The 288,358-nt window shown below is 39.7% G+C and overlaps 6 protein-coding genes and 1 long non-coding RNA gene across 22 annotated transcripts in view; 2 read left to right on the top strand and 5 right to left on the bottom strand.

Moving 5' to 3' along the window:
• Positions 1-719: 719 nt before the first annotated feature.
• On the bottom strand, positions 720-5,117 carry LOC136559035 (uncharacterized). Its single transcript, XR_010783954.1, has 2 exons — positions 4,691-5,117; positions 720-3,204 (listed from the first exon to the last, which is right to left on the bottom strand). It is a non-coding gene; the product is annotated as an uncharacterized lncRNA (long non-coding RNA).
• Positions 5,118-7,233: 2,116 nt separating this feature from the next.
• Positions 7,234-31,989, bottom strand: MARCHF7 (membrane associated ring-CH-type finger 7). Of its 4 annotated transcripts, none has more exons than XM_066553252.1 (10): positions 31,879-31,989; positions 26,042-26,192; positions 21,839-21,997; positions 19,627-19,795; positions 17,844-18,011; positions 15,124-16,237; positions 14,706-14,875; positions 13,363-13,472; positions 11,860-11,973; positions 7,234-8,138 (listed from the first exon to the last, which is right to left on the bottom strand). In XM_066553252.1, the coding sequence occupies exons 2-10, from the start codon at positions 26,180-26,182 to the stop codon at positions 7,887-7,889; spliced, it is 2,397 nt and encodes a 798-aa protein (XP_066409349.1). In that variant the 5' UTR covers positions 26,183-26,192; positions 31,879-31,989; the 3' UTR covers positions 7,234-7,886. The 4 variants fall into 4 exon arrangements, with proteins under 4 accessions (XP_066409349.1, XP_066409350.1, XP_066409348.1 ...); XM_066553253.1 differs by lacking the exon at positions 31,879-31,989 and adding an exon at positions 30,661-30,866; XM_066553254.1 differs by lacking the exon at positions 31,879-31,989 and adding an exon at positions 9,969-10,017 and having other exon boundaries at positions 7,992-8,138.
• A 30,577-nt stretch (positions 31,990-62,566) lies between these two features.
• Positions 62,567-174,104, top strand: BAZ2B (bromodomain adjacent to zinc finger domain 2B). Its single transcript, XM_066554002.1, has 36 exons — positions 62,567-62,674; positions 114,530-114,685; positions 120,302-120,463; positions 120,822-121,015; positions 123,660-123,875; positions 124,547-124,945; positions 127,168-127,774; positions 128,945-129,226; positions 131,543-131,603; positions 132,142-132,250; positions 132,516-132,617; positions 137,379-137,589; positions 138,527-138,619; positions 138,735-138,796; positions 143,675-143,740; positions 144,475-144,540; positions 145,176-145,220; positions 145,470-145,502; positions 146,691-146,756; positions 149,178-149,318; positions 150,068-150,322; positions 151,075-151,289; positions 152,703-152,777; positions 157,788-158,031; positions 159,658-159,720; positions 160,930-161,074; positions 163,651-164,315; positions 164,820-165,096; positions 165,251-165,406; positions 165,879-166,039; positions 166,948-167,258; positions 167,644-167,779; positions 169,559-169,705; positions 170,414-170,676; positions 171,331-171,474; positions 172,645-174,104. Exons 2-36 carry the CDS (start codon positions 114,532-114,534, stop codon positions 172,796-172,798), a joined length of 6,480 nt encoding a protein of 2,159 aa, XP_066410099.1. The 5' UTR covers positions 62,567-62,674; positions 114,530-114,531; the 3' UTR covers positions 172,799-174,104.
• A 2,331-nt stretch (positions 174,105-176,435) lies between these two features.
• On the top strand, positions 176,436-192,928 carry WDSUB1 (WD repeat, sterile alpha motif and U-box domain containing 1). 4 transcript variants are annotated; one of them, XM_066554008.1, is made up of 11 exons: positions 176,436-176,871; positions 178,242-178,656; positions 181,867-182,051; positions 184,938-185,030; positions 185,736-185,829; positions 186,099-186,132; positions 187,832-187,872; positions 187,938-188,062; positions 188,989-189,168; positions 191,089-191,223; positions 192,519-192,928. In XM_066554008.1, exons 2-11 carry the CDS (start codon positions 178,259-178,261, stop codon positions 192,671-192,673), a joined length of 1,440 nt encoding a protein of 479 aa, XP_066410105.1. In that variant the 5' UTR covers positions 176,436-176,871; positions 178,242-178,258; the 3' UTR covers positions 192,674-192,928. The 4 variants fall into 4 exon arrangements, with proteins under 4 accessions (XP_066410105.1, XP_066410108.1, XP_066410107.1 ...); XM_066554011.1 differs by having other exon boundaries at positions 176,436-178,656; positions 187,989-188,062; XM_066554010.1 differs by having other exon boundaries at positions 176,436-178,656; positions 187,956-188,062.
• Positions 192,929-193,130: 202 nt separating this feature from the next.
• Positions 193,131-253,037, bottom strand: TANC1 (tetratricopeptide repeat, ankyrin repeat and coiled-coil containing 1). 4 transcript variants are annotated; one of them, XM_066554004.1, is made up of 26 exons: positions 252,956-253,037; positions 238,982-239,056; positions 226,646-226,849; positions 222,712-222,813; positions 219,797-219,918; positions 218,645-218,834; positions 215,064-215,321; positions 214,376-214,495; positions 213,052-213,333; positions 212,476-212,630; positions 211,023-211,254; positions 209,863-210,029; positions 208,018-208,625; positions 206,522-206,630; positions 206,186-206,308; positions 205,130-205,366; positions 204,329-204,514; positions 202,378-202,456; positions 200,888-201,021; positions 200,019-200,142; positions 199,733-199,908; positions 198,609-198,741; positions 197,708-197,799; positions 197,124-197,270; positions 196,541-196,641; positions 193,131-195,677 (listed from the first exon to the last, which is right to left on the bottom strand). In XM_066554004.1, exons 2-26 carry the CDS (start codon positions 239,040-239,042, stop codon positions 194,315-194,317), a joined length of 5,505 nt encoding a protein of 1,834 aa, XP_066410101.1. In that variant the 5' UTR covers positions 239,043-239,056; positions 252,956-253,037; the 3' UTR covers positions 193,131-194,314. The 4 variants fall into 4 exon arrangements, with proteins under 4 accessions (XP_066410101.1, XP_066410102.1, XP_066410103.1 ...); XM_066554005.1 differs by having other exon boundaries at positions 212,476-212,627; XM_066554006.1 differs by having other exon boundaries at positions 226,646-226,846.
• Positions 253,038-264,397: 11,360 nt separating this feature from the next.
• DAPL1 (death associated protein like 1) lies at positions 264,398-271,546 on the bottom strand. Its single transcript, XM_066553784.1, has 4 exons — positions 271,402-271,546; positions 267,832-267,919; positions 266,151-266,214; positions 264,398-264,661 (listed from the first exon to the last, which is right to left on the bottom strand). The coding sequence occupies exons 1-4, from the start codon at positions 271,445-271,447 to the stop codon at positions 264,542-264,544; spliced, it is 318 nt and encodes a 105-aa protein (XP_066409881.1). The 5' UTR covers positions 271,448-271,546; the 3' UTR covers positions 264,398-264,541.
• A 6,041-nt stretch (positions 271,547-277,587) lies between these two features.
• The window catches only part of PKP4 (plakophilin 4), a 69,976-nt gene continuing 59,205 nt past the window's right edge, over positions 277,588-288,358 (bottom strand). For 4 of the 7 annotated variants that reach the window (XM_066554024.1, XM_066554019.1, XM_066554023.1 and 1 more), the window contains exons 12-22: positions 287,471-287,654; positions 287,052-287,169; positions 286,389-286,580; positions 286,074-286,247; positions 285,103-285,253; positions 283,007-283,202; positions 282,148-282,232; positions 281,921-282,038; positions 279,232-279,363; positions 278,459-278,532; positions 277,588-277,988 (exon numbers count right to left, since the gene is read on the bottom strand). In XM_066554024.1, coding sequence (XP_066410121.1) covers positions 277,737-277,988; positions 278,459-278,532; positions 279,232-279,363; positions 281,921-282,038; positions 282,148-282,232; positions 283,007-283,202; positions 285,103-285,253; positions 286,074-286,247; positions 286,389-286,580; positions 287,052-287,169; positions 287,471-287,654 — 1,676 coding nt within the window. In that variant the 3' untranslated portion in view covers positions 277,588-277,736. The remainder of the gene's footprint in view (positions 277,989-278,458; positions 278,533-279,231; positions 279,364-281,920; positions 282,039-282,147; positions 282,233-283,006; positions 283,203-285,102; positions 285,254-286,073; positions 286,248-286,388; positions 286,581-287,051; positions 287,170-287,470; positions 287,655-288,358) is intronic. The other 3 variants (XM_066554020.1, XM_066554022.1, XM_066554025.1) reach the window with 2 other exon arrangements.

The raw sequence follows: 288,358 nt of genomic DNA, 5'->3' as shown, positions 1-288,358 counted from the left end.
AAAGACCCCCGCAGAGCCCCTACCGGAGCGCCCCATCGGCACTCGGGGCAGGGGCGGGGAGGGGGGCGGTGGGGGTGGTGCAGCCCGGGAGTGGTTCCGGGTCGCAAAGGCGGACTCTGCGACAGCAGCGCGGACTAGGGAGCGGCGGCGACTTGGTGAAGAGGGGTTTTGGTAGCGGCGGCGACATGGTGAGGAAAGGGTTTGGCAGCGGGGAGTGGGGAGGGCGTGCAGAGCCCGCTCCGGGCTCTGGGCGCCTCTTCCCCTGCAGTGCTTCCGCTTCTGCGGGGACTTGGCCTGCCCCGACTAGCCGAGATCAGCGCCCTGGCCAAAGTTACGTGCCCGCGTCCCCCCGCCCGCTGCGGGCCCGCTGCTCACCCTCCTTCTCCCCCACAGTGGTCGGATGTTATAGATGATAAAACAATATTGGCTTTCCCATTCATAGATTAGCTTTTTGCATCACAAGTATTTTGATATGGTACAACTTGTACTTACTTTTAACTGCTTTGTATTGTGTAATATGCCAGTTTATGTATGCACTGTGTATTTCATATGAATAGTAGTGTGATAAATACATCGTAGGCTTTAACAGAAAGTTAAAATAGAAACTAAAATACTTCTATGTAACTAACTCAGAGAATGGTGTAAAGCAATTACTGTGTTTCTTGTATCTGCGGAGTGGCCCGGCCAAGTGATAAGATAACAGTGACAAAAACAAAGCATAAGCATCCAGGAAGATTTATCAGCTCTGTCGGCGCTATCAGGGAGTGTGAAGCAACAGGATAAAACTACAGAAAGAAATAAAATATTTAGACCTAATTTACAGAATGTTCTGCAGACAACTCAGAGATTAAAACCAAACAAGAGAGTTCCTGGAACACCAAAAACTCAAAGGAATGTTTGAATAATGTATAAGCTAATGAATATGGCGTGTAACCCCAGCAATGTAACCATATATATTGAACATGATTTTAAGCTACCTCTGTGCTCTGTGGCCGTGTGCCAAAAGCACCCCAGTGCTAGATTATTTTGTCCTTTTATCCTTTATTAAACTTTTAAAACTTTTAAAGAGTGAACTCTGTTTATCACATCAGTGATGCTTAAGCTGATCTGCATCCCAGTGCTTCGGGACCTGCTGGGGGAGGCCATCGAGGTAAGTGTGGGGCTACCACAGTGGAGGCCAAGTATTTCAACACCACAATAGCATAATCAGCAACATTAATTAATTTTGTGTTCTTCATGCAAGCCTCAGCGTTAGGAACGCTACCAGCCTCTACTAGCATTAATAATATGCATAGTAAGTGTTATTAGTATTAATATTTGGGTAAGAATTGTTAGTGTTAACACTGGTAGTAAGTGCGTTAGCTGGTGTTTACTGTGAAGCTCTGCTCTCCCACAGTATGACAAGATCCTGAAGCTGTCCTCAGGTGCAAAGTTAGGTGAGCACTGCTGTCCTTACCACGATCCCCCGATAGAGCCATGTTCCAAAGATGGGCAGCAATGAATCTGCAGATGCCTTCCCAAGGTGACAGAGCTCGCCCTCCCTCCCGTCTGCAGTCAGGGGATGTGAAGGCAACCATTGCTGTCCTCAGCTTCATCCTCTCCAGTGTAGCCAAGCACAGTATAGACAGTGAGTCTCTGTCAAGTGAGCTGCAGTAGCTAGTACTGCCCGAAGACAGGGGAAACCCTCAGGGTGGCACCATAAGCCAGACCTGATGGGAGGACAGGCTGCCTGCTGTGCTGTCCTCCATCAGCTCCCTCTGTGCCATCAATCCCTGGGGGCTCCTCAGGTGCTTTGGTGAGGTTTGGCAGCTGCAAGTCTGGTGTGAACAGAGGGATTCTTCTCTTGTCTCCCCTCATGAGCAAAGCATGCCAGCCAGTTGTGCTGTTCTACACATGACTGACCCACAAAACTGCAGGAGACTGAAGACTTGTAACAGGTGCACAACAGGTTCAAAAGGAACTTGGGAAAAAACCTCTGTCTTTCTCAGTCCAAAGGGACAGCAGAGCTCACATCTGCTCACAATAATCCTCTGGAGAGTGGAGCAATGTTTGTATGGAAAGATGACTGAGGGTAAAATCAGAGAAAACTAAGTTACATTTGTATCCTAACAGGAGTTATAACGGGACAGAAATTTTAGGGTAAAATACAGATGGTGTTCCCAGGATGGAACTGGGTTGGCATGCTGCACAATGATTCCCCATACAACCATAAGCACCTGCTAAGGGAAGGGTGCAGTGGAATGGAGATACCTCGACCAGGCTCTGCCAAAATCCTTGGCAGCAACTTGATGGTACTTTGAAGCTGATTAACTGCATAGCAGCTGTGAGAGAGATGTCTTGCTGCCAAGCTAGCAAAATTGCTTTCCTCAGATGAACGTGGTTCATTATAGCCTAATTGTAATATAAATGCACACCTCCATCCCAAAGTTAACTGCCTCCAAATTATGACAACCTCTCAATGGAAATGAGCCCTATACATTTTTTTGATTGTATCTTTGAAAGTGAAGTGAGAGGATTTCACACCAATCAGTAGCAAATATATGCATGAGTAGAGTCACTCAAGCTTCACCTAAATATAAAGAAATACTATAAAAGTAAGCCAAGAATGGAGAAAAAGTTAGTGAAGGCTCCATCATAACTGCTGGGATCAGTCAATGGGCTGAACCTGTCTTCTGCCCCATAGGAACCCCTGCTGGGTTAGAAATGCACTCTGCCTGCTGAATATTTTTATTGGGGACTACAACTTGTCTGTATATTGCTTTGAGTAAGTTTTTGCAGTTAAATACTATCACTGACAGATACCATCACCAACAATTCCTGAACCTTAACCTGTCACAATTTCATAAAGAGCATAGTTCCATAAACTGTTCCATAAAATTCCAAAGCGTGACTCCTTCATGGATGCTAGCAATTGCCAGCAGCAGGTAAATATTCAAATAAGAAGTCCTACTGAGGGGTCATAAAGTGGAAAGACCTGCTGAGAGGTCTCCATTACGTTCTTGGCCTATTTCCGTGAATGTCAGTCAGACTTCCCTCCAATCCAGCAGGACTGCTCAACGAAGGGTCCCTGTAAGAGGATGCTGACAGACTGGTCAGGCACAAGGTCTCAGCTTTTCTGGCGCACTGATAGCTGGGAAGCTTGTTTTTCCTGGAATTTCTTGAGCAGCAAAAGTGCTCCATAAGCGCTTCTCAAGTAATATCCTCCTGTGAAGGACAGCAAGGAAAGAACTTCTCAGAATGGTCCCAGTCACAAGTACAGGCAGTTTTCTTTGAGATACCTAAATATCCACAGAGAGGCACCCAGCCACACACATAGATATGAGAGTCCCTGTATTTTATTGCCAAAATATTTATACACAAAAGTAAAACAGCTCTCTTGCTTGCAAAACACTGGAAGGTATGTTCTCAGCCACTCGGAGAGATGCAGTGGTTGCATGTGCTCCATATTACACAGCAGTGCCCATGGCTGGTTCCTCTCATGCTGAGGAAAGCTGATTCCTTCAATGACTCCTGAGTGCTTACTCCTCCACTCTTGGAACACCAGCTTTATTCTAAACAATTTCCAAACACTGTTTTGGTTTCTTCCCAAGCTTTGGAGGTGGATGAAATAACCATGGCTGTTCAAACAAAGTAAGACAGTCTACCAGTGTTCATCAACTTAAAAGCAAGCACCCTCAATGGCAATAAAGCAACAACCGAGTGTGAGATTTGTACTCTGGAATCATCCCAAAGAATTGCCTTTGTTTTTAAAACAACAACTGATCTGTCACCTTCTTAGCATTCCCCATAACATCCAACTAGTTCAGGAGATGGTGTATACAGTCGTGCATAGTCCACCTTTATTATAGGGGTAGAGAACAAATTAAAGCCACAACAGAGTTGCGAACGTACAAAAGAAGCTGCAGGGTCTCAAGAGTCTCAACAGGTGGTAACAGTCCTCAGCAACCAGAAGAAACAAAAGACACGCTGTCTGCTTTTCTTTTTAAAGTCAACTATTTGGGTGGGAGCGTCTAGCTAAGGGGTAGCACAGTCTCTTCAGAGGTATTCAGATGCATTCTATGCCCACAGTAGTATTTTCTGTATTACTGACAGCATTCCCTCTCAGCCTTTAGCTTTGCAACGACATTAACACATAAAATTCATGCAAGACCCATTAGACAAATTTGACAATACATTACAGTTGAAATGCACAACCCCAAAGCACTAAACATTTTTTTTTCTGTACAGTAGAGCTGAGCTAGCGCAAATGACAGGCCCAGCCAGTAGACGGCCTTCCTTTGCTGCATTCAAAACAACATGACAATAGTGCAGTAAACCTTTCTGCTTTTCAAACACGTGCATGATCTCCAGCTTCACATCTCAAGTATCTTCCATGCTAAGATTCCTAACAATGCACTCAAGGATGCTCTGTGCCCCAAGCAAGGTACAGACTAGTGCCAAATTGGAGGAATCATGGCATGAATTCTCTCAGGCATACGGCATGCAAGAGGATATAGCAATTCCAGAAAGCCAAGATATAGCAGGAACAGGAGACCTCCCTTTTGATTGCTCACTACAGGGGTTTCTGGTATAGAAACCACTGAACTGGACTTCACTGAGCTGCAACACAAAGCTGCTCACAGCAGGCAAAGGCAAGAGGTGCACACAGCAGCAAGAAGCAGCACCTGAACTTCGCTGAACACAACCTTACCGAGATCCAGAGGGGATGACGTTTGGGAACAATTCTTGCTGACTGGAAGCAATTCAGGCCACAGAAGCAACAGGAGACTACGAATGCCTGGCGGCAGCACCGCCACAGCTGTGCGATTTGCACTCTGGGCACTGTGGCCCCACAAGGGCAGGACAAGCACGAGGCGGAGGCACCCAGGGAAGGCGTGAGGTCCCGGCTGCGGTACGGCACGTTTGTTACAGCACGAGGCGGAGGCGCCCAGGGAAGGCGCGAGGTCCCGGCTGCGGTACGGCACGTTTGTTACAGCATGAGGCGGCGGCACCCAGGGAAGGCGTGAGGTCCCGGCTGCGGTACGGCACGTTTGTTACAGCATGAGGCGGCGGCACCGAGCGTAAGAAGCCGCGCCGTGTGGGCGGCGGTCCCGGGGCACTGCGCGTGCGTGCGCAGCTGCGGCCGCTCCCTGCACACCGCGGCTCTCCCGAGTCAGCATCACCTCCTGTCAGCCAGCAGGTGGAGACAGCGAGCTGTCCCAGACGCAGCTTCCCTCCCCGCCTCCCCGGACCCGCCGCTGCGCATGCGCCGTAACTCACTGTGCTGCGCATGCGCCGCTCTCCGAGTCGTCCCTCGTCCCTTTGCTTTTTTGAGTCCTGCCGCTATGTGCACGCATTTTTGCTGGGTGTTTTTATGTTTGAGTAGCTTTATTACTGCTTTTTAATTGTGCATGCACGGCGCTGCAGAGTTCGTGTTCACGGGTGGGATCCTCTGTGCTGCACACGTACAGCCTTCTTATTTGCAGCGTTAACGAGCAGAAGAGCCCAGCCCGTGCTTAGATTTGGGAGGAGCGCAGCAATGCTCAAGATGGATGTTTCAAACAAGGCAGGTGATTGCAGTGCAAACAACCTGGCAGGTGAGGGTGGCACAGAACAAAAGACTACTGCACACACAGTAGCCAAAGTCAAAATTCCAGTAACGTGGAAAAGTATACTCCTTCTCACCCCCAACTCAGGAGGCCAGGATAGACACTTGGAGCACATCCAGCGTAACACCAAGGAGCTCTGCAGGAGCCAAAGCCCTAAATACTCACGGTGGCACTGAACATCTTTGCATCCTGTCAACCTCACAGCTCTAAACTGGCCCCAGGATGGGATGAGGCACTCAATTCTGCAGCTTGTTCCCATTCACACATGGAACTGTCATCACTGGCACCATTAGGGATATCTAGGCCCATCACTGAGGATCAGGTATGCCTATGAATTGCTGGAACCAGCAACAAGCCACAGTTATTCCTTATGTCTTAAAACCCTGGGAACTAGCAGGGAGCATGTATGTGCGGACAAGACAAAATGCATGTTTGCACAGACACCTGCATGGACACTCGTGCGGTGTGCTAACAAAAATCCGCTTGCATGGACCCGCAAGAGCTTGCACAGATAGGTGCGCTCATGGACAGAGATCTCACAGCACAGGTACATAGATGACAACTAACCTGGCTCCTGCCAGGCTCTACCCATCTAAAACTGTGCGGCATCAGGGCTGCAAGCCAGATCTCCTCGCAGAAGGCAGCTGGGTCTGGTGGCACCACTCTTCCCAGCTGATGCATTCAGACCCTCTACTCTTCAGCAACTCCACTGGGCATTCACACATGTCACTCTTTCATTTGCAATGAAGCTCGACAAGGCTGTAGAACATCGAACACACGTATCACTTCAACTGCATTTGTGCGTGGAGCTCCTTACATTGCTCACCTTCGTGCAATGGCGTTTTGTTACAAAGAGTGAGGGAAAATTTTTTTAAATATCCTTCAAGTCATCAATTTATTAGGGTATCAGAACCCATGCTTGTAACCCTAAATGTATTGAGTGCATATAAAATACTGACTGCTTCACTGTCTGACATTTTATTAAGCGGTACCATCTACCTCAGCAAGGATTGAACATTTATTATAAGCTTCAATTCACCTTCTTCATAAATGAGTTAGAAACATCTTCACATATGCCTGGACCTTCACTTTTCAGATTAATGTCCCGGAGCTGTATTTCAACTAATTACTGAATAATACTTTTAAGTGTTGGCACTGAATGCCTAAAGTTACCAGAATGGGCATAGAAATATGCCATTTCCTTAGCATTCCATTTTCTTTCAAGTCTTACAGATGACAGGCCAACTCGTGTAATGCTAGCAAAGTTAACTCTGCAAATCACGAGTTCATTTCAGCTGGTAAGGCACATCCTTTCCTCTGCACAAGTTAGTTTTACATACTGCAACAATAAACTAAACTCATGGCATTTCAACATACTGCACTCTTTGCCAACACATTGTTTACTGAGGTAATTACAAAACTAACACATATCTGTAGGACATACAATTCCAATACATGTATAAGAATTTATTGTACCACCATTTATAGAAAGCATTTCAATCCAAAATGGTCAGAACAATCTTAAATATCTGGGTAAGAATTCAGAAACAGTGAAGATATCCCACAGATTCCAGCTTTCTATGTTTTCAAGTGTAAGTTCTGGTAGGTATCCACATTTAAATGAAATGGACAATACCAGTAGAGATGCATACCTCTTTCGTCTTTATTTATAAAGAAGTGACAACACTAGAAAACACATTGATAACTGGTGCTTTGAACAGTGAAGGTGGGATCTAAAAAAGTCTGATTAAACTAAACAACCTTAGGTCTTTATCAAGTTGCATATCTGCCAGGAATGCTGAAATGCAAGAGTTCACACCTGCAATATTCCATAATGGAACAGCCACATGATATCAAATATAATCTCAAATTTCCAAAGTGGTACATAAAAAAGCCATCACCAAGTATTAAAAGACCACTGCAAGTTCTTATTGCTTTTTCAGTTAAATAATAGTCTTCAAATAAGCCTAAATCCAAACAATCTCTACGGTATCTTGCTTATCCTCCTGTTCATTCATTAACAATGGAAGCAATCAGTTATATGATGCAGCAAAAGAGGCATTTAAGAACACCTTAACAAAACCTATTTAAGTACACAGGCATCCCCACCCTCCCCCTGAAACCCCCTATAACCACTTAGTGCCAGTACAGGAGCAAAACCCGGTAAGACAAAGCCAGAAGTCTGACTACAGTAAGAAGAAAACACAAAGGGAGATAGAGCTTCCTTAAATATTCAGAATCCGATGTCTTCCAAAACAAAGTACAACATCCTCATAATTTAAAAAGGGAAGTTGTTTTCTATGTATCTAATCCGCACACATGCTGAGTAGTTCTCAAGTCTACTGAGCTCCACTGTGCAGCGGTTGATTTTGAATTCAACAATGCTTCAAAAACTACAGTAATATTCAATGCGCATTTTACTAAGGAGAGGTATAAAACAAATGCATGTTGATGTTGTTCTTGCCAGTTCAGCATTTCTGCAGCAATTCTGTTTGTTTCTTGCAGTATGAAAGTTCTACCAGCATCAGTCTTCAGAGTCATCTTCAGAAGCTGTTGGAACAACACAGTGTAATCAGAAGCCTTGACAAAAATGTGTGAAAATTAAAGCACTTTAGGATGAATAGAGGAAATAAAAGTGATTTCATAATATTAAATAGCAGACTGCAATACCCACCCAAACCTTGAGTAATCACATAACTTAATTCTTAAATGCATCTCATGTCCTAAAAATGCAGCATTTTCAAATCAAAACTCAACAGAACATACAATATGCTGTGTCCTCCTACTCTCCTTCCTCAAAATAAGAGGGAGAAAACTTAATTAAGCCAGAGATTCAACTTTTATGTAGTGCTTAATGTGGCTAATTCCAGCAGTAGTCAGAGGAGGATATACTCAATCCATGACAGCAGCACCCAACATAAGTTAACACCAAGTTAACAATTTGGATACTAAAATACCTAGAATGATCCAGCAGTCTAAACAGACTCTTACATTATATATATATATATATATTTTGCTTAATGCAACCTGGGCCTACTTGGAAGAAGCTCCTCTCTCCACTCCTGTCCTTTCAGCATATGCAAGATGAACCCAATGCCCGCATATGCACAGGATTTTGTCGTTGCAAGGTGAGTCAAAAGACAAATACACACTTGTCAACTATGGTAGAAAAGTCCGTACACACATCTACATTAGGTTTGTAAAATGTTCCTCTCTATAACAGGAATTTAATGTGTCCTCTTAAGCCAGGTCTGCAGACAAGAAACTATACTGGAGTAACATGTTCCATCCCTGAACACAGAAAGAAGAAAAGTCTGACTCCTTGCTTCTTCAGTTCTTAGAAATGTAACTGAAGCGCATCAATAATAAATCTAGAACTCCGTATTCCTCACCTGCAAGTTAAAGGCTAAATCAAATATAGATTGAACTAAGGAGTTAAATGACACTCATTAATTTTTCCTCATGTAAGGACGCACATAACTTAGGAATGAATTCATAACTCAAGTCCACTTTTGACCACTCTGAATGCAGAAATAATCACCTTGAACCAGAACTCCCTCTTTCACACACACACACACACACACACACACACTCCCTTTCTTTATAGTATTCCAAATGCATCCTGAGTACTAAAAACCCATATGAAGTTGACAGACACATGCACACTAGGAAAAAAAGGGTAGACCAACTACCCTTCTACTGCCTATTCAACATGCTCAGAAATAGATCCAGGGTATATTTACCAGAAATTTAGATGTATCAGCATATAGTTTTGAATTTAAACACATTAAAAAAAAAGCCATTAGATGAAAGGCAGGCTAATCCTTTGGTTTGCCAAAATTGGCAACCTTCAGACTTCATTCAAGAGGTCTGATAGATCTGATCAAGGAACCCACACAACCAAAAAGTGTGTACGAATGGAAAAAACAAGGGGGAGAAGAGGGCAAGAAAAAGAAAGGGAAGAAAATTGGCAATACAAGTGTCTAATCTAAATACAGTAAAATTCAATTCTAAATGCTTCTTTCATACTACTTTCTTTCCTACTTTCTCTTGTAAAAGGCAGCAACCTGAAGGTCACCATTTATCCTGTAATTATGAATTACCAGAACTACAATAACCAAAGTGTAACTACTAAGGAATTCTGTTACTGATTGCAGATAACACTACTGTGGTCTAAACAACTCTGTGCTGTTGGGAAGTTAATAATGGAGAATTAAAATTGGTTCCCCCTCAGAATAATTCTACTGATGATGGAAAAAGCACTGCTGAGTAAGGTTTTCAGTAATTATATTCAGTATCATGAATCTTGGCAAGGAGGATTGTACTCATTAGCTTTGAGTTGATCTAATGGGAGGGGAGGAAAAGAGGGGAAGCACCTACTTTCAATATCTTCCATATGTGCCTGAAGAGTTCTTGCAAGGTTAATAAACTAGAAACAAGGCAGAGAGAAAGTAGTTTAAAAGTTGCAAAGTTATCTGCAGAAATTTGCAAAGAGTTAGCAAATTTTTCTTCACTTTTTACATCCCAAAGCTTCATGACAGATCTTGGTTACCTAAACCATTTGCCCAACTTCCAAAAAACAATGCAAAATTTAACATAAATCCCCACACACTAGACTTCAAATTGCTATTACACAGTTATTTCAGCTGCAAAATGTTTGTGGTAGCGACTTGTGACATCATCTTCATGTTCTACAGTCTGTAGAACACATCGATTTTGAAAGCAGCAAACATAAACAAGTGTCAGGTTCAATGAAAACCTTTCCTAGAAACTCTGATGCAGAAAAACAATCACAGTAAGGACTTGCATTAGTTAAATCCATTTAATTTAATTCACGACTAATAGGAAAAAACAGAACCCTCTAAATGAATGTGGTTCAGGAAAAATTCATAAATACACTTAAGTTATTGTTTATAATTAAAATCTTAAGAGCATGATTACTATTGGGCAGCGGTGGTGGTTTGAAGTAAGAAACATATGGTATCAAAACCCAAAGCCAAAATTCCTATGATTAAAAAGTCTCAGCCAAGTGGTTTTCGTCACTGCCAATCTGCATCACTGCTTCAGTTAAAAGCCCAGATACTGAGACACAGCAGATAACAAGAGTTTCCACAGCTTGCTCATATGCTTGATATAAAATACTAGCATTGATGCTCTCACTAGTTTAAAATGCAGTGTCACACACAGAAGTATGTAATGCCTCCTCTGATGGGAAACCAGTAAAAACATATTCTGCAATACACTCAAGCTAACAATCTGTGCTGGATGCTGACTGCAATTTTATCATGTGTCTTTTATATCTCTACACTTGTAGCACAGAAACTGGAGCATGGAATAGAAGCTCTACGTTGGATCTGTACAGAAAAGAGGAGCACTGCTCTAATACATTAAAAGATTAGGTAGAGCACAGTCCTGCCTCTTCCAAAGATCTACTACCTGCTAGCTGTCAATCATTCCCATATGCACTGGAAAAGGTATAATACTGTCACTCATTTGTATGTAAGAAAAAAAAACCTAAAAATAACCGGCTTTTCAGGTTATTTTAGCTCAGTTGACTAAGAGCACTGATTAATTATCTAGTATCAAATAAACATGTAGCAAACTGGATTTATGAGTGAATCACTGTGCAGAAAGAACTCTCTATGCTGATCTCTTACTGGTTAAAGGTGTACTTAACATGTCCCTAAGCTGGACCTTTAGAGCAACAAGAATGCAGTCAAACGCAATAAAGAGTTTGGACTAATGCCAGAGAACTCACACTACAGCTATAGGCTGTTGCAGAATGTTAATATTCAAGTACACATTTAGGTGTACTCTGGCAGACAAGCACTAGTCTAGTGCACTAGACAAGCACAAGTTCTAGTCCTTTGCAATATAGAATTGCATAATGAGAAAAATTAAACAAATCAGGTAGTCCAGCATTCTTAACTGCATGTTTGGCACAGAGAGAGGTTAACCTTCCAGTTTTGCATAAATTCACAATAATGACGACAACATGTATGCTAACTGTATGCTGTGTGCTAATGTGTGCTAACTAATGAATTACCAACAACTTTGACAGAAAGTATTCTGTAGCAGAGTACCTGCAATTATGTAGTACCTTCAGCTTCGAATCAAACACAGCACACTGACAAGCACAGCCCATTTTAAACCTAAATTTGTTTTAAAAGTGTGTTTCTTGGGTATCTAGCTCCTAGGTCACCCAACGTAACAATCTGCTTCCAAGTTCTCTGTATGAGTAATTCCTGCCAGAAAATCACTGCATACTTACTCTGACACGTGTGCTGGCCTCATTTGCAGTTCCTAACATATCAGAAAAGCGCTGCTCGCATAAGTGTAACAACACTACAAGGTAGAGACCAGAGCTGATAAATTCATAGTCTGCCTTAAAGGAGATCAAAAGAAACATTCAGAATGTCAGCAATACATCTGCATATATGATTCAAGTAGAACAACAATTAGATTTTTAATGAAATCATTACAAAGTTATCTGTAGCTGTTCGAAAGAATTAGGAAAATGTAATACTAAAAAATTTAGGTTGCTGAAAAGCTATTTATACCTCTGGTCCTTCCCATCCACCCCAAATCTAACCTGTTATCCTTGAAGATAAATAGAGTTCTACAAATTAAATCTGTCAGCCTGATTAGTTCAGAGGAAAGAATGTGCGAATCGGAGTATTATATCACTTGGGTAAATCAAACCAGTATTGCTGGTTTCTTCTCTGTGGTCTCAAGGATTTACAGAAAGCCAAAATAAAGGAATATATTTTAAGAATGTTATGATGTTATAAATATTTGAGAAATTCCTTTACCTGCTAAGATAAGAGAAAAATTTTAAAAATGCTACTGCTGAACAGATAATTTAGTCAATTCTTTAGGGAAAAAAAAAATCAAAATTCTTATTTCTAATAAAGTGCAGTGGCAGTAACCAATAAGCACTAGCACTAAAACAAGATGTCTTGAGAAAGACTTTTCAGAGACTTCCCCGACTGATAGGAATTCAAGTACTAGGGTAAGAACTTACTTTAAATAATAAAAAAATTAGAGCCTGATGTTTTGCCCCAAAATTGATGTCACTTGGCATGGATTCTTACAACTTGGTATTTTCTTTAAATATTCGAGATAGGATAATAGCATTAGTCGTCATATATCGTCAGATTACAACCCAGAGAATAGGGAAAACCCCTCTGAATAAAGTTCATTAAAAACACCAGCTCTGAGTTATTTACTCTTTTTTAAATACTACACAGTCCAGTAGGTCTAAGATATTCTATTTTAAATAACAAAAGTTATACCAATGGGCCTTTATTTTTAAGTTAGGAAATTATTAAAAGGAGCAGTTAAAAACTGCTAGAACAGAGGTTAGTTTCTACCACTCTAATGAAATAAAAGAAATTTGTAATTGTATGTTTAAAACAACTGCTAAACTGTGTTCAAAAACAGCTAAAAGTGACAACAACGCCTGACTATGAAATTCAATATAATCATGCTAGAATTCACACTGCACCTATGTGGCACAGACACTGGATTACAAAGCTAGATGACAGATATGCAACTAAGGAAAGAGATATGTTACACTTACTGAAAGCTCAGCTGTAGGAAGCATAGCAGGAAGGTAGTGGTAGTTGGAATATTGAGGAGAAAAATCTGTTCCACATTAACATTACTTTATATGCATAACAGCCCTTCTGAAATGGAGATGCATTTGGCTTCTCTAAAGACTGCCCTCCCAGCACTAAAGCAACACTTACCAAATAAGGTAAAATATACTAACTTGTTCATTTGCATGTGCCCTATAAAGTTCATGAATGTCAAAGTCTTCCAGATTGAGATGCAACTTCTCTTTGCACAATTCACAAGTTGTCACTGCTTCCAAAGAAGAACCTGGTGGGGTGGCGGGCAAGGGGAAAACTCAGTGTCAAGTTTCAACAGTCTGTAACAAACAACACACTCATATACACATTAAAAACTCTACGTAATTTTTGACTTTATTTTGCAGAGCAAGGTTAGAAGAAAAGCAAGCCTCCAATAGGAATGTAGTGACATCTGCTACTGTCAGAATTTAAACCCTGTAGAATGTTTATTCTCTATCCAGCTGCATCTATTTTGCCTCACATTCACTCTGGGCATTAATATGCTTCTTCCTGCAAGTATGGCATAAAATCGCTTCTTGGGCTTTCTGAATTTTACCGTGTAATTCAAATACACACTAAAGTAAGAATAAATACACCACAACAAAGTTATTATTAAGTAACATTTTGTCTTAAGTACCAGTTTTAAAACAGACTCCTCCATAAGCAACAAGATGAACAAAGCAAGTTGATAGTGGACTTCTGTCTTCATATATAGCTAAATAATTCTAATTCTTTTTCTTCTACAGGCTGAGGCTTCTAAAACATCCCTTCGCTGATGTGTATCCTCTGGTGCTGAGCAAAAACTTCAGATACTAGCACCTTCCTTTGGTATAAAGTATTTCATGTATTCTATCAAGCCACCTACTTTTAAGAATACTGCTAATAATAACTTTGTAACAGTTACAAACCAGTCAATCAATCTGTTACAAAAATATTTCTATGGCATGCAATATCTGAAATGTTTCTTAAAGAATTATATACGCACTTTTAAGTAATTTTTGAACAAGCATTTTTAAAGTGCCTTGAATAGGCGTTAATATCTTTAAGAAAAAATTAACATACTTTAGTTACAATTCAAAATAAATTCTGGATTTTCAAATTCCTATCACTGCTAACAGTTAGCTCAGCTATAGAAGTCTTGGAAAAAACCACAACCATTTCCATAAGGAAGGGTGGGGAACAAATGCCACCCAAAGTGGTACAACTGAAATGGCAGAGTAATTCTAAAGCTACACTTCTGCAACATTATTTTTCATCCAAGATCTTAGTAGATAACCCCAAAAAATGCAGTTCTCTAAACAAAAAATACAGTTCTTGGAACTACTCACATGAGAAGCTGCACAGAACACAAAAAGCCTGGAAGTGCCATACTGCTGTTTGTCCCCACTGCTCGCTTTTCAACTAAATACCCCAGTAGGTGCAATCCTTCCAATAAGCCTCCCTGTATAACTGGAAGTCTACCTTGGTCTAGAGTTTGCTTTACCTGAATTTATCTTCGACTGCAGCCATTTTTTCATGCACTCCTGGTGAACATACTGCAGACTTCCAGTGCATTTGCATGGCTCTATTAAAAGGTTGTCAGAACTTGCAGAGGACATCTGACAGATTCTGCATATGTCACCCTCTTCATCTTCAGAATCTTCTAAAAGTAGGCTGAATAGGATGGAATACCAACAAACGCTGTGACATTTCACACGGGGCTTTTTATAATGAGAATTCCACTTATCAAACTGTTCTCAAACCCATGAGAATTAAAAGTTTCTTTAAAGACAAAAGTGAGAATACAACTGAGTTGCCACCTCCTCTAAAAGAAAGTTGTTTATTTTAAATCATGATTGCAGAAAGCCCTCTCAGGTTAGAACAGGTACATTTTACTGTTCCAAAAGAACATACTAACTTACCTTTCCTTTATTTTCTGGAGTCTTTCCGGATCTCTTGAAGGTGGTATTTTAGACTTGCCACTTTCTTGTCCATCAGACTGATTCCAGCCAGAGGGAATAATATCTACGGTTATCATAAGATTGTCAGACAGACTGCTTCCTAACGTTGGAGGCACTGCAAAGCGAAAGAGAGAAGCAGGCAGAATTCCTGAACCTCTTCCACTGGAGGCTGAATCCGGTGGGGAGGCAGTAGCTGTAGAAATAACAGATACTGCAGGCGTTGGTCTGCTAACAGAAGCCCGAGGAGGGCTATCTGATGCTTCAAGAGAGGTCTCCTCACCTGACCCTCTCCTTCTAAAGACATGTTGTGATCTAGCAGTTGTATCAGGGGTAGAGATCCTTGCAGATTCATCTCTTCCTTCTCTTCTTCTTCTGGAAAAGAGAGGTGTACATCTGTTCCTCAAAGAGGACGACAACCAGGATCCTGTGCTCCTACTTTCAGTGTCTGGTCTGTAACTTTCCCCATCAGAATCAGAGCTGCGATTCTGTGAAACTCCTGATAAACCCCATCTTCGTCCAAGAAAACTGAACCCCTGAGAAGCTTCGGATGACTGAAGTCCTGGAACCTCCGGAGTTGCAGCTCCATTACTACTTGACAGAGCAGTAGCTTGAACTCTTGGGACCGCTGTTGACTCTTCAGGGCCTAACGATCTTGTATGCAATGGGTCTTGGCTAGACCTTCGAGAGAAAAATGTGGATGACATACTAGATGCTAAACGAGACAGCAGCTGTCTGGTTGTGCGCCTCCCTTCGCTGTCAGCTGCAGACTCATTCAGTGACCTCTGAGAAGATAAAATCCTTTCGGAACCACTTGAGGAAGGGGTTTCATCTCTAATGGCAGTAAGAGAAAATGCTGGCTGCACACTCCTGTGGGGAGATTCCAATTCATTTCTCCTTTGTCTTGAAGAATGGCTGGATCGTGAAGAGCTCACGTTAGAGTCTCTGTTGAAAAAAGATGGCTGATGATCAGAAGGCAACTGGCGGTTCATGGGTGCATTCAGCCTCAAAGTGCTTAATGAGTTGTCTTTTGGTCTTGCTCCCTCTGCATATGAAGAGGCAGGCCTGTCTTGAAGATCTGTTGCAGAAAAGCAAAGGAAAATACTGTGATGATGTGCACATACACATCAGGAAACATTCAAGGTTAGGTTCAACAGGGCTCTAGGCAACCTGTCCTAAATGAAGATGTCCCTGCTCACTGCAGGGGGATTGGACATGGGGATTTTAAAGGTCCCTTCCAACCCATACCATTCTATCATTCTAACAAGCACATCTTCTGTAAATGCTGTCTGAGTATCTCAACACACTGAGAAGAACTCCACTGCAGATGAACCATAGTTCACATGAAGCAGCTGAGGTGGCTAGTGTCCTTCCTCAAACAGCTGCACTGGGTGGTTGTGGGTGGGAAAAGGGGGAAGAAGAAACAAGCATGAATAGATGAAGGTAGGAAACAGAAGCTCTCTATGTAGTCTCAATTTTAAAACTTTCATCTTTGCAGTTTTGGTGACTTTCTTTTAATGGGTGCTGCATTGCAATCACAATTTACTGCTCAAGATGAGCTTTATTTATCTGGCAGATTCCAGCTAACTAAACATCTGCACAGATGCCAATCATCTACCATATGCTTTTGATTACACATCAGGGAACACAGCTGGGAGTTTTTTAATAGCACTTAATAGCAGCACTACTGCTAGAAATGCAGCATAGACAGTACAAAGGCTGCTCCCCAGTCCACTTCTCCCATAAGGCTCTACCAGGTAGAGTAGCTGAACTGTCCACTTACTAAAAAGTGCTATGAGTATGATGACATTAAAATATACTCTTCTGTCAAGGCAAGACTCCAGGACAAATTCTGAAAGTAGTTTTTAGCTTTTCTGCTTATCTTCTATACTTAAAAATGTGGCATTTTCTTTAACTTCTGCATTACAAAATACAACCAATGCACCTGCAAAAAGTTGCAGATCAAGACTAATGGTGAGCTTCCCCTGAGACAGCTCTAGAACATCACAGCACTCTGAACAGAAAGTGAAAATTACAGTGCTGAAGTCCTTACTAGTCCTAGCAGTTGCCACGAGACAAACCTCTCAGCTCATGTCAAGTGTGTGTTTATTCATTTTTATTCTCAGTGTTCTAACAGTTTTCCCTAATAACCATTTGAGAACCCAAATAAAAAGAGATAATATGCACCTTTAAGAAAAAACTTCCCCGGGTCAAATCAACATTATTTCTCTTCCCATACCTAAATACAAAGAGTTTTTAAGACAAATAAGAAATGAGCTTTACTGAGTAATTGCAGAGTTACCATGGCGATCATCAACACCACAATGCATCTACAAGCTAGACCATTCATATATCCTTCAATGGTTTGGTCAACACATGGAAAGTGGCCAACCAATTTCATTTAAAAGGATACTTTAAAATCTATTTTGTGTTCATGTTTTGAATAAAATATTAAAAAAACATGCCCAGCGAAGTTTTGGATGCTCCATCCGTGGAAGTGTTCAAGACCACACTGGATGAGGCTTTAAACAATCTGGGATAGTGGAAAGTGTCCCTGCCCATGGCAGGAGGTGGAACAAAAGGTGCCTTCCAAACCAAATCATTCTGTGATCCTATGAACATGTTAAGAAACTAAAAGCCATACAAACTGTAGGTTTATGAGCTTTCAGTTACACGAAACATACACGTTGAAGGTGGAAAGTCACTGTTTCCGTAGCTGGGATCCAGCAGGTTATTAACAGACAGATCTGTTCTTCTTTCTAACTGTGTTCGCTCTCTCACCAGATCAGTTCCAAGGGAGCCAAGCATTACTGATGAAGATCTAGGAATCCTACTGCATCTCCAGGAGGAATCTAGGAAGAAAAAGTAAATAAATCCCCTCTTTTTGTAATCACCTAAAACTCCATTAAAACTGACACTTACACAGACATTTTCGCTATTCATATCAAGGGCAAGTTTAACATTACCACTAGGCTGACCAAGGACCCAGCTGCCAACATAAAGCTAAGTGCACTCTGCTGATGCAGGCACTTACTTCATCTTGCAGAAAGTTGGCTCTGAAAGCTACATCAAACAAAAAGTAGAAATACTTTTGTGAAGAGTCAGACCCATTAACACTCTTACAGGATACAAGAGGAAGAGAAGTAGCATCTTGCTTCCTAATGGTTGTTAGTTTTTAAAGATTTCACATTATAGCAAAACAGCAGCTTGAGACTTAGCAAATACTGCCATTCTACTTGACATTACTTAAATGAAATTTTGTTTCTCATAAAAACAGCTGATGAAGCTTAAATGCAGTTTAGACACAACTTCAAGAACAATGACTAGCACTGTCCTTGTTCATATTACAGAGTAAAACACTTCAGCGTAAAAATGGATCTTGGTTTTTGTTAACAGCTCCAACAACTGCATAGCAAGCTGTTATATACATCAGCTGGGGACAAAACTCTAGTTTCAAAAGAGTCTTCAATGGCTCTGAAAAATTCACCTTGATATCACTTCATTGCTAACTTAGAAAAAGAAATTTAAGCACTCATTGGTCGGCAGTGTGACAACCAACCAACATAGAAACGGAAAGATAAACAGTCCTACACCACGAGAAATGTTAATGGTTGTCGTTTCATTAACAGAGTAAGAAAGTATCAATAATACTGAGGTTTGAGCACGAATTTATTAATTTTTATTTGGATATCTATGCAATTCCATAAGGGTTTTTTAATAACCCATTAATCCATACTCACAAGGGTAATCTGAATTAATTTAATGATCTGTATCAAAATGGTTTAGAAATATTTTCAGCATAAGGTTTTGACTGTTACTTCCTGAGCTTTAGATTTCTGCTGGCATATTGCATAAATTCTGTCTATCCAAGTTTCACGAACTTACCCACAGCTTCAATGAAAGTCTCAGGTTTTCCTGAAAGAGCTCTTAGTGTAGAATGTTTCTTTAGCCAGGACCTAGAGAATGAGTTCAGGCCCTGCTAAAAAAGGAACACTTTCTTCCCCGACCCCTAACAACAGTGCTCTAACCAGCCATGACGCTGTGCTTGAACATATTGCTAAGTATGGTAAAGATTTCCTTTCTGCTGTCCCAGGCACACATTGATGTATCAACACCATCTGACTCATGAAATAAGAGCAGCTGTGCTTATTCTTTTCTTGACATCCTAATCAATGAAGGTATGTTTGAGCCATGAAGTTCAGTTTGACCACAAATGGAATAGGTACAGGTAATAATTCTGAAATGGTATGAGTACAACTGGACTTTCAAAAGACCATGTAAACAGCATACTCGGAACTTTGGAAGCTGTTATCATTGTGAACATACTCTTCAGACAGGCATAAATTTTCATTAATTAAGAAAGATAAAGGCATAATATTTGAAGCAAGTCTTTTAAAACTTGGTAAAACCTCATCTTACTACTCAGACAATTTTGATGTAACTCAGCTCAAGCAATCAACCACTCACCTGAAAAGGCAGCCAAGCCATTACTTCTCACAGAAGAGGTAGATGTACAAGATAGTTTAGGTCTCTTTGAATCACTATCTTGCTGCTGGCTATGCAATCTTGGATATGCTCCCTGAGTTCTCTCAGATTCACCATAACACCCAGACGTGAAATGAGAAGAAGATGTAGACTGAAATAACATTAAAAAATAAATTACATAGTACATCAGATGCACTTATACTCCACAAAAGTGTGCATAACGTAAAACTCACAAACATTGTGAAGAATAACTTTAGATACAAAACCTTTTCTTCAAAAATAAAGTAGGAATTATGCTTGTGCTCTTGATTAGTATTTCTAGGTTTACTCAATAAAGTCCTACCAACAAAAGTGAGTTTCTGTAACATTCAACATTTTATTTCCTTTCCAGATAGATGTGGCTTACAACAAAAAATTGTTGCAAAAAGGGGGAAAAATTATATTCCTGGCCTGTAAGATGCTATAAACACAATCAAATATAGCTTTACAGATCCCCAAGGGAACATATCTTGCTGTCCAGAAATGGCCAAAACTTATTTTTTATCAACCTAAAATATAATTAGCTAAGGAGTGGGCCTCAGGAAAATTGTTTGAAGCAAGTATACTTTGATTACAACAAGCTTAAGCGCAACTGAAGGATTTCAGAGAAAAGAACAGGTACAAAGCAACTTTTGCAGTGTACAGCACCGAAATAAAACAGTTCTCAAAAACTAGCACTATAGGACCTAGAAAAAAAAGTTTGGAATAGCCTACAAAGCTGTTTATCTGGTTACTTACAGTTAAGGCATTCATCTTCTATTTTAAATACTTCAGGTTTATTTTTTTCATATAAAAAAGAAAAAGTTAAGCTCAATCAAAAAGCTGAATTGAGCTGTTTGTCTTCCCAGAAACTATCCACAACCAAGATCATTTAAAGATCAACCAAATTAGAGGACATTATATCTGTGGTTTATTTCTACTTAGTTATGGTTTTTACTAAGTTTAAACCACAACTTCTTACTCTTTCACACTAAGAAGTCTTTTAAGTATTTCCCTCATCTCATCATAAAAAAACAGGGAAACAAACCAACATTCAGAAACCAAGTACAAAGCCAGAACACTTTCCCTTATTAGTCTTCTATTTAACATATCACTTATTTTTTAATCATTTACTACTTGATATGTGGAATTTTCAGAGTGTCTTCTGCAAGGTTCACTTGCATTAGAATTTACTTCAAGAGAATAATTAACCTTAATGGGGGAAAAAAAGGGTTTTTACCTTGAAAACCATAGCACTAATTTAACTAGATATGTTGACCACTTAGAAGCACAGATTCCATTTGCATTTAAACTATAGGTAGACATCTACCATGACCTCCCCTGAAGGCCAACACATGCACACTAGTTCCTCCCTCCTCACCCTCCAATATCTCAGTGTCTTCACCTTTGACTCACCTAAGAAAACCAACACCTCTTTAATGATGCGAGCCCAAACATCTTTCCCTTTGAAAGTGAGTAGAATTTTTATTTCACTATCGTCCCGCCAAACTTGTTCAGAGTTTTCTGCTTTTCTTAATATTTCTACCACGCTTTAAAGTGTTTCTCTGTCACTCTACAATGCATAAGCATGCCACAAGCAAACTACTTTATTCTTGGAGTTACCAAGGCACATTCTAGAACCCATTTAAGACAAACTCTCATGGCCTGAGTCTTGAATCTCAAGTAACCATTCTTTTGCTTGTAAGTAAGAACAATCAGACTATGAACTACACCTCACAAGTAAATTTCCTAAAGTAGGTCTCCAAACCCATGAACATTGTGTTAACTCACAAAGCTAGCACCCAAGAAACACCCCCCCCCCCCCCCCGGGACGGAGTATAAGTAATATGAACTTTGCCATCCACAGGACTATAACATGTCTGAGATTCTAATGACCCCCTCCTTTTTTCTTTTTAAATGGACTTTTACAAAGCTACTGACTTTAAATGTATTTCTTAACTCTTAGTAAAACTAATATACACCACTATTTTCATCCTCTGAATGTTTTTAAGCACTGCTATCTTCTAGTTTTTGCTCCATCTTGAATTAGTAAGATCTACTTATCTGAAAATGTTACAGAGAGCCCCTGCTGGCAGCTTTTCAGATTGGGAAGACTAAAGTAAAACCCTGGGGTTTCAATATTTTTTCCCAATTATCACACATTAACAGTTCTCACCAATCTGCTTCTGCTTCCCAAAAATCTTCCAGAATGAGGGTGATCAAGTGTCCCTGAGTAGCGCGTTGGAGACGACGCTGTAAGCTTCCAAGGAGTTTCACGGGTGTCCCTTTCTCCAATTCTCCAGTCTCTACTGGAACTATTCAATACACTGGATTCCTGAAGAACAACGTGATTATCATATGCATCTTGTAACTTAAAAATAATTCAGTATCTGGTATGAGTATTGAAAATACAGGGAAGTGGGTGCAGTAACAAATCTGGGAACATTTATTAAGAAACCTTGAGGGATAGCCAAGAAATGAAACAGGCTTAGAGAGAACCACTGGCAAAAGGAAAGTTTTGTTATTCGCTTTATTTTATTTAAGTACTTTATAGCAGCTCCTTCATCTGTCCTCTGTCTTGAACTAGGACAATAAAAAGTCAAAATGTAAGGTTTTTGAGGCATTGGCCTGACTTAGGTACTGCAGCAACAGGGCAGAATTAAGGGCCTGATTTCGAGTGTTATGCAAAAACCCCCACAGGTGTAGAAAGGGTCTCTATGACAACAAAAGCACCTCTTTTGCCACTAAAACAAGCTGAATTTCAATGAATAGGTCATAACTGAGGAAAGACACTGCAATTTAATTTGCTCCATAGAATAATAATGGAGATTAGCAAAATTAATAGAAATAACAGAAATGCAACCATTTTATTAATACTAAGCAGCATTTTTGAGTGATTATTTGTCCATTCTCTTTCTATGAACTATGAGTACTACAAACACAGTAGTTGCTGTCACCATCTCTTAAAAGCAACAACAAAGCATTCAAAGCCAAACCAAAATAATACAAAAATCTCAGCCTGTTTTCTTCCTTCATTTCAGCTTCAGATTATTTAAAATCCCTTGTCAGAATTTAACAATTAAAGCCCTACATAAGGTATTCTGGTTATGGCGTTTGTTTCAGCAGCTGAAAAATGTTATCAGGAGAACATTCAAAACAATTTTATAAACTGCTCTTGACCCTATGCTTCCACTGAAAAAAAACAAACTTATAATTCATTTGTCATAAAATGTTTACTATGTTGTATCGTAAAGGATAGGATTTTTTTTCTCATACTATGACACTAGTTCGATTTTTTAATTTTAACCCTATATCCCATACATCTGATTAGTTTACAATTAACCTCTTCATTATGCCTCCTCAGATAAGCAGGGGCTAGTACCCAGATTGATCTCTAAAGTGCATGACGTACAAGAATTCGATATGTGCATGGAAAAAAAACCCAACAAAACAACAAACCCATCCAATGGAAACCTTTCGTATTTGTTAGCCCTAATCAAAACCAAATATAAATTTGACTGATCTGTCCCAGAAGTTTTTGAGTTAACTTATAATCAAGTGTTCTCTCTATAGAAATTCTGTATTAAAAATCCAAGTCCTCCTTATACCTAAAGAATTACTGATAGTCCAAGTTTTTCTTCCAAATGACAAATTTTTAATTATTTGTAACTGAACTAGATCTTAAATACTTTATGGTAGGTTTCTTAATGGATTAACAAAGTGAAAATGCCTGTCCTTTGTATTCCTATCTGACTGGACTTAAACTTTCTTGCTCTGTAATCTTAACCTGCCCAGCAATAAGGCAATTTGTTCCTTCCAGCTCTGTAAATACCAAAGGTTAGTCAAGAGAGGGAGCTTCCTACAGTTTTATCACTAAGCACCAGTGTTGTGTAATGAGTTCTCAGACTACCTACTACAAACTGGGAGTGGAAAAAAGGGATACAACATAATCTTCTATACAAATATTTTCCCTGCTGTTTTAACTGGCAAGTGTTATGAGATCATTCCTCAGCTGAGAATCACTTTGCTCAACAGGAAATAGTCAAAAGAATACACAGTGCAGTGAACACATTGCAATTCATGTAATAAATAAAATAATGACAGATATGTTGTGTCAAAATCTTTTAACAGCACCAGTTCAGCTGAAGACTTCTGATCAATGGCTTTCAGTATACATACACTGTGTGGACTGTGTCCACATATCTCTACAAAAGAGTAAGAGTGTTCAATTTGCTTTTGCTGAGCAGCCAGACAGCAAAAAACATGCAGGACTCCAAAATGCAAAAATTACTGACAACTGCTTCCCCTTGTACATTCAGCCTATATATTGTAGCCTATATAATAGCAAGCACATGCATGCTGAAGATAACAAAAATGTAACACACGCAATTAATTGTGCTAAAAATAATGTTCTACTAGTTGTAAAACTGTTTCTCAAAAAGGCTTTATATAATACAATGTCCCAGACAGCTTGACAGCAGGGAACAAACTCCTAACCATTTTTTTTTTAAATATGAACATTTAATCACAGAGTTAAGTTTCTGCAATTTCAAAGACCAAAATGGGCTTACATTTCTGAGCCCAAAACTGAGGTGAGAACTGCTGACAGGAGCAGAAAAAAAAGTACTAAGATAATTGAGCAAAACTGCTATTTCTACGGTAGTTTTATCTCTGCTTCCCATAATACCCTCCCAAACTGCAAGTACCTGCAGAGTGTGAATACTTCCTCTTGAGAACAGCTTCCCTTCCCCACAAAAGTAGTTTGGTTAGTGTAAAATGCTGCTGGTGAAATGGCAAAAGGCCTTTTTTCAGTCCCATGTAGTGCACAGTAAGCCCAGCTGTACTAACATACTAACATGACAGGCTAATGTGGGTCTCTGTTGGTTTTGCACAGTGTGATTTTTGGTAGCTGCCAAAAACCTTGGCGGCCAAAGAGGTGGCTTCTGTAATTAGCAGCTGGAAGCTTCCACTATGTTTGGCAGAGCAAATCCCTGATGGCTCTGAAGATGGACAGGCTGCTGGTTAAGGCTAGGCCAATTAGAGATGGTGGTAACACCTCTTGTGATGACAGATTTCAGAAATCAAAACAAAAGGAGGGATGCAGTTTTAATTTCAGCCACAACAGATTAGAAGGTGAGAACATGTGAGGGAAAACAACACAGTGACACCAAGGTCAGTGGAGAAGGAGTGGGAGGAGATGCACCAGAACCAAGATTCCTCCGCAGGCTGTGGTGAAGACCATGGTGAAGCAGGTTGTCCTCCTGCAGCCCATGGGCCCACCAGGAATGCAGAGATCCACCCGCAGCGCAGGGGGGAGGTGCTCACACTGGAGCAGGTGAATTCCTGGAGAAGGCTGTGATTCAGTGGCAGACACGATGGAGAGAGAGGGCCCCTGCTCCCAGGCTCCAGTGGCCTGTCCTTGGAGGACTTCATCCTGTGGAAGAGTGACCCACACCACAGCAGTTTTGGGTGGACTGCTGCTCATGAGAATGGACCCATGATGGAGAAGTTCAGAGAGAACTGTCTCCCATGGGAGGGACCCCTCGGCCTCACAGGGGAAGGACTACGGACCCTGAGCCAAGCGGAAGAAAACCTCGGGTGAGGAACTGACCAAAATCCCCATGCCCTGTCTTCATGCACTGTCAGTGGGAAGGAGGGAGGGGCTGGGAGAAGCAAAGGTGTTTTTCAGGGATTATTTTACTTCTTATTATCCTCCTCTGATTTTGTTAGTAATAAATTAACTTTATACCTTAAAGTTAAGGCTGTTTTGCCCTTGGAGTGTTTTCTCACAGTCCTTATCTCAACTCATGAACCCTTCATTAAGTTTTTCCCTCCTCTGCCCAGCTGCAGCAGGGGAGGATGAGTGAGCAACTGCTGTGGGTGCCTGGCATTTGGCCGGTGTCAAACCACAATAGAGTCTAAAGCTCCTCTTCGTACCTTTTCAAAATATAAACACAGGAGGTGCTGCAGAACGGTATAGCCTTGTTACTGACAACATACTGTACTTTTTGCATCACCAACACATTAGGTGTAATGCCCTACACACATCAAAGTTCAAACAAAACCCTCACCTCTCCCTCAACAAAAAACTCCATTTATCCAGATTTAGGATGGCAGTGGTTCATAAGAAAATAGATCCATATTATCAGAATGCCCTCTCATTCATTAAACAGCTGATTTCTAAAGGTGCAGCTACAAACAAGAGCAGGTAAAACCAGAAAATCTAGAACTACCAGTTCAATGATTACTGTCATTGGCCTGGTTAGTAAATTCTTGCATTTTAGAAATTTTTTTGGCTAAGTTTTAGGGCTTTTCTTGGTTAAAAAAGACACTTTTAAAATTATTTATACTTTATAAAAAGGAAAAAAAAATACATTACCTGGTATCCAGATTCTAATCTCCATGAAGATTCTCTTGTACTATATGCACCAGATAAACTGTTTCCAGTTCTAGATCCTACAGGAGAGCTGGAAGCCTGAACAGATATCCTGCGAGGAATTCTTGAGGGTTTTGACTCCATCCTTTGTATCCTGTACAAGGACATACTGATCATTTTTTTCTCATGGAAGCAGGGAACTCATGCAAAATAGACACAGGTCATTCTGGGTATAACATAAATATGACTCACACATACAAATATTTACACAGTGCTTTGGTCTGACTGCATCAGCAAAATGGGGAAACAAGTTCTTATCCTAGTTTTTGTAACCCCTTCTTTACATCTCCTCCCATCCCTCATCAGAAAACTACAGTCCCTTTTTATTATTTTGTTACGATATATTCTTGCAATTATAAGTGTAAGAGGTACTCCCTTAAGAACCACACAGTACTCATATTAATGCAAAATGAGTCAGGAACAGATTACTCAGATTTCTCAAATTAATATATTACATTTTTGCTAATGAATTGCATCTCAACACTTGCAGAAATTATATTCAGATTTATTCCTCAGGGTTGAAATTGTGAAACTTCACCCTCCTGTGAAAAAACACACCTGCAGTCTATCTGCCTTCAACTTCTCCAAAGACAGCTCCCATGGAAGCTGACATAGGCAAAGGAGCACAGGTTATCTCACAAGTGTATTCATAAATTGACTTCTCACTTGCTGACTCTTTATCTGCCTTTTGCTCTTTCTAGGCATTTCAAAAGAAATACCGTTGCCTTTTCCACATGAGATGTGCTCCTATACTCATCCCTGCCCTTGAAATGGGATCTGACTTAATGTTTACCTAAAACCCAAGACAGCTAGTTTCTTCCTCCTCAGGATAGTAGAGACAGAAGCAGACCACAAACGTTAGCTCCTAAAAAAATTTAAGGAAACTGCAGTATCCTCAGTGGTGTGGTACATAAACAATAGCATGACACATAACAAACAGATGGCAGAGAATCCCAGTGGTACAGGGTGATTTGCCAAAGTGGTACAGTCTATTTAACCACTTCTAATTCTGGCCTACCCTTTTGAGAACAGGAGTAAACTATATTGATTAAAAAAAAACCCTATCCATCAACAAAGCACTCCTTTTTTCCACAATTCAGTCATGCCCATCAGTATCACATTCTGCAAAAAGCTGTTACATCAATCCTGACACACTTCATGTCTGGCTGCAGTTTCAAGGTGAGTCCACATACTCAGGACTTTTAATCTTTGCTCAAGTCACGCTGAATTAAATATTCTACCTGGTAAAAGCCAATGAGTTTGTACAGAACTCCACCAACCTAACAGTATGGACAGCTGAGGTTAGTTTCCTTAACCACTGTTCTCATGCATGTTTAGTTGTTACCTAGCTTTACAAGAGCAGCCAAAATGCTTAATATTGCAAGTAGGACTCTAAAGTATACCAGGTTTAAGTGACTGTTTACCTTTGTGTACAAAAGAGCTACTGGCCCGTATTACAGAGGACATCTGCTTCTAGATCACACTTCCAACACCAATAACCCGTTCATGTTTGCCAAAGTCATCACCAGGTAAACAAGATCTGGTTAAGAATCTAAAATGCTCACTTGCCCAACTTCGCATCAATATACTGGAATAATTAATTAATTTAATTTCCCAGATTATATTTAAAACCTTTGGTAAATATTCAGCAATTTATGCAATTCTCAAGTTGTAAGCACATTTGTATCAATATAAGAATGTTCTAAGCAGCAGTCCAGAGTTCAAAAAAAAACCAGTTGATTGTGGTAGTTTAAAAGAAATTGATTACAAGACTAATTATCTAAACTACAGCACTCAAGTGGATCATTAGTTCAGTAAAACGTAACAATCATATTCATTCTCAAACTGTAATGATAATTTATCCTTCAGAGTAATCTGCCATGATGTGCTCTACGAGTTTAGTACTTGTATGAAGCTGCAATGAGTGTAAAAAAAGTAACTATCAAAGCTGCAAACTATAAAACTAAAATAATATCACAATAATATAGGCTAGTGTAGGCTGGACAGGACAGCCGTATGTCTTGATGAGATCTGATAGTCAAAGCACTGTTTGTCTGTGTTTTACCCTGATATAAAATACAAGGAACAAACACACAAAATAATGATCCAAGTATGTACTATTAAGTACTCAACAAAGAGTGCTGGCATTATCTCCTCTATTATTGATCATTCTGTTTCTGAATCACTTCGTTTCAGATAGGTGTGGAACCAGATGAATTAAATAGCATAGATAAAAGACAGACATGGACACACAAGGAAAATGCAAAGGTTCTAGAAGGAATGGAAGTTTCTATTAGTAGGAATTAATGTCCAGATGAGTCAGCGGAGTAGACAGAAGCATAAGACAACTTCAAAGACTAAATTATACATCGTCTAATACTAATAAAATTGCTTATGCACCATCCACAGAACAGAGTAAGAGCATTCATACAGAACAGGATGGTGTGGAAGACTGGACACCAGAGCCAACTACCTGCAAAAGATGAAATCGAGTCCAAAATTAGCAAATTCCTTCTACAGACATACAGAAGTAGGCACAAGACTAATTTTCTCCTTCAATGGTAGCCCCAAGAGGACAGACAATGTTACTCATCAGCCTCATCTTGTAAATTAGCACAGGTTGTGATTTCAATCCAAATATGTCAGGATAATACTACCTATAGAGTATTTTCTTTCTACAAGTAAAGAAATCTTGCAGAAACTATACCCAAAAAACAGTGTTTAAACCAACTTAAGGTAGCACAATAGGAAAGGCAAAATTTAATGTGCCAGTTTATGTATACAAACTGTGATTCATTTCCTGCATACAACCTTAATTTTTTTCTGCAGTCTTTGCTTCAGCCAGCAAATGAGAAGGATTTGCTATAAAGATCAATCAGAGTAACATAAGAATAGGCATTTGACATCTGCCATGTCTGATGCAGAAGTGAAAAGATGCTGAATAAAAGGCCTTATGATCTAGGCAAAGAACTTCAGGTCAAGGAAATCAGACTTTACCTTTCCCTTTCAATAAAGATTTGGTGACATAAAGCATGTTGTTAAGATGAATCATTTTTAAAAATCTGCTGCCCGAGAGCTCTTCAATTTCTGGGCATCCGTTATAAAATTTATTTGCAATCCAACTAGGAGAAATCATAGAATAGTTTGAACTGGAAAGGATATCTCAAGGCCGTCTAGTCCAACCACCCTGCAATAAGCAGGGACATCTTCAAGGAGATTACATGGCTCAGAGTCCCATCCCACCTGACCTTCCATGTTTCCAGGAACAGACCATCCACCACCTCTCTGGGCAATCTCTGCCCATGGTTCACTATGCTCATCATAAAAAATGCCTTCCTTAAATTCACTCCTTGTCCTATTACAACAGGCCTTACTAAATGTCTGTCCCCATCTTTCTTACAGACCCTTTTTAAGTGCTGAAAGGCTGCAATGAGGTTTCCCCAGAGGCTTCTCTTCTCCTGGCGAAACAACCCAAATTATTTCAGCCTTACCTCATAGTCTTACCCAGATGGACAGAGATGCAGCTGAAGTCAACGGAGCCATGACATCCATTTACTAGATAGACAAAACTAGATCTAGGCATTTCACCTCTAGTGATCAACACTATTAAGATGTCTTTTGGGTTTCGGAAATTTTTCCCCAGAGTTCTCTGAATACCATTTTAGGCACTGTACCTTAAAGGCCTGAGATGCAACTGTCTTTACAGGTGGCTTGAATACAAACAAAACACATACAAGGCTTATGCTGATCATGGCAACACAATGAGGTGGTTATAAATAAGGTGAGCATGCTAACATGCTAAGCTATCACAGAGCACAGGACAGAGCAATACAATGCTCTCATGCAAAAAAAAAAAACAACCACACTATTAAAGCCACAACAATACTTGTCTGCAAGGGGAATATTGAGCTTGTATACAATATTTCAGAATGAGAATGGTTCCCTTTTACAATATCATTATCTTAAGGGTTTTCCTGAAGAAAAACACTCAAAACCTTAAACATTTTGTTTACACACATAGGAATTCAACAAACCCCAAGTGGTAATTAACATGCTGTAGCAAGTTCTGTAATGACAAAGTAGATACCTCAATTTATGCAGAAGGTAGTGAGACCAAAAAATACTTACATTTCTTCTCTGAGGAAATAATAACAATTATCATGGAACCAGAAATTGGGTTGTAGTCTGAACTGATTAAAAAGCCTGTTGTTGCCAAAAAGCAAAGAAACACCTTACTCAAATATCACACCTGATGTGCCTTCATTGAGAACCCTCAACGCATCAACCAGTCAAAATGCACTTCTGGCGTCTCCATTATTTTAACACTACACACACTCATGCCCAACACCAGAAAAATGAGAACATGTACAGCAGGATGAGCAGCACTCTTCTTATCAAAGCAACATATTTCACCAGCTTATGCCATGTTACACTACTTAGCAATCAAAACCTCATGAAAACAATTGAAACAATTCCAGAACCTCCTGAAATAAGGGACATATGCAATACCTCTCAAAACTTGGTCAGAAATCAAGTTCTGAAATAAAACTTTTTAGTCATACCTGAGAAACAGATGGTCAAGTTGATAAAGGAGGTGGAGCTGCACAGCCTATTTTGAGCACACAGATCAAATGTCCTGCCTTCCTTGATCTGTCATCCCTCCAACAGCATTGTAAAAGACGAACTAGACCTAACACAGCCACGGATAGACATAACGAAGTGATAAAAGATCCAAGCGGTCTTTGAGGGAAAGCAATGCAATCTCAAAAGACAAAACCAGTTACTATCCTTAACTGTCCATTTTTATACCCCTTCACAAAAAGGGATTCACAAAACACAGCAAAGATTTCTCTTCTGCCTTGACCCTCTCTATCAATAAAAGAGGAGCAATTTCAGGTAACCACGCCTAAGAGTGAGTAAAGTGTTTGCCAGCTTCCATGATTACTACCAGTTTTAAGCAATCTTGTACCCTCCATCAGAGAGAAGCATAAGCTTCACTGCCTGCTCCTAAATTCATTCTTCTAGCTTGGAACTATGCACTGACACTTCTACCTAAGACTCGAGCTCTCATATCTACATGTTTTTGTGTAGTTTAAAATACAACTATTCATAAGATTTTTCTCCCGAGCAACCTCGGGAGAAAACATGCTCACGTGTCTTCCTCGGAGCTTACTCACAATCACGTTTTTATGACAAACAAGACAGAGCTCACGAGTCTTTCTCTCAGACTCTGCAATTCTTCGTTACGGCTATTTTCTCAACCTTCAATGTAGTGAAATTGACAAATAACTCGGGAGCCTCTCGGGGACCTCTCAGGAGCAAGAATATTTACAAATGTCGACGGTTGCCCACGCTGCCGCGGCTGGTGCCCTAAGGCTGGGCTGTTCTCGCAGCCAGCAGGTGCTCTGCAGAGCCGCCGAGGGCATCTCACCTCCCCCGCCAGGCCCCGGGAAGCGGCTCGCACGGCTCGGGCCCGGCCGGGGCCCGCGGCCGCACCCGGTCCCGCTACTCAGGCAGCATCCGGCCCCAACGGCTGGGGAGAGGCCGCGAGGAGGGCGGAGAGGAACAGGGGGCACCAGGTGTCACAAAGCCTCGCTACGAGCGGGCGCGGAGCCGAGCGGCCGTTGACGGCGATGGCGGAGAGAAGGGCGGATGGGCCGGTCCCAGCACGGCACAAAATGGTTTCCCCGGCCCTGGCGTGAGGCCGCCAAGGCATGCGGGGCCCCGCAGCAGGCGCGGCCCGAGCCGCAGGCGGGCCCACCGCGGGGGTCTGTACTCACCGTCACGGCCGGGCTGCCGCGTAGGCCAGGCCAGGCCGGGCCGGGCCGGGCCGAGCCGCCCGCTCCCGGCGCTCCCGCAACACAATGGCGGCAGCGCGAGACCGCCCGACTGCCCGGCGCGGCCACTCCCAGCTCCCGCGAGAACTGCTGCCGCGCGGGCCGGTCCCGCGGAAGGGGCGCGGCGGGGGCGGAGCCCTGAGCGGAGCCTGAGGGCTGTGGGCGGGCCGGAGCTGGAAAACCCTCCTGAGAGCGGTAGGATTCCCTTTAGTAGGCCCAGCAGCATCGCCGGAGACATCCGAATCGTCTTCCACGTTCAGCCTGAAAACTGCATCACGCTCTTTGAGTTTTCTGTCTCTGTCACATTCTCTTCCTTGCCTGTACCCTGTAAATTAATTCTCCCGTCTCTCGTCACCGCGTACACCCGGCTGTCCGTGAAGGACGCGGCGGGATGGGGATGTTGGACAGAGCCCCCTCAACGGCAAAGCAACAGAATTCTCGTTCATTTTAATTGCATTGAGGCCTCAGTTATGTCCTCTTGAAAGTAACAGACATTGGCAGCCATTTTTACTTGAGGGGAAGATGTTGCATGATGTTGGAAATCAGGAGATAATCTTCCCAAATTCTTAAAATGCCGAGTCTTCACATAATCACAGCATTTAGATTAGCAATCCTAAACAAATTATGATTTCCAGTGTCCCTGGCCACTACAGAACGTGGGAGAGACTTCACAGTGTGTTTCTGAGCCAGGCCCTGAAGAAGACAGGTTATGTTATTACTAACAGGTCTAGACTTGTATCACAGCTGTCATGAGCCTCAATATTTTACTGATCCAATCTCCATCTGTCATCAGTCTGCAGCAGGGCTTTCCTGAATCCCAGTATCACAATAAGTGCCATAGATCATGCTTTGCTATTAAAATAAAGGAGTGTGCAACAGTAGCAGTCTGGCTATTCTTTAAGGGAGGATAAAAGGAAGAAAAAGAAAAGAAAAAAGAAAATTAAAAAAGGGAAGAAAAACACAAGGTACCCTTACATGGGGCTACAAGACATACAAATTCAGTGTGTCCATGTCTAATAGGTCTGACAGATCTGAGACCTGTGTAAGACCAGCCAGGCTAGACAGGTGGCACCTAAATTGTAGACCATCCAATTGCTATGTTTAGCAACATCCTTGATTCTGTTTCCATTCATGCTTTTAAATATGTTTGGATTGTATTGCATTTTATTCACTTCCTCACACAGAGAAATAATGGACAAAGTACTATTTAATTGGAGACAAAGATGAAGAGCTCGGAAGAGCTGTACAATTGAGCTGGGAAGAGAGGAATAATGGAACAAAAATTGATATGGAGAGAAAGGCTGTTGGGTTTTTTTGCTGATGGGCATGTTGCCTTTCACCATCATGCCAAGAGCAATGCTTATTGGACTTGGGAAAATCTTGTTTATAGCACCCAGAAGCAGGCCTACTGCCCCAGACAATACCATTTATTTGGCATAACTCTCTCCAGGAGAAGAGGACAGCTAGAATGGGTTCATGAATAATTCCAGCAGTAGCAGTTATTCTTTTTCCTGGCTAGCAAACCAGAGCACTTATAGAACAAGCACTTAGATTTATAATAAATTCAATCCTTAAAGATGTCATTCTGTGTTTTAGTAATGCACAAATCAAGTGTTATTCACAGATCTAGTGAAGTGTCTGTGTAAATGTGGAGGATGAAGCGTATGGCCTTCCCTGCAGCCAGGATAGATCACAGCCACCACTAACCAAGGGCATTATGCTTGTCTTTTTAGAAGCTAGTTAGAAGGTAAGTGGGGAAAGTCCCATCCAATACAAAACTTCAGAGGTCTTCGACTCTGTCTCGCTAACATCAGAACCTGATTTACTGGGAATGCTAAGATGTTATAGCATTCATTGCATTAGCCCTGTCCAATGCAATACACAAATTGTATTGCTGGAGGGTTGATGCAATGACCTTTTATGAACAATCTATGAGCTCTATGAGCCATTTGCTAGCTCACAGAAAAAAGAAATTGGACTATCACCTGAGTTCATGAACTTGCTTTTTTTTTGTTTGTTTTAATCAGCATAATGGATCAAAGATCTAGCCTGTAACAACTAGTTTAATTACAAATATACAAAATCAGGAAATGTTAAGACATAGTGTTCAATACTACCACATAGTACAAAGACTTCTCTACATTCTGAATCATTGCTAAAATAGGACCATCTTACAAACATGCATGTAATTTGGGTTTCGTCTCCAGGAAAATATCTAATATTGGGCGTTAGTGGCTGAAGTCACAAATCCTGTGTAACAGTGTGCTCGTAAATGACAAAGCAGTACGTTTAAAGTACCTCTGCTTTATCATGTTCTTTAACCATATCAATGATATGGAAACAGCCAGATTTAAATCACATCCTTATTAACAGTTACTATCCTTAACTGTCTAGTCTTACATCTCTTCACAAAAAGGCAATTACAAAAGCTGTTTTTCCACAAATGGCTAAACTTCTTCTAGTATCTGTCCTTAACTTCAATAGGTCATAGTCTGGAATGTTAGGATTTTCAGAAATCAGTGTTGTCTAGCTGAATAGTTTATACTTATCCCTATTAGTAAGTCATTCTTCAGAAAAATTCACTTTTAATAACCTTTTGGAGATAGACCATTTCCATAGACTTTTTGTTAAATTTCTGACCAAACTGCAAGAATCTTATTAGAGAGCACATTTTTTTTAATGTGATTTAGACTGCATCTTGAATATTCATTTGTTATGAAGGATTTCAGGCAATATCCTAAGAATCTTACCCTTCTTCTTTCAGAGAGAAAAGGAAGCAAAAAGGCCTCAAATCCAGAGAATGGATTTTTATATGGCAAGTTATAACACAGATGATTCTGAATATTACAGTAGCCATTTCTGAAGGTGAGAGGCAGGAAGAAGACCTCCATGGATAGCAGCCATTGTGTCCAAGAAAAAGGAAAATGCATCCTTGAGACAGAAGTCCATTTATTCAACATTCACTATGAAATACAGTTTTTAAAATACATCGCCTGCCATGGCTGTGTGGCTTAGACAGCAGAAAAGGAATAGGTTGAAGAACTTGCAGACAAGACAAAAAACCAAAACAATCTCAAATCATCCTTTTAATGTGTTTTTTTTCTGCGCTAAAGTGTTACTTTAGTTTACACATGGACTTGTTCTTTTTACTGTGTCAGCTAGAACAAGGACTAAGAAGATAGTCCCTATGGTTGATGCTATACCCATTCCTGGGGCTGTCTTTAATGAATTGAACCCTTGCCTTTTCTTCTTTCTGCAGACTCTTGTGTTGGGCACTGGACAGGCTCCTCAGAGCAGTGGCCACAGCTCCAAGGCTGCCAGAGCTCCAGGAGTGTTTGGACAATGCTCCCAGGCAGCGGGTGGGATTGTAGAGGTGTCTGGGTAGGGCCAGGAGTTGGACTCGATGATTCTGATGGGTCTCTCCCAACTCAGGAGGTTCTCTGATTCTGTGTGCACTAGAGCTACTGAGCATGACGCTAAAGGTATTAGAGGTTCCCTGGTTTCTAGCCTGCTGTGCGGGGTTGTGGGGTTGCTCCTGGTTGACTTGCTAAAACAGTAAGTCTGCACCATGTAGGTTTTACAGAGCAAGGAAAACTAGGATGTGAAGAAAAGCAGAGTTCATGTTTAACTGTCTAAGATAAACATTACACAAGAAAGATTTCTGAAAGTGGATGGTAAACCAGAAAGTTGTCCTCAGCAAATAAATCCAAATCACAGTTCATAGCTTAAACAAATATGGTAAATATGGTGTCTGTAAAAGTCTCGTGATCTCTATCCAAACTGTAAGATAAACGGTGATATAAAAAAAAAAAAGAAGAAAAACAAAAAAGAAAAAATAAACATTGCAGGGAATTTAGAACAGACTAAGCCATAAAGAAACTACTGTAATACTGACAGTGAGAAACATGGCATAATTCTTATAGAAATAAATAATTTATCAAAATATGTATATAGACTTTACAATGCAGGCACTTTGAACTTAGTAATTTTTTTGAGGCAAGGTTAAAATAACTGCTTTTAAATGTTTTGATACAGGAAATTAACTTAAAACCTAATTTTGATATGGGAAGCTTTTTGAAACTAAAATACTTTTTAACTTTATCAAAATCAAGCTGAAATAATTTTGGCCTATATGGATCCCAGTTTTATGAGATAAAACACTGTGGTGCACACCCATATTAAAAGGTTTCCTTTCCCTCTTGTTGTTTTATTTTATAAATTTATACTTTTTTAATATCCATCTAAAATCATTGTCCAGTGTTCCTGAGAATTTTTTTCAAGCATAAATAGATTTACTTTACCATGTTACCAATTTATTTTAATCAAGAAGCTTCTTTGTGCCTTCTGAATCACATCAGTGTAAAGTAAAAGGCAATTAAACCACATTTACAGATTAACTTTATGCATGTTGCTATATCTTGGGTAGATGGATCAAGTGTACCTGTATCTTCTTTTGAAATTTTAGGTTTTGGCTAAACTTATATTTTGGAAGCTAAAAGAACGTGTACTTAAAATTACAGAAATCATTAGAATAGTTAAAAATTATTCAGCTCTATTTTAAAAAGGTGATGAGTTCTTTTTTTTCCTCTGTAATTACCATTTCTGGAATTCTAATACTATAGAAAGTGTCAATGTTTTAAAATCTTTCTTTACTTCTTTTCTTCCTCCCATGTTCCAAGTCAGGAAGAAGACTAAAGCTCTGTGAAGCACAAAATTGTACTTCTAGTTCTGTTTTATTCACCAGGGAGCTCTTACTGCTCATTTTAAAGAACACTGATCAGAATGCTTCGGTTGGTTTGTTTTCTCAGAATACCTACATGCCCTTTCATTCATTTCTGTGGAATAACCAGTCTTCTAAATAGAGACATATAAAGTTAAAACAAAAAAACTACTCAGAACTTCAGCAGACATCTGAAACAACTACATTTTCCCTTTCCAATAGCTTTTATGTTTAAAAAGAAAATCTAAATATTTGTATGCCTTGTGTATACCTTCCTAATAAATAGGAAGAATTCTTCACCTTAAATCACATGTGTCAATTGTTTCTCATTTTTGCAATAGAAAAAGCTAATAGTGAAAAGTCACAACACGTTTTAGAGAAAAGAGAGTGTTTAGACATCAGTGTTTTCTTTCATCTTCCTATCCAGGAAGATGTCTTCAACCCAGGCTAGAGCAGTGGAAATTACTCCACTGGAGATGAAAATGTCTTTGTTTTTTGTCCTTTAGCAAGAAATTTTAGCTACTAAAAGCTTGGATAGCCTTAAACTGTCTTTCTATATACCTATTATAAGAATGTAATAGTTGCACAAAACCGACACACATATACATATATATATGTGTAAATATTTATATGGGATTGAAAGTTTTTGAGCAAGAATAATAGCAGTGTAAGATTTTACCAAAATCTGAGCTCTGCTACTGAGGATAGTATGTAAGTAGGGTGAGGAATGCAGGAACACAAAATGTTTTACTTCTGTGTTGATGATCTGGACTGGAATCCAGATTCAACATAATTGTTGTTATTGTCACATGGTGACTAATTCAGTGTTAAAGCAGAGAAGGAAGTGGGAGGAGCAAAACATCAGGAATTATTATTATAGTACATTCAACAAGGAGTTCATTCTGCTTTTCCTGTAATTGGCAGTGGAATTGTCTCAAAAGTTGTCTCAAATTAATTTATTGATTTACCTTAATTTTTATTATGTCAAACACTTTTATGGGTAGAAAAAAATGACTGTGATTAAAACATAATTAAAACCAGAAAGCATTTGCAACTGTTGATGAAACTATACCTCTCTCTTGCTCTTGCTTTATGATTGAAGAGATTAATATCCCTTTCTTAAGGTTCCAGTAGGAAAAAATAAAAATGAACATCTGTGTTTTGCTGGGCACTTAATAGGACCAGAGTAAATCTCTTCTTCTTGTGCCTTAAACAAATGAGAAAATAAATATCAAGTAGATTTGACTTAATGAATCATGTGTAGGATTAGGCATATAGGCCTTGTTCCTACTGTTGTATGTACTACAAGTGTATTTCACCTGTGGAAAGCGGCTCAACTCCCCATCTGGCTGATTTTTTCTTTTGTTTTGGTTTTGGTTTTTTGTTTGTTTTTTTTTTTTTTTTTTAGTTTTGCTTTACAGTGCACATGTGGTAGATACAGTGGTGCATTTAAAAAATAAAAAATAATTCATTTAAAACTAAAGGGTGTGTACATAAATATAACAAAGGCCTAGCTAGAATTTACATGAAAAGTGATTTACATGTAAAAGGCCCTATATGCTCCACTGTGCCCATTTTAAACCAGCTTAAGATAAAGAAATTGAAGGAGAAAATGAAAGGATTTTGTTTTGACCAAGGATAGGGAGCCACCAGTCGGCAGAGATGGGAAGGGAGGAGAAGGTAAATGAGGTGACAGTCCTGCATTTGGATAAGGTATTATTCTTGGAGATTTTTATCAGGGAGGCTCACATGGGGCTGAGACAGCATATCTTCACCTTTGCCTCACACAGAGGGGACTGGAAATAACAAGAACACAACATAGCCAATGCCAGAAACAGTCTGAGAAGTGAAAATTGACTTCATGGGATATTTAACAACAGAGGTATTTTTGTCACCTTAATTTTTTTACTGGTGCTGTGATAGGTGCTGCCCGTGTTACACAGACTGTGAGACTGGACACCCACAGAGTTTGTGGAAAGGAACACCAAATACCAGACTTGCATTTCAGAGCTATAGATCAAAGACAAGTAGTAGCACACATCTTTATGATGACTGGTTATTTTATCCTCACAGACACATCCTGTAGTGGTAGTTCCAGAATTTAGCTTTGTGATGTGTAAAAAAAGGATTCTCATGTTGTTTTCTTAGAGCTCACTATCTGATAATTTAATTTGATACTTCCCAATTTCTGAAATAAGAGAAAGAACAAATAACTGTTTCATTTTCAAGTTCTGACTTTATAGATACCTATCATTTTGACTTTGAGTTTTGCCTCTCCTGAGTTACAGGATTCTAGTCCATTTTTTAGTTTGTGACTTCTTCTGTAACTTTGAACATCCTTTATTTTAGTTTTCTGGTTCTAGTAGATAATTTCTGTCAGAAGTAGCTGTAACTGAACTCATTATTCAGGGTGTAGGCACACCACAGACTAATAGTGGTTTAGTGGCGACTTCACATTTGTACTGTATTCCCTTTCTAAGCACTTGTACTTGGGGTTTTATCACTACAGACCATGAAGAAATGCAGACACCTAAGGATTTAGTCTGGAATGAAATTCATGCTTCTTCCCAGAAGGAGGATTGAACAGAACTCCATATGCTGGATTGTAAAGAGAAGCTGCCTTCATTGTATCTTGTGTTATTCCCATACTCTCACTGGACATCTGCTATTAGCTTGTATTGGGTTTATGTGACAAGGATTTAGTAGTGGGAGGGCTGCATGAGTGGCTTCTGTGAAAAAACACGGGAGTTTCCCCCTTGTCCAACAGAGTCAATTCCAGCTGTCTCGAAAACAGACCCACTGCTGCCTAAAGCTAAGCCCATCAGCAATGTTGGTAGTGCCTCTGTGATAAAATGTAAGAAAGTGTAAAAACACTGTGGAGCAGCTGGGTGAAAGTGGAGTGAAAAAAATGTGTAATAATCCTGCAGACAACCAAGGTCAGTGAAGGAGGAAGAGGAGGTGCTCCACACACCAGAGCCGAAATTCACCTGCAGCCCATGAGGAAGACCATGGTGACGTGTGTTGAGGCCCTGTGCCCTATGGAGGACTCCACACCAGGACAGTCCACCTGCAGAAACTGTGGTCTAGGGAGAGGTGACAGGAGCTGGTTTTCTAGCAGGATCTGTGGCCTAGGTGGGAGAGAAATGGGGTAGGGTGGGGGACCCACACTGTAACAATCTCTTCCTGAAGAACTGTACCCCATGAAAAGAGCCCACACTGGAGGGAGCAGTTCTTAAACAACTGCAGCCCATGGGAAGGACCTATGCTGGAGCAGTTTGTGAAGGACTGTACCCTGTGGGAGGGATCCCATGCTGAAGAAGGAAAGCGCAGGAAGAGGAAGGTGTGGTAGAGAGGCGCATGCTGGTGTGCACTGAGATAATTTTCTTCATAGTAGCTCCTACGGTCATAGTAGCTCATATGGTTTGGATTTGTGATGAAAACAGTTTTGATAACAGGAATGCTTTATTGCAATAGTGCAATCCCCATTCCTCATCCCCACTGTGCTGCTCATGGGAGAGGAGGTAGAAGAGTCAGAACAAAGCAGTAAAGTTGAGCCTGGGAAATAGGGGAAGGGAAGGGAGATTGATTTTCATTTTGGCTTTGTTTCTCACCATCCTGTTCAATTTTAAATTGGCAATAAATTTAATTAATCTTCCCCCAGTCAGTTCTGTTGCCCCTGATGGTAATTAGTAAGTGATCTGTCTGTCTTTATCTCAAGCCACATAATTTTTCATCATATTTTCTCCCCCTGAGCTCTTGAAGAGGTGGAGTGAGAGAGTGGTTTAGTGGGCATCTGGCAGGCAGCCAAGGTTAACCCACCACACAGACACTGTTGGAAAAACATACTGTCTTGGATGCTCATTTTCTGATCTCATATAGGCAGACTTGTTTGTTTATTCTTGAATGTTCCATAAGTAGGAAATGTGTCAAACTAAATCTGTGTCAACTACTGACTTTTTCTTTCTCACAAGTGTGAGTTTGATAGCTCTACTGGGAAGATGGCTCTATTACTGCTATGCACATACCCCTAAATAAATCTGTATCTCCCTGCCGGGAAGGACTGAACCTGAAATCTGAATCTCTGGTTAGTGACATACGGCTTTTTCATTTGAGGCAAGTTCGTGTGAAATTTGGCAAGTCTGAAACAAAGTAATTAGATTATTTCCTTTCTAATAGTGTGCCCAAGCCCATTGGGTGTCTCAAATGCAGCGCCTTACATAAAAAGGGATTAGTTTTTGATCATATGACCTTGATCTGGAAAAGATGTGTTACATTGTGTTCCAGCTAGTGAAGCTATCTTCTCAAAATGCATAAAGGAAGTGACAGCTGTTAATAACCTTCACTTCTTTCTTTTTATCTGCAGTCTCAAGGGTCACTTTTTGTCCTCTCCTGCATGCCAGGATGGATGTGTGATCCAGAAAAGTTCTAAAAGCCTTGACCCACTGCCTGAGAAGTTGTGCAGAGGGGAAAAGGATAGGAGGGTTACCCCGGATGGGACTGCAAGTTGTGAGTGTTGCAAGTGAGGTAGCATGTTCCCACCCTGCAGCTACCATTTGCTTGAGGGTTTTTGGTCAGAGCCTTAGGAGAAATACATAGTCCTTATAGAATACAAGGCCTATTGCTTTTTTGTGTTCCATTTAGAGGTCATACCCCAGTGACTCAGAGGGCTCTGCTCTTCATCGTGGAAATCAGGATGTAAGATTCAGAAATAATTAAATCCTGTTTCACATGAATCTTAACTTTAGAACTTTTGGTGGGTCTGGGTTTTAGGGAAACAAGAATGGCTTTGTCTTCCACAGCTTCAAGTAGTTTATTTCTGTTTGTTTGGGTTTTTTTTCCTCCCTCTCTTAATTTTAAATATCAAATACAATATGAAAGACTTTCATTTAGACGCTTTGTACAATGTTTGACTTCTATAAATAATGAATTGGTTTTATCCAAACTGTACAGCCTAAATAACAAATATATAACATCACATTTAGAATAAGAAAACTTGGATTTTACATTTTAAATCAGATTCTTAATATAGTTAAGTAGCACTTAACCTTTTCATTCTTAGAGCTTGAAACTAATAACAAATCTATTGCTTCTAAAAGTAGCCAAAGGAGATTTGGCTACACGCCGTCAAAACAAGAAATTATCACAGCTAGAAGTATCTGCTTTCTTTGTAGATGTTTGTTGAGTAGATGGCAACTAAAATGTTAGTGAAACAACTGCATCTTTCAAACGACTATTCAAATTAATATTAACATAAAAACCTTTACTGTTTTGACTGATGGTTTAGTCGTGTTCTGCAGAAAGTCATAGAAAGAAAATGCATGGCAGACTATTAGCATATTCACTTCTAATTAAAGATGTAAAGGATAAAAAAATTCTAAAAATACAACCAGTAACATTTTACTTCTAAAACAATGAACTGTGGGGGAAAAGGCTTTTACAATGGGAGCAGCTCTGAATAGAAGCTGGTAGAGCCTATTTAGAAGACTTTTGTGTGAATCCTATGCTGAACAAAATGTGGAATTTAAGCTGTTGTTAAATGCAGATAAAGGTCAGAGATCATGATCTCCAGAGACAATTATTTGGAGTATTTCCAACTTCTTTTATGTACAGGAGGCATATGCAATGCAAAAAAGTAGACAAATCACTGGAAATAAGGTTTTCTTGACAACAGAGAAGAATGTACTGCTCCTAACAAAGACCAGCATACAAATGGGTTCAAAATTCAGACACAGACAACTGTTGGTATAAAGAACTGATGATAAGCATTTGTCTTGCATCTGCTCATCGGTAGGGAAAGGATATAATGTAATTTTTTTTCCTAGGAAATTGCCCCTGTGTCACTGGAGTCCTTTCATATGTGTTCACACTTAGAATCTGTAATTTGAATTTTTAGTTATAAGCATTTACAGAACCTGTAGTTCATAAATATTAACATGGCTTGTCATGTCCTGTGGCACTCTGTGGTATGGAGTATCCCTTTGGCCAGTTCAGAGCCGCTGTCCTCAACATGCTTCTCCCCAGCATCTTGTGCACCTCCTTGCTGACAGAGCACAGGAAGAGTCCTCGACTTAGGATGAGCACTGCTGAGCAACAACCAAAAGCATCAAAACATCAATACTATTCTCATACTGAATCCAAAACACAGCACTCACTGGACCAGCAACTGAGAAGAAAACGAAGTCTGTCCAGGTTAAACCAGGATACCTGTGCAGACACTGACTTCTCTTCAGATTCTAGTAAAACTAATATTGTGTCTAGTATCTGCTAGTGGTGTGATTACTGAAGTGGTTCTGCAGACTTCACTCAAGTAAATAAGTGATATGTAACTGACTAATACTAAACTTATACTTACAAATATTATATCCTCTATAAGACAGCCTGAGACACTCTTTCTTAGCTCTCTAGACTGATTATCAAGCAACAGCTCTGATATGCTGTGGGGCTTATGGATCTTCTCAAAAACCATAATGGTTAGCATACTCATAAATATTTGTAATACAAGGTGTTAAAAGAAGCAAAAAATAAAATTGATATGAAGATACTGTCTGTACCAGCACTGTGTTCCCAAGTTTGCAATAGGAACTTGGGCTTGGATACCACCGACACATACTAAAATGTATATTTTATAATTTATTGAAAACATACAGTTTTCTCTGGAAACAAATTTGGAATATCTGTTTTCACTGGTTTGGAAATGTAACTTTGTTTTTATTCATTGATTACCTTGAGATGTGGCACTCTTCTGGACTAACTACAGTAATTTTTTTATTTCGGAAATAGTGAGAAGCCTACAGTCAGGTTGCTTGTATAATGTATGCTGTATTTCCCAGTTGTGACAGTGTTCACAGGGGTTTTCAGATGAGGGAAGAGACAAGAATGTTGACTCCATGTTCAGAAGGCTTGATTTATTATTTTATGATATATATTACATTAAAACTATATTAAAAAGAATAGAAGGAAAAGTTTCATCTCAGAAGGCTAGCTAAGCTAAGAATAGAAAAGGACAAGAATGATAACAAGGGCAGCTGGCTCAGACTCTCTGTCCAAGCCAGTTCCACTGTGACTGGCCATTAATTACAAACAAGCAGATGAGCCCAATCCCAGCTGCACCTGTTGCATTCCACAGCAGCAGATAACCATTGGTTACATTTTGTTTCTGAGGTCTCTTATCTTCTCAGAAGGAAAAAATCCTAAAAAAGGATTTTCACAAAAAGATGTCTGCGACACCCAGTGAGACCTGTGCAAAACTAGAAAGCAATTTAATTTGCTTTATTTAAATGTACATAGTCCTAATGCTTTTGTATAAATGCACTAAATCTTAGTTCTAATTAATACCCATCTAATTTACTTATGAAAACCAAAAAGAGTGGATGGACATTTTAAAACAAGGACATTGTACTCAGCCAAAAGGTTTCAAATAGAATGGACTATTTCAGTCGGAAGAAACCTACAACAATCATCTAGTACATCTGCCTGACTTCTCAAAGGCTGACCAAAAGTTGAAGTTTGTTTTTAAGGTCACTGCCCAAATGTCTCTTCAATACTTGGGACATACACTCCCTCTCCAGGAGACCTATTTCAGCATATGACCACCCTCCTGGTAAAGAAATGTTCCCTCATGTCTAGTCTGAACCTTTCCTGGCACAGCTTTGAGTCATTCCCACACATCCTGTCCCTGGATCCCAGGGAGAAGAGCACAGCGCCTGCCTCTCCATGTCCATTGCTCAGGAATTGGTAAAAAGCCCAGTGGTTGCCCCTCAGCTGCCTTCTCTCCTAACCAGACAGGCCCAGAGCCCTCAGCTGCTCCTCCCAGGAGGTGCCTTCCAGCCCTTCACCAGCTCGGCTGCCTCCTCCAGCGGCATCTGAGGACCTTCATGTCATTCTCCAACGCTGGGGCCCAGTGCTGCACATGGACCGCGTGGTGAGGCCGCACCGATGGTGAGCTCAGAGGGACCATTTCCTTTTGTCATCATCTGGCTCCAGCTGAGCTGCTGCCACCCAGCACCCACGGGCTGGGAATTGAAAGTGTAACAGCCATTGATGCTCCTATATGAGAAGTAAATGAGGAACACAAATGCAAATACTCAGTTGGAAACTCAGGAAACACATCATTAGGATAAACACAGGACTGCCAGATTATTCTTACATAATTGGATTGGTAAGAGGAATTTGCTGCGTAATACAAGAACTGCATCGCTTCGTGATCAACTGATCCTTGCCTAGGAGAGGTAAAAATCAAGTTCAGTCTCCTTCTAGGAAAACTCTCCCTATCTTTTATGAAATGTCCTTACACTATTGGCTGGGTTGTGTATACGAGAAAATAAGGAGGGTGGGTTCTGTCATTTTAAGCTGTTATGTAGAAAAAGATTGAAAATCATTCAATATTCATGAAACCAGGAAATAGGATTATTTCTTTTAAAACACCATTGCCTTTACTATTAATAATCAGACATATTCACACAGGAAAAGTTAGGTTTTTTTCACAGAAACAAACTGTTCTTCTAGATAAAAAGATAACTTTTACGTATAGATTTTCACATCCAAGACATTATTCAAAAATTAAGGACCTATTTGGAATGTTAATGGGCATAAATGAAGGCCTCATCCAAAATCCAGATAGAAAAATTGTTTGAAATCACACTTTTCTTTTGCTGATCTATTATATTTTCTTCCCTAAGATATACAGTTTTTTGTTGAACATATTTCTCTTGCCTTATTGATGCTTCCTACGTGATCCATCATGTTTTAGCCAATGCCTTCATAATACTTTCTTTCATATTATCTGTAGCATGAAGCATACATAAACTGTAGTGACCCATTGGATATTTTTGAGATAACTGCTGCTCCAATATAGAGGAAGAATCAAAGATAGTCTTAAACCCCAATATCATTCAAAGTTGTGAGTAAACAGCACAGGAGACTATGAAAGCATATTTCTCCATTGGATGGACAGTGGTCTCAGCAAAAGGCCATCATGTTTTTAAAGGCCGAATCTAATCCTTAGGTACAGGAGACCAACATAAAGATTGTTGAGGTGTAAGCGCGTAAGGGGTCTATGATCCTTGCGGGTCGCTTCCAACGGAGAATATTCTGTGACTCTGTGGTGCAGCGCAAGTCTCAGGTCACGCTCGGAGGCAAATTGCGGCTGTACCTCGGCAATCCACCCCGTGGCGCCTGTCCCCCCGCAGGGCCCGGGCCCGCATGTCGTAGTTATAAAATAGATCGACCCTGCAGGAGGAAAATTGCTAAATATCTGTAAAATATCTACTGCTTTATTAGAAATCCTGGAAAATAAAAAATCCTGGTTAAATAAAATGCATTTAGCCTTTACCTGAATTTCCAAGCCTAAAAATAAGAAGAATTTAGCCAGAATCAAATACAGAGCCAACTCCAGAATTCGCTGGAAATGGTGAGTTTCAGACCAGCAGATGGGGCTGGAAACAATCCTGTGGGGGTGGCATTTATCAGTTAACCACTGAAACGATACACTGCCAAGATGTCAGGTACAAAAACTAAAGAAAGCAATAGCATACCAACAAAACAGAAAAAAAGCTTTCACAATATTTTATTTACTTTAAAATACCCATATGTACCTAGAAGTAAGTTTCTAAAGCATACCCCAGGCTCAGTTGCTCTATTGTGTAATCACATAATATTATATGAGGTTTTTTCTCTCTTTCTATTTCTGTACCCATTTCCCTCGCTAATGCAGCACGGTTTCTTTTCCCCTTGTTGTAACCGTTTATTAGCACCACTTGACACAGTAGCACTGACTGGTGAAATCATAATCAGACACCTTGGGCTGCAGTAACAACTGATTTTGATGTATCCCAGGACACTATTTCTCCATTCTCTTGTGAAGACTGCTGTTCACGTGAGTAGATCTTGCTCTGGAAAGCAACACATTGAAGCAATTTTATAACTGAATTATTATTGATTAACTGATTCCCAGTGATGTACAAAGAGGGAAAAGAACACACTGCAAGACAAACTGCATCACCCCAATCCTAGTACTCTCAAATTTTTAAATACCCTTTGAGAAATTGTTTTGTTGCAACCCATTATGCTGCTTTTATTATGTAATTTGTGCATACTTTTTGGCAGTTATATGAGAAGGACAAGGTCACCTATTGCATCACTGAAATAGCTGAGTGTATATGATAAGTTAGCCTCCTTAATCTTTGAAAATACCCACGGCATCTGCATCTTCTAATAAATGTACTACTTTTCTTTGTATCCCTTGCTAATAAGGCTTGCATCCATGTAAATGCATGCAATTTCACCAGACTGGAAAACACCAGATTCACCTTGTTTCTATGTCATTATCAATATTAAAAATTCTTTTCGTAAAATATTAGAGACTTCTATTTCAGTAAGTCATAAAGGCTGATGCCACTTTATGCCGAGTCTCAATCCATTAAGAATTGTCAGGTTTGAAATTGGTCATGGATTTTTAAACCGTCTCCTGCTTCTTCTTCAAGATCATGTGTCTTCTAATCTCAGAGTACAGCAAGAATTAGCATTTTGCTGAACAAGTAATATTGCCTGGAATTTAAGTAATTGCCTGAAATTTAAGATTCAGTAAGAAAAATATTTACATTTGAGGAAAAGTGGATTAAATTATGGATTATTGCTTACCTGTGAAGTCAAAATCCCAGGTTTGACTAACTCTGGAGAGCAAAATAAAGATCTCACAAAAGAAGGCTTATATCTGACATTTTTTAAAACATAACTCAGCCTGCTTCTATTTATTGTGCAGAATTAAAATTTCTTACGCTAATACACTTAGATTCACATGATTACGCTTAGCACAATTAAATTTAGAATGTGGTTTATTTTTGGAAGGTGTTACACATACAGCCTCTGCATTATTGTCCCTTCTTAAAATAAAAAACAAATACAGTAAAAATACTCGTAATTTCTCATCATTTAAGGCACATTCATGGCATTAGTTAAATAACTTAGTATCATAGCTATCAAAACTATAGGTTCTTTTGTTTACTTTAGTAAATAAGCATGACTGCCAGTATCATATGAGGAAATAATGCAGAGAAAAGCAAACACATAACTTTAGTTCCATAACCAAGTTCTATCAGTTGAAAATGAGAGGTGAAAACAAATACAGTGTACTCCTTTAAAATCATCAGTCTGCATTCCTCATTGCCAGTTCTAACATAACCAGTTACAGGTAATGTTTATTTTATGATAAAGAGCCATTCAACAATTATCCAAAACCAATATATGCAATTAACATTGATTATGGCCCTGAATCCAAATAGGGAGGGAGGGAGGGAGGGAGGGAGGAAGGAAGGAAGGAAGGAAGGAAGGAAGGAAGGAAGGAAGGAAGGAAGGAAGGAAGGAAGGAAGGAAGGAAGGAAGGAAGGAAGGAAGGAAGGAAGGAAGGAAGGAAGGAAGGAAGGAAGGAAGGAAGGAAGGAAGGAAGGAAGGAAGGAAGGAAGGAAGGAAGGAAGGAAGGAAGGAAGGAAGGAAGGAAGGAAGGAAGGAAGGAAGGAAGGAAGGAAGGAAGGAAGGAAGGAAGGAAGGAAGGAAGGAAGGAAGGAAGGAAGGAAGGAAGGAAGGAAGGAAGGAAGGAAGGAAGGAAGGAAGGAAGGAAGGAAGGAAGGAAGGAAGGAAATAAAGAAAGGCCACAGACAACCAGATTAGAAATGAGCCTGCATGTTACACCTTCTCAGAATTTCTGTCACAGGTCATTTTGACAACAGTTCTGGACTTATAAAAGCCCAGTGCCATCTGAAGATTCACACAGGATTTTTGAAGTCTGGATAAAATCGATGTTCAAAGCCTTGGGGTCACTGGTGCCTATTTACCTGGCATAATATTAAGTGCTTTATAAGGATCCAGACTGCTGGTTTTGGCCTCAGACTAAAATAAAGGTTAAATTATGCCTCTCCAAGAATTTTTTTACTAATAAGTTTGGTGCTTCTTGCAGTGACTTTTCATCAGATGGGTAGTTATTATCCTGACCTGAGATACTGGTGACATTGGTGGGGCTTTCTGTGCTCACCTTCACTCACGTGCTAAGACCTGGCAGTATTTTTGATACAGCATTTGGAAAAAAGTCATGCACTGTAAGCTAAGACCATTGCCCATAGAAAAAATAACACTATGACAAGGGGAAAAAATAACCACTAATAGCACAATTTACTTAATCACAGTCTGCTTATTCCATCCAACTTCTGTTGCACTTCTCTTTCTACAGTTGGTAAAATTGTTTTCTGTGTTCTTTGCTTCCTCTATGTTGTATATACATATGGATTGATTTGGGAGTCCTCCAAATACGAAGTAGGGTAGCTTGTTTAACACTATACTAGACCAACTATTTATTTTACTTTTTGCCTGCTTTTGCCAAATAAATGCTTCTTTCCACCGGTACTTTATAATGACGAAAAGGAATATCCTGCTAGAGCCAACAAATCAAGACTCAGGAGAAACCATCATAATTGTCAAAGTGAAAAAGAATAAACATGAGAAACTTGTGTCTTTATCATATGGAAACAAAGCTAATGGAAGAAAGCTTAGAACTAATGAAAAAAATTGAAAAAAACAGTCTCATTACTTTGAAGGAATTATCTTAATTTTGTATTAAAAGTATTGCATTAAAAATTGTATCTATCTCACTATCTTATCCAATGATCTGCAATTAAAAAATAGCAATATGTACATGTTCTTGGAGTAGTGTGCAGTTGTCTGTATGCATCCATTAAGGACAGCAAAGCAGCTAGTACCATGCTGCTGGGAAACTTGGAAATGCCAGGAGCCAGCAGCCTTCTTACCAATTACCCACTTAAAATGAAACCTTTCCAAAACTATTTATGGCACGTGGCAATTGTTTCCTTTGTCTAGATGATTGCTAAAAGAGTTTTACACCTGAGTATTGTATAAAGTCAATTTACCTGCTTAGTTTTAAGTAGTAAGCCAGTCTGTTAGTTTGAGTGCTTTGTGTTAAAGTACACCTTGAGAATTCTGCTCCTGCTGAGGAAATTAACTTCAAGTGAAGATTAGAGTAAATATTTTAAAAATTATTTGAAACAAATTCTGTTAAGATATTTCTTTCCATAGTCCTAAGTAATTTTTCCTCCCACAACATGCCTCTGTTTATATTGTGAATGATCTTTTGCAGATATAAGAAACTCACAGCTCTCAAAAATACCTGTGTGGTTTTGCCTGCCTTCTTCCTTTGTCCTTGCACACATCTGCCTCCTGCTGCCTTTCCAGTAAGGTTTACTTTCAACCTCTGCCATTCTTGGTTGTCACCCTTTTTAGACTTGAAAAAGATAGGAATAATTATGTAAGCCATTCACCAATTACTTTTTCTTTCCTACTTACATATCTGATGTTAAGAGTTAGCATACATAAATTTCAGTGTTTTGTTACAGACTTCTTGTGAAATCCTAGCAATGGATGTGCCCAGGTCTGATGGACCAACAGGCTTTGATGGAGGTGTGTTCTGAAAGGGGGCAACTGCTTATCTCTGCTTACCCTGTATCTGGAGCCACTGACCCCTGCAGAGGTGACAGTGCTTGCACCAGCATGGTTGAGACATAATTCAACTGTGCATTCCCAAGGAAATGAGGCTCATACAAATGCCCTGCCAGTCCCATTGTTTACTGTCTTGACCAATTTCAACCCATTTTGAAAGACAGATAAAAATCTGTGTTCCTGCAAGTTTCCTGAAAATCAGTGTCTGTGCAAAAGCGAATGCCAAAATAATAGTAGCTATTTGAGTGATAAACTCAGGGTGTGTAGGAGTGGAGATTACTAGATCTGAGCCTGAACAAAGAGAGAAGTTGCTTGTTGTGACAGAGATGCTAACTGGAGATCCTGAGTGAGCAGTAAAAGCAGATAGCAAGAAAACTTGTTGGAGGTCTCATTTGGTGGTCGTATCTTTCGAGGCATGAAGGAGAGTAATAAGAATTAATACTTTGAGTGAAGAAAAGAATGCAGGATGCATTAGCTGTATATTCTGGTTGGGACAAGCCTCCTGGCCAGCCAACTCTCACGGATTTACATTAGCATAACACATGTTGTCTCCAGTCCTGGAAAGGATACTGAAGGGATCATGGGATAAACAGAACTACTGTGATAAAAGAGGAGTCAAAGGACAAAACCCCTTTCTTGACTGTTCTTTTAACTGAAAACCTGCATTTTGTGCAAGCAAAAATATTCAGATTTCTTTTAATGACATCAGTAAACACAAATTAAAATAGCTCTATGGCGAGTGGAACTACCAAAGCCTAGTTTCTTTTCCCTCTCCAGAAGGCCACATTACAGATTCTGCTGTAAACAGAAGGTTAATAGGAGATAGAGCATAGAATCAATGCAGGGCTTGTTACATAGTTTTTAGACTAAAGTATCTATTTTTAAATTCACTTTCCTTGAACAAGTTGGATTTTTAAATAAGAATTAAGCTTATGAAAGACTAAATATTTAACTTTTAGAGACAAAAATATTCCTGAAATTAGTGACAAAATAAAATAGATTCTACTACCTTTTCACAGAATGAGGACTTAGAGAAAATATTTTTGATTTAATTTGCCACGCTTACAAAGCAACAGTAATGAAAATTACCTTTAGATTGAGATGCAAAAGTAAAATTATTCTGTCAAAAATGCCAGCACTCTGAGAACAGGAATCTTTAATGAAACACCTCTCTAGTTATGGGTCTCAAATTGCTGCTCTGTAATTGTAGCAATGGCAATACAGATCGGATTACAAGGAGGTATTTTAAATAAATCTTAATGTGTTTTTTATTGCATTGACTGTTAATCAAGTGATCTGTTGGAAAGCAACCGAAGTCAAAATACAAAGCCAGATTATCAAAGCTCCTTGTGTGCGCAAAATGAAGGACTTCAAGCTTCTACTTCTTGTACGGTAATAACATACACCCTATTAAGGTACATGAGGAATTTATCAATTCAGAGACAAGAAGTAGGCTCTAAGCAATGATTTTTTTTACAGGTGAAAATTAATCTGGAACAAGAGTAGACATGAATTTAAACCTATTCTTCATAATATGGTCATTAGGCCACATAGGAGACCATGTTTATGTAACAATTGATCCTGGAATAAGTAGTCCTGATTTGGCATGCTAGTTTATATGTATTAGGAATGATTTTATCAGTTTTCATATGTGGCATATTACAATATGTATTTGCCAACTTTGCTTAATTAGTTTGGATGCTCAGGTCAAGCATCTGTGTTTGGTGAAGATCTTTGCTCAGAAAACAGCTCTAAATTTCTGTGAATGGAAGTTGGTAAATACCCGATACTTTCAGAAAACAGGTGGTCAAACTACCTATTTAGGTAATAAAGATTAACTATTGAACCTTCAGTTTAATAAAAAAACATTTCATGTCAGAGGTTGAGACAGAAGGCCTGCTTTCCTGAGTGGTTTTCATTTTCCTTAACTTAAAGAGCAACAACTCAATATTTCATTCATTCTGTGGTCCAACTTCTGCAGCAACTGGCTCAGGAATTGAATAGACAACTGTTGCCTTTGTCTACTGCCCTAATACCCCAACAAACTACACTAGAATAATAAGCTCATGAGAACAAAGAGGCCAAACTGATGTCATGCATGAGTTTTAGTCCTGTTTATTCTTAGCTCAGAGAGCTTGTCTGTGAGGTCTTGAAAATATTTTTTTTTGTTATAATAGTAAAATGTAAGGCCCATCAAGTAGTACAGGATTATTTCTATAATGTTAATTTTCAGTCCTTAGGCTTGCTCAGCTTCATGGATGACTGACATTTAATTAGCTGTCAACTTTGTAGTCCCCTTCAGAAAGATGAATCTTAGATTTTTGTCTATTCAGTTTTTCAAAAAATTTAAACTGATAGAACGCGAATCAGTTGTTGATTTTCCCTGCTCCCCTCCAAAAGTCTGTTCTTTCTTTCTTTTTTATTTTTTAATAACTGCCACCCAGAATTTAGGAAGCCAAATGCCTCTTTCTTGGCCATCCAAATCTCTACTGCCCTGGAGTGTTCTTACACATATACATCAGTATGTAGTTGTCTTTTGTGATGAAGCTCTTGTGCATATAAGCAACCCCAGTACTGTCCTCTGGTGTGCATTTTCGAGCACTGACAAAATATCTGGAATTTTGAGTAGCTGCACTTACTATTCTGCATACATCTTAACATTCACAGGAATGAGATGATCTTTCACTCAAACCATCCTGTGATTCCACACAACTGGAACGACAGAATGTGATGACAGTTCAAACAGATCAGATTGAAGGGGATCTCATAAACACCAATTCATGTCCACTCAAATTAAGAACATATGGGCAGGTGTGGAAGATTTAATTTCCAGGGCTGACTGCATCAAGCCAAACTTTCAAGACCTAAGCTGTTTAGTGCACTAGTTGTGCTGGGATTTCAACTTAGTCCTAGTTGAAATACAACTAATATTTGGACTTGAGAACAAAAAGCCTTATTTCTCAACTTCCTCAAATTGTGTAGGAAGCTTAGGCTGGCTAGGCCAAGGAACCTGCAATCCCCAACCCCCCAACTTATTTTGGTTCCATTACCTTCAGTGCAGATAGAAGACAGCCAAGAAATCTACAGATGCTGGTGACCACAATTGAGGAGATCAAGGTAAGTCTCAGACTACCGTAAGAAGTAACTTAATTAAGAGAGACTGGAAAAATATTAGTAAAAAATAATGCATAGCTCAAGGTCTAACAGCAGAAGCATATACTTTTGTACTGTCTATGACAGAAAATTACTGCTTGGTACGAATGGGCTCACAAGTTCAGTGAACCCTCAGTAAACACCTTTTCTTAATAAATACCCATGAAGGAAAAGACAGACTATCGAGGACTTGCTTAATGATAGGTTTCAAATATAACTATGGGAATTCTTTGCTAGCAGTTTCCTTGACATCATCTAGACCTCTTGACTGAAGAACTATAATGATACTATTTAGTTACCTCTTCAAGTTGTCTGAGACTTACCTTCATCTTCCCTCTTGCGGTCATCAGCATCTACAGATTTCGTCTCTGTCTTCTATGTGCACTGAAGTATACAGAATGAGATCATTTCAGGTTAGTTGGGAGTGGAAAATTGCCTGTTGTTGGCAGTTTGTTCTCACTCTTAAACAATGTTCAATGCTGGAAAATCTTGTTGAACTGCCTCTACCAACATGGATTTTTGAGAGTAGATAGTACATCAAGTAGAGATCAAGCCTTTTTAATAATTCTTTGCTTTTAATAATTACTCCAGCTTCTTCATAGTGCTTTCACAAAACACAGCCTTTTAAGAAGCAAGTACCTATTTGCCTTCTTTGAAGAAGAAGAATCCTTGCCAGTGAAGTAGGTGAGAAAATTTAATTGTGCAATAAACCACTGCAGTTGTGCATGAGGTCACCTTCAGTCAAATTTGTATGGGCAAAAACCAACTGAAAGCAGAGATATAATTTAATAGCCAAGATGGGACTTGGACTCAAGTGCTTCAGTCAGTCTGCAGCTAGTCTGGCAGAGGGAGCACAAACTCTAAAAGGCAGGGTCTGCTCTGTCCAAGCTGCCTTGCTGTGCAACCGGGCTGTGAGGCCACGGCTGCCCTCGTAGCTGTGCCCCAGCGCAGGCCATTTCTGCTCACCTGCAGGCCGGGCCCCAGTGCAGGCCATCACTACAAGCCATCGTCGCTTCTCTCACGGGCCCGGTGCGGGCTATGGCGGCCCGAGGGCGTGCGGAACGGCGCCGGGGAGCCGAGGCGCCGGGCCGTCTCTGGGTCCCCTCACGGCGCCGGGCGGTGACATTCCCGCCGCGCTGCCCCGGCCGGCAGAGGCCGGGCCTCAGAGCCGTGAGGGCCGGCGCACAGTGCGCGGCCGGGCAGCGCTGGGCTCGGCGGGCGTGGAGGCCCGGAGGCGCTCTCTGGCGCGCTGCTTCTCTGAGGTGTAACGCTGCCAACAGACGGGTCGGCTCCCATGTGTGCACTGTCTTCAACAGACGGAAATTACAGCCGCGGCTGAGTGTGGGCCAAGGGCCATTAATATGGTGAAGCCGGAGAAAAGATGGAGGGTCTCGTCATGCAGGAATACCTCTAGAGGTATTCCACTATTTGCCCTTAAAAAAAAAAAAAAAAAAAAAAAAAAGTATTTTTTTAAATAACTGTTTAAAGTTTTTCCTAAACTGCTAAAGTATGACAGAAAATGAGATTGAATTAAGTATATATCAACTGCTAAAAATACTGGGAAAAGCATCGAGGTTATTTTTAACTCTTGCACTTCATGAACATACACAATCTTTTATGAGATGCATAAAATGCAGCTGTATTTATATCTGCTGAGTATGAGTTAATGTAGACATTCAAGACTAGACGCTTGGAATGTTTTTGGCTTTTTTTTTATTTCTCTGTTAATGTTAAAACATAAAGACACAAGAAGCATCAAAGTATATTTATTGATTTCTATGGTCAAAATGTGATCAGAAACCTGAATTTTTAGAAGCTAAAATTTGGAATGACATACTTAATTTGAAAATACTACCTGTTATAGTCATAAAAATTTCAAACACGATATACCTTTTCCACTTATGATAATTCTTATGAGCTTTCACAGAAGCACAAATCAGTCATTTTACCACACCAGGAAGTGATTTAGGTAAGGCTTTGTCATAGAGATCTCTGTAGTGGATAGTAATAAATTTATGCATTTTTAGCTTTCAACAAAGGAAGTTAATATAATCTGGAGGGAGAGAAGTGAAAAGGTACAGGAAAGGCCAAGACTGGAAGTTTTGTATTATCAACACATGAATGCCCGATTTCTACTATTCCAGTTACATTAAGTAGCTTTTTGTTACTTTTTTTTTTTTTTTTTTGGCCTAAGATATCCTCAAATATGTAACAATAAATGTAGGGTGTTTAGAATTTTCAGTAGTATAGAAAAGGTCCTTTTCATGCGTGCTTCCCTGCAAAGAAATGTTAGTTACTTATGTGAAAAAACAGTTTAAAATTTCTATACTACATGGTGCAGTCTTTTCAGAAACACTAAAAATATTCAGGTTAATAATCAGATAGGTGCAATAATAATCTCTGGATCTGTAGTTCAGCTTTCTGTAGTCTGAAAGAACCCTGATCTTTATTTGGGTTATGTTGTGACATGAATGGTGATAATGTTCTGAGAGTTCTAAGATAGTACAAATAGATGTGACATCAAATGGAAGATGCAGAAAATGTGCTCAGATTAAGAAATAACAGATTAGCAAGAGATTCTGAAGACATGGCTATAAGAAAATCACTTTTTATTTTTTTAACGGCAATAGTATTCCACTCAGGAATATGATTTCTGAACTCTCTGGCAAATTGTATTATTATAAATTCCTAGAAAACTAGTTTAGGGAATGTGTATTTCTTTATCAACATATGCAACTAATTATGGTACAAAACTATTTTTAAGAAGCTCTTTTTAATATTTGGAAGGTGGAATTTCACAGGATTTAAAATCACAAGCTTATGATTTCAGCTCTTAGTTCTGTCTACCTCAATCCTTGTCTATAAAAAGGACATAATCATTAGTATTTTTTAAATTTAAGAGTTAGTGTTCATGAGGCAATGTATGAATATAACTTTTAAGAGCCATTGTATATTTTACATTTCAATATAGCTCTCATATAGAATATAATTTATGATGTTGGTGGAGGGAAATTAAATATACTAATGGGTTGATTCTGTTATGCTAAGGACATTCTTGGACATTAGACCTCTGTATTTCCTTCAATTAGTGGCATTGTTGTAAAAGTCATTAACTCAATGGCTGAAGAGAAGTGTCAGTGCATTTATTCTCCAGCTTAGTTTTTCTTGCAGTAATCCTTGTTCCGTTTTACATATTTTCTGGTTATGGATGCATCACCAAGGTCTTAAAATATAGAAATGTGTTTATAATGTCTTTAGGAACATGGCAAACAGGATAAGGATAAACTAAGAGAAGAGCTAGAAACTGAAGAATCTGAACTGTGTAAGTAAAGCCAGGTTCTGCTTTGAAACAATAGGTTTTGCAGGCATATGAGACCTTAATTAAATAAAACTTGAACAGCATGTGTCTCTTAAAAAAAAAGAACAAGCCAGAAACCCAACCACCCAACCAACTAAAAAATCTTTGTTTTGTCACAGTATTGGTGTTCTGCATTATTCTGTTTTAATGTACAAAAATCATCTAGACAATATGCATACATTTGATGTAGCCTTAAAGGTAGTCAAGGCTGGATGGTGTTTTATAGATAAAATTATTAAAAGTACACTAAAGGCAACATCATTAATAGCCTAAGTGCAACTTGAAAATGTATATACTGACAAAATAATTTGCCCCAGGTCTTTTTGGTGCATACAGCACTATATATGCAGTAGTAATGTGCTGTATTGTAAATTAAGTTCAAGGGCAATTAACTAAGGCTGTGCTGAAATTTTTGCAAGAGTTCTTAATCCTTGTGACCTGGCCAGGTTCCAAGTTGGCTAATCACATAAAATTACTTCCTGCTTAAATATAGTTTGATAAGAGATGCCATCACTTCCTGTCCTAAACTATTGTGTAGTCTTGTCTGCTATGTAACAGCTGTTGCGTTCCACCCTGAAAGAGCTTCTTTTCACTTGTGGGTGCAAGTTCTACACTACATCCTTTGATCAAACTAGCTGTAGTTTTGGTCCAGAAGAAGAGACCTTTGTAGGTATAAGAAAATTAACCAAGTTGTTATGTAAGGTATTTTGTAGACTTACATAGGGAAGGGAAAATGCCAAATATACCTAAATAGCAAAAAGCATAAATTTTTTGGAAGAAGATAAAAAAATTAACTGAATTTGCAAGTTAGTATTTCCTTGCCTTAGTTCTTCTAAAGCACCTAGTGAGAAAATTTTACAAAAGTAATCCCTGTTTCTTTTGTTTTTATGTATGTCTTTTAGACACTTTAATTTGCAAAGATTTTGATAGAACAACGTGAGCTGTCATAGTAATCAAAGATTTTCAATACCTTATTTGCTAACATTGCTGTCGGTGAGGTTGGTGCTCTTCCAGTCAAACAGAAAAACCTAAGTCTTTTCTAATGTGGAGGTAATTTATTGCCTGACCGTAACATTTAAAATGACCTTGTTTTTCATTAATTCCAAGGGTAAATATAACATCCTGGATATATGTCCCAAACAACTTGCAGTTGAAAGCACCCTTGTACTTAAAATCCAACATTGGATCTAAGTACAAGTCAGACCCAGTATTTTGACTGTAAAATTTGACAGGAATATCGTACAGAAGGCACCTAGTGAAGTACGTTTTTTTATCTCTCTACTTCCAAAGGGTTAATATTTTAACTGTTTCTATTGAACTGGCATTTCCCACTTTCAGAGATTTAATTGGTTAATAAAAATACTATTTTTGATCATGGACATGAAAGAAATGCTGGAGGAGCTATGGAAGGCAAGGTTGGAGTATGAGACTGCTGAAATGGGATTGGCAGAACAGATCACAGATTTCTCTATCTTTTAAGATGAGCAAAAGTATCTTTTACCAATTTATGAGTGACAGGAAATTACACATAGCTGCTTTCACCTCTCTCCCAGTGAGATGTGTTGTAAGAAGAGTGCACTTTCTATGCAGTGTATTTGGTAAGTTGTCTGTAACACAGGCTGATGCAGAAACTCCTTAAGGAAGATTTCTAGGCTTTTATAGAATGTGTGAAGTCTAGATTCTTGCAGTCTAGATTCTTTTCCATCTTTCAGAAGTTCTTATTTTGGTACTTCAAATCTGTGTTTTCTGCACACCAGTTATGACTGCTCTGTAGATTAATTTAGTTCAGCACCTCTGCACAACTTCAAAACAAAATTTCCCTTCATACTGATTTTCAACAATTACACAGCATTTCTTAATGAAAGCAACTTAGTGGTGAACATATTGGTCCAGTTGCAGAACTATTAAATTAGTTTTATACTTTTTATAAACTTATTTATGTTTTTAAAGATTCCTTGGCCTTTTGTACTTCGACCCTCATTCATTGTAGTGAAGTAGATACTCATTTGACCACTCCAGGACAGCGTAATAAAACCCCGTGTATAAGAGCATAAAGCCAGGGATACTTAGACATGCTAAATTGTTTAAATAGCTGTCAGAGAGTGATAGCATAACCTCTGCAAATGCTTACAGGTATCTGTGATGACAATAAACCTCCTAAACACAGAGCAAATGCAGCAAAAAGGCTTTGCAATATTTTTGAATGTAATGTTTTAAAAACAAATTGCACATCACAATTGAATGATGTACTCAGGGTTTTTTTTAAAATCAACCGTTTAATTTTTTTATTAATAGTATTCATTAAATGCTAACTACTTCAACCCTTCATTGGGGATGGACTAGCCCTACTAGCCTTGAAAAAATGTTGTTATTTTTGATTGATAGTAACTTCCTGCTGGTCCTTACAGTGTGGCCAATCAGTTTTAATATATTTTTATGATAATAAAATGCATGCTTCGCAAACAGTGCACAGGACACCTGTTAACAGAATTTTATAATATAGTTTCTAGTCCTTAGTGAATACTGCATCTCCCTTTAAAATACTTCAAAGACATATTGTTTGTTTAGGTGTATAAGAAGGTCTGTCTAGAACAGATCCTGTTACAAGATCAGAGTTTGGAAATGTTGTGTGAGTTTTACCTTTAGTGTAGCCTCACAAACATCTGGATTGCTACAAATGAAGGGCTGTAAACCTGTGCTGCTAGCCTGTGCATAGTGGTGCAGAAGAGAGAAACCTTTTGAACTGTCTGTGCCTCTGGAGAGATCATTGCAGTGAACTCTACCTCTGTGGTCCCACAGGAATTTTGGATTTGACCTTCCAGACATTTATGCATGGTATGTAAATGGCCCTTGTGACATCAGTGTAATAATTCAAATATGAGATTACATGTCTGTAAATATGGTGCTTATTTTATTATTTTTTCTCCCGATTCAGCAGTTAAGATTAGGAATGCATTGATGTGTGCAGCTAGTTAAAAAAAAAATATCATGATAGGGTCAAAAAACATAGCAGAAAATACTAAGGGAACTACAAAACTCTGGCATGGTGTATTTTTTTTTCATGGTATTTACACTGGAAGCCTGAAAATGCAAAGGCTAACTGTATTTGTAATTAATTCATCCTGAAAAGGAAGCAAAAGAAAAAAAGAACCCTCTTTTTGTAGTATATGTGCTGCAGGTTGAATTTGCATTTTTTAAAATTGAGAATTCCATCTTTCATACTGCCTGAGGGAGAACAGCCAAATTTGAAAGCTAGGGACCTTTCTGATGTAATAGTTAATCACTTTAAAGGCATCAGTAATGTCCACTAGCAACAGCTTCTGTTGAATAAGCATATTAAAACAAAGGAATTCTGACATGGTTTTTTTTGAAACCTTAGTATGTTTTGCAGTAGTAAAACTGATTTGTTTGTGACTAGTGGAAAAACTGTAACTTTTTAAACATATTTTGGTGTAGACTATAAAATATTATATAGCTACCTAAGACTACATTAAATAGTTGACCAAAAACCAAATTAATATTCAGCACAATGAGAAAGATATTTTTCATATTTTGATGACAAATACAACCCAGTGGTGTAAATTTGGATAGTTAACTGAACTTTGTGAAGAGAAATATGTGTTGGGACCTGTCGTTCTGTGCTCACAGATTAAATTCTGTCCTGCTGAGCATTACAGAAAATAAAGATTACATAACATTGTCCAAACATGCACATATTTTTCTCACAAGATACTATAATTCCTCTTAGTAACAACAAAAAAATATATTTACAATGGTTATTTAGAGAGGTTGTAATAATACAATTTCTATTATTACTAGAATTTCTTTTAAATGTTACAAGCAGCAGTATTAAATATGCACCAAACATCCAGTAAATTTGATAGTGAATTATCTAAATCCATTGTTTGTTCCCCGTTACAAAACTCTGTAATCTCATGACTGACAGTGTTGTTGTATTGCACAATGTGTGAGCTTTTGATGGATAACATTCTGAGCAAAGCAGCTGTTTATTGTATCTGTACTAGTTCTTACCCCACACTGTTTTTTAGACCATTATTAGTAAGTTTTGAGGTTAGAGAGGTACTGACCCAATCAAACATGTACAGAGCTCAGCCTCTGAGTTAATTAAATGTGGGTTAATAGTATATTATAAGGAAATCATTGTCCTTATTACAGTTATTAGGTAGTTAGTCAAATTATAGCTTCAAAGGAATGCAGAGCATGGAGAATTTTGGACTAAATTATGCATTTGAACCTTAGGCCAGCTTTTACTGTTGAGACAGTTTGCTGCTAAAAGAAATTGTGTGTCATTGAAATTAAATGCCTTTCTTGGGATGGAAGCTTCCATTTTTTAATGAAATTACTAAGTGCGGTGTAGTGAAATGATTAAAATCTGTATTCCGGGAATGTGGTGGACAAAAAAAAAAAAAAAAAAAAAATCAATAAATGCTAGGAAACCTTTGCTGTTGGATGTGAATCCTTGGAATGAAATAGCCTGGTACAAAAATAATAATTAAAAACATATCAGCACATTAATGTATTTAGCATGAGTCTCACAAGACATCATCTTCACTAATTTTTAGCATAAATTTTACTCTGTAATGAGAAGCTTTTTTTTCCTCATATCCGTGTTCGGCAGTGTTTTTGCCCTTCCCCCAGTGCTCCTGCACTGCAATCATTGTGCTTGCACTTATTATGTTACAAATGACCGAGGTAAGGCTGACATTCTCGTTGCATGCAAAAAGAGCTAGTCTGCCAGGCTTTTTTTTTTCCCCTAATGAAGGAGCTTTGTGAAATCTCCCCATGTGTTAATACTAATGAAGATCCTCCAGCACAATTAAAATCGCAGCCAGTGGCTGAAGAGAAAACAGAAGACAATGGCATCTTTCTACATGTGCATATTTCTTTATGCATAGATCGACTTTATTTAGAAATATTGTTGATTTTTAAAATGGTTATATGTAGTATTTAATAAGGTTAACAAGCTGTACATATTCTTGAATTCTGCAAGTATGTTGTTACCAACTCATACTGAAAACAGTTAGATTTTCTTCATTGCACTGTGCTTTAACTTGATGGTGTTATAGTTATGGTTTGTAGGGAGCAGTCCTTGGGCTCTAGCAGTGTACTTTAACCCTGCTTGAGTTTGAGACTATGCCAAAGAAGGAAGAAAGAAAGAAAAAAAAAAAAGAAAAAAAGGAGGATACCATGTGTGTAGTGTGAAGGGTTGGTGTAGGGAAGCGCAGCTTTTAATTTCCTACAAACAACCTCTATGGATTGTTTCAGGCAAGGCGAGATGATTTGTATTTAAAAGATGTATTTTTAATTTTAATTCTTGTGTCAATAGCTGGTGAGTGTTAATACTTCCCCTTGATTTTAATTTCATTCTGCCACCCTTGTTGCTTTCTTTTTCTATCGAGTACTTCAAGAACTCAAAAGTTGAACGTTGCTTCTTTAAAATGTCTCCTTTTACAAGTGGATCACCTTATTTTTTTGCTTCGTAGACGTCAGTCGTTTACACCACAGATTCTATTGTTGATTTATTATTTTTTTTAACCTGAACTTAATCTGTAGGTTCTTAAGGTGGGCAACTTGGTTTCTCCCCCGACCGATAAAGTCATCATTAAAAAATGACCCAAGGTGGACTGGAACTTTCGGTCGCTGTGTGAAGAACGTGGTTCAGAACTTTTCCCAGCCCGGGGGCGGGCGCAGGTCCCGCAGCGAGATCCGCGATCCCGCCACCCGCTCGCTCCCGGCCCGGCCACGCCGCCAGCCCTGCGGGAGCGCCGGCGGTGACGTCACCGGGGGCGCGGGGTCCGCGACCCCCTCCAGGGTCCCGCCGGCTGGGGGCGGGCGCTGTGCGCGCCGCCGCCCGCGCGCGCCCCCGCCCGGCTCCGGGGAGCGCCGGGAAGGGCCAGCCCGGCGCGCGCCGCCCGCACAGCGCAGGGGAGAGAGCGGGAGAGTGAGAGCCGCGCGCCCCGCGCACCGAGCGGCGGAGCTTCTCCCAGGTGAGCGGCTGCAGTAGGATGGTGTTCTACCGCGCCAGGGCTCCCCAACCCGAGTAGCGCCCGCCTCGCCGGCCGCGTCCCTGCCGGTGCGTATCGCCTCTTTGTTGTGTGGGCCGAGCGCGAGTCCCGCTGCGGGGCCCTGCCCGGGCAGGGCTGCGGGCGGGAGGCGGAGTGGCTGCGTGGAGGTGAGTCCCGGGGAAGGGCCGGGGCCGGGGTGTCTGCAGACGGGACGGCCGTGTTCCGAGCAATTTTAAACTTTGCTCATGGCCGCACGCCCGTGCCTTGGCCGGGCGGTGCCGGTCACGTCTCTGCCGACGGACGCCCGCAGCCTCCGGGGCGGCGCGGCGGCTTCTAGCGGCCACCGGGCGGCTCTTTTGTGTGGCGCTGTGTGGTACGCTCCGCTCCCGGCGGCGCTCCCGGCGGCCCTCCCGCCCCGTTCCCTTCTTGGCGGCGGGCGCTGCCTCGCTCCCCTCGGTCGGGGCTGTCAGGGCGGGCGCGAGGCGGGGCCGCGCGGAGCAGCCGTGGGGCAGCGGCCGGAGCGGGCGATGCCCCTCCGCGGGCGACCCTCGGCCCCGCGCAGCTCCCGCTCCCGCGCGCGGTGAGTAGCCGCTCCCTCCCTCCCTCCCTCCCTCCCTTCCGCGGGGCGCGGCGCGGGCCGGGAGCGGGCGCCGCTCCGCACACCCGGCTCGCTGCGGGCCCCTCTGTCCGCGGCTTTGTGCGTGTCCCGTCCTTGTGAAGAGAAACAAGCAGCTGCAGCGCTGGGCCGAGTTGTTGAAATTTATCCCTTTGTGTATATTACAATATCCTCCATTTTTCTGCCCTCTAAACAACAAGCCTTTCGCCATCTTGGGCAAATTTTTATTTCAAACTCTGACCGTCTCTTTTAGGAGGGAATGAGTAGAAAACCTGAAAGCACTTCTGGATAAACATTAAAGTTTAGGGAATGTTACAAGAACAGATAGTGACGTCATGTAAAGTTTAAGGGGATTTTTGTCCAAGACTCTGTGCTTTCCCCTGGAATCCCTGATCTAACGTGTTGTAAAACCGCACTTTAAAGAGAAAGGTTCCTAGTCGTGCGCGCACGTACAGGGGACACTGAGAATATGCTTCTTTATCTGGTGCCTAGTTTCATATCGGGAAAAGAATCGTGCCGCCCCCCGCCCCCCCCCCCCCCCTTTATTTTTTTTTTCTGCCCTGGCCTTAGCATTTAATGTGCAATGCTTAATTGTTGGGTTATTTAAAAAAACGTTCTGAAGTTACTATGTTAAATAACAAATTATCTGGAGATCTGCATTGGTTTAGTTTATGGAAAGTATGAATCTGATGTGAAGTTTACATGAAACACTTGGTACAGAATCTTCCCTGAGAAATAAACAGAGTCTTCTTGGCATGAGGAACATGGCTAAACAGACCTCCATTTTTAAATTACAGACTTGGAGGTATGATTGGAAGCAACGAACTTATTAAGGTATATTATTAAAAGGTTCCATCTGGAATGTACCTATAAATATTACATGTAGTTTGGGTTATGTTCCAGGTGCTGTATAATGTGTGTGGCTAAACCTAGTAACTATACTTAACTCATTGAAAGAACCAACCCTACAACAACCCCTTACCCAAAACCCAGCAACAAATCTCTTTTCCTCTGACTACAAGTTTTGCATCAACTGTTGTGAAAGGGAGAACAATAAAAGGTATTGTTCAACGTGTTAATTTGGTTCTCAATTGCCCTTTTTTGATCTTATGAAAGTTTTTCTGGTCACATGACTTGGTGAAACATGTAATTGGTAAGGAGTAATTGTTGTAGATAAATTTTTGTTTTTCCATCCTTTTTTCTATGCTTGTTTGACTAGCTCCATATTTAAAGTCACACTATGGAGAACATGAAACTACTTGTATTTAATTCACATTTTCTTAGTCTTCAGGATTGGGGAAAATATTGACAACAGTTAACATACAAAGTAATAGGAGTAGTTGTTTGTACATCAAGACTTTCTATCCAAGTCAGTATTAAATGCTGTACTTAAAGTAGCTTTAAGGTTATGTTAGAACAAGCGTCAGATGCTTACTTTATTTTTCTTTCCTAAATGCATCAGAAAGTGTGGTTGGATTTGCTGTTTCCTGTATGTGTGAATGCTGAGTAAATGAAAAGGTTTAAACACTGGAAAGCATGTGCAGCAGGTGATTCTAAATTATAAGTGCAGTGAAGGTCTAGAAGATTGGATTGGTTATAAATGGTGAGCAACAGAGGATAAGTAGTTTCTGAAAATGGCAGTATAGCTTTGACATCTCATAATAGCCACATACAATTTTTGTCAAAATGCTGCAAAATGCTGCAAAGTAAACTACATAATGTTAAGAAAATGGTAGCCAAGGTAATTTTTGTAAAGTATATGTAGAGAAGGGAATATAGGAATCGTTAAGGAATCTTCAGTATTCAAGAAATTCTATGTTCACTTCAGGCAGGTGATGCTGGCTTAATCATTGGGTCTACCAATTCCTGCAAGCGAGAGGAGTATCCATATCAGGTTGTGATGAAGTTGTTCATAAACAGAACTCTCTGGAAAGTAAAAAAAATTCTTTAGAGGATCAGGTATTGTTTCCTTTTCATTCCTGATCCAAAGTCTGTTCTGAATGGTACAGTATAAGGTTTTGTGACTATTCTGTATTGAAAAGAAATTGGAATTGTGATACCGTGTTCTAGTTGCAGCCAGGACAGGGTTCATTTTTGCAGCAGCCAGGAGGGGCATAGCCAGCACCCAGTAGTTCTGACCACCTTACCTCTGTTCGTTGGGGGTGGGAAGGACAGGCAAGGCACTCTGTTCCTCTTGGGGAGAGAAGGGCTTTCTTCCAAGTGAAACTAGGGTATTGTTGTTTCCGTGTGAATCTTTGGACGCTTTTTTGTAGTCTCTGTCATTGGTATAGTTGCTATTACTCTTTGTTTTCTTGTCTCATTGCTGTTTCCGGTAAATTATTCTTATCTCAATCCGAGACCTTTACCTTTTGTGCCTCCAATTCTCCTCTCCATACTGAAGAAGGGGAGGGAGTGAATGAGCAGCACATGGTTTCAGTGGGAGCAGCGAATTGGAGATTACCGGTCCTAAACCGTGGCATACTGGTATTTCTCGTCCAAATTATTTTCTCAAACTAAATTCCACTGTGCTGGGTTCCCTACAGGTCTGTGTTCCCACAAAAAGGTAATTGTTTTTAAGATTCTTGTAGATTGTCAATGCCATTGTAAAATTTTTTGAGTAGTGTGAGAGGGAAAAAAACTAAATGCATACTTCATACCTTTTGGTGAAAAATTCTTGATTTTCTTGAACATGTAATAAAATGTTCTGCATTTTCAAAAGGTAAACTAACAATATCTTTATATCATGGAGGGAAAGAGCATTGGTTTGACCGCTGTAGTATATTTGTTTAATCTTTATGTTGACCTTATGTTAAGAAGAAAGTTCTACTAGACTTTTTTGGTCTTTTTTGGGAGACACTTAAAATGCAAATAAGAAGGTAATAGAAGCCTTTCCTATAGGTCCTGTTGCCCTTTTTCATGTTTTCTTTGTTTGCACGTTTATTGTAGAACTGCATTATGAGGGAGCAGATGTTTTGCAAAACATCCTGATGTGTTGCTTTTTTCTTCTGGGAGTGCATAACTGTTCCTTCTGATGCATCGATTTGACAGCTGGTTGATTTCATGAAACTGCTAAGAAGCCATTAGTGGTGTCATTGAATTCAAGTAGAACAGTCCCTCCCAGCTTGAACTGCAATTGTTAAGGTCTTTGTTGCTACTTTTTGTTCCTATGCAAGACGTAGAATATCAGAGTTGCAAAGAAAATGAAGCTTGTGCACCCGTTCTCATATCCCAGAATGAGGGGAAGGAATACCTCACTGTTGTTAGTTCTATAATTTTCTTATAATGGTATATTTGGGAAGAGGAGATCTTGACTGTTGGGAGGTATAACCAGCAATGCAGTTTCTTACACCCTTCCTCCCTCCTCCCTCTGGCACATGGAGGGTTTCACTGTGTGAACATTCTGTGTTCAAATCCCTTTACTGTGATCGTCTCCGAGATGCTAATGTATAGTTATCTTTAAATGAAACTTAAAAGTGTAAATAATGGTGGAATGCGGTTTTTTTTGTTTGATTTTTTTTTTTAATTTAATAAACAGACTATTCCGTTAGAGTACTAAGAGTGATGCTTAGTGTTTTCATCACGTAGATAATTTGGCCCCAAGAAGATTCCTATAGTCTACCAGTTTTCTCCCAAATATGGATCAACTTCTGAGTTAATACTGTAGTTTTACTACAGTACATTCAGTGAATTATGTCATACTACATTATAAACTAGTTTGTGATTGTTAATTGTCACCACAAGGAACACTGAAGCAGTTGTCAAGGTTAGCAGTGAGTTTTGTGATAGTTTAGTAGTTTACACCATTCTGAATGTAGACAAAATGTAGCAAGCAAGTATATGTTGGTCAACATATTTTATAGAAATAGGAAGTTTGTATTGAAGAACATTGAAGAACATTATGCACTATTCGGAATCTAGGTACATATGATCTTCCCTGCTGCATCAAAAGAAGGAAATGAAATATCCATTTTTTAAATGGACATCTATGCTTTTAAAGATTTTTTTTTGTTATGCTACTACATTTTTACTTTAAAACCATTTTTATTGTAAATAGCAACAAACAAACCAGAAAGAAATCACCAGAAGATTCGTGTGAGGAAAACAGTAGGTTCTCATTAGTTTTTTAGTTTGTCTTTCTTAGGGCTTTATGAAAGCAAGACAGTATTAGTTTCACTGTTACAGAGATAAGGACTCTTGAAGGGTTTAGTCTTTTACCAACATCACAAGTAGTTGGTGGTAGAGGATGAAGAAAGAGCTGCCTTCACTGACTTTAATCTGTAGTGTGCTGGGTAGTTGTTTCCTTGAAAACGGAAATGTGTGGTTTGTTAGCCCACAGAGTAATTGCTATGGGTAGGTAAGCAGAATGCAGCGTGTAGTCATTAAACAAAACTGGGACCGTGTATTCATTCAGCCTCTGCAGAAGGGCCAGGCAAGATGTAGTATTTTGCCATTATTTTGTTTCTTAATCATACAATTTTAAGTGGTAAAGAGGTATGTAGAACATGTAGTCCAGTTAGCACAGAGTTGCACCTATTCATTGTGTTAAGTTCTTATCCAAGTTCTTTAGTGTTTAAGCTATTTACTGTCCTAAATTTGCTGTTATATAGTGGCCAGGACTCCAGCCATTCCTTAAAAAACAAAAAAAACCCAACAAGTATACTTTGTTAAAGTCCAATATAAAAGTTCCGCTCAGATTTAAATGGAAATAAATAATAAAAGTAGTAATTTTATGGTATAAAATAGATTTTTGTTTCTTTTTGGGAAGGAGAAATTGTGGTTTATTTTGTGGTGTTAGCATTTCATGAGACCAGCTCTTGAGACATCAGAAAGAAACTCTTGGAGTGTGAGGAGGTCGTAATGGTTGTTTCGCTTTTTTAATGTAGCAATAAGGAAGAAAGGATACAAGGGTTTTCCCAGTTTAGTTTAACAGAATTAATTTATGTATTTGACACAATTCCTAATACCAGTTCCTTCTCTTTTTTTAGAATATCTTTCAGATCATTGGAAAAAAGACTAATATCAAAACAAGTATGCATTTTAAAACTTTGCTTAGTGACAGAGGATCTTTCAAACATCGTCTCTGAAACTTAGGAAAAAATGTGCTGGGCTTGTCTGTGTCTGTATGATGCCTGTTGCCTTTAATGTGAATTCTCTCCTTTTACCTTGCTACCCAAGCCCTTCAGGGCCTCCTGAATGTCTTGTTTTCTGTGTGTAAAGGAAATAAGACTCCTTTCACTTGATGTAGGTCAGGCATTGTAAAGAGCTGAATGGGTTAAGCCTTGGTAGTTTGCAAAAAGAGATTGCAGAGATTTTTCTAGCTGCTGAGGGAGGAATCACCCAAAACCTTAAAATTCAAACTACTAAAAATGTAAAGAAAAAACTACCTGAAAAATTGTTCTACCTGATGGACTCTTTACATTAGCAATTAGTGGGGCTGCTAAATTTAAGTATTTGTCACTGGTAATGTTTATAGTGTAAAGCCTTGGGAAAGACGGTAGGCTTAAAAATAATACAGTGACTGTTCTGATAATGCTTTTGTCTTTTTGGAGCCTCACACAGAACTTAGTTCTGCTCTGGAATTGTTGGAAAGGATAATGAAAAATTTTCATTTTTTGAGTAATGATTAACCCTACCCGTATATTTTATTCCTGTAAATTACAGGAAGTATAAGGTAGATTTTCTTTAGAATACTTAATACAGTAATTTAAAGGCACAAAATAATCTGCCTAGCTATTCTTGAACTTGAACCTCAGTCCTGAGTCTTTTGGATTAGAAGATAAAACCTTGAGATCTTCCTGAGAGTATTTTTTTCTTCACTGAGTACATAGATGATGTTTTTGGATTGTGACCCTATTTATAAATCGATTTGTGTTAATGAGTTAATGTTTTTCTAATGCTGAAAGTTTCTTTCATAAACAATGCAGTCCATTTTACCAGTTATCTATTTTAGAAGAGTGGTATGTAGTATCCAAGTATAATCAGCAAAATAATTCCACAACCACCTCCTCAGCCCTCAGTCTTTCTACAACAGGAAGCCAGTTGGACAAAAATGATTTCAGTGGTCCACTGGTGCACAGGGACATAATTGTGTGGATTTTGCCCCATTTTTTGTTCTCGCACTTTTCCACAAGCATGCATTCATTAATCAAAGACACCGTACTGTTGAGGGCAGAGAGGTTCATCAAATTGGCAGCTGGTTTGGTGTAAAGAACAGTGTGCTGAAGCTCTTAACGTGCTACAACATAAATAAATCTTACATCTTTGTATGCAAAGCCTGGAGGTTAATACTGTATAATTCAGTGTCCTGTCTTTGTTTTTATGATGGATGTTTTTAAGTGTTTGAAGCTTGATGCAAGCCTTCAAACAGGTCAGGGTAGGCAGGCTGATGGGCTGAAGCAAAAACTTGGCAAAGGGGCTCATGTGTCTGCTGTGGAGGTTTTTTTTTTGGCTTGGAGATCATTGTTGTACTGCCTGTGCTGTTTTAGGGGAGTTCTAAAGATTGACAACCCTTGCTGTGCTAATGGACTTAGTAATGAAATGCAAGTAGTTTGGTCCTATTTGTTCCAAAGTTACTGCTGTTTGTATGTAGCCTTAACAGAACTAACATGTGGAACAAGCAAAAAACTACTAGGATTTCCCTGTAAAAATGGTGCTGGGATTTGGCTTTAACATGAAAATTGGTTGCATATTCATAATTTAAGAACAGCTGGTTACAGCAAGTGCATAGTCATTTGCAAGCTATTATAAACCATTCTACTCACACATGGCGACTGTGCTTGAGCTTTCTATTTTATTGATTTACCTGCATTTGAAATCTGGTCGCTGAAGCCACAGAGGCCCTTCATTTTAGCTGTGCTTGCATCGTAGAACAACCTCTGTATTAAATATTTATTTTTAACTAAATGCTGAATAAAATGTTAAACTCTGTGCTTTGAAGAAACAAGGTGTAAGGGTGAGCAGTGACATACATCTTAAACATGAAATCTTGTTATGTAAAGACTAAAAATGTGACATCAGCCAAGCTTTGTAGTCGTTTTGTAACGTGTGTTGTTCTGAATAAGAAATCCTTGTTAGAGTTACCCAGTATTACCTTGCTAACACTGTAGTTGCTGATATTTTTTTTTTTCATGCATTGTATACCCAATGGTTTTGGGGGAAAACCAAAAAGTATAACATGTGATTGTATTACACAAAATTAAGGCATAGTAAAATAGAAGTAAGCAGTCCTTTTGAGTATCCCATGGAGAAAATAATGGATGTATTAGGAATGACTGTACTCTTATAAAGGTATGTTTATCTATTATTACAATGTGAAAAGTACATACTTAGAAATATTAGTTATTAATATATATAAGCCGTGATGTAAAGTTGATTTCCCCACATTCAGTTTTGCTTTTCAGTGAGAAATCAAGCTTATGCAGAATAGTTTGATAACTTTTCTGTATTTTTGTTTGGCCTAGTGACTGGAACTTTTATAAGGAGTAATATAATTTTGACAATAAAAGTCAGTTTTCTTAACATCCTTAGTTCTTCTGGGAACAAAAGGGAGCCCAGAATTCCTGCTCTCCATACATCTTTTGATCCAGTACATTGTAAGTTGTTAATTTGTTACTAATTTATAAGCTGGCATGTAAAGAAAGTATTGCTGAGGAAAGTTGTAAATAAATTCTTGTTTCATATGTATGGATCCAGGAAAATGGGAAGTCATTAAGGGAGGTTTCTTACTGTGTTAGTCAGCAAGACAAAAATATCAAACATACGTGCCTGAAAGAGTCTAGTTTTTCAAGCTGTATCAGTTGATTTACTAAAAGATGTTATCACTCCTTACAGCTCTGGTCTTGTCTGAGTAGTTACAGCAATTGAAAAAAGGATAAACTGTGAGAAATGCAAACCAGCATTTTTCCTTTGTATCTCTGATCGTTTTTCTTTCTTGGAGTTACCCGTAGCACCTCACTGCTTCTTTTCAATGTTGAAGAAAGAGCTAGATCAGAGGTAACTGAGACTACAACTGTGTGGTTTAGGAGAGAAGTGGGGTGGAAGGGTGCTCAATAGGTCCCTGGGGGTACCCAACCTCTACAACAGTTGTAATGCCAGAAACAGTTTCTTCATAGCACGATTGTAGGAGCTTTCAAAGCAGCAAGGAGAATTACTGTTTGGGTTTTTGAGTGGTTTTTGTTACTGAGTCTAATATTAGAAACAGTAGACGCTTCCATTTTGGCTCTTTCAGTGAAATTACCTTACACAGGACTCTAAAGAAGTAATTTGTTAAGGGTTTGGAGGGAAAGCCATGTGAAGAATGGCTGAGGTCTCTTGGTTTGTTCTGTCTGGAGAAAAGGAGACTGAGGTCAGACCTCATTGGGGTCTACAGCTTCCTCATGAGGGGAAGTGAAGGGGCAGCTCTGATTTCTGCTCTCTATGGTCGGGGACAGGACCTGAAGGAACAGCTGTAGCTGTGTCAGAGGTGGGTTTAGGTTGGATACCAGGAAAAGGTTCTGTCCTCAGAGGGTTGTTGGGCACTGGATAGGCTCCCCAGGGAATGGTCACAGCCCCAAGGCTTCCAGAGCTCCAGGAGTGTTTGGACAGTGCTCTCAGGGACAGGGTGGGATTGTTGGGGTATCCAGGGCAGGGTCGGGGTTGAATTCAATGATCTTTGTGGATGCCCAATGCAGGATATTCTGATATTAGGTGATTACACACCTACCCTCCTCTTAGTAATCGCTGACACTTAACCAATTGAGTTTTTTTCACTGCGTTGTCAACAGAGACCATGTTAAAAAGCTACTGTCCCAAAGAAAGTGTGAGAAATGGGAAGAAAGTTGAGATCCCAAGTCTTGACTAAAGGGAGTGAAATACTGGATTATTGAAAAAAAATCACAGCAATACATTCCAACAGTTACTATCTTTCTGGCAGCTTAGTTGAGAGTGCACTTGGATTTAGTCATACCTTAAATGTAATGGAGGATTTAGAGGATAGGGTTTTAGAATAGGTGTATATTTGAACAAAAAATGGGTATGCCCCATTTTGATGACATACTGAAGTGCTTCTGTTTGATGTTTTTCATGTCTTTTTTTGTTTGTTTTAACTTGCCAACAATTTGCCAAATAAAAAATATCTGAAGGGTTTTTAGAGTTACATGCTTGCCACTTAATGCATGTAAGAGTGTTTGGAGCAGTAAATTTCAGAAAAGAGAAAAAATGCATATGGAAAGAATCTATTACTAAAATGACAACAGACTTAGTAAGGGTCCTTTATTGTTCAGCCTTTAACTGTGGTATTAACACTATATTTTCTGCAGTTCTCTTTTCTTCTTTTCTAGAAGTGTTTTTCAGGCCTGATTTTCCCCCTTTAAGGCTTAGAGGGTATATAGCAAGTTGTCTTCATGGAACCAAATATATTTTTGAGCAAGAATGGGAAGCACTGGTTCCATGGTAGAGCCTTATACAGAGGGCTAGTTTTGAACTATTTTTTTATGATTTGCAAAATACAGTGTGTTCATTATACAAAGAAACAGTCAAAGGGCATGTGGGGAAGGAAGGAGCTCACTCTCACTTTAGCTTAAAACTAATGTTAAGTGCAGTCAGTTATAAAATGCTCTTTTTTGTCTGGTATTAGGAACTGAAAGGAGCAGATTATGCTATGTCATTTTCCTTTTATTTATACGTGAGAAAGATACAGAGCAGCTTGAAATACTTGCCTGTTTTTTGGGAGATGCTTTTCTATGTCAACCTGTTTCTGGTTATGATTGAGGTAAATCTTTTGACTCTTGCAGATGCCAGTAAATTTTCAGTGTTAGTAGTTAAAATGTTATAGATATACAGCATATTGGAAAGTTTATTGTGTTGATGTAAGTAGTTTATACCAAGCAGTGTTCAAATGTAGCCTGCAGTCTTTTTAGCGGTAATGGAAATGAATTATGTGTTCTGAGAGATCCGTGAATAGTGTAAGGACTTTATGTTAAAACAAGCATGGGGAATCACTTTAAAAGGATTTCTTGGCCTCTAAATGCTTAATTTTTATAATTGTGGTATTTTTTATACCTTGCAATGTGTTTAAAATAAATACATAAGCAATTGTCTTAAGGAATGATCTGTGTTACATGTTCTGGGAGACATTTGAAATGCATGTAAATGGGATCTTTTTGTAAAGCTGAGTTACTTTTTTTGCTCCATGTGTCTTTCCCTTCAAGTACCTGTTGTCAACACGTAAAGTTTTATGACTGGGCTTACCTGTTTGTCCATGTGCCTGTCCATTCCATGCCGTAACTTTTGTTCGTCATTTCTTTTCAGACATAATTGAAAGTAGGCTAGATAATTAACAGTAAAGTTCTACAGTTTTTTGAAAATCAATCACTGTCTTGAAGAAGATGGACAGATTAGACCTGCCAGCTGAGGAAGTGGTAGGGCCAGTATTAATGTTCCTTCACCGATGCCCCAAGCAGTTCTCTGATTCCTCAGTGTGTGCCCACTGTCCAACAAGTATATGTGCTGTCAGCACTGTCCTTGCCAAGTGGGTTGTTGAACTGGACTTGCATTTCCTCATGCGGTCTGGTTTATGGCAGTAGGGAAGTGCAGAGGATCATCATAGGAACACACTGCTCACAGGAGAATTTTTTCAGCCACCTCAAAAGCACATGAGGAGACCTGTAGTAAAAAGCTTTTGCATGATACCTTGTACATGGGTTTTGTGCACAGTAGAATGCAGATAGTGGATACTAAATTTTACTTTCTTTGGATCAAAATTTTGTTCTCAGGATAAATTCAATATTTTCAGTTAGAAAATGTTGGTCACTTTTAAGTAACATGACTAGAATTATGTTGACATCTGTAACTATGAGCAATAAGTACTCCAGTAATTTCTGTTGGTGAAAGTACCTTAGAATCATTCCCATGTGTGCATTATTTCTTATTGAGGGCACACAGATAGTCTAGCACAAGTTGTACTGACTTGTTATCTTTCCAGTGCAGTATTACATGAGAGAACAAGCATTTGCATTAGCTTTCATTGTAGTTGAGGATTTTTCAGAACTGAAGTCTGTGAATGCACTAGTGCCCTGTGAAATGGATTATGTGCATGTGTCCCGTGGATGGCTTACAGACAGCTGATTGCTGTTTCATTAATAAAAGCAGGACCTGCTTTTATTGCTTCCTTTTTTAACGACTACTACTTATGTAGTCAAATGCAAGTGAAAAATACAAACCTTTAAAATATATAGTCATAGTTATATTTTAAGGCAGGTGAGGTGTCTGCCCTCCTCCACCACCTGCCTGCCCCCCACCCTGCCACATATTGTGGACTGGATTTCAGTGATGAAGAAGATTCACTGTCATCCTATAAATTGTAAACTAGACTAACAAGAGTCAGACTTGTTTATCAGATATTAAAAAGCCTGCATAGATAGCTACTCTTGTTGTAGTATAAATCATACTGGTTCATGCATGTGGCAGTAATTAACTTCTGTGGATGCTAGAAAATAAGTTATAGAATTGCTGAAAAACAGGTTTCAGTATGTTTTCACTTGTTGAACAGAAGTCAGGTGCTGTTAGATCCGTATAAATTTAATTTTGAACAGAAGTGTAAGACTACAATTTCTAAGGGATTTGAAGAGAGGCTTAGTTTCTTAAACAAGACATTTAAGTTCCTTTTTTAATGTTTTTTTCTTGTAAATAGATTATTTAATATATAAAAATCAATGGAATAATCAGAAGTTGCATTTTTAAAAGCATATGGCCTCAGGATGATTAATTTTCAACTTGCCTGTTGCGTCTTTTCTGTTCTGGTTTTTTTTTTTTTTTTTTTATGAGCCATAAAGAAAAAGGCAGAGGTCAAATGATCAGTGATCTGTAGATATCAAACCAAAAGTGAGTTTTAGAACAAACTTATAGCTTGACTATCTTTCCTTCTAAATAAATGTAGTTTGTTAAAAACAAAAAACTATTCCATGATGGATTCCTACTAATCTGATTCAATGTTTCTTGTCTGAGATGCTCAGATACTGGTTGATACTTAGGGCAATATTTTAAAAATATGTAGCATTTCTCTTTATGTTCTTCTTAGATGTACTTTGAATTCCATTAGTAGCAGAGTTAAATTAGTGCTAAGCAGGGGTGAAGTTTCAGTTTTGAGCTCAAGCTCCAGCCTTTAGGAGCTGAAAAATCAGGGATATTCTTCTAAGAAACAATTAATTCAGACTTGCTAGCTTGTGGCTTCTTATCATGTCATAACCTGTAGTGGTCCTTTCCACACAGTTTTAAGGCCTTTTTTTTACAGTATTTTGTCTTTTAATCAGTAGACAATCAACTTCCTTTTACAGATTCCTAAGTTATCTTGTCAAAACTGTGGTCTTATCCTGAACTTGAAAGCTCACAGAGCAGAAGAAAATACTTGCAAGCTTATTTTTGCCCAGAAAGAGTAGAGAAGCAGAAGAAAAATAGTTTGGAACACAAGTTCTAGATTTTCAAATAGATACCCATTATAGTATCTTCAGGCTGCTGTTAGCTTTCCAACTTGCAGAAACCTAGTAGAATGTCTGGTACATTACATTTGTTCTAGAATGATGCTAATATAATGAATGTAATACATGTGAATGGTTTGAAGTAAAAAATTATGACTACCAGTAGTTCCTTATTTTTAGACTGTATTTTCTGAGTACAATTCACAGGGTTATTTGGGTTTTCTTTCTCCCTTGTGTATGTGGCCAAGATTCATACAATTGCTTCACCAAGACTGAAGGAATAGGGGCAGTGGAGAATCCTGACAGCAGAGCCCATCGCTCACACCTAATTATCAGTTTTATTTTAAACTAGGTAAGATTGCTACCTTGCATTACACTTTCAACTTCCAGTGATATCTTGTAGTCCATTGTTTTGCTGGCACAACACTATCTCAGTATTTTTTGTTCATTAATACAGTGGAACTGGTATGCAATTTTTGTTTCTTTGAACTAGTTGTTACCATAAATCTTTTTGCCAGAAGAATTACTGTTGCAAGCATACAGTTTGTGGTAATTGGGAGTGGAGTTGTGGCTGAGCCTCATCCCTGATGGGCTATAGTTGTGCTGGACAGGTGACCAGTGTTGAAGGCAGTGAGACATGGAGTGCCGAGGTGTACTGACCAATGACAAAAGGGTACAGGGGACACACAGGTGGCATGCATGTAAGATAAAGAATATAAAAGGTTGGACTGAAGAACAATAAAGGGCAGATGCTTGAAGCCTTTTTTGGTGTTGGTTGTGGCTCTACCATTGTTCCAATAAATTACTACAATTCGTAAGTTGTTACCAAAATTCTTTATGGCATTTCACTGTTCAAAATGCAATTAAATACGTGCTGAAGGACAGAGGTGAGGTTTGTGGAGTTGTGTGTGTAGCTCTGAGTTCCTCAGCATGGGACTACTGAAGTGCATCTGATAAATGGCCCTTAAGGAGTTGAAGGGTGTGGAGCATATTACCTGTAAGGAAATAGAGTTTGAACTCCTCAGCCCAGAGAAAAGGTTCAGGGGAATCTCATCGCTGTTTAGAAATACCTGTCTGCAAGGTGCAAAGAGGACAGAACCAGGCTCTTTTCAGTGGATCAGGACAAAGATGGGCACTGACTGAAACACAGGAGGTTCCATGCCATGTGCTCTGGGATTACCCTGCTTGAGCAGGGAGGCAGGACCACATGACCCTCTGCTGTCCCTTTCAAACTGACCCATTCTGGGAAGTTGCCCTCAAACATCAGGAAGCACTTTTTATTTGTGAGGATGGCTGCGCACTGACATAGGTTGTCCTGAGAGGTTGCAAAGTCTTCACCCTTGGGAATACTCCAAAGTCATCTGGACACAGTCCTGGGCAACTGATTCCAAGTGACTACTTCAGCAAAGGCTTTGACAAGATGGTCTCCCTTTCAATCTCAACCACTCTGTGATCCTGTGTGTCACTTGTTCTATATTTTGGGATGTTTTGGTGAACTATTTAAACTTACTTTGTGTCAGAATGGTACTAGGAGAGCATGCAGAGTCATGAGTTTTGACCAGAAGTATAGAATATTGCTACAGTCTTGAATTAAGACTCTCAAATTCTGGAGTCTTTAGGATTGATTGAAATAGAATGTATTAGGATTAAATTACAGGCTATCCATGTGATCTTTAAAAAGATAGCTGTTTGTCGTTCTGCAATTTCTTAGATTATACTGTTTTGACATTTAATGCACAATGTCCTGAGATAGGAGGACTCCATAAAAGTGTGCCTGAAGAAAATCAACAACTATGTCAAGTACAAAATGGGTTTTTTCCTGCTGCTTCTATATGATGTTAGGAGAGAATGTTGACACAGATGTTTTTAGTAACTTCGTGCTGAACTGTGTGAGCACAGGGAACCCAGAGTATTATAGGTTAAACTTCCATTCTCTTTGCTGCTTTTCCTCAGAATAATAAAAAGGGTTGTTTTTTGAGATTGTTTTATAATAAAACTTAGTAGGAAGTTCTTCAGTTCTGTCTTTGATGGATTACCTCATATATTTACACTGTCAAATTCTGCCTTACCCAAAATCTGAGGGGAAAGGGAGAAGGGTTGATTTTTCCTTAAATAAAATTTTCTCCTTTGTTTTTTCCCTGAAAACCAACAGTTATTTCCATTCAAATTTATCCATGCCTAAACAAAATACTCAATATTTGTGTGTGTAGCTCCATTCTGTCAACTATATTTTGCATGCTAGCAAGGAGCAACATAATTTCTCTGTTCCAGAATTTTTAGTGGTTGTCTCTGTTGCAGGATTTGCTTTGCCTTTTAGTTTCAGGGAAATGAACCTTCTGTAGCAGGACTCTGTATTTAGAAAAATCTGTGGAATAGCCTTTACCACTGGTGTGGATTATTATTTTTTTTTCAGGTAGCATGTTGGTACTTACCATGTGATCTGTTAAATCAACTATATATGCCTGGTAGGTGGCTCATGTCATGCCCTGATGACTTAGGGATAAGCTACAGAAGATGTCCATTAGTAGTGTTGGGTTTTTTTGTGATACAGGCTTTTTTTATTGCCTTTGATATACATGGACCAATTTAAAGCCTTTTGTTGTTCCAGAGGAGCAATATATTAGAATTACTGTATTAATTTGATAAAATGTGTTCACTAGGTTTTTTTCAATGGTTGTAATTCCACCTTTGAATACATAAAGTGCATGCATGTGTGTATGTATGTATATAAACATACTGTGATTTTTGAAATTAAGAAAACCTGTGTTTCCCTTTGGTCTTTGCAATGCTCAAGTTAGCTTATCAGCTGCACTGTCTTGTTTTGTAAGGCAGTAAGCTTAAATATAATACGTGTCAAAAAACAAACAGAAAACCCCCAACAAACCCCTGTTTGTAATGAAGCCCCCTATTTTTTCATTTTTAGTGGTTGTTTTGAAAAGTAATGCTGCCTAGTACTAGATGTGTAACTAGGAAACATACTCTATGATTCATTAGCTTGTAATTTTTGTGATTAATAAGAAGTGTTTTGATCTAAATGTAGTGTTATGTAAACTGATAAAGAGGACTACAAGATTTTTAATGTAAATAAAGTATTTTACTGAACATTGTAAAATGAAGATAAAATTGAATTAGAAAAAGAAAATTTGAATGAGACATGAGGTGTTTTATTATCCCAGCTTCTTTGAATCCTGATCTATTTTCCTTATTGTGCTAGTTATATTACTAGACATTTGTTGTTGGCATCTTTCAATACAAGGCTATCCAAGTCAGATGTGAACATGTGCCTCTTCTGTCAAAGCATGAAGTCAGACTCTCGTTCTCAAGAGCAGAATGGAGGAGTATGCATTAGGAAATGGAGAAGAAGGAATGTGGTATTGCTAAGGACTATGCGATATGTGAAGTAAGTGTTATTCTGGTTGTTTTGTATGACAGCTGCCAGTGCAGGAGCCTGATTGTTGTCTTGGAAGAAGAGTGAGAGCCTAAAATGGTAGGGGTTTGCCCTACTGAAAGGGAATGGTGTGGGTTTTTTTAATATTGTATTATGTTGACTTCGTTTGTGGATAGATGGAAAATGTAGGTCCCTGTGAGAATATTCCAGTGTCAAAAAGTGTTACATATGTGCTTAAGGAAGGTACTACTATCTTGGGCAAGAGTGACTTAGAATTGCAATAGATTATTGTTCTTCCTTAACGTGTGTTTATAGGTAAAAGCCATCTCTATTGCTAAAATGCTCTTATTTGTTAAATCTGTTCCTGTTTCATCTGATGCACCTATAAAATATAAGTAATGATATGTAGTAAATGGTTTGATCCTGGCATTATCTAAGATATTTTTCTGGAAATGGATTTGTTCTTGTCCTCCAGTGCTTCTTTGCCAAATAAGCCTTCCAATACATTACTTAGGATTATTTTTCCCCAGATTTTAATTTGTGAATTCTTCTTTATGAAAATCCATTATGTCCTACCTGCTTCGGGTTATGTGGTTTCTTGTATACTTACGTGGAAAAATTATTTTATGTATGGATAGTCCATCAAGAGACTAATTACAAGAAACTGTAAACAGGATCTATGTTTCTGCCTCAAAAATGCTGCTTCTGCATTAGGTTTAAATTAACTCTTCAGTGTCACACAATATGGAGAATCTTTTTCTGTCATGGTATCTTGGGCTCTAAACGCCAGGTGATTGGTAGGACAGGTTTAGCTGAGATATTGGGAAGGAATTCTTCCTCATGAGTGTGCTGAGGCCTTAGCACAGGGTGCCCAGAGAAGCTGTGGCTGCCTCATCCCTGGAAGTATCCAGGACTTGGAGCAACCTGGGATAGTGGAAGGTGCCCACATAGATAGATAGATATATATATATATATATATACACACACACACATATACACATACATCTTCGAAAATTTGTTTTTACAAGTTGGATTAATGGTTTTGTAGACAGGCAGGGCAATGTTTCTGTGACTGATGTAGAAGTATAAAGACAGAAGATCTGATACAAAGGATGTTTAAATGTAGCTGTGCTTGATAACCAATTAATTTCCAATTTCATTTGGTTGAAATGCTTTAGCATGCAGCTGGTAATTCCTTTTATTGGAGAAGAGGCAAAATGTTTTTTGTCACATCACAGCATCTCAGTTTTGGAGATCAAACTGTTTTTTAAGGACCTGGAAATAATATCTTTGCGTGGAAAAAGTTATCTTCTTGTTGCAGTTTTCAGAATAAGACTCTTATATTAGCTTGTGTACTTGACATAATCTAATTGTGAATCAAATCTATATTCCATACCTTTTCTAACCATTTGTTGCTGGACTTCAGTGCTGTGAAACTTAAGAAAAGTTACTTACTGACATTTTAGATATGACTTAACTATGTGCTGTGATAAACAAATTCCTAATAAAGGTATCTGTACCTTCATCATCATCATCTTCATCCTAATAGTCTCACTTAATTCATGTGAGACTTTATGGTTGCATTGCATTTTTGTTCTTAAGTAACTCAATCTATTAATTAAAAAAAAAGGCTTTTGAAACTTTCTGATAGCTTTGTTTTTTTCTTATTTTCTTCCTTTGTCTGATTTTTTTGTTCTTGCTTTCTCTGTCTTTTCTCAGCAGTGTTTGTGTCTGTGTAATTATTGCCTTTATAATACTGTCTAGGAGTCTCTGGATCATGTATGGTGCAGTGAAGCTTTGTGACTGGGGCACTGTGCAAAACAGTTACTGTGTCTTTTTGGCAGACTGGAGCAGCTAGCTATGTGAATACTGAAGCCATGTCTTGCTGCTCCCCTCTTGTTTGCAAGATTGCCCAAATATGCAGTCTCAAAGTAGCAGTCAGTCTTCAAAGAGAGGATCAAGTCCTACTAGTGCAGTAATTCTTAGACTTTCTCTTTTTCTTTAGCTTGAAATGGATGTTAAAGGCTGAAATGGCACTTTGCTAGAAGAAAAAATTATTTTCACATTTTTTAGTCTTCTACTGAAGGTGACGACAGGAAGAGGAGCAGTTTTGAATTTTTACCGACAATGTTTTTTCCTTCACTTTCTACTGGCAGTATAGAGTTGTTAACCAACATGTTTTCACTTGTTAGAGAATAGCCTTGACACAATTTTTGTTTCTCAAATGTATGGAAGTGACACTTAGGGAGGTTATATAGAATGGCCATGCTTTTTAGTCCTAAGTGTGCCTGCTGATACCTGGAAGTGCTGAGTCAGAGAAAAAATCTGTCATGTCTGTAGAATGTGGGAGTTGATGAAAACTAATTAAAGCGATGCAAAAGCCTTTCAGCACTTTTGGGCAAGCTTTGCTAAAAGATCATTTTTTCACAAGTGTTGAATCTTGATCAAAATACCTAATTATGATGTAGGCCATGTCATAGCTGACATCTTTGCTTTCAGCCATCATAACAGTGAGAAGTCCTGTTATGGAAAGGTTCATGGCATAAGTGTGTCCGATGTGCTGACAGAGCTTTGACAGTCCATGCAGCTTTTGTTTCTTCCACAGTGCCTTCTTTTTCTGAGCAGCCAAGTGTTGGAATCTCACCTTGTCGAGCTGCACAAAATGGTCAACAATGTAAATAAACCCCCATAGCTCAGCTTCCTGAACTTTCTTGCTTTTTAGCTTGATCTAGAGAATAATTGTGCAAAGAAGTGGCATGTTTTGCGGGCATACTTTACCTGAAAAATGCAAAAAAGGACTTTAAAAAGTTGAATTTGTTTTTTATTATTACTGAACTAAATAAAGCCTCCAGTTGGTGGTTATGCTTTTGCAGTCTTTTACACTGAAACAGAAATAAGCTCAAAGGAGGAGTGTCTTTGAGCTTCACAAAGTGAAGATTGACATGGAGATTTTACAGCATTTGGAGATCAAATAATGAACAATTGCTTTTGTATGAGAATTATTAATATTTTTCAAGTATTTGAAGATGGTCAAACAAACAAGTTAAAATTAATAGAGACTTAAAGAAATATGACAGTTCAGAGGATAATAAGGATTCTGTCTAGAAGGTATTTACTTTGGTACGATTGTACAGTTTTGTGTCAGGGAAGGATTAGATTGGATGTTAGGAACAATTTCTTCCCTGGAAAGGGGTTTTCAGACCCTGGCACAGACCACTCAGGGCAGTAATGGAGTCCCTGTCCCCGGCGGCCTTTACAAGCCATGTGGGTGTGGCACTTGGAGACATGGATTAGCAGTGGCTTTGGCAGTGATGGGGGAACAGTTGGACTCGATGGTCTTGGAGGGCTTTTCCAACCTAAGCTATTCTGTGTAAGTGGATCCCTGTACACAGTGATTGAATATGAGAGATTGAATATGAAATTATCAAATTACTTGTTTAAAAAACATAGAGTGAAACTACGTGTGAGCCTCAGTCAGGCAGTTTGGGGCCAATTCATAGTTCCTGTGTGCACCATTCTAGCAGCTAACTAACCTGCGTATTTCCTCTACGACAGAGTAGTATAGTCTGCCCACTGCAGAATCAGGTACTAACCTAAGGGCTTGTGTGGCTTCTGCTTTCAAAAAGCAGTGCTGCCATACTCACTGTAAAAGTATGGCTTCTTGCACTTAGGACATTAGTCATAAAAATGGACAACTCCCATTTGCTGCTGAAAAGATGATTTCTTAGTACAGTGAAATTGATTAAACATTTCTTATCTTCATTCTGTTTGTACAAAGTTAAAATGTGGGTAGAGGCCTTAGTTTTTCTCCCACTTCTAGAATTTTGTCTAATGTAGGTGAAGAATGGGTAGGTTTTTGAGGACTGATAAAATAATAATATGAGAAAACGTGGAGATTTATACCAGGATTTGAAAGAATTTAAACTGCTTTAGCTTTAGCAAAATTTAAACCTTGCATACTTGTGCCCCATGGTGCACAAGCTCCCAAAAAACAGAAATTGCAGGATTCAAGCAAATAGAGTCAAGCTGATGAAGAGCAATTTTAAGATGAAAACCTGAAGGATGTAAAGATTAGAGAAGGAAACCAAATTCAAAGGTGATATTTTATCTATTATGAGAAGAATTGTGTGATGTGGGATAGGAAGGAAGTAAATTTGACCCAGAAGTTATTTTCAGTTCTGTGTCCTTTCCATACTGGTTCACTGGTTTGTTGAAGAGGGCAGGGGGAGAATTGCAAGCAGTCAAAACCCAACTACATAAATCTTTTAAACGAAATTAACCCAGAACCCAAAGTCTTGGAGAAGGCAATTGATTTCTGTTACTTAAATGTTCTTCATACCAACTGATACATAAATATGATGATGCAATACTGAACTCCTGTTGTACTATCAGTTTTTGAAACCATAAGGGATAATTTGGCTTTGGCAATTTCAGCATTTTCTGAGATTTTTTTTGGTTGATCTTTTGCTCTAAATTTATTTTTTTGAATGATTGGTTCTCCAACATTAGTTCACCAGAGGAGATGAGTCTTAAAATATCCTGTAGAAGTATGTGTGTGTGGTTTTTTAAATCAGGGTCCTTTTCTAAGACTGTATTTGGGCCCATGACTTCTCTCTTTTGACTATTCAGTGGAAGGGCTTTTCAAGAAATATATTGTCATGTACTAGTCATTGGTAGATATTGATGACTTTTCTGCTTTTAAAATGACCAAAAATACCAAAAATGGCATGTCTTGTCTTACATAGAGAAACTTGCTTCAGTTTTTTTCAAATGTTCAGGTAAGTTCAAAGGAATAAGGGCCCCCCATTTTATCAAATGTTCTTTCTATAGGGTTTTTGGCAACTACTGGTTACAAATATTAATAGAAGTATGAAACAGATTGATAATGCTCCCTAATCTCACTTTCTCAGTCTTTTATAAATGCTACAACTTCATTTGCTTTCCCGTCACAGTAAGCTTTTAGAGCAGACAAGTCCTGAATTAATGAATGAAAACCAGGAGGAGTGTAACCTCAAAACAGTGGTCTTTCAGTCTTTGTTTGCAATGTAATTAAGAAGGGCGCTAAGTTTTTAGAAGACAGGCATATCTTTAGTAGTATGTTTGCATTGGAGAAATAAGCGAATTGCCATCAAGATAGAAAATGTCTTCCCTCACAGCTTTATGAAAACGTTTTATTTTGCTGCATTCTGCAGTGCTTTCAGATACAAGTTTGGATTTAAATGAGAAGATGCCATTCCCATAATGTAAACCAGTTATTCTAATCTTGCTTAAAAACCCACCTTGCAAAGTGATGAGTAACAAAGGTGGGAATTCACCTCATCCTGACTTCCCACTGAAGTCACACCTTAATTAGCTTCATTTATATGCTAATATTAAGCACAGGAAGCTTCCTTTGTCTTTACCTTTTACACAGTAAGGAAATAAAGCAGGGAAGCCTGATTAGATTACATTAATGTTGCATAGTCAATATTGAAATTTGAAAACAATAAAATCACTCTCGTCCATTGTAAGTGTCGCATTCTCCGTTGACCACTCTCAGGTTTCTGTTGTTGTTGTGGTTTTAGGTTTGTTTGTTTGTTTTTGTTTTTTGTTTTAAATACTCAACTTCCACCTCTCTCCATTGTTATTGAGTATGGAATGTTGGCTGTTTCGGGCCTTTTATTCTTAATTTACATTAGGATTTTGTTTGTGTCTGAGGATATTTTTACACTTTCTAATAATTGCTTCTAAAAACAAATCAAAAAAATAAACCACAAACAAATGCTTCTCTCTAGGGCCTTAATAGAATAACTGGAAGTACTGAAAGGAAGAAGAAACTAGTTTCAAGGACTTCCAGTATTGGACAGTTAAATGGTTAATCCTGAGCTTGTCATGTTTGTGTGTGTGCAGTTATGTTAAGAAAGAGAATATTTAATCTGAAACAATATTCTTTGGTCCATTCGAGTATTTTTTGCTGTATGGAGAAGTTAATGTTGTATAATTTCTTTCAGTTCATGCCAAATCATATCTTTGCTATTGAGTTTTACCTTGGTTTTCCATTTAGGGCATCTGTTTATTCTATACATTGGACACTGGGGCCAAAACCAGTCTGTGTGCTTTTAATCGGGGAGCCATAGTAGACCCTGTTTTTAAAACTATTTTATGACTTGATTCAAGGCTGAAGAAGCCGTGACTGTGCAGCATCCCCGCCTGCCGGGTGCTTAAGTAGCTGGTTATCATTCTTGGCAAGTGGCAAGCAGGAACCTTAAGAACTTTTTTTCGCTGTCTTCTGCTGAACCTCTAACCTTTGTCCCAAAGTTCAGGTCTTGGGGGACTATTCAGTGCCTTCAGGACTGATCCCAAACCCCAAATTCAGCAGTGCCACAGAAATGTATGTAGTCAGAAGTAGAACATACTTGCAGAATATTAGCTGAGAGCAAGTACTTGAGCTTTGAGCTTCAGTTAATGCAGGAAGTGCCATGTTTCCAACTTGAGAAAGGAAATACACTTGTGTATTCTGCATTTGGGAAGACAATTCAGGGCTCTAGTCAGCCAGCAGGATGATTAAGAGTGTAGCAAAATGTGTACTTTTTGAAGCTTCCCCTTTCTCAAGTGTCAAGTTGTGCTCCAATTGTTAAAATTGTCTAATTACTGTGTGGTATCTTCTATCTTCTCCCTTGTTTTGGTTCCAGTAGGTTGGGGTTTTTTGGTGGTGTCAAAGTATGACAGTAGAGAAGGTGAATATCAATGTTCAGATTTCCCCTTGGGAGAATAAACATGATACCTTTCCTTTATAGGTTCTTGATGTCGCACTGACTGTTGTGAGGAGTGTTTTGTTCTCGGTTGTCCTTTGTCAAGGGAGAAAAATACCTATTGCTTTTCTGGCAGGCATGGGAGTTTAGCTTGACATTGGTGGCCAGAACAAACAAAAAAAAGCAGTTGGAGTTAATGCCCACACATTTCCAGGTTGTAATTTAAGATTACATTTAAAAAAAATACGGCTGCTGTTGATGCAACTGCCTACCTAGATTTAAATTAGCTAGCTTGCCTAACTTTTAAAGAAGTTCTTACTCATGTAGATGACTGAAGTTTTGTTTGTGTTAGCTTATTAGTGTGCTTTCTTGTCTGTGCCACTGTGAGATAGATGAGCTTTATGCTCCCAGCAAATGTGATGCTGTAGAAAAGGATCTAGAGTAAAAATACTTGTTTTTCTATGCATTTGTTTTCTAAAAAGCATTCCGTCTAAAAGCCCTAATCAAGGCAAACCCAGAGAAAAATCCTGAAATGCCATTTTGCTCTAGCATTTTGATACGTAGGCAAATGATGCCTCTTTGCTTAGTTAAAATTGTCTGTCAGTGTAGCTGAAGAGAGCACCTCTAGGCTTTGTAAAGCAAGTCCACATTTAATTTTACAGAAGATATTTTTAAAGTACGAAGCTGTAAAATTTCACTCAATCTCTACATGTCTTCAGTGAAAAAAAAAATCAGAAAACCCCAACAGTATTGGATTTCTACTGTACCAATAACATTGTTCTGAAATGGAAATGTTGCATCTGTTTTGCGGTTTTTGGTGTCTTATACACTGTGTGTGAGCTAGGTGTTCAGAAAAACTTGATCTGCCCAGGGAGAAAAAAAGTCTGGGAAGTAAACAATCCAAACAAGTGCTGAAAATTATTTTGAGTTTTAAATTTTCAGTGCAATATGTGTGGATTGCGTACTGACACACAGATGCTTCTGAATTCTCATAGCATGAGGAGAATTTGAAATCTGCATGCTAGAGAGCATCACTAATGGAATGAAACTCTGGTTCCATTATTTAAAAAAATAACATTTTCCATTATTTTTTGGAAATTACTTTGCATTTTGACAGATTCCTTTGGCTTACTGTGTTTATCAAAGGGGTGCCTGTTGTACTGTATCATTCACAATTTAGTTATAGTAAAATGGGTATGTGTATTTAAGCAGATGGTTGCAAAAAAATAAAGTGTTACTATATAACATTTATCTTCAACTGTTCCTCTTGTAATGGCTCATATCTGGCACACAGTGCTTTCAGTGTGCTGGAAATGCCTCACGTACTTTTTTAAAATAAATTTTACTGTTCTGTTTGTGTCTTTGTCCTTGCAAAAGTTGCTTGATGACTCAGTTGATCATCAGTTGTTTCCTGTTTTCAGGTGGCTGAACAGCAATGTCACACAACTGACCACGTTGGTCATAGTAAGTAAGCTGTAGCAGTAAGCATTCTGATAGTTCTCTGAGAAGCATAACTCATACAGGGAAAAGGAAAATATTATTTACTGAATGGCCTAGTGCTAAATTCTTCATGCAGGTTGTGATTTCAGCCAGACATTAAGTACAGCCTCAGCTAAAACTTAGGGATTAGTCTAAGTAAAACTTAGTATGTGGGTGCAATTATTTTTGTGACTTCAGGTTTAGCTGTTGAGAAGGTCTTTAACAATTAACATAATACTGTTATCATTCTTTCTGGATTACTTTGTATGTAAGCTTGAAATATAAATTAGATAGCATTAGATAATTTTAGTATATGCCTTTAATAGGTTTGATGTCTGTTGTACAGTTTACAGAGTATTTAAAACTAATAGAGAGTTTGTGCTGTGAGGTTAATTCCAAAATCAGTTTTAGCAACTTTTGCACAGTCAGAGAATACGTGATATTTTGCTAGATGATAAACATGAGTTTTCTTGTTTTACTAGACTGGGCGATAACAGTGGAGTTTTATGTCTCAATAGCGAGACATAAAACCTTCTGGCCCTCATCCCAGATGTAACTTTGCAGTTAGTAGAGGTGAAATGTGCGCTGACAGTAGGGAAGAAAAGCCTAAACCAATAATTTTTGCATGCTGGTTAAAATAATTTGTCAGATTAAATTTAAAAGGCTCAAGTTTCAGAAGTGCTTTCTGTTCAGTGTGGAAGAAGCTGTGGCAGCCACTACATGTGTCTTAATATAATGTTTGTGGGAATGGCAAGGGCACCGCCTGCAGCTGCTAAATTCAGAGAACGAATAGGTTAATATGAAGAGAGCAGATCTACTAAACTGGAGGGATCAAGTGAAATAAAGTTCAGAAGAACAGTTTTCTAGTGAACACATTGCTTAGCAGGCAGTGATAGGCGAGCAAGTAAGAGTGGGAGGTATGATAGCCTGCTATTTCAAAATCATGAGCAGCATCCTGAGCCATTAAAAAAAATCAAAAAGCAGAACTAGGAAAGTAATGAAATAATTTGCAATAACAGAAATAGGAAGGCTTTATCTGTATTTAATGTTTGGTGCAGAATCAGCTATTGTGAAACTTCCTGTAATGTGGTAATGTACTGCCAGCTTCTGTAACCTGAGCTGGTTTAGTGAAAAAGCCTTCATTTAATAAAAGCTTAACCCTGTTGTTTTTTTGTTAATGGGGTAATGTTTTTTGCTGGGATAGTAGTACTGAGAGTGCTACTTTCCCAGCCTCCAATGACTGGAAGGATGTAGAAACTTTATGGAAGAAGCTTCCAGTTTTGCAGAAGATAAGGGGATGGAATACATAATTGGTATTAAACATTACCTGTATGTTTGGCTTTGAAAAGCTAAACCTTCTAGCTTTCTGACTTGAAAAATTTTGTTTTTTTAAAAGTCCTTTACCTCGGGAAGGAGATGGTAGAATTCTACTAAGAACACAGGTGCATTGCTTGAGTTAAAAGTTTGTCCTGACTTCTGAACACTCAAGTGTTACAAAGGCTCCTTCCTCCTTAATGTTCTGGGAGTTATTATCTGTGAGTCCTACTCATAGGGGCAACAAGTCTTACTCTGTGGGGCAGTTTTTCCTGGACCTTAAGTGTGGAGTGAGAACTGCTGCTGGCAGCAGCTGACCACTGTTACTCTGTGGAGTCATCAGGATGAATGCTGAAGAAGAGTGCCTCACTCAGGAAAATGAGAAAAACGCTTCATAAATGGTTGACATGCACGAATTTCCTCCCTTTAAGTATGCAGTTGGAGAAGGACAGGAGGAATTTATAGAAAGATTTATGCTTTTTGATGAGTTTTCTTGTAGGCATTAAAAAATAAAAGAGAAACAATAGCCAGGTGTAGATATCTTTATTTCAACAAACTTCATTTTGATGCTGGCTGTTAGTACTAACTCAGTGTGCCAGCTTATTTTCTTTATGTGTTTGTCCAACCATGCTTAATTATTTTCTGAGAGATGAAAAATATCAAATCTCTGAATAATAATAAAAAAAATGTATCCTTAATAATCTCTAACATTTTTGTGAGTACAGTCAATTCTTTAGCTTACAGATCATACTGTCTTCGCTATGAAGCAATAATAACCCTTGCATCCAAACAAAGAAATGGCACTTCGGTGTGCCTTGGGTTGTAACAAATAGGTCAATTAGGGAGAGCTTGAAAAGATAGGGAAAAATGGCAAGTAATAATTCCTTCTGTGATGTCATTTGTGGTGTTGGTGGTTGGTCTCTTAATTTGGTGAGGTTTCTTTTTCTTTTTTTTTTCATGTTACAGTGATGCCATTTTAGATAGGAAGTTCGTGTGGATGCTAATTTCTACTCCCCAAATACAAAATTTTTTAAATTCCTAATTGTGGCTCCTTTTATTTGTACAAAAGGCAGCAGTGGTGAATTCTAACAGTCCCAATTTATTTGGGGAAACAGCTAATTTAGAATGTTGACACAGGACTTGAAAGTTATGCAGATAATATTTCAAAAAATTTTTATATGGTTGTAACTAAGCAAGTTATTAATGGCTATAATTAAAAAAAAAAAGAGTTCAGAGTAAAAGATCAGCTCAGCAGAAGGCTGAGCAAAATTTTCTGGAGTAAAGTTATGGAATTAAGAAGAGAGGTCTCTTTGACAAAAATTGTCATGACAAGGTAAATGTCATGTTTTTGAGAGATGTTGCCATTGCAGGAATACTGGTGTTGGGGTGAGTATGGTGATGAGCATCTTCATAGGTGAGATCTACACTTAAGGATTTTTCCCCCATTTTTTTGGACGGGAGGGCAGAGGGGGGAAAAATAAGAGCAAAGAAAAGCAACATGTTAGAAAATTCAGAAATCAAGTGTCCTACAGAAAGTTTAAGTAGGGATTTAACAGGTTTTGAAAACTCCCCGTTTTCACAGTAACAAAGTATTCAGTGGCCTACTTGGAATTGGTGACTATGAGTGTGAAAGCAAACATCAACAAAAAATGAGTCAGACCCATGAAAGATTTCATGTATTTCAGTTTAAAATATGAAAGCAATTTGCCAAGAAAAGCCCTTACTTGAAATTTAAATGTAGATAAATAATAGCCTGTTTGCAGCTAAATAAAAGAAGACTTGCAGAAACCAGCAAGTTAGGCAAACAGTTTTTATTTTATTTTTATAAAACCATCTGTTTTATCACTTGCAGCTTCTATGTCTCAGAATAAAAGAAAATTAACAAAAACCAGGATTATTGAACTGGAAGTGAAATTTGGTAAGTCTGGGCAGCTAATGAGAAACTGTTGACAACAAGTTGGAACACATGTTACAGAGAAGTAAGGAGGAAAAAAAGAAGAAAAATTTGGTGATTTTGGGTTAATAGAAGTAGTTCTATGGCTTTACGGCAGTTTGAATTGGTATTGGTAGCTCCCTCTCCACAACTGTTCCCCTTCTCATCAAAAGTTAACTTAAGCATCTACATACATAGCTGTATTTGCCTTTTTACATCATGTAATTACTCAAAAAGATGCAGAGAATTACTGGAAATGTCCATTTGGTTATGGAAAAAGTATCTCTGTTTTTATATTACCCTCAAAACAATTCTGGTGCCTACAGTACAAGGAAGATGCGGAGCTGCTAGGTCTAGAGGAGGTCTAGTAGGTCTAGAGGAGGCCACAACAGTGATCTAAGGGCTGGAGCCCTTCTGCTCTGGAGCCAGGCTGGGAGAGCTGGGTGTGTTCACCTGGAGAAGAGAAGGTGTGATGGTGGTCACAGGGGTTTGCAGATGAAGATAGAGACGAGAATGTTGACTCTATGATCAGAAGGCTTGATTTATTATTTTATGATATATACATTACATTATAACTATACTAAAAAGAAGAGGAGGGAAAAGGTTCCTTCAGAAGCTTGCTAAGCTAAGAATAGAATAGAAAAGAATGATAACAAAGGCAGCTCTCTCGGACTCTTTCCGAGATAGCTCCGTCTTGACTGGCTATTAATTATAAACATCTAAGAGGGGCCAATCACAGGTGGACTTGTTGCATTCTACAGCAGCAGATAATAATTGTTTACATTTGTTGCTGAAACTTCTCAGCTTCAGCAGGAAAATCTTAAAGAAAAAATTTTCACAAAAGGATGTCTGCGACAAGAAGGATCCAGGGAGAGCTCAGAGCTCCTTCCAGTGCCTCAAGGGGCTCCAGGAGAGCTGCAGAAGGGACTGGGGACAAAGGGTGGAGGGACAGGACACAGGGAATGGCTTCCACTGCCAGAGGGCAGGGATGGATGGGGTATTGGGAATTCCTGGCTGTGAGGGTGGGCAGGCCCTGGCACAGGTGCCCAGAGCAGCTGGGGCTGCCCCTGCATCCCTGGCAGTGCCCCAGGCCAGGCTGGACCCTGGGGCTGGGAGCACCTGGGCAGTGGGAGGTGTCCCTGCCATGGCAGGGGTGGGATGCGATGGGCTTCATGGACCTTTCTAAACAGAGTCATTCTGAGACTAGAAAAGGAGGCTGTTCATGGTTTGTGGTAATAATGTTTGAAAAGTAGCAGTTTGGGGTTTTTTTAACTTTTTAGGTGGATATACACTTAGCAAGCTCCAAAAAAATTTAAAAGCTTCCAAAACATGCCATCCCCCACAGAACATGAGAATTTGCTTTCTTCGTACATGTGTAACAGCTGGAGATCTAATTACATCTTCACTTTAGTATACTAACAATTAACATTGACAAAGAAACTAAAGATAATATGATTGCAACAGTTTCATATGCTTGCAGTAATTATATTGAGCATAAATAAAATACAGGACAATTGTACCTTTTTTCTACTTGTTTCTATGTAATTATTTTTAGAAAATCATCTTATAAAAAAATTGGAAGTAGTTTATTGCTGTATGTTGTCTGCAACTTTGGTTAGTGTGTATGTACTTGTATATCCTTCTATGTATTTAGATGCCTCTGTTGGGTAAAACAGCCATGCTAGATCAAACAACTAAAATTACCAAAGTAAAACTACAAAAGGACTGAAAGTTTCAAGGAAAGAGTTAACGAACTGCATATTTATCTGTGGAACACCTATTTTTTATTATAGTTTTCTTTTAAACTAATAGTCTACATTTGATGTGTTGTAAGTTGTAATAGGAAGGCAGTTAAAAAACCAAAACAAAGCACAAAGCCCCTTTACTGACAGTTTCTGTAAGACTTACTCCCAACTTTGTTAATGCTTCTGCTGCAAACCAGATTTAATAATGGTTAGATTCTAAATTAGTACTGTAAATCCACTGTTAGGAGGAGTAAATGGTTTGTTAAACTTTAATGTACAGATGACAACTGCAGTAGCTCAGATGTAAATTCAGTTTTTGGTAGTATCACCGTGTTGTTTAGACCAGCTGATTTATCTTTGCAATAGCAACATTCTGTTTGCACAAGAAAGTATTTTTGTTGTTCACAGTTCCTTCAAAAATTTAAAAGTTCAGAAATCTTTCCAAGTACATATGATTAGATTAGAGTTTTCAATTTGTTTGCTTTGGCTTTCTTACAGAAGGAACTGTTCTTAGCATTTAAAAATAAAGCTTTGTCCACTTATAGGAAATGAGAAATATTTTTTCTCACTAAATTTCAGTGTCTTATTATACAGTAGCTCTGAAATTTAGATTTTCAGGTTAAGAAGACATTTCTAGTTGACTGTTGAAAAGATTTTTTTCCATATGTAAATTTTTGCCACCTTATTCTTTCAATCTAAGTCTTCAGGAATTTTCTTGCTGGTAACTCATTTTGAGTATTGTGTTCCTGTTTCAGCTAGAAAGCTTGTTTTAATAGGACTTGACTAATTCACTCAAGGAAAGCTCCAAAAAGTCTGGTCTTTGTAAAGGCTATGAGTTCAAGGAGGGAAGTGTATTGCATGTGGGGTTTTTTTTGCTATTTACCCAGACTACCATTGATAATTTTACATTTGATTCTTCAAAAGTTGAGATTGTAAAATAGGTACTTTACAGGTGTTATGAAGTAATTTTTTCATAAAGATGCTCGCAAGCTTCATCTAGTGTTCAAATATTTTGCTCCTGTATACTTAGCATCTTGAGGGTTTCTATGGCAGTATTTGAAGTTCTGGCTATCATATGTGATTACATACATATTTGTAATACAAAGTTGTTTCTTCTGCGGTCCAGTTTCTCTATGAAATCAAGCTGCAACTTCACTCATTTTAAAATTAGTCTAGAGTACTGACATTCATCTGCATTTCGAGACTCCAGAAGTTGCTATCTATGAATGCCTTCATTAAAGTCATGTTGTAATGAGCCTGATGGAGTGTGTATTCTTGTACTTGACAGACAGCATACGTGTGCATGTACGTGTGTGTATATATATGTTAATGCTTAACAATATATATATATGTACCTGATTAGCTTTATTGATCCAGGTATAATCTGTTTTGTCTGAGGACCTAATTCATTAGGTATTCTTTTAGTAAGTCAAGATTCTCTTTCCTCTTCTGACTTATCTCTAATCTGGATTTTTTAAAAAAAATCAGATTGTCTATACATCAAGAGCTGAAAGTAGTTTTGCTAGTTTCAGCGGGGCTGTGATAGTTTATTCTGTGTAGTAAGTATCTTACCAGGCATGTTTTGTTTATAAGGGAAAGAATAAAGTAAATTGTGATGGTGTGCGTGTACATTATGTAAATACAGATATTTTCTAACTAATTTTTACATGTTTTGTCAATAGTCAAAGGTTTTCTTTTTAGATTTTTCAAAGGTAATTTCTTTAGGGCAAACACAACAGGGAAAACTATGTATACAATTTAGTTTTCATATTCTTGCACAATTCAGAGGAAGTAAAGAAATTATGTATTAGAGTACACCTTAAATGCATATCAATTGAATAAAGCATGGGCTTAGAGATAGTTGAGGGTTATATGTATTATCTGCTTTAGATATTTTACAGAGGTGATGTCAAGGTGAAAGCATACTTGCGGAATGGTTGGAAATCATTGATATTCTGACTCTGAGGCTGTAAATGGCTCTGTGGCAGATGGAGGCTTTGTCAAGGAAGAAAAATGGCAGCTCTGCAACATCAGAGACACTTTTGCTTAGCAGCTCAGCACATAGCCCGTGACCTTCCAGTGTTCAGGAGTTCCTCCTGTGCTTTAATAAATTGTCCTCTAGTTTTACTCCCTAAAAGTAGATAAATGGTAGTCATTGTAATTCAGTACAATTTGTAGTATTTCATTGTGAAAAAAGTATAAGCCTGCTTTATTGCTAGGTATTTAAAAGTAAGCTTTGAAGCATGCTTACAATTTCTGCATTGACGTGCCAGTAATAGCATTTAAGTAAGCACTGTGTAATGCTGAAAGTGTGGGTGTTAGTGTGCATGCATATGACTACGAGTAAAGCACAACACAAAACCAGTATATGCAAACTGGCTATGTATATGTGTGTATTCTGTGTGTCAGCATGTATATGTTTATGAATATTCTCCGGAATATTTGAAACACTATAAAATGGACAGTGTTAAATTTTGGAATATACTCATACTCTGAGTATCTGTATCTGTGATTTATTGCAGCAATATATAGAATTTTAGACTATATACTGAAGTAGCTTCCTCTTTGGAGTTCAGAGAGAATAAATACAAATAAATAAATTTCTGGATGAATGCTTTTTCTTATTGATAAAAATTCAAGTATGTTTTAGCAGGCACCTGGCATTATCTTATTCTATGTGGTGTTGATACAGTTTCATCTATATTCTTGTCAATACTTTTAAAATAAGGGTTCACTTTCATTAGTAGAATAACTGGTTTCTGTGTTCTCATGCCTATGAAATTTATGCCAAGTTGTGTGAGTTGTGAAGTTTTATGTTCTGTGCTTAAGGTATATGCGTGATTGCCTAGTGTCAACAGTGATGTACCAGAATCACATATTTCATATGTACAGTAAATTTGCACATCTTGTCATTCTCATTTGAATTAAGCCTGTATGATTTAACAGTTTTCTATATTCTTAGCTTTCATATCCACTAGATTGATCACTAATAAAGCCAGTGATGTCAGTTGCTGTAATATGTGGCTTCAAGAGCCTGTAAGATCTTGTAGAAGATGCTCAATTGGACTGTTGATCTATATGACATGGCAGTAAGTCATTGTTAAAAGTGCAGGCTTTTCTCAGCTATCATCTGCCAGCCGTACTCTTTAGCCTACTTGACAACTGTTAAGAGTTTCAGAAAGCAATCACAGACGAAAACGACCTATCACTTTCAAGGGTCAGGGTTGTTGCATTAGAGCTTCTTTATTTCAGAGCCTAGAGGTCATATAGTCCTTGTGTTTAAATTAATCATGCCTCCTGTATCTCTTCAGCTTCAGTCGTTTTGAGATCTAATGTGGATGGCTTTATTGCAGGAGGACAAATGCTTCATAATTGAAAGAAGCATTTTTGATAGTGTGTGATAGTCTTCATACATCTTTTTATTAGGACGTGGTAATGCGTGAATGAGAGTAAGACCTCTTCATATGACTTATGACTGGATGTTTGTATCCTGTAGCCACGTATCTTTAAAACTGAGGAAAATGGAAGAAAAAATAAGGCCATGTGTTTTATGCCTTCAGCTTTCAAAGGCTCTTACACCTGTGTATATGACATAGGTGCTTGTTAACTTAGCAGTGGAGCGCATATAAAGACAGTTTATGGAAATTTTTTTGCTTTCAGTTACTTACCTAGTTCATTATGTCCAGTATCTTGATAGTATTCCTGAGCTGTATAGAGACCGTTTGATACAACTTGCTCCAGGGATGCTTAAGTCCATATTCTGACATGTAATTACTTTTCTCTATGTTTTCAGTGGTCTTTTATGCCACTTTAAAAAGTGGCATAAAAGAAGTTAAACTTTCTTTTGGACTTTTTTGATGTTGGGATGGCTGTTGTAACTATAGAATGACTGAATGGCTTCCTTACATCCCCCAGATGAAATAAATTACAAATTGCTTCCATTTATTCCATGAGAGTTGTGAGCAATTTTTGTATACTAGAGTAAGTAATTATTTGCCCTTTCCTTTTCATGGAGTTAGGGTTTTGTAGTGTTAATTAAAAAAAAAAAAACACTCATGCCCACCCAAGCAAGCACCATGTAATGTGTGACCCCCCCCCTCTCTCACCCGCTTCTGCAAAAAAAAGCCAACCCTACCAAACAGGTCCACAAACATTTGTTCCCTATTGTTTTGTATTAGGTTTTGGTATGACTTTGGAGCTTATCAACAATAATACTAACTTGATAGTACCATATGGTCACAATGTGTTATTTGTATTAATTCAATAAAAAAAAAAAATCTGTAAAATGAGAACAGTACAAAAAATTAGTGCGCTGTATTCTAGTTTCAATAGTCTTGGGGTGATTTCAAAACATAGGTTTAATACTTTTGGAGCTAGGGGTGCAAATAGATTGCTTTTTATCTATGAAGTATAAGACAGCCTATAACCTGCAAAACCAAAATATGATATTGGTATAATGAGAGAAAAATGTCTTTTAAAATACCTTTGTAATTTTTAATTTTTTATGGTCACATCAGAGGAGTAGAATAAATAATTCCATTCTGTATTAATCTCTTTTTCAGTAAAATGTTTTATGTACCTGTTATATATACAGCATACTTTAACATACTGTCACTGAGCTTGCTGGTTTGTTTTACTTTTTTTCATAATGTTCTTGCATGTTCAGGCAAAGAAAATACACCTGTGTTCATGTAATGATGCTAAATTCTGTCCTGTTTAATCATTAGATAAATAGAGAGGCTATTTTTCTAAAACGCGGTGTTCTGTTAAATTCTTGTATTAAGGGGTGTGCAACTTGAGCTATGAAAGTATAGTTTGTTCCAAGTGACAGCCAGTTTTTATTAGATGTTCCTGCAGTTTTACAGAGGAAATAAAACTCCTTTGTTTCTATAGTACCCGTTGATTTTTCATTCAAGGGTACATTCGCAATGCTGATAGAAGCTATGCAATTAGAATCTGCATTTAGTAGTAAGCAGAGAAAGAAATTTTGTAAAATAATAAGTGTTGTACATACAGTGTTCAAATATTTTGCAGTATTGCTGTACTCAAAGCACTGAAACCAAGAGGATAGAGTACTTGAAAGGTCGAAAAATGAGAGAACAAATGATGCAAAAAGAAAATGACACTGAGGTCTTGGTTTAATACAAATGTATTCCAGGTTGATGGCTGATTTCATTAGCAAATCTCATTGTTATGCAATGTCTGTTCTTCTGCAGCAAAATGAATATTGTATTCTCAGAGTGTCTGTGTGTGTATATGTACTTTGATGATAGATAAAGAATATATTTATTGTAGTTCCGAGCTTTAAAAACTTCTGAAATATAGTTTCAAAATAATTTATTTTCAAATTTCCAATAATGTGGTAAATTAATGGTTATTTTAATGGAAAATAGCAGTTTAACTCTACTTCTATGTGCATTTCTCTACCTATGTGATCTTTTCTCCAAAATCTTATTAAATAGCAGTTAATACTGAATTTATCCCCCCAAATACATATATGTAAAGAAAATCAAGAATATTGGTTTCTGTAATGCTTTTCAAAATGGATGATAGTAATGTATGCAGGACATGGAAATAAACCTCATCTTGGTGTCAAATCTCATAAAACTCAAATGACTAAATTTTAATAGATTATATTGAAAAATGCTAGCAAAACTTTATGGTAAGATATATCAACTTTATTATGAAATTACATTATTTGGTACATAGGACAGTGTGTTCCTTGACATCCTGATATGGTTTAGTTTGGGGTTTTTTTAGTTTGTTTTTTCCAAGTTGCTAGTTAAAACCATTTAGTAATGCTAAGACTGAAAAGGAGTACATGAGAAAGCTTTGATACAGGAAAATGAAAATGTATTGAAATTCAGGGTTTTTTCTGTGCTCTTTGAGTATTTATTCCATGTATATATATTTTGTGGGGTTGAAATCTAGTGGCAGATGTTTGCAATGCCACTAAGTGAGTGATAGTTTGGGATTTTTTGTAGTTCTGTGATGAGTTTTAGGTAACGAGCTGGCATGAAGAATGATTTTGGGCACTGAGGTAATGCAAAGAATACGCTAGTTTTCTGGGGTTTTGTGTGGCTTCTTATGTGCACTGAAACAATTCGGTTTTGGTAGAGGTGTATATAGTAAGAGTAGAATATGGCTCTTTCTGAGTAATGTTCACTGGTAGCTACTGTGTTCATTTCAAATGCAAGATCCTGTTTCAGGATCAAATTGACAGGTGCAGTGTTCATGCATTTTATAAACAATTCAATGAGGACCAAAGGGCCTTTAAAATAAAGCCAAATCGTGAGCAATATGACTTAAAAATGTGACTGGGCTATGTAGGAGGTAGAGCAAAGGGAGGATTGTTGCCTCTCTTCTCCTTGGGAAACGACACCTCTTTCCCTTGGCTTTGGTAAGGGATATAACCACTGTAAGGACGCAGATTCCTTACTGTCAGCTGATGTCTTTTAACGACTGGTTGATGTAGCTGTTTTTGGTGGTGAGAAACTATTTGAAGTAAGGTAATCTGTCCCTTGTGATGCATCTTTGTTTCCAGTTTGGGGACCAAACTTTAGACCAATCCAATGAGTACTAGTGGTACTCAGTGTAAGAGCAGAACTCAAGAGTGGGCTCCGTACAGTAGCATATGTAGGGAAAAAATGCTACTGAGTCTTGTAAATGTTGTCAGAGTCTGAATTTACAGGGATGCAAGGAGGACTTGCTTTGGTGTGCCATTGCATGAAGGTCTCTGAGGAGTAAATGGTGATTGAGGCTTCTGTTTCAGGCTGAATGAGGGGGAGAAAGTCGGTTGTTGGGCCTATCCTTTGTGGACACTTCTGTCCTCCTGCCAATCTTTTGTAGTTTACTTGGAGGTCACTTCTATTAGCTTGTTAGATTTTTCTTGAATAAAAAGATTCTTTAGAATCACTGTTACTCCTTAAGTAATGAATTATCCCTTTTGTGTCCTCCTTATTGGTCCATGCAGTTAGTATCAGAGTATTTCAGATAAAATAGCTAGAAGCAAAAGGTAGACTTAATACTGCATCTGAAACTTTTATAAATAAGCATATTGAATTAATAAACTGCAGGAAGTTTATGCTCTCCAACACCATTGATGCAGGTTGTGTTCACAGATGACGCTGGATTCAGGTATTGGGCCTGTATTCATAAATGTTTGCAATTTTGAGCAAGTATTTCTGGTATGAACGTGTGGTTTTTGCAACAATTTTGAAATTGGATCAAGTTATGATGCAAAATGTAATGATCTCTGGCTTTGTTAGTATTCACTGCAGGTTCCATAGGGATTACATGTTCTTCTCAACTGTGTGTAAGCAACATTTATGACTTAACTGCTTTTATATTTCTTTATCACAGGGTAAACTGAGACGTTCTAAATCAAAATCTGTGGACTTGAGCTACCTCAATGAATATAGGTAGTTCTAGATAGACTGAAATCTAGTAGGTGAAGTTTTCACGATTTTGTAATTTCTTTATGACCATAGATTTAATTTCCATGAGCAGTGGTTGAAATCTCAGTGGAGGAGCCCTTCAATATTTTACTTAATGTTATCATATGTATTGTTTTGTAAAGATTTTAATTTTTTCATTTGATTTAGTTTACCTAAGCATACCCATAGCTAGAGTTGTATTCAGTACCCATATTTATACTTAGAATTTGCTGTATAGAAAGTGATACTCTTAAGAAAAGGAAATCTTTCATGAAGACAGTAACTCCACATCTTGAGGCCATGCCATTTCATGAGGGCAGGGGCTGATAAGTATTTGAGATACAGCTGGAGTAGTTCATTTATTATATCATATTAGGTCAGTTTTATAAACGTGTAATTTTTTTTGTGAAGCTGAGGTGTTTGACCACCAGTGTTTTGGTCGTCTGTAAAACTTCTGAGAACAATTGCTGAATCTTTGTTACTCTCTTGCTGACTAACATGGAGGCAGTGGGTTGTAGTTCAGTATATTTAGCTTCTCTGATGGCTACAGTGATAGAAACAAAATCTGTGCTTTCAGTGCTTCACTGACTGTTACTGGACTAAGGTCTGATTGAGCCTTGGGTTTGGAAAATGAGTATGGACCTTCTGTTTTGCTGCTTCCAGTGGCATGTTTTTGTTTCTCTCTCCTTCATTGCTCTGTCAGTAAACAGCTGTTCCACACGAAGTATTTTTCACATTATGAGCAATATGGATTGAAACAATTTTAGAAAAATCATCGTTTATGAGCTATTACTTTAACACGTAGAACTATTCTATGTGATTGTCCTGGAGTCATACAACAACCAAATTAATCGTAGCTGTATTTTAGCATGCAAATTTCTGATATTAGCAGATTGAGGATTCAGATCATGGTCTCCTAAATCTTGCAGTGAAAGCTTGTTTGCAGTGATACTAGTACCAAACTACCCCAATTAAACACAATATATATTGCTTTTTAAAACTATTTTAAGACTACTGTGAAGAGTGCTGCTGATAGTCTTTGTTTTTGCAAAGACTTTTCTCATTTGATGGTTTGGAATGCTACTGTTCTTTTCAGAAAACCTGCACATGGTTTGACAGAACTACTTTTCTGTAAGACAGGAAACAAAAAATCGTGTGAATGAAATGCTGAAGTTTTGGTGTAGTTTAACTTAAGGCAATGAGTTAATATGGAAGTGTCTGATGAGGAAATTGTGGCTGCACTAGTTAGGTCTGTAACAATCACAGCCTGCAAAATTCTTCTTGGTGTCTTGTTTTAATTGTAGAGATCCCTCTTAATGTATCTTTGGGAGATTGTGAGGACAGAATCACTCCTTCATTGGCAAAGGCTGCATTTTCACTGTCAGTGTTTGCTGATATAGATGAACCCCTTCGTATTTCTTGATCTTTCCAGTAATGTTTTCTGTATTTTTTAATGGGTTTCCTCTTTTTCTTTCGTGATTGTGAAAAATGGCTGCCATGTATTTCTAACATTGTTATTAGAAACTTTTGTGTTTCTTGATTTGTTTTTTCAGACATGTTACTTTGGTGTGTTCCCCAGGTTGTCTTTGATGCTGCTGGATTTCTGAGAGAGGAAGAATTCCTTGGTTGATCCACTGCCCCCCAGCCCCTAGTATCTTTGCATCTCTCTACTGCCATACAAATGATTTTTCTTGGATTACATGTTGTGGTTCAGGCGCTTGTGCTGTTATTTTTGGTCACTGTAACAGTTTCACTTGTATAAACAGATTGTCTAATAAGTTAACTATATTGATCTCTTGCAGAAATTCTGTATTCTGTTTTTGGACCAAATACTTTATTCTAGTTGCTTAGGAGAAGTGAGCTTTTAATTCTATTAGTCAAAGGTTTTTTTGGGTGGGGAGTGTTCTTATTTATTTGTTGGGGGTTGCTTTTTTTTTTTTCCCCTTTTAATTTTCATAGTAACCTAGGACCCTCTTCAGTTCCACCATGAAAATACAGTTTTTAAACTGAAACTTGTGGAAATTAGTTTTTGGAATGATTATAGGTAGGGGACAACCTGTAATCTCTTCTCACTGAGTCACTGCCATATATTTAGTCCATATGCGATTATTTGATTTGTAGAGGAAAAGTTTTTGGCAGTTTCAAGAAAAGTAATTTGATTTTTTTTTTTTCTAAAATTCTGTTAATTAATTTTTATGATTTCTGCATATTGTTAGTAGATTTAATTGTGCTTAAATTCGCATGCAGTGATTAGAGTTTGTTTTTCTTAGTTTCAGATTTTTCCGGGGTTGTTTCAGGGTATAGTTTCATAGCACTTTTACATACCAAAAACAACTTGGGGAGCAGTTTGTTCTGGAGAGAGAGAGTGTGTGTGTGTGTGTGTGTGTGTGTGTGTGTGTGTACATATGCATAATTTACATAAAAATAGCGATATTTTCCTTGGGCTTGGTGTAAACGAGAAAACAATGCAGCCTGGCACTGATGCTTAACGTGACACTGTGGGAAAACTTTCCTTTATGGTTCAGTCGGTTTTATGTTTTTCTTCTACCTTTTCCCTTCATGTAATTAAAGTACAGATAAAGCTGCATACTTTTCCTGAGCTGGTTTTGGTCTGTGAGCAGCTGTGTTACTGGTGATCCAAGTGCTCCACCTGCCTTTCAGTTTGTTTACCAGGAAATCAAGATGTGTAAACTGCAGGAAGCGCTGTTTGACCCTCTCCGACAGTATCTCATTACAATAATTGCTAATCTCTGAATAAGACAGCCATGTTTTGTGTGTAACACAGAGGGAGCTTGTGGTAGATTTTAGATGCTTCCTTAAATACAGCTTTGTCAATGCTTGCTTGGATTTCATTTTCAGGATAGCTTTTGACAGTAGGCATCTGGCGACCTTTGGGCTCAGCAAACTCGGACATGATAGCATGTGTGCTTTCTTCCTTCTTGATTGAAAAAGAAAGCAAACAACAAAAACCTCCAAGACCAAACCCTCGGCTTGTTTTGGAGTGCTGTCACTGCTCTGTAGCGACAGGATAATGGCTACTTCCTGATTAAACCCCTCTCCACAGTAAGCTGTTTGTGTTCTTTATCTATTCTCCTGTAATGCCAAGTGTTCAGTGCTTTTCTTCTGTGCTTCCTTCCCCTCCTTCCCCCCCCCCCCCCCCCCGCCCCTCCTGGCCTTCCCTGGGTTAATAGCTTGAAATGTTTATAGATTGAAGAATGCAAAAAGAATGTATAGAATAGCAAATTTTTTTAATTCTGAGACAACTGCTGCTTCTTGTTATGCTTATCTGGCAGTAGTGATGAGCAAAAATTCTGATTTTCATGAGCTTAAAAAACCCCAAACCATTGAAGTCTATTTAGGTTTCAGCAAACTAGTATTAACTTTATGAAAAATTCTGATGAATACTCACTGGACAAATGCAGTGACATAGAATGTGTGTTTCACGCAAATTCTAAAGTATTGCTGTTTTCATAATATTTTTATCACTTCCAGAACTGTTTTCCTGTCTAAGAAACTTAGTCTTCAAATAAAGCAAAACAGCCATTTTGTCAACCTTTCTTATATGATCATGTGAGTGCTGTTTCTATCTTTATTAGAGTTGATGTGTTAATTTTACTTTAAGTAATTTCTTGGCTCTTGCTGCTGAGGACCAGGTGAGTGTGAGTTATCACTCAGTACCCGGGTGTGGTCTTATTTTTCTCAAGACTATCAGTCTAACAGATTTCTTGTTGTCATACAATGGTTACAGAGTGTTTGTGATCTTACCTGGTTTTCTACATGGGTCTACAATTATTTTATTCTTCTTAAGGTTGGTCTTGTGTTGTGCTAGTATAAATGGCATAGCACTTGCAGTAGTGCTGTATGTACCATGATGAATGTTACTGGAATTCTATAGTACATAATACCAATTTGTGTTCTTGGTCATTTTGTGGAAGTTTAGAAAAGTGCTAAATTAAATTTTGCAGTTCTGATTTAAATTAATAATACAATAATATTGTGTTCTTGGTACCAAAGACTTTTTTCTCCTTTTATAAATTAGATTATGAAAAACCTTTTAATGAATTTCTAAGCAAAATAATTGTTGCTCTTCAAAAATCCATTTTTCTATTACTGTATTTTACATGAAATTGAAAGGATGTATAATTTCATTTAGTAACACAATATATCCACTATGTTAACAGAAACTGGAACCAAAAATGAAACATGGAGAAAAAATATGATTCAGTTAAAAGAAAGAGATTTTTTTTATAATAGATGGGTAAAAAAGACATTGATTAAACAGCTGTTATTAAAAAAACTTGTAAAGTACACAGCATATATGCGAAATCTGTTTTGTTCACTCTGTGAGAAAAATAAGTAGGTGAGGAGCAGTGTTCCTTCAGCTTGAGGCAGAAAGAGGTTTTTGGACATACTTGACCTATTAGTTCACAGGAGTTGTTAGCTATAGAGAAAAGGGTGTGGACAACGGAGTGGCTAGAGCATGTAGATACAGGTCTATTTTAAGGAGAACAAGGCAGGAAAAATGCCATGGGGAAGAAAGGAAGAGGGATTCAACGTATATTACTTTTTTAAAGTGTTCTCATCTTGTGGGGTGGTGAAGACCTGGTATTTGGAAGCCATTGATTTGAACTGTTTTTCCCCCAAATACTTGTGCTATATTCTGAGGATTGCTGAGGAATGAGTGCCATTCTCTCTGAAACTATGACCTTTTCATCTTGAGAACACTGACTGAAAGATAAAGGATTCACAGGATAGCCATAGGTTTTGTACAAATGCTGCCTCCCTTACAAGCCCTTTAATCCTGGTATTTAATTTGGAAGCCCAGTGACCTGAAGTACTATCCTATCCTAATGTCTCTTACAAAACAAGATTCTGTTGATTTTTTTTTAACAAAATACTGAATTGCTGCTGTTAATAGATAAAATTTATATAGTATGATATTCCAGATAATTTCAGTAGTGTTTAATATTGACTATGTCTATGAAATGTCCTAGTCTGGGGACCAGCAAAACGTATATATTGTCTTCCAGCAGACTTCCTTGCTGTCCAGCCATCTTCTTGTACCCCTGCTCTGTTCTTTCCAATGTCCTACAATCTGGGTGTTTTGAAAAGGCTTCCCTTGCTATTTGTAATCTTTTTGCATATTCTACCTCTGAAGACACTCTTAAAGCTTGGTGCCTCACAGCTGACCTTGTTGGCTCAAGCTTCAGCTTAATTTACAGAACTTAACTCCTGCAGAGCAGGTAGAACAGCCCTGATGGGAGCTGGAGGAGCTGCATTGCCTGGGCTGCCTGGGGGAAGGGAAGTGTGGGAGGCAGCAGTGGCCAAAGGATACAGGTGTTTTTGCTGTGCAGGGAAGGGCAGATGCTAGCCCTGGGTCCAGCCACAGGTCCCCATGGAGCTCTTCAATTGAGAGCTGGGTAGCAGGAGTTGGGACTGCTTAGGCTTCTTGCTCCCACACCCCATAAGACAGCCCCAGCTTTATCTGTCAGATATGACCATTATTGAATGCTTGCCTTTGCAGAGTGCCTTCAAATTTTTAAAGAATGGCTCATTTACAATGTGTATCACTGTTAATCTTTAAAGGGTTTTCAAGCTTTGCAAGAAAACAACACATGGTGTACAGCAAAAGTGGACTCATGTGCTTTAACCAGTGTTCTTTAATCATGTAGGAAAATGTAATGTTTAGCATGTGGCTTTGTTAGAGCTTAATATCTAGATGCAGTACTTTTGTTTCGAAGATGGAAGTATGGATGGCTTATTATCTTCTTTCTTTCCAGTTTATAGAAATAAAATTGTGATCTGTCAGGTTTTTTGTGTCTAGGCACTTATTTCAGGTTTGTAAATAACATCAAGATGTCAGATTTGCATCTGCTTGGTTTGTTAAAATAGTGTTGTGAATGGACTCAGCCAGAATAGTCTTCTGACACAGTAATACCTGCTGTGGGTTCTGTTAAGGCTTAATTTTATTTCTTTGTGTCTTAAGTCCCCATTATTTTTCCTTCTAGTTACTCTGTTTGCCTAAACTTTAGTGGACTCTGTTGTTGTTTTCTGGGGGTTTTGTTTTGCTCAAATGTCTCAGGTTTAAAAAAAATCATCATCTCTTTCCAACTGGAAGAAACAATGTACAAATAACCTAAGAAAGATATTTTGGAAAATGGAATGGATGCCAGTGATGAAGCTGACTCAAAACAGTGGCTGTTATGGCATGTAACACTTCCTTCAAGAGCTAGTTCTGGGATTCCAGAGAACCATGAGAGTGTGACTGCATGAAAATGTGGAAACCGTGTATGTGTGTCTCAGCCAATTAGTGGCAACTACTACATTCCTTCAAGATGGCACCACAAGATGCTTTTAGAAGTTCAAAACTGAGGAATTAGCATTCCTCAGTGATAAGTTTTTTAGTCAAGGTGCCAGAACTCAGTCATTGATGTGAGAGGCTGATAGACTTCTTCTCTCTCCCATGGGCTAAAACTAGTTTTCGCTGGCATTGGAGAACCTAATGTACAATTTAGATGTTTGGGGTTTTGTCTTTTGCTTAAACATAAAATGATATTAGTGTTAGAATAATCAGACTGAAGTTTGATGCTATTCTAAAACAAAATCAGGACCCATTGCAGAGCCTAAGGCTGGTACAAGAATACATTGAAAATATTTGTTTCTCCTGAATGCTTTTCTGAAACACTGACTTGGTATCCATAATTCATTTCTCATCAGAGTATGCTGGTGGTCATAGTTTTTAGCAGTATTTGAAGGACTAGAATAATAACTTAAATTGTTAGGATGAAAAACTCCCAACAAACAAAAAAACCCCAAAAAATCTCTAGACCATTTGTTAGGAATGGTCCATTTGCCTACCATCCTTGCCCTGGCGTACTTGTTAGAGTATATGTGGTCTGTAAGTTCAGGACTTCAGGGTAAAAGAACCCTTTTTTCAGCATCTTGTTTTTTACTGGGCAGTACCCATGGACTTGTTCTGAACTCATTATTTTGACACACATGGCTTTCATACACCCAAACAGATATTAGATTTGTAGTTATTCTTTCCCTAGATTAATTTTCCTTTAGATCATATTTTTAAAGATGAACTGAATTTTTCTCTATGCAGTAATTTCTTTGTTATTTTTCCTAGCATAAAGCAAAATAATACCAAGTAGGAAAACCACATTGTTTGTTGTGACTCCTTTTGAAAGTTCTTATACCTATATATATTAGAGACAATACTTTAGGCTCCACAAAGTTAGGTGTTGGTTTAATGCCTTCTGTTATTATTTGGCGAAGTTAGGCAAGATTCAAATATAGAAGTACTATAAAAAGCATGTTTGGCACATGCACTGTTGAATTTTAATGATGCTTAGACAAGCCTGTGGCAGCTTTCGCTGTCAGAGGTTCAGCAGGGCACTCCCCCTCGGTAGATGTTTTCTCCAGCTCTGATAGTGCCTTTAATTGGAGCTAAGCCTCAATCTTGAACTTGAGATCAAGTCTGGCTTTTGAACTATGGGAAGAGGTGTACTATATAATGGCTAAACAGGAGCTAAGTTTCTGAGTGGCAGAATACCACCTGAAAAGCAGAAAATTTGCCTCTGACGGATTAAAATTCAGATTTTGAAAAAGCACAGAAAAGAAAGGCATTGACATCAGCTGTCCCGGTTGTTTTACTGATTTTTGAACTACTCTTGCATAGGATTTATATTCTTAGGGTTTCTGTTCTTAGGGTGGGTCAGAACCACCCTAAGCAAGAATTTCTGCTATGTATTTAAAAAATGTTGTATTGATTATCAGTATGCAAAGATTGAATAATACTTTATAATTTTAAAGGCATAGAGGTAGTTGTAGATAGTTTGCTCAGTGCCCTCACAAACTGAAGTAATAGTATAAAATGCTAAGTCTTGCTTCTTTAGAAGATGTACTAGTACTAGAATCTGGTGCAAATGAACCCCAAGTTATTGAAGTCTCATAATGAGAACATTAAAAAAAAAGATATGTGGGGAATGGAAGAGTGGGCTTTTACATTGAAACTGGAAGAACGGTTAGGCATGAAAATAAAAACTGATATTCATCCCAAGACAGTATAAAATATTGCAGTGATCCATTTGTTTGTTGGTTTGGGGTTTTTTTTAGGAACTGAAATGATAAATCCTTTGTTTTGGTTTAATGACAAAATCTGGTGAGTTTCCCTCTTTGGGGCATTTACCAAACTGATGCCAGAGAATCTTTGCCGTTGAATGTTCTTCAGATGCTGTTATTTTAGCCTCTGCAGTTATGACAAGAGTCTAGACTTTGCATCAATTTTATGTGGTACCACTATTTATTTGCTGTTTGGAGTCTGCTTAGAAGCGTTGGAACACAGGTGTGTGGTGCCATCATCTCCACTTCGTGAGCGGAATGTCCATAAGCCTTAATGTCTGCACAGAGTTGCACTGTACAATTGCCACCCTGATATCTGCATCCTGACTGCTCCTCTTCTTGAACTGGATGAATTGCGCAGTTTTTCTGTTGGTAAAAGTAACTTACAGGATGGTTCCTTTCTTGTCATCTGAAATTTGCTGTACTGTAAGAAGTGGCTTGGGCAGCTGCTTTTGTAGGGTGAGCATTCCTGACTGAAAGTGTGTTCATCTGTGTAAGAAGCTAATCCCACCCATCTCCTTCTGTGTTTTGAGGGTGACGGTGTTAGCTTCTCCTTTCCAAACCCAGCATAGAGGTGAAAATAAGTGAAGGGATGTGTGTTCTTAATAAAAGTGGTAACTGCTAAACATGGATGTATAAAGTTGATAACCTCGTACAGAATAACAGATAATGCAGATAGATTTTATTTTAGGAGGGTAGGCTTAGATTAGATGTTAGGAAGAAATTGAGGGTGGTAAGGCACTGGCACAGATTGGCCAGTGATCTCCCCACCCCTGGCACTGTTAAAAGCCAGGTTGGATGGATCTGTGGGCAGCCTCATCCAGTGGAAGGTGTCCCTGCCTGTGGTGGTGTGTGTATGTGTAATGAAATGAGCTTTTAAAGTCCCTTCCAACCCAAACCATCCTATGATTCTGTTTATATATTGGTTTAAACCAGACTCTTAGTTTGTTACTCTGGATTTGAAACATTTAAGGAGGCTTGGGTCACTTCAACCTTAAGTACCTCTTCGTGGTGCTGTGTTGCCCCATGGATACTTATGATGGCCGTACACTTTTTGTGGTGCAGATTGGATAGGCTAGATTTTTTGCCCAGCATTATGCAGCTTTCAGAAATATATTCTGAGGTTTGTCCCGAAGTGAGGCTTATGAAGGATTGTAGTTTAACCTGACCTGTGTGCCCCTCCTCCCTCCATGGAATGTAAACTAAGTGAATTATAATGCCCTCTGTCATTTGTAACTATTCTTTCTTTACCATGATCATGAAAATTACAAAATGTGCGAGTGCAGAAATACTCAAAGTTATGTTTATTTCTAGTGGAAAGCAACACAGTTACTTGTTTATTGAGCTTAAGAGTTGGGTCTGCTTTGAAGTGGCTTTTAGTAAGTCACCTGATGTGGGTAAAGACAGTTAAAACAAATATATATGGAATTGTAATCTCTGTGTGATTTTAGGAATGTTTTCACTGTTGTGGATTCTAATATGATAAACAATGAGTTGTCACATCACCGTTTGAATATGGGTGATGTGAGTCAGGGGAAGGCTATAAAGCCCATTTAGAACATATCACAGGAATGTACAGTCTGCCTCACACAGTATAACTGGCAGTAAGGTATTAATTATGCATTGGTGCATAAAAGTGTCTTTGTGTGATATCTTTGAAACACAAGCCAATCATGCTTTTGATTGACAAAAAAAAAGATTTTATTGTGGTTGTTGATTCAATAAAAGAAGTTTTGTTAATGGTGGCTTTTTTTCCCAGAGAATTTTACATAAAGTACTTAGTGCAAGTTATTGAAAGTGACATAATTGCAGTGACATTCTGCAAAATTTGCAATATGTAGCAGTTAACTTGGCTTTTCTGGTTTGTACAATATTTGAGACAGTGGATCTCACTAAGTATACAGGCACTTTTATTTGAGTTTAAAAATCTCAATGTGTAAAACATCATAGCAGTAGTAGACTGTGTGTTGGAAGGTTTGTGACGAGGCCTTGTCGGCAGAGCACGGAGCACCAGTGGGAGCCTCTGGTGTCCATAGTCTGTCTGTAAGGAGCTTCACCCATTCCTGTGGGTACCTCGCTTCCTTCTCACCTGAGGTTTGGTCAGTGTGCTTGCTTGTTTTGTGGGTGTTTTTTGTCACACCACTTGTTTTGAACCCATTCCTCCCTGGTTCTGTGGCCCTTGTGGAAGGTGTGGAATGCACAGGTACTGCTTGGCCTGCTGAGTCACCTCTGAGCTAGCACCCATGCTCTGCGTTTACCTTCTGAGCATGACCTTTTTGGGCACTGCATTTTGCATTTGTGATGTGCTGGACTCTGTGTTCTGGGACTCTGATGTGCTTCCCTTCATCACCTGCAATATTTCTGGCAGTATCTCATTGATACAAGAACTAGTGGCAGACTGACAATGTTATTATGACGCAGTGAAATACCTTGCTGTAAGGCAAGAGAACACAGTATTGTGGTACTCTTCTATAGTTTGGGGTCATAAAGTTGCTACAAATTTCACTTGGTCGTTGAGAAAAACTGAAGCGTATTTTTACCCAACTTTTTTTTCACTGTGTTAGAGGTAATAATGGAAACAAGGAAGCAGTACATGCGAATGTAGAAGTTAAATTGGAATTTGGAGATGAGTTTAGTGTTTAGATGTCTTCAAAATATACCTCATAGTATTCACACATCCCTGCTAACATTGATAGGATAAGAGTAGGAAAAGGGTTTTTCTTCATTAGGGTACATTTCCATGAAGGTTTTGAACATAGAATAGGTAGGTAATTGACTGTAAAGAAATTTCAACCTGATATATTTGAAAATTATTTGACTGTTGTTTCCTTCAATAAATCTTTTTTTTTTTTATTGTTTCTATTTTTACTAAACATTAGTAATTTTTTCCCCCCAAAATACAACATTTTTCCTGTGTAAAGCTTCACGTACTTCCCTTCTTTGTTCCTTTTTACTAAGAGATTACTTTCTGTTTTCATTGGGTTAAGTTGCATTAATGATGATTATTCACCATGGAAAATTCTGGGAAAATAGCTGGAGTTTCAGAAAAAGCATTGAGAGGAACTGACATAAATCACTACACCAGGAAAATTTTAAAAAGTAATTTTCTTCTTAGTTTTACTTAATGATTTTTCTCTTTTACAAATATGAGAGATTAATAATCAGTCATGGCAGTTCATAACTATTGACTGACAAAATAGCTCAAATGAACCAAATGTCTCACTTATACTTGAGGTTAAAAAGGATATGGATCTGCTGTAACTGGTATGGACTTTTTAGTCACAAAATGCATTAGGCCTATAGTGTAATTATTGCTGATCCTGTCTAATGACTGTTTTGGGGATTATCCCTTTTGGAGTTAGCCATCTGCTGTGGTTAGAGTAATTAAACATAATTAAGGGTTAACTTAGTTTGAAATCAAAACTATGTATGTCTCTAGGAGAAGAATGTAAATTTCTTCCATTCAGAATAATTCTGAAATACCAATATCCCATTTCTCTATTAAAGACATTAAACAAGCAGCTAAAATAAAGTTTGAAAAAGCACCCTCTCAAAAAGAGTTCTCGGACCCCTGCAAACTGAAATAAAAGGAGCAGGGTGGGGGTGAGAGAGAGAGGAGAGCCTTAAAAGGGCAGCTTATTACTGTTCTCCCAGTTCTTATTTGATCAAACAGATGGCCTATGTTAGTTAAAAGCTTGCGAGTCTAGCTATATTTACTTTTCTGTATTTAAAAAGTATTGATTTGCCAAGGATGTCTTCTTATTTATGACTCAAGCATGGATTGCTTGTAGGTGGTTCTTAACTATGCTTATTTATAAAATACTTTAGATGTTCACATCTGAGAAACTCCAGGCCTGTCAGCCTGACCTCAGTGCCCAGGAAGGTTATGGAATAGATCATCTTGGGTGCGGTCACACGGCGGCACATGCAGGAAACCAGGGGAGCAGGCCCAGCCAGCAGGGCTTTAGGAAAGACAGGTTCTGTCTGACCAACCTGATCTCCTTTTATAACCAGGTGACCTGACTAGTGAATTAGGGGAAGGCTGTGGATGTGTCTGCCTGGACTTCAGCAAAGCCTTTGATCCTGTCTCTCACAACATTCTCCTGGAGAAACAGGCAGCTCATGGCTTGGACAGCTGTACTCTTTGCTGGGTTAAGATCTGGCCTCCCCCCAACTGGTTCGGGAAAGAATTTCCTCAGAGACAAGAGGAAAAAACCTGTTTATTTAGCAGGCAAAATACTCCCCAGCACAAAAAATGAACAATACCAGATGACAAAACTCATTTGCTGCTCTGAAGAGACGACAAATTCAGAAAGTCTCTCCGGTGGGTAGTTGCTCTGTTATCAGTCCCTCCGGCACTGGGAAAGGCTGCAGAGAAGGCCCCAGCAGGCTGCAAAGTGTGAGCTCTTGGTGTTTCCTTGGGTTCCTTGGGTCTGGAGCAGGTCCAAATGGTTCCAAGAAAAGGGAAAGAAAAACAGTCCAGGGAAAGCTCCGACTGTCTCAGCTAGCTTAACTAACTAAAAAGCAAAAGGAGCATGGGGTCCTGCCCCATCCGTGCCCAGACATCAACAGTGTTCCCGCAGACTGTGGAAGAGGAGTCCAGTCTCTGATAACAAAAATCTGCACTTCTTCTCCCCGCTTTCTCTCTCAGCCAGTCTTGGGGACACAAAATATAATATCCAGCATAAACAGAACACATGGCTGGGGATACAAGCATCATAACATCACCCTAGGACATTGATTCATGATAAATTGGCCTGTAAAGAGTAAAAGCAGTGAAATCTTTAGGTGCTGTTGAGGGTGGAGTGGCTGTTTGCAGTTGGTACAGAGGGTAGGCAATTCTGTATGACAGACTGTACCTCCCATGTTAGCAGTTTTCACTTTCCCAAAGTAGTATGCTTTGTTCTGCTAGCCTGCAAAGCCTGGAGACTTTCCTCATGCATAGAAATTGCAATGTATAAAAACTGTTAGTGACAAGGAATGAACAATTTAGTTGAAATGGGTACAGTGTATCTTCACAGTATTTTGTGTTTCTCCATTGATTTTGCTTTTGTATTTGCTGTGGCTTTTTAAATTTCATTTTTACTGTCTGAGACAACCAAGGATCTACTTTTTGGAGAGGCAGGTAACAGGTTTTATGCTATCTTTCAAGTGTGCATTTGTGAAGTCACTGTTTAATACAGCTTTGGATCAGAAGTGCTGTTTAACATAGCAGTTTTCTAAGCTGTTTAAAATAGAATTTAGAAGAGTGTGTCTTTCTTATGTACTTGGCATTCTGCTTTACAAAATCTCATTCTTGCTGGGAATGAGATTTTATAAGTTGTTTGCTTTAGGTTCAGTGCTTACCCCTCAGGTTTCAGGTGTCAATCTGAGAAAGGGTATTGCCTGTGTCCATGAGGGAGACTCCATGAGAGGAACAAGTTTCTTGGAAGTTTCCCAGTTAGGAGTTCAATGTGCTTAGTCTCGTGGCATTTTTAATAGGACAGGGACTTTGGAATTTTTTCTCCACCTTATTTATACTGTGATCTTGACTCACGATCATCTGCTGCTCTGGCAGATTGAGTCAGACAGTCTGTTGATGCTGCTACCACTGTGAAAAGACATCATTGGCTTGGCTGCACTTCTTAAGTATTTGAGAAACTACTTTACAGAATATGCTGAGTTGGAAGGGACCCACAAAGATCATTGAGTCTAACTCCTGTCCCTGCACAAGTCTGTCCCCAGGAGCCACACGATGTCCCTGAGTATTGTCCAAACACTTTTTCTAGTGTTTTTAATAATAATGTTACTGTCTGTTTCTCTTAAAATACACATGCTTGCTCCATGAAATAAGTCTGGTGGCTTTGGATTTAGGCAATTCATGGCACAGATAAATGTCTTATTTTGTATGAAAAGCTTACCAGGAAACAACACCACCACCACCAAAAACTCCTAGCAACTTACAGGAGTTCTTGTACTTATATTATCTCACCATAATTGCTGGGTTTTTTCTTAAATTAGGAGTCTAGATATGGACATTTTGGCATGCAATACCGGTTCTTTAAAGTTGGCTGTCAGAGAGCAGCAAAGAGCAGGGCTGTTCTGCAAGGAGGGGTAAGCTGGCAGTTGAGTCTTACACAGGCAGGGCTTTTGCCTTCTCCAGCACAGTGCTGGTCACACGGTTAGACAGAATAGTGGAATCTGTCATGCCCAGCATCCATCTGGTTGCCTGATGAGAAGTAGCAGAAAATGGGAGCTGATGCCATCCTAGAGGGCAGGTAGAGCATGTGATGTAGCCAAGACGCAGGGGCACAGGCAGGCTGCAAGAGTGGTGGGCTGGCTCCGTCCAGCCTGAGCTGAAGTGGAGCTCCTGAGCACAGGGTGTGGTAGAGGCATTCAAGGTGAAATGTGATGTAACTCTGAACAGCAGTACCAAATTCCCACAGTTCTGCAGCTCTGCTGAGTTCCCTGACCGATGGGTGCTGTTAATGGGATGTACCTCTCATGTGAAGGTCTCATGGGAACCTCTTGAGAATTTAGTGCAGATCCTGAGACACAGTCAGCACAGACAGTCCCATAGTCCCTTGTGATTTCCCTTGCTGCCATAGAAGACAGATATTTATCTTCTCTCTTCCAGATATGGAGTCTGGAGAGCGGTTAACGTCATCATCAGTCTCCTCTACTACAGCGGCTTCCACTCCAGCATCTTCTACACCGTCGGTAACTTCAGAAGCATCGAAAGGTGGCCTTTCCTCTGGAGCCGCGACACTGAGCTCCACAATCAACACGTGTGGTAAAAATGACTCAAGTCTATATTGCAATGTAATTTTAGTGTTTGTCAGCGCTTGTAATTATTATTACAAGTCAAACGTAATAAGGTTGCACAGATGCATCCAAGAAAAATGTCTGAGGTTTTTGGTTTTGCCAAGTGGCATTCATTTGCTGTGAATAGATTTTACATAGTACTTACTTATTGAAGGAATGAAATTGATCAAAAATTACTATTTAATATGTGGAAAAAAAAATCAGTTTGCAAGGCTGCCTTGAGAGTGAGGATCAAATAAAGGGTTCATCTAGCAAACTCTGTGCCACTTTCAGATTAAGTTGTAATAATCAGCTTCTTGAACGTACATCTTGTTCTCACCTTTTAAGCCCAGCCCATACTGTAGTTTTACATTTGGATGAGTAGTTTCTTCTAATGGAGCTTGAAATGGAAAAGATAAATTTCACAATGTCACAGTCTTGGGTAATCTTGACTAGAGTGAAATATCTTACCTTGAATCAGAAATATATATGGAAGATTTCTCCATGCAAGAATCTAATTTTTGTGATTGAAACTCCCATTTCAGCGGAACGATGCAAACGTCATCCACAGAACAAGAAACGGTAAACTCTTCCCTGCTGTTTCTTACTTAACTGTTCATAAACAGATCTTTTTTTGGAGAACATTGTTTCTGTTAGCCTGATTCTTGAATGATATATGGTAAATAGGAAGTTTTTTCAGCTTAAATTAATGGTAATCCCCTGTTTTCAGAAAAAACTCTGTTCTTGCAGCAAAATGAGCAAAAGTATATTCTCCAAACTGATACAACTTGATAAGTAATGAGTAGATTCCAAGTCCCCAGTTTCATCCTGCATTTGTTTATTTTGTATCTGCCCCAAGAAACTGAAACCAGAATGTCTCCAGACCTAGAGTTATGTCTCAACTATTTATTTTAATTTTTCTAAAATCAGCCAGAAAATTCTTAACTAAAACTCTTCTGGAATAAATAACGAAGTGTTTCATTTTTCAGTACCCCACTAAAGACTCATCTCCAAAAGAATTTTTGGTCTATATTCATTAGCCCATGCCACTAGAAATGGGTTTCTTTGGTGGTTCCTAAAATGTAGCAGGAGTAAATTTCCATATGGCTATGAATGTATAGTCCTAACCTGAGCATTTCTGTGACTCATTTACCTCTCCTTGCTGCTTTTGCTGTGTGCATATTACATCATGTAATTCTGTATCTACTGTTAAGGTTCTGTGCATTTATAGGGATATGTATTTGGTCTGCCAAAATACAGTAAGACTGAAGCAGATGAATAATGTAATAAAGGTACTAAACTGTCAATTTTGTTCTTTATTAGGAAACACAGCTGGTTCTTTACTAAGGGCCTTTTAAAAATTCTATTTTCATCTTTTATTTTTAAAAAAGTGTAATTTCTGTCTGGTAGCTAATAGTTAAAAAGACTGATAGTAATTACCAGCAGTCTTTTTTTTTTTTTTTGATGGTCAGATTGTTTGCTTGGCTGCATCTGATGTTTAAGAACATACATAATTTTTCAAGGACACTTTGTCTTCCTAAAACCAAGCTGGAATGTAGTTTACTATCAATACCATCAGTTTTATTTATGAGTACGTCTGTTTCTCTGCTGACGCAGTGCACTGTGGTTACTGTTGTGTCCACTGTGGAAAGGTTCCACCAAGTGTTTATGCTGCCAGCCAGCTGCGTGTCTTGAATTTACAGGATACTCTGTAGCCAAGGTAGACTATATACTAGCCAGGTCTAAACTGCAGTGTTCTTCACTCTGTGATATTTTAAAAACCCCATCAATGTCTGTCAAACAGATAATTGAATTATCTTCAAATTTAAAAATGCATTTTTCTAGTATCTAATAAAATATTTTTTTTAAGAATAAGCAATTATTCTTACTAAGAGAAGGTAATGCATCTTAATGCATGAGATTAGAGAGGTTCTTTTTAGCCCAAAAAGATCTCTTTATTTTCTTTGCAGCAATCAGTAGTCTATTAAGTAGTCTCTGCAATAAAGTTGATTGCATACCGTGTCAGGTGCCCATGATATATGATGAGTTAGAACTGGAAGTCTTTATGCTTTGCCAGGGAGATTAAAATACAAGTAAATTATTTTGGCATATTCCCAGGTCAGAAAGACAAAGCACCTCTGTGAAACCATTGTGGAATATATCACATACTGTTAGTTTAATTGGTTAATTTGCACTAGTTCCTGAATAATTAAAACATTCTAATCAAGTAAACAGAGATTTTATTTGATTTCTTCTTATTCACCCATTGCTGAAAATAAGGTGCACTGGAAAAGTAAATTGCCTCTGGAAAGAGGTTTACATTCACCCTCATGAGAATGTTATCAACTTTGGAAGAATATAAATCAATAGCTTTTTCTCAAAATAAAACCATAATTCAGTGTTTTGTCTTTATGAAAAGCAATAATACTAGTGTGTGAAACCATTCTAAGCTGAACATTTAAGCTGTATTGTTTTGATGTTATCAGAGCTGGAAAGTCTTTAATTTTTATTTTTCAAGAAAGGGAAGCTCATTAACTTTTTATTAAATAACAAAATTTTTTTTTTTCCCAGACCAGAAGCTGTTTTTGTTAGAGCAAAATTGTTCAGTCTTATTTGGAGTTCCCCATTTCTCCTTAATGAGATCCATAACAATTTTAAAATGGTGTACATAAATGCACAAAGTCATTCTTTGTTAGTAAGAGACCAGCATTGTTGAAATGTATTTTGCCCTTTGGAATAATGCTTTCAATCATTTATCTGTGCAGTGGTTAGTAGAATTTCAAAAACTGTGCTCAAAAATATTTAACCTATTTAAAACTAAGCCAAGAATGTTAAGGAGTGAGATTTAATATGAAATTTACCTATGTGGAGCATGTGTAAAGTAAGTTAGTAACTTGAAGAGTGAACATTAAAATAGGAAAATTAAGGAAATACTATAATTAATTGGTAAGCAGACTGTTAGTATTTTCATGAGATAAGAAAGGGGGGAAATGTCATTACAGTTCAGTGTAGTGTTACAAGACTTCCACCATTTTTTGTTGGTGTTTTATTTCTTCCACATGCTTAAATGTGTATTTTAAAATGGATGGCTTCTCTTTCCTAGATACATTAGGTAATGGCTCAGATAGCACATTTAGTATGTCTTCTTTCAAGGCTGTTATAGTGTGTAGTATAGTGTACAGTTAGCTGCACTTTCTCTATGATGAAGAATGTTGATGAACAATCTCAGAGATTCTTTTGACTCGGAAACTCTTCAAAGTATTATGAAACTTTGCAATGCAGTGTTGCTCATCAAGCATGATTGAGAATCACCACTGTGGTCTGTGAGAGAGAAGCATTGTGGAAGAAGATACACAACTGAGGTTTGGATTGGTTATGGTTGTTTTTTGGGTCTTTTTTGTGATAATTTACAAAGTGATGTTAAAGCCATTTGAACTAAATTCAGCAAATGTAGACCTGAAACATGATGCTTTTAAACTCATGTCAGAAGCTTAAAGAAATACTCTACACATCACCTGCAATAGTTAGCATCAATGAAGTGAAAATCCCTTCTTGTCTTGGAAGAAGGAAAAAACGGCACCTGAACCAGAAATGTGAAATCAGTAAGAGGAATTTCCCTGCACTGTCTATGTAGTATTCCTGTTACGTTGCCTTGTAGTTGCTACCTTGAAGTTGCTAATAAATGAAAAATCCTAGTGAATGCCCTTGTGTTCCTAACACCTAATAGGATGAGTTACTGCAGTCAGGAATTCATTCCAGAATTATTCCTTATATACACAAACACAGTAATAATGTTTAAAACATGTAGAGGGAGGAGCAGGATTAGTAAGTTAATGGTTTGTGTGTAGAACTCCACCAGAAGCATGGTCAGTGTGCAGAGGCCTTTGTTGCTAACGGGAGTCTTCTGGAAGACAGGGAATGCTGGTCTTTCTTATGCTGTCCTTTTTGATGTGAATGGTCTTTATATTAAAGGATGGCACGCATGAATTTAATGTTCTTTGATGTCAGTCTTTTCCTGCTTTTTATCTCCATTAGGGACTACGTTGTTCTTCTGGTTATGTATGCTTTTACAGTCTGAGAATTCCATTATTTGTTTTCTATACTTGTGTTCAGGCTATCTCTAAAGCTGAAGTTTAGTTCTGAAATTCCTATGAGATTTCCTCTATCAGGATTACAGAATTTCTAGGCCTTTGATTTTTGTCTGTCATCTTAGCTATTATATATTCTTATTTTGTCCTACCCTGTGAATACATGCTGACTTGCCTGCTCTCTTCTGTGCTGCCCTTCCCGAACCTTCCAGTGTGTAGCAGCTCAAATAACTTCTCTATTTACTTTTTTCTGGTCACCTCCTCCGTTCATTTTCCTTTTCACGTATTTTCCTTGCTGTATTGACTTCAATATCCTTACTGTTTAAGGTAAGCACAGGTCTAACCATGCTTACATTTTGCATGTAATTTTTAGTCTGGTTCATCTAGCTTTAGTGCTCCCACTAGGACCACATTGCCACTCACTTCTCCCCTGCCTCTCACCACCACCCTTGCCCTTGAAGAGGGCTGGAGAGCAAAATTGGAGGCATAAAAAGCCAAGGTCACAGGTCGAGATAAGTACAATTTATGGAAACAGATGAGATAAGAAAACAAATATTAACATCAGCAGTACTGTCAGAGGATATAAGAAACAGACTATTCAAATGGAACCCCGCCCAAGCCAACAATAGACAATTACTGACTTCTGCCACTGGTGCGCCTACTGGGAAGAGAGCCCTTCTCCCTGGAAGAGAGTCCCTTTCCCCTGCCAGTGATGTGAGATTTATTTGAATAAACTTTGGGTCCTGGCCATGCTCCGTCCCAACGACTGCAAAACTAACCCTGTCCTGGCTTGGAACCAGGACACCTCTTCATCACGTCTGATCTTCATCTTGTCTTCCCACCTTCCAGTCTGAGAGATGGCATGACGCGTAGTGAAGTTAGAAGCAGGATCACCAGTTGATACTGGGGTATTTGAATAGGGTTGTTACAGGAAAAAAAACAGAGGCAGTATTTTTGCAATGCAGTGTCAAACTCAAGTATAGAAACCTCTTGCAGTGGCTGTAGAGTTACTATTGGGTAGCTAGCAGTTCCTCTGTTTAATAGGTCTTCTCACGGGGAACAGCTTCAGATGTGGTTTTGTGGTGGAGGCCTCGGAGTATTGCAAGACTCAGATTGCAGAGGTGACTGAAAGCTGTTGTGTTACTTCGTAGTTCCAGTGTAGGAAGAGTGCTGAGATAATAATAAATGTTAAAGGGTGATATGTGAATACTGATTCAGTTTATAAGACTAGCAGTTTCACTTTGGGGTGATCAGTGTCATATAGCTTTCTAGTAAGTATTAATTTTCAGAATGCATTTAAATAAAACTGCATTGCAATCTTTATCAGCATGGCTTTAATGACTTAAGACCAGAGTTGCTTCAGGAAATGTATGTCATTGAGAAGTTCCTTAATGTTTTGTTTTTACTTCTAGGTTTAGTAAATCTGCTCTGAATTATGCACAGCAATATGCTTACTGAAATACTTAAATATACTATTAGAACAACTGAAGTTTGTTTTTATTTCCTTTGCGGTTCAGAATGGTGGCGAACAGCAGACACACACTCTCGTCCTGGGGCAGCTTTTTTCCCACCACTCTTGGGAATTCCCACGTTGTTTGCTCCTCCTGCACAGAATCATGATTCTGCTTCATTCCACTCAAGAGCTACAGGAAAAAGTAGTCGGAGTAATACTGACAAAGGTAATGGCTGGAAATTATCATATTGAACTTCTGCACATCCAGAAAGATGTGGAATTTGACGTTTACTTTCCTCATTCTTCCCATTCCTAAACAGTTCAATAAAAATTGGTTCTGTTAGGTAAGAATGATACATACCAAGTATGTGTTTGCCCTTTAAATCATGGATGATTAAACGAAAATAACTCCAAATCACAGTGACACATTGATGACAGATTTTAATATATGTGGCGAGTAACTTGTAAGTATCTAGGATCTTGTTACATGCCTGTGGAACATTAGGTGACTGGAACATTTCAAAGAAATTACTTGTTACTCCAGATTTATTTTAAATGTCACTTTGTAAATCTGTCATCTTTAGGTATGAATGGATCACTGAATGGCAACAGTACCAGTGCAGTCTCAGCTCTCAGCACATCCGTGCTCTCCGCTAGCATTGCAACATCGGCAGGACCAGTGAAAAGTGTGACCTCAGGAGCTGGAGGACGCAAATACAACCAGGAGCAAAGCAAAGTTCAGCTCTTGGATACCAGAGCTGACAAAATCAAAGACAAGGTAGATACACTGAAAGAAACTGAAGAGTCAGACAAAAAATTTGACATGATAAGTGTTCTGCACACAGGAGCATTTTTAAGCATTCTTTCTGAGTACAGAATGTTTTGGGTTCTTCTGATCTATTAGAGCACGATCTGTCTCCTTGTCTCTGTAGGGATTTTTTGTGTGTATTGGTGTTTGAAATTTTTAAAAATTGTTTTGGGGTTTTTTGACATACTTATGAACAAAAGTTACTATTAGTGCTAATTTCACTAGTTAATAAGTTAATAGCGGTGTCCAACATCTTGTTTCAGTTAATTTATCTAATTTTTAAAAAATTGTATTTTTAACACCAGTATTTGATATTATTTATTACAGTATATATATGCATATATATTGGTATTACAATTATAATATTATCGATTATTTCTATGAATTTAATTAGGTTTTCATGTGTCTTATAAAACCAGAAAATTTTAGATGTTAAAAGTGCTTTTCTGTAAGCCATTTTCTATTTATCAGAAGAAAGAACTATTATTCACTGCTGTGTTTCAGCAATAATCTTAGCTATCTAATATGAAAGACATGAGTGCTCTCAGTGAGTTAGTAAACCTTATATACTCACCTAAGCACTCTAAGAATTTTGCTGCTCTTGGAATCAAAACTATTGAGGCAAAACACAGAAAATGGTGTACTGGGAAGGTGATTACTGTCAGAATAAAAGCTAAGGGAGTAATTCTCTACTGATAGCCATCTAGGCCAAAATACTTTTCTTTCTTTATTTATTTTTGTTTTGTGAGTGAATTGGCCTTCTTGCTTTCTTTCTGTTACTGAACTACATTCAGCTACCAAGTCCAAATGTTTGAAGGGGAGAGGTTGGCATTTTCAAAGGACAGCTGGGGTTTGATATATCTTTGTAAAAATAGGGGTTAGCACCGAAATGGCTGCTTATAATTGTGTAGTGATATACAATGTTTAGTATATGGACAATAGGAAAATTACTAAGGATATTTTCTCTTAAAACACTCTTCGTGTTCAACAGTTGACACCTTTTGAAAGTATTAAGCTAGTTAAAGGTATTTGGGTAATCTTTGACTTTTTTCAGGCTTAAATGTTAAAAATGGCTCTTTCTAAAATTCTGCTTTTTTATCCTGGGTATCTACATGCAAAATTTATCTTTCTTTCTGTGGTGCAGAGGTAAAGCTTTTTCAGATAGTGTTTCTGTATTTCTGACTATTACTACAGTTGGGCAGGGTACCAAATACATTTCTATTTTACTACTCTAAACACCATCCCAAAAGGTACTTTTTGGCTCTTTGCTTTATTCAGAAAATTTTACTTCTTTTTGGCCATTGTTTGTTTGTTTGTGTTTTTGGTTCGTTGGTTGGTTTGTTGTTTTGGTTTCTCCTCCCTCCCCATTTTCTGTCAGGATGTCTGTCAGCATTGTTATCTTCTCCTTTGTGTTACCTTTCATCTTTAAGTATAAATTTGGTGCTGTTGGTAGATTTCTTGATGCAAGCACTGATTTCAAACTCCAGTTTTATTGACTAAATACTGAGGTGCTGTAAAAGGATGGATTTGATGTGCAAGTACCTTTCTTAAGAATGTTGTGTTCCATATCTTGACTTTTAAGTCCTTTGTCTCATGCAGATAAAAGTCAGGTTGTCTTTTTCGTAAGTTCCTGGAGTAAATTTTGAAATACTGAAATGGAGCTTTTGTTCCTAATCTTACTTAATATGCTGATGTTCATAGCTTCTTTTCTTCTGAAACTTTTTATGAGGTAAATGGCATTTGTCAGTGTAATGATTTGAACAACCTTTTGTATCAAAACATAGAAATTACTCCAAATGAGAACTCTAATATGACGATGATTATGATTATTAAAGCTGAGCTTTGTACAAGTGATGTTATGCTTTTAAATTTCTACGTGTAAAACTTGTCTCTTCTTAAAAGCATGTCTTACTTTAAAACCTTTTAATATACTTTTCTAAAAGTTCTTTTATTTAGGGTTTTAGTTTTTTAGTATTCATCTTCTGATTTCATCAGTCATCACCTTAGTTGTAATTTCTTTTTGGGGATGGTATCTAACAAAACCTGCTAAAATATTTATTTAGTTTTAGAAAAAAAAGAAAAAGGCAAAGCTGATATCAAAGTGTTTTTACAGTTGATGAAAATCTAGAGTTACTTTCGATATAATGTAGTTGTCAGAGTATTTCAGCAGATTCTGGTCCATTTTTCAGAAGCAAATCCCAGAAGCAATTTGATGAACATATTCTTTTCAGTCCTCAAAACTCTATTTTGCTGTACAGCCCATACTGTGAAAGTAGCTAAATGAATGCATCACTGAAACTTTTGATAAACCTAATGTTTGTTGTTCTTTCTGTGCTAACCTGTACCACAAGTTTTGGGCCTAAATTTGGCATTTTATGCCAAATACTATAAATTTGTGATGTAGTGATGTCAGCAGTGGTCAGAAAAAGACTTCAGTGGAACTTTGTGACCAGTTTTTAATTTTCATCACCTTGTGAAGCACTTCTTCTTTAGGCATTGCAGATCGCTTTTCTCCAAAGTCTCGCTCTTCTTTGTTTCAAAGATTATGTGTCATAATAAGATTACATACCAGATTAAAATGGAAGCATTAACAGAGAATTCATCTTCCCGGTAGAAGCCCAGAAAAAAAGCAGTGGAAAGCTCGAGTAACAGCGACAGTGATTCGGGCTCCTCTTCAGACACCTCAAGTGAAGGTGTCAGTAGTAGTGACTCTGAGGACCTAGAGGAGGATGAAGAGGAGGAGGAGGAGGAGGAGGACCAGAGTGCTGAAGAGAGTGAAGATGATGAATCTGATTCCGAAAATGAAGCACATCACAAAAGCAAGAACAAGGTACAACACCTCACTCTCCTGTCCACAGTCTTGTTTCTACAAGCTGTTTGTGACAAGTTGACCTACTCACATCAGTGAACAAATAGTCAACAATTATTTAACTGCATATTAATAAATGCTAAGAATACTCATTTTAGGTTTGCTTCAGCATCTTCTGTTTGTGTGGTTTTTTGGTTCTTTTGTGTGCATGCATGTCTTTGTATGCTGTTCTTTACAGGGAGTTTACAGTTGGTAGACTTATTTTTTTTTATGAAGTAGGAAGTACAAAGAAATTAAGTACTGTGTGCAGGTAGTGAATTGAAAATATATCATTGTGGGTATTGCTTTGGCAGTTACTTTCTTCCTAGTAGAATGCCTACCTTTCCCTAGTAGAAGAACAGCAAGATTGGAATCTTTGGTATCCTATTAGGTTTACAGTCAGAAATACATTTAAGAACAACCATGGTTTAATACTCCTCCTTCTCTAGTAAACATTGTTGTAACATGCTGAAACTATCTGAGGGAAAAAACTGAAAATGAACAATAAATATATTACAAGACTGATTTAAAAGTTATTATTCATCCTCTGCCAAGACTAGTGTAATTGTTTCAGGAAGACTGATCATATGTTTAGCCTTTTTAAAAGGATCTTTAACTTATGTAATGAACACTCAAAAATAAATATTTTGCAGGTGCTAATGCATAGTGGTTTAACAGATGCAAAAACCGATGGACAGAAGTCACAGGACAAGTCTCAAGAAAAAAGAACACACCAGCAGATACCTCTTGTGTCTGATTCCCAGACTCACTCATCATTCCAGTCCCAGCAGAAGCAGCCTCAGGTTTTGTCACAGCAGCTTCCGTTTATTTTTCAAAGCTCTCAGGCAAAGGAGGAATCTGTGAACAAACACACAAGTGTAATACAGTCTACGGGATTGGTTCCTCACGTGAAACCTTTGTCTTTGGTACATGAAGCCAAAAAGGAGACCTATTTAAAACTCATAGTTCCTTCCCCTGATCTCCTCAAAGCAGGGAATAAAAATACCTCTGAAGAATCTATCACTTTGACCAGCGATGTTAGATCTAAACGGGTGAGTGAAGTTTTTGATTATTTGTAACCTGTGTCATCTGCTTAAAAAGGCATAACATTGTGCCATCAAACTCTTTTAAATATAGTGTATTAAAATTATAAGTATATATATTTTCATAATCATGGGAGTTAGTGTTTTTAGAGTTGATCTGGATTTCTGAATGGTGTAAATGAACTAGGTTGTGTGGGTCATGCATCTCTTAAGAACAATGTGCATCTGAAATCAATATCAAAAAAAGAAAATTGTAAATATCAAAATAAGTAAATTGTGTGGCCTGGATATTTTTCCTATGCTTCTAGGTTCAGTGAAAATGCTTATTTAATACTTCACTTATCTAGTATGTAAGCATGACTTCACTTTCTTTCAAGTTAGATAGTTTCAAGTCAAAGTAATAGAAATCACCTATTTTAAACAAAGAAGCTGAAACCCATTAAAAAAAAACAAAACCCAAACATGCTCATTGTAGTGTTGAGTTTTGTTTGCTCTTTAAAGACAGGTATTTAAGCACTGATAGCTGTAGAAACTCAGTATGGCCATTTCAATAGTTTTTTTAGAATCAGAGAAAGGCCTGGATTGGAAGGAACCTTAAAGCTCTACCCTGTCCCACCCCTGCCGTGGCAGGGACACCTTCCCCTGCCCCAGGTGCTCCCAGCCCCAGGGTCCAGCCTGGCCTGGGGCACGGCCAGGGATCCAGGGGCAGCCCCAGCTGCTCTGGGCACCTGTGCCAGGGCCTGCCCACCCTCCCTTCAATTTATCTTCCTTTCTACTGGTCAGGACTGTACAATAAGTTTATATGTCTGTCTTAACAGTTTGTGGCTTCTAGAATTTTTAGATCCTCAGTTTATTTATTTTTTAATAGTAATTAAGGTGACTGCTGATGAATTTTCTGTTCAGTGAGATTTGAATGGGGATTAGAAGAGAATAAAAATCTGTCATTTTACAAACATCGAGGCTCAGGATACATACAAAAATAAATATATTAAAAATACATTTACAGAGGCAATTCTCATTATTATTATTATTTTATTTTTTCAAATTTTGTTTTAAAGTAGTAGTATTCAGGAGTAGTAAACTCAATTCTGATTGCAGCTAACTCACAGGCCCTCAGTGGGAACTGAAAAATCCTTAATTTTTATTGCTAGACTAGAAGATAAAAACTGTTTTTCCTTTCCAATTTCTTGTTACTACATAAAATTCAAATAAGCTTATCACTTACCAGGAGTAGCTAAATAAATTATAATTATGATAACAAACGTCTTTGCTATTGAAAGAGGCTTCTGCTTTCACATTTATGAGTCTTTAGCTGGTGATAGATCACACATTTAGTAGTTTGATTTCTCTTAAACTTTTACTGGAGGTATACACTGTGTGAATATTTGTTTTAGAGATCTTCATAATTTCTTATTCAGTTTTAAATATTAGTAACTTCCAAGCATGTATTGTCTTTGACTTAATTTTTTTAAATTATTTTTAAACTGTACCATCTTTATTCATTTTATTTTATTTTCTTTTGAAGATGATGTGAGGGTTTTTTTCTTTAGAAGAGTCTTTAGACTAAAGACACTATAAGCTTTACATGCATTTCTGGGCTATTACAAAGTTTTACATGAATAATTTCAAGTGGTACTCTTTCAGTTAAACAGTTAACATATCACAGCATTTCTGAGTAATACGTTTTCCCTCATTCTTTTAAAGAAATTTTTTCCATACCAAGAGTCCTCGGTTGGTTTTCTAGTATTGTGGCCATTAGTGTGTTTTATTTACCTTGTGCTTTAAAGTGAACAAATTGTTAAAGGTAGCTGTACATTCACTAATGGGATTTTTATACACTAAATTAAGTTATAAGAAGAGGTTTTCCTGTGCTGATACACAAGAGTAGTAAGTATCTTTCTAAAAATGATCTTTTTCAGAATGATTAATACCTTTATGAAAGTCTCTGTCTAGAGCATTGTAGCAGGTGAGAAAACTTCCCTGCATAATTTGAATCAACTTCATCTTGAGTTCAATTCGTCTTTTTCTACTTGATTTACAGTGAAAAAATCATGCAAGACTTGTGTAACCAGTAGTTACTCATCTCTTCTGATGTACCTAGTATCTGCTTTTGGCTTTCTAAAAATGGCTTAGCAGATGTTTAAAATTTCCTAGAGCTTACCTGCCTGAACACCAAATAAAGACAAGCAAACACTTCCATATTTTATTCCTCTGTCTTCTTATTTCTTTAGGAACAATATAAGCAGACATTCCCAGCACAGCTAAAGAAACAGGAATCGTCGAAGAGCCTGAAGAAGGTTATCGCAGCTTTGTCAAGCCCCAAACCAACATCTAGTTCACCAGCTCATCAAAAACTCACGTCCTTGGAAAACAACCATTCTAACCCATTCCTGACAAATGCACTTTTAGGTAATCACCAACCCAACGGAGTTATTCAGAGCGTCATCCAGGAGGCTCCTCTTGCACTCACTACGAAACCGAAACCCCAGACCAAGATCAATGAAAGTGTAGCCATTTCTAGTAGTGCCCCCTTTTCTTTGCCAATAAACTTGAGTGCATGTGGGAAAAAGCCAACTGGTAACCGTACAGCTGTTATGCCCTCTACCTCTCCTGTGTTACCTGGTTCAGGAAAGGATAAAGCAGTCAGCAATAATGCAGTAAATGCAGTAAAACCACAACACCGCCTTCATTCTGCAAAGCTGGTGGTGGAGCAGTTCAGAGGGGTAGACTCAGATGCCCCCAGCAGTAAAGACTCTGACGACTCAAATGATGATGACGACGATGATGAAGATGAAGATGAGGACGATGAAGAAGATGATTCTGATGATAGCCAATCAGGTGGTTTAACCTTTTTAATAGGAAAAGCAGAAACTTAATTTTTTTGTATTTTGAAAACATGCATTTCCCACCATATTTTAAAATAGGGGCAGGAAATACTGAGCCAGCATGGCCCCCACAGTGCCCTACACATATTGTTGAAATTAGCACATGTCCCCATTCTCCATTGTGTCATGTCCAAAAGTCATGTTTGGGGTGTTCAGATACTTGGTCAGCTGTCCTGGGGAGGTGGCTCCTTAGTCTTTTGGAAAGGCTGTCAGAGACATGCCTTCCACATTAGTCACCCAGCCTGCAGCTTGATGTGACAAAGTGCTCAGGAAGGGATTGGCATTAAGGCTGATTGATGGTTGATGATCCTGACAGACAGAGACCAGCTGCAAAACAGGTTTCCTAGCCAGAGAGGGCCTAAACAAGGGCCTTTGTCAAGAGTGGCAAGAAGAGCGTGTTTCTGTGCCTCATTCAGGAGCACAGTAGTCCTTGAGCAAGTTATTGGACAGTTTTAAGGGCTGCAGACCAGGCTATGCAATTTGGACTGACAAGGCCTGTTTTAAAGAGTTGACTGTATTTACAGTCACTGCTTTGTCTTTTGTGGTGATATCCCTTGTGTCCAGCCTCCACCCTTCATCATTCTCTTCCCCCTCTCATCCACACACCCTGTACTAATCTTTTTATCTCAGGATCGTATCTCACCTTTAGTTCCTTACCCTGGCTGTCCTCAATTCTTACTCTTCCTTTGCCCAAATTGCCATACTTTTGATTCTGACACCTTTCAGCCCATATCCAGTTCTGTTGTTTTCTTCCTCTTCATGATGGATTTCACGCCTGTGAAATGCCCTTCCTGGGGTAGTGTCCAGCTGCTGCCGGTCTAACGGGAGGATTTAGCTGTAGCTCACTCTGGGGTAAACAGTCTTGAGATACTGCAGCTTCTGTCACTCATCTGTTTCCATTCAAAAGAACAGTGTATTATTGTGCAGAATTACTTAGTACTGTCATATTTGTAGTAGCTTTAAAGCTTAGGTAGTTAATTAGAACCTCCTATTTATACTCAAGGGATGTTATTAAAAAAGCATGCATAATAAGAGAAAAGACTTCACAAGTGTTAGGACTTTAATGTACTTGCTAATAGTTTCCGAGTCATAATGTGCCTTTTGCCGCACTTTCTTTAAACAGAGTCTGACAGTAATTCTGAGTCAGATACAGAAGGGTCTGAGGAGGAAGATGATGAGGATAAGGACCAAGATGAATCGGATACTGACACTGAGGGAGAAAAGGCCCCGCTGAAACTGAATAAAACTTCATCCTCTGTGAAGAGCTCTTCCATCGGTCTTACAGCTCATTCTGCCCCGCTTAACCTCCAAGTAGCCAAGACATCGAGCTCGGCACCAGCTGCCTTGTGTCCTGAGTCCCAGCCTGCAGTGTTCCTCGGGACAGGAGCCTCCACCCTCACGCCAAGTACGCACTGTGGTATCTCACTGTCTTCTCTTATACTACTACCATGTGATAGCTAAGGTCCATGTGTTGTGAAAGTAGTTGCAAAAATAGTCCAGGTGCTGGTTTTTACCCTCAGAACAGTGATTCACTGAACAGCCACTCTAAGGATGTGGCAGAGTCACCCTCACTTGAGGTTTTCAGATGCCAGTTGGTCAGGGTGCAAGTTAATCTTGGCAAAGCTTCCTTTCCCAAGGAAGGTTGGATCAGGTGTCTTTTGATGTCCCTTCTGACTTTGGCTGATGGGTGACTCTCTGATCTTTTCATGGGTGTTTGCAGCAGTCATTAAGATCTGTCAGCCAAATTGCAAGTTCTCCAGACTAGAACATTACACTTAGACAAGGACATTTTAACTCGTGTAATTATTTAGAGGAGATAGAATTAAATATCCAGATTTGATATTGATTACATTAAAACTCTAAAGTCTTTGGCATTCTCCATTTTATTTTAAACTAGTTATTCTTCTGATTTCTGAATGTTCTGGTTTATGTTCTGAATCTTCAGTTTTTGTCCCTTCCTCAACAAAATTTTTAACCATATTTTATTAGAACATAATTTTCTAATAAGTCTTTCAAAATTCTCATTAGAATTTATGGATTTTGCGCAAAGATTTTTTGTTTTAGAAGTTCATAGAAAGTACATTGAGCATTTGCCTGATATTATATAGTTCTTATAATCCATAATTTGGTGACAATTTGTAAGATTTAGAAATTGCTATGGCTACAGTAAAGAATGCATTTTTGAAAGTCACATTTCTTATTTGCATGGTAACAATGAAATTAAATCACATATTTCTTACTTTGAATTAGAGACTTGCTGTTTATTAACATGGGTGTAAGCAGATTTTTTTAAATGGGGACATCTGTTTATGAATAGTTTTTTATATTTGGATTCGGTGGAATAGGAGCTTCATTCCATGTTATACAAGGCCATTAGCTTTGAAGAAGTATAATGTAATCTACCTAATATTTATCCCAGAAGCAGGCTTGTTTACTGTACAGTTTATAAAAGATTTCATATGGATTAGGAGTAATCCAAATGGTAAATTAAAAAGATGATGTTTTTCTCAAGAATCTGTGTTGACTTAGGATGTTTTGAAAAGTCTGATAGCAGATTTTATCATTTACAGGAGTAGAAGGTAGAATAAATTTTATGTCCTTGCTTTATGTATAATAATACTACACCTAAGAATCACCTAATAAGAATCAACACAATACCACAAAAATATTTTTGTGAAACTTTTGCCTAGAGTTGGTAGGGTCTCTGAAGGAGTCTTGTGGTCTCTTCTCTGTACCTGTTTTGCACTGGACTTTCTACTTCACTTATATTTGGAAAAGCAGCCTCCTTCCCTGCACTGTGACCATTCCAAATAATGCAGTAGTCATTCATGTTAGGCTAAGAGGGCAGACCTGTGTCTGAATTTTGGGATCTGAGCACAGACATGTCCTTGGTGCTTTCTCGAGGGGTCCCGTCACACCGTCTGTGAGGAGCTGCTGGCAGCCCCCTGGCAGCCGGCGCTGTGCTGCTGCGCGGCGCTCCCGGCTGGGAGAGGCTGAGCCAGGGCCGGGGCCAGCCTGGGACCGGCCCGGGCCCGCGGCTCTTCCCAGGGAAGAGATGTGTCACATTCTTGACAGAAGGTCCACACTGCCTTTTTGGGAAGTGCATCTTCCACAAGTTGGTCTGTGTGCATAGTTCATGTCCTGTGGCTGTCTGAGAGGCCTAAGGAAAGCCTTTCACACTGAAAAACTCACATTTGGCAGTTGTCTCTGGGATACTATTGATTCAGTTGCTTGACAAGCACCAAACACAACATCTGTTTGAACTGGGGAAAGCCAAACTAGTTCTGAAAATTTTCTGCCTTTGGCATTTAACTGCAGTCTATAGGCAGTGCTCTAGGAAGACTAAACCTATTAGAATATGGATCTTAAAAGTAAAGTGTGTTTTTATTTGCATCTTCTTCACTGAAAAAAATTCTACATTATCTTGTCTAGAAAAACAGGCTTGCAAGGAATTAAACTAACAATATTTGAGAACACTAAACAGGACAAGCAGATAGGTATGGGATGGTTGAGTTTTCTATTTACAATTTCAGAGGATGAGGTTACAGGAACTTAGAGGAAAATGTATTTCAGAAGAACACTTCCATTAGTTTTCTTGGTAATGGCAAGAATGGGAAAACAGTTCTCTTTTGTTTTGGGGATAGAAACATAAAAAGTACATTTTTGGGACATGTTTTCTTTTGTAAGCTCTGTTAGGTATTAATCAATGATTCTGTTTTAGGTATTTCAAAAAGACGAAGAGTAGCAGATGAACGGGAGCTGCGTGTTCCTCTTGATTATGGGTACGTTATGTATGTATCTGACTTTCCTTAGAGGGACATAATGCCTTCAAAAATCCATTGGTAAAGAAATGAGTTTAAAAAATTTTGAGGCTGAATACTAAGGAGAGGGCTTCAGCAATTTAGATTTCTGACTCCCAGTGACTGTGAATCTCTTTAAAAAGTGTCAGCATATTTCATGTGTTAGTTTTTGTGCATTAAATTTGCTCTTTTGCAAACATGACCCGTCTCTTAGCAGTTTTGCTTTGGAAATTAATCCTAATGATCTGATCTGACATAGACTCCAAATAACTCCCTAAAGTATAGTTCTAAGCTGCTTAAAATCTGGTAATATGTAAGTCACTTGATATAAATAAATTCATATATTTAGTTAGTTTGGATAATCTACTAAAATGATAAAATTTTCTGGTTTGATGTGTTTGATTTATGATACTCTAGTCACATTTTCCTCTTCCTTTTTTTGTAGAATTCTTAAATTGACACAAATTACTTGTTTTTTAAAAAGTGTATTGTTGCATGCAACTATTTCATATTACTCTAGGTGGCAAAGAGAAACCCGAATAAGAAACTTTGGTGGTCGTCTTCAAGGAGAAGTAGCATATTTTGCACCTTGTGGAAAGAAGCTGAGACAGTATCCTGAAGTAGTAAAGGTACATTAACTTTTTAACTTCTGTGTTCTAATGTTAGTAAGCATGCTTGCAATTAAAATATGTAATTTTTTTCTCTCCAATAGAGGTACTTATTTTCTGTGATGTGAGGTGTAATGTAACTCAGTCTGTTACTGATTTGATGTCTTATAAATGCGTATCCCTTTGACAGAACATGCAAAACATTACAGTCACAAAGTTAGCTGTGCATCAAAGCTGGGTTGTAATTATTTACAAGCTGAAGTGGAAAAATATGTGATTTTTTCAGTATCTCAGCAGAAATGGAATAATGGATATCTCAAGGGACAATTTCAGCTTCAGTGCAAAAATAGGAGTGGGTGACTTCTATGAAGCCAGAGATGGACCGCAGGTATCCACTTTTTAAAAAGTAAAGTTTTTGATCCAAGGAGCATTAACTTAAGTTTAGGTAAAGTAATTTTTGCTACAATCTGAAGCATTACCTGTTTTTAGCTAAATATTTCTAAAAGCTGCACGTATTCTTAACAGCAGTTAGATTGAGACATGGAGAGCTTGATCCTGGGCTGTGTTGAGAACCACATTCAGTGGCTTTGCCCAGAGGGTGCTTTAATGATCAGCTCTGAGCCTGGCTTGGTCTAGTTTGAAAACTCAGAGCTGCGTATTTTATCTTAGCATTCAGGTATTTCTGAATTAAGACTTTGTTTCTTCTTTTATTGTATACAGCCTCGTATCAATAGTAATTTATGTGTAGATGTTAAATCCCACTCTGTTAGTGTGTTCATAATATATGTATGTGTGTATGTGTGTGTTTATATATATATATTTATGTAAATTGCATATTTATATACAGGTGTCTCCTGTATCAAGAATACTCTGTGCATCCTAAAGCATGACACTTTTACAGAGGGGGATGCAGAACTATACCAGTTATGCCGTACAGTGGTATAACTGTTAGATGGTGTGTAGATAAACCATACCAGGATAAGTAAAACTAAAATTTTAAGGAAATTGTTACTGTGTTTGTGCCATGCTGTGTTACTGTATTTTGGCCATGTTGCCATTTCTTCAGGATGTGCATGAAAATTTTTTATTTTTCTCAGTGAAGGTATTTGCTTCTTTAAGGTGTAAGTGTTCTGAACATGTTACTAGCTCTCAACAGTCTTGAGTTCAGGTTTGAGTTAAGCCTGATGTTCTTGTAATACCTTGTAGAAGTATGTAATGTTAGTGTGAAATGAAATTGAATGTCTTTAATGAAAGCATTAAAGACTGAATTCATGATAAGCAGCTACTTCTAGGTGGTGCTTCCTGGTTTACAGGCTAAAACATTGCTAAACTTGCTTCATGTTTGGTCTTCAACAGTTACAACTGTAGTTATGAACTTCATTATGTACCTGCACATCTTGACTGAAATAATTCATTTTACTGTGATGTACTGTAATGGCAGGATATCTGCTCTCTTTTTGCCCTGTTCTATTTTCTTTGTCTGTTACCTGTATAACTTCATTAGTCTTGTCCCCTTCTTTAGTTATATCTGTCTTCTCCCTTTAGTTGATTTGCAGTTTGCCTTGTGATTTATAAAACTTGAGAGTGAAGGCAGTGTGAGGGGAAGATTTCTACAGGCAAGACTAGCAATGTGAACATTAGTTTGCTGTACATATCGTCATGAACTTTGTACTGATGTGGTTTTTGATAGGTTCCACTGAGACTTGGGTAGACAAAGGAGAAGTTTTCTTATTAGAAAAAGAGACCAAGGGCAGCTTTGTCAAACGTGCTAAGATGTGTTTACATTTTATGTGTGAATGATGAGTTACAAAACAATGGAGTTACACTCAGGCTGATAATATTGCCTAGTGAAACAGTATGTGGTACTGATACTTTATAAAAAGAGCTTGCACCCTCTTTACCAAAGTGTTTTGAATCATCCAGATTCAAAATAATATATGATAATCATATCCTCATGGATGTCTGGAGGTAATTCCAGAAGTTTTTATTTCTGCTTTTGTGGTAATTTCAATTATTCTGTATAGCCTTTAGTGATTATTCTTCCCTTCCTTTGTTATACTTTTCTGTCATCTTTTGAGACATGCAACATGTGCTGGGCTAATTTTCACACAGCTCTAAGATGAAACAAGATGTGAAAAAAATTACCTTAAGGCTAAATCAGTATTATTAAAGATTTACCTATAGCAAGGCAAAAGCACGAGGATTTCCTGCTTCTATTAGTGCCTGTGTTTCTCTCTTGTGGTATGCAAACCACCAAATATTATGGGTTATTCAAAGCAGTGTTTGAATACTGTAACAGAAGCATATCTGTCAGAAGTGGGCCACAAAGGAGTAGGATTAGGAGAATGATTGAAGTTTGGCAAATGTGAAAATTCAGTGACTGGACTCGGAAGCTTTAAACTGCTGTGATTTAGAAAGATTGATATGAATGTGATATGGGCTGATGGAATAAACATGGGTCCTCATGAATTTAAGTAATACGTATAGGAGTCTTTGTCCTATTCTGAGTTCTGCAATTCAGTTTGGAAAGCAATGTTGTTAACTTTTCCCCAGAAATCTAATCTGAAATTTAAGTGGATTTTTGCTTCTTGCAAAGTGCCTGTGTTTTTGTTCATTAGCTTGATTAACAGGATTTGAACTTGGTTCTGCTTTCATGCATAGTTGTCTGGTGTCTTTTTGGCAAATGTCCTGGTGGCAGCACAGTATTGTGGTACATGGGTAGATGCTTGAAGGTGAGAAATTGAATAAAGTTATTATTTTGATTAGTTTGAACAATGCACCACAACATTTCACAGTGTTATTCCCATTTTTCTCTAATATTTGAGTAGCAAAGCTTCAGTTTTATGGAAGCCTGTGATTGTCCTATGTTAAGGCACAACCCCTGTATTTTATATTTGAAATGTCAAAAACCCAGAGTTTTTGTACATTTTTTTAATAGAACATTCTGACTGTACATTCTTTTAATAGAAATGTATTCCGGGTTAGATTTTAAAAATTGTTTGAGCACAAAATATAGATGGTCAATCAACTCTTGCTTAACCCTTTATGGCTTTGTTCTGGACTATTTTTGTCTTGTCCTCTCTTAAACTTGTGAAAACTTGTGCATCTGCAATGGCCTTTGACAGGGCATTAAACTGTCTTCTCCCATCCCTTGAAGCACCTGCTCCTTTTGCTTACTGAACCATTGCTCACTTCCTTTGATGGCCTCTAGTTTCTCTTTCAGGTGGCATTAGGAAAATGTAATAACTAACATGGTCTCTGGTGCTAGTGATCTGATAGACCTCTTACTTTTTGTGATGCATATTAATTATTGTTAGTATCATTAACTGCAGAAAATACAAATACAGGGCAAGAGCAATCTCCATTGCCATTCTAAGGTATTTTTTGAACTATCACTGCTTCTCCTTCTCTTCTTTGATTCCTGTTTTGCCTCCCTTGGCATGTACATTTTATGAGATTAGGTTTTCTAGGTTGGAAGTTGGTGTAGCTCATAAGTACAAGTATTAAATCTACCTCAATAAACTGAACCTGTGATAAACTGCAATTCAAGTACTAGGCAGAGAAATAAAAGTTACACTTAAGTAGTACTCTTCAAGATAGTAAGAGAATTAACTTCTAGTCAAGTGGTGGAGGTGAATATTTTGGGTTAAAGTCCTTAGGGGTGGTGCATGGTGATGTGGAACACATTAATGGTGCGGTTTTGGTTCTGAACAGTGCATTTTCAGAACATAATTAATAACAAAGCCCTTTGGAATGTGTGCAAACCAAATGTGACTTGTACTTTGGGGATGGTCTTAACTGGGAATGATTCAGACTTTAGATAAGTGTCTTTGCAGATACTGATAACTCCTTTGAAATCTGAATGTCTCATTAACAAACTGCCGTTTCTTCCGCTGAAGTTATGCAAAACCTTTGTAATTGTGAAGAAGGAGCAGAAATAATTAAAAGACAAATTAAAAGAAAAAGCAGTAATCATTTATGTTGTGGTACAGTAAATTGGATTTTAGGGTTTATGTGCATATAAGTGTGAAAACTAAAGCACTCTAAATCTATTTCTTCTGAACTGGTAACTTAAAAAACTCATTAAATACCAACTTTTCTTCTTGCTTTAGGCAGACATTTTCAAAACTTTTTGCAAACCTTGCCTTTTTAAGGCAAGTTATAAAGAAGTCCTAAAGGATGCTTAGCTTGCAGATTTTTGCCGCATTTGTCAAAAACTTGGGGAAATGGTAAAAGAGGTTAAAATTTTGAAATACTGGTGCTCAATTAAACAGGCTTACCTAGACGGTACATATTTTCTGCTCAGTAGACACAATAAACTCTAGTTTCAGTGGCCAGCTAAATAAAGCCATTCCTTTGTGAGGATTAACTTGGTTATTTTTATTAAGAAACTATTTTAGAATCTGCTTTCATGATGGCTCAAAATACTGCAGTGCATGCTTTGTTTGGTTAGAGAATATAGTTCATGTAGCTTTAGATATGTGGATGCTTAGAAGGTACTTTTCATTGATTCAAGCTGATGCAGAAACTTTTGCAGCGAATGAGGGGAGAATTCAGTTGTACTAACTGAAACTGGAGGATTAAAATGCATCTGTGGTTTTTCAGCTCAGTTGTTGAGGTCTACAACACTCAAAAGCAATATTTGAGAATACATTACTGCCTTTGCTTGTTATGTATGCCAGAATTTCTGTAAACACGCTCTGTTGGAAAACAGCACCTCATAGCTTGACACATTTTTTCATTCATGTTGAACAGTGGATTATATGAAAACAGAATATTATTCATAATATTATATGAAAGCAGAAGTTGTTGAGTTTACATAATTAGGAAAAATCTGTTTTGCCCTTTAGAAAGGGTTGAACAATTTGATTTAATGAGAAATAATTAAAAATAACAGTAATGGCATATCTACTAGGTGAAAACTTTGTATATGTTTGAATAATCTTCAAAATCTTTCTTAGTGGTGGAATTTATAGAAGTTCTTAGTGATAGTCTCTCCATAGATAGCTTCTGTGCATCAACAAGAAATTGTCCTGCCCAAATAATACATCACAGCACTTGCATATTTAACATCTGTAACTCACCTTAGACTCCGGGTTATTTTAATCTGTGTTTGTAATACTTCTTTGTGAAATGTGTCAATTAAAAGGGTGTGCAGTGGTGTCTTCTGAAAGAAGAGGAAGTCCTTCCCCGTATCAGAGCTATGGAGGGGCGTAGAGGACGACCCCCCAACCCCGACAGGCAGCACTCCAGAGAGGAGTCGAGGGCCCGGCGCCGCAAGGGCCGACCTCCCAATGTTGGAAGCGGTGAATTTCTGGACAACGCTGACACAAAGCTTTTGAGAAAGCTCCAAGCTCAAGGTAAGAACTGTGTTCATATTTTCACAAAGAGAGGGTATCAGTATGTAAAGAGTTAATATTTTTCCTATAGGAGAGTGATTTGTCTCACTAGGATATTAGTATACAGCATTTTATTTTGGGCATTTGTTATATGCTGTTATTGAAGACTTTTTGATAAACCAGTAAATGGTTTATCAGTATAGGTTTTAAAGAAGGAAGTGCATATTTAAAGACGTGTCTAAAAGCTTACTCTGTAGTTACTGCACAAGAAGCTGAAAGTGTTTTGGGGAGTTCAAGCATGCAGGTCCTGGACCTCAGTCCTTTGAAAAGGAAGCTAAATTCAATCTCCAGAAAATCCTTCCTGCAGTTGTCTTCTGTGAGTGCGTCCATAAACAGTTAATTCAAATTTCAGAAATGCTGTCACAGGGTAGTGGAATGCTTCAGGAGGTTACTTATTAGCATAAGAATGGCTGACTTTAGGTAGACACAGGAAAGAGGCATGTGACCCAGGTGAGTGTGTTCTTACTTCATTGTTAAGAAATTATTGCATAATTACTTGAGGTGACTTGTAAGGAAAACTAATTCCATGCTTTCTGAATAAAATGTTGATTTAGTAGTTTTGAAGCAAATGTTTTCTGCTTTAGAAGAAAGAGGAAAATGGTTTTAAAATGAACCAGCATTATTGGTATAATTCTGTCACTTAAATAATTTTCCCTCCTCAACCAGTATTTGTTTTATATAGAAAGTATCCATGTTCATTTGCACTGTTCACATGGTTACTGATACATGATGTGCCATTAATGGTAGTTCATAGAAAAATTTTGTAGATGCCAGTGTGTGCAAAACAAATCCTCTGTTTGCTCTGTCTTTTCAACATACAAATCTCTGGAACATGAACTGTATCTTTATTGTTGGACAGCACTATTTTTATGAACTTAATATTTTCTTTTTGTAACAGAAATAGCTAGGCAAGCAGCACAAATAAAGCTACTGAGAAAGCTTCAGAAGCAGGAACAAGCACGAGCTGCCAAAGAAGCAAAAAAACAGCAAGGTAAGTATTACTTGTGCAAAGTTGTGCATGTTAGGGGATTATTTTGAAAAGTGTTTATGAAAAATTACCTGTCTCTTGCCGTGTTCTGCTGATATTGTTTGCTTTTGTTTGTTAGCTATTATGGCAGCTGAAGAAAAGCGAAAGCAAAAGGAGCAGATAAAGATAATGAAGCAACAGGTAAATTATGCAATTGCTAAATAAGCTCTTTAAATGATGTTTTCATTATCAGTCAGTAAGGTGTATTTCAGATATTTCGTAAATTACTGAGTATCCTGATTACAAAGCGTATGTTTTAAATCTAGTTTTAAAGTGCACACAGTGTATTAAAATTACTGTATTAAAATTGTAAATATATTAAAATTCTAAACTTCATTAAATCCACTATTAACCCATGTCCCCAGGTGCCACATCAACACATCTTTCAACACTGTTCCTCTAGGGACAGTGACTCCATCGCTGCCCTGGGCAGCCTGTGACAGAGCTCGACAACCCTTTCCATGAAGAAATGTTACCTAATATCCAAGTTAAACCTCCCTTGGTACAATGTGAGGCCATTTCCTCTTGTCCTGTCCCTTGTTCCAGGAAACAGAGCCTGACCCTCCCTTGGCTGCACCCACCTGTCAGGGAGTTTGGGAAAGCAAGAAGGTCCCCCCTGAGCCTCCTTTTTTCCAAGCTGAGTCCCTTTCCCAGCTCCCTCAGCTGTTCTTGGTGCTCCAGCCTCTTCCACAGCTCTCTTGCCCTTCTGCTCTGGACATACTGCATCCCCTCAATGTCTGTATATGATCTCAGCATCCCAACACTTGGAAAAAGTACTAGTATTGGTTTTCCTGTAAGTGACATGGGTGACATGGGAAGAAGACAGAGATGCTGCTTGCAGTGTAGAGAGAAAATTCATGTGGCCAAAGTTCAGTTGAAGTTTAAGCTGCCAGAATTATCGGGGACAACAGAAAAAATTTTTTTCAAATACATTAATGACAATCCTGCTTGTGTTTATAAATTGGGAAATGAGGGGCTGAAGAGCAGCTGCAGGAAGGGATCTGGGAGTCCTGGCTGATGGCAAGTGTGGTGTCAGTCAGCAGTGCCCTGGCACCCAGGAGGGAATCTTTGCCCTGGAGGGCATCATGCCCAGCTTTGCTGGCCAGAAAGGAAGGGGTGTGTCCCACTCTGCTCTGCACTGGGGTGGCCTCGCCTTGAGTCCTGGGGAGAGCTTTGGGTACCCCAATATAAAAAGGACAATAAACCATTAGAGGCTATCCAAAAAAGGCCACGAGGATTGGGGATGGGACTGGAAGGGAAGGCTTAAGAGGAGTGACTGAGGGACTTGGTTTGTTCAGTCTGGAAGAGACTGAAGGTAAACTCATTGTGGTGTTCAACAAACTCTGGAGGGGCAGCTCTGATCTCTGCTCTCTGTGACCAGTGACAGGACTTGAGGGAACTGCTGGAGCTGAGTCAGGAGGTTTAGGCTAGGTATCAGAGTAAAGGTTGACCAATCCAGAGGGTGGTCAGGCACTGGGCAGGCTCCCCAGGGAATGGTCACAGCTCAAAGGCTGCCAGAGCTCCAGGAGCATTTGGACAATGATCCCAGGCAGAGGGTGAGATTGTAGGGGTGTCTGTGCAGGGCCAGGAGTTGGATCGATGATCATGATGAATGCCTCCCAGCTCAGCATGCTCTGTGATTTTGTGACATGTTGAGGTGTTAAAAAAATGAAAATAGTAAGCCCTTTCACATCTTTGAAATCCAGGTATTAAATCCTGACATGCTTCTTTTTTTTTTTTTTTTGAGTAGTAAACCAGAACTGGTGTTACTTCAGGCTACCTTAAATATTCCCTTAATAGATAACAATTAATTCTTGTTGGTAACTGTTTAAATATTTCCCTTTTTTTTTTTTTTTTTATGATAGTGCTCATTGTAGTAGATACAGAGCTTGAAGCTGTCACTCTACCATGTATGAGTTATATTAGAAAAGGCTGAGAGAGCTGGGACTGTTCATCCTGGAGAAGAGGAGGCCCAGGAGGATCTTGCTAATATTGCTAAGTACCTGAGGGGAGGTTGCAAAGAGGTGACTTAGTAGTTGAAATACCCAGTGACAGGGGGTTCCTTCTGAACATTGGGAAACAGTTTGTCACCAAGATGGCAACTGAGAACTGGAACAGGTGGCCCAGGGAGGCTGTGGAGCCTCGCACATGGATTTTCAACAGCAGCCTGGATGTGGTCCTGGGTAACTGGTTCTAGGCGACCCTTCTGGGGCAGGGGGATGTGGACAAGGTGACTTCCAGATGTCCCTCCCAGCCTCAGCCAGTCTGCTCTTCTGTAGATCCTGACAGTTTCAAGCTGTCCACTTCTCAAGGCAACCCATACTTGTTAAAGAAAAGTAGCACACTGTGATTTTCAAGTGGTCCTTACATTCCGAGGGGTCTAGGGAGCAAGAATTTTTAAATTGTCAAATGCATCAAATCCTTGATGTCATCAAAATTGTCATCATCATATTTCTTCTTGATGTGTAACCTGATAAAATTCATTATTTCAATGTACAGAGTACTTTCTTCTCTGATAGTTCTTTAGACAGTTCTTTATTCTGATCTCTGCTGAAAAGTTTGTTCTGTATTTATAAACTCTAACCTTTATGGAGTTGAGAGTCCTACACTTTGGCCACAATAACCCCCTGCAGCATTATAGTCTGGGGAAGGTGAGGCTGGACAGTGCCCAGGCAGGAAGGGACCTTGGGGGTACCGGCTGACAGCCTGCTGAACATGGGCCGGCAGTGTGCCCTGCTGGCTAAGAAGGCCAGTGGCATCCTGGCCTGGATCAGGAATGGCGTGGCCAGCAGGAGCAGGGAGGTCATTCTGCCCCTGTACTCAGCACTGGTGAGACCTCACCTCGAGTGCTGTGTCCAGGTCTGGCCCCTCCGGTTGGGAAGGACCTCGGGATGCTCGAGCGTGCCCAGAGGAGGCTGGTGAGGGGTCTGGAACACGAACCCTGTGAGGAACCACTGAGGGAGCTGGGGGTGCTCAGCCTGGAGAAAAGGAGACGCGGGGTGCCCTCATCACTCTCTGCAGCTCCTGAAAGGTGGCTCTGCTCAGGGGGGATTGGTTGCTTTCTCCAGGCCTGACAAGAGGTCCCAGCCTCAAGCTGCACCAAGGGAAATACAGGTTGGATATTACGAAAAAGTTTTTTACAGAAAGGTGATAATGTTCTGGAATGGTCTGCCTGGGGAGGGGTGGAGTCACCATCCCTGGATGTGTTTAAAAAAAGACTGGGTGTGGCACTGGGTGCCAGGGTTTAGTTGAGGTGTTGGGGCTGGGTTGGACTCGATGATCTTGAAGGTCTTTTCCAACCTGGTCATTCTGTGAGAGGGTGTAGCACATGCTTTCAACTTCTGCACTGTTTTGATTTAAAGTGTAATGGAGGATAATAGAGATTTAAGGTCCATGCTGTGAGCTTCACATGGAAGCTTCACGTGGAAAAAGTTCTGCATGGTCTGCACAAGGCCTCTTGAGTTAATTTTATTGATAAGGTTGTGTTATGTTGGACTTCTCAATAGTTTACAGAGCTCATAAACTGGTGTTTAGACTTCATGTAGCAGCTCTATTTGTCAGAAAACTTAGTACATCTTTCTCATCTGTCATTGCTCTTTTACTGTTAAATATTATAGACTATCTTTTCTTAGGACCTTGGTATATACATCACTATGTATATACATCACTACATATATACTTTATTGTATGTATCACTATGTCCTCCAGAGAGTAAAATTTTAGAGTGATCCCTGTTCTCAGAGTCTCAGGCCAGCTCACAAGAAAACAATGTATTATGTACAGATGGGCTTTACCCTCACTGTTGGGAAAGCGTCTGCTGTTCCAGAGAAGCTCATTGAGCTCCTTTTCAAGCTTCTGGTCTAGGCTTCCCCTAGCTTGCAGGGATATTCCATGATCTGGATTTTGCTATTAAAACTTTACAGGAAGTCCAGCTGGATGGATGCACTTTCCTTCAAAATGGTCCTTCCTAGTCACTGTGGCTCAGTCAGCTCTTTTGAGATAATCTCAAATAATGTGCTAATGAATTTTTAATAGCTAATTTAACAGACAAACCTATGCAACACAGGTAGTGTGAAATGATTCCAGTGTTTGCAATGATTGCATTTTTCAATCACTGTAATAAGACTTGGTTCAGATTTCAGGAACTAATTTATAAAGAAGGATATATTAGAATATGGTTGCCCAGCATCCATCTGTGGAGTGCATAACTTGATCGTTTTCACCATGATGAAACATGCTTAAATATGTTGTAGTACCCATGGTTCCTGTTCCAATTACTTCTTTTGTTACAGCATGTGTACAATTCCATCACTAAACTGCATACTAAAGCTTCCAAAATTAGCATCAATTACCTGAGTGCTTTAAATATGTGGAGCAACTGAAGTGTACTTAGCTGAGCATGTTACCCAGGTTTCATGTGGGTGAGTGTTCCTGGCTGACAGAGCATGGACTTTGGGTTTTGCTGAGCTCAGCTCACTGTGCTGCCCATGGGACCATAATGGCCTGAAAGAGGCTGTAAGAACTGAGGCACAAACGCCTCAGTGCTTGGACAGCCCTTGCTATTTCTTGGTCAGAGAGATCACTTCAAAACATCATGTATTTCATGGCATAGCTCACCCTTTTGTTCATTCTTAAGTAGCTTCACCATTGTCAGCTGGAGTTGGAATACTCTAGTTTCCTTACTTGGTCATTAATCTGGTCCTCTTGAAGGTGTTAAAAAAATAATAAAAACTTTGACAACTTAAACATGAGCACCCATGCATAACTAGACGTGGTTTCCTTCAGGGAAAGGAAGATATCTAATACTAGTAAAATTTCTAAACATATGGGAACAGTTGACTAAAATGGCTGAAAGTCAATAACAAAAAAGTATGTATAAACTTTGTAATTTTAAAAATGTAAAAGTAAATGTATAAAAAAAGTATAGTATGTACAGTATAGTATATAAAAGTATTTTTATAAAAGTATAATTTCCTTTATGTATATATTTTTAAAGAAGTAACTTTCTTACCCTTGTAGGAAAAAATTAAGCGAATTCAGCAAATTAGAATGGAGAAGGAACTTCGAGCTCAGCAAATTTTGGAGGTAAAAATAATGACTCAAATGTAATTTTTCCATTGCCATTTTAAAATGTATTTTAGTAGTTACACATGTAGTTAGAAGCGTAACTAAATATAGCAGCTCTAATGACGTTATTTCCGAAGGCCAGTTCAAAGATGTGTCCTAAATTATTTTTCTTAAAAGATCAACATAAACTGTGATCCATAGTCTTAATTCACACTTGGGCTCACGGTTTTCTATCAGAATAGTCTTGTGTGTACATAAGTTAACAGCAAAACAATTCCTTAGTTAGAGAAAAAGTTTGCAGTAGTAGGATATTAAAACAATACAATGCTGTGGGTATGCTCTGTATGAAATGCAGTGGGTTTAAAAATACTATGGCTGTATTAGAGTATACTCTACAGGTTTGCTACTGTACTAGCAAAGATAGATTGCTAATTTTCAAGTCTCCATTGACATAAAAAATAATAGTAATCTCTTTGCCATTTCTGTGTGTACCTGCTTTCTTAAAATAGCCAGATGAAACAGTTTTGAGTGGGAAATTTTGGTTGAAATTTTTTGTTTGAAATTCTGGTTGAATTTTTTTTAAAGTAACTGAAATGTGAATTGATTGATTGTGAAAGCTGCATCAGAGATTTCTTGCAATGTACGCAATAAGTGATGATGTTCTTAACTTCTAAAGATACATAACTTTGCTTCTAGTCAGATTATTTTCAAGTTGTGATTGTGCTGTTGTGTGACCTGTTTTGCATGCACAGGCAAAAAAGAAAAAGAAGGAAGAAGCAGCAAATGCCAAATTACTGGAAGCGGAAAAACGAATAAAGGTTAGTTTAGAGGAGCTCCAAAAACAAGAACTGTGTTATTATACATAATGTATGTGGATGTATAAAAGCAATAGATTTGGGAGGCTGTTCATTGATAATGAAGCTGTACATAGAGACAGCAAATAATGACATGTATGTATTGTTATAAAAAGCCATGAAGCATATGCAGAGGAGTTTGTGTATGTGTGGCATACACACACAGATATACAGAGACAGTACTTTAGATTACTTTATATGCCATTACCATGGTTTGCGTAACAAAATGTTCTGCAGTAACATTATTCACAATATTCTTTCAAGCACACTGTATGGAAAAATGTTGTTGTTTCTTGGTGAGCATAGTCTTTTCTAGGCTGTAATGCATGCAAAACTACAGAACTCTTTTACAAATACTGGAAAATGCAGTGTCTGTGTGTGTGTATATAAGCACTATTGCTGCTTCGGCATTCTAGGTGTGTTCTATCTAACATGGAACTCCCAACTCACCAGACTTACTGTCACGTATACTGTGTATACTTCTCTGTAAGTTAGAATTTAAGTCAGATGTGCTGTTTTAGTGTGGCAGAACTGTGCAGTTTGGTAAGTAAATTTTGATTGATGTTTTAAAAAAATACACTTCTGTTCTTCTGTTGAAGGAGAAAGAGATGAGAAGGCAGCAGGCCGTTCTTCTGAAGCACCAGGTTGGTATAAGTTTGGTTGACCAAACAGACAGAATGCCAGTTGTCAGCTACTGCTTTCACTTGTATGGGGGGGGTAGAATCGTCAAAATATGCCCTTTTTAAACTTCTGGGTTTGATTCCTGCACAGATTTTCTTTTGCCTTACAATTTTTTGCTTTGCTTTGGTATTGGGGTCTTTTGGGGGATTATAAAGTGGTTTTATGACTTTGTGATTTCTGTTTCATAATGTTGTGCCAACTCTTTCTACCAGGAGTTGGAGAGGCATAGACTAGATATGGTATGGGTATGTTTATTTTTGTACATCTAACACCGCATTGTGATTTGGTTGTGATATGGTTGTCATAGCAATGCATAAAATGTAGCACTGGCTGCTGTCATATTACATACTGCTGCATGGCTTTACAGCACAGTGCATTGCATACATCTGCTTGTCTTGTCTGTTAAGGAAAAAAAACCATGTCTTGAACATGTGTATAAATTGAATGTGGCAATAACTAAATGTGGTTTTTAACCAGGGATCTATATTACTGATGTCCCAGTAAAAATTTGACTAGTATATAAAATCAGGGATTGATGCAAAATCACTAGGATGGTCACTTGGATGATTTTTGCAAGCCTTGTCCCATTCACTGGGAATGAATCCAGACATATTAAATACAATTTGAATTAACCTGTTTTAGAAATCAGGGTGATGTCTTCCCCTTGTAAGATACTGAGGAAATAGCTTTCAGTTGGTGGTAAATACATAACGTTATAAATATACAATGAAATATTAGAATGTTATCCTAGCCTCACCAAATTAGATGATAAAATTCCTATAGCCTTTACTGGGGCCAAGATTTGCTCTTCAGCTGTTAAGCTGAAGGAAAATCCCCTGTACTTAGTGCCTTAGAATACTGCTCCTTAATGCATTTGAAGCTACTGACATAATTTACTGAGGGACAGGCATCAGTAAATGCAAGTGTTGTTGCATATGTGTATGCACCACTACTGGCTTGATTAAAACTGATCTAGAGCTGATAAAATTAATCATGTTAATTTGTTGCTTGGTTAGAAAAATGTTAATACTTGCAATGTTTGAAAAAGACCAGTTTAAAATTTCTGCTGAATTGGCTATTGAAGAAGTAAATTGCAAGTTCCGTCATAGCAGATGTAAGGTAACTGACCTGTTCCAGCCAACCATTATGCTTTTTGTTCTGCCAGCTTATGAAGGAGCATCACAACTGACCATAAGTAAATCTGTATGCTTCTTATTTACACTGTCTCCATGTTCATTGCTTTACCTTTTTGCTTTTGATTGTTCTTGTATTTGCTTTCTAAACCTGAACTAAAACATGCACAGACTTGGCCATTCTTGTCCTATATTTAGTATTTACTGTGACTTGTCTATTAATGCTAAATTTGTTACTCCACTTTTTTACTGATTTGAAAATGCGGTTTAGTTTTGTTCTAATATTACCCACTTCAATAGGAACGAGAACGGAGAAGACAACATATGATGCTTATGAAAGCCATGGAAGCACGTAAAAAAGCAGAAGTGAGTATTAACTCTGAAAGTTTGAAGTTTTCGTAGTTTTGTTCTGCAGTCATCTGTAGAAGAGCAGTGTCCTTTTACATTATGTATAATTTGATTTGTGTACATTGCAGCAGTAGGACAAGAAACATTAGGCACAAATTGAACTACAGGAAATTCTGTTCAAACTTAAAAAAACTTTTTTACTTGGAGAGAGATGGTTGAACATTGGCACAGATTGCCCAGTTTTGAGAGTTCTGGATGTTTTTGAGAAGTAAACAGAAGTAAAATACAAAAACACCACAATTACTCATTTGCTTTTTGCTTTACATTTATGTATTTCTGTATCCTTTTTTTTTTTAAGTCCATATCCAGAAACTTTTGTAAATAAAGTGCAGATAATGAGGATATTGAAATAAGATAGCCATCATTATAGCAAGTAGTTGTTAAGGAAATTGTTAAAACTTCTCTCTAGGATGTATTTGCAAATTTCAATAAAAGCGACTGACCAAACCCAAGAAAAACTGAATAATACTTCATTACAAGGACGTAGAGGAAGATGATACCCCAAGCAGCCATTCCACTGTTGGAAATCAGGATACCAGGCTAAATGGTCATTTAGTCTGATCCAGTGGTCTAACTATATTCTTACTCTTAACAGATATAGAACAGTGTTTATTTCAACCAGTAGAAGTAATGTTTAAATAGATTTATGAAACGTAGTGCAGCCTGAAGTTTTCAGTTTTAATCATAACTATAAATTACTGTGTGGACACATAAATATCCATATATACATCTCTGGTTTTCTTCTGTTGTAGAGCATTTCAAATTGGCAAAAACAAGTTGTAAGCAATGCCAGCTGACCTTGGGACATTGACATAGGCTAAGATAAAAGGCAATAAATCAGTTTCCAAAAGCAAATCAGAGGGCATCAAGTTAGGGATTTTGTGTGCTGCTTTAGTGTATTGTGATTTTTCAATACAAGATGTCTCTTATGAACTCAGGGTAGATAAAGAGGGCCTGCGTTGGCAGTACAGAGGGTGCTTACACAGCTGTAGAGTAGCAAGCAGGTGGGCAGATGGGTAGTTCTGAATGTCAGTGCATTTTTTTTCTGCCAGTGTACATTTACTGGTCCAAATATGTTCTTTGTGTGCAATATGAAATCCGATCTTGCTATCCACTAAAGACTGTAGTAGTAGAAGTTATGATCCCTGTGCACTCACAGTGGTTATCCACAGGTGTCACTAGTGGTCTGATAATACTCCATGTAGAATCAAAAGGAAGAATAAAAAGTCATGGGGCCTGCCAGAACTCTACAGAGAAGTCAGTGGTTAATACTGACCTACAAATGCAGCTGAGCCCTGACTTAGTATTGCCCATACTCTCATTGTTGCAAAATATGGTGGTAGTAAATGGAAGAGACTAGAGTGACCTCTTAAACTAACAGAATAGTAGGGAGTGGTTCTGAGTAATGGGAGGCATCTTAGCTTGGTTCTTTAGCCCTTCTGTGTCCACAGGTGAAAAGCACATGCAGCATCTTCAATTTTGTACTGTATCAGGTTCTTGAGCGGAGGCACACACACATACGTGTGTTTGTTTATACACACAGTTCTGTGCTCTGAACAGGTGGTGCTGATGTGTGGCAGATTCCATACAATTTACACTTGATATTGGTTGCACGGAGGTGTGTGGGCAGTTGTGTCATCAGGACAGTGGATTGGCAGCAGAAACCCTGGCACCGGGGATGGGAAAGGCCACGGGAGCTCTAGGTTCATAGTCTTGGCATGTTACAGAGTTGGTGTAGTATTGGTGTGACTCCACTGTGGAGGGTGTTGAAGAGACAGTAGGTGCTTGACTTCTCACTTGATGATGCGTGTGTTCTTGTTGTGCATATAAGACATAAAGGACAAAATGTTCAGTTTTAGGTTGCATGCAAAGTGTATGGTAATTCAAGGCCAGAAGCTACTTGTGTTTGAAAAGATTGGTTGTGTTTTATAAGGCATTCATATCTAGTTTATGTATTATGGGACTTTTTCAGCCATGTATTGTTCAGAGAGATTTCTTGAGTGGTCTCTGCTGTAGCAGGTGCAGATTAACAATACTGGGGTGTAAGCAGGGCCTTTAAAATCAGGTGCCTTGCATGGCAATTCTTTGCCATATTTTCACTCAGTCATCTTTTTTAAATGGTACGTCAAAGAGTTTTTCTTTGCAAACATACTTGAAACCTGTGTCTCTGTGGACAGGAGAGAAAAAGCTGAATCTTAGATTGTTTTACAAATTCAGTGATTTTGTTCTCGTTTTTCCCTCCCCTTTACTTTAATGCAGGTTCCTTAATAGATGTGGCGATTCTTAAGGTTACAGAACTAGTACTCCTCAAATTCTTAGATTGTTCCTTTGTAAGTTTAATATGTGGGGTTTATTTTTTTCCCTTTTAATTCTCTTAAGGAAAAAGAGCGGCTGAAGCAAGAGAAACGTGATGAAAAAAGATTAAATAAGGAACGTAAACTGGAACAGCGAAGATTGGAATTAGAAATGGCAAAGGAGCTAAAGAAGCCTAATGAAGATATGTGCTTAGCAGACCAGAAGGTAATCACAACAACATAGACTTACTTTCTTGCTTCTTGTTTGTGTATTTTATAATTCTGTCAATAACTTTCTTCTTGCAGTCACACTGAGAGCATTCAAGTTTTAATTGAGGTAATTAGAGAGCTATTTGAAATATATACAAATACAAGATACTAGAACGCGACACAGTAGCATATGTTTATGTAAAAGTTTTTTGTTTAAAAGAGGCCTGCTTCCTAAAAACATGATTGCCTTTAAAAATTCTTTACTCAAGTTGTTTTCACTCCAGGAACGTGCATCATGTCTCAGTACACAGGCACTGTATAGTTATCTAGAGAACTCTTACAAGCTGTTGCTCAAAAAGAATTACTCTCCCAGTCTTCCAACTTCTTAGTTTTTGTCTGTAGGGACTTGACGAAGGTTGGGTTCAAAGTCTGTTCCAGAGAAATTCCTTCCCTTTTTCCCTTAAATAATTTTACACTACCTTTTACAGTAATTTGACTCAGAACAGATCTTTACAGTGTCTCCTGGCCAAAAAAGTAGTATTTCCTGATCTCTTGCCTTCTATAATTTGTGAACATTTAAATGTGTTTCAGCATTGAATGGGCAAGGGGTGCAGGATACCCCTTGGAAGGAAGGTTGCCTGTACCTTCCAGTGTTGTCATGCTCTAGGTCAGAAGGAAGTGTCAATCAATTTTCCCAGCTGTTATAAAAAGAATTTCTTTTGAAATATGCTACTGAATCTTTCACTTTTTTTCTTTGCTTTCCAGCCTTTCCCAGAGCTGCCTCGCATCCCAGGCCTTGTTCTTGATGGAAGCACGTTTTCTGATTGTCTTATGGTAGTGCAGTTCCTGCGTAACTTTGGTAAAGTTCTTGGCTTTGATGTGGCCATAGATGTTCCCTCCCTGAGTGCTCTTCAAGAGGGTTTGCTCAACATAGGGGACAGCATGGGAGAAGTACAGGACTTGCTTGTGAAACTTGTCTCTGCAGCTGTGTGCGATCCTGGACTTGGTACAGGATACAAGGTAAAAAGAAAAAATCCATAGTAAACACCCTGTATATACAAATGCATTCTTCATAATGCGTCTCTGACACCTCTCTCCTATGGATTTATTTTGACTTTCCTAATTCTTTTCTTCAGTGTCATGGTTCTAATATTACTCCAAAACTTCATGTCCCATCAGCCTTCCCATTTTCCAGACATGATAAATTTCAGTGCATTTTCTCTTCACACAAACACACATCCCATTTTTGTTTGGATCTTTTGTAGGGCACTGTCACATCTGTGGCCATGTCTTTTAACTCCTTTCCATCCATTCCTTTGCGTTCTTATCCTCATGTTGTATTCTCAGTGAATCTTGCTATTTCTTTCCCTAACGTCTGCTGTCTAGGTCACTGCATCAAAACCCCAATTCAGTCATGACTCTCTCTCTTACTGGCCTTCTTTTTCAGCTTTCTTCCACTCTAGAGCTCTTCATAGTATCATTGTGCACAGCAGTATTCATCAATTTTCAGTTGGACCATGCCTTTTTACATGTAATCCATTTAATTATTGCTAATATTATCTCTGTTTTTAAAAACTTAGAGGTGAAGACATTCTAATTTGTTACTGGATTTAAGATTTACATTTGAATAGTCTCAAGTACCAATCATGTTTGATATACTTATGTAAAAATGCAAAGAAACCCCTACCGTCCTCTATGAACAATAAAATAGCCTACAAAGGAAAATGGTGTTTTTAAAACATGACTGTCTGAAATGTCTTTGTTCTTTTTAGGCTAAAACTATTCTTGGAGAACACTTACTGAATGTTGGTATCAATCGAGATAATGTGTCTGAGATTCTGCAGATTTTCATGGAGGCTCATTGTGGGCAAACAGAGCTGACAGAGAGCTTGAAGACAAAAGCTTTTCAGGCACATTCTCCAGCTCAGAAAGCATCCATACTTGCTTTTTTGGTCAATGAGTTAGCCTGCAGCAAAAGTGTAGTAAGGTAAGATTTTTCCCAAACAGGTGTGTGAAAATAAGATCATAAAAATGTCGTAGTTCAGAAATACTGTGTATTCACTGTATTCCATTACAGGGAGACTGCTTATGTTCTTCTCACAATGAAAGCTGAAATTGGTTGAGTTACTGCTTCTTACCTTTATGTACTGTTGATATGATGGAAGAATATAACTTTTCCGTGTTTAGTCTGTAATTTTGTTTTCAAAGCTTGAACCAAAATTTCTCTAGCAATTTTAGGAATAAAAGATGAGGTTGATTGCCAAGAAATTTAGTAGGTATTCTAGGGAATAATTTAGGAAGAGTTGTTTAAGGCTTCTGCAGTACACTATTTTCCCTTTTTTCCTTTTGTTTTTGAAGATGTTTTGAAGATGTTTCTTTAAGTAGGGTCATAAGCTGAGGTGGCAAGCTTGATGTATCATCGTAGTAATTCAAGAAGGTGTATATGTTGCATTTGTGGTCAGTAGTGGATAGTATTTCATAATTTTAAGGACCCCCTATGTTCAACAACTTGTCAAAACCCACCAATGTGGAACAAAAAGTTGGGAAATGCCATTTTCTGGGAGGCCTGTTCTTCCACAGACTGTCTATGCTAAAGTGTTTCATGACCTAATTGAGTGCTGCTTTGTTTCTTGGTGCATTCTGCTGGGTTTGGTACCCTGTGCTGCAAAAGTTAATCAGGGTTGCGTAAAGCAGGAATGGAAGAGATGCTTCAGGTTTTGCGAAGTTGGAAGATAGCAGAAGTGGGCAGTGCAAGTGCTGTGCATAACTGTTCAAGAAAGTTCACGTGTATCAGTCAAATTCATCATAGAAAGAAACTTCCTCTTGTTGCAGATGACTCTTAGGTCCTATTTGTAGAAATGATCACTTAGAACTTGAGTTTCTATATTTTGATCATAGAAACAACGGTAATCTGCTGAATTGCTGAGGCTGGGATGTCTCGGACGTGGGCACGCAGATGGTGACTGTACCAAAGCCCTCTTTTTGGTTCTTCAGTTTCTGCAGCGAAAAGTGAATGTTGGATTGTAGGTCCCAGAGATCCTAGGTAGAATACTTCAGATGTACCAGTGGTAACTATTTTTTCATCACAGGGCTACATGCTTTGTGGCAAAGACATTTGGAGGCTTGACTCTGAACTAGAGCTATGAAAAGAAATGTTGAGTGCCATGCTCCTTGTGGAAAGAAAGCTGAGGTGATGTTGGGGATAAAGACTGACATAAGTACAGCAGTGTGCTACATTGGTGTTCCTAGTACTGTGATTTCCTATATTTAAAATTTTTTATTTTGAATTTTAAGGATTTCTCAAAAGATAGTTATTTGAGGGAAAAATGTCTATACGTAATGTCTATCAGAAAAAAGATACCTAAGTTCACAGTTAATGGATTATTTTCATCTTTGACAGTGAAATTGATAAAAACATTGATTATATGTCAAACTTAAGGAGAGATAAATGGATGGTTGAAGGCAAACTTCGGAAGTAAGTTTCATTTCCTTAAATATTACCATATTTTGCTTTTTTGCCTTTGTTCACATACACTGCTCTATAGGGAATTGGTTCTAAGCATAAAATCAGCCGATTAAGTTACAGGTTTACCAAGACATTAGTAATCAAACTGCTTAATTAAGACGGATGTGAGTTTAGGATGTTGCGGCACCAGTCTTTTACAGTCTATTAAAGATGCATGAGATTCAGAGGGGTAGTGTCACTCAGATTTGGAGCGAAGTCAAGTCTAATTTTGTATTCTTTGGAGGAAACAAAAAACTTTTTAATTGGAATATTAAAGGAGCCATAAAATTGCTATTGACATAATCAAAGTTTATTTGGACCTACCATAATTTCCAGTGTTCATTCTGAAAGGCATTTTAAGACAATGTGATTTTCATACAACAATTGCCAATTGAATTTTGCTAATTTATGTTATCTTAGTGTTTCTCATCTGTCAATGTCACGTCGTTCCCTATAGCTAGGGATCATATGTAGAATGCAAGCTTTGAGATTATTTTTTATATTTCTTATATTTCTGTTTAAGGTAAAATTTGAACTTCTTAAAGGTTGTCAGTTTCATATTCACTGTTCTCCCATCCTACAAGACAAAATTCCATACAGCAACCATACTGGCTCCAACTATCAGGAAGCTGGACGGCATAAAGTTAATGAATCACAGGGGGTAAAAACACATAGCCAGACTCTGCTTTTTTTTTTTCTTTGTCATCTTTACCTCTTGCTAGGAATGGTAAATCCTTTCTTAGTCCTTGCTTTAGGTACTTTCATTTCTAATCTTATGTCTCCATTTTTTCCCTTTAATATATCTCAGAAGGAAGAAGGAAAGAAGTAAAGAAGAAGGACAAGAGGGAGGTAGAGGAAAAAATTAGACCAATAAAAAGACATTCTCTACTAATACTACAAATCCCAGTCTGCACAGAGTTAATGTATTTTAACCTTTAGGTTAACCTACTTACTTTTTCCCTGTCTTCATCCATGTCCCCTCTATGGGATATGGTTTAAGAAGTGTTTATGAAGTTCTGATGTAGCCAATTTACCATTAGCAAAATGGGACCCTTCCCTGTTCTTGTCTTCTTAGGGCCTGCTTAGTCTTTCTCTCCCTCCATCAAACTGTAAGTACTTGTAGATGTAGGATCTTCCCTTTTCCTTATAATCTCTCATTTCTTCCCTGTCAAGTAGTGAGCATCATACTCTGAAGTCCCAAGCTCATCCTCCTTGCTACAATAATTTTTCCATTTCTTGAGTTTTTCTGCCTCATGTGTGGATTTTGGGGTCCAGTAGTGCTCTCCTATTTTTGAGTGCAAGTATTGCAGCAGAGCTCAGGAATGTTGCTCTTCTGCTTCTTTGAATTCAATGAGCTTGATTCACCTCTCTCGATCTTTGATTCAAAATTTTCAAGTTTTCCACTTTTTCTGATGAATTCCAAGAAGGTTCTAGAAGACTCTTCTTCAATCAACTTGAAACAATATTTTCTTCTTTATTATGTCAATTATGTTTTCCATAAACCCTTACAACTGTTCTGGGGCTTCTCTGAAATGAAATCTGTACACATCAGTCTTCTTTTTGCTATTTTTTTCTGCTTCCAGACTTCATTCTTACATTTTATCTTCCCCATCCATTCACATCTTGATCTAATGTTTAAGCATCCCAGTCCCAAAGAGTTTTGCATGGCAATAACTGGTTAGTTGAGTACTCGCTGTGTGATCAAGAGCTGTGACCTCTTTTCACATGCCTGCAGACCTTTACGTGCCCCTCAGCACATGCCCCTCCTGCTGGAAGTGTGCAGGGGATGAGTAACGGAGGCTGAGGAATGGATTGATTTAATCGCAGCCTGTTTGGCCAGTGTTTGCTGTCATTAATCTTCAAACCACTGTGTCCAGGTTGGCTACAAGTATATTCAAGGGGGTTGAGAAAAGATTCTATCTGTATCGCATGTGTTCGATGAAGGAGGTTTTCTTTTTGCACTTATGTTCTCATTTTTTAAGGACATAACCTTCTCAGCTGGGGAGGAGGGCAAAAATAAATGCAAAAGCCCGTTCTTGACAGATGCAAATAAGCAACAGTAAAATCCCAGGCTGGAAAACAGAATCATTGTATTTTGTTTTAACGGATGCTTTGCCTCGCACCCCTTTCCCCGCTCTTCCCTCCTTTTCTCCTCCTTCCCTCAAGGATCTTAATAAGTGTAATATAGATGGCTGGAAATTTGAGTTCTGAACTGCCTGGACTGTTTCTGCTTAGCTGATCGTCAATGAGAGGTTGCATCTAATTCCTTCTCTATTGCATTTTGCTGTGAGTCTTGGTACTAATCCCTTTTTTTGTAAAGGCACCTATCTCATATGATCAAGTCATCTTTCTTTGTGCTTTCTGTGTGACAGCTGTGGTCAGACTCTCACCTGAGATGATTCTGTGATTTTTTTTTAACTAGATAATCAAAGTCTCAACATCTCCTTTTCTATTACATGTCTTCTCTTTGGCATTCTTTTGTAGCGGGATCAACATAAAACAGAATAAAAATGAAATACTGCCTCTTAAAGAATTAGGTAATAATAATTTGGTTTAATAATTCATTTATTATAATAATTCGTTTTTATAAAGGACTTAAGTTTTTCACTGCAACAGTATTCTTTTCACATGCCAGTGTTTTTGTATGCTCTGTGTAAGTTAATTTCTGTTGAATGAAACCATTTCAACTCTAAATGATTGATGGTATGTGAAAAGCAGTATCCCTAAGGGGAGAAATTACACCCTGAGTTTAGGTAGGAGATGCTAATGCTTTTTTACCAAACTTTAATTTTTTGAGATGCAAGGTGAATTATGTGAAAAGTACAATGTTCAGAATTTCTTTGCCTTGGTACTACCTACTACATACATGCAAAAATTATGGGGAAGGCATGAACACTAAATCAGAAGGTGAATTTTCCTTCTGTGATCTAGTAAGCATTATAGATGAGATTAGAGCAGGCTTAAGTCAATCATTTGGTTCTCTGATGGGCCGCCCACTCTTTTTATAGGTCAGTAGACTTTATGATTCTCTCAGCAGTTGCAGATGCACGTTTGGTCCATACCTGAAAGTGAGAAAGACAGAACAGTTTCCTAAGTGAGGGTTTTCTTCTCTCAGTGAGCCATATGTCTAGGCAACAACAGAAAAATGATGCTGCTTCTTGAAATAACTGTACATTTTTAAAGTTATGCTGGCATTCATTTCTGCCTCTGCACTGCTTTGAGTAGGGACTGCTGCCTTCTTCTGCTTGTGGTGCTATCAAAGAAGAGCATCTTTGATTCATTTGCATGCTTGATAATTTGCAGTATTGTGCAAGCTTCCTTTAGTGCTTGACAGCATTACATCTTTATTTTTGCTTTCAGCAAAAGTAGCCTTTTTTGTTTCTTCTGATTTCCTTTAGGTATATGAAAGAGGTGTTGGCAGGTCATGGAACATTCGCTTGCCAGCTTTATTACTGAGTTGTCTTCAAGATCATCTTAGTGTATATAAATTGTCTCTAAAATCATCCACCACTGCAGCAGACAATCCAGTCATTAACTAGTGATTTTGGTAGTTAAGTCCTGTTTATTGGCAGGAATTTCCAGTCTACGTGAAGAAGCTTGAAGTTATCCTCTTGAAAAGGAAATTAGTTTTCTAAAAAACTTAGTCAAAAGCCTGAGTGGTATTGATGCGCAGTGAGACTGAGGGTTTTTGCACAATACCTGAAAATGTTATTTGCTTCCAAATTCACTGAAAGGCTTGAGATTTTTTTAAACATATTTTAAATCACTAAAACAGGTAAACATCCCCTTGATATGGAAAAAATAAATGGATAAGACTTTATAAATTCTCCAGTTGTATTAACTAGTGCATAAAAACCCAACCCAAAACAACAGCAGTAACAAAACCATACCAAGAAACCAAAGCCCAGCAGTTTTCAAGTCCCTTTGATGATTTCTTGGCTAACAGTCTTTTTCTAAAAAATGCGCTGCTCCCAGTTGAACAGTGACACCTTCATTTCAGTTTGTGCTGTTGACAACTGGCTCTGGTTATCAGTGTTTAAGAAGGCTGGTCCATTTGTCAGTATTCCCTGGAACGAGTACTTGGACAGCACTCATTGTACTTGTAGCCACTTGCTGTATGGAATATTGTTCTGTAGGATGGGAAGAGAGGAGTACGACAAGGAAAAATTACGTCCTGGTAATTGTGTTTGTCGTTACCGTTCTGCTTTTCCCATCCTACCTTCTTCAGTCATCTCTTTAAAAATCTTTGTCTTTTCTACACGTTTATGAATCTCTTCTAAGTCAGTTGCGTTTTTGGTCTGCGTGATAAGTGACTGGTTCAGCCTGGCTATATATACCTCCTGTGGTTCAGCATGTTTGCCTGCAAGCTCCCTGATAGGTGGAACTGTAATTTTTGCTGTGTGGAATCTTGTCTTATAGGGGTTTTATAGAAGAAGGAGGTCTACTACAACCATAATAACTGGTATGTAAGTTTCCCTTTTCTTTCATAAAAGGAAAAATGACAGTTTGAGTAATCTTTAGTAGAACCTGCTGTTGCCATGCAATGTATATAATTTCATACTTCCAAGTGAGGATTTTTGCCTTTTTCTCCCTGGCTCAGACACAAGTATTTTGTCATCGTGTTCTTAAGTGCATTAAATAAAAGATAAAGAAGTTGAAATGGTTCTTTCTTCTATGTCGTCTTTCCTGACTTCTCAAAATCCTTCTTGTGTTTCATTTCTTCTGAACAGTTACACAGTAAAATTGACCTGGGAGAAACAAAGTCTATTCAGAACAGAACCACGAGTAGTAAGGGTTTTATAACATCAGTTTTTCTTGTTGACTAGTGACAATAAATATTGAGAAAATACAGTGTCATGATAGATCAGAAGCTCTAATTCAAATCTGAAATATATGATTTTCTTTCAATCTCATAGGAAGAGAGGTATGTTTATGCTACAGCCATAATCCACCATTTCACCCTTTCTCATGTGTTCCAAGGCTTAGAATCATTCATGCCAAGAAAACTGGTAAAAGAGATGCTGCGGGGAGTGGGGACGGAGGCGAGGAACCCCATTCCTTGGAGACGCCCACACCCGGCCGCAAGCGCCGGCGGAAGGGAGGGGACAGTGACTACGACGATGATGATGATGATGACAGTGATGATCAGGCAGATGAAGATGATGAGGATGAAGAGGACAAAGATGATAAAAAAGGAAAAAAGGCAGAAGTTTGTGAGGATGAGGTGGGGAATTGTCAGTATAGTGAAACTTTATTTGCAAATAAGCTAAAACTTGTTTTCCTTCTCTTTTTCTGTAATATGGCACTGTTTCCCAAAAATGTTGCCATAAAAAGGAGGGAAGAATAACTTACTTCCAGTGTTTTGAAATTTTTATTAGTTTTTATTATTTTGTTAACAATGTAAAAATGTAAAAAATGAGCAATGCAGTTGCCTTTAACATTCTCTGTTTTGAAGCTTGAGTGATCTTCTTGTGCATTTTTTTCACAACTTCCCCCACGTGATTACTGCCTGACTTGATTTGATCACAAGATGATAAATTTTATTTGTCAGTGTCAGATATAATACAGGAAGTATCAATGAAAGATTTTTACCTTGTTGAGCTGGTTTTTAATGGAAATGCGCAGGCTTCCACTGGATGGAACCTGATACAAGGCACAAGCAATAGAAAATATTACGTTTTAAAGCACTTGATGCAGCACTGGGTATTTTCTGTTTGCCAGAAAATGATCCATTCATACAAGGTTCGAAGATTTTTAAGACTGCTTGAACAATGCATGTATCCAACATATGTGAACTCAGAGGTTTGCATACACCCTTAATTAGAAACCCAGCTAATTTCTAGTGTAGGAATAGCCCTTAGTGCTGCTATTGTGGATTTATTTCAGGTACTAGAACTTGTATGAATTTAAGAGACTACCTTAGAAGAACAGCCCAAAGTATTTAAAAATAATTCAGAATTTTTAAAAGATTAATATTTAGATTTCTAATCTCAAGTCGATCCCTCAATCCTTTTCCATCTTGTACAATCTCTTATGTTGGTGCACTGGGCATTTCATAGCCAAAATTCCAGTAACAGTACAGAAATTAATTTTCTGATCTACCAGAAATTCATCGCATTTGTATTCTATGTAGTATTTCAGACGGCCTTACTCTGGTACACTTTTATGAAGCCAAGAAATACAAGACTGGTATCTTATGGTGGAGATAATTTTGACCATATTCTTTTGGAACTTTACTACTATTTCCAAAGGTTTTCTTCAACTAAGTTAAAACTCTTGTCATGGAAAAGACTCTAAACAGGCAAGAAGAAGGCAACCACAGACTTAAATCATGAACTCATTCCCCTTAAAAAATCAGCAAGATTGATGCTGTAACTTTTATAGCAGAGTTATAATTTCAATGTCTACAATTTCATGTAGACATTGAAATAAAATGCAAATGTGGACTGACCAAAGACTTACTGATAGGATTTTAAGGGACGCCATTATTTCATGTATGAGAAACACTTAAAATTATTTTGACTATCTAAAAAGCTTCATAGAAACTAAGATTAAATTCTGTAGTATTGTGTTCATGCACAAACTGAGTTACTTCCAGTTTTCAGCAAACATGAGCTTTCTCCTTTGTCCATGTCTGGGTGGTTTCAAAATATTCAAGGTGTATCCTCTTTTCAATTGTGTTGTTGCTAGTGAAATATATTGCACAAGCACACAATTTGAACTTATTTTTTCTCTTTAGTATTTTCCTCTCATTTTCTGTTACATCTTTTTTCTGTAATAATGATAAGACATAGTGGTATGATTTTATCCTGTAATAAATATGGTCTGACAGTATATTTGGTGATTATAGGATGATGGGGATCAGACAGCAAGTGTTGAAGAATTAGAGAAGCAGATTGAAAAACTGACAAAGGTGAGAGACCATTACTCTTTTTTCTACTACAAATGTGATCACTGGGTGTTATGAGTTAGTATATTAAACATAAATTTCAATGCTCCAAGTTAATATAAATTGAAATAAGTATCTACTCTTGTTTTGTGAAACTATGAATAACGCTCCAATTTGTGACACCTGAACTGTGAGTTTTGTCCGGTGGCACTAAGTAGACGTCACTCAAAAGGCAGTTAATAGTAATAGTTGATAATATATTTGCACTTCAGAGAATAATGTAATTTTTATCCAGATCTACTTCACATATTCCTGTTTGTTGATCTTAGAAAGTGATGACAAATTTTGTATGTGAGAAGCAATGGCTTCACTTATACAATGGATTGTTGTTCTCATGCCCTCCTTTTCATGCTGATTTCTGCCGTTGTGCTCCAAGCCAGTACAGAACTGTCTGGGCTTCACATTTTGAAAGAAGCAGCAATAGAATTGGAAGAGCAGTGTAAATGAGAAAGTTATAATACTGTATTTAGGGGTACTCATGACCCATATTTTTATTGTTCCTATTTGTCATTTAAGACTTCATGTGTTGTTTCTCTCATGTTCCAAATTGCAGTAAATTAGCAGGCCAGGATTCCACCTGACTCCCATCAGTTTCAATTTAGCAGAGCAAGAACTGAATCAACTAACTGAAGTTCTTGTTGGCCCCCCCTAAAGAGCTGTGTTATGTGCAAAGACAGAGTTTATTTTTGTGTATTGTTGTTGTCATTCTTTTATGAACAGTTAAAATATCTCACTAGTCTCCCATAAACAGTTGCATTATCATCTGTCTTCAGGGCTCTGTTTACCACTTGCTGATGCTGTGTAATTATTAGGATTTCAGCTGTTCTTGTGCAGTGATATTTTTTTTTAATCCACTGCTTTTTGAGAGTCAGGGATAAAAAGACAAGGTGCACCATTGCAGTGTGTTTTTAGAGGATAAACCTGGGCTGAGCCAGGGAGTGCTTTAATGGATTTTTTTAAAAGGAAGTTTTGTGAGTAAAATCATCAAGGCAGCGATTGCAAGTAGAATATCACACAGATACACACAGACACACCACTATCCTGAGTCTCTGAGAGGGCCTCCTTGGCTGACCCTAACAGAAGTTCAGTCTGGCAGCCAGATGTTTTCTGTAATAATGAGATTTTTTTTTTCCCCTGCCCACCGATTTATAATGCTCTCCCTTTTTTAAATAGCAACAAAGCCAGTACAGAAAGAAGTTATTTGAAGCTTCCCACTGTTTGCGTTCAATGATGTTTGGTCAGGACCGTTACAGGCGCCGGTACTGGATCCTGCCCCAGTGTGGTGGTATTTTTGTAGAAGGCATGGAAAGTGGTGAAGGTAAGAGCAATAAAGGAATGGTGGCACACACAGGCATACAAGGCCAAGACATGCTGCCCATCTCTGGAGGCGCTGGCTTTGTGCAGCAAGGTCTTCACCCTCAGCCAGATGCCCTCAGGCTGCTGTCAATAGAACTCACCTCTTATGTGGTTCTCTGGTATCTCTCTGGTTATGAAAGATCAGGTAGTACAAAATAAGGATTGGTATTTTGGAAGTTTTCAGTTGTTATACTTCTACGTGTTATGCTTTTACCTACCTGCAAAGTTTCTTGATTCTGAACTATTTCACCTTTCCCTATGGCAATGATCTCTGTGTATGAAAATCAGGAGGACCATAGAATGCAGAAAAAATTTTCATCCTCAGATTTTCTGCAAATGCACAGACTCTTCTGTGCATGAAAATAGGATAGATGTCTGCAAAAATATGACAATTACTTTCATGAAGTGAAGTACCTTGTTTTCTAATAAGCCACATGATTTAGTGTCTGTATTTTACCAATTGATGTTTCTTTAGCCAGCAATCGCTGAAATCACTTTGCTAAAACTAAAATGTAATTTTGGGCTTGTGACAGTTGTATGTTAACTGTGGTTGAATTTTTCACACACTTTTAATTGGATATATGCAGAAATTTTGTATTAACCGGACTTTTTTGTTGGTATTAGAATTTTTAAACATAAACCTTCATTTTGGCCACAGAGAAATCCTTTCTAATTTTCATATAGGTGAACCAAAACCTCATTTCTCTCACATTATTTCCTTTAAAAAATAACAAGAAAAAGATCTGATGCACATCAGAATTGAATGATCTCATGAGAATTACATCATTCTAGAGAGCTGTTTAATTAACTGTAACAGTACAGCATAGTAGGAAATTGGAGCCTGGTTTGTGGTCCAAAAATAAGCCCTAGAACTTCTCCTAAATGTAATCATGATCAAGTTCTCTTTCTAAAATGGGTAGCATAAAAAGTGCTCTCCCCTCTGTCTCTTGCTCCACATTAAGTTATGCTCTGTGTTAGGAACAGTTTTGCACAAGTAGCTGCATACAGAATGTGCTGCTTGCATTTCTTTGGTTTGCCATATTTCATTATATTTTAGCCTGATGAATTCCCAAACACTTTGGAAATGATACACAAAGAAGATAGTTTACATATACTTACCTGTCTTAAAATAGTAAAAAAACACACACAAACCAACCCACACAAAGTTTTAGCCAAGAGCTGTAGGGCAAACCTGTTTTTTAATGTTGTCTTAATGAAAGTTTAATCTCCCTGGAAAGGAAAACAGAGGTATTCTTATATTCTCACCTACCTGCTTTTCCCCTCAGCTCTTAGTTTGGCCTCTTTATGTAAATTCTACACTTTATCTATTTCTAATTCCGTAACCCTAAACCTTGGAAATAGGAGACATAAAGTCTTGAATGGTCTGTCCATTTAAACAAAACTTCTCTATCCCTTTTGTGTAGTCATTTTCATGTTTCTGCTGATACCTAAATTGTTTATATCTTGATACAGACCATAACTATGAACACATATTGGAGTTCTAATAGGAGGGGATGTAACTTTTTCGTAGAAATTACCGTTTTTCAGAAGCAAGTAAATATTTGTAGATGCACTTGCCATGAACTGTAAGCTGTGTGCATATTTGTGATTATGTTATCTGATGAACATAAAATAAGGAGTTGGATTTTCTACCTCCTTCCCCTTATGCTAACAGTTCTCTATTTAAAAGCATTTTATACTTTTAAAGACCTTTTGTCTGAATTAGCAGTCAGTATAAGGGTAGAAGAGAAACGGTTAAGAAAGACTAGTAGTGCAGAGAAAAAAAAAAGTCTTTTCCTTTCATAAAAGCTAGATTTTCAGATCTTTTGCACCTCCTATGTTTGAAGAAACTTTTTTTTTTTAATCAGCTTCTGCTTGCTGTACTTTAAATTGATTAGATATTAGCTGTCTGCTTAGTTGTGTGGAGTTCCAGTCATGCTGGGTGGCTCTTGAAAGAGAATTAAACTTCATAGACTGTTGATATTGTTGCACCATTAAAGTTGCTAATGATTTGTATTGAAAGAAGTAAAATGTTTAATGTTATTTCGGTATTTGGCGAATATTTTTGTAACAGGAATTTTGGTTCTCCGTTTTATAGTTGGCTGTGTGTTTATTGAAACAATCAGTTGCAAAAATAAACTTAGGGGTGAAAACATTGCACTCTCTTGATATCACCAGAGAAGCTTCTCGATGAGGCATGCAGGTTGGCAAAAATTTGTCCTGTTCACAGACTTTGCACTGGCAGACTGCTTCCGATGTAGTACTGGTTGAATCCAGTAGTGTGTTAGCCATGTTGAGGTGATTTTTCCTAGAGGTGTTTAGTAGTGTTTAAATCTGTATGCCTAGAAACTTGTTCCTTCTGCAAAGTGTGCTGTAAACTGAGAAGGGATTTCATTAATAGCAACAACAGCAAAGACATGGGAATCTAACATGTGTTGAGCCAAAAACAAAGCTATTTTTAATTCAAACTAGGATTATAAAAAGTTCATGAAATAATTGATCTGTTACAGGTAATCTGTGTTTCTTGCACCTTTTTAGGTCTAGAAGAAATTGCAAAAGAAAAAGAGAAGTTAAAAAAGGAAGAAAGTATGCATATCAAAGAAGAAGAATTTGAATCAGAAGAAAAATTGCATTGCTTAGCTACAACTCACTGTGAGCAAAAGGAAAATCTGAAAGAAAAGGACAGCACTAACCTGTTTTTACAAAAGCCGGGGTCATTTTCAAAATTAAGCAAACTGTTAGAGGTAGCAAAAATGCCACCTGAGTCTGATACTATGTCCCCAAAACCTAACGGCAGTGCAGCAAATGGCTGCACATTATCTTACCCAAATAACTCAAAAAACTCTCTCTGCAGTCTTCAACCCCCTGCATCACAAAGCTCCATCGAGAAGCCTGAGTCTAATAATCTTTTCAGTCCTAATGCCAGTGGGACAGGAAAGTTTTACAGTTCTCCACTAATTCCAAATGATCAGTTGTTAAAGACTCTTACTGAGAAAAGCAGGCAGTGGTTCAGCCTGTTACCACGCGTGCCCTGTGATGACACTTCAGTCACCCATGTGGACACACCAGCTACTACAGCTCCACTCACTCCTCAGTCACATCCACCATCAAACTCACCGTCACCTGTTCCATCTCCTCTTCTGGGCTCAACCTCTGCACAGAGTCCCATGGGATTAAGTCCTTTTGCATTGTCACCGCTGCAGGTAAATAAATTAATTTTTTAATAGCTTGAATTTGCAGACTTTATTTGCGCAGGATGTCTGTTTATACAAATCATTTCACAGACCTGCAATCATTATATCTGCATTTCTTTATTTTTTTCTATTTCTAAATGTTAGTAACTAAATACAGAAATTTTATAATACTAGATTATGATGTATCGAGTAAGCCAATGTATGATTTTGTACATGCATTTCAGTAATTAATTTGGCTTTTAGAGTGTCGGCTACTGGTATTAAATGAAAAGCAAGTAAATACAAACTAGTTCTTGGAAGTGTAACACACCAAACCCTACCTTTAGAGGCTATTGTTTTTTAGCATTAACAGGGCCCTAATAAGTATTACATGTCAGTGTTACATTAGTTTTTCTGAAACTAACTGAAGTATTGAGTAAAGGCTTTCTTTGTGTTTTGAGTATTGTTTGACAAATAGCATCCTAATCATAATTCAGGTTTCTTGGTTATAGTAATGGTAGTTGTGCTTTGTAGCAGATGAAGACAGGACTACCTATAATGGGACTTCAGTTTTGTGGATGGCCTACAGGAGTTCTTACTTCAAATGTTCCATTTCCATCTCCTTTACCTGCTCTTGGATCAGGGCTGGGATTATCAGAAGTGAATGGTAACTCATTCTTGGCATCTAGTGTTCCTGCAAGTAAAAGTGAATCACCAGCACTACAAGCTGAAAAAATAGCTTCTGCCCCTTCTACAGCAGCTGAAGTAGCCAAGCCTGTAGATTATCCTAACCCAAAGCCTATACCAGAAGGTAAGTGTAATGCAACAGTAAGGTGATAATTTCTGCAGTGTCTCTATCATGTTACAAATGTTTTAATAATTTGCCTATTGATTTTCTAATCTGATCATGTGTGATCACATAAAAAAAGCACCTGCAAAGTGTTCATATGCTTGTCTTGATTTAGAAATGCAGTATGGATGGTGGAGGATTACTGATCCAGAGGACCTAAAATCTTTGCTTAAAGTGCTGCATCTCAGGGGAATAAGAGAAAAGGCCTTACAAAAGCAGATACAGAAACACATGGATTATATCACTCTGGCCTGCATCAAAAACAAGGATGGTATGTAGTTGATATTTATGTTACACATGGTGTTGGGGCACCAGACAACAGACACAGAACTCTCCTGGGGTATGTTTAGCAGGAGAGTTAAAGTAATGGTTGGAGAAAAAAGTTAAAGGTCTCCCCATCTGTAGCTGCATTTTCACCAGCCCTGTTCTGGAAGCTTACTGTATTAGAGAAATGCCATGTAATGTAAATAGTTCTCGTGATATAAGTAACCTTCTTAAGCTTTGGTAACCTTCTGAAGCTCTTTCCATCTCTGTAACACTTGGCCTCTCCTTCCCCTTCTTGCCCTTAAATTGAAAGTTTGAAAGCATACAGAATTTGTTGTTCATATTGGGTATTTTAAGAATAGTATACTTTCACAACAGTTTTTCAGCATTTGACTGGAGTGACGGGTAAATCAGCTTGAATTTACCAGTGCAGTTGTAATGTTAATTAAAATAATAAAAATGTGATTCTCATAATACAGTTGCAATTATTGATATCAATGAAAATGAAGATAACCAGGTAACTCGGGATGTTGTGGAAAACTGGTCAGTAGAAGAGCAAGCTATGGAGATGGATCTTGCTGTTCTTCAGCAGGTGGAAGATCTAGAGAGGAGAGTTGCATCAGCTAGTTTACAAGTTAAGGTAAAACCAACTTTCAGTAAAATGTCTCTTTAAAATAAGTGGTATGAATTTAAAGCAGATAGCAGTCTTTGTGTATTGGTAAGTGCCTTCTTATTCCATCCTAATTGCCTACAAATGAAATAAATACACTGTGCAGTATCATGGAGATTTGTGTTTGAAACATTTTATTGCAGTTCAGTCTTCAGCTGAAGATGTTCAGAATGGCAGTTCCGGGAGAATGTTCTCCTACAGTGCAGTTCCATGTACATTTTGTTAACCTTCTCTGAATGCAAAGACCGTATTTCACAGAGACTGCTTAACTCTTGGGGGGTTGCCACAGTTCTGCCTGGTTTGTGTGATTTTTGCTGTTAATGCTTTCAGAAATGTCTACAAGTACATCAGAATAATTTGCTTGAGTATTGTAGAGCATGTAGAGCATGGAGAACATGTAATGGTTATGAGTGTGATAGAGTTAAGAATTCTCTGGATTTTGGAATTTTTCCAAGGTGGGTGTAAGGTTATCAAATTGCATATGTTTGGCTATAGTACAGGTGCAGTGTTTGGGATCTAGTTTTTGGCATGAGATGGATGTTAATTTCCTGTGTCCTGATACTGCCTCCCGAGCCTGATGAACAGGTAGACCTGTTCTGATGTTTCAGCCAAGAGAACAGGATACTTCACACTGGGATAAAAATGCAGACTGTTGCAGAAAGGTCCCTTCAGAAAGTCCAGTAATGCTTGTGTTTCTTGATTAATTATTTTAGTTTTCTGGATATTTTGGAAAATGTCTCTACAGATGGATTACAAGTAACCAAGATCTACTGGAAACAGCGCTTCAATTACTTAGTTTGATTCCATAAAACAGTTCCTCTGATTACACACTGAGTTAACAGCAACCAATAAATGCCCAAACCTTTCTATTGACATAGGGTTGGCTGTGTCCTGAACCTGCATCAGAGCGAGACGACTTGGTATATCGTGAACATAAGTCAGTTACTAGATTGCACAAGAAGCACGATGGAGATTGTGCTGGAGGCGGAGAAGGCAGTGCCAGCTCTCTAGAGCGGAGGAGTGACAACCCTCTAGATATAGCTGTAACCAGGCTCGCTGACTTGGAGCGGAACATAGAGCGAAGGTATCTGAAGAGCCCCTTAAGTACCACCATTCAGATCAAACTGGATAATGTGGGCACAGTTACTGTCCCTGCTCCTGCACCATCTATTAGTGGTGATGGTGACGGGTAGGTTATTGAGATTAACTTGAAAAATTATTGTGCTTCTTTGCTAATTGGAGCCTATTTTCTTATTGCCTGTTATCTATGTACTTTCTTGTATGTCTGTGATCCATACGGATCATCTTATTCTGCATGGTGCTTTGTAAAGAATTTTTTGTTATGTTTGTTAATATTCTTGCAAAGTTATCTTACATTTAACTGGTTGTGACTAAGCTTTGAGGCACGTAGCCACAGTCTGTGCACTACATCAAATTTAGTTGCTTAAACCTTATACTTATTGGCTGTGTATGTTTTGTCATTGCTTGGCTTTCGGTGTGATAATGATTGTCTCACATTTAAACATGAACAAACACAGGCGTGACCTACTTAATTTGCTTGTATTTTAATGCAGAGCTGAAGAGGATATTGCTCCAGGGCTAAGGGTGTGGAGAAGGGCATTGTCAGAAGCACGCAGTGCTGCCCAGGTAGCTCTGTGCATTCAGCAGTTACAGAAATCCATAGCATGGGAAAAATCCATTATGAAAGTTGTAAGTATCTAAACTGTTTTTGCTATATCCTGTGTTCCAACTTCAGACATTTTAAGTTAATGTATTTCTTATTACTTCACATAAAACCTCACAAAGTTAAACTGTACATTGTGCACAGATGAATAAGCCTAATGGAAAAGATTGTCCCTTGATTGCCAAATTCAGCATCCTGAACTTGCTAAGATAGAAAGCTCTTGTAAATGGTTACATTATTTAAGATGGTAATTATTCTTTGATGAGGACATAGAGGTAAAAGTCATCTTGCTCCATCTGATGAAATATACTCGTTCTAATGGAGTGCTTCTAACCTCACCCGTGACACAAGTTTTATGGAGGTTCAGCATCATATATCCTTCATTAAGGATTTCATTTTTCAGAAAGTTGAGATGCTCCAAATATGCAGGTTCTTTGCATGCAGAGTTCTCACAACTGAACATACAAATTAGTGTGTGAAGAGACAAGCTGAAATATCTGTTTCCATGTACACTCAGCAGGTCAATCTGTGTCAACTACATATATAAAAAAAGCACACGAAGGGGATATGTCAAAATTTCAAGGACCTCTGAACCTCAAATTCCTGAGCACAAAACTTATTACTACAGCAGTAGTGACTATGATGTGATCAAGTATGATCAGTGTTGTGTAGAAGGTGGCAAAAGTGATTCTTCCATTTGTGGTCCTTTTCCTAATTTTTTAATTTCTGTCACTCCTATATAAATTCTAATTACATCTGGACAATTAAAGGATGATTTAAATAAAGGCTGTAATGTCAGGCTGTACTTTTGAGTTTATATAGCTGTTAGCTTTAAGCAATAGCTTGAGTGCAAAACGCTTATGAATTTGGTAAGAGCACCTGAAAAGGCATTGGAACGTTTCAACATGAAGTAATATATTATTCAGAAAAAAATTTATCCCTCTCAATTTCATTTAAATATTCTTTGCATACACAGTTGGTTAGAGCAGGGTGCTCATAACACCAAGGTCACTGATTCAGTCCCTGTATGGCCATTCACTGAAGAGGTGGACTTGATGATCCTCATGCATTCCTTTCAACTCAGAGTATTCTGTGATACCAACAAACGTTCTGCTGTATGTTTAAACATACTGGTGTATGTTTAATATGTTTAATCATGTATTTGGTGAAAATATTTGAAGATTTTTTAAGTTCGTGAAAAATATGTCTAAAAAGAAGGTAAATAGCAAAATCACACAATGTATTTAAGAAAATTGGCAGTCCTTTAGATACTTGTAAGTTAGTGTGAATTTTAGGAAGTGCTGGGATCATTTGTTTTGCTTTACTGCATTTGTTCATGGTTGCCCTTAGATAAGATCCTACCAATTATTATGTGGGAATGCCCTTGTAAAGTATAAATTGTCTTTATTAAATAACAATGTTCATACACAGTATGGGCATAAATGAAGAGAAGATTTCTGAGATAGTATGTTTGGGCCAAGAGGTTTTGATAGGTGTACCTTTACTTCTCACTGACATTAATGAATTATAAAAAGTGCTCATCTTTTTTTGTGCTCTAGAGACACTGGTCTTATAATAAATAAATTGCTTTTTAAAGATGTTCCCCAAATGTAGCCTTTAATTTAGTTCCTTACATACTCCACATATTCTTCTATGGATATGAGCATTAGCAGAATCTGACTGAAGTAAAATGAAAGCATTTTTGAGAGTGAATTTACATGTTTGAAAGAGAAGGGTAATTTAGGTATCATTTATGCGTTTCAAATTTTAAAAATTGAATTAAACCCATTTTTCATCAATTACAGTACTGCCAAATTTGTCGAAAGGGAGATAATGAGGAACTGCTTCTCCTTTGTGATGGCTGTGATAAAGGCTGTCACACCTACTGCCACAGACCCAAGATCAGCACTATCCCAGATGGGGACTGGTTCTGTCCTGCCTGCATAGCAAAGGTAACACTCCTGTCAGGATGGAGGGGCTGGAGCAAGTGACTGGTTTATTATATGTGGTAGAGTTACAGGTCGACCAGTGCTTTTTTCAGTGAAAATAATGGTCTGGATATTTTATGGGGAGCTCTCATTAAATTATGAAATTAGTAGTTTTATTTAACTTGTATTTTAGTAGCAGTAAAGGCTACAGTTTTATTTGTTCTAAACTATGGGCTTTTAAATGTAAGTAGGTCAGAATTTTCATGCTTATTCAATGCCATATTTTTTAATTTCTTTTTTAAAATTTATTCAGTATTTGTCTTTGAAATTTCATCATTAAGTGTTGACAGACCAATGTGTCAGGTTCTATCTCAAAAGAAAAATCAGAAAAAAACTTCGTGATTTTTTTTTTGTATGTTTGTATCAGTCATGTAGCAATGGACTAATGTTTGTCTAAAAGTATGCCAACTTGGTTGTTAGGAGGTATTGTTGTACTAATTTGAATGCCAAGTGCTTTTGTATTGTCACAAGTTGAGAGTCTAGGTCATGAGTACCAGGAATTTCTGCAGCCTTATTTGTCTTCAGAGAAGAGCAAAAAGTGAATTATCTCTAATATTAAATATTTAATTTGTTTTGGTGCTTCTGTTTCTGATCTTCATTATTGTCTATCAGTGATAACAGAGGTTTCTGTAATTTCTAGGTTATTACTTATTTCAGTTGTCTCTATTGTAGGCAAGTGGTCAAACCCTAAAGATAAAAAAACTTCAAATTAAAGGTAAAAAAAATAATGAACAAAAGAGAAGCAGGAAATTAGCAGGGGAAACAGAGGATGAAGACTCTGCAACTACAAGTGTTGCCTTAAAAAGAGGAAAAACAGACCCTAAAAAAAGAAAAATGGATGAAAATGTTTGTGTAAGCCAGTTAAAGCAAGAAACTTGCACTGCTGTTAAGAAACCTAAGAGAGATGGAGACTCCAAGGACCTGGCTATATGCAGGTAAAGTGTCAGATGCTAAATTTAGGGGTAAGTCTTACTGAAACAAGCAGTACTTGATCCTTTTTCTCTCTGTTCTGGGAAACAGGAATATTGTTCTTTGACAAATGTACTATACACGTTGTGTGTGTGTGTGTGTGTGTGTGTGTATTTACACCTACACACGTGTGTCTTCTGGGAGAAGAGCAGAGCCCAGCCCCAGCAGCAGTGGCACTGACACCTTTCTCAAGGGTATCAGAGACAATGTCTGCTTCGTCCAAACGGGCACACCTGAACCATCTGCTGTGGTAGCGTTGCTGCTCAGTCAAAAGGGACATTGCTCAGCCTTGTCACACTCCTGGAAAGTCAGTTTCAGCAGCCGGTTTGCAAATGGTTTACACTGAGGATCGTAGTTGCAGGACCGTGTTTTCTTTTGGAATGTTGGTCATTAGAATTTCATCTCACATAGGTCGCCTGGAGAGAACTTAATGCTGTATTAGTTACTTAGTTGTCTGTCTCTATGTACATTGTTCTCAGCCTTCAACAGGGTGCAGAATAAAGTTTTCCTTTTGTAAAATTAATAGTTTGGCAGTTCATAGGAATTCATGTAATAGTGAAAACACTGTGAATGTATGAATAAAATATAAAAATACTGATTCGAAACCTTATCTTATTTAGTATGATTCTCTCAGAATTGGAAACTCATGAAGATGCCTGGCCTTTCTTACTTCCTGTAAACTTGAAACTTGTTCCTGGTTATAAGAAAGTTATTAAAAAACCTATGGACTTTTCTACCATTAGAGACAAGCTAAGTAGTGGACAGTAAGTAAACCTATTGTAAATTGTACTTTACATTTTAAAAATATTTAAACACTGAAATACAATACATGTTTAAAATTAGCCAAACTATATTGTTCTGCTCTGACACATCTGTGATTACGTTTACAGTCAAAATAAAAATTCTTCATTGTATGCTTTTATCTTTGCCATACCCAAGTGAATTAGCATTTTGGATAGGAGAATGTGTGGAACTGGCTGAAAAACAATAAAACTACCAGGTCAAATGCACCAAAACAATCAAAGGAACCTTTTTTCATGGAGACACCTTAGTGTTAGTGCGTGTCAGAGAGAACCAGCTGTGCAGGCTTTAAGCTTCTGGAGTCCCTGTAAATGATGTGGCTGTAGAGCGAAATGCCAGCTCTGTTGTAGGTAACACTCCTGTAATGGTGGTTAATCATTTCATAGTCCTAAAATTAAACTGCATGGATTCTTAAAAGAGAGGACCACACTTACATGCCTCTGTGTACCTACCTTCCCTCCTTGTTAGTATCCCTATGCTCTAATGGATCTGTGAAGATGGACCCTCTGCAGTGTCTGTTTGCTCCACACAGCAACTTCCCTAGGATAGCACAAGGAGCGTTTTAACCTCTTCAGACTTTTTCTCCCATGAATATGAGGTTTAAATGCTCCCCATGTGCTCATATCACTAGACTTGTCACTTCTATTATTTTTAATAATTCCTATGAATATTAGAACACTCTTTGGGCCATTCAGGGGTATATTCAGGATAATAAAAAGAATTAGCAAAGACAGTGATCACAAGATTATTTGGGCAGCCTTTTTTTGCACACATTTGTTCCTCATTTAGATAAATTAAGCTCTGTTCAACATTTTGAAAGGACCCTGAATGCAAGAATAGATGCATAGATGAAAAACAGCCATAGCATTTTAGCTAGAAAGCTGTTTAAGGAGAGGGAGGAATTAATTTTCTAAAAGTTTGTTTTTGAGTACAGGCATGAAATTCTACCTTACAAAACTTGTGAGGAAAATAACAAAACAGTGACAAGAGAGTATTTCCTTTCACTGATGTTCATTTCCTTGTTAGAAATTCTAATTTAAATTCTAACTTAAATATTTTCTCATTTAGTTGAAATATTTTTCCTCTGTGATTCCCTGTGTTCCAAAAATCATTCACTTTTTTCTTCTTTTTAGGTACCCTAATCTTGAAGCATTTTCGCTGGATGTCAGGCTTGTTTTTGACAACTGTGAAACTTTCAATGAAGATGATTCTGACATAGGCAGGGCTGGCCATAACATGAGAAAATATTTTGAAAAAAAATGGACAGAGATTTTCAAAGTGAGCTGAAGCTACTAGGACTCTTTTTTTCTTTTCTTTTTTTTTCCTTCTTTCAAATGAGGACTGATAAGACCAGCAATGTGAACTATATTTACATGGAAGTGCAAGGCACATACGTAACTAATTTTTTCCTTCAAAATATCACGGAGTTGTGATACTAGTTTTAAAGGCTTCACTCCTACAGCAACCATGGCCCCTTGGTTATTGGTTTGTGTGTTTTAACAAACTAATTTAGGTAGAACAGGGAAGCACACCCAAAGAATTTCAAAGAAAGGGGTGTTATAGTGCAATAGCAATTTATCAAAACGCACTGAATATTCAACCACCAGAGCTCTACTTGGGGAAATGGTTCTCTTTTCCCTTTCAATAAATATCTATTTTTCATTTTTTTTACTTTGTAGTTTATTTTTTAGTGAATGTATTTAATTTTATGAATTATTTATGATTATACAGCATTCAGAATCTTCGTTTTCTGTGAAAAGGAAGAACTAGAAAATTGCTTTAAATATTGAAAATACAACAAGGAATGTTTTAAAATATAAAACAAAGCCAAGTAAAACTGTTTACACTGATGTGCTGTGAAGGCACTAAAAATTAAACTTTACTGTAGAGTTACAAGTACATTTATATATATGTTGCTGCATCACTTGTGTAGTTAAATTGTATTTCAAGACAGTGAAGAAAAATTGAGACATGTATATACTGTTCATTATTGTTTATATTAAGTCTTGTTTTAAATATGTATGATGTGTACATATTGTTTGCAGACATTATTGTTTATGCCTTAGGAGGATGGTAGCATTTTATTTTAGTCTTAAGGTAATTATAGCTCTATGGCTTGTACAGTAATTATCCTCTACCAACACTGTGGAGTCTCCTTAATCTTGGTAGTGCCTGCCTTTAAAACAGGGTGTAGGGGATATTAGTTTTCCATTTTTTCTATTTTGTTATATAATTTCAAGCCCCCACGGCCTCAAATCCAAGTATAATCATTATTTGTATCCATGTGGAAGAAAATTGTGACAATTTCCTACGCACACAGTATTTTTTCATAGAAACATTTCCTCCATTTGCCTTGTCACAGAATAACAAAAGAAGACATTTGTAACCACTGTGTTTTATCTACTGTGTGTTGTGGTGGCCTGTTGGGGCAGATAGATCGGAATTTTTTTTGTACTAATGTAAGAGTACTTGAAGTTTTATTTAAAAGAAATGTTGTGGAAAGGTAGCATTCTTTTTCTTTTCCCTTTTTAGGAGTGTTATTTTTCACTAGTATGTGTGGCACGGATACAATAAAAGACTGTTTTGCAAACCAGATTTTCTTGACAATTTTAATACTTCAGGTCCTATGTACACAGGTTTTTTGGTTTGGGGTATTTTTTAGATAATATCTTGGGAGTCTTGCATTTAACATTGAGTTCTTTTTATGATGCATCTAATTCTCTTGGGCTTTTAACAGTAGTTCATAAGGAAGCAATTGCCAAGCAGTCAGAGAAGTTCCCTGCCTGTAAATAACGGAGGTGTGCAAGGTTGAGATCGCTGTCCTCACAGACACGGACGGCACGTGTTTGGTCATGTTCCTGACAACCGCTGTCCTTGTAAGGTTCTGTCCCTTCTTTGGCCTGTAGAAGGGCATTAATCATAATTCCTGCTCTGACTGACGAAAATACAGAAATTACAAACAGATATTGTGGAACTGCAATATCTGTAATTCTCTCAAAATAATGTTGGGGTGTTGGTTTTTGCTTTTAAACTAGGTCTGCCGTGTTTGAGTCTTAGTGCCTATTTTTGAATTAATGCTTCCATTGCTCTCCCCAGAATATCTTGTTCAGTAATATTTTCCTTTATTACAAAGTTCTGTTAGAATAATCTTTATTACTTTAAATAAAAAAACACATTTGGGTGTCAGACAGTCTTGCATGCTAACGTGAATTTCCACACTGACTGCTCTGTGCCTTTCCTTTTCATGACCTTTCTGAAGATTTCAGTAAAGAGGTTTGCTGACATGTACCAGAGATGTGAAGATTAATCAATGTTTTGAATTTATGATGGTAAGCTTGTAAGAAGATGTTATAAATATGCTTAGGTAATTGAGAAATCTAGTTCTTCAATGATTTTTTTTCAGATTTTGTGCTGGTTTATGCTTTCTTTGCAAAACTAGACCTGTTAGTTTTCTGAAATGTCAGACAGGTCACTAGCTACACTACATATAATATCTATAGTACAAGTTGCTTTTTTTTCAGCTTGTATCCCAAGTCAGCTGAACGGCCGGGAAGGTGGCAACATCTACTGCTAGAGTGATGACAGTGAGACAAGCGTCACCTCTAACTTGACATGGCCAGCGTTATCACTTTCCTTGCTAACAGCCAGTGTCTTCATTTGTCTTGCAGTAAAATTAAATTTACAGGAAATACAATATTTGAATAGCCAGCTTGAGTCATGCATATGCCCTCATAGATCCATAGAAAAGCGCAGGGATTTAACCACTAGAAAAATGTTGGTAACGTTTCCTCTTTGCTAATTTTCTCTCCTGTTGATGTTTGTATGTTTTCTTTAGAGAAAAATTTTCCAGTGTGCTCTCATCCTTTCTGAACAAACATGACCAGTCTTAGTTTACAGAATTTATTCTGAAACTTTCAAACTTAATATTTTATAGATATTGTAATGGTACTCAATTAAGAATGTTATGGTGGAGTGCGAGTTCTCTTTTGTCTCTTGTCATCTCTTTGGAAAAAATGGGATGATAAAAAAGCAGCTGAAAATCAAAATACATATCTTTAAAAAGAGGTCTAAAGCCTTCTTTTTAACAGTGGCTGTCACCTAGGATTCAGAACAGTGAAAGACCAGGCTTCAGCCGTCGATCACAGAGTGTGCAATCAAATAAAATGCTATAAAACAGAGCATGAGATGGTACAGACTAAACACGGAAGGCCAGTCATTTACGGAATGCTTCCTGGGCACAGTGACTCCGAGGAAGTGACTTTGTCTTCCTCAAAACGTGTAGGTGCCGGCTAAACCATTTATTATGTATAAGTTGCTGAGCGTGTATGTGAAGGCGGGGGGGGGGAGAGGGCGATGGTGTAAGTTACCTGACGGCTGCTGGGCCTGGGGGAGCACTCTTTGCTGGAGCTCCCCTTCGCTCTGCTCGAGGGCCGCGCCTGTGGCGGGCGGAGGCCGGGCTGAGGCGGTCACCGTGTCCCCATCTCAGCTGCAGAGCGTGGCCCCGCTGCCCGCTCGGACAGTGCTCTGACGTGAGGGCGCGGCAGTGGCCGGGATAGCATCCGGCCCCGCCAGCATGCCACAGGCGCTGGCACCGCCTGCGCCCACGTAGGGTTCGTGCCAAGGCAGCCATAGCGCCGGCGGCTGTTGTGCGGCTCCGCGCTGGAGCTGAGGGTGCGGAGGGCTGAAGGTCGCACGATCCGCGCCCGCGCTGCCTCGGGGCCGGGACCAATGGCGGCGCTAGAGCGGGAAGCTCCGGGTCCCCCCGCGGCCGGCGCGCAGTGGCGCGGCCCGGAGCGGGGCGGGTCGGCCCGGAGCGCACCATGACGCGAGGCCGGGGGGGCACCGCGCTTGCGCAGCTCCCTGGGCCGTGCGGGGTGGCCGAGGCAGGAGGCGCCGCGGTCGGGGCGCGGTTGGTGAGGGCGGGATCCCCTCATGGCCGGCCCGGGGCCGTGACTGGTGGCCGCGGGGTCCTCCCGCAGCCGTGGCAGGGTCTTGCTTACCCGACACGTGCCACTGGAGCTCGGGGTGACTCCGCCGACCTTCCGAGAGCGTCCCGGCCGCGCTGCCGGCGCGATGGGTTGGGTGGGGCTAGGCTGCGGGAAAGAGCCGTAGGGAAGGGGCTGCCCGCCGTGTCGAGAATTGCTGCAGCTGTTCCCGTGGGCCGGTGCTGCTGGTTTGTGGATTATGAAAAAAAATACGTAATTGCCAGAGATGATGCTGTGGTGCTGAACATCTCTCTGGTGACGAATGCTCCCGCTGCTCCTAGCTCCCTCAGTCGATTTATTGATACTGAAACCTCTTGTTCTTAGGTTTGCTTTTCTGCAGTGAGCTCCTGAAATTCTTCTGACAGTGAGATCAAGGTGCCTTTTTCAGCTCATCTTTCCAGATGTTAAGTTTTCTCTGACTCTTCGGTTTCTCGTAGTTGAAGAAAATATGTTTATTTTCTTTCTGCAGCTATCTTATTGATACTTTTTTATTTGTTTAATGGTTTTAGAGTGGTAGTAAAACTGAGCATCCTGAAGCTAAAGTAGGTAGTAGTCAATGATCTTGTCTTTAACTAAATCGGTGTGCCATACACTGTCTGAAGAGAATGAGTATTTTGCCCTTACATATGTACCTTTGTGTCTGTAGGTATATGTACGTACCTCTGCATATGTGTGCATACATTTATACATACTTACATGTCCACATACATACAAACGTGTGTGTGTGTGTGTGTATGTTTCTATGCAAAAAAAAAGTGTGAGTATATATAGTTTTGTTCACAGATGCCTCAGCACTGAAATTATTATTCAGAATGAAACACTTATCTAAAACAGCAGACTATTATATAAGTTAATTCAATATAAATAGTATTTCTGGGTTTTCATTATAAACAGCTTATAAGAGCTATAGGCACTTCATTTTGGCTCTGTGCATTTATTCTTAAGAAACTTGTCTGTGATCTGCAGCATGGGGAATATACCTCTTTGGGGATTTCCTGGACCTTAGCAGTGTAAATCACTTGTCTGATACAATTTAAACTGCTTCTAGCAGTTTTACATCCTGGAAAAATGCGTGTGAAGTTCACATTGCCTTTTGTTATTCTGTGTAGCAGCAAATGCAATTTCTGGAGAGCTTCCAATGCTGATCACCCAATTAATATTCACATTTTGACTTAAATGTTTTAGTCAGGCTGGTCAAACTTTGGATTGGCAACACAAGTATGTGGTATTGCGCTGATGTTTTGCCATCACTACTGTTGCTATCTGTGAAAGTAAGCAGAAGGGAGCTCTTGGACAAATTCAAACAAAAAGGAAAAGGATGCAAGTAAGGACAGGTACATTGGGAGGACTACAGAGAGATCTTTCGGGCAGTCAGGGATTAGGTTGGGAAGGCTGAGGCTGGGCTGTGAGGATAGTGAAGCCCTGGCACAGGGTGCCCAGAGAAGCTGTGACTGCCCCATCCGTGGAAGCATTCAAGCCCAGGCTGGATGGGGCTTGGAGCAACCTGGGATAGTGGAAGGTGTCCCTGCCTATGGCAGGGAGTGAAACTGCATGGGCTTTAAGGTCCCTTTCAACCCAAACTAGTCTGGGATTTTATGATTCTCTGCTTAAACAACGCTAGGTGAAAAATCTTACTTTGCAAATAGGTTTTTCTTTCCTTTTTTTTTCCTTCAGAAGTTGTCTTGCTAAGGTAGTATGTTTCATTTACGAAACAGGAAAATTAAGTCTGTTTAAATCTTTTTCAGATTTTTTTTTTTTTCAAATGGCGACATTAATTCACACTTTATCAGATCATAGTGATGATGTCAATTACTGTGCCTTCTCATCATCGTTCTTGGCTACTTGTTCCTTGGACAAAACAATTCGTGTTTATTCTTTGAGCAACTTCGCCGAGCTGCCGTACTCGCCTTTGGAAGGTCACGCGTACGCCGTGCACTGCTGCTGCTTCTCGCCGTCGGGGCTGGTGCTGGCCTCGTGCTCCACGGACGGCACCTCGGCGCTGTGGGACACCCGCGACGGCCGCAGGCTGGCCGTGCTCCAGCAGCCCGGCGCCAGCCCCGTCAGGGTCTGCCGCTTCTCGCCGCGGGCCGCCCACCTGCTGGCGGGGGCCGCGGATGGCAGCGTGGTTCTCTGGAACGTGCAGGCCAGGAAGCTGTACCGGTGAGTGCCCAACGCTCTCTGACGAATACTTCGTTTCGAGGTGAATGTAGTTCAAGCAGTACGCTCTACGGAATGCAAGATATGTAGGCTTACACCACCCATGGATATCACAACGAAACCGGGATAGGATTCAGATGACCAAAAGATTATCGATAGGAGAGGGAGAAGTGCTAAGTGGCTTTTTGGTTTTTTAAGTTAAACAATGCAAACTCAAGAAGCTTTAATTTTTACAAGGTTATTGTACATCTTAATCCTGATTTTTTTAAAGTTAATTTCATTGATTTAACATGAGATCAGGATGCATTGCACACTGTATGCATCTGGTTTCTAAAGGGTGGGTCAGCAAACTGTGGTACATAATACACAGTTAGTGGAGCCTGACTGTAGTGTCTGCTTTATATTGCATTATGCATATAGTAGTATAAATTAAATGTTTAATTATTAGGAGTTTGGTGTCCAGGAAGGTCTTAGAAGCTTGCTGGTAATCCAACAACCAGAGTTTGGAAACTATGGACCTGTCCTGAAACGGTACATTTTAAGACATAAAGTGACTGAAAGAAGTATTGGTGCTAAATAAGTTAAGCATGACAGACAGAATTTCACATAGGTTTCCAAGAAACATTTGAAGCAAAGCAGATGAGTATATTAATTGGTGTTGCGTAGTTAAAGGCATGAACCTTAGAGCTATCTTCAGAGTCCTCCTTTACATCTCTGTCTTTCAGTGAATTCTTTAGGCCAGTTGTTGTAATCTGTACTTGGACAAGACATTATTTAGGTTTTAGGGTTTATTATCCAACTAAATTACTCTCTAAAGTTAGAAAAGTAGTTAAGAATTTGAGCAAACTGATGTTTCACTCAGGATTGAGGGAGCAGCTGTTTCTGAAAGACAGAAGTGTTTGATGTTGGTAGTTCCCTGTCAAGCATGTCCCTCATTTTGTGGCCTCTTTGCCTTCCACAGCAGGGATTTATGTGGGAAACTGTACAGTTTTTCAAAATGATTGATTATAGTTACTTGAAATTCTGTAAATCTGGAAATTTGTCCATAAATTGTCCAAGATTTTTGCCACCATGTTTTTTGTAATGCATAAAGAAACATTGAAATGGTTTCTGGTAGTAAAGAGGTACAGATAACCTATTTTTTCCTAGTTTTATCTTTCAGAAAAATTAGGAAATTCAGTCATTAGTATTCTGAAATCTGGGTTTGTTTTGAGACATTACTAACGAAGAGATATCTTTTTTTTATTCAGAATGCTTGTTGCTGAAGGGAAAAACCCAGAAATATGAAAACAACATTTCTTACAATTGTATGCTCTTAATACATGCAGTGGTGCATATTTTAGACCTACATCCTAATTTTTTTCTTGTTCAATGGTGGTTGTATAATGACTACAAAGAAATTATATTGTTATTACAAGCAGAAATTATTCTGCTTTGGTGTTTTCATTGTAGAGAAATAAGAAAAAATTTGAACATTATGATCCTGTCCCCTTAACTACTAAAAGTTCATTTCAGAGTCTTAACAGGCCAGCAGTAGTCAACTTTATATCTATTTTGGAATGTGCACGTGTGTATGTATTTTCAGGTGATGAATATTTTTATTGTGATTTGTAATTGCAGGTAGAAAAATGCACATGTCCTGTTTTTAATAGTTGAAATCAGTATAACATAGAAATCATCAAAGTACTTAAAAATTATGTCAAAGGAAGTTAGTTAACCATCTAATGTCAATCTGTGGTCCTCTATTTCTTTGAAACAGTTGATTGTGTTGATGCTGAAAATGAGAAAACATTTTACTACACTCTTTTGTCAGTTGACTAAATATATGGATGGTAGTTATAATAAAATTACATAAAATTGGCTCCTTATCTACTCAGCTGTTGTAATTGACAGTTCAGATTGTGAAGTAAGGTGGCTATTTAAATAAGTTCTGTAGTGGATGTAAACAACAGGAAAGCAAGTTGACTTGTGTGTATTTCTTACTGGTCTCTATTTCCTGTTCAGTAGTAAGTTACAAAACTGGTATTTGGCCTGCAAATTTTAAATTCATGCACAATGCTATTTATTTTACTGTTGCTTTCAGAGCAGAATCAGCAACTTTTTGTGTGAAAGAATGGAATTTATAAAAGCTACACTAAAGAAAAAAGATTGTACATATAAAAATGGGAAGCACTGTAGTGGATTTGATAATATTCTTAATAAAAGAATTAAGGGATACAATGCTTTTTAGAAGGTCATGGGTCTGATTAGTGTGACACTGAGTAAAATTTGACTTGTCTTCTGTGACATTAAGTTTGACACCTCTGGCAGTAAATAAAATTTCTGTCAGTAAAAGAGCATTAGCAGCTGCTCTACGAAGTATGATGGCAGAGTAAATAGTTCTGACATACTTTTCATGTGACTGTTTCTCATGGCTGTGATTTTCTCCCCGCACTTAAAGACTCAGCTATGCACCCTTGGCTGGGTCTGGTGTCCATTAAAAGGAGTGAGACTCTTTCAATTAACTTTAGGTTATCAGACAACATAAAGGATGTCAGGTTGACCCCACTTCCTTCCTGAGGGTTGACCACTCTTCCATATGTGCTAAAAATTTTCTTTGAAGATCAGTTTTGCAAAGTGCTTTGGCTGACTTAATTAAAATACATAATTTCTTTTCCATCTTGCTTTCCGTTGTGTTCAAGTGGTGCAAAATTAATCCTACATCATAAATCACCAAGTATACCACTCAGGTACACCTTATCATCTGGGCTATTAGGTGTTCTCTTTTGTCTCTAAAACAGAAGAATTGTCAGTCTTTCCCCCCCTTGTTTGTGTACATGTAAATCTGTATTAATTATAGTTGTATATTTATCTTTGACTTTTAAAATGTATCCTGCCATAGAATTTTAACAGCGCATTGTTAAATCCTTTTAAGTGTTAAATCCATGCAAATTGCCTTTAGTTTGAAAATTATTTTATCACTCAGTTAAAATTATTGCCTTGGGCCTCCATCTCATGTTTTTCCTCCTGCTGTCAGAGCTGGTCTGGTCCCTGCTGCAGAGCTTCTTTTGCTCTCCTTTCATAGCTGGTTTGGGTTTCTCTTTCCTCTGTTAGCTAGTTCCAAAGTGCAAACCATAGAAGAGTTTGGCTTATTGCATCAGACTGCATTTGAGAGGTCACTTTGTAGAACTTTAACTACTCTAAATTCAAATCCTGTGTACTCTTGCTTTTCAGATCTGGGAAAGTTAAAGGTGGTTCTTTGATGGCTTGTGCATTTTCTCCCAATGGAGACTTCTTTGTCACTGGATCATCTAGTGGTGATTTAACCATTTGGGATGATAAAATGAGATGCCTGTATAATGAAAAAGCACATGATCTTGGAGTTACCTGCTGTGATATTTCTTCACATCCAGTATCTGGTTAGTTACTCAACTCATCAGAGGGGGAACATTTTAAAAAAGAGATGTTTATTTCTCCCTAGCTCTTGTTTTTGTATTATTTTTGCCATTGGTGCTCAAGATACAAATGACCTTGTGAAGAGCTGATGTTTTGGAATATTCTGAATATTCTTAAGTAAAGGTTGTGGTCAGGTGGGTGGCAAGAAATGTACTAGGTCAACAGACAAGGTGATAACTTTGAGTAGCTAATTGCCCCCATGGCAGACAAGGGTGTTAGGAGATGCAGTGTTTGATTACCATTCCCACTTGTCTCTTTCATACTTTGGTTCCCAAGGAGCAGGACTGGATTAAAACAATGCAGAGAGCTGTAAATCTAATAAGCTAAATGCTTGAACTTTGGAATATGAACAGATAGGCTATTTTCCTGCACCTGACTTTGTCATTTAGGGGAATTTGGGGGAGTAATGAGCCCAGAATCTCCTGCATTCCCCTAAGATGTTCAAAAATCTTGGAGCTGTTTTAGCATTTGATCACATAGTCATTTGCTTCTAATGGAGGTTAGGAAATTGGGAAGAAATCTCTTTGTCAGGAAGCAATGAAGCAACTTCACTTAACAACCTTGTATGTATACTTTTGTGCTTTCCAGATCTTCATAGACATATTTAGACTTTTATATTCAGAATACACAAGCTACCCTTTCAAAGGCCCCAAAAATTGTAACTGAGCAGCCACTTGCATCTTCAAGTGCTGGACCTGGCAATAAGTACTACTGTGTGTGTACCACCCTGTCTAAGGAGGTGATGCAGAGCAGAAGAAAACAGGAGAGAAGCAGTGGGAAAGAAAGCAGGAGGAACCTGAGGAAGAAGGATGTGAACATACACTTCAGAACAGAGAATTAGTGATTGACAATACCAAATCAAACGTATATATGCCCTCTGAAAGGTGTAGGATCTTACTTGATGAAAATACTACACAAAAAACTCCATCATGAACTAAGAGTTGCATCTGAGAGCAAAACATATGTTGCAGCTGAAACGGATCAGAGTGTTATTTCCACCACTCCATTTCATATTGAGATTATTCTCTTGGTTTAAAAATTACAGCCTTCTGCCAAGATAAACAGGCAACAAAGCAGGTATTTCCTGCACTGTGGATTTGTTCTGGCTGATTTCTGATAATTTTTGATTTTTTAATCTATATATTACTGAAAGTCAACATATTTCCTTTTGTGTGTTGCTGTTTAGTCATCAATGGTTGAACCTTCTGGGATTTTTGGCAGATTTAATACTTTATGAAATGCATACAAGTAGTGCTTATCCAGAACAATTATAGACAGTTTTATCTATAGTTTTAGACTATATTTAAGATAGTTTTAAACTATATTTTAAACTATATTTAAGATAGTTTTATCTCTCTTTACCTGCTTAATTCAGAGCAAGTTTTGATCCAGAGTGTCTGATAGGTTCTTTGTGCTTTAGGCTGTAATAGGTGATTCTTCTGCCTTTGAAGTGGATTCAGTCACAGTTGCCTAGGAGCTCATGGCATCTAGAGCTGTTGTGGTGGAGTTTGGTGGGGTTACCATCTTAAGGAGTATAGGTCCGGTAAGGAATAGAGGCAGGCTCCTGCACTTTAGGAAGGCAGACTTCCAGCTCTCCAGGGAGGTTGCCAGTGGGATCCCCTGGGAGACTGCCCTCAGGGACAAAGGAATGGAACAGAGTTGGCAGATCTTTAGGAAGGTCTTCTACTGAGTGCAAGAGTCAGTGGTCCCCAGGAGTCAGAAACTGGGCAAGGAGGGCAAGAGATTTGCATGGCTGAGTCAAGAACTGCTGGTCAAACTAAAAGGCAAGAAGTAAGTGCCCAGGCAGTGGGAGCAAAGATGTGTAACCTGGGAAAAGTAAAGAGATGAATGACGATTGTGTAGGGAGGGGATGAGGAAGGCCGAGGCGAAGCTGGAACTGAACCTGGCAAGTGATGCAATGTTCCCAGCCCCTCACCCACCAGCAGCCCCAAATCCTTCTCGGCAGGGCTGCTCTCCCTCTGTTCACCCCCAGCCTGGATTGTCACTGGGGCTTGCCCCTGTCCGCCTGCTGCACCAGCACCTGAGATCCCCATGGGCCAGCGCTCGAGCTTGTCCAGGTTCCTCTGGGGTCCTCCAGATCCTTGTCCTTCTTGTGTCACCTGCACCACTCAGCTTGATGTCATCTCCAAATTTTCTGAGGGTGTGCTTGCTTCCGTCTTGCTGCCTATTAAATATCTTAATGCAGATATTAAATGGCACTGTTCCCAATACAGAACCCACCCGGAGACACCACTGGACACCACTGGTCCATTGGGACTCTGAGCCATTCACCACTACCCTGAGGTTGCAACCATCCAACCACTTTCTTATGCATCTAACAGTCCAGTCGTGGAACGTGATTCAGAAATGTTCATAGCCACTGAATCCAGAAGGGAAAGCTATAAAACTATTGTTGTATTTCACACTTAATGCAGTATTTACTGAGTGTTTGGCTGGACTGCAGTCATGAAATGTCAGTTCATAAAAGTGAAAAGTTAAATGTGTACAAGTATGAAAATTCCCTGTCAGATACTCTCAAATTTTGTATGTGTATGTGGTTAATTTTGAGAATTGCGGAACTGTAGAAAAAATGGATATAACCCTATAATTTAGATTTAAAGACCCTAGCGGTATAATTAGAGGATTCAAACATTTCCCACCAAGAAAATTTAAAACATGAGCACGGCTCTATTCTTAATCTACTTATTCAGAAAAGAGTATAATGATACCTGTTTCTTACGTCCAAACTGTTTTAGAACTTCTGCAATGATTTTATGCTGATGTACTTTACTGATCTGCTGTTATTTTCAATGTTTCTGACTCCCATTTATATATTTTAATTTTATCAGATAGTGAAAATGGATTCAAATACTTCCAGATGGCTTCCTGTGGACAAGATAATCATATCAAACTCTGGCTTATTTTGTTTGCAGATTTCTTAGGTTTGTATAGAAATGTTTTTTGGATCTACCAATGTCTTAGGTCTTTAGTGACAATTTAAATCGAAAATCAAATTTGTACTACTGGATTCACAGCCAAACTAACCACAAGTTGAAAGTTTTCTTTTAATTATTAGCTGGAGAACAACTAAGGCATTCAGCACTTTGTGATGCTGTGCCATGTAGATTTTATTTAGCAACCTATTTAACAAGTACTGTAAGTAAAGATTCTTAAAAAATTCTACTGTGGCCTTTAGCAGGTTGATAGGTTAAGACCTCTTAATCTGCCTGGCCAGGGAGAGGTTTGTTTTCACATTTCAGTATATCCTGGGACTTGAATAAGAGTTGGAGAAAAGAATGTTGGCTCCTGCAAAAACTACAATGTAGAGACTAAGTAAATTGCCAAAAATATCTTCAGTGGGTGCTTTTTTGTAATCTCCTTTATAAAAAAGTGTGTAAGCATTAATACTGTGTGTCCAGATACACATTTAATTATCTAAAACCTTGTGAGATATGCTAAGACTACAAAGTGATAAAGTTCGAGATATTAAAAGGGGAAGTTGTCTCTATGATCTTTTTATCCCCTTTTTTGTAAACAATATGTCACAGAGTCACATCTTTGGTGGAGCTTTGGGCTTCTTAGAGCAGCTTGTGTTATACCTGGTCAAATATAGCCATATGTAATAATTTACTTTTTTGTATTTTTAGGTGTTCAGTTAAAATATAAATGCACACTGAATGGGCACTCTGCCCCAGTTCTGGCTTGTGCATTTTCATGTGATGGACAGATGATAGTCTCGGGGTAAGCAGCACCTTGTTAAAATGTCAGGCTGTCCAGGTTCATGCTTCAATATTGTAAAACAGAAAGTTCAAAAGAGTTAAAAATTTCTAAATATTTCTTATCAATAATTAAGGAATAGTTCTGTGACCTCTAGAGCCATTGAAGTGTCTTTACAATCAGTCTGTGTCTTGTGGGTGATTGAGTTTGAAATCTTGGGTTGTGGAAAAAGTTAATGAAACACTTTCCTTTTCCTTCTCTGCATCACTTTCATGTCAATGTATTTTTTTAAGGTCTGTGGACAAGTGCGTCATAATCTATGAAACTGTAAGTATAGCATAATACAGGATCATTTGTTGGGGTTGTCTTTAAATATAAGCACTGCTTCTGCAGTGTTGTAGCAATGAAAAAATACTAAAGAATACAAATTATACAAATTATGCTTACTGTGCATTTGGGGGCAGGAGGGGAAGGAGTCTAAGGAAAAATATCTCCTGAGAGTTGATCAATCTTTCTCACTTTCTATTTACATTGTGAGGATTTGTCAGTTGATTTCTCTGCAGCAGGGTGTTACTCAATTAATTCCATACTTTTACAAGATTCATATTGAAGTGGAAGGATTTTTTCTTATCCTAACTTTAGCTTAGCTTCCAAAGCACATAAGACTGTAACTTTTGACATAAAATCAGGAATGGTGAACATAGAAATTCTGTAGTTAGTTATATGTAAAGTGCAAATAGAAGCATAATAAAGAATTCAAGAAAATTTTTATATTAAGCACAATGTCTTTAAAACCTATTGTTTAAGCATTTTCTATAGTAATGGTGTTATCTCCTTTATGATTCACCTGTAAGTGATAAATATGCCTTTAATACTTTATAGTATTAAAAATAATAATTTTGCTGAAAATGACGGATGAACAAATTTTAAACTTCTTCAGCTTGCTCTGCACATACTTGTTGTATTGATACCATTTTTAAATTAGCATTAAAGTTTTTCACCAAAATCACTAATACAATACCAGCAAAGTTTTTGGCCCAGTTATTTTAGTAGTTTAGACAGGTATGTAAGATGTCCTCTAGAGTTCAGGAGCCTCAGAAAATTGGAAGATGAAGGAAACCGCAGCCTAAATATTTCTTAATACTGTTCATCAGCTTTTGTGGCCTTAGGTTTTTATTAAATGGGACAGTAACTTTTCTAGTTCTGAAATTCTCCTTTGGATAGACTCAAAACCTGCCTGGACACCTGCTCTAGGTGATGCTGCTTTAGCAGAGGGGTTGGACTAAATGATCTCCAGAGGTCCCCGACCATCCTGTGATTCTGTGGGGAAAAGTAGGGACTTTTAAATAAACCTTTGTGGGAGGGAGAGAGATTTCAACCTATATTAGGGAACTTTAATCATGTTGGACAGCTCAAAATATTGGAGTGCTGACTGATCAATTAGTGATTCAGAATAATTTTGCTCATCATCTTTTCAACCTGTCTGTACCTGTCAAAGCAATGCTATTTTTCATAGGAGGGAAAATCTTTTCATAATAAGTTAAAACTGCCAAAATTCAGGAATTTCATTTTTTAGTTAGTATTTCATGGCCAAATAGCGAATAGGCCAAATAGGTGTGGTTAATTATTGGTCCAATTGAGGGCTTGTGAGTTGACCCCCACAATGACCCTTTTGGTCATTTCTAATACAAGATTTACAGAAGAAATGTCTTTATCTACACAACTAACCAGCCAATATGGGTTTAATTCAGTCAGTGTTCCAGCACTCTTCTCCCTGCATGTTCCACGCTGGCTGATTTTGCAGGGGAATAATGCTCCAGGGCATCAAATAGGGGCTTAAAGCAGGAAAGTCAAGTTGTATTTCTGATTCTGCTGCTGATCAGCTTTGTCAAAGTTGTGTAACTTCTCTGAAGGTGCCTTCTGTCACCTTTCAAGAAGCAATATTCCCTGTTTTGAAAGGAAGCAAACAAGTGAAGAAACACTTTTTTATTCTTTAAGATTTAAAATCACAAAAACTTTTTTACAGAGTACTGGCAATACCCTTCATACTTTGTCTCAGCATACAAGGTAAGAAACCAGCATGATTATTCTGTTTCATAAATAAAAGAAATCCTTTTCTAATGAATTTTCAGACTTTTTTTCATTTGTAGATATGTTACAACTTGTGCTTTTGCACCACGTAGTCCTTTACTTGCCACAGGCTCAATGGATAAAACTGTGCACATATGGCAGCTTGACCTTAAGCAACCCTGTGCAGGTCAGTGTGTGAAGTATTTGAAATCTGTTCTTTTAAATTCAAAACACCTTCTGAAGATGCAAAACTCCCTTTCTTACTTGCACTTAATGTGTAACATCAGGATTGTGTGCATGCTTTTTATCTTCTAAGTAACCTGACTAATGCCCAGAAGAGGTATTCTCTTTTTGTTGTTTTGTAAAGAAAAAAATACTAGACGTCTTCTAGTTTTATTAATTTGGTCTGTTTTTCTGATATTTGCAATTGCTTATTTTTTGGCATTTAAGAGGTGAATGTTATTGCCAGTGTTGAAGCACTTCTTGGACACGCGTAATTTGTGACAAGTTGAAAATACGCTAATTGCAAGTGTAATTGTCAATTAGAAATGCACCTTACCAGTTGTTATAGGTGAAAAACTAATTGTACAAATGACGTTAGTGCCATTAATACAGGATAACTAATGGTACAAATTACACCGGCACCTCAAGTGTGTGGAACAAAGGTACATTCTGTCTTTTTTCAAACCACAACAGTAAGTTTGGATTTTGGTGTGCCTTCTAAGGATGTGCAAGGTGAGTCCAGTGTCTGCTAGCACTTTTCTGGTTGTTTGTTAAATTCAGATTTGACAGAAGTGTAGGCATCTAAGAGATTAAATTCCTCTAAACTTTGAAAATTGACAGGTAAAAGGTAAACCCAAATTACTGCCCTCCCTCACAAAAGAATCTCTAAGAAGCATTTATTTTCTTAGTTGAAGAATGTATAGTACTGAGAACACTTAAAACCAGGATCTATTAATGACATTGTTTCTTTGAACTGAGAATGTCATTGTTGTTTGCTTTTGGGGGGTTGTGATGAGTTGGTTTTTTTTGGGGGGGGAGGGAGGATAGTGTTGTTTGTTTTTAATTTGGGTTTGTTTTGTTTTGTTTTTTAACTCTTTTTCATTTTCAAAGGAGGCACGGTAGAAAATGAGTCAAAGGTGGCTATTGAGGACTGGTCGGAGGACGATGTTTCAGCCTGGCTCTGTGCACAGGATTTAGCAGACTTTGTTGGGCTGTTCAAAATGAATAATATTGATGGCAAGGAACTACTGAATCTTACTAAGGAAAGTCTTGCTAATGAATTAAAAATTGGTAAGAGTATTGAAATCCAAATAGGTTTTAATCTCTAGAGTACTTTGAAATGTTGGAATGAAAAAAAGTTAGGAGTTCTATAAATGGATTTTTTCCCCCCTGAAATGCCTTTCTTATTTCATTTCCAGGGCTGTTAAAAACCCCCTTATTTTACATTGTTCACAGTATTCCTTTTTTTTGTGTGTGTTTGCTCATACCTGGTGACATACAATGCACTTCCACTAACGATACTGTTAAATGGTCTTACCTGATTTTGTTTCTGTTTTCCTTGTTTGATCTTGTATGATTAAGCTGTGGAAAAGGAATTTCAGCTATTCTCTATAATTCATGTTTCTCACTTTGGTAAATAGGGTAGTCTATAGTTTTTCCTATCAGTCTGCAGAAGTGCAATGTTTAGAATTGCGGGTGGTCACCAACCTTGAATTGAACAGTGAAATTCCTAAGTGTGCATTTGATGATGACTTTTGGTAAAGACCAAGCAAAGCTTTCCTGGCTCAGACAATTTCTAATACATCAGGTTCATACATTGTCCTATTGCTTTACTGCAAAACTGTGATTACATTTTAGAAGGAATCAAAAGGAAGCACCATATAAGTCATGATTCCACAGTGGTCATTATGAAATAAGAAGGTTTAAAATAGTGAACTGCACTGGAACTTTCAAAATGCAAGTTCTCTATTACTTTTGATTTAGATGTAAATTAGGTGCTAATACATTCGTGAAAGTGAGGTCAAGTATGACAAAAGCCTGAATGAGGTAAGAAACCTATTAAAAAGTACAGCTGGATCTTTTTCGTTGTAGGAAGACTGCTCCCTTCCTTTTTGTGTGTGTGGAATTGGTCCATATTGGATCATATTATCTCTGTGTAACAGCTGGCTTTGTTGAAATCTAGAAATAACAGAAATGCTGGGAATCTGTCAGGAATTGTCATCCATGAAAGACACTTGGCTTCCTCAGTTTAGGCAAACATTTTCCTTAGCATTGAAGTAGCATAAAACTTTGTTGCAGCAATTGCCAGCTGAGGCTAATCAGATAACGCTGACTAGAAAGTTCTGTGAGAATTGAATGTAGTGTGACTTGCTACAAAGAGATTCTCTGTGGGGAGAAGGTATAGAAATTATGGCCTCATATGTTTGACTTTAAGAATTGCTCTTTATCTGCCATAGCTCAAGCATTTACAAAGTAGGAAAATACTATTTGCCTAAGAGGAACAATGTTTTTTGTGTTATTCCTTTTTAACTAAATTTTAGGTGTCTACCACCATACAAATGCTTGAATGAGCATGTTCTTTCTCTCCTTGATAACCTGTTTTCTTTCCTCTGAGACTGTGATGTGAGATCTTGCTAAAGACCTCTACAAGTTTTTCACAGTCTGTGCAGTTTGGAGAACATCAGTGTTCTTTAAAAAGCACAGGCTCAGGCACCTTTCGTGCGTGCCTTTGTAAGCCCCAGACAGCGCTGTCCAGCGGGTGCAGTGTATCAGAGGTGGGGATGTTTGGGCAGGCGTGCGGAATGCCAGTGTGAAGGCGCAGGGAGATCAGTCTCTCCTCTTCCCTTTGGCGGTGCACAGCTGTCCCTTCCCAGTGGCAGCGCCAGGGCCAGCCCGCAGTGGCTGTGGCTGCAGGGCAGCGCTGCCCTCGCGCTCTGCACCCTGCACGGCCACCAGGCCACTGCTCGGCCATGGCTCTGCTACGCTCGCGCTGCTTTTCCTGATTGTTTTCAGCACTACCCAAAGCTCCTGTTGCACAGCAGGAGAGAGAGAACCTGTGGCAGAGCTGACTGGAGTGGGAGCCAGGGCTTTTGGGTTAGGGGTGGTGAGATGGAGCTATGTCTCCTGTAACATGGATGCTGACTATTCCAAAACCTGACCTCTTTGCCTTACCTGTTGTGCTGTCCACTTCACGTGCAAATAATTTTTCAGAGTCTCTAGGCCTGCGCAGTAAAGTTCTCCAGAAAATCAAAGAACTGAGGATGACAATGACCTCGGTGTCTGTTCCTGATGAGTTCCTATGTCCTATAACAAGAGAGCTTATGAAAGATCCTGTCATTGCCACAGGTATGTCTCTACATGACATAGACTAAAACTAATTACTTGAGGGTAAAGATAGGCCCATTTTTGTATTCCCACACCTATTTAACAGCAGACCTAGAAAGATAAACTATTCTAAATAGCTGTAGCAACAAACCAGAATTGTGATTAACATTTAATTTGCTGAATTACAGCTCTGATATGGACAAAAATACTCTATCAAGCAACTTCTTCCTTTTCTTAATGTGCCTCCCTCTATGTGCCTTTGTAAATATAATTACAGGCCTAATTACAGTGTTGGCTCAGTTAATGCAAAATGGAATTGTGCATTCAGTAGGGCAAAAAGGAAACAAACAAATCAAACCAGCCCCCCACAAAAAAAAAAAACCCAAAAAACCCCACCAAAAAACCCCAGGCTCATTTCTATGCTTAGCACACCATCTGTAGGACACTTAAAAGTTTGTACAGAATGAGACTCCTATAAATGCAGCAGCCATTGGAACTGTGATATGTCAGCAGCATAAGATGTTACATAGTTAAAACATTTTATGAAGGACTATTGTTTTGTAGTTCTGTTCCTGGGGGGAGAGGGAAGGGTAAGCATAGAAACATCAGATCAGTATTTTTCTTTTTGTTGCTCTGTAAACAGTAACTAACTTCATCCGGTTCTGAGGTATTAGGCAGACTTCTGAGAACTAAAATGGCCAAAATACGAAGACATTTGCTAACTGCTGGAGTGATAACTGCTTTATTCAATAAGGAGTAAGGAGACAAGAGGAGGGGCATAGGGCCCAGGCTTGTATTCTACCACAGATATTCCTGGGTGACTGACACTTGGCTGGGGCCTAATTTTTGCTCTTTAAGGATCAGATGGTTCAGCTACAAACTCTTAAGAGCCAAAGTCCTGAACCTGGGCAGGTGGGGAGGGCTGTGCACAGGCACAGCTCAGGGCTGGGTCAGCCAGGTGGACAAGGCCCCTGTTCAGCAAAGCAGAAGGCTTTAGCTGTGTTAGGCAATTGAGTTAGGTAATCAGCTTTTACTTCACATTATGGATCATTCAAGCTGAAAAGAAAGTCTTATTTAACTTGTGCATAATATATTTTGGTGCTTTGCAGGCAGAGATAGATATATGAAACTAGCCAGAACTGTTTATATCCACTGTAAAGATTGCACATAGAGTGCACTTATTCTAGATCTCAATTTTCCTGTTTGCATGTATTTATTTCCTTACTTCCCTTTTACATTTAAACAGCTAACATCTGCACAGTGCCACAGTGCCCAAGCCTCTGTAATATGAGCTTTTGTTGATGGTTTCTTTGCAGATGGCTATTCCTATGAAAGGGAAGCAATGGAAAACTGGATCAGCAATAGACGATCTAGTCCCATGACAAATCTTCCTCTCCAGTCTCTTATGCTCACACCAAACAGAACACTAAAAATGGCCATTAGTCGCTGGCTAGAGACTCAGCAGAAATAGTTAAACCACTTAATTTTGAAGTTGTTTGTTAAAATTAATTGAAATTTTATGCAGCTGAAGGAATTAATTGTGTCAGAAACAAATGGAAAGCAAAACTTGTGTTTCTCTTCTATCTGCGGCTGGTTCAACCTTCACTGGTGGAAGCTCCCAGAACAACTTTTAAGTTCCTGGTAGTTCTGCTTTGTGGCATTTCTGTTTAAGAATCAAGTACTCAAACTCAGTTTTTCAAATAAAATTTTCTTATAATTTTCACTATGTTTATGAGTTTTGAGTCTTCATCTTGCCAAGTCAGTCTTTCAGAAGGTAAGAAATAACAAAGTACAGGATCTGTATTTCTTTTTCTACTCTAACAAACCAAAATGTGTCTTCCTCTGTTCCCCATTACTGGACACGTAGTTGGAAAAGCTGGGAGAGAGTTTCTCCTGTAACCATCAGGGACTGCATCTCATCCCACAGGTATATTAATAATCTTTATTTTGTATGGAAAGAGTACAGTAGCTGTGCAAAAATAGAACTACAGGACAAGACTAATATGGGACTTGTACAAAATATCAAAGAAACAGTAAACAATAAATAAGCTGAAGTGTAATGATACAAACTGCAAAAGGATGTGTAGAGCTGGGTACAGCTGTTTACAATGTACACCGAACACTGTAATCAAGCATGATGGGAAGAATAGAAAGCTGAGCACTCCACCTGAATTGCACTCATAGGAATGTCACTGCAGCAGTTCAGTTTCAGTATGTTCTTGCCAATAAAAATCCTCATTTCCTTAAAAAACCAACGTCTCAACTTCATTCTGTCATGCAACTGCACATACACTGTTCCTCAAACTTTCACGTTCATCCCTTTCTTGGTTTCCCATAAAAACATTTACTAAGCATTCAGTTGTTGTACCTTTTCACAAATAAACAATAAATCATTTTGCTTTAAGATAGCACCCAAAGGTGATTAGATACCCTATATAAAGTGCGATTATTGTTAATAGGCCATAATAGTGTGTTCTTCAGTGCAATAACCAATATGGTCAAAGCCTCCCAATACACATGCAAATGTCACTCATTTTATTTAATTTCTTCTATTTACTAAAAATAGTTTTATTTACACATCAAAGCATGGCTGCTTATAGTTTACTCATACACAAATTATTTATGCTTCCTAAATGTACATCATGCAACCCAAATTAGATCCCACTAGAAAAGTGATAAAATAATTTGATTTGAAAAAAATGCATGCATGTACAGATCTGAGTATTCTGCAGCAGATTATCGCCCTTAGCGCTGCTGTGAGACATCAGCACGTAAGCATTTGAGAGACATGAGTACTATGTGTGAGATGCAAGAGAACCAAAAGCCAAGACTGAAGCCATATGTGAAAGGAAAGGCTTATTTAATGGTAACATGTGATAGGAAGGATTTCTCTGCTCGAGCTCCTAGGCCAACCTAATTAAGTCTTTCTACACTAATTTGTTATTCCAGTTACTGTCACTGCCTGTGATGGTAGGAACAGTTGGAAGTGGTTGTATCCCACAAAGACTGCTCCCTGGGACCCAGCCATGCCGAGGCAGTCAGTGTTTTGTAGAGCAGTCAGCCCCTGTGATGTTGTGAGCCCAGTCTCCCCTGTCAATGTACAGGACAGTATTTATACATTTGATTCAATGAACGATCGCTTTGGTTTTGCCGTGGTGACGTGACTGAGGTGGCCGTCCTGAGTGCTGTGGGACGGCAGTTTGGCTACAGCATCAGGGTATAAATGAGAACCTTGGTTGAGTGATCTGCTGTCTGTACAGTGGGGAGGGGTTTGGCATGGGAGCTCCTCACGTTCTTTTGCTTGCACGCTGCTCTGGCTGCCATCTCCAGGGGCAGCGCCTGTAGAGGATCCCTTAGTTGAGTAGTGTTTAACTGAGAACTGCTCCAAGTTGGAGGGCTGAATGCCTGCAGAAGCAACGTTTGTGGATAATCCATCTGCTGCCTGAGAGTGCCAAGTGCGACTAGATTGTGTGTTTTGCTGCTGAAACCTTGCAGTCTTGTCCATGATTCCCATAAACGGGGTATTGCGAGGTCGGTGCTCAGTGCCCTGAGCTTGACTGATGTTGGTCTCCTTGAGTCGAACATCTGGGCCCAGCCCCTTAACACTGCCTGACAAACTGCTGGCTGAAGTGAAGCTGCTTGATGAGCTGGCAACAATCACACTACTGGATGGAGAGCCAGAAGAGCCACCACTGGCTACAGGGCTTTGCTCCCTTGAGTCACTGAAATTTGTTGGAGCAGAGGCTGTTGATGTGTCACCAGGTTTAGATTTACAAGCAAAAGAACGAGAAGAGAGAGTCTCATGATGCTGTGGATGTGAACGCTGGCTAGACACAAACTTCTCATTGTGCAGTTCAGCAGTGGGATCTGTGGAAATGCTTCCAGATGAAAATATGTTTGTCTTATCCACCTGTTGACTTCCACAGTGCCGGATGGGCAAGGGACTGTGGGGAAGATGCTGCAAAGATGATTGTGGCTTGGTGCTACATTGACTGCTTCCTGGTTTAGATCCAGGCTGGATGGAGCTCAGATGCTGATTCGTTTTTACAATCTGTGCCTGCTTTGTTGGCTGCATAATCAAACCTGGCTCTCTCAGGTATTTGTTGCTTGTTCTGCTTTGAGGGGACACACACTGAGCTTTCTGAACACCTTCTTGAAGGGTCCTGCTAAACAATGAAGCAGCAGAGGAACATTGCAGCCTTTGTGGAGGAGAAACAGATTCACTGGGGTGTGGCAGGTCAGCTTCCCTGTCTTGAAGATTAAAATTATCGTTCACACCTGATACAATTCCTTCCTCCTCATTATCAGAATTGCTGGTTTGTTCAAGCAGCTGTGGACACTGATGCTTCTGTTGCTGTGTTCTCTGGAACTGTTTGCACTCCTCTTCCACCCGAGCCAAGAGACGTTTTATCTCCTGATTGCTGGGGCATATCTGAGTGGCTTCCCGTAGGTCAGAGAGAGCAGCAAGTAGTTTTCTGTTTAGGAACAAATAAGTAAACAATGAAAACTGGGGCAAATCTGTGTCCCAGCATTGCCTACTACTAATTCCACCTCCACCCTTTTAGCAAAATGTCCTGATTTGTTGCTTCCTGCTGCAGGTGGTGACAAATTACAACTGGAAATTCTCCACCTCAGGAAATTCTTAACTAAGGTGGAAGCACAGACCCAACCCTGAATGCTTCCCTAAAGTATCCTGATACCCCATGCAGGCAGGCAGGAGAACTCTCTGCTGGGAACACCAGGAAATGACAATTTGTCTCACAAGCTCTTCCACAGTTACCTCTAGAGAAAGGAACCTGCTGAACTCTGCTTCATGACCATTTATTGATGTTTAGAAAAGATATGGTGAATCAAAAAGGCACCTCTTCCTGTACTTCAGCTACACCACTCTAGTTTGTTATTCTTTCAACCTAAAGAGATGGTTCCTCCTCTCTCCCCTTATTTTTGTCTTCAACTGCTAACGATTCATCATATTATTTCCTATCAAAGTAGCCAGTAATAAACTGCAAGCTTGGCAATAAACAATGAAGTGCTGGAATTGGGTGGCACACTGCTGGTCACATTCTGCTAAGTCATGTGGAGCAGCAGACCTATTCACTGTTACATTTAAAATAATCCCTCTTCATATGAATTTGTTACTTTCTGGACTGCCTCATAAGTACTTACAGAGTATTCAATATCGTTATTTGGATGTGGTTGACTTTATCTGATAAGAGAGACCCAGTACAGATGTAAAGTGCACTAAAAAATAATTTTTTCTTTGCAAATTTGAAATGCAGCTAGCAGAAAAGAACAAGTTATTAAAAATGGCAAGTTAAAAAAAAAATCTCTGCAGTACCTGCTGTTCCTCTTGGCTCTCGCTCTGGCATAATAGGCTTCGTAGCACTTAGGCTTCAGATCCAAGGCTTTGGTAGCAAACTCTTCAGCCATTCCAAAATCCTAACGAAGGAATCAAACACGCCATTACACAGCGCCAGGCAAAGCAAGTTGCCAGCTGCGGGTCATGCTCTGGCTCCAGGAGCGCAGCCAGCGCACGTGGCAGAGGCTCCTGCCCCAGTCTGCAAGAGCAGGTACTTGCTGAAAGCACACATGGGCACAGCCATGGCACCTGGTTGTGCTGGTTGATAACAAAGGTAGCAATGTTTTGCATTCAGTCTTTTAAAAGTACCACAAAGATCCAGTAGTTCATCATTCCACAATTACTGCATGATGTAAGACCAGCTGTAATAGATCCCCCACGACAACATGCCCTCATCTTGTAAGCCACCCATTTATTGACATGATAAATCCCAAGATCAGGATATAGTGAAAAGGATTCTAAAATAGCACAGATAGATATCCACACACAACCCAGTAATGCAGTAGGATATGTCTCAGATTCCCAATGCTAGAGAGGCAGCAGACTAACAGCAAGAGCTTACATTTGTTTTGCGGCGACATCGTGACAAGTTCAGGTATAATGAAACTCTCAGCTCAGTGAAGGCTTTCATTTCCTCACCAAACCCTTCCCTTGGGAACTTCCTCAATGCATACTGATAGCGCTGTGCTGCTTCCCTCATCTTGCCTTTCTGCAAATTTTAGGGAACAAGGAGTTTTTCACAAACGTCTAATATTGCAATACTGTCCAAAAAGCATATTTATATTTGACATCTAACAAGAGATGCCCTTCAAGCAGAAAACACAGAGAGAGATTTTCTAATAAATATACACAGTATGAACTACACTGTCAGAAAAGCACAGGGAGAACCTGCATGTTAATCAGAGTTTGTGTCCCTTTCTGAACTCAAATGTTTAATGGTATTTGACAAGGGTAATATTTGCACTAATATGTACTACTACTAGTACCAGAAAAAAAATCATATAATCTGATATATTACTATTCTGTTTTAAACAGAGTTGTAATATGTTAGATTATATAACTGAAAAGGAGGCATAAAGGCATTCAGTCTACCTTCAGGCAGAAGTCCAATGTTCTGCTGCCAGAAAAAAAGAAAAATCCACCTACTTTATAGAGTGTATTTCCTTCTTCCATCAGTTTCTGCAGAAGAATCAGGAGAATATCGGGTTTGGAGGTGGCCATTGCCCACGCTGCATTTCCTGCAAGTTAAATTTTAAGGGTCTCTGACAAAAGGGAAGAAAGTGTGTTCCTGCTGTCTACCACAGTAGAAAGCCTGGTCCTACTTCAGTATATATTCCACCTACATGGAACCAATATTACTATTATCATCATAATTAGGGTGCACGCATTTAAAATGCATCTCTGGCACCACCTGGACAGCAGCCAGGTATTAAATGGTCTGATACATTTCACTGCTGTGAAGGAATGTATAGAAGTCACAATTAAATTCAGGCCTATGTAAGAATCTGTATTTGATCACACTTACTACCCAAATAATATGAAATAGTGATTCGAATGTACTAATAATTTCAGTAATTATCACATACACTGCATCATGTACTTGCCTACTGGCAATACATAACTTACATTTCTTTGGCCTACCCTTTGCAAAAATACACAGTTCTATAGTTTATTAGAAGAGTGTTATTTAAAAGTAAAGCTTCCTAATGTAAATCATTAATAGTGCCACAATTATGTATCAGTAATAGCACAATCACCATTTTCTTGTCTTAAGGCAATATATTAAGGCAGAGTAATCATATACAGTAACTCCCTCAGCATCAGCACACATCAAAGAAGGAGCAGAATAAAAGTCCTTGCGTTTCCTAATTTCTAAAGTGAGTCTTGTGTGTCTGCCTTTAAAGGAGATTGTTTATCTTAGGCGGGCATCTGCAAACCAGACAGCCTGCAAAAATCTGGTGTTTTATTTCATCTACTTCACAGAAATAACTAATTCTGGCAGAGCAGAACCCAGCTGTTTGTCACGGTGCAGGGCAGTTTCACTAACCCAGCTTGGCTCCCTTTCTCAGCAGCATGACCACAACTGAGGTATTGCGGCAGCCAATCGCTCTGTCCAGTGGCCTCATGCCACTGTGGTCCACGTGCTCAATCATTGCTCCTTTCTCCACCAAATACTGCACCTGGGAGAAGAAATGAAACATGCTTTGTAACATGGCTCTTGGTATGAAAGGCAGACCAAGGAAATATTTAAGGTACCATGTAATCTTCTTTGAAACACACTGAGCATATGCTGCTGAGTACAGTACAGCCATCTAAGACCCACCAAAGGCACCACAGCACAGGCAGGCTGGAGGGAAGCAGCAGCTCTTTCCCATAACCGTTACTTGCTCAAGTGCCACCAGCAGCGATCTTGTAAGGGAAGAGGCACCAAGAGTCCTGCCCATGGACAAGCTCCGTGACCCACAGCCATGGGCCTGCACAAGGACCTCTCTCTCTACTGGCATTGTCCCTGTCCCAGCCTGGCCAGTAGCTGAGCACAGACCTGCTGAAGGGTCTAGGCAGGGAAATGGGAGTTGGCACCACTCCAGGACAATGACCTACAGCAAATCCAGGGACAGGAAGGAGCCTGGACACCCCTCATTCTCCAGCAGAGCCTCCAGTACCCAGTGTCATGGGCAAAAACACAGTGTCTGAAAACTACCAAAGCCACTATCACTTACAATTTCAAGTTAACTCAGACAAAGCTGAATGGGACAACATGCTATAGTGAGTTACACACCACAGCAGCAGCTGAAACAGACCTTGTGTATGCAAGCTGCAGAAACACAGCTGTGAGTGAGTGTGAGAACAGCGTGTGCTGTTCTGTCTAGTTCACAGTGCACACAGACCTGAGTGTGCCCTTCCTCTTCTTACACCTCTTCTTGGGGTATTTCGTCTACAAAGGCATCAACTGACCAGGACCCTGAGAAGGGACCTCTGTGGGTTTGCAGCGTAATTCTGGGCTTCTACCTATCTAGAAAATGCTTTCCTGAGCAAACATTTTCACTGCAGTCAAGACAAGAGCAGTGTAACCCTCTTGGCTACTTCCCCAAATTTCCTATTTTGGTAGGCGATATTTTTGATAAATCCTAAATTTTGGTAACTTTTTCTTGAATGTTTTGTTATACTTACAATATCAGCATCCCCATAAAAAGCTGCCAAGTCTAGGGGTGTTCGTCCATTTTTGTCAGTCTGATCAGTGGCTGCACCTTTCTCTACTAAATACTGAACAACTTCCTTGTGGCCTTTCAGACATGCCCAGCTCAGAGCTGTCAGTCCTTCCTTGTCCAGAGATGAAACAGTTGCACCTGTAAAATAATATGAACTTTGTTATGAAGATTCTGTTTAAATGGAAAAATTCCTGAACTCACCCAGATGCAATCCCTGGTGCAGCTGTAATCTGCTATTTATTTTCTACCTTCAGAAAGGAGAAATTCCACAGTGCTCAGATGTCCTTCACAAGAAGCCACCATCAGTGGTGTCCGGCCTTGCTTATCACTTAAATTCACATCAGCCCCATGTTCCACTAGAAGTTTAGCGATCTGAAACAGAAAATATCAATTTAAAAATACATTCCTTACACCAGAGGGGGTTTAGATTGGATATTAGGAGAATTTCTTAGAAAGTGCTGTCCAGCCCTGGCACAGGGGCAGGGGTGGAATTCCCACCTGCCTCATCCCGGAAGGGATTTAAAAGCCATGTGGGTGTAACACTTCAGGACATGGGTTACTGGTGGCCTTGGCAGGCCTGGGGAGCAACTGGCCTCGATGGTCTTGGAGGGCTTTTCCAATCTTACCAACTCTATGATTTTATTAAATTGGCAGATTGAGATTTCAGCCATAATATCATGAACTTTTAACAAAGAGGACTAAGGTGTATTAATGGCAACCACTGAGAAGTTCTATGTAGCTCAAGCCCTGACTGCAGTTCAAGGCCTTCTCCTCACAGGAGAGGCCAGCATGAGGAAGGCTTCTGAATCCAAGGCTCTCTCTTCTGCACAGCAGCAGTACAAAAGGTCTGAAATCACCTCTGATCTTGGTCTAGGAAATAAAATATTTTAAACTCACATTTATTTTTCAGGTATATTATAACTAAGACTGTTGTGACGCCAATGTGCTTTTTAAGTTATTTCCAGGGGTACAAAGGGTTTGGAAGTGAAGCTTCTGAGCACATCCCTCTGAAGCAGATGCGAAGATGTATTAGAAAATTGACAGCAATTATTTCCAGAACTAGAGATGGGAGGAACGAGGGACCGCCTCCCACAGGATCCCCAGAGCGGTGCCAGACCTGCCAGTGGCCCTGCCGGACAGCGCAGAGGAGCGGGGGCACGCCTCTCCTGCTGGCCCTGCTCACGGCCGCTCCGTGCCCGAGGAGTAACTGGCACACTTCCAGCTTTCCTCTTCCTGCAGCAGCTGTCAGCGCTAGAGAAAGCATTTGCATCAACATCAGCTCTTGGCTTATTTGGCCTTTGGACACATGCACAATATGTGAGTATTCCTGAATCCCCATTCTTTCAGCTTTTCACTGGGACACTTACTGAAAGCTGAAAAGAACAAAAAAAGAAAATACTTTCCCCACCATAATTTTTCCACCTCTTCTATTTTGCTCATATTGTGTTTTAAATAGAACTTGAGATTTAAATTTTGTTGTTTGTATTGAAGCCTCACCAGTCATGCCAACAAGTATTAAAAGATGAGTTAACGTGTGACTTATGCAAGAATCAGCAAAGGACTTGCTCCTCCAGCTTCTAAAGCCTAGTAACTTCCATTTTCTTCTAAGAAGTGATTTTATCATTTTCAAACACAGTCAAATAGAATTTTTTTTTAAATTCCAATGAATGCTGAAAGTAAAGGGAATTACAAACACTAGAGGAAGAAGTAATTTTTTCTTTTTTAGCACTTATCTTACCCATTCCCTCCTCAGTTGATGAAACTGCACTGTGTAACAGTTATAACAACTGTTTAGAGCTGAACAACTGGAAAGTAACTTTTATGGATATCAGTAATACAAGCAAAAGAGTTGAGTCTTGTTCAAAAATCCCCCTTTTAGAGAGTTCACTTCCTCAGTGGGTGAAGATTCCCAATGTATTATGCAAGGATTTCAATAAAAAATACTGACAGGAAAATACTGAAGAACAGAATTAATTTAGAAACAGATATATGGCTTTTGGAATTCGCTGGATTTGCAACAAGGGTTTTGTACACGTGTAGGAACAAAGCACATCTGCTTCTCTAGGATGTGAGAGGCCACTGACCATCATCCCAATGCTGCTCCCTCACCCTCGGCTGTTTCCATGGGCTGGAGATGCCACTCACAAGGCACACCAGGGAACTGCAGTGCAGGCATTGCAGTCTGCCCTAAAAACGACATTTGGCCTTTCCCAGATGCCCAAAGGCAGGTCTCTGCTTCCACTGCCTAATCAGAACAAATGAGGCTTTGGCCCAGCATTTCCTGAAAACTAATGATATTTAAACAAAGGTTCTCAGACAGAGAATCCCATAAAATTCCACACTAAAACCTAAGCACTGTATTTCCACAATTTTCCATTTAGTTAAAAAGTCAGTAATTTACAGTAATTTTAATATAAAATAGTCCTTCAATACTTGAGATGCATAGATTCAGTAAATTAAAACCATACTTATAAACTGCATTTTATTATTACATCTGGTATTTTCCATTATTTTTATTATGGAGAATTAAATTTAAAAAGTAAGATTAACAACTCTTTATTCTTAAATTAGCAATGTTAATTATGAAACACACAAGAAGGGAAATACCTGTTTCTCCCCATAAGGCATCAGTGTCATTGATGTCCATGTCATGGTCTTTTTCAACTGTCAAGATGTAATGAACCACCTGCCGAAATCATTGAGCAGAGATGGGCTGAGCCACAAGAGCATCAGTTGTCACTCATATGACACAAGGGAGAAAAAGATGTAAAACAACTGAGAGTGCTTCTCTCTCAATGCATATAATCAATAGAAAAGAAATCAGTATTACTCAAAACAAATTCAGTAGGACTTTAGAATGACTTTTAAGACAAGTGAATGTTATTGAAAACAATTTAAAAAAAGCCCAGTGCTCTTCTGTGAATTTGTTGTTTGGCATGACTATGATTTAATTAGTTCCCATGTGGCCTATATAGAACAGAATAATCAAAATAAACAATGGCAAAAATAAAGCCTCCTAGTTCAGTGAGGAAACTCCAGATCATCTAAAACAAGAGAGCAAAAATGAGAATATTTGCATACATTTTGTAAAATGGTGATACCTAGGTTTTTCCTTCCACATTTCTTATAGCTTTACCTGTTCTAAATTTCTTCCCAGAATGGTCTAAGCACATGTCAATAAATGGTAATTTTTAAAGCTGAAATAAGCTTTAAATTAAGCTTTGCTGTGTTTCTACAATATTAAGGAAATTTGTGTTTTGAAACCACCTGCTAAAAGATCATTAAATGAAAACTTTTTCTCATGACTGTTTTAAATAGATTTTCTAATGGGGCACATGGTCACTGAGGCTGCAGTCAACAGGTGAGGGAGAAGAATCATACTAACAAAGTTTGGGATGCTACAGGAAAAAACAAAGGCAGGAAAGGAGAAGGGATCTGTGTGTTTTCAGGCTGTCTGAAAACTGTTGTATACAATGTATGGAAAATCCTAGGATTCAAAATGCTAGGACATAATTTATTAAAATTCATGAAACACACAGATCTTCCTTTCAGCTAAGAATACAGCTTCTTAATGTCTTAAAAATAGAGAAAGATGGACATTTTTCAGGTATGTATTTATGATTAATGTGATCTCTTTTGTTGATATTCAGGAGTTGACTGCTTTCATTTAATCAACGGACAGCAAACAAGAACTTTCATGGGAGTAAAGGAATGATCTATTCATCCAAGTTAACCATCAGAATCCTCAAGTTTATATTGTAAGGCTTATATACCATATAATAAATTAACTGCACATAGATATTTCTATATTTGGATCATCTAAACAACTTCAAAGATCACACTCTTTATCTTATAGCAACTTAAAACTAGATTTAAAATAAGTAAATATTGAAACAGCTTTATTGAAGAGATTTTGTTTCCATTTTGGCACTCACTCACTACATAACTAAGTCCTCTTGCACAGTTGATCTTCATTCATATCTTTACTTACCCATTACTCTTCTATCAAGTAACAGTTTACAGTTTATTTTCCCAATGAACAGAAGACATACTTGTATTACCTAAATATCTAAAGCATTTTTAGTACTTCTTATGTGTTTATTTTTAACACATACATTTATTTTTAGTGCTCCTTCCCAAATTTCTGTCTTAAGTGACACTGAGCTGAAGTCTGTAAGTTGGCATGTGCATCAAGCTAAAAACTGAAGCCTGTGTGATTTCATGCAATGAAAAATTGGAAGAAAAATTCAACCTGAAGTAGAAACATACTTGGGTGGATCAGTGATACAGAAAGTCATCACCACCACTAGAGATTTAGGACTACTTCCAAGGACAGGGAGGACAAAGTAGACAGAAAATTGCAAATAAACAAATCCTGAAGCAAACTGAATTATCAGATACTCAGCTAGAGCATTTAAACCAGCTGCTAATATATACTACAATAAATATCAGAAGTGTCAACAATTCTTTCCAAGCCTCTTTTAAAAATAGCTGCAAGCACTGTTGTACAGTTCTGAAAATGTCAAACAGATCTGGAGGAGCTGTATTTCCAACCCACCTGGCAGTGCCCCATGCTGGCAGCCGCTGTGAGAGCTTGTTGCAGTGCCTGGCGCTTCCTCAGTGAATCCTGTTCTTGGGAGGGAGCCACCCAAACCAGGCCGAGCAAGAACTCAAGGATTCCACAGTGCCCTCTCAGTGCGCTGTGCACCAAAGCACACTGGCCCTTCTTGTCTGCAAGGTCAGCCTGAAGGGGAGAAAAGGGAACATCTGAGGTTAAAAGCTGCAGTGAAGGGCTGTGGAGAGGAGATGCTTCAGGGCACTATGAGAGAGCAGCTCTCACTCCTGACTTCCAGGACAAGGGGGAACATCTGGGAACTACAGGCCCAACAGCCTCACCTGAGCAGCTGGGAAGCTGATGAAAAACTAATCCCAGAGAGCACTGCCAAACACAGGAAGGACAAGGTGAGCAGGACCAGCCAGCATGGGCTTGCCAAGGGGAGATTGTGCTTAGCCTGCTGGACAGCCAGTGGCTCTGAGGGGACCAAAGGGTGGGTAAGGAGAGCTGGGGCTGCCCTTGACCTCGACTTCAGAGGGCCCCAACACTCTCTTGGTAACAGTCACTGACAAGCTGATGACAACACGTCGTGAAAGTGCACAGTGAGGGGCACCCAAAACCAGCTGAACAGCTCTGCCACAGGGTTGTGACCAGCGGCACGTGCAAAATGCTTCACGGAAGTCTGGACTCACCCCATGGGCCTATGCTCAATAATTATACATTTAAGTAATCAATAACGGCTTTTTTAGGCCTTTGTATGACTCTTCTGGCTGCAGGCTTGGCAATCTTTGTGCACCAGCTTACCTTTGCACCTTTTCTGCACAGCAGTGACACGATGTTCATGTGACCTGCAGCTGCTGCGTAACTAAGGGCTGTCATCCCGTTTTCAGAAGTTCCATCAATAGCAGCTCCAAACTCGAGTAAAAGAGTGACCACTTCTTCATGTCCAAGGTGTGACTGAACACACAGCACTGGAGCATTATTCAGTACTTCAGTTCTGTAATTCACATTTGCTCCTGCCAAAATCAGCAGCCGACTCACCTAAAATTTAATTTAAACAAAACAATGTTTTCCTCAGATTTGTCTGAATCTGATATCTTGATCGGGTACTCATTTGTTACACCCTAATTTTGATGCAGATTTTATTGGCAGACATCAACTTTAACACACATATAGGAATACCCCAGTTTAAAATCTTCTCTTAGTAAATATATTATTGTATTACTGAGCACTGCACTCCCAAGAGAAGACCTGTCTCTCCCCTGAAACTCTCTCATCACAATTGCATGTGTGACTTGCTGCTACTCTGCAACTACCTCCATTAAGAGAACCAGATTGGATAAAAAGAAAATCTCAAAAAAATGGCGAGAGTATGCACATGTGTGTTTATGTACACACAAATTTCCAGTTAAAAGCCTTAGCAGTTGGCTCAAATTCCAACTGACTGACTTGGATTTTGCTATCCATCATCTGGGGATTCAAATAACAGTGTAAAGTTGTGGAATTTAAATCCCATCCTCTCACAGTATTTTCCCCTTTTACAACTGACACTTTCCCACAGAAGCAAAGAGCACTGAGCTCTGCCCAGCAAGGCCATGTGGAACATCTGATCCCAGAAATGCAGCCACACACCCACCTGTGCTACAGAGCACAGCCACAGAAGAAAAAAGTAAAAACCCTTCTTTCCATCAAGGAAAACTGATTTGAACTTAAGCAACAGCTTACAAAAGTACATGAAAGCTTGTCACAAAAGAGCTCAGCTCCAGGTGCTTTTCTGCTGAAGGGTTACACTGACTTCAGCATTCCCCTGCCCAGTGCCAGACAAAGCACTGGCTGTACAGCCCTGCTGATTGTTCTTACCTTCACGTTGGGTGTGTAGATGTTTCTTAGAGAAGCCAGGGCTGTAGACAGTCCATCAGTACTATAACCAATCCACAAGGCTTGGAGATGACTGGAAGAAATTCCGGTCCTTTTACTGAGACCCTAACAGAAATGATATAACAGGAAATCTCTCTGTAGAATTAGAAATCCTATTTTAATCTACAACTCAGTATCAAAAGAAATAAAATCTGGATTGATAGCACTACCAAATATTTTGCATAAGCTCCCAACAAATTATTCAAGCAAGTCAGAGGAGAACCTCTACGATGTGTTCGCATGAATAGGTCATAAAGCCTACTAAGCTGCAAGCTTTACCTTGAAAATATGAGCTTTAAGTATATGATGGCCAAGTTCCATGGTTTGTTGGCGGTTTAACTTTCCCTCCTGTCGAGAAAACATGAAAGCCAGTAGAGCATGTCCATTCCTAATAAAAGGGATTAAGAGAGAACCACTTTTATAATTGTATTTCGGTAAATCCACATCTTTATGCCTGTTATAAGAGTTCAACTTTGTCAGACTACTGAAACAAACCATCACATCTAAACAAAATTCTTTCCATAACAAAATAAAGCAAAATGAAAAATGACAAATTTTGAAGATGAAACATTCCTGGTATTTATTTCTGTGCTGTCCCCTCACAGGGGGCCTGTGTCAGCTGTGAAGTGGTTTACATACTGCTCCCTTTTGCATTCTCAGAGCCAGGAACTGCAGGTGTGTCAGAAAGAAGCCAATCCTTTTAGAAGCTCAAGATCTGAATGCTTGTGAAATTTGAGTGAAAACATGTATTTAGTAATTCTGCACCTATGTTAGTGGTGGTCAGTGTTCTAGGAAACAGCGAGAGCAGCACAACCCTGAGAAAAGAAGGTTATCATATACTGTTTGTTAATCAGACTATACACTGGAACTGGGCAATTAGCCGTATGTTAGCTGGACTCTTCATCTGAAGGGGCAAGGTGTGGGAAGTGACTTCTCACCCCATCTTCAGACATTTCTGAACAGAACTTTCCACCATCAGAAGCGTTACCTGGGCCCAGGCAGCTCCCACTGCTGCCGGGGCAAGAAGTAGGAGTTGTTCCCAGTGTGGTGAGACCAGGGGTCCACAAGGCTGCAAGCCCCTAGTCCCACCTACAGAACTGGTTCTGTTACAGCCACTTGAAAGCTCAGACAAGTCTTGGGCTGGTAATAATTTTAAATGTCAGCATTATTTATTCTTTTGTAAAACAAAAAAGCTGTAAACCCCAAGAAACATGAAAAAAAAAAGGGGAGCCAACTGTGAGAACATGACGAACAGTAACAGCCGCTGTCTCCAACTCAACCACCTCTGGCTCTCAAAGTTACAGAACAAACTAGAACAATGCCAGCAGGATATAATTACAGCACAAAATGTCTCATTATTTGTACATTTAAAAAAGCACAAATGATCTGTTCGTTCTATTCCTGCATTCTACATTACACAGACAAGCTGCTCCTGCACAGGATTCTAAACAATTTTGCTGTGTTAATAACAATATAGCACTCTAACTTCTCCATGAAGGTAGCAAAGTCAGATGCAAATTTCTGACTTCCATAGAGTCAATTATGCATTGTAAACTTTGAATCTTAAGTAACATTACCTCTAAATATACAAAAGATTTCATTTTGGAAAACATTAGGTGTACTTGTATTTTAACATCACTCTTTCCTCTCACCAATTGTTGTAATCAAATATAAAATATAAATATAAAATATAAATATAAAATATAAATATAAAATCAAATATAAAAAAACTAGTTTTGGTTATTTGAACATGAATTACTGCAGTTTTAATTTACCTTGGCTCACATAAGAAGTCAGTAATTTCACCTTCTGCTCTCCAGACAAGCCATTCTCTGAAGGAAGGATGGCAGAACATGCGTGTTTTGTCACGTCTTTTGATCAGAAAACATGAAAGGGCTTCCATCCTCTGGCTGAAGTCTTCCCACTGTTGTTCACTGTTTATTTGTCCTGCATTAATAGCCTGGAAAATCTGGTCATCTGTCATGGGATGCAGGGATGCCAATGCCACATTCAATATGGGCTGAGCTCGCTCAAAAGCAGAGTTTGTCATGAACTTCATATTGCACTGCAGTAAGTACAGCTCTGACAGAGACACAGGAACAACCTTGTAGCTTGCACTTTTGATTACTAAATGACCTTTTTGGAAAAGATCCAGAGTGAGTTTCAAATAGAGATAAGATCCCAGGCTTCTCATGATCAGGTGGTTACTCACTTTCCCAATTGTAGCTGCATCAGCTTTTCCATTTAAAGACATGTTGTTTATAATTTCCTGACTGTTATTAATTCTGTACTGAATGTAAGCATTCAAATCATCATGAATTCCTTTGTTTTCTGGAAAATTATCCAAGGATATTGCAATAAATGGCAGTGAACTTATCACTTCCTGTGAGGGAGAGAGGGGGGAAAAATAGAAAAAAAAAAAAAGCAAACCAAAGACATTAGAGTATTCCAGCACTGACAACTCAACGATGCATCTCTGCTGCATTTCCCTTCTGTAGTGAGTACCAGCTTAAAAAGGAATTCAGTAACCCTGAGATGGTTTTGCAAATATTGCCTCCTCATAAGAGGTAGAACAGTATTTTTACATTTTATCATTTTTCATTGGAAGGTCTCAAATATTTCAGTGACCAAACTCAACAATTGAAAGGGATGAGAAATGACCACTTCAAAGTCAAGGAAATGGAAAACAGTTACCAGACCCTAAGACAGGCCAGGGAAAGGGGGAGGCAAAAGGAATGCTCTATTAGGCAGGAATGTTTTATTGAGAAGTATCACAAATGACAAGAGAGAAAAGACTCCCCTTATCATTTCACCTTCCAGTAACAATGTACCAGAAAGGTGCCGTGCACACGTCCCCAGCCCCTTGTGCCTGAAGGTACAAGTACCAAGCACAACACAGACACTTCAGCAGGTTCACCTGAACACACTTTCATCCTTCTGTTACACAGAATACTTTTATGTTTACGTAAATGAAGATCCAAAACACCTTTATTTAAAAGAAACACTTCTGCAACTTCTAACTGAAACCAGAAACTTCTTACATAGAGTCATATACTACAAAAGTTTAGCCAACATCTCCCGACCTTCACAACACAAAAAGGAACAATTCCACTTTATGTAATTAAATGGATTTCAAAAAGCTGCACTTTCAGACTAGTGAGATGTTTTAAGCAAAGACACACTTCTCCAGTCTCCAGAGAGGGAATAGTCTCTGCTACAGAAATCCCTTTTTAAACCCAAAAATTTAGTTGAGAAATAAACTCTTCAGCCAGTTAAACCCTCTGAGTGCTAGTGGTAAGAAAGCAGAGAAGAAATAAACTCTTGGAGACTGTACTGAAGCACAGCTGCACCTTAACACTGCACTCCTGAAGTACAAGGGAACAGACTCAAGTTTCTTCATTTCTTATATTAGCAACTCTACTGACAGCTGCAATAAAGTGATTCACAATGGAAAAGGCCTCCAATATTGTATCTGTTCACTGCAAATAAACATGTAACAAAGGAAGGAAGGAAAAAATCTAAGAGACTTTGAGTTCCTCTAAACCCAGTATTTTTCATAATAATGCAGCTGTGATCATTTGGTCTTTGAGAGTAAGAAAAGCATTAAAAGGTGTTTTTACCTGGAAATTAGTTCTTACAGTCACAATGAGCTTCAGCCAGGGAGGAAACTTATAGATTATACTTGTGATAAATGAAGAAATTGTGTCACCATAATCAGGTTTATGAAATTCAGCATCATTTAAACCATCTACCAAAATTATGTAGTCTTCCTCAGGAATTTTCTGCTCTGAAATTTGAGAATAAAAAAGGAAAGGATAAAAACACATTCTCCCTTAAAGTGACACACCTTTATCCTCAAATTCCATATGTCAAGAAACAAAAATGTATCTTTATGCACACCAGTATACATCTTACGGCATTTAAGCATTATTTACGAGATTAAAAACAACATTAGAAGACTAAAACCAGTTTAACAGGAATGATATACTCTGTTCATATGTAGGCAAAGCCGCCATTGTGCCACAGATAGGTATGTGCTCAAGCTGGCATCTGCTGGGAAGCAGCTGTTTTCAAGGGGAGTTTGCTAGGGCTTTATAAAATACAAAAATCCCGTTGCTACATGCTTTCTTTTACACACCATACTGGAGGGAACGCTGCAGCTGCGTCAGGGGAGGGTTAGGGTGGGTATCAGGAAAGGTTCTTCCCTCAGAGGGTGCTGGGCATGGCCCAGGCTCCCCAGGGAACGGTCACATCCCCAAAGCTGCTGGAGCTCCAGGACCATTGGGACACCACTCCCAGGCATGCCCACGGTGGGATTGCTGGGGTGTCTGTCCAGGGACAGGAGCTGGATTGATGATCCTGCTGGGTCTTTTTCAGCTTAGGATATTCTGTGATTGTTGGAGAACTGCCACATCCATTTTAAAAGCAAGCAAAACCTACATCCACTTTGCAGATCTTTAGGCCCAGAAAACTAAAATGCATCTTAAAACAAAATCCTTTAATGTGAATTTGCCAGCTTTAACTCCAAACTAATAGCTGCCTCCCTGTTTTCTAGCAAAAAAAGTAAATATAAAGTTTCTATGACCTTTAATATGTTTCACAGAATTTTAATTTAAACACGAATCACCTGTTTAAAACCCATCTATTATTGTTACAAACAACTAGCACAATTAAGGAATACCTTTGTCCACGAATGTTCTGCTTTATTTATTTTTAATAATTTTCTCTAATACTTATGCAGTTTAGATTTCATTTCCAAGTCACTTCCTGCTTAACGTACCTCTCCTGAGGTTTGAAAGTGGTTCCAACACTCCCCTTTTAAAAGCTGCTGCTGGATCCTGGACACAAGACCTCAGGCTCAGCATGCTCTGCAGGTGAGGCTCTCTGATGAGGAGGTCTCTGTATGCTGTTAACTGATGTGAGCGGCAAAGCAAAGCTGCCACGCTGTGCACGAACTCGGGGACGAGGCACGTGTACGTGTTATCAGCCTGGCAGTAATGATAAGCAACGACCTGCAGAATTACAAAGTAAGAAGCATTACTCTGTCAGAATTTTGGCTGGTTACTAGTTAGCGCAGTTGTGATAAAGTGTTTTTAAACTTCTCTCTCAACTACAAAACCCTTTTCAGTGTTAAGATCCCATGCTGTAACAGTCTCTGACAGTCTGGGTCAAACACAGGGAGGAAAGCAATGAAATAGGTTTTTGACCTTGCAGGGCATGCAGAGAGGAAAAGAAATCAAAGTATCAGATTCTGGCAGGAAAACATAACTTGAGTTCACGCATTTGGATACAGTGGGTAAGCAGCTGATTAACTGAGCACAAAAGTAACCTGAGGGTCTGACTAGGTAACCTAGCATATGTAATTTAACAACACCCTGTCCCACACTGTAACGACTTAAGGACTAATTTGATCATCAGGCAAAAGTAAATTACAAACAGCTATTAAAGACATGCTTACATAAGCAAATGGAGAAATACGACAACTGGCTTTATTCTGAGTATTTCAAAGCTGTGTATTGCTTAAAAATAAACCAGGCTGTAACCCATATTTCTTTGGGGTAAAAAACCCCTAAACAAACTGCAGGGAAAACATGGTATTCACAGTGAATAAAAAGCCTCCATTTCAGTAGTTTTCATAACACTGCTTCAAACGAATATGTATCACTTTAAAGACTGCAAATGTTAAAGATCTCCTGTTTTCCCTACAATTATTCATATAAACTATGCAACTCACTCATAAATTTTACTACTTAGGCAAAAAATAAAACACCTAACATATTAATCTAATACAAAAATGACTTCAGGCTTTCAGAGGATGTAAAATAAAACTGCATTCAGACTCAATCCGTATCATAGCATATAGATGGGTTATACAAGAAGCAAACATTTTATCTTCCCTGCCTCCCCCCACCCTGAATTTTGCTTTTCAAAGGTACACTGAGCAGCTCCCTGCTGAAAACATACAGCCCCTTTGGCAAGGAAAGGATCCCAACCTCCCACACCCACACAAAATTGATGAGAAATTGGAGAAATTGTTAAGGTAACTCTTTCTAAGACCACGCAGGATTCAGGTGATCACCTGACAAGGACAAGAGGCGGGCAGCTGATTTCACCAGGCAAACAGAGCCATCGTGCAGAGGTGCCCGCAGCCTCCCGGGGCTCTGCAAAGCAAACTGACCTCCAGGTTAGAGGGTTCTAGCACACTGAACATCTCTTAGGAAGTGAAAACTCACCTTTGAAGCGAGGCGTCTCACAGAATCCCCTGCTTGAGTTTTGTATTCAGGAGTACCAGGACAGGTCAGAGTTTTCATTGTACTGGTGTCACCTGACGGAGGGGGACACGGGGCTAACTGGCTTAAGGGAATCTCCTGACAGGAGTCACCACCTGCTTGGAAAAGGCAACAAATACAAGAGAAACCAAATTTGCTGACAGGAGATTGCTTTCTAGGAAAACACCACAGATTATCTTACTGCTAGAGTAAAACTTGAAACTGTGCTATACCATTATAAAAGAAGCCTGCAACTAGTCTGATAAATACAGGCAAGCATTTGCAACTTTACTATTTTAAAACAACTCAACTGACTTTTAGATCAAAACTACAGAATTACTGAAAGAAAAACCATGCTGATGTGAAGAGTTTCCTTCAGAAAATTACACATACAATGCCTCATTTAAACTAGTAGTTACTATATGACTGAACTCTTGGGAAATTTATCATTGTTATTATTAGTAATAATAAAAAAAAGCAAACATGTGACTCCTGATGTCAGCACATTAACCCAGACGATTACTCAGAAAAAGAACATACTTTTAGGAGATGAACTTGGGCTGTTGGAGGCTATTTGTCTCATGCGACTTCCATGGCAGCTGAGTGCTACCAGCCGTGAAATGACTGCAGTCTTCCCAAATCCCACATTTCCAGTAATGACTGCTCCCCTGCTCTCTGCTGGGTCAGGATTCTGCAGTTTTTCTTCAATGGTGTGAAACAGCCATTCTCTTCCAACAAACACTGAGTCTGTGGTTATGCTTGGCACCTCAAACAACAGCGGCTTCAGCAAAATGTCCTGAGGCTTATAGGGGATGAAACGAGCTGAAAAGATGTGCCAGGGAGGAAAGTTTACCAGAAGAAACTTGACATGCAATCAAACAGCATGGTTTCAGAAGGTAACATCATTTAGAAGCTTTGTTATTATCAGTCACAATCAGATGAATTCTATTGCTTTCACCAGGAAAGCAATAAAATAAAATCTGATTGTCTCGGTCCAGGTCATCTCCATAATTTTTGCATAAAGTAAATTGTAGAGGAGAGAAGCTACAGGTACAATCTATTTTTTTACAACTGAACTCGAGTTAGTAAGTTGCAGAATCCAAAAAGTTTTCTTAATAATGCATTAATAATTTTACAAATCGGGAAGCACAATTTTTCAGTTTAGAGTGAACTATGTGCTGAGCATCACAGTTAGGTCTTCAAATCTGTAAAGACATTTACAGCGAAACAGAAAAAGGTACAGAGAATAAAATAATTTTTCTGTTTAAAAAACCCCTTAAAGTAATAAAAAAAATTACTACCTTGCTCTTCTGTACTTTTCAAGTCATAGGATCAGCAGTTAGACCTTTGTCTACTTTGATATATACATTTGGGAAACACTTGATGACTTAGGAAAGAATTTGGGTTTGATTGCATAAAATACATTAAAATTTACAGGAATAATAATATTCACCAATAATATGCTCTAAAGATTCATTAGCCAAATGTAGTGTTACACAACTTCTGTTTCAGCATTAATCTATGACTGTGAAAAGCCATAAATGAAAGAGGGCAGCATAGCATCTACATACAATCCTCAAGATCAGTTTTACTAGGAGTTCACTTAAATTTTTCTGCCCTTAATTGTTATTGGTTGTAACGGATGCACGCACATTCCATCTCTAAACCATAGCATAGTGCAGGAAAAAGCGTAATCAAGCATCTTGCTGGCGGACACGCAGAGTGCCTTGTCAGGAGCACTCCACAGTAACACTGCAGGCCAGGGCTGCTCACAAAGCTCACAGCCCACCCATGCTCCAAACTGAAGCTGAAGGAATGTGTGACTGTGCCAGACACATGCAGGTGTAAATATCTCTGCCTTTACCTTCCTGCTGCACTCTTCCGCCAGCGGTGTTGTGCCAAGGTAAGCGAATTGAAGTTCGTAAAGGCGTATTTCTTTGTCCATCCAAATAACTCAAATCTTCCAATTTGGTTGAACTTGTTGCTAGAGTATTAAAGAACTGAAGCTTATTATTCTTTCAACACAAGTTACAAAGAATGTCATTATTTATTACAGTCCTTCAGCCACATGTTACTTATAGAGCAGTTTCTCTAGACAATGGCAACAAAGTCATTCGCGTTACAACATTTACAAAATACGTTTCAATCAAGTGAGTAAAGATTTAGTTGGGTTTTTCCCTGTTTAAATGGCCCTCGGTTCTCCCATTGAGTGAGTTTTCTTTTTTACTACAGGAACAACCAGATCAGCAAGGTCAGAAGTGTTAGAGCATGTTCAGGTATTACCTGCTAATACACCCCCTGTCACCACGCAGTGTCCTGGAATAACTGATGGACTTCTGAAGTGTTTCAAAAGCCCTGACCTAATCAATACCTACCGAAAAGCATGCTAGACCACATTTTTAAACAAATGAGGTAATGCTCATCTATTCCATTCAGAACATAGGCTTTTTTCTTTTTATCCTATAGAGATATTTTCATGCTAACAACAGAAAGATTCAAAAGAAATGTCCTATCATCAAGAACAGCCTTGGGTTTTGACCTCAGGACTTTACCTGCAACGGAGTTTGGACGAGGCATTATTAAAGAGGCAGAACTCTGAGTGTAAGGAAGGGGACCCTCTCCCATTGGTACTTCTTTTGGCAGATTCTCAGAAGAGCCAATGGCTTCCTCTTCTGCAACTGGTGAACAATTATCTGTTCTTCGATCACGGCTGATGCCTTGGTGTTTTCCAGCTCTGAGACTCCCATCCTTACTCCATTCTAAGCTGGATCCACTGCGATCATCATTTTCTGACGAACTTGTTATAGTGGCTGAAAAAGAGGGAAAAAAACCCAAGTAAAGTCAGAAGAATTTGGCACACAGATAAGAATTTTCATTCTCAAATGGCATTGTGAAACATAAATGACAAGAATTCAATGTTGTTCAGAGGTCCATCTTACCTAAAATACACAATCACATCAGGATGACAATCGGCCTGTATTCATATACCTAGCAAACCAATCTTGACAGAAACCTTCCAGCAAATAAGCTATTTACTGTTCCTTTCTTAAGCACCTACTACATTTCACTGTCAGTAAGAGCAAACAGGAGTAGATGCATGATGAATCAGAACAGTAGAGTAAATTAATAAAATTTCAGATTCTATTAAACATATTGATTTATGTTTTTTAAGGAGTGCTGCAGTATAAATCAGAGGCTCAAATAAAGGCTTGGGGGAAAGGGGCATTTTCTGCTATGAAAATTTCTTATGCTAGGCAATAAGGAACACAGACCTAGAGAGACCCTCAGGTAAAAGGCAGCTAAGACCACTGAGGTGTTTTTGGATCTGTGGTACAGAGCAGCAGTTTCCGCTGTTGCAGTGACTCCCTGGATGAGAGACAACACCAACTGCATTATCCAGTGGGATCCAAATGTTCCAGTTTGGTAGCTCAGGGTTATCAGTGTGTCTACTTGTTTGAGATTGCATTTAATCAAGGCCTCCTGCAATAATGTGAAGACTTTATATTCCTGAACACCTACTTGAGTTATGTTTGATAAAACTATGCTAACCTCCTTGCCTAATTAGGAACACCCTGCAGATATATACTTTTTTGGTATGACTTATACTGAAACCACTCTGTTTAATTCAAAATTCTTTCAACTACTTGCATTAATCTCTCACAAAATAACTGAACAACAAATATTTATTGAAGATTAAGCCAACACTCAATGCATTTTGAACACTTTAATGCAACAGAGGAAAATACAAAATAGGATGAAAGGGCATCAAGATAAAAAAAAAAATTAAAAAAATCAATACCAGTTCAAACTATAATATCTGTGTGAACTCTGGGTCCTTCCTAGGCCACCAATTTAAAAGTTAGAGCCATATTTGTGGCTAGTCTACACTCAATTGGCCCATTCTTTAATGAAAACATTCTGGCATACTGGACTGCTAACAAAATGCAACCACAGGGGAGGCTCCTGCAATGCTGAGCCTGGTCCAGTCAAGGAAGGATCAACTGATCTTCCACACCAGCTGCACTGAAGCTTCAGCCATGCAGGATGGTGAGGTACTTGTACAGCTCTGCGTTCTGCCAGCTTAGGCTCACATTCATAAGAAACAGAAGATTGGATGCTTCAATTCAGCAGCTCATATTCTAAGAAATACCAATAATATGACATACCATTTAGAGGCAGCAGAAGAAAAAAACCAACTTTCCAGGCACCCCATTATTCTTTGCACACACTTAGATGGTACTTCCATATGACAAATTTATTTTATTTTTATTGTTGTGTCAAAAAAATCTGGCTCCTCCTGAAGTATGAAATCTTTAAAACCTTGATTCCTCTTGGAGTGAAGTGCACTCCAGGAAACCTGTCTGCTCAAGATTTCCATCCTGACACAGCAGCAAGGATCCAGCAAAGCTTTTATTTTGGCCAGCAGCCCAATCTTTTCTCCTGCTTTGCTCCTTGCTGAAGTTTAAAACTTGCCTTTACTGCTACTACATCAACTTCAACAGAAGCAAAGAAGAATTCAGCTACAGCAGTAAAACACTGGAAAACTAAAGGAAATCTGAACTGTAAGCAAAAAAGAGGAAAAGGGAGAAAAGACCGATTTCCCATCAGTCTGCTGGTCCGGAAAACATCGTGGGAGTAGAAATACAAAGGAGGCCCACATAAGTAGCATGAAGGAGCAAGATATTTTCAGGGCTGCATGAACTCTGTCAAAGACATTAGAAAACATATGCTTGCTAAACATAATTTAAAATGCACATGTACTAATAACAAATTTGAATGCACAGACATACTTGTATGTAAAAGCCAAAAGCACAGGTTGCTTATCAGAAAGGTGCCTCTTCTTTCCCTTCTTGGTTTCATGCCTTTATAGGTGTAAGGGGTGCTGCCATGGGTAGCCAAGAGATGGGGTGCTCAAATTCCTCTGGAATTTGAGACACGAACAGCAGCTCTGCAGAGGAGCGGCGGATGGCTTCCACACGGTCCTGCAGCCACCAACCACATGCACTTGACTGAAGGAGCCGCCAGCAAGCTCCCCCTGCTCTTGCACTCATACACTCATCCTTCCTTTTCAGTAGTTCAATAAGGAACTTTTATCACTGTTCTGAAATGTTTTCTTTAAAACACTGGTACTTACAAGGTTATGTAGTAATGATATTGTCATGCCAGTACACTATTTAAAACAAATATGAGGCCATTCTGACCTTATTTAGAGCATGGACATACTCTTGGTCTATTTCAAGCCTGTCAAGCTAGTATGTCAGGCTAGTATGTTCATATCAGTATCTACATTTGTGCTCTTTTTCCAAAAGCAACAATTCGGATATATCCTTTTCTTTACACCAAGATGTTCACACTATCTCAAAACTAGATCTTATACAAAGTTGATCAAGTATCAATCTGACATGGAATGAGTACACAAAATAATTTTCTTCAACTGAAACACTTAAGTTTTACACAGGAGTCTTTTGACCCATGACAAACAATGTCTCTTAGGGTAACCGATCAGTGAAAATTATTTTTACTCAGCTGGTTGGTACAAGGGGCTGGTAACAGTTGGGCTGTGAGGGTGGCTGCCTCCAATGGTCATGGACTCCCCACACAAGATGCACATATACCCTCAATTCAGCCATCTTTCAACAGAGGATCACACCATTTCATCTCATCCACAATGTCCCATATTAGCTTCATTTTCATGCCAATTACTCAAAAGTCTGCACTTTTTTTAAACAGTTTAATTTAGGCTATTCTCATAAGAAATCACATCAATTATTGTTCCCTCAGCTGGAAATTAAATCAACTTCAAGCCCTGCTGTGCTTCTCCATTATGAAAAGCACTGTTAAGACCTCTGGAATGGAAAAGAAAAAAAGCATAAGAAAACAAGAAATGGAAAAAACCCAGAGGAAGATAATTATTTCAAAGGAAAAAGTGGAGAAATTAGAACTGCACTAGAAAAACAAAAGAAGAGAAATGCACACATAAGAGCAGCTGTTGTAGCCAAGAACAGGATTTCAATCTTTCAAAATGGGATCCCATAGACAGTGTAAAACTGAAGACGGTGACATAAAGCAGCTGCTCAGACTTGCACAATTAAGAGGAAACTAATTTCTACTACGTGCTAATGAGAATGCTCACCGATAATCCCACTGTCCTTGCTCTCCAGGGTGGAGCTGGGGGTGCTGATGGTGCCACAGGGACTGCCCTTGCTGGCTGCTGCTTGGCCAGCACAGCTGTTGAGGGTGGAGCAGGGGCTGTCGGTGCTGGGCGACGTCGTGCTGCTGGTGAGGGTGGAACAGGGACTCACGCCTTGGCTGGCGCCCACACCCTGCCAGGGAAGAGCAAGAAACACTCACTGCACAGCAGGCAGGACCCTGCTAGGCTGAAAACGAGAGACCTCGAGCTGAGGTAGAGTAAGAGCAAAGCAAAGAGCTCATTTTGCAAGCAAAAACTTCAAGAAGTGAAAGTTTTGTCTAGACTGGGAATCTTAATCTTTCATATTACTCTTAAGAAGTGACCACTGAATTAAAAGGGATTTTCACAGTTCAGTAAAAAAGCTGTAGTGAGGCAGATCTCTTCTCTATTTAACACTTTACTGGATACCCCTCCCCTCCACCTCTTGTATTTATTCTTTGAGTTGAAAAAAACCTAGAACTACAGTCTTATTAATTTTTCACTATCAGTGTGAAAGCCCAAACTGATGCACAAAGATTTAGGAGGGCTGGGACTAAATGTGGAGAGAGCAAGGGGGAGGAGCAGAGGTTGGTAGTTTCTGTGAAGTTTTAGTCAGCAGATGAGTTTCATGTGGATAGTAGCTGCCTGCTTCACTCCAATCCCTCTACCCCAAATGACAGAGAAGGACTGTCTGATTGAAGTCAACTTCTCAGGAAGAAATAAACACACCCGTATCCCCAAGCATGCTCCCATTTTAACAAAATGCTGCCCTTCTCCATTCTTGGAAATCATTGAAAAGAGAAGGCAAAAATTTCCTCCTAAATACTAAAAGCAGAGCGAATTCTAGAAGCTATTCACATTCATAGTAGACTAGATTTAACCTCCAGAAGTGATGAGAAATCTATTCAGTTTGTGTGTTTTGAAATTGTGAATTGATCTTGAATTCCTGAAAACAAACACTTGTTAAAATTGAAGTCCAATTCTATTACTGTATTTCTATTTAAATGATTGGTATTTGGGTAGATATCAAGTGACTACAACTAGCAGACAGACAAAATAAGATTAGTCCTCTCTGAAACAGGATGAACATTAAAAGATTATATTCCATTATCCTACCATAACTTCACTTTTCTCTTCCATGTGAGTAGAAGTTGGGATCCCTTCTCCCAGTAAAAACCCCAATCTTGTCATCAATTCTTGTGCTGCAGGAGAACAGCTTGAGTCTTTGTCAGGCTTTGCTTTGGATTGGGAGGAAAAAAGTTGAAGGTTAGAGTCTTTTATTTGGGAACTACTAAAAGAGGTAGAAAAAGTACAACCAAATTGTCCACCAGACTTTTAATTGCTGGTGGGTCTTGGATCCTCTGCATAACTACACAAATCTAGGGGAGGAAAAACCCACCTGCCAGTCAAACCAGAAATATTTAAGTGCAATCAGTTCATCACTGGACTGATGAGCAACATAACACAACAATTCTCCTAAGAGCAGTATTAAGCTCAATGCTATCAAAGCTTTGTGGCAAGCTGAAATTCTATTTCTGTCATATAAAAATGTGAAAAGTAGAGGTTAATAACATAGATGTTTTGTAATCTCACAGTTAACACCAGAACTAGTACCAAACATTTTTGTTTTGCTTGCTATGCAAAAGATGTGACATCAGTTCTAAAAGTCCCAGCTCTTCTGGTGCCAATATATTTAATTTTATCAGTACCGTGCTTTGAAATGTCTTCTAGCATCCAACAGACATAACAAGACAAAACTCAAAATGAGGCAACCTGCAACAAAAGCAGCCAAGCACAGCTCTGCCCTGGCACACACTCTTGCTGATGGCATCTCACAAACAAGCATTTCCAGCCCTTTTCCTTCTTTGATGCCAGCAATCTGGCATCAGCCACCAACCTGTGACCACCTGCTCTGACAGGAACACTTACAGGGCATTTATTTCTTTCATCTATTACTAAAAAAATATATATATACATAGGCCTGTCTCATCCTCAGCTATAAACAGCTAATTAAATAAGGAGCATCATCCCACCACCTGGAGAAGAAGCTCCCAGTAGGAGCTATCCTCAGAACTGCCAAGGGGGACACTGAGGAGCAGCTGCACGGCCACTTCCCAGCCAGCACACCAGGGCTGCTGGTGCCATCCCCCTGCTGGGAGCCAGCAAAGACACCCAAACAGCTCTAGCACTTTAACTTTTGGAGATGTCATGCAACAAACAATTCCCAATTGCTACAGAGTGCCAGAGAAGTAGGTGCCCAGACTTAGGGATGAATTTTAGGAGAGGAGATAAAAGGCCCTCAGCTGCAACACCTTCTGCCCCACCACCAAGAGGAGCTGGGGTGAGGGGGCAACCCACAAAGCAACCCAGCTGAACGGTCTCCTGGCCTTCACAGTGTCACTGAGCCTGAGCACCATCAGAACAATTTTTAATCTCTGTGAGGAGTATATCGTCTCTAACCATGTAAGACACAGCTGACACTCAGTGGTAACTGCAAACAGCACGTTTTTCCCCAGGCTGCAGTCTGGAAGAAAAACACAAAATAACAACTGCAACTGAACAGCCGACCGTAAGCACTACCTCAACAATGGCCCAATTTTATGAGTGACATAAAACCCCAAAGCTTGCAAACATGTGCAGTACCAGTCAACCCTCTGTCTTTATTTCACTGCAGCTCAATGCCTACTTGAATGCACGCATTTCCTAATTTTGTAGACAGCTTAAGGTTTTACTCTGCAAGATTGATTCTCACTTAATCCCAAAAGAAGGAAGTCGAGGAAAGTAGATAGCAAAAGTTTTTTTTATCTCAGAAGTTTCACAAATTGGCAGGTCTTCAAATATTTGCCTGGAAAATATATTTTCTCTTACAAAAAAGCAATTTTAAAGATTACTTGTAATCTTTAAGTCACAATCCTGGAAACTACACTTTGTGAAATCAACATCTTCATTCTTCACTCAAAACTACAAAAATTATTACTATTATTACTAGAAAAATTATAATATCTGACAAGTCTGACTGAATGTTAGGCATACTACCAAATTACCAAATTCAGTCAGTAACAGAGACCAAAGCTAAGAGCCCAAGGTGTTCAACCCAGCATCCACAGTTCGAGTCCTGAACAGCAGAAACTGGTGCTGATCTCCAGCAGCCTCAGCCCCATCACCTGGGAGCACAGCTCTGGGAGAGGAGGAATATCACAACATGGTCACCCCCAAATTAGAGGATGAAGACTACATGCTCTCCCAGCTGGACCTAGAACTTTAATGCCAGCACTAGAAGATGGCTGTGAAGATGAAGGCACAAGAGCAACCAGGCTAACTATACTATATCAAGTAGATGGTGAAAACAATTTCTAGTTCTATTTCTGCTACTAAGCACCTATATTTTAGAAAGAAAACATTGATTTTTTAAATGGTAGTTTCCTTTAAAATTGAAATAAAAGGAAGAAAAGAGAATTTTCACCTGGAACATCATCAGTTATATCCACTGACCTTAGTGAGGTTAGTTAAACTTAAAAATTAATCTAAAAATACATGACATATACTAACATATGTCATGACATTTGCTGTAAAAGCCACACTGTCATGTAGTAATCAGTTTAACCAACACGAAACTTTCCAAGAATGCCAATTAACTTTAGGGAGGTGGCTTCTCCCAGCTTTGCCAACACAGGAGTTAACTGTTACGGCCTTAATCAGCAAACTTTTACAAAATGTCTAAAACGAAGTACTGAAAGGAATGCAAAGCTACACGTTTGAGTCAATTTATAATAAAAAACAAGTTCAGAAAAACGCCAGAAGGCCTTTGCTCTACGTGGCAGTCAATGACACTGGGACATCACTTTGCCTGCAGACCAGCCCCAGGAGCCGAGACAGCTCTAAAGACGGCGTAGGTGTAACGGCAAGCAGCCCCTCCTGCAAAAGCCTGTTCCCAGCACAGAATGAATGTCTCACCCCACAGCACATGGCAGCACAGCCGGGCAGACAGACACTCAGCAAGCGGACAGACAGACGCTCGGGCGGATGCTCACCACGGGCGCTGGGCTCTCCCGGCTCCGGCCTCCTCTGCAGGGCCAGGGCTGCCTCACCCGGCACCCTGGGGCTCTCCACATACTTGGGCTTCCTGACCGGACCTGCAATGGGAACGAACGGAGCATACCGAACTGTTTCCACACGGACCACAAAGTTCCTATGTCCTGCATCTATTCTCTACGATGTAAAAAAAGCAGAGAAATTACTTCTTACACACACAGCTGTTATCACAAAAATCAGCGAGCTGCTGCACTTCCACTCTTGTGAGAAACACATGCTCCAGGTCTTTCAGAACACGAAGGCTGCTAGAAAACAAACCATTTGTACGTGGTGTGTAAGCTGCCTACTGCATGTAACCCCAGTAGTTGGTCTCCCTACTCTTCTCAGTACTGATGTGTAACTCAGGACTACACCTTGGCTCTCAACCATGCCTCCTCCTGCTCTGCACTTCCCGCACCAACAGAGCAAAACCCCTTCAGGGAGCACTGCAGAGGGACTGCAGGTCTGAGGCCAGCTGTCTCACATTGACCTTCATAAAGAGACTTGCCCCTTCCTCAGTTCAGGTCTTCAAAAAGCATCCTTCTCCTTGGTTCAGAGTTCAAGGGCACACCAAAGCTCTCTCATACTTTGTTTATTAAAATCCCACCCTATATTTAGGCTGTAGCACTTCAGTCACATTAAGCATGCTGTCTTTCCTTTTGGCAGCAGCCTCAGATGCTACATTAAGTCTCTGAAAATCACATCAATTTCTTGCTCTTTTTCCTGAGCACTTTAAGACTCATGACTGCTTTTAAAGAAAAGCTGCATCTCTCCTCTGTGGCCTCAGGCTCCCAGGGTCACACTGCCACAGAGCTGTGAAGGCCTGGCCCCCCCATCACAGGGTAGCACACATCATTATCCCAGAACAATCTGGACCCATCTGCTCTTTCAGATTTCCACCTAGAAGTGCGATATGGGAACATGGTGACAACCTAATTTCTTAGCTAAGAAATACTGGTGAGGAAGTGTCAGTCCTATATGAACACATATTTCTATCTCCGGTAGAGATTCTTGAGTCAATCTCACTTTTTACACGAACAGCTCGGCACCAACACCAGAGGGGGCTCTTCCAACACTACTTGTCTAACAAAAATAAAGGCCACTGGCCCCGGTGAAAGCAGCTAAAAATGCATTCATTTGAAACAAAATCCCATTCTTTAAGGAGACAATAGCCTACACCTGTCATTTGTAAGCAGAAGTATAATCAAACATATCAAAGTTGGCCAACAAAAAGCATTCATTCTAAAAGAACCAAAAAAACCGTGTAGCAGTTATAAAATTAGATCAACACAGAAAGATCTTCAGGATGTATTTTTAACACTCATGCTTTAAGCTGTGGAGGAAACCCTTTACTGAATTTTGTTCCTCACAAACTGCTGTGGAAGTGACTTAACAGCAATTGCAAATCCAATATACAACATTGCAACAAGTAGGAGAACTCATGGTAAATTTATTTTCATGCACTAATCTAGAACAGGACGCATGAATTAACCCTTGGATGAAAAGGACTCATTTAAATGTGAAGTGCATCTGCAGAACAGCAGCTCTTTTACAGAAGTGTCAGGTCTGACAGAACGTTCATCTGGGACAGCGCTTTATCAGCAGCAAATTTGCAGAGGAATCTCAGTAAGGGAAAACACACTCCCTGCTAGGCTCTCGTGACTGCTGCTGAGTGCCTTATCGTGTCCTGAGGCAAAAGTGCCACTTGCTCTTTAGGAGTTTAGTTGATTTTTCTTCCAGGAACTAACTCCAGCCTTTCTCACACACTCTAACATCAGCAGGTGAACACAACACTGCCAGACACAGTGACTGCACTGTCTCCTTTTTACAGCTGCCTTTCTCCTAGGCAGACAAACACCACTCCAGTCTATTACCATAACTTCTCTTCAGTGCCATCTCACAGCAACAGTCATTCCTGAAGCCTGTTCTAGCTCTGTCCTAAATCTAGTGCAGATTTTTAAAGCCGGTCTCCTCCCAAGGGGAATAAACTACAGATTTATACAATTCCATACCAATATTTTTTTAAGTCATCTATTGTTTTGCGAGTAATTCTTAATGCTTTTTTGACTGCAGAAGAGCTGATGTCTCAGAAGATCATTGTAACTTGCGCAGCTCCATCCTCTCCCTCCTGTCAGGACAGAGTGGATCTGTAGCTGTACTGACCCCAGAGACTGCCCGCTGCAGGACCTTGGAGCTGGGACAGCTTGGTGCCTGCAGGAGGAACAGTCCCCAGGGCTCCCACAGGCAGGGCACAGAACTGCAGCCTGAGATGAAACCAGTTCTCTGACCTAGTCTAGTCTCAAGAATCAGTATGAGGATTAATTTGCTTATTAATTAGAAGTTTTAATTGAAGCTTGACTTCAAAACTTACTGAAGTTCTTTATGCAAGACTCTCCTAGGAGTCACCTCCAGCATTCACTGACGGAAATTCACTGATTTCCAAGGAAACCTTTCTCTGTTAAAGCATTATGGTATCATTAATGTAAGGAAAGCAGCAAACATTTTTTTCAAGTGCAACAGCATCATCTTTCATTCATATCTTAAACTCCACAATCCATTTTATTGGAACATCCCTTATAAATCAGTATTTTCATTCTTTTAGTTGAGCCTCCTGAATCAGACTACAATCAACTATTAGCCCTTTAAGAGAACAAAAACTGGTTTAGCTGCACACCTGTTAAGATAACCAATCCAAACAATGCTCATTCTAGCTCTGTAGTGGAAGAAGCTCAACTGGGAGGACTGAAATTAGAATTTTGTTCTACCATTGCTAGACAACTTCATCACTACAACCCAACTTCAGAACACTACTTCAGCCTCCTGTGCAGTCCTTTCTTCTTTCACTCACCATATCCGGAAAGATCTGTAACTTGCTGTCATGCTACTGAAATAGAGAGCTTTGAAATCAGGACATTAGGATAATCCTGTTACTACCCCTGCCCCAGATACCAGGCAGCTAATTTATACTGAATCATCTTCCATTAGCTAGAGTTTGGTGAAAGTCAAAGGAATAGTACAATGTTTCTGTCAGCCTCCTATCACCTGGTTAGGTCTTTGTTCAAAATAATGATGCATAAATGCCAGTGCATTCTCAGCACTGTAGAATCACAGGAAGTCTTTTCCCTTGGCTGTAGGTCACAGTGGAATGACTCTGCAGTCATCACGAATATGGCTTTTCAGTCACAACTCATCGACTGTTCAGCATTTTCTGTGCTGACAAAGCCCAGCTTTTGACACTCTGTTCCCAGACCTTATAAACTCAAACCTGTTGAGTGTCTCCACAGGCAACAGGAACATGGAGAGTTTCACTTGTCTCTCCCACACTGACCCGAGTGAACCCAAGTGATGCTGGTGTGCTGGAATGATTTCTATGCACAGAATGCTGATAAAAGGAGCCCCTTGGAGCCCCATATTTAGTCTGGCCCCCACACCAGTGGGGTAGGCACCACTGAGGACAAAACCGCTGAAAATGAACAACTTCCTTGTCACTTCCACAGCAATTTATCTATTAATACATTTGTGTATGGAGATACAAGTAAAATAATTGAACTGTAAAAGCCACAAACAATACTCACTCTTACACAGTCACTTACACATGCACAAAGTTTTTTTGCAGCAGTCCTCTACCTGATTAACTAAGCATAAATAACCAGGTTTAATCATATTCAGACACTTCAATATAAGTCTCTGCAACACCAAATAGATTAATTTTTTGCCACATGAAATAATATGTTCTATTTAATAACCAATTACTTTTTTAACCTGGAAACATACACTACTTTTATTCTTGTTGCAAAAGTTTAACATGATTTTACGAAGTTATTTTATGCAGAATTTATCAATAACTGAGTCAACATGTTATGAAGATTTTAGCTGCTCATTGTTTCATCTTACCTGGAGACTTCTTGTTTGCTCTAGCCTGCATCAGATAGGACTGCCGTGGCAGCAGAGGCGAGGACGGCAGTGACATTGAGACTCCTTTGGCCAAGTTTGTTCTGTAAGTGTCCTGGGAGCCTGGCTGCTCGCCACTGGGGAAATCTGCATTGTGGCCAGATGTTGCTGTAACCTGCAAGGCATTCTCTGGGCAGCAGTCACCTGCTAAAAATAAAACTTTGTCATCTGTTTGGAGATGTGCCAAAATAAACAGCCTAGAGTTGCACTGAAATATAAGTATTTAACACAAGAAAACACTTGCCAGCAACAATTGAGCATGACTCGCCCTACTGTGCCACCTCCACTGCAAAATCCAGATAACCACTGGGAAAATGTAAATACACAAGTAAGCAACATTCCAATTTAATGTAAAAAAGAGAAAAAAGGGGAAGAAAAACCTCACTTTCAACAGTCAGCACTTTTCAGATTCCATCCTTAGGGTCAACATCAAGTTCCCTATGAACATAAAAGTATTTTTCAAACTGAAAAGGTGTTTTAGCATCACTGAATTAGCATGAAAGCCAGGACTATCTGAAATACTGTTTACCGAACTAGTTAAAGGAGGGTTGGGTTACCCCTTACATGTAATGAAAAGGTGGATTACTAATATGTACACTCAGAGATGGGCAGTCTAAGATTTGTTTTCCCACTTTCAGTGCTAGTAAAGAGGCTAAGGATTTCCTTTCTCTGTTCTTTTGAAAATTAAACTTCTACAACAGCCAATTTAAACACAGATTTAACATTGGTGATATTATTTGTTTCAATATAGAATATGTGAGTTTGCTTCAAAAGATGTTGAAAAACACAGTAAAATAGTAATACAGCTAAATGTAACTAGAAAATACTGGAATTCCTGTTAACAGCTTTTTACTAGCGACATATCCAGGCTGCAGTTTGGAATCTATAAGTATTCCAGGTGGACTGCTGAGGGGTTGGGGTGCAAAAGGGTTGACACATCCACCTGCAATTCCTTCATTTCTATTTTTCCTTTTATGATGACATAATCTGTGTAATTCATTGCCTTCTTAGTAGACTTTCGAATTTTGAATTAATTTACTTGTCTCTATTGTATATGAAACATTACAAACATGGAAGAGAGCTGGATGGAGCTAAATAGCTCTAATCAGTAAGTTAGGAGTATTTGATCATGACAGCAACCGGAAAGATATTTTACAGTCAATACATAGAGACACTACTGCATCTTAGGAATTTTCGTTCCAGCAGTACTCTGGTTTTTCTTTTTCCTGATGCTGTGGAGAGCAGGCTTCCATGACTCAGAATCTGAGAGCTGTATGACTTATAAGACAAAAATGTAAAATGTGTACCACAGAAATTCCCCTTTTTAATAATTTCATTTCTTAATTTTACAATAAGCCTTTGCACATTACCACTCACATCGCCATGGTGTTCAGACAGAGCAGCTCTTTGAAGCAAAACCCACACCTTGAGAAAACCCCAGGCTTCAGCCTAAGGGTGTTGTATCCTCAGTGATGGTCAGTGTATTTGAACAGTGCTGCATTCTGCTGAAGCAGTAAAACCCTTGTGTTAAGTGTAAAATGGTTATGGTACAATGGAATAGCAGACACCTATTAGACAAGTAGCATTCCAAGAAAGGAGGAACAGCACCCTGCTCCTCCAAGCCGTTTCTAAAAAGCTGTTAAACTCAAGGTAATAGACCAACGCCACACCTGCGAGCTCAGAAACCATGCACACCAGGAATAGCAGGGAACCAGCAGATCATGTACACCACAGCCCCTGGAATGCTGCCCCAACCATGGGCCCAGACCAGCTCTTCCCCAGAACTCCCTGACAGCCCAAGAACAGCTCCAGTGGAAGCCTGGCACAGCACATGTCCCTCGCTGAACAGGCCAAGGCACCGAGGTTCAGCAGGGACAGGGCCAGGGCCGGCTCCGAGGCTCCCTTCCCTCAGCAGGGACAGGGACAGAGCCGGCTCCGAGGCTCCCTTCCCTCAGCAGGGCCAGGGCCAGGGCCGGCTCCGAGCCTCCCTTCGCTCAGCAGGGACAGGGCCGGCTCCGAGGCTCCCTTCACTCAGCAGGGACAGGGCCGCTCCGGGGCTCCCTTCGCTCAGCAGGGACAGGGCTAGGGCCGGCTCCGAGGCTCCCTTCCCTCAGCAGGGACAGGGCCAGGGCCGCTCCGAGCCTCCCTTCGCTCAGCAGGGACAGGGCCGGCTCCGAGGCTCCCTTCCCTCAGCAGGGACAGGGACAGAGCCGGCTCCGAGGCTCCCTTCCCTCAGCAGGGCCAGGGCCAGGGCCGCTCCGAGGCTCCCTTCACTCAGCAGGGACAGGGCCAGGGCCGCTCCGGGGCTCCCTTCGCTCAGCAGGGACAGGGCCGGCTCCGAGGCTCCCTTCCCTCAGCAGGGACAGGGACAGGGCCGGCTCCGAGGCTCCCTTCACTCAGCAAGGACAGGGCCAGGGCCGGCTCCGAGGCTCCCTTCCCTCAACAGGGACAGGGACAGGGCCGGCTCCGAGGCTCCCTTCGCTCAGTGGGGACAGGGCCAGGGCCGGCTCCGAGGCTCCCTTCACTCAACAGGGACAGGGCCGGCTCCGAGGCTCCCTTCCCTCAGCAGGGCCAGGGCCAGGGCCGCTCCGGGGCTCCCTTCCCTCAGCAGGGACAGGGCCGGCTCCGAGGCTCCCTTCCCTCAGCAGGGACAGGGCCGGCTCCGAGGCTCCCTTCCCTCAGCAGGGACAGGGCCGCTCCGGGGCTCCCTTCGCTCAGTGGGGACAGGGCCAGGGCCGGCTCCGAGGCTCCCTTCCCTCAGCAGGGACAGGGCCAGGGCCGCTCCGTGCCCGGGGCCGGCTCCGAGGCTCCCTTCCCTCAGCAGGGACAGGGCCGCTCCGGGGCTCCCTTCGCTCAGTGGGGACAGGGGCAGGGCCGGCTCCGAGGCTCCCTTCCCTCAGCAGGGACAGGGCCAGGGCCGCTCCGAGGCTCCCTTCCCTCAGCAGGGACAGGGCCGGTTCCGAGGCTCCCTTCACTCAGCAGGGACAGGGCCAGGGCCGCTCCGTGCCCGGGGCAGGCTGCCCGGGCTCCCTGGGACACTGCGGTGTCCGCGCCTTAGCGAGCGCAGAGCCGAGCCCGCGGCACCTCTGAGGGAGGCACAGACGCGCGGCCTGGCACGGCAGCATCCAGACCCGCACCAGGAACCTCATCTGTGGCTGCCTCCAGTTCAATTACACGTGGGATAACGAGGGGTGCCAAGCTTTTTACGTGCTTACATCATCCTTTCCGAAGTCTCTAAATCCATCCCATTTAATCGTGCACTTTCTATTTTGTGTAAACTGGACTGATGACCAATCTCTACATTTCATCCAAATAACATGAAAATTGCTGTAACATACCTGGCTCTACACATGACAAGACAAACCCAAAATTACCAAGCTTGTGGGATTCACCCAGTAATAGATTACGCTTCCCACACAGCAATTTAACATTAGGGAAACAATACTAGAAAAATGCATAAGAAATACCTGTCAAAATACAATCTGTTAAAATGCTCAGATACTAACAGATGTCACACAAACACAAAACCCCAAAATTACCCCACAAAAATACTTGAAAATTACATGACATTGCCTGGTATCTACCAGAGTATGAAGCAGGCTGCGTCAGTTCTGGAGTGGAAGTTTGTTGGTGTAAAACAAACACATAAAGGAAGGTCTGGTGAAAACCCACTTCCATTTTTTAAAAACCTCTGAGTTGTACATTTTCCACTGCGAAGCAGCCTCTGGACAAAAGCCTTGCACAAGCATCAATCAACACTAGAGTTCTTACTCAGTGGTCAATGCAACCACAGAAATAAAAAGTTTGAAAAACCACACACAAAAAGCTTGGAGAATGAAAACCAAATCCCAGTTTAGCTGCACCTAAGGATGCAACTGATTGGCATAATCTGATTACAAACTATTTTTTTTTTTCCCCTTAGATACAAAGAGATACAAGGATGACTGACTACAGTAATGATTTTGTAGAGCTTAATATTCTAAAAGAGAACTTGAACTTTAAGATCAAACTAATCCTATTTAATAGGGAGGATAACTAAAATGGAAACCTTCACACCTGTCTATATCAGTATTAAACATAATAAAATGCATCTAATTCTTCATTCAATATAAGGTGCTTAGAAACCAGAAGAATGCCACCTACATTACCAGGAATTCAGATCACTTTTTAGCATGAAGGAATAGGACCACTACCTTTACAGCAGTGAGAGCTTAAACAATGAACATGCAGCCTCTTTGATCCTGGATATTGAGAGCAGCCACAGAGAAAACTGTTCCATGGATTCCCTCAACAAGCCCTTCTGGGAAAGCCTGTTTTGTCTTTCTCTCCTTAACCTTTCTACTAAAGTGAAGCATGACTCTCAACCCACTTAAGAAAAAAATCTGATATAAAATCATGTTACAATGGAAGAAATCCTAAATTCTGTAGTTCTGTTTCAGATGTGTTAAAAAGAAAAAAACATGCAGGATGCTGCTGCTGACCAAGGCTCCCCGTGAACCCCACGAAGTGAAGGACACCACCACATCCAACACTGATGTGACTACACTAGCACTGACAGTCTTAACAAAGTCCACTCTGCTCCACAGGATGTGCTTCACCCTAACAAATATTTAAGAAAAGATGCGACCCTACAGACAAGTTCAGAAGGAAACTACACGTGGGAAAAAGAAAACAGTTGTAGGAACAAGGAAAGCCATCCAAACTGGAAAGTCCCTTCCAGAACAAGGCATCTCTATGTCTAAGCAGTAAGAAACTGTGTAAGGATTACGAAACCCAGTGGGTTTGATGGTCTTTCAATAGAACTGACAGGCAAGTGTACACAGAACTCTGTAACCTGGCTCAGTGACCAAGTATAAGGTGCTTCATTTTTATTGTAGAACAGTAAGCACTGCCCTTGAAGGGTTGTGTCTTTCAAACCTGAAATGCTTACATGCATGTGTGCGCTTGTACACACAGCCAGCCCAGCCTCAGGAGAGGGCAATCCAGGAGGCCTGGGGAGTCCAGTGTCCCAGTCTGTGCAGTCACACAGTGCACACACTGACCAGGAGCTGCAGAACCACTCCTGCCACGCGCAGCCATCCACAGCCAGCCTTCTGGGACAGGACACAGGCTGCTGGCATGGAAAATACACGCATGAGGGGAGAGCAGCATTTAATTCTTCTGCTCTCGAGACTCTGGGAAGACCAGAAAAAGAGAGAAACTAGCATGGAATGGGAAGAAAACGCATTATGGCCTGAGTAAAGGAAGCAGTGAAGTGCAATGAGTGAGAAACAACCCAGCAAAATTAGAATAAATGGTTTAAATGGCCAACCTTTGCCAACTCTGCTTGTACTTTACATTATTTGCTCACTTTCTGGCATTTATTTCGGCACCCTGGATTATTTTATCAGTACACAAAATATTAACATTCTCCTGTAGCTCTTAAAGAAAAAAAGAAAGAAAACAGGGAAAAATAGGGGTTATTCAGGTCACTGAAGTAATTTGCATGTGTTTTAAGGGCCGAATTTTTTTTTGAGGGGTGCTGTTTATATGTACATGGGATACATCACTGGAATTAGCTTCTGAAAAGACATTCACCACATTAAATACTGAGTGCTCAGCAAAAAAGCTTAAGCTCTTAAATAACTGACAAGAGCAGCTGAAAGTGGGCAAAGCAACACAAGATAATCAAAACCAGCTCCATATTATAAGCATGAAACAATGCTTCCTCTGTTGCAAGGTATTTCTAGAGTAACAACAAAAAGTCAAACTGAAACTTAAAAGTATTCCATTCCAAGTTCAATGTTCCAGACAGTGAATGTGTACTTTATGCAGCACAAATGTCCTTTGCTCCTAAAATTCAAAGCCTAATATCACAGAGCATTTGGACAGAAAAAGCCAATTGAATTTACATATTTAGATTTTAAAAGGCAAAGTTATTTTATTTAATGGCCTTTCAGTTTTCCAGAATGGTACCTTGATGCTGTCAGCTGGGTTCAGAGTGTATTAGGCCAAAATGCTGAGTTAGATGTAATGCAAGACAGGGCTGTTAAAAGCTGCATTTAGCTGACCACAGTCAGCTGAGAATCAAACCTTTACTGCTACAGGCAAGTAATTCTTAAAACACTCAGTTTTAAAATAAAGATTAAATAGCAGGTCTGGGTCTTAAGAAAAAAATAGGCTTTTCTGCACAGCAGCTTCACTTTTCAGAGTAGCAATTTAGTTACCAATAGCAACAGAAACAATAAATAAAAAACCAACCAAACAAAAAAACCCAACAAACAAAAAACCCCAAAACCCAGTAACAGTGAATTTCAGTACATTTCTGTTTATCATTCCAAGTGCTGCCCCAGTGCTGCACATCAGGCTTGTAACAGGGGCCTTGGCTGAAAGGAAAAGGAGAAAGTAAAACAGGGGTGGTGGAGCCTCATACAAGCGATCACAGCTCATGCCTTTAAAAGCCATTTTACTTATGAAAAAGAAGACTAAGTATAATCTCAATTTCTTAATTGTATCTGATTATGTGAATAAAAGAGAGGAAATTCTGAATTCTCAGATTTCATCCAACTTGTTCAGTATACAATATTCCTAAAGGGCAAGGCAGACAAACAAAGGTAACTAACGATATGCCAGTCTGCAATGGAACATAATGCAGAAATAAAGCCTCCATTCTATACAAACATTCAGAAGTCTGTATACCCATACCCATACTTAAGCCAAAGATACTTACATGAAGATACCTGAATATAAGAAGGAAATTAATGCAAATGAAAACTAAGTCTCAAAGAGTACTGAAAAAAATTAGGTCTGATCTATCAGATCTGAATCAAACAAGACACAGGAAAGATTTATTAATATGGACCCTTTTGGCAGACCAAATAAGAAAAAAAAAAAATCTAAATATTCAGGCAATTACTCCAAGTCTGATATATACAAATCCATAAGTACTTCAATAACTTTTATGTCAGAAACCAAAACCACCCGTCTTGTTTCTCCAGATTCTCTGCCTTTAAAGCTCTATGTTGCTGCATTCTAAACATCGTCTTTTTGTTGACATAATAATCTGTCCCTTGTTATTTGACCACTACTATTAATATCTAAGAAGCCCTGAAGCTGGAAAACCTGAAAGTCCCAACTACTTACCACACTCTATTTCTACTGACATCAATGAAGTTTCCAGGCATACCATGTACTACATTTGATGTTCAACTTCTGATGGGATTTAGTGCAGAAGAACACTGCAAACTAAGCACAATACTGCCATTATTCGTGTTCCTTCAGGCCTGATATTGGGTCAACAGAACGACAATGGTCACGCTACTACAAAACCATCTGAAATAACTGAGTATGTTCTGTAGAAACTTAACATACAGGATTTTATTTTCTTTTTAAATTAACGTACATTACATGTATTTTATACTGAATGAGCTTTTGCTTGGTTAGTAAAAAAAAAAAAAGCAGATTCTCAAATGCAAGCGAGTTGCTGACTTTGGGACAGTTAAAGAAAACAAATATAATTATATACTGGAAAGCAGCTGGCAGTACAGGAACCCAACAGGAAATACTAATAAAAATTTATCTCTGAAGCATTTTTAAGCATTTAAGAATGAGTAGCTGTGTAGAATTTCTAAACCAATCATAATTAAGAAGTACTTTTTGTTTATATTCTGAAGCTTATGTATATTCTTTATACTACTCTTCTAGGCACAGACAGGACTTACAGGTAACCTAGCAGAACTTGAACAACAGTCTTCTGGCCCTGATTGCTTGAACTGTGTCACTAACACACAGAATTTCTATGCTATATTAAAATAAAACAGCCAGCTGCTTTCAGCTGAGGCCAGAGGCAGAAGATCTCCTTGTGGTTACAGAGGTCAAGTTAAAAACCTCAAGGAAATAAACTGGTCAACAAGTTAACTATGAGAACACAGGAGAGAGCAGAAACACACAATTCTATGGTAGGTAGAAAGAAACGCAGGGCAGAAACAGACAAAGAGCTGGGATTACCTTAAATGTAGAAAATAAGGTCCATTAACAAAGCAAAGCAAAAGCCAAAGAGCAAGGAAGGAGAACACACACCCTCAGCAGAGGGCACAAGGTGGGACAGCTCTGCCATGTCCACTGGAGAGACACCTCCCCAGCAATCTCTAGAGGACCTGGAAACTTTGGAAGAGTTTAAAAAGACAACATGGATTGGATGACAATAAGCTAACAAAGAGGAGATAGTACCACTTTTTACTTGTTTCTGTTTACTCCCTTCCTGCTTGGTTTCAAACATTGCCCAAACCGTTTTCTGTTACTTTAAGGTTACAGGTGCAGACTGTGGGTTTTTCCCCCCCAGGTTCTGTCCTTTATCAAGTATGTACATTACTAATGCAAAGAAGGACAATAGAAAAGAAAAATCAACCTACAGATAGTTATTTCTGTTGTATGGAAATAACTATGTCTGAAGGGCTGTAAAGACAGGTTTCTCCATGCTGCAGAAAACCAGAAAAAATCTGGATGCAGAAAAAGTTTTATGTCTGTGTAAAAAATTTAGTTTGTTTGAAATTTTGTTCATTTGGCACATCTGTTTACCTAAGATGGACACCAATCACCTTGTCTTCAAATCCACATTTAGAAATAACATCCCTAAGTTTTGCTTGCAAAAGCTGCTCTACAAGTAACTTGCTGCCAACACAGCTCTTTTCACCTGTGTTCGTGTATGTTTGCACAAATTGATAATTACATACGTGCAAGTTTAAACACACTCATTTTGCTTCATTCAGATTGCATCTAATTCTACAACAGCCACCTACCTACCTATCAACACCTCCCAGCCACATCCAAACAAACACATTTTAAAATGGGTTTATTACAAAACTGTTGTAGAAGAATTTCTACTGAAGCAACTTCAGGGTCTGAGCCCAACTATGTATCCATAACTACTGCTTTTGGTGCTGCTTGAGGTATCATTTTTCCAAAAGTGACATTCCCACGTGACAGCCTTCCATCTGATCAAGGCAGAAGTTATTTCTACAAAGACATTCCACCACTCTTCAGCAGAGCACCTGTCTCTCTCAAAGTTTCGATACTAGTTCTTGAAACCCTGCTTTTCAAGGTAACACTGAATTTAAGAATCTATTAAAACCTGCAATCAACATTCCCAGCAGCTAGATTTCCAAAATGTTACGCACAGCTTCAGCTCTTAAGCCCTTATGTCAGGGCAAATGAGAAATTCCAGTATTAAAATCCATACAAGCTACTGTTAAAAGAGTTAGGGTTGTTTCTTTTTGTCCTTTAACCCTTTTACACTTTTTAATATTACAGCTGTGCCTGCCTTCAATCCAGGAAAAAGCACCACCATTCCTACTCACACAAGTTCCACAAGCCTACCAGCTGTAAAACCCATAAAATAGAGTTAACACACAAACAGGAAGTTCTATTCAGTAAAACAGGAATCATCCCACTAAGATCTAAATCATGCAGACTTCCAGGCGTTCCTTTCATGCAACCCATGGGACAACTGGGGTTACTTCAGTTTAAGAATAAGCTGCTGCAGTTTAGCCTAAATCCCTTTCAATTTGACTCCAAATGGTCACACGTGGTCAAGGCGCAGCTGCAGCTCATCACTCTGGTGTCCCTCCTACGCCGGCTGGGCTGCCCACCATGACCCATGGAGATTCTACTGCCTTCTAGCTCCTCAGTATCACTCTGAAACCAGGAATACGCTGAAAAAAGACCATGCAGTCTTCCCAGCTGTGTTCAGGGTGGCCCTACTGAGATGCGCTGTCTCCTTCCTCCCAACATTTGGAAGCTCTGAAAAACCTGAAAAATTTCTCAAAACTTCATAAGCAAAAACTCAAGCCCATGTGCCCACAGAGCTGAGAGAAGCATCTAAATTTACTACTGCATTCCTCTCTCCAACAGCAGTCTGAAGAATGGCCATGGCCACGTTAACAGTCTTATCTCTCTAGTCAGCTCCCATTGCTGGGGTGCATTTCTACTCTCTACAGAGAGCAGGAAATTTTAAGCTGTTGCTGCTATTCCATATCCAAAGGGCCATGAAGTGGGAAAAATCTACAATCAAAAAAACCCTCCAGTTTCTCCCTGTTTTCAGTTTAAAGACCAGGGAGATGAGTGAGCAAAAATAAGCTCTACTAAGATCAATGTTCTTTTCCTTGCTTCACATCTTTTCTAAAAGTGGAGAAATGTCTTGCAGCTGAAGAATTGGAATGTTCTTTGGAAAAACAGAGAAAGCTAATAAACTGGACATAACTTTACAGAAAGTCCTGGTCTAAGAATTAAATGCACACAACAGAACAGAATTAAACGCACACATGTCTCTTCAGACTTTTCATATCATCTAAATACAAAAAACCCACAAATCTCTGAAATCCAATGTATCAATCATTTACTTCCTTTTAAAAAGCTGCTCCTGAACTCCTCCTTGCTCTAGCTCTCACCAGTTAGGCACTATTCACCAATTTTTCCCAATACTTGGTTTCCATAACATCTAATTAATATGTGAAGCTCTAGAGCTCTGCTTAAAAAACAACAAAAAACCCCAAACAAATAAACAAACCCACCAAACCAAAAATTAAACCAAAAACCTTCCCACACTTTAACTCTTCCCTTGCTGCTCAGAAATACAGCAGCATTGTATTTGCAAAAGCAGAGAAAAATCTTCTTTTGCACACATTACTACAGACAGATGTCTGCAGAGAGATACTAAAATAAAAAGCCATGCTTTCTGACCCACAGGAAAAGGGTTTTTCCAAGCTTCAGATTTTAATCAAAGCCTGGTCAGAGCTCTATTCTGAACAGCCCGATTTTCCTTTTGAGCCAAAACCAACTTCCATCTAGTACTTTAACAAAAAATGTACCAGTGAAAGCCTCACCACAGGAATCTTTAGCCCACTCTGTTTAAACAACCCCAGCTGGTAACTTCAAGTCAGCAGCACACACAGAATTAACAGAATGCCTTTCGTGTTGCTCTGTGATAATTTCTGTGCATCTCTGATCTAGTGTCAGTGTTTTTTCTAATCAGCATAGCTCCCATCATTCAGTCATTTAGAAAGGAACTGGGGCAGAGTGAAAACTTCACAAGATCACAGAAATTTCCTGAAGAACAACACATTACCTGCCAGATGAACTCAGAACCAGATTTTGCAAAAGAACAGTGAAAATACTCTCCCCTTGTAGGACTCAGTGTAACTGCATAGTTTTAGAAGCTGCAATGCAAGACATGTATGTAACTTGCTTTCTGAGAAAACAGGATTGTGTTGTTTTAAAGGTTCCAATAAACAAGGACGTGGCACCTTTATTATGCTCTTTTCTTTATACATATAAGAAGTATTCAGATTTATTTGTATTTTACTCTGGGGGTAAGAAGCTAATGTTGCCAAAGACCATAAATTTACTCTAATGGATAATTTAGGATCAAACTCATCAGAAAATCAGAAATGTTAGTCTCCATTAATAGTCTGAAGTTAAAAATGTAACTCTGAAAAACAGGTCACTCTCACTCAGGTCCATGAGCTCTCCAGCCACTGCAGCAAAGACCTCAGCATGCCTGGCACAGAGCAGGCATGTTCGTATCAGTCACCAACACCTGCACAGCTACAGCTACTGCTCCTCCTCAACAAGCATCCCTGGGCCTCCCCTGCCCTTGAACATGGCAATGAGAGCTCTTAGTTACCCTTCTTCCTGGAAGGTAATGCAGGTAAGTAGTGGCCTACTAAATTTATGGTTAGTATTAAAACAGGTTTTATTTTAAGTAAGATTTGTTGATAATGATTACTTTTACCTTCAAAAAAATCTCTGTAGTTAAAGCAAAAACTAGAACATAATAGAAACCTGATAACCAGCTTAATAACTTCTCACTAATTCAATAATTATTTTTTTCCAAAAGACATATATAATAAAAATTCTATTGCCCATAATACATAAGCAGTGTTGAGGTTTTTTGTAACGTAAGGAATAAGCATTTTAGAGTGCATTTCTGTGGTCAGCAGGCCTGGCCCCAGGCCGTGTAGGAGCTGGCAGCACAGCACACACAGCCTGCTCTCAGTACTTCTAGGGCAACAACCACAACCAACTGCTGTCCCCCGTGCTGCCCGCTGGAGATGCAGCAATAATTGCACTGGAGCCGCCTTGCAGGCAGGTCCAGAGCTGCAGCTCCTGCTCCACAGGCAGCAGCTGGGCAGGGGGACAGGGAGCTGCCCCCGGAACGGGCACTGCTGCACCACAGGATGGACAGTCCTGGGTTTGCAGTGCTCAACTCACCTGGGCTATAAAACATCACAATAATAGTCATACCTGGGTCTTTCTTGGTCCCTTTGCCACCCTCTCGGCTCTTTTTTAGAACGGCCTTTAGCATTTTAAATGTTCCTCCTAGAGAATAACAGAGAGAAACAAAAATAAATGCAATGTCCATTCACACAAGTCAAAACAAAAAACAGGATCAATACAAATAAAACAGTGAAGTAATTACACGAAACCTTTTGGTAGTCACAGTTATTTCTTACAGCATCACTTGGTTAAGCAAAGTAGTGATGCACAAGAAATGTTTCAATACTTTAACTAAGCAACTAAGAGTTTGCTGTCTTCTGGTACAGAAAAGTAATGCGGCATTCTCCACGTTCCACATCCAATTGCAGTTACAGGGCTAAACCTGAGTAAGTTGCTCTAAGATCCTCCAGCAAAATCAACTAAAATCAAGCTCTAACTCCTGACCAGAGTTCAGCCGCCTGACTGGCAGCAACGGGAGCAGCCTGGTGTCACCTGGGAATGCCAACTGCAAGACTGTACAGCAGGGATACCAGCAGGACATGGGACACCCTCCACCTGTGCCCACACAGCACCCGGGGAACTGAGGAACAAACTCCTCCATCCCCACAAGGCTTTCTGCCTGCCACACGGCACACTAACAGTCAGCCTCAAGTGAGCACAGGTTGGCTGCAGGCGACTGCAGATTTCAGAGAAGTATGAAGTAAAAGAAAAATGTATTTGGGCTGATAAACCTGAAAGACAGTTCTTTCACAGAAGCAACCAGTTACAAAGCAAGGAAAACAGAATGGAAGGAATTATGAAGATCACTTCTTTCCCAAAAAGCTTTCTGGGAGCATCTGACAATTGTAATTTCATTTGTTTTCTCTACTGAAAACTTCAAAAAGTACCTCATTTAAGAAAATTTTCAGTACGGAACATGCAACAAGAAGGGGGGAAAAAAGTAATCTGACTATGCTGTCTTATGTAACAGACTGCTATGAATACCACAGGAAATCAACAGGAAAAGTAAAACTCTTCCATCCAAAAACTATGGATTCCTCAGAAAGTTCTCTTTATTTGATGAAATAAAGCAGAGAAAGAGAAATCAGTACAACAGAATTGTTCAGCTCCCATGAATAACCTGAAGCACATGCAGCTAACAGTACCCAGAGGACTGGAAGGTTTCCAGGCCTGGCTCATACTCCACAGGCAGCTCCCGACAGCGTCACACGGGCGCCAGCCAGGCACGCCCCGGGCTGGTCCCCGGGCAGGCAGGGGCTGTGCTGGGGTGGCACTGCCTGGGGCCGCCCATGGGCGCCCGCGCGCCGACACCGCTGTCCTGCGTGCTGCCGGGGCCACCAGGCTCTGCAACGCCTCCAGCTGCTTCCCAAAGCAGGCAAATTACCCAGCCCTCTCCAGTTCAGCATCAAGAAAACTGAAAAAGCTCGCAAACACAGCCCCAAAACTGGATCATCTACCTGAAAAACGAAATACACTGAAAGGAAGTAATTTATGATTCCTTATTGGATACAAAGCAAAATAAATTTATCAAATTAAGCATACAAAAACCATCCACCATGTTAGAAAGCCTGCATTATGCAATGGTAGGACCTGAAGGTGCTAATGAATTTCAGAATCTAAGAAAGGTACTTTACATACATAGCTAGAATAGAGTGGCAAGGGGGAGAAAAAAAAAAGGAAGACCTGAAAAGTCACATATTATATTTAACTTTCTTATTTTGCAAATACAAGTGTGAATTTTCTATTAACCAGGACAGACAGGCTTCATATAGAACTGCAACTCTACAGTATATGTCATTCCTATTCCTAGAATATAGATAAGGGCTAATGAGAGACCAAATAAAAGGAATCAAGGACAATTCCATCCTAGATTTTCTCTTTTTGGAATTGAGGCCAATTTCCCTACTGTGCGAAGAGTTCTTCACTGATCTGTTCTAACACAGAACACGACTGGCATGCAAGATGGTTGCTTATTCAGACCACAATCAGTGCAGATATGAAAAGTGCCTACTACCTGGAAATAAAGTCCACTTCCTTCCTTTTCCCCTACAAAATGAAATGCAAAAATAAAGATAAGTACTTCCACAGCAACTCACCTTTTGCTATGTGAGTTATGCGCACAGAGAGAGCTAACCCTAAGGGCTGCAACAGCAAAGCAATAGCAATGCTCTTTGCTTGCAAGCTGAAGGCTATAAAAATAAACTGTCTTCTGAAGTAATGCTAAAACCACCACCTTGGGTCCAGTACAACATCATTCGCATTCCAGAGCGTGCAGGTGAACGCTGAGGGAACGAACCAACTACTACAGCTTAGAAAGACTTCAGACAGTGTTATCAAAAAATAAAAAAAACCAAAGCCAAAAGATATACCGAAGTTATTTGCACCTACTGTGATGCTTACTGACATACATGCAAGAGCATTTCAGCTTCAGGTAACGTATTTGTTCATACCCATAGTTCACACCTCAGTAACACCAATTAAAGTGAACAGCAAGAGTGTGCATTTATAATTTCTCATCCCTTGAATCAGGCACAAGATACTAGATCTTGTTCTGTTTTAAAGATAACTGTATTAATGGGATATTTTACAGTAATGCTGGCACGTTGTCCTTCTAAGCACAGTGCACTTTCTCTCCTTCTCACAACTAAGCTTAAGTAGAAAAACTCCCTGACTCAGACATCAGGAACCCTTTCAGCTACTGCAATTGCTTCACTTTGGTAAACAACTCCAGTTCATGATTTCTTAATTCCAATTTTTAATTCTGCCATGAAACCACTTGTTTGGTGTTTGCTGCGGTTTTTTTAAAGATTTAGAAACTATCATTCCCATTTTAAAATGGGTATTAGATGTGGACTTGTTATCCCAGAGCATTAATAATAACAATGTCTCAACAGAACTCTTCTGCTTGTTGAATCGAAGACCCTGTCAGCTGCTGACAAAGGTGGACTCCAGCTCACACCAAGAGCATTTTCAAATGGATGCTGTCCTCCCACCAGTTCAACTTCAGATGCAGAGGACATTGCATTCCATACATGCTTCCTGCTCAGAGCATGGAGGGAAAGGGCAGAAAGTCCCTTGATTCAAGAATTTATAATGATCAGCTTCTTCTGAACAACTCCAAAGCATCGTCAGCTTTATAAAACAGAAATCTTAGGTCATGGAAAGAGTCAGGAGCACAGGCACATGCAACAGTTCATGTCTCATCTTTGTAAATTAAATACTTCATTACCTGAGGAATTCCCTCTGAAAAGCAGAGATGGAAAAATCTCCCCACATTTTCACTCAGCCTGCAAGTCTCTCCTTAAAACTCAGCAACTTCCTTGCAAGGGAGTGTTTTCCATGTAAAACTCCTGCTGAAGACACCAACATCAGGAACAAGATGATTCACAGCTCTTGTTGCACCTCCCTCACCTTTTGGAGAGGGTTATTTTCAAAGATCTACCCACAGGAGTTCATCACTACTGCAGAGGTCAAATAAACCAAGCCCACATGGCAGGTACGCACCTGAGCTAATGCCCATGGACTCCTGACATTTACACTTCTTACATTTACACTCCTTACATTACTACCCACAGCTGTGTTCAAGCTTCCAGATTTAGATCCTGAAAACCAGTGAGCATTTATTTGCCAAGAAATCCAGGGTAGAACATCTTAGTCTACTGTCTGCACGGAAGTACTTAAGTATTTGCCACCTTTCAGTGTGGGATTTATGAAACACATACTTCAAATAATCTGCATTTTTAAAGTGTATTTTGCATTTTTGAATCCCAAAATCCTAAGCTTCAAAAGAAAACTTCATTTAGTCAGAACTGCTTTCACTGCCTACAAATACATTCAGAATGTCATTCTATGTGTCACACAGAAAAGTTCCAAGTTCCAAGTTTCCCTTTTCTGGCAAATTCAAAGTCCTTTAGCTGAACTGCAGATTTCAAACAAGAGGAATATACAGCAAAAAAACAATACTAAAAGGAGCAAGGTATTACTGATCCAACAAATCAAGTAAGTAAAAAAATCCTTCAAAATTACTACATTTTGTAATAAACAGAGGGCATATCCCCAGATATGTGACTACTAATTCATGAATGAACAGACATTTGAAGAGAATAGTGTTTTTACTTTTAAGACACAATTTCCAGTGAGATATATTTGTGTTAAGATGATTCAAATGCATGAACGAAAATGATAAAGCATACACTGGAGAGGTCTGTCCCTGACCCTTTGTCCCTACAGCCAAGTAAAAAGTGGCATATATAATGTTTCCAATGCACTGTATTTAGCCAGACCACTAAAGTTAAATAGTTATTATTGAAATATTTTTATACAATACCCTAAACAATTTACCCTTTGTAGGCATTTCTCATGCAGAAAGATCAATCTAAGTACAAACCAGATACAGATACAAAACTGACAAGCCATAGTACATTTGTATCATTTGCTCTTCACTCAATCTTCTAATCATTATTAAACTTACCAGTGAGATACTCCACATTTCCTCCCTCTCATCTGACCCAGGGAAAGCTATGCAGCAGTTTAAAAGGAAAGTGCAAAACAACAGCAAGGTTTCCAGTTTGTCATTCCCTTCTGAAGTGGAATTACGCCCTGAAGCACTATTAAAATACAATAAGAGGTGAAAGATGAGGAAGCGTGAGAAAAACCTCATTATCATGTTAGCTGTTAGAATGTGCTTCTGCAGTAGCTTTTTTCCCACCAGTCTAGATCTAGATTTAATTTCTCAGATGCCAGAGATGTAACTATTATGCCCTGCAATCACCTAGTTTTCTGCTATGTTACTCTTTTACCAAATTGCTGATTATTCTGGCCAGTATCGCCAAGGGCTGCCAACACACAGGGGAAAAGCTGGTCGCTTCACTTGACTGCTGTCCAAAAATCTTGGGCAGGTGCCAGACGCTGCAAAAACTACTCTTTATCATCTTTTCAGAGATTACTGCTCCTCACTACTTGTGAATACCCTGAAGCACTGAAGAAACTGATCTTCACTGAAGCAGATGGAGAGCACTCACAAGCCAGAACCGTTCACTCCGAAGGTCACAAGCCCCTGTCTGAACCAACCCGAAGGATTCAGCAATCAACACAACCTGAAAATCTTACCTGTTCACAGCTTTTCTGACCACAGCAGAGGTGTTTTAGACTTTTTGTTCCCATTCTGCTGAGACCCTCCAGAGAAAATGCCAAGACCACAGCTATCTAGCTTTTTCTACAGTCTTCCCTTTCTTCAGTTATGACTTACAAAACAAAATTAAAACTAACTAATCCAAACAAAATCCCAAACAAGGTCAGTATTATGTCCAGAATACAAAAGAGGTGACTTTTTTTCATCATCACAGCTACTTTGCAGGTTTTCAAATAATCTAGTATGCCTGAGAATTTTATTTTTTTTAAGAAACATTACACTAATGAGAGCTGTATTTCCTTGAATGCTAACCCCTGCAGAGCTCAAATTAGGAACAAGAACATGGAATACCCAGAACATCCCAGAGTTCACTCAAGAAAATTAAAAGCTTGTCTACACAAGGGGGAAAGTGCTTCACATTTACACCCTCCCCCATCCTGCAATAACTCCCTGGTGTAGACAAGATCCTACATGCTTTTACCAAAAATATTAAATACTCGGCAAGCCTGTATTTATTAAAATTTTGCAGTTGTCCCGTTGTTTTCAGTAATTAAACAGCCAAGCACCACTATAGTTTCTAACTCAGATGCCAGAAAGCATTCCTTCCACAGGAAAGTGTCCAAACCAAATAAATTTAAATCCTCACAACCAGAATTTGACTACTAGTGAAACACAGACTTTTACACTTAAAAAAAAAGTAATTATTCATTAAAATCTTAAGTCTGTGTAAATATTTACAAGTTTGCCAAGACAGTGCATACTGCCTCCCCTTAACCTGCTCCTGAGACACCTACAAGCCCACTGTACATCACATGAGTAGAGTTCACTGATATACCAAGAGAAGCAATGCAATGCAACGCTGACAAGAACTCACTCAGGTCAAAATCCTACCAACAGAAGAAATACTGCAAAGAAACAAAATTCAGTTTTTCTCCTGGGGAAGGCTGAGAATTGAAGAAAGGAGGCTCAAGCAAGGCTCACTGAGAAGAAAAGCACCTGTTTTTCCTATTAGCAGAGATGATGAAAACAGGTAGACAATAAACTTTTTCTACCAGATTGTGGGACAGTGTGAGATTCCCCAAATGCTAGTGAGGCAGATGCCTGGGACATGCAAAAGGAGCCTTCTGGAGAAGCCCAGATCCCCAGTGAGACCCAAGGCAGTTCTGGTGACACACAGAGTGCAAGAGCCTTGGGGGATCCTTCTGCACGGGCATGGAGGAGCAAAAAGAGAAACAAGTCCTCCCTGACAAACCATTCAGCATTTTCTTCCGGTGCAGACTTTTACCAAGCTTTGAACTCCAGCAGAAAAAAAAAAAATTAATGTCACTTTTGTTCTTCTTTCCTTATTGTCTTAAAAGGACAAAGTGTAACACTTTTGGTCGGGGAAAAGACCCAATATTAATTAGGTCTTTTTTTCCCCTCAGACTTTCAAACTATGCCCAATACCTCAAAATGAGTATAAAACACTTTATAAGCTGCTGGTGACATACCACAGTGGCACAAAGAATGGCTTAGACAGAGAATAAATAAACAAAAACATACACACCAGCTCTGTATTGCTAGTTTTGAATATACCAGCATCACTGAACTCTGAAACGGCACAACTGTTTCAACAATGTTCCTATACTCCATTCTACCTTTGCCAAGTATAGTTTATCTGAGAGTAAAGCAAAGTCTTCCCTTTATGTCTTGTCCCCTATCTTTTCAAAGGAATTCTTGCATGAACATAAACATTCTATATCAGTAGTTACTGAGCGCTGAAAATTTTATCCTATCATGCCTGTGCTTTGTGGCAGAAATATTCCTCTTCAAACTTTCAATTGCTGGAAAATTTTGTAGAAAAATCTAGGAACTCAGTCCTTACTAACACAAAAAAAAAATCCCTTTGTAACCTCAGTGGCATTTAGCCCAGTGTAAAACAGACCTTGAACCATATTAACTAAATAATCAACTGAACTCAAAGGCATTTCTGGACAAAACCAGTCTCCCTAAAGCCCACACTGAGAATATTTTGTGTTTTGTCATTCTTGCTCAAAAGCAACAACAAAAAAATCCCAAGTAACGAAAAGCCCCACACAACACAGGAAAAGATAAAAACCCACACACAGCACAGAAAAAGAATCAAACCTAAGCCTCTACCAACTTCCACCTTATTTAAATTCCAAAAAGCAAAGGTCATATTGTGCTTCTATTTACTCTTACTTGGATATTGTTCAAATACTTAATTGTTAAAGCATGGTCAGAAATATAGATCCTAAGGAAGGGACACCTGCTGAGACAGAAATGGATTAGTTTAATTGTAAATGACTGAAAAGAGAAAAGCACAGTCTCTAGACTACACAAATTCTAGCATTTTTCTAGATAACACAAAGCTGAAGGAGATAAAATCCGAACTGTCTTTTCAGCAATTAAACACCTCTGCTGTTTTAAGAGGGATAGCTTTGTATTTAACTTAAAACTACCAGTTTTTGACAAGTTAAAAGACATATTTACTACTTAAGGTAGCGAAGTTCCACCAGAATCTGAGACAACATTTAAAGATGTAAAACCACTGTGACCTACCCAAAGGTCCACAGGCCTGACTCCATCGTGGAGCTGCAGAGTTCACATTTACACACAAACACACACATCAAAAACCTCCTGTCAGGGCGTTTCCTGTGCGCTAACAAGCTCCAGCTTCTCTCCTGCTGGAGCTAAATTTAGCCATGACTAAGATTGAGTCGTAAAAAAATAAAAAAGAAAGCAAAAACCTCCAAACAATAAACCAAAAAAACCCCACTAGCAAACACAAACAACACAAAACAACAACCTACACCATATACACAACTGCAGTGTAGTGCAGCAAACATTTTACAGAACCCTTTGGTCTTAAAGCAGTTAATTATCAAATATATGAAATACGCAGCAAACAAGCAGCAGCCCTTCACCCTACACACATCTGAAAATGCACTTCAAGGGCTCCAAAGCACAGGTGACACCAGCTCCCACTGCTCAGCAGGTGTATGTGACAGCTAGTGACATCCACAGGGCAGGCAGAGGCTCCACCACGGCCAAGGGGGCCTGGCCATCAGAATGAGAGCACTCACCGCAGCCTGCATCAGGCCAAAAAGGTTTCCTACAAAGTCTTCAGGCTTTGCTGCAAACATTGTAATTCTTGAATATTGTAATTACAGATTTATTGCAGCTAGATGGGGCACAGGCTGGCAGAAAGGTAAGAAATAACTCAGGGACAAGGAGCTTCAGCACTCAGGCTCCTGCCTGCAGCCACGCTCGCCCATGGCCACACTCCACTGCCCCGTGTGCCTATGGCTTGTCCTGAGCCACCCTCAGGATCCCACACTGCCCCGTGCCCCGTGTGCCTATGGCTTGTCCTGAGCCACCCTCAGGATCCCACACTGCCCCGTGCCCCGTGTGCCTATGGCTTGTCCTGAGCCACCCTCAGGATCCCACACTGCCCCGTGTGCCTATGGCTTGTCCTGAGCCACCCTCAGGATCCCACACTGCCCCGTGCCCCGTGTGCCTATGGCTTGTCCTGAGCCACCCTCAGGATCCCACACTGCCCCGTGCCCCGTGTGCCTATGGCTTGTCCTGAGCCACCCTCAGGATCCCACACTGCCCCGTGCCCCGTGTGCCTATGGCTTGTCCTCACCAACCCTCAGGATCCCACACTCCACTGCCCCGTGTGCCTATGGCTTGTCCTGAGCCACCCTCAGGATCCCACACTGCCCCGTGCCCCGTGTGCCTATGGCTTGTCCTGAGCCACCCTCAGGATCCCACACTGCCCCGTGCCCTGTGTGCCTATGGCTTGTCCTGAGCCACCCTCAGGATCCCACACTGCCCCGTGCCCCGTGTGCCTATGGCTTGTCCTGAGCCACCCTCAGGATCCCACACTGCCCCGTGCCCCGTGTGCCTATGGCTTGTCCTGAGCCACCCTCAGGATCCCACACTGCCCCGTGCCCCGTGTGCCTATGGCTTGTCCTGAGCCACCCTCAGGATCCCACACTGCCCCGTGTGCCTATGGCTTGTCCTCACCAACCCTCAGGATCCCACACTGCCCCGTGCCCTGTGTGCCTATGGCTTGCACTGAGCCACCCTCAGGATCCCACACTGCCCCGTGCCCCGTGTGCCTATGGCTTGCACTGAGCCACCCTCAGGATCCCACACTGCCCCGTGCCCCGTGTGCCTATGGCTTGTCCTCACCAACCCTCAGGATCCCACACTGCCCCGTGCCCCGTGTGCCTATGGCTTGTCCTCACCAACCCTCAGGATCCCACACTGCCCCGTGCCCTGTGTGCCTATGGCTTGTCCTCACCAACCCTCAGGATCCCACACTGCCCCGTGCCCCGTGTGCCTATGGCTTGTCCTCACCAACCCTCAGGATCCCACACTCCACTGCCCCGTGTGCCTATGGCTTGTCCTGAGCCACCCTCAGGATCCCACACTGCCCCGTGCCCCGTGTGCCTATGGCTTGTCCTGATCCACCCTCAGGATCCCCCCAGGGCCCTGACAGCTGTGACACCTCTGTGTCAGGCGGGCCATGAGCCACTGTCACCTGGCACCCCCCCTACATTCTGACAGAGCTGAGCTACCAGGCATCTTTTCTTAAAAATAAAAGGTGATAAATTCCATTAACACTTGCATCACTAATCGGCGGGAATTCTGCTGCAGAGTGAGATGAGATTGCGAACAATGCTACTGTAGGCTGTGGTGGTTTTTTCTCTTTTAAGACCACCCTCTATTACAGAACTCTAAAACATAGAGGAAATCTGCATTTAATGATAATCTACAAGTTCCAACTTGCATCACCATGAATTAAGGGCAGCTGATATAAACCAGTCTGATATTCAAAATATATATCTGTAACTTTGTATATATTTTATATATTGCACATATTCATTATGTAGTTACAATATTTAAGATCACTAGAACTTTAAGCTGCATATAGTTTTCCAATTTCATACACACCCAGATACAGCTGAATTCTCTAATGCACATGAGGAAGAACTAGATGACTTCAAGACCAGCTGCACTGACAAAATTATTTCGGCCATTTAGACTGCAAAAGTGTCTGAGAAGTGCTTCACAAAGAGTGCCTCACCGAGTCAGTCACCTCACAAACACTGCAAACCATAACCCTGCACCTGGTGACATAGAGTGTTTACAGGAAAAGGTCAGACAGGCGTAATTCAGTGAGCATTAACACCAACTTCCACGGCATCCAGACTGTAAAGGCAGCTTTTGACTTGACCAGACACTTAAATTTCAGTAAGGGCCGTGGCAGAACTCGCCGCTGCCATCACTGCACATACCTTCTGCAGCCCAGCAAGAATCCCAGGCTGAGGTGTTACACCAGCCACGAGGCTGACAGCAAACTGTTCTGTGCCAGCACCCAAGGACCCAAGACACCACCGGGACACCTCACATCTGTCCAGCTGGCCGATCTGCATAGCCGGTCACTCCAAAAGCCAGAGGAGCTTCTGCTTTCAAACTGGCACCCTCATTAGAAATTAGTATTCCAGATCGAGAGGAGAAAATATGTGAAATATTAAATTGATGACACCACCTCAGGAAGCAAAGCCCATGTGCCAGCAACACTTCCAATCACTCAGTGCAGAAATACCTCTCACAGGCACAGCTGCCTGGCCCTTTGTTCCCACACTCTAATGAACATCCCTCAGGCACAGGAGTACCTCCATACTTTACAAGGAGGCCAAGCACTGAAGCTAAGATATTGCAAAATCGAATATTCTAGTAACAAAGTACCTTTACAGATTAGGTTTATGGCTTAGCAAGTCTCCTCTTGGTGAGAGGGAGAGCAAAAACAAAATTCCAGAAACACAGCAAGAGAAACAGGACTTTCAGAAGTTAAAGTAATTCCATGAACATGAACTAGAATGCATATACTTCAAGAAGCAGGAGTGACGATGATGGATGAAAAAAGCCTACACAGTGATGTATCACCTACACAGCACAAAAATCTGAAATCACTACACTGGATAAACCTCTCAAGGTTTATGAAGCTGGAAGACAGGGAGGGGGAGCAAGAGGACATTTTAGCTATGAAAGGAGACCAAAAGCACCCTGTTTGACTGAAGCACAAACCAAGTGAAATAGAAACTGTGCTCCAGTTCAGACTCTCCTACACTCCAGTGAGCAGGAGATGGACACCACAGGAGACTCCAAAATATCTGTGGAGGGCCCAAACACAGCATAGAGATCATCCCCTGAGCTCTACAGTTTTATACTTAGATAAATAATCTAGTCAATTAAGCATGCTGAAATACCTCTACAGAACTTCTCAAGTACAATGAATACAGAAGGATTAATTCAGTCATGCTAAACAATGAATTTTAAAAGGAAAGGATAGTAGGAGACAGCAGAGCAAACAGACATATTAACATTAGACCACACAATAGATATTCTGCATTAATGAGCAACTGATCCCTTTATTTACTTCCCTTCAGGATAAGATCAGAGAGGTTAAGGCTTCACAAAAACAAACTTATTAAAAAAAAAAAAAAAAAAAGATGCACTTATCAAACTAAACTTAAACATAAAACTAAATGCAGTGAGGATCACATAATGTTCCAGAGGTTGCTTCTGGGGTTTCTTCAGTTTGGTGTTACGCTATGCCTTCAATACTCAGAGGTCAGTTTTCTAACAGTGGTGCTTCCTATACACAAACATATTGTTAAGAAGTAAGACCTTACACATTTGTTAGGTCATATGCTGAGATCTGAGATTTTTTTTTCCATTGCCACAGCTTTGTGATAAAAAAACTCTCCAACCTCCACATCAAGTCTTGGGAGCTGAAAGCAACAAAAAGACTTGAACTAACCCAGTTTTCTCAGACTTTCCCACACATAAAACCTAAAGCTGACCTTTATCTATTTTTCCAGAAAACATGAAGATCTAACTCCTGAAAGAGCCTGAAATACCACTTTTTAGTCAAAACAGCATCCCTACATATAAACCTTAATTTTAAAACAATGGCTATAAATTACAATTTACAGATATTTATGGATGTCATTACAAATAACTAACAGATCAGGCTGATATTCTTATATGCACAGGAGTTTGAAAACTTGCTAAACAATCTTTCACCTTCAAAGAAAGGTTTAATCTTGATAAGAGGAAGAAGTTCAGCTAAAGAAAAACAAACACCTCTGCTAAGACTGCTCAGCTGCCATCCAACATATAATTCAGATCACAAAGTTGCCATGGCATCAACTTCAGGACTGTGGTCATACACACAAAATGTCTTTTTTCCTACATACTCTTATGGGAAGCTGAGCAACTCTGGCCATGAAGCAAATATGTTTTGGCTCTAAAGCAGATATAATTCATCACCATTTGGACATTCCAATGGTGAGCTACACTGAGAAAGCAAGGCGACCAGAACTTCAGAGCATCCACATAAACGAAGCACTGAATGCACTACCTGAACAGTGGCAAAAAGAAGCAGTACTTATGTTTACCTTGCTCACTGGCACTATTTAATAATATATTCCCATTTTTCACTTAAACAGCACTTATACAGCAGATCAGAACAAGTGGGAAAGGTTCATTTTTGGCCACTGTATAATAACAGCGGAAGGAAATTTTCTAGGATCTAAGGCATCACACTTATTTCCCAAATTCCCTGGTATTTTCAATTTTTAAGTATCAGGCTATTTTTAAGCAACAGCTATCAAAAATACGAGGTAACATAGGACTTCTGCATATACTGAATAATCCTGCAAAACTCTGAAGTAGGCTGGATGAGTAAAACATTTAAAATACTCCAGACCAGCGAACAAACCTCTCGCCAACTGTTTTTACACCCAGCAGTCACAGAAGCCCAAAGTAAACCTCCCACATCCTCAGCTGTTAGCTTTCCAAATGGTGCAAAAGCAGCGGCTTCGTCAGAACCCGCCATGTAAGGCAGAGCAGGCGAGCGCCACTGCCACCCGCGGGGCTACAGAGCAGGGACCACGGGCCGGGGACACATCCGCATCACACCCAGGCGCATCCAAACCTCCTTCCATCCCCGGGGTCCAACCCCACACGAAGATATCTCCAGACACATTCTATTTTTGAAAACAGTAATTCAGGACCCAGTCCCCTATCTAACAAATATGCGTTATGAGGCTATGGCAAACAAATACTGAGAAATCAGAAAGCTTTAAGAAAGTCTGCTTTAAAATACACTGTTACTATGCACTATCAGTAACTCACGTATTAAAAACTAATCAACTTATTGTTTTATCATTTTATGCTTGAGATCCCAGCAGGGAACACTGATGACTTCTAGGGCAGGCCCTTCTGCCCCAGCCGTCAAAAGAAGGTCGCTGCCCACAGACACGCACGTGTCCCATCCCATCCCATTCCCATCCCCGCGCACGGCCGAACCCGCAGCCCGGCTCTGCCCGGGCCGTTGTGCCTCTTCTCAGGGGCTCTTCCTCGCCTTCCAATACCGAAACCAAACAGAAACACCACCAAGAAAGCAAGTTTAGAAGAAAGCAGCTTTTTTCCCCCCCGCCCAGATCTTTACTGGTAAAGGAACGAAAACCGCCCCAGTCACCGAAACGTGACAGTGCGGGCCGGAGAGGCGGAAATCCCGGCCGGGCCCCGCCCGGGCAGCGCCTCCCCCGGCCCGTGCCGGCCCCGGCCACCCCGGGCCACTCACGAGCGGTGGGCCACCCCCGCCGGCCCCGGGCCGCGCCCCTGCGCGCCCTGCCCCCGGCCCGTGCCTGCCCGACATGCCCGCACAAGCTCCTCCGCCAGAAAGTTTCACCGGCGGCTCCGCGCCCGCCGACCCCGCGCGGCCCCCGGCCCGGCCGGGCGCGGGGCGAAGAAGGGAAGGAGAGGAAGAGGCAGGGAGGTCTCACCCAGCGGCGGGCCCGGCCCCTCGCCTCGGGCTCCGCGCGCGGCCCAGCCCGGGCTGCTCCGGGCTCCTCCGGGCTGGGCAGGCGCGGCGGCGGGATGAGCTCACGGGAGGGGCGGCGGCAGCGCCCGCCCCCCGCGGGACGGGCTGGGGCGGAGCGGGGCCGGGCTGGAGCGCTGGGTGAGGCGCAGCGAGGCAGTGCCCGCTCGGCCGGGCCGCCCTTCCGCGGGCTGCGGCGCTGCTCCACAAACGCCGACCGCGCAGCCCCGCAGAGCCGTGCCCGGGCCCGCGGACCGTGCGCTCCGCCCGGCTGAGCTCTGCTCCTGGGAACCCACTGGCACAGCTCGGGGCTGGGGCTCCTGCCCCGAGCCCCGCACCGGAGGCCATCCACTCCCACCCAAAGCAGCCTTCCATCAGAAACACGAAGGTAATCGCATCGGAGCTTATAAAGGCTGCACACGGCAAAAGACGAGTGGAATATAAATAATATAAATAATAACGGCAGCTCTGGAACAGATTGCACAGAGAGGTTGTGGAGTCTCCCTCCACAGGTGCTTGTATTCAAGAACCGTCTGGACACAATCCTGTGCCATGTGCTCTGGGATGACGCTGACTGATCAGGGAGGCTGGACCAGATAAGCCACTGTGGTCGCTTTCAAACTGACCCATTCTGTGATTCTGTTAAGATCTCTGACTGTTCCAAGTTACTTTCTGAACGGGACCACACAAGGCATTTCTGACAGCCAGATTTGAAATGGCAGGTGTAGGAGGAACAAGGAGTGTGGCCCTGCCCACAACACAGAAAAAGACAAACTGCGTCCTGGAAAGCAACACCTTCAAAAGGGTATGGGGCTGCCATGGCAAAACCACATGACATCAGTGCTGCTGTTCCAAAAGCAGCCAATGTGTTCTTTACCTGTACAAATGAGCGATCCCAAGCACGTGTAGAGGTGGCATTACCTCTGAACAGCATTCCCAATCTATCCATCCATATTTTCCAAGATACTGAAGAATGAGAGACTGCAGAAGAAATCCACAAAACTGATCTGAAGGCTGAAGATGATGCCGGGCAGCAGGAGCGTTAAAATATTTAGCTCCTCAAAAAGACACTTCAGATGGTAGCTGATGAGAAAAAACCTGAGGTAGTGGTAATTTTACTGTGGGGCACCCATGGTAACCCCAATAAGCTGTAGCAAAGTAGCCACCAAAGAGCATTATCTCTGGCTGAGAACGTCACACGTAGAGAGATAACTGTCTTACATCAGTGGCGTTAGCACTGAAGTGCCTGCTGGTATTAACTATGTTAAGTATAACACAGGTTTCGCAGTGGTGATCTGCATGCCGTTGTTCTGAGCACATCAATCAAAAATGCCAGCAGAAACATTCAGCTCACATGTTTTTCTCTCCCAGCCTGAAGCTGCTTGCTTCTTCCACCCCAAGCGTCCAATGTTGTAGCTATTCCCTGCATAGAGGCCAAAGTGCATAGCTTTGCTACACACAACCTCTACAATTTCATATAATTAAATACAAAAATAAATCCTCCTCACACCAGAAAGGAAAATGTAGGGGCAATCCAAAATACATTTACAAATTAATAAGGATTTGCTGTTTTCTGTGCAAACTCTAATTGATTTTCATATTTAATTCATCATGACAAAGCAAGTCTGAATTTAACCGCAAAATTACAGTGCCAGAATATTCTAGAACATTTTCTACACTATGCAAGCATTTCACAAGATGTCTTCCAATGTGTCTGTAAGGGGCACAAAGACAATCCATGTATGTGTTCAGAAAGAAGTGACAGGCCGATACACAAGCAGCACATTCTCTGCAGAACATTGGCCATAACTGCCTTGTTTGGTGTCAGAAGAGCAGAAGAACTGGAGACAAAGCCCTCAGGGTGACAAGAGCAACAGCAATAAGTGACATTACTCTTCTTTCACTGTCACTTCAGCAACTTGGTAGCTGAAGATTGGTTCCAGAACAAGGGGAGGATGCTGCATGCACCTCAGCCAGCAGCAAGTGTACGGTGTCTTTTCCCCAGTGGAGAATCCGCTTAATCACATACTCTTCCCTACATTTTGCCAGTGTGATGAGGCCTATATCTGGAAATAAAGGAATTTTCCTTCTAAGAGGAAATGTCAAAAGTTTGGGCAGCATTTTATGATTTTGTCTTTGTGTCTGAAATCTGAGACAAGAAACTGAGGTATGACTCCACTGTTGTTGGATCTATTCCTCAGCAGGTCCAGCACTAGCACTCTCTTCCTCTAGATATGAACCCAAAAGTTTTGAAATAGTACTTACAGTCAATTGGATTTAGGTCCTTCTTCACAGGAAAGCTCACAATGGATTCTAGTGCTTCCCAATTTGTCTCAGGAGAGCAAATGCTTTTGATATCAGGAATGTAAAGATTTTTGCTCCCATCAGTAGCTTCCTTCTGGGAAGTATTTAGCTCACAGCTGTTCTACTTTAACTGTTCTGCCTTGTGCTCCTTCCACTCATTTGTTCAGATGATTTATCCATTCCTAGCCACTGAAATTCTTCAGCACATAATTCCATGGTAATTTCTTCTTCTTCTCACAAAGGTTATGGCTCTCCTCAGTCTCGCACGTATCACGCAAGCTTCTAGTAGTTTTTTTATTTTAGGAAAACAGGAATCAGATCACACTGAAATAGAATGGCAGCAGTGTTCATTGTATTAACATATATGCTGGGAGCTAGAGAAATTCAAAATCAGACTTTTCCTCTTTTTCAGCTCCGCTTCAGTGTTGTTTATGTTAGTTCGTGCTTCTCATCTTAACCTACTATTCCCAATTCTTGGTTTTGGAAGGTGTTTTCAGGGAAGGTAGTTTGTAAATTTCAGAGGTTTCCATTCAATGTAGATGCTTTTATCCCAGCAGATTCATTCTCATGCAACATAATAATTTGGTATTAAATCCTTAATTTACTGATTTTAAGGTAGTAGATTGTCATGATTTTAAACCCATCTGGAGATGAAACATCATGCACCTGCTCCCTCAACCCACTTTCTTCACCCCCACCCCAGTGGAACGTGGAGGAGAATCAAAGTAAAACTTGCATATTGAGATAATAACAGTTTAATAATTGAAAATAAAGTAAAATACAGTAATAATGGTAAATAATAAAAAGGGAAAAAACAAGTGATGCACAATGGAATTGCTCACCATTGGCTGAATAATGCCAGACCCCCCCCCCCGCTTCCCAAATTTAGATAGGCCCTTCTGGGTACCCCCCCCAGTTCATAGACTGGGAATGAAATTCTATGGTATGGAATATCCCTTTGGTCAGCTTTGGTTACCTGTCCCAGCTCTGCTCCCTCCCAGTTTCCTTTGTGAACTTCCTCACTGGCAGAGCATGAGACAAGGGGAGAAAAAAGTCCATTTGTGAGCTGTAAGTTTTTAGAATAGCATATGCACTTCAACCAGCAGAAGCATGCAGTGTAGCCACTTCTGCCAGCCAAATTCCTCAATTCCTTACAGCCCAGCTCTGCAAAGTGTTTGGACATTCTGCCATCTCCCTGCTACCTCCTTTATTGTCTTTTTTATTCATTACAATTCAAGGCATCAAAACTAATTTTAGAACCAGCAGCTAGAACTTCTGACATAATTGGAGAGCTTCTTGTGACATATTTACAAGTAGTGTCTACAGAAACCTCAACAGACTTTACTGGAGAAGAGTTCAAATGCACACACACCAGAGATGAGCAACACACCCGTCACCTTTGACTGGTATCTGTGAACAGCTTCAGCATAATCAGTCTAAATTTGTGGTTTTGATTTGTTTTACTTTTTAAGGCTGAGATCCACAAAACAAACCAAATTAAAAGTTTTCAATTTCAGCTATTTTTTTAATAGATAACCATACTTTTCATTATTTAATATTTCTTGATTGTAACATATAAAAAACAAATATTTCAGGCTTATGCAGCTTAAAGGTAGCTCAGTTTGCTCCAACTCTCTTTAACTTTGAAAAAACATACTGAATGTGAAAAATTTAAACTAGAAAGAATTTAATAAAGTTGTGATCAATGAAAGTAGAATTGAAATTAAATTTTAATACCAATCTTCATTGTAGTGACTATTCTATTTCAGTATATGGTAATTACATTTTTTGCAACTAAAATGATAACTATTATATAAAATATTTTTATCATAACTCAAGAAAAGCCTTAATAATTCCTTTAAATAACAACAACTTCTGAATTGCTCTCCAGAAGTCAGGCCCAAATATAAAAGAAATACACTGTGTCTAGAGAGGGGTTCAGAAACTTCATCTCTCAATACATAACTGTTGACTGTGGGATGCTATAGCCAGCTTTCTAATGTTGCCTATTTCATGGAGCAATTAATTTGTTATGAATGTTTACATTCAGAAACACACTATGTAAGCATCTACAAACTGAGAAAATCATACTGAATGTACTCAATACCAATACAGTCTGCACCCTTTCCTGTTCCTTGTGCCGCCTCACCTGTACCTGACTCCAGCTGGGAACCCAGAGACTGGAGGAAGGGTGGGGAGTCTGATACTTTCTGTTACCATGGAATTATGGTACCATGGATACCCTTTGTATCTTCACAGCTTCTAGGCAGTCATGTCCCCCATGAAATACTAAATGAGGTTTTTAAAATTTATCTATCCTTTTCTTTGAAACTTTTTCAGCAGATTAAAATACACCTCCTTGGCAGAAAACAGCAGTATTTCTGAGGGCAGCTCAGCTGGCAGAGCTGGAACAAGCTGTAGGCATACAGCAACCTCTTGTGGCAAATCCACTACACCTGTAATAATTAATAACCTTTGAAACAACATAAGCGTCTCTTGATATGAGTTATAAACCTCTATAAAATTGCTTTAATGAACAACTGGAGAGTCCTTGTTAGCCGGACACTCAACAATACTCTGTTGTCATCTTATTGCAAAAGTTCCATACCTTTTTGGTGATTTCTCATGGGCATCTCCTCACAGCACTGATGCCTTCTTCACAGCACAGCCAACAAACTCCAGCTCTCTTCTCAAGCAGTAAACCCACTCTTTTGTAGCACTCATCCTTATTGGACACAGCTGTGGCCTATAAAGGGCAGGCTTGTTCCTGATCTTTGGTGATTAGTACAGCTGCAACTCCTCAGGGGTGAGATTACCTTCTGCACTATCTTTATTTTCTTACATTCTATCCCCCCACAATACTCAGACTTCAGAGCTGTGGTAGTCCGCCTCTTCAATTCTAGAATGAATTAAACATTGGTAGCCCATTATAAATGCAGTATCAGACCGAAATTTCTGCTAATAATAGAATCTAGAAGTTTTTCTTTAAAATTGAGCAAGAGTGGCATAATGGCCACAAGTAGAATCTGTGGCTGTGTATGACAAGAACCATAAACATACTATAAAAGTACACATTCCTCCAGCCATCTGACCAGCTGGCTCTCCTGTGCAGGCTGAGGAGGAAAGGGCAGCAAGAAGGTGCAAGGAGGGAAGAGGAGGAATGACAACATGTGAAAACAAGGGTATTCAACAGGAGCAAGATTTTCCAAACCAAGAGGTGCCTTCCTGGGAACATGCTGTGGGAAATGCACCCAACAGGAACAATATGAGTATGGCAGATGAGACTGATTAGACCACTGAATTTGGGTTGGTTTTTTTTTTTTACATTGTAGAAATAAACTCTTCTATCCTGGAATTAAAGGTGAACTCGGGAAATTATTTGACTTATGTATGCACCACTTACCAGGAGTTTTGGGGCTGATATGGCAGGCAGAGGTTACTGTGCTTGAAATTATTTGCAGATTTATGCATACCACTTAGAGAGGAACAGGCTGAACAAGTACATCCTGCAACGCACAAAGGCTCTAAACAACAGCTACTATTTGTTTATTAAAATTAAGTCTTGATTAAGTCTTGTGCTGTAGCTCTGTTTTATTGCAACTTCCCAGTCTTGCCATGTGTAATTTCTTTGCCATTTCATCTGCTGCAGTTCACACAAAATTCAGGAATCCCTTCATCTCAATTCAGGCCTTGGTCTGTGCACTGAACAGCATATCCTGTAGCTCCTGCTGGACCAGTGACAAGCTGCACAGTCCTGAATTCCCAAGCAGCTCTGTCCAGCACCACCCAACCCAGGAGCACCAAGTGCTTAAGGGTAGAGTCTCTTCCTTGCCCCAGAGGAAACTCCTCCCTGCAGAGAAGTCCAACAGATCGTGTGTGTCTCAGGCCATCAAACAGCACACGTGACATTACCAAGCTGACAAAGACATTGAACCAACCAACATGTACTGAAATCTCTTTTCACAGCTTTCATTGTCCCTTGGCTTCCCATCTCTGTAAGGTGTTTTGAGGGCTACAGCTAATAATGACTGCATATTAACCAACATTGTGTCCTCCAATATGGTGAAACAAAGATCAGGAGCAGAAATACTTTCCTGAAATCATGTCATTCTCACTGAATGCCTATATTGTTTGAAATAGTCCATGAAAAGCCTGAAAACAGTCTTCCTGCAGAGGTTTGATTTTTCTAGCAAACCTACTGCATTTGTTCTTTATGTGCTGAATTTGGTGGCAATTCATATTTAAATAATGAAAGCTAAGTATTACAGCTTGAACTAAATAAAACAAACTCCCTGCAACAGAAGGCACAACAGCCTCAGCACAGTATCATCAATGATGGTGCAAACACAAACTGGACACCACCTGACTGAGCAGGACATGGAACAGAACACTTGCCAGGATTTCCTGACATGCAAGATTCATCCTCTAGCAGAAGAGGAGATTGCACCTGCTCTACAATGGGCAAACCCACAAAACAAAGTTTATCAAAACTAGACCTCCTAGGTTCTTGTCTGGACCTGTTTTAACATGTGAAAGTTTTACCCAGGCAGCACCTGGAAGATCCTTTCCATTCCAGCCTGCTCTCTGGCAGGCCATTGGGCACTCCCTCAGCACCCTGCAGCAGTGTTCCACATACAGGGGAGCCCTGGCGCTGCTGCAGGGCACACCTGGATTTGTTGGGTTGGGTGGGCTGATGCAGCTCAGACGCATGGGCTGAGCCCATGCTGCAGAACTCCTGTTTGCCCACAGACACGGTCTTGCCAGAAACGCGAGTTACTGAATGTACTTAGTTCATCTCTGGGACTGCACTTGCCAAGTGTGCACTGCACAGAGCAGTGCCTAAGGGCTTTTCCACAGAACTGTTCCATCCTTAGCAATCCCGGTATGACTGCCTGATTTGTGCCACAAAGGGATTTACTACAGTTCTCTTCTACACCAAGCACATCCCTCCTCCCTGAATGTACTGCCTTAAACAGTTAAGTAACATTCATACAAAGCTTCATACAAAGTGATGTTTATAAAGGCCTGAAGAATCAGACCCCTACAACTTTTCCCTAGTTATTGATTTTCTTCAGAAACAAAAAACATAAAGATTAGAATTCTAAAGATTTTACAAATATTCTTCGTATAGGGAGGGTGTATTTGCCATCAATACATTAGAGTGCACTGTGCTAATTTTGGCTTTGAGAGCATGGATAGTCATTTGACACATGGAGAGCTTGGACTCAAGTCCTGTTTGTTCACTGACATTCATATCAGTATTCACTGCCATAGAGCCAGCCTGGGGAATAGAAGTGTGCTGTAAACAATAGAAAAGCAGACTGGTTTCCAAATCCCATACCTACAACTTCAACACCCATAAAGTATATTGCTGCTGTTGTCCAGGATAACACTGATAGTATTTCACAAGTGGCTATCAGTCAGTTATGGAACCAGAGATAAAAAACAGTTGTCTTCAAAGGAGAAGCAGTATTTTAATTTTTTCTATTTATTCAAGGTGTAACCAAAATATTTATTTCACATGCTACTAATCACCACCTCCTGTGATCATAATTTAATCTTTAATCAACACAAGGGTATCTGCATTTGATGGATGGATGAAAATATGCAGACATTAGTGTTAAATAGCAACACTAATTCTGGATAACCTTCCCAGGATCCCTTGATTTTAGAGGGATTATCTCATATATTTGCAATAGCTTTCCACTGCAGTCATGTGGAAAGCTCACCTTAAAAAAATCCTCATTGACAGTATAACCATTTTTTGAGTATCACCTTTAACATTAAGCATGAAGTTAAGTATACAATTTTAGTGTACAATTTCACTACTATACTTATGCATGGAGCTGAAGCATATTTAGAACATGGGTAGGATTAGGATAGGTATAGTTGGGTTCCTCTCTTGAAAGAAACACCCCAAGAAAAAAATTCAGATATGTTGCAAAATGATGGATGGATCTATACATGGGAAAGCCACTCAGATTTCAATGTTTAATGGTACAACAGAATCAAGCGCAAAAGGCTCAAAATTTTGTGCCACCAAAAGGTGGGATTGTTGGTATAATATTACCCTGGTTAAACCTGTTTTTGTTATATGACTTTGGTACCACCATAATGTGGGACTAACATTCAAACTCAAGGTAGATATTACTGAAACCAAAACAATTACATCTGCCCCAGTCAAAGAGGATGAGAAAATTTAATTCCCCAAAATTTTTGAAATTAGACCATGTGATCAAAAATGCAGATCAGCAATAAATGTTGTTTAATCCACCTTGGTTTCTTAAACAAATAGAACTAGTAATGCAGATTAATATTTCTACACGTAAACCAATGTGGTAACCATCCTGAAGTGCTCCCCATGCAAGACAGATTGGCTACGTGGGCAAAAAGCCACAAGGAATAAGAATTGTGACTGGAACCACAGGGAGTTTTAAATTGTACAGATGCTGAAGTACTTATAAATAACCTGAGCACAACCATAAGTGATTTAAGCAAATTGCAACACCCTCTGTGGTGTTCTCTACCAGCATTAGAAACTAATCAATGGCTCTTATCTGACACATTGCCTCAGTGGGAAAGAATCAATGAGCGAGCTCATAGTTGATCCCAGAGGCACTTGGTGCAAACCAAGGTGAGGGTTGTTTTTCTCTTAGCTACGTCTGAGCTCAGTTGCGGATACAATCAACAGCAGCAGCAGCAATTTTAAGAGAAGGTGAAGAAGGCACCTCCACCCACTGAACTTCAAAGAGTAATTTGGAATAATGACTGAATTTGCAAAGGAATTCCAGCCTTGGTGGCATTTAGTCCGTTATAATACCATCAATAGCACAGTCCTGGTACTAATCCATATAGGAGCCTCAGTGTCCATCACTCAGTCACTGCACTAGGCCTGAATCATAACTGAACCCTACCCCAGAGAATTCCCCCGTGCCCATGGGGAATGGCAAACCATCAGTGTCAGTACATGCACTGCAGGGGAATAGGGACTCACCTGTGCACTAACACCAAAGCCCTGACATTTGTCTGGATTCAGAATAGTGTTTGTCATTTTGAAATCCATCCTGATGAAGCTCATGAACATGTACTTTAATATACTGGAAAACTATGTGCTTATATGAGAACAATTTGTGGCTTCATATTTGTAGACAACCTTATTGTAGATACAGATAATTACTCTAATGTTTGTGTTCCAAATTTCACCAAAATCAATGGGTGGGATTTCAATTATTCCATTCCTGTCACATTATTATCAGCTATTGCAGTATATTTATATGCTGATTCAAGATCTGCTGCCCACCCCTGTTGGGATGAATCTCAGTTGAGTAAGAAAATTATTATAGCAGGATGATCTGCAACAACTGCTGAAACAAGTTCAGAAGAATGGATAAAATACTTTGATTACTGTCCATCGTGATGTGGAAAGCACACAAGGGTTGGAACAAGTGAAAAGTGTCCTACCACAGGGGTGGTAGGACACTTTTCAGACGGTCACTAACCATCACTACAGGGAGTTTAAATGAGAAGTTTTATCTTGTTGTTCTCCTAATACTAACCCTATTATGCTTTGAATTGCAGCACTATGTATTTGCATTTGGGAAATCATGAAGCAATTGATTTACCTGTCAGCCCCATGATTCCTTTCAGGAAAATATGTGACAGTTCCAAAGTGAGACTTATGATATGTATAAGAAGCATCATAAGTACGGAAGTGGGGAACTGATGAATAACAGGAACAAAGTTCCAAATAATAAGACAGAGAACAAAGCAGTTAAGCAATAGGAGCAACGGCCGCAGGAATGTAGAAAACAAAAAATTGATGTCCTACGTCCTTGAAGGGGAGGGAACAAAAGATCACACCCTTTTTATTCAGGACCTTATATGATTGGCCAACAAACCCCCAGGTCTGACTGCTTCTAAGGTGAGAACTTGCCCTTGCCATGAACTTTCCTCATTAGATTATAATAGTAAAAGCCAAATCTCTAGCTCAGCCCCCTCTGCCCACCAAGAGCCCACTGCTCACTGAGCACATACCACAACTTCTTGGGCGCTACGCCTTGAGACTGAAACAGAGAGAAGCTAACAGCAACGTAACCACGGAGTGAAGTAAGATCTGCTTGGCCTGAGACTGTAACCTATAGGTGTGCCTGCCTTGGTCAGTCTCCATGCTAGCTCTGACAATTCACCACCCAGCACCCCCTTCTGCACACAACTGTAAACAGATCAAAAACCTCCACTCTCTGTGGGGATCAATTTCTTGCACACCAAAAGGGTCAAATAATCAGTTTTGAAAGAATCAGAATCATATTCTTCTGCAATCACTACCTTAAAAAAAAAAAGTCAAATTCTGAGTCAGTGCAGCTCCACAACCAACTCCCAACAGCAGGACAGTATTATCCCCTGGCTCTATTGTCCCTGCTGTCACTGCAAGCAGGTCATGGCTCAAGGACGTTGCCTGGACTGGGATTTACACTTGTTCCTCCCCATTTCGAAGCTTGACCCTTCATGATCGTACTACTGCCAGGCAGTGCTAAGTCTCATACACCATGCTACCGAGTCCAAACTCCAGCCATAGCATTCTCTGCACCTTGGCTCCTCCCTGCTACCTGCCCTCCTATGCCAAGGGTTCAGCTCCAAGTCAGGTAATTCTTCCATTTATCCACCCTAGCCCCAAACAGGTTCAAACAGACTGTTTCCACTCAGTTCTCCCTGCTTGCTGGATCTCTGCAGAGGAGCTCGGTTTCTTACAGAAAGAAATGCAAACAAAAAATACTTCTTTCATTGCACAGAAATCCTTCACAGGACTTTGTGAATTACTTATCATGCAGTAAAGCCTCAGGCCTGCATGGAAAACCTCAGGCTCAATTGAAAGAAGCCCCATGTCTCTCAGTCATGCTTTCTTAGAATCAAGTTCACATCAGCTTTGCTACCGTTAAACTAAAAAAAACCCCAAAACAATAGGGCTGACAGTTCCCATTCCTTCACTCAAAACTCACACAGTAAGTGAAAATTAGACTGTTTGGCATTGAGTAATTACTACATACCAGTAACACCAGGTTAGAGAGAAGCCATGATATAGTAATAAATCCTGAGTACGTTTAGTAACTCTTCTCATATTTTATTGTCAGTAACAGAAACACAGCAAGATACAAGGCACACAGCTTTTGAGCACTTCACCACAGTGTGCTAAGTGCTATATAGAATAGAAACTCACTTTTGAGTAAACATAAGTGTTTTAATGATTATCTTAACATTTCCGTGGCTGTTGAATAATGTAAATTCTTTTAGGCAGTATGAACTTCTCCAAGGTAGGTTGTGGCTTTTGGTGAGCCACTTGTAATGTTGCTGCATGGATTTTGTGGCTCATCTGTAACATTAAAGGGGGGAGAAAAAAGTTGTGATAGAATACAGATTTTAAGCTATTCTCATTCTAAATTTTATCCTATTAAAGTAGTTTAAAAGGAGCAGTAAAACCTAAACCCACAAAAAGTTCAAGTGATCAATACACAGAACTCATGGTAACTTGGTATATTTAGTTATAATTTCTGTTTTCAAAGTGATATTAGTCTGACTACCTTTAGGGAATTTTTGATTTTTTTCTTCCCTTGTTTAGTAGCTCATAGAATGATCTTCCAAGATAAAGAAAACACAGCAAATAATCAGTATGTCAGAGTTAACGGTAAGTTGAATCAAATTCTTATTTTCCCAGGTTCAAAATCATAATTATTACAGTAACTAACTATCACATTCTAAAGTAGCAAGGAAGTTTCATATACAAGATTGTGGAAACCAGGAGGAGAAGGAAATGGTGGGTCAGAACAGAGGGGATGAGGACAGGTGGAAGAGAAGGAGGATGAGTCGTATCTGTTCTTCATTAAAAAGTCTAAACAAAAATTCAAGATTTACAGGCTAAATCTATAAATACAACTGTTGATAAAAGGCTTGTGTTGAAATTATGCAACTGATGTTTTACTGGGCTCTAGGGATGAAGAACTCTTGTATGCTTCAGAGTCTGAACATTGCAAGTGTAACAAAGGGATGATAGCTGTCAGATCTTCAGATTACTATGCAAACCGAAGAGCTGCTTGTGAAATCAGCTCTTCCAAAGGACAGGGGTAAGTCTGCACCAACAGCCTAATAAGACACAGGACAGGAGCTGTAAGCATGTGATAAACAGAAGGGTCCATTACAGCTGTGGGATACAAGATTTTACAAGATCCCGTAGTATTCCTAAGGGAGAAGTCAAAAGGTGCCTGAGTGAGTGATTTCAGGCCTCAGATGGCACAGCAAGAGGACATGCTGTGGCTGTTGTCTCGGGGATCATTCCCAGAGCAGGACACTGGGTCACCATCCTGGTGTCCCCAGCACCTGCCACCCACCTCTCTCAAGCAGCTCCGTATTTCTGCTGGACCCTTCTAGGAGTCAAAGTGATTTCCATGGTGGGATAAAGCACTGAAGACAAGGTTTTGCTCTGCACTGTAATGCCAGCTTGGCCAGACACTTAGATGCCACTGGTAATTGTTCCCCATATTTCACTAAGGCTAGTGCACGATGCCACTTTACAAGCAGGACACACCTCGCTGCTTGGCTGTGCTTCTCTGCACAGGTGAGCACAACTACCCAGGGCACGCTGCAGTAACTAGGAGAGGAATCACAGCAAGGAGAGAAGCCCAGGTACTTTTTAGCCATCTAGCAGCTCAGCCACGCAAGCACTACAGAAATAGGTTATCCCAAGAACATTTAGTGCCAGATGAAACACCTGCAACTGCCAGACACCAGTTTAAGGAAATTTCACTTTTTAACATTTTTTCCTGTTTAGCTTTATAAAGAAACCCTGACTTTTCTTTCAGACTTACTTTGTTCAGTGCTTCTGCTACCAAGACACCCACGTTCTGAGGTTTTGCAAAACTGACAATAGCACTGTAAAGCAGAAGAAAAAAATATTTAGCATTTCCATCTCACAAAAACGCAAAGCATTTGTCACTTTCATTTTCCGGACTTAATACAAAACATTTTGCAATATAAATTTAGGATTTGGAGCTAAATCTTTTCATCACGTTAAAAACTATGTCATATCAAAAAAGGCACGCTGTTTCAGAATGGAACAGCAGAAAATCTATGACAGGCTCATATTTTTATTCAGATATACAAGAAACTGTATATGAAATATCCTTGAATATCTCGAAAAGAATTTCTTTTGTACACTGTGAAATAACTTCTCAGAAGCTGAGCAGTTTTATCCCAATCTACAAAACATTTTCTTGATTCCAATTTAGACCCATGAAAAAAATTTACCCTCTGCTTTTGGAGAGTGTTTCCTTTCACAGCAACTATTTGTCACACAAGAACTTTTTTTTCACAAGATTACCCTATTAACTTCTCCATATTCCAATGAATAACACCATGTTACCAATATTTCACAAATAAACAAATCTGTGGATGTGAAACAATTTACTTCAGCAAGAGGAAGAACTTCAGATGGCACATTCTCCTGATGAAACCATTATATCCACTGACACATCTGTAGCTTAAAATGGAGTAGTGAAAAATCATTATAAAGCCCAAATATCATAAATGTAACTCTTAAAAAAGTAGATATTGCTTAAGTTAATGATTCTGTGGATTAGGCAAGACATTTCCTACTGACATTTCAATTTAGCAATTGACAGTTTGCTACACTGACAAATATATTATTTAAGATCTGTTTATACCATTAGGTAACTATGACTATGGAGAAGACAGGTAAAAAAATTACACCCAGACAATTGGCAACAAGTGAAAATAAAAAGCTTCTAATCCCAGAAAAAAACAACAACAACAACAACAAAAAAATTCAGGAACATCACAAGTCATTCAAATTTTACTGTCATATCCTTATATTGGTTAACTTAACTTTTTGTTAAGTGACATTTAAGAAAAGTGCAGGTATTTAGGAAAAATGTTCAGTCTTTGAAAAAGCTGCAAGAAAATACTTGTTTTAATGACCACATCAACTGGTGACTGTTATTTTATTCAAAATAGAAGTATGCCTTCATTTTCAGGGCAAAACAGTTTGGTTAACCTTATAAAGTAGCAAACAGCAAAAGCCAAATTAGATTTTAGATTGAAATAGGGGGTATAGCCTATACAGGAGATAAGACTCTTCCTTGGGGGAGTTGATGTGGGTTTAATTTCCTTGAGAATGTGGACAGCCTAAAGTTCATTCCTATTTCACTGGAAACTGTTTGACCATTCCTTTATTAGGCACAGGTATGTAATACATTGTTTTATTTTCTGTTCCATAAAACATGACAATAGAGATGAGATTCAGCCTTTGCCTTTCATTGCAAGGCACTATCCTTGGGTTTTGAAGTTGTTGGGTTTTGGGGTTTTTTAAGTCAATACTTATTTCAATATCAGTCTTATTTTATCTACAATTTGCACAAGATAATTTAAGAATTAAACTCTTGTAGAATAAGAGTTTTCTTTGTTTTCAAGGATCATTGCCTATGAACTTGAACTACAGGGCAGGGGGAAACAGGCCCTGCATTGTAATACCTTGACTTTTCTTTTCCTGGAAGTTTAGCATTTTTCTCAACAGGTCCATTTTCTTGCTTTTTAGACACTCTCATACCTCCAGCTTTAACTGCAAGAAGAAAGTGAAATGTGAGTAAAAATACCTACAGAACTACATACCACATTACATACACAAGAAGAGAATAATTTTACCCAGGATTACCATTAACCAGAAATCATCTTTCAGTATTTAGCTCCATGCTTTACTTGTACACACACATACACAGGAGTAGCCAAAGAGATGCAGCAAAGGCTTCAAAATTCTGTGTCACAGCAGACTCAAATCAACTTCCAGACACCATAAATCAGGAAATCAAGAGTGGTTTCAGGCACCACTAACTATATTAAACCATAACACCTTACTATGTTAATATGCATTCTTCCCTAGAAACTAGTACATCTCTGATTTGTATTTTAAAAACAAAAAAGAAAACCGAACACCATCTGAACACTTTCAGGTTTTTGAACAATGTGACTAACAGCAGTAAGGGCTTCATGATCAGTTCAGGATATCCCAGAACCTATTTTATAATGCAGATAAGAACCAGACGTATACTCATCTTGAACTTGTGCTCCAACATGTTTAATTATATTTTATTAACATATCTGCCAATCACAAAACCAATTAGTACTAATTAAGCTACAGGCGACCTAACAACAACAATTTAAGTTCTGAGGCATATCTGAAAATTGAATTCTGAACAAAGAACACATAAAGTTATCTAAAACATTCTCTTGAAAGAAATACTTTCTCCCTCTTCAGGAGAGCATTTTAAGTTTTAAAACTGTAAGTAAGAAAGAACAACCTTAGTGTTTTTTTCTCATCCTATTTAGCAGGTTGCTTCACCTCTCAGCAAGACTCCTATTCTGATCATGAACAATCAAGGCTAGAGTTTTAATTTGAGGAAAGGAGAGAATAGGGAAAGGTTTCTAGAATTACTTAACTAGCAAGCATGAGAAATGCATTTGTATCCATCTGTAACTAATGCCCATTTTCTACCAAATCTGACTCCTAATCTGACTCCTGACCATGTATTTCCTGGTTGCAGGTTTAATTTTAGAAACAAAAATTCTCCCTCAGTCATGTCCAAGGGAGCTTTATAAGATCAGACTTATGCTATAGCTAGACTTGGCTTTTCTTCTCTTCCTAAATTGACATACATACAGTTAATTATACTGCTGTAGAAGCAGCAAATTCTTTGCCCAGCCATCTTACAGCTGCAAATACACTGGAGACCTAGACTGAACCTAGTCCTTCTGGCAGCCTAACCACAAAATTAAAAGTATCTGAAATGGAAGTTTCAACCATTTGTTTCCAAGTATCTACCGGCAAAGAGAACTGAGACTCTAAATACCCTCAGCTCACAAGGTGTGAAACTCTTCCTTGTCTTTGAGGCATCTTCAAACTAAAATGACAAAGCATGTTAAAAAAAAACCAAACCAAACAACCACAAACCAAATATCAACAACAAACCAGACCAAACACACCAAAAAAAGCCCTGGCATCTTTCAGGATCTCAGAGATATTCTCAACATAATTTCTCTTCATATAAATTCATCCAGAACACAACACAGGTTATCCCAAGTGTTCTCCCACACATTGATAGGCTCTCATCTTTTTAGGAACCAGTCAAACCACAAACAGGAAAACCACTAAAATTTTGGAATTCGGTAAAAAAAAAAAAAGGAAAAAGGTAACTGAACCTAGACCTGCAGCTTTTGGTTTGGGACCTTCCCTCACATGCAGGATTGGCAATTTCTAGATACAAGCATTGTTTTTAGTTTTAATTTAGCAGGGCAAGGAGATCCAGACAGAAGCAGACATTTTAACACTATGAGGCTTCACACAAAGCACAAGGGGAGCTAGACAAGGAGGAGAGAAATACCGAACGTGGGAAGAGATACTGAAACATAGACAGTCTGGAATTGTGTCTATTACCACTAGGCCCACAAAACAATGTTATCTATAGTGATTAAACATAACCCATGTTCCTTTCCATCTCTGCGCTGACTTGAAACTAGCCACTAGGAACAGCTGTCCCACCTGTTCACACACTTCCATGGTGGGGGAAGAGTTAAACACAGATGCATCTGGGATGCTCCACAAAGCTGCTTTGTAATTTGGTTTCCAAAGCAATAGAGAGGTATGGCAAACTTTTAATACAGAGTTCTATTTTGTGATTTTTATAAGTGACATGTTAGCCATGTAATCCAACAGTTAAGTGACAAAATCTTTACTAATTTCCATTTTTAAAAGACCATGCATTTTTAAAATAAAACAAGAGAGTAAGGAGGTACACTCCTTTTTATGCTCCCCTCTCAAAAAAAAAAAAAACAAACAACCCAAAACAAAACAAAACTAACCAACAACAACAGCAACAAAACAACATAAAAACAAACCCAAGTGAAAACAAAGCTTGGCTGAATACTGGTCAGAATAAACCACTTACTCTGCTACCTCCACCCCTCGGCCAAGCTGGTCCCCACTGCAGTCACACATAAGCTTCACCAGGACTTTCTTGGAGACTTGCAAATCTCCAAGTTGCAGAATACTATCATGCAAGTTCAGAAAGACCAGTACCTGCTCCAGGTCACTGACTGCAGCGGTTTAAAGCCCCTTTCAGGTACAGCTCAACTGTCCCTGCCACACACACAAAAGTCCAGGAATGGACTAGAGACAAGATGAAAAATTTATTTACATCCCAAATTCATGTAGAAGTATGCTAAAAAAACCTCCAAACAAAAATATTTCCAAGAAAACAAAACCGTTCTATGGGGTGCAGGGAGACAGACAAGTATGCGCTCCTCAGACACTAACTGCTCCTAATAAACCGAGGGGAAGTCCCAACTAGTTTAAAGACTTGTAGTGACGGTTCCTCAGGTATCAAAGGCTGAGCCTGCAGTGACTGTCCTAGCAGCGACTATCTCCCAGCTCCAAAGGCTGAGCCTGCAGCATCTCTGCGTGTGCCCCAGAACAGGCACACACACACACACAGAGCTCACTCACTGGTGTGTTTGAGAGACAGCTCCGCACAGCTCCCGGGATGGCCCAGGAGCTGCTCACATTGTATGCATCTACACGCTCCCCTAACAAACACATGCGCTACTACACTCGCCACTACGTCCTTAAAATCGCGGTACTACATCCTCAGAGCCGCCACACAGGGAGAGCGGCGGCTGGAACAGCAGGCTCGAAGGCTTCCTCACAGAGAGATCTATCTCTGTGAGGCGGGGGGGCACTTGGTGGAGGGGAAGTAAATTCTTCACCTTACTACAGGAGGCGCGGGGGATACGGCTGCAACATTAAACATGGACACCCATTTCTCTCGCTATATCTCAATAACGCCCGATCACCGAGCGGCGCCAGCCGCACACCCGCCGACCGAGGGCACCCGTGACGGGGCGGTGCGGGACCTGCTGGGAAGAGCGGGCCGCGCACAACAGACCCGCCTCCCCCATTCCCGGTCCTCTCCGCGGAGCAGCTGCATCTGTGTGGGACGGTGCGGCGGCAGAGCCCCCCCACACCGCGCCCGGAGCGGCCCCGGCCCCTACCTGCGGGAGGGCGGCGGCCCGGCGGGACACTCTTCCTCAGCACCATGGCGGAACCGGGAGCGCCGGGAACCAAGCGGGGCAGGCCAGGGCAGGACCACGGAACTGCGCAGGAAACCGCGCACCGACCCGAGCGGCAGCGCCTTCGGCGGTTCGGAGCGCTTGGGGTGGGGCGGGGCGGGGTCCTGTGAGCGGAGAGCTGTGTGAGGGGCGGTACGAAGCCGATAGTGAGGGGCGGCAAGCGCTCCGAAGGGAGGTGTGAGAGGCGGAGCGGTGTGAGGGGTGGGGAGCGGTGTGAGGGCCGGTGAGAGGGGCAGGGGACGGCGTGAGGGGTGGGGAGCGGTGTGAGGGCAGGTGAGAGGGGCGGGGAGCGGCCTGAGGGCAGGGTGCGGTGTGAGGGGTGGTGAGAGAGGTGGGGAACGGCGTGAGGGCAGGTGAGAGAGGAGGGGAGCGCTGTCACGGGCGGGACTTTTAAAAACATTGCTAAAGAGTCAAAGAACTTGATTTAGTGAGGTAAATCTTACCCTCTTCAATCAGTAGTATTTGCTTGAGACAAGCAAAACATTGTCATTCATATGCCGTCTTTTAAAAAATCCATTACCTTAACAAACATTGACGTTTTACACAACATATTAGAAACACAAAACCAGAAAATAGATACAGCCAATCTGGAATTATTTACTGTATTAACTCCTCAATGTTTTCATTTTCGGTATTTAAAATGACCAAAAAAAAAAAAAAAGAAGGAATTATCTTTTAATGTTTACCATCTATGCTGTAAATTATACTGCGGATGAAGCAATCTTCATCACAAAAGTTGTCAGTTTCTTGAAGCTGTCAGTGGCGGTGAGATTTTGTATTACTGTACCACTGTACCGGTACCGCCGGGTCTCCAGAAGGATGAGGCGGTGCCGGGCAGGTGTGAGGCAGCAGATGCATCCCACGGGCTCTCACAGCGTTCCGAAGGGATGTGGGTGCCCGGGGAGGGAGACTGGGGCAGCGCCCGAGCCCCGCCGGCTCCGGCTCCTGCTGCGGCTCTGCGGCGGCTGCGGGCGCGCTGCTCACGGTGCCCGCCGCTCACGGTGCCCGCCGAGGGAGGGCGGCCCTGCCTCTGCTGCCGCGGGCTGGGCTGGGCTGCAGGCAGCTGCTGGAACCATCGTGCATACGGTCAAAAAGATTTCCCTAGACTGCTGTAAACACGTTCTGCTTTGCTGTGCTAAAGCATTTCATCACAAAAACTTGCTCTTTTAGGGAATCTGAAAGCAAAACTCGAAAGAAGAAAAAAAATTGTTAAGTCTCGTGATTTATTTGGAATTGTCTTATTATTGGATGTCAATGATTAAGAAAAAGGACAGAGGGAATGTAAAAATAGGATGTGATTAAGTCGAATCAGAAGAAGGGGGAAATGAAGTAAAAAAAAAAAGGAAGAGAAAATAGATTAAGAAACCAGTAGGTATTTATAGCACAACAACCACCTTACGAGTGACTACTGTTGGCTTGGATCTTTAAAGCAGAAAAAATGAAAGGACATCCAGTCTAAACTAGATCTCTCTGATATTTAATTCTGTATGTATGAGGCAGGAAATAGTTTTGAAATGCAGCAATTTCCTCCCTAGAAAAGCAACTTACTTTGCAAATATTAAAGTTGATAGTGCTGCAAATCTCTGCCCATAAGCATTTAGGCTGAAGTGGATGATGGCAATTTTGATTGGGAAAATAAATTCTTTTACATAAAATGATCTGCAGGAGAGAGAACAAAAGAACCCTACTCTGAAGTACTTGGCCAGGAGTAAGGGGTTTTGATATTCATGTTTCTCTGCCTCAGCAGAGAAATACTGATTTTTTCAGTTTGTTTACCTGAGCTGTTTGTTAGTGTACAGATTGGAGAGGTGAAATTTCATTACTTACCACATAAGGCAGTCATGTAGCACAGCTTTGGTGCGCTGCCTAAAGCATTAATAATGATAAGGTTTAGTGCCATTGTACATCTGTTCTAGGAATTCTTGGGACAAGCATGGGAACTTGGTTTAAATAAGAAATTTTAAGTTCATGTTGACTTCTTACCATATTAAATATAATATGCCATTTCTTTTTTTCTTTTTCTTCCACCCTCTTTACTTAATTTCCTTTGTCACTTGGTATACATCTTTAAATCAGAGGCTGTTGTGAAGTGAAACCATATTTATATAGTACTTTTTAGTGCACCTTATTCTTGACAGGCAGCCCTTGGCACTACCTCAACAATGCCACTGTGCCAGCTTAGATTTGTAAACCCAATTTTATGTAATGATTTCATTTATTTAGACTTTTTTTCTGTTTTCATTTAGACTTTTTACCTGTTGGAAATTGTTAGACTGTTTTGGCTGGGTGAGAAGAATTAGCAAGAGATTAATCCTTCTGTGGCTGTGGGATAGTGCAGTTGAAATCTCTTGCTTTTCCTGCCATCCTCAGTCCCATTTCCCAATCACGTAAATACCAAACTTCAGAGATGTTCATCTGATGCTGGGGATAGGTTTATTTTAATGATGGTAATTTGTGAATGACTGAATTAAAAATGAGTTTATATTGTAATGGTTCTATATATTTTCAGAATGTGGTTTTTTTCATAACAGAGGCAGATGTGGGAAAGCCTGGGGACAGACACAGAATTTTAACTGTGATAAAGAGACAATAGTCATTTAAATTTTCCTGAGTGGTGCTCTCAGCATCTCTCAAATTCCTGGAAATTTCTCCTTTATAATCTATATTCTAGAGGCAGGTTATTAGCCAATTGCAAAGTTTGAAAAGTCACTTGGCAGGAACAAAAATCACTATGCTCCCAAGCAGACTGTCTGTTCTAATCCAACTAACAGCTATTAGCATAATTATACACCAGTGTCTCGGGATGCCAACCAGACATAGCCCACATCAAAAACAAGCAGTTAGCATACAGACATATGGAATACCTTCCTCATGTGTCATATTTTAAACCGCATCTCTCTGTTGTTAAGATCTACTGCTCGTGACTCTGCAGCATTTTCCCTTCTCTGTCTTATTCCCAGTATTGCTTGTTTTCAAATGTCAGAATTACTAAATTGTGGCTACTGACACAAACTGATACTGGTTTTATATCTGGCAACTGAATGGTGAAATACTACTGCTGCTTTCTTAAAGTCAGTGACAAGTAGGCAATACCTTTTTCAGATGAGTCAATATAGCTGGTTTTAGATGCTCCAGGAGCCCAATGGAGACAACAAATATTCTGAGGCAGGTACATAGTGCTTTTTTGTTTTGCTTTGTTTTTTGTTTGTCATGCTTTAATTTCTCCCACCCATGGTTTTATGTTCTGTTCAGCACAAAGTTAATAATATTAGAGAGATCATTTGTGTTAAGTGTCTAAAGCAAGGAGAAGTAAAGGCAGACATGTTTTCAGTGGGGTTTGTATTCATATAATTTTTCACTAGTGCATGTAGTATATATTTGATAAAATCTGGAGGATATGTCTGGCTTCACATCTGTAAAGCGTGCCTGTTTCTTGTAGGGAACCTGACAAGTTCAGGTCTTGGTTCTGATCTGGATGCTGATTGTTTCTCAGACCACAGGAGAAAAAGAAGTCTCCAGGCTGGAAGGTAAAGGGCAACATCATTAAGCAGAGGAACCTTACTGGCTAATTTTAATCATAGATTTTTTTTTCCTTTTCCCCACAGAGGGACTAAAAAGATATTCCTTCGTCATCACATGTTTTATCCACTTATGTGCCCATGTTTAAAAAGTATTACTGGGCAGTGGAATAAGTGAGTGAATTCTAAAGAATTAGGTTGCAACACACAGACAGAGGCCTTTAGAATTTCATCTTAATGGAGATCAGTTTCTTCTCAGAGTGCGATTGCTTTCTGCCAATGAATAGGCAGATAGTTCATTCCACAATCTTTCTGACTTTGAGAGCTAGCTGAAAATTAGCACATTCCATAGCCTGCTACTTGTCTTATTCTTTTACACACGATTCATATAACGTGGGACAGACCAGGAGGCGATGTTTCATGCAATAGAACGGTATGTATGACAGCATTTCCTAGTATCTGGGGTGCCCTGAAGCAGTAAGGAGATAGGGCGCCTGATCTCATTGGCCTGCTCTAGGACTAGCTCTGGTCAGTGACCCAGCTGACCCTGACAAGCTGATCCAGCTCTGTGGACAGCTGCAGAAATGCTACTGCTGCAGTCTCCCCGAGGGACCCCTGCTTTGTTTTACACAGCACTATCAATTTCTACTGGCGTGACAATGAGTCTACTATGGCTGCACACTAAATCTTGTGATGTAATTACCAACTCTACTCTGAACTAAAATGCCATTAACCAAGCCAAATAAACATTACATTTTTTTGATGGGGTAAAAACCTTAATAAGAGCAAAAAGAAAATTCAGTATTTTTTGAAAATGCATGCACTTTAAACTAGTGAATGTCCTGTAAGTTGTATCCATCTCAATACAAAATATTTAGAATCTCTAATAAAGTACTGATGTCTTTGGATAACAGACCTCATGAATATTACATTGATGCTAATTGTGAGCAAATGAAGAACCATTCTGCTGATTTCTGCCTTCCAGGCAGACAGTCACTTACCCCCCCTCCATGGCAGTGTTTGGAGAGGTTTCCAAGTGGGGCAGCCAGCACTGAGTCCCTCCCTCACCTCCACCTGATGGCCACAAATGAATCCCTGCACTCTGTGATGGGAAATGACCAACCTTCCAGCACGTCTCAGTGACAGCTTTCCCCTTGTGCCTGCTGTTGTTGACAGCTACAGGAATCTACTTGTAGCTACAAAGTCATGTTCGCCTTGTTTTTCAAAAAGATTATTCCTGTTTATGTTACCTTTTGTGAGTGTTAGTCTTTGATACAGTAACTCAAATGAAGAATGCATGCTTGAGTACTGTCCTCAGCTGAGATGGATTCTCTTCAGTCTGTTAACTGTGATGGAAAAACTCATTAGCCTTTTCCCAGTGCTCTCCCATCCTTCTTCAGAAGACTGGAAACCCTGAAAACCCAAGGAAAATGCAGTGATGTGGAGCAATAATGGTGGTTACAGACAGGGTAGAGGTAACAGACTGTAGAGCACAGGAGAGCTTGTGATTTAGTTACTTAAAATAATCAAACATTTATTGGAAACAAATCCAAGCAGACTGTAGTCAGAATGGAGACCATCATTTCTAGGACAGCAAGGTGACCTCAATTTCCTTCAGAGAGCAAGAGGAGGGGTAGAGGGGTGATGGAAAGAAAGCAGGCTAGAGTTCTGAAGTATCTTGGATTGCCAATACCAAAAGTAAAAACAGAAGCCTGAGGAATCTTGGTAGGAAGGTGCTGGATTTAGCACTTTGGGCCACCAGCCTGACACATCCAGGACATTTCCACTGGAGAGAGCTGCGAAAATGGCCCAAATGTTTTGATATGTTTAACCTGCTTAAGAACATGCAATTAGACTTAATTTTCATGGTATTTGTTTCTGAACATCACACAGAGAAAATAATAAGAAAAAAATGAACAGGGAACAGCTTTCCATTGATGAGACTTCCATATTTATTGTTATTCCATGTGCATAGAAAATGGCAGTGAAGTTCCTTATGAAATAGGCAGGGAATGGGAGAGATATGGATATACTGGACTAGACTTTGTGCTTCAAAATTACAGTATTCATTTTTTAAAATTTGGGCTCTTCTTAGAATTCACAACACTTTCTTGGTTTTGGGGTTTTTTTTGGTGCATGATGTTTCAAATTCCTTTTCCAATGACACGCTGCATTACAAATGGATGGCACTTGAGACCAATGTGGCATTTCCATATTTACACCAACAAAGAAATTTACATGACGCAGTAGCATACAATCCTGACATTCAGTAATAGCAATAAAACAAGGGCAGCCATTGGATTTTTTCTGTACAAACTATCAGAACAAGACTTTTATTCACATTAAAAAAATCGGCTTTAATTGCTCTGACCTACACACTTTCCAAATTCATCATACTCAATTCTCAAACCTTTCATCACATCGCCCACACCCTCACCAGACTACAGGAGCTACAAGTAATGATACCTAACACCTAAGCAGAGCAAAACCATCCCTGCCAGCTTTTTCTCCTGACAATTCCTCACTCAAAAAAACCCCAAAAAACCAAAAACAAATAAAAAACAACCCCAAAACCAAGCCACCACCCCCCGCCCCCCCCCCCCCCAAAAAAAAACCAAAACACCAATCATCCTTTTTCCTTCTTTTCTTTCACTTTCATATTTCTTAGCCAAAACAACATGGGGCCATTCCAGTCCTTCTCAAGCCAGACAAGAAGCACGCTGGGTTCTTCTCTCTGTGCTACACCCAGGAGTCAGGAGAGCCTGGGTACTGTTCTGCTCGGTAAGAAGATCGTCTGGTGGAATAAAAGTCTACATAATTGGTGGTCGATTTCAGTCCATACTGTGTTGTGTAATCTGAAGTAGCAGGAAAGTGAACTCGATCATCAAAGTAAGGATCCTCGTAGCTGTGTGGGGACTGCAGGTACAACCGATAGGCATCGTAGTTTTTCCTGGTGCTATCTTCTTGGCTGTAGTACAATTGCTGATGCTGCTGGTAAAATGATATCAAAATAAACTTTCAAAAATATAATTAGCTGAGAAAATACTGTACCCAAGTGCAGCTCTACCCATGACAGTAATGTAGGTTCCAAACCTCCATGAAATATACCCAGGGAAATGGAGGAAATGCCCCTGAGTTTGCTTTGTGTCTCCTCCTACATCACTTGAAGGGAGTAATTCCAAAAGTGCACGATTTTAGAGCTCAAGTACAGTAAGTACAGAACCTGGCCACACCCACCAAAACCAGCCCAAACCCAATCTGAGTCAGAAGAGAGGTCTCAGATCCCACTGTAAGAAGGTGCTAAAACACGTGACTCATATGGAACCAGCCAGGCTCCATCAGCCCTGAGGGAGCCAGCTCAGGGCGCTGAGCCAGGACAGTGGAACGGGGCATGTGGCCAGAGCCCCAGGCCTGGCCCCTCCTGCTGGGCCTGGGCAGCCTGAACACACCTCTGGGCTCACCTGCAGCCGCCGGTTCTGCTCTCTCGCTGGTGAGGAATAGGAACTGATGTAAATTGGTGAAGCTTTGCTAGAACCTGGGAGAAAAAGGTTTAATGCATAACTTCAGTCTGTTCATTCAGCAGTAAGTCTATTGGTTTTTATCTTGCCTTTTATGTAGCACCCATACTATTAAATCTGCAGATTTCAGTACCTGCTAATGATACAATGTAATATCAGAATGAAGGCAAATGTCCCTCAACAGCATTTACAGCAAAGCCAGGAGGCTTATGTTGCTGTTTCTCATTTTACAGACTGAAAATCTTTAAAGCAAGGAGTTTCCTTCTCTTTAGTCACTGTCATCTCTTGTTTCGCTACTTGTGTGACATAGTAGGAAGGAAAAGAGAGATCAGAGAAAAATGAAATCTTGATATAATTTAGTAATATAATAATATACAACTGCACATTAAAATTTATAACATCATCATTATAATATAATGTACATAATAATACAATTTCCTGTTCTAGTATTTTAAATAAAAATAAGAATTTCAACTGCCTCTCACCTCCCAGTATAGAAAGGGATCTGTGTTTACTCTGGTACTGGGCAGTTTTACAGAGGACAGCAGAGCTGGTGACACCCTGCCCTGTGCCACAGCCAGGGACTACAAAGAATGGAAAGGGAAAGCAGCAGCTGGTAGCAAGCAGCCTGCTAATGCAGTAGTCTGTGTATGACTGTGAACTCTTCCCCCAAGGGATAGTTCCCTGTTCCAGAAGATGGTCAGCTGGTCTCTTACCAGTGTAGATGTCTTTATGTGCAGTGACATCGCCCTGGCTACTGTAATACTGCATAGAAGGGTGCGTCCTGTCGTACTCGGAGCGAGGCTCTCTGATTCCCAACAAAGCCGGGGACGAGGACGTGCTGCCAACTGACAGGAAAAGAGAGGTTCTCAACATTGACAACAAAAGCCTTTTGCACAGCCAGCCTTCACCACTGCCTGCTCCAAGTGCTCACTACCAGGGGATGGGTAAGGACAGAACAGCCGGAGCTATTCCTGGGTGAACACCCTAGAGCTGCCAGCCAGGTACCAGAGACTGCAAGGGGCACTCACTGCTCTGTGGTGCTCGCAGGCAGACGCAGGACTTTTGTGACACTCACAGCCCAGATATGGGACCTTACCATGCTGGGACATCACCTGTGTGGAGGCAGAAGATGACACTCTGCTAATGGTGACGGTTTATCTAAGTTATACTTAAACACAATACTTAAGGCTACCCTGTCACTTGTCCAACCTACCTGGCCTCAGTGACCCCTGTATACACAGGTGAGTCCTGGGCATGGTGTGCTCTGGGAGGCCAATGGCCATGGGGGGATCCCAGCTAGGGACCACTTGTGTTCCTCAATAAGCAGCTGAATCTCAACTGCCGTTGTAAGAAGTTCTGCTAAATCCTCCCTGGTCTACATATCCCTTGGGCTTTGTTGGCTCAGAAAGACTCCAGCAATGGGAGTAAAATAGTTAAAAACAATTTCTATAAATTTTGAATGAAAATATTAGTTCAATGATAATCTTCCTCCACTGATGTGTCCATTACATCATAGCTCAGAATTCTGTGTTTTTATGGATAATTTAATTACTGGTATTTTCCTGGCACATTCATGGCTAAATATGCCATGTTGTTAAAAATCTGACATGGGTCAACATAATAATGTGTGTTTTAATGATGAAGTGACTGAAACAAGAACAACTGTTTCAGGCCAAGCGTATCTGTTCCAACAGGCATCTGCTGTGCTCAGCAGGATGCTGCACAGCCCCTCTGGGGATGTGGGCCTTTCACCAACTTCCACTGACTCCCTTGGGCTTGGCTGTGCTCTAGAGCAGAAAAGCAGACACTTCCTATTAGGAGTTTTTACTAAACCCTCTTTGAAATACAACATCCTCTGAATATTAAATTAAAGCTGCTCATCTACTTCCTACTTGTCATTCAAAGAAGTGGAGTAACACCGTTGTTCTGCTGGTGTATCCTGGGAAAGAAAAAGCCGAGATAGAAATTTGACAGTTGGTGTCAGAATATCCTTTTACACTTGGGTAGAATCCAGTCATTCCCTGAGCATAAGCTGTACTGGCTTTCTTGGTGGGTGAGAGGAACTCTGGCATAAACGCCACAACAGGTTTACTTCTTGTAGGAAAACAAATCCCTGGTGGAGTCCTTGTTTTTCAAGTCAACCATGTCATAAAGGAATGTGTGAGGGTTATTACTTTTATGTAAATAAGCAATTAAACAAGAGTGTTGTAGGAACTGGTCACTAATTTTAGCAGTCACAGCAGGTAGGCATTTCTCAGTATTAACAGAGATCTGCTCCAGATAGTTTCTAGAAGAGTAAATTGGGTAGAATAAAATGCCATATGATGACAAAATAGAAGGCTTCAGGTGGTTTTGTATCAGCTGTCTTGAAGATCTAAGTCCTAACACTGAACACACTGAAGGAACAAAGGTGACAAATAAACAAGGAAGAGTCAGAAAAGTAAGGGTTTTGGGTTTGGTTGCTCATTCTTATGGAACATGACATAGTTGGGAATGAAAATGAGCTCCTCACTGTGGGTGTGTTGCTGTTTATGCTGCCAGGTCCCCACGTTCCATGAGGCCACTCCACAATCCCCACACAGCACAGGACAAGTGGCTTTGAACGGGGCAATGGTTGGTAACAACGTCCAGCTCGATTCATTGAGGATTTCACTTTGCAGGAACAATTCAGGGAGTACTCAGAGCATGTGAAGTACTTTGCTTAAACACCAATGTTGCGGTGTGAAGCAATTTCCTGTTTCACCTTTCCCAGTCCCTCAGGTGTGCCAGCCTCTCCCTTCCCCTCCCCTTGCTAAGTGCTGTCCGTCAATCTTAACATTCCAGCGAGGCCCTCGTCTGGTTGGTGACGTTCAAAAGATGCTTCTCAGCCCTGGGGTCATTGGCCCGTCCGGGTGTCATTGTCCTCTGAGACTCCCCCCTCCCACCTGGTTGGTGGCACACCTGCCCCTTCTCCTCCCCCTCCCCCCGAGCTTACAAAGACACGGGACCATGCAGTCGGCATTCTGTTGGAGCTGTTACAAGATTCAGAGATCTGTGACCATGGGATAAAACTCTGGATTAAACCCTATGGCAGAATCCGTCTCCTTTTCCTCTTCACCTCGCCTAAAGCCTTTCCACCAGAGGTAAACCTGAGTTCCTGCTTGCCTGTTCCAAGTGCCAGCTGCTACATCCAGCCAGCCAAAGGTGTCTCTGAAGTGAAACCACCACAGCTGCCACCTCTGGTCAAGCAGCAAGGGCCGGACGAGCCCAGGCACGTTCCATCCAGTAATATTGGGATCATATTCCAATACACCAAGGAGCAACAGCCTGACCTCTGTGTTTTAAATGGGATTAATACCAAACTGAGAGGTGTTTGAATTAAAAACATGGGACAGCAGGTCCCCTTCACCCTCCCTGACTGACCTGACTGCATGACAGGTGACATCTGCTGATTTGCTGTAGATAGAGAAGGATGGGATTTGAACCTCTCTCGTTCCAGTGTTGATACAGGTGTAATAAAGTGACTTTGATTCCATCCGTCCTATGGAGTGGCAAAAAGAAAAACACATCAGAATACGGTGCAAGTTATAAATAAATAGGAGGAGTTTTTGTGGCACCATTTTCCAGTGTAAGCTAATTTTACAATTTACCTTTTTGTAAATGCTCCGGAGGTCTCGGTACTGCCACAGCGTGTTCAGTACCTGGGCCGCCGCCTTGACAACCTTCAGTGAGGACCTGAGGAGGTGAAGAATATGGCAGTGTGAGAAAGCCACTGAATTCCACTTCAAATGAACAGTGTTCCTGAGCTTTGTAACAGCCTGAACCTGCTGCTGTGGGGCAAACCAGACCCTGCATCACCAGCGTGAGCACAGCCAAGGCAGCAGCCTCACCACAGATGGGGCTCCTGCTGCCCCATCCACCAGCCACAGGGGCCTCCTGCTGCTGACCCACCACACGCTCACAGGTTTCATTTCCACTAGACAACCACAGTGCCAGCAGAGAACTTGTCTCATGGCCTCCCTGGAGCCCTGATACAGTGGGCAGGACCAGCTCCCCTCAGCCAGCACTTGCTTGGCAATGCTGTTCGAGGGCATTCCCCTGGCCATGTTCTCCTGCCACTGACCAAAGGGCTGCACTAGATACAATTCAGAGTTGCTGGGATACATCCTGACTAAGGTGCCCACAGAGTCTGACTTGGAAAAGCTCCAAATATTTTATTAATCTTGTAGGTGTTGAAGAGGTGACTGGCTAACTCATTGAACCTGAACAGGTCCCATGACCATGGTAACTGTGAGCTGCTGTACAAGCCTCCAGAAGCCTGGGACAAAGAACACTGCCCAAGACAGTGGTACCAGTGCCTCCTCCCTCCCAGTGAGACTCCAGCTAACAGCTCCTCAGACCCAGACTGCAAAGGCAGATTTTTTTTCACTCAAAAAAAGCATTTCCCTCATTGTTAAGCATTGTAAATGGACACAAACAGCTCAGGTATGGTCTTTGCTGCCTACTTGCCTGTCACCTCTTCCCTTTGTTATGTTGACCAGCTTCTCTATCCCACCGGTGTCGGCGAGGGCCTTGGCATTCTCCATGTTCTTGCTGGTGACCTCGTGCAGGGCGCAGCAGATCGCGGCCACCGTCTCGTCCGACAGGATGCTGGGCCCGTTGCCTCCTGGCAGCCGATTGACCAGGTCTCGCATCGCGTACTTGCCTGGAAACACACCCACAGAACCAGGTCAAAACCGCAGCTTGGTCCTTCAGGCTGGAAATGGCAGGATTCAGCATAAAACTGCAGCTGAAGGCAGTGAGAAGCAGCACAGCACCAAAATCCGCCAAGAATTCACATTTTACACACAGCCCAGGGAGACCACGTGACAATTTTTGAATTTTTTTTTTCCTTTTAGCTTAGAAGTGTGGGAAGCTGAATTCTGCACTAAAAGAGGAACATTTTTAAACAAGAATTATTTGGAGAAAGAAGAATTGTTCAAGGAAAAATGTTAGGCTACTTATTATGACTGACAGAGCAATGCATATTGCTGGGCTTCATCTATGGGAGGATTAAAGGAATCCTTACAGTAACTGGAAATTCTTTCTTCTGGATGTTCTGTTCACCTTGTTTGCTACCTGTCAGTGCTCAACTCTGTCAGGCTCCAGTTGCTGACTGATGCCAGAGATAAGCTGCACACAAAGGACAGTAACTAAGATAAGGTCAAGGTTTCTTCCTGTTTGGGCTGTACTCTTAATTGAATGATTAATTGATTTTATAGTAGACATGTATTTGCACATAACAGTGAATAAAGAAGGAGCTTTGCACAAAGTCATTTGCTATCTATTTGCATAATGTGTCTGAAAGGAAAAAAAGAAACAAAAAGGAATTCTGCAGGCAAAAGGAAACACTGGGAAATTATCCCCACAATGGCATCTGCAGCAATACCCTGCCATTGCAAATGCTTTAGCAAGCTCAGCCACCTGCTGCATGTTCCAACATATACTGTAATTTGCTAGAGTCCTCATCTCTTATTTCCTTCAGTGTGACCCTGTGAGCCCATTGTTCCTTTCCTATACCAGCAGAGAAGCTCCTAAAGATGATTTCTAGCATGGGATAGTGCAGATCTTGCTTCACATCTGGCAATGTTTTATCCAATGGTCTGTTTCAGAGTGTGTCTGAGGCCAGAAATTCTTTCAGAGGTACAGCTTTGACAGGGAGAGGGAGCAGGTGGAGGACCATTCCTGAGCTGAAAAGTTTTGCCAGGAATGGAAGAAACATACTGACAAAAGAATATCACCTGAATCTGACCTGCACAGGGCTGGTGCTATGGAATAGAATTCTCTCTTTACACAGTCCTCATTTGCGCTGCCGGAAAACACACTCTAAATATCCCAGATGAGAAGCTTCAGAAACAGATAACAAAGTTCTGTCACCTGTATTTCTCTTTGTGAGAATAACGATCCTCCTATCTCTATGAACAGTTGTTATAGCCTTGACCCCACATTCTATACACAGAAAATGCTTTTGTAACAAAAATGAGATTTTCTTATATCACACCATTTGTTAACAGGGTTCACTGAACCCACAGCAGCCTGATGCTGAAGCATGCTCAACACTAACAGATTGAGAAAACTCAGGAAAGCTGATTGACATTTTGTTGGGGCTTCTTAATGCTAGATAAAAAAGGCACTGATGAATGCTTAAAGGGTTAAATATTAGAAGTGACAAGACCGTAAGTTTTTTCTAGCAAGCACCTCTGTTGATGACTTAGTTCAGCAAAGACACAGATGATGCTCTATATCTGTGTTTTCCTGGAGAAGATTTCTTCCCTCTCTTCCTGTTCAAGATTGTTAACAAAGCACGGCTGTTGTGGAGCGGAGCTGTTCCATCCCCCAGGAACACATGGGAGACCTGCACCCCCCAAGCAGGTGAGCACTGAGCTCCAAGGAAGCAGAGCTGTGTTCCCATCCCATTTGGCATTTTTGGCATTGAGGGTTTCCTGTCTGATGTGACACAGAAACATCAAGCTTGCTGTTCCCATTAGTGGAATCTCTCCTTGGCTTTCCCACCCAAGGTCTGACATCCCGGTGCTGCTGCTCTCTTGAGGACGGTCTGTACGTACCAATGAGCTCCTTGTTCCGGACGTCTAAGGCCATGTTCCTTAAGGCAGTGGCCACAGATGACACCACTCTGTCGTTGTCCATCCTCAGCAGCTCCACGAGGATGGGCAGCCCCTTCTCCTTCCTCACGGCAGCGCGGATGTAGGCTGCGAACTGACACAGAAGCTCAGTCACCCACCAACCCTGCACAGCACTGCCACTGAAACTGCCTCGGGCTGGGCTGGGACTCTCAAGTATGCTTGCTCCTTTCCAATAAAAGAAGACACGTTTGATGTGTGCTTTTTCTGTGATTATAAAGAGATGGCTCTTTGCCATTTTTCACTCATTCCTCTTACAAAGAGAGAAAGTATCTGAATAGATGATGATTATTGAAAGGGGAGCAGGGGGGTTGGGTTTTGCTTGTATTTTTTTTTTAATACCAATTTTATAATGGTCAAACTGAAAAGGGCTTAGCTGGCTGGCTGCAAGCAAAGGAAGCAATTTATGCTTGCTTTTTTTTTTTCATTTCTCCATAACAAATACATGACACAATATAGTGTTCTCATGTGCTGCTTTTGTAGCACATTATATATGCAATGGCCAGAATGTATGGAAATAAATAATGGATTATGGAAATAAGGTAAATTTACTTGTCCTGGTCTTATTTCAACAGCACCTCCCCACCAGAATTCACAGCTAGAAACCTGAAAATTGTTTTGATCTGATAAGATCAAAACATGAAGCTGGAAGAAGCTTTTTCTGTTTATTTAAAATAAATGCCAGCTTCCATATGGCTCTTATTGCCCCTGCTCTTTGCCAAGGCTCTTCACTGTGGAAACATGACTGCAGCACATGAGCACTAATGCACAGACAAGAGAGGAATGCTCAGAGGCACACAAGAAAATGGCACGTCCCCCCCAAACACATTCCAGGGTCTTACAAGAAAAATCAGCCGGACTACAAAGAGGAGGAGGAGGAGCAGGAATTCCCTTACCTTCCAGTTGCCTGCAGAAAGGTTCTGGAGTGATCCTGCAGAGCCCTCCAGAGTGGCTGGGTTGGAGCTCTCTGCCAGCAGCGTCAGGTATGGCTTCACCACCGATGGGTGCCAGAGCATCTCCACTCCTTTAGGAGACTTGGAAAATCCCGGGATAGGGCCAACTCCATCCCACTGAGAAAGGAATGCAGATTTGTAACCAGACAAAAACTCTGTATTTTCATTCCACGTAGGGCTGTTTTTGCCAAGCTATGTCCTTCCCCACCATGAGTCAAACCCCATCTGAGGTATTTGCAGTACATTGAAAATACAAACCTGATCCTCCTGGGAAGTTTTTTTTTTCTTCTTCTTTTTCTTCCCCCAGCAGCTTGGCTCGGAGTCTTTGCTGGGTGACTCTTTTCCCAACAAGTCATCCAGTTCATTTATTCCCAGCAGCCGTGCCTGAGGTACCTCCAGTTCCAAGCGGTAGGAAAGGTTCCTCAAGGTGCACACACAATTCTCCACTGTCTGAACCAAACCAGAGAGACACCATGTCACCAGTTCTTCCTCACACAGACACCAACCAAACCAAACCAGGTCAGTAGAGGAGAAAAGGCACTGGGAGCACAAGTGCTAAACTCTAATGCTGGGCCTTGGGCTGTTGTTGTGGCTGCCTCTCTGGGAAAATGCAATCTCTCTCAAATCTGACAGTATTTATAAGAGTGGTCTCTGCTATAGTGGCTTATTCTTTAGTATTCTGAAAATTAAAAGCTTGAGAGCTTATTACTGTTTTATTAAGAAACAGATACTGCAACACTGCTGAAAACAAGAAGTGACCCTCTGTTACACAGCTGAGTTTGGCTGTGCCTCAGTAACCTGGGGCTGGGAGTGATGCCAGTTGAGCTGAGGACATCACCGTGCTCAGCTGAGCTAAACAAAGCCCCAAGATCAGACACACAGTTTAGCACTAAAGTATCTGTACATGAGACATGCACACACCTTGCTATCATAATCTGAGGTGTTCACACAGGTGTGGATCACGTAGAGCAGAGAATCAACCAGTCCTTCGCAGGACCGCATCTGCTTTCGTGCCTCTTCCCCAGCGGAGCTCAGGTTTCTGAAAGTTGGAATGACAAAGGAACATAGTTTATGCAAGGATACACAGATAATCACTTATTAGGCAGTCTGCAGAAGGTTTTTATGCAGCTGATTAGTAATTGGTTAGCAACTCTTAGTGACTAACTTGGTAATTTTCATATTTTTCTATTAGGAAAAAAAGGACAATTGGAAAAGCTGTCTACATGATAGAACTCTGTAATTTATAGACTAAAACAATTCCTTTGTCTTTACAATACAAGAAAGACCTGCTGGATAACATGATTACTCTTTAAAAGGGAGTATTCTAGAAGAGCAAATACCTCAGGCATCCTGTTGTATTGCGCAGAACAAGGGAAGTCTGGAATTTAATTTTATGATCATCATCAAAGGAGGAGCTGTTCCATCCCGAGTGGGGCACTATCACAGTGTTTGTCAGCGTGGACAGAGCATCTCTAATGATTGTCATCTTCACGGCATCACACGAAGACAAGTTCCAGAGAACCCCTTAGAAGACATTTCCAGAGCAGAAAAGTCAGCAGAGAATTGGCAAACAAACATGAAGCAACGCTGACAACTTAAAAGACATTACTTTAAATATGTGATGTGATTCTAGAGCAGGCAGAACATGGATAGCCAGCATCCAGAAAGGAGGAAAGCAAGGTGAACAAAGTGAACAGTGGAGGAGGGCATGGCTTTGGTTTGCTTTTTTGCCAATGATAAGGATGGTCTGCCCTGACATTCCTGCTACCTGGCACCATATACCAGGGATGTCAGGTGCTGAGGAGCAGAACTGAACATACAAGAAGGGATATAAAAATCCTACGGAAACTTTCTTCCTGGGAACAACAGCAACAAGTCTGGAGCATGTCCCATCCATCCATCAGCTGCATGTAACTGCTATCCATCTTTCATCCTCGGGCAGAAATCTCTAGTCCCCTGCCCGGCAAAGTTTCTATACATGACATTCAGACACAGAAGTATGAAACCTGACGTAAATTACCAGCAGAACTGTATATACAAATAACCTACTGAACAGCACTGAATCTTCTTTGTCATCATGAAACACAGCTTAAATAATTTTTCTGAAGGAGTCATCCTTGATTATAATTCAGATTAAATACCATACACATTTACATAGTTTGGATCCATCTTAAGAATTCTGCAAGATCTTATTTAAAACTGTTGTCAAGAAAAGATAAAAAAAAGAC

Source organism: Molothrus aeneus, chromosome 7 (assembly GCF_037042795.1).
Source record: "Molothrus aeneus isolate 106 chromosome 7, BPBGC_Maene_1.0, whole genome shotgun sequence".
Taxonomy (NCBI): domain Eukaryota; kingdom Metazoa; phylum Chordata; class Aves; order Passeriformes; family Icteridae; genus Molothrus; species Molothrus aeneus.
This window is presented reverse-complemented; position numbering and strand designations above follow the sequence as displayed.

What these genes read in the sequence shown, in the direction of transcription:
- TANC1 (XM_066554003.1), bottom strand. Translation starts at nt 239,099, where the DNA reads ATGGACATTGCATTTATTTTTGTTTCTCTCTGTTATTCTCTAGGAGGA. An exon ending in CAAGGACAGTGGGATTATCG is followed by an intron (nt 215,322 to 218,644) that starts GTGAGCATTCTC and finishes CCTCTTTTTCAG; the next exon opens with CCACTATAACAAGTTCGTCA. An exon ending in GATGTCGCCGCAAAACAAAT is followed by an intron (nt 196,642 to 197,123) that starts GTAAGCTCTTGC and finishes TTCCTTCGTTAG; the next exon opens with GATTTTGGAATGGCTGAAGA.
- WDSUB1 (XM_066554008.1), top strand. Translation starts at nt 178,259, where the DNA reads ATGGCGACATTAATTCACACTTTATCAGATCATAGTGATGATGTCAAT. An exon ending in GCGTCATAATCTATGAAACT is followed by an intron (nt 186,133 to 187,831) that starts GTAAGTATAGCA and finishes ACTTTTTTACAG; the next exon opens with AGTACTGGCAATACCCTTCA. An exon ending in AGATCCTGTCATTGCCACAG is followed by an intron (nt 191,224 to 192,518) that starts GTATGTCTCTAC and finishes GTTTCTTTGCAG; the next exon opens with ATGGCTATTCCTATGAAAGG.
- BAZ2B (XM_066554002.1), top strand. Translation starts at nt 114,532, where the DNA reads ATGGAGTCTGGAGAGCGGTTAACGTCATCATCAGTCTCCTCTACTACA. An exon ending in AAGCCAGAGATGGACCGCAG is followed by an intron (nt 132,618 to 137,378) that starts GTATCCACTTTT and finishes GTCAATTAAAAG; the next exon opens with GGTGTGCAGTGGTGTCTTCT. An exon ending in AAGGACCTGGCTATATGCAG is followed by an intron (nt 170,677 to 171,330) that starts GTAAAGTGTCAG and finishes TATCTTATTTAG; the next exon opens with TATGATTCTCTCAGAATTGG.
- DAPL1 (XM_066553784.1), bottom strand. Translation starts at nt 271,447, where the DNA reads ATGGTGCTGAGGAAGAGTGTCCCGCCGGGCCGCCGCCCTCCCGCAG. An exon ending in CCAGGAAAAGAAAAGTCAAG is followed by an intron (nt 266,215 to 267,831) that starts GTATTACAATGC and finishes TCTGCTTTACAG; the next exon opens with TGCTATTGTCAGTTTTGCAA. An exon ending in TAGCAGAAGCACTGAACAAA is followed by an intron (nt 264,662 to 266,150) that starts GTAAGTCTGAAA and finishes TTAATGTTACAG; the next exon opens with ATGAGCCACAAAATCCATGC.
- MARCHF7 (XM_066553251.1), bottom strand. Translation starts at nt 26,215, where the DNA reads ATGATCAGTATGTCCTTGTACAGGATACAAAGGATGGAGTCAAAACCC. An exon ending in GATTAGAATCTGGATACCAG is followed by an intron (nt 21,998 to 26,041) that starts GTAATGTATTTT and finishes GTTGTTCTTCAG; the next exon opens with GAATCCAGTGTATTGAATAG. An exon ending in AGGCCAGCACACGTGTCAGA is followed by an intron (nt 8,139 to 11,859) that starts GTAAGTATGCAG and finishes TTGTTCCAACAG; the next exon opens with CTTCTGAAGATGACTCTGAA.